At 37.4% G+C, this 257829-nt stretch overlaps 4 protein-coding genes across 10 annotated transcripts; 2 read left to right on the top strand and 2 right to left on the bottom strand.

Moving 5' to 3' along the window:
• The first annotated feature begins 21732 nt into the window (after positions 1-21732).
• On the top strand, positions 21733-136402 carry LOC145986384 (ATP-dependent translocase ABCB1-like). Of its 2 annotated transcripts, none has more exons than XM_083120329.1 (27): positions 21733-21832; positions 76307-76364; positions 77239-77376; positions 77901-78070; positions 79082-79205; positions 80797-80930; positions 82464-82635; positions 84884-85008; positions 85672-85843; positions 87249-87473; positions 87872-87997; positions 90432-90635; positions 91345-91515; positions 95291-95371; positions 98221-98354; positions 98680-98800; positions 101184-101327; positions 104812-104913; positions 106582-106743; positions 110034-110237; positions 113479-113579; positions 117459-117599; positions 120976-121132; positions 122185-122379; positions 122960-123163; positions 134603-134749; positions 136164-136402. In XM_083120329.1, the coding sequence occupies exons 1-27, from the start codon at positions 21816-21818 to the stop codon at positions 136362-136364; spliced, it is 3930 nt and encodes a 1309-aa protein (XP_082976455.1). In that variant the 5' UTR covers positions 21733-21815; the 3' UTR covers positions 136365-136402. The 2 variants fall into 2 exon arrangements, with proteins under 2 accessions (XP_082976455.1, XP_082976453.1); XM_083120327.1 differs by lacking the exon at positions 21733-21832 and adding an exon at positions 39900-40032.
• A 2241-nt stretch (positions 136403-138643) lies between these two features.
• Dnaaf3 (Dynein axonemal assembly factor 3) lies at positions 138644-152982 on the bottom strand. Of its 2 annotated transcripts, none has more exons than XM_083120330.1 (2): positions 152910-152982; positions 138644-140925 (listed from the first exon to the last, which is right to left on the bottom strand). In XM_083120330.1, the coding sequence occupies exon 2, from the start codon at positions 140758-140760 to the stop codon at positions 139360-139362; it is 1401 nt and encodes a 466-aa protein (XP_082976456.1). In that variant the 5' UTR covers positions 140761-140925; positions 152910-152982; the 3' UTR covers positions 138644-139359. The 2 variants fall into 2 exon arrangements, with proteins under 2 accessions (XP_082976456.1, XP_082976457.1); XM_083120331.1 differs by lacking the exon at positions 152910-152982 and adding an exon at positions 152758-152818.
• A 12024-nt stretch (positions 152983-165006) lies between these two features.
• Hsepi (D-glucuronyl C5-epimerase) lies at positions 165007-211671 on the bottom strand. Of its 2 annotated transcripts, none has more exons than XM_083120326.1 (7): positions 211378-211671; positions 200256-200420; positions 197921-198094; positions 194404-194575; positions 185008-185238; positions 178731-178906; positions 165007-177728 (listed from the first exon to the last, which is right to left on the bottom strand). In XM_083120326.1, the coding sequence occupies exons 2-7, from the start codon at positions 200403-200405 to the stop codon at positions 176880-176882; spliced, it is 1752 nt and encodes a 583-aa protein (XP_082976452.1). In that variant the 5' UTR covers positions 200406-200420; positions 211378-211671; the 3' UTR covers positions 165007-176879. The 2 variants fall into 2 exon arrangements, with proteins under 2 accessions (XP_082976452.1, XP_082976451.1); XM_083120325.1 differs by having other exon boundaries at positions 211432-211671.
• A 397-nt stretch (positions 211672-212068) lies between these two features.
• On the top strand, positions 212069-252597 carry LOC145986382 (glycoprotein-N-acetylgalactosamine 3-beta-galactosyltransferase 1-like). 4 transcript variants are annotated; one of them, XR_014441588.1, is made up of 5 exons: positions 212069-212150; positions 217075-217895; positions 227331-227488; positions 243468-244651; positions 244709-246958. XR_014441588.1 is itself a non-coding variant. In XM_083120324.1 (4 exons), the coding sequence occupies exons 2-4, from the start codon at positions 217148-217150 to the stop codon at positions 252559-252561; spliced, it is 915 nt and encodes a 304-aa protein (XP_082976450.1). In that variant the 5' UTR covers positions 212069-212150; positions 217075-217147; the 3' UTR covers positions 252562-252597. The 4 variants fall into 4 exon arrangements, 3 of the variants coding, with proteins under 3 accessions (XP_082976450.1, XP_082976448.1, XP_082976449.1); XM_083120324.1 differs by lacking the exons at positions 243468-244651; positions 244709-246958 and adding an exon at positions 252553-252597; XM_083120322.1 differs by having other exon boundaries at positions 243468-246958.
• The last annotated feature ends 5232 nt before the right edge of the window (positions 252598-257829 follow it).

Raw genomic sequence — 257829 nt, 5'->3', positions numbered from 1 at the left:
ATTGTGTGCGTTTTCTCGCCATTCTCCGTCTTCATTCCTTCGAGGATTACCCACTTTCTTTGGGGAGCTCTCTTGTAGTATACGTATGTACAGCCTGACGACATGTGGCCATTGTTTAACTTTTGTTTTTCGTACTGCAAAGTAGTGTGTCAACATTAAGGGATTGAAAACGTTTTTTTATGATTTTCCCGTATTTTTTTCCATTTGGGATGGTGTCCCACAAGTAGTGAGACATGCGACAAATTGGTTTCTTTTCTTCTTCGTACCGCAATGTGAACCGTGTACAACAGGAGATTTGCAGTTATTTTCCTATTTCTCGGGTGTGGGACGGTGTCCCAGCAGTAGTGGGACATGTGGACATACGTCGCCATTTTTTACCGGCTACATTCCGATCTCAACATTATGTAGAAGATAGTAGAAATTTCTTGTATTTTCCATCAGAGGATTTCCCACTTTCTTTGAGAGTCCCCTTGCGCAATTTACACTGGGCCTCAATTGAGGCACCATTGTATTCGCCAGGTACGATTTTGTTTGTATTATTTTATTCCGACATTGATATCTTTCTTCCTTCTTGAGTTATTGTGCCATAAACATGGTGTGAGGCGATTTTTGCACGCCTGTCACTCGCAAACGGTGCCGATTTCGGCATTTTTTCACATGGCATTTTTTCCTTGTTTTTACTTGTCGAATCACCTCCCAAGCGTTGTAACAGGTATTTTGCAACACCCTGTATATATATATATGTAATCTAATGAAAATGATTTAAACTTTTTAAATATTATTGCTAAACAGTCACAAGTCAACATTATTTTCCCCATATAAATTCTCTTTTGCAGGCTAATAAGGCTCTGGCGTGTGGGCCTAAGCCTCCTACAATCCTCTGTAAGGTTCGTGTTGTCCTGTGATTAATCAATATACATGGTAAGCCTAAACTTTAAGCTTCAATCAGTCGATTTTAGTCCTCATAGACATATAGTGATTGTAGTAAAAATAAGGCTCGTATAACTCCTGATATTAAGTCAATCACTCAAGAAGACTGGTAATACTTGAAAATACCTTGAAAAAAAGCTTTAAGACCAAATAACAACATAGAAAACATTCTTTTTCACAAATATTTATTATTTGCACTAAAATACATTACACATTAATATTTTTATTATTGTACCAACATATAAGTCTTTGAACATTTCTGAATGCGCAACCTTGTTCAGCTGGGGGAGAAGTATCAGAATGATACTTACACAATCCTCCTTGAAACATATACAAATTCTTAAGGGATGGACAGTTTGCAGTTTGTAAATCAACAATGTTATCAATATTAAACAAATCTTTGATAATTTGGGACTTTCCTTTGCAGAAAAATGTACCACCTTGACAGTTCAAGTTCCTAACTGCCTTCCGGACATAGTACATTTCACATCCACAAGGAATATCATACATTAATGCATGGAGATTGTCTTTAATCTAGCGAGATTCTTTGTTCTCTTTGAAATAATCGGGAACACTCACAAGCGCATAATACACAGTGTCCAAATTTGTAGAACTCACACAAATCTCACGCAATATAAATTTACTGTTATAAATAAATCATTGTACATCAATAATGTATTGCACCATTTTCGCTGTTATTGGTCAGTCTCTCTTTATTCAACTCTCACAAAAATCGTGTACTACCATAAGTAAGCTCTGCCGAGCGTACAGGATCTATAAGAGTCTTCACTAGTTCGATATTGTTTGAAATTTCACATAACACACTATAAAAAGCTTTGTATTCTGTCTGTACCTCGTGTGCCGTCAAAGCATCCGCAACATCCTCATGGTTAGTAATATAAAAATCAAAAATATTTTTTGTGTTATCCAAGTCCTGCAAATAATACTGGATTCTCTCGCACATCCACTTAACACATCGTTGGCATTTATTCAAACACCGTTCTCCTTGGCAAGTAAAATAACATTCAGAGAGTAAAGCTTCATCTTTACAGCATACGCACTCACACTCGTAGAAATGGTTAACAACACAATCGTGGGCTAGTTGGTTGCCTTGATTAGAATAACATCCCGCATATAATATAATTGCCAGGTGTATACCTCTTCAAAGTCTCCAACACACAATCCTTATAGATATAATTGGAAAAACATGGACATGATGCAATTATTGACTCATGTCCTTGTCGGTTACTTTGTTGGCGTTATTTCCTGTAACAGATCCTTCCACTCACAGGTACACAAATAAGAACACCTGAAAAATAGAAACATAGTTGTAGTACTTGTTTACATTACGCGTATTCATTTTTGTATTTACTTTTTCTTCGTTTCTTTGTTTTCTGGATGTATATATTATTTAAAAAACTAGTGGACCCTCTAGTCAAGAAAAAAAATGACAAAATAGAGAAACTTCAAAGTAAATTTTTGAGGTACCTGTTATTTAAACTCGGTGGTGAATATCCGAAGTTCACCTCGAGTAACACGTTGCGTGAAATGTTGAGTGTTCCGTCGCTCGAAAAAAGAAGACAAATGCATCAACTGACTTTCTTATCCAAACTTGTCAACGGAAAAATAGATTCTCCAGCTCTACTCTCACAATTAAACTTTTATGTTCCAAACGCTATTTTAAGACCCAGAAATAATCTATTTCAAATCTGGTTGAAATGGAACCCCTGAGGAGAATGTGCAAGTTGTTCAACTCAGTGTCTAGTAATAACCCTAGTATCGATCTTTTCAGATTTAAAAGTCATTGTATTTTCTGAACACTGTAGCCTATACAAACAGGACACAATTAAGATTGTTATGTTCATAATCTCACCCTAAATTTGACATTACGAGTATCTATATTTTTCTTTAACATTATTTAATATAAAATACTGTTTCAATTTCACTGTTGTAAGTTTATCATTGTGTCTCTTATATGTTCAACTTATTACTCAATATCTCTATTACACTACTACTATTTACATGTACTGTATATAAGCTGATTACCTCTGTATAACTTGTATACAAATATTACATAAACTCTATCAAATCAAGCAATACATGAAATCAGTCATGTTTATAAGTACAGTGAGTCACATAATTATTCGGACACACAGTAAATTTCTAACGTTTAAGAGCGGGAAGGGAGTGAAATCTGTGTACAGCGTTGAAGTTGATTTTCGTTTAAAAAATGTTATGTTTAGCACAAAATTGGACGATAAAAAGTTAAAAAACGAACATCAGCAACGATATAACGAAGGATGAATCCCTACCGTTGCAAAAATAGTGCCACAAAATTATTCGGACACATAGTAAATGTTAACGTAAGTTTGCGATACAGTGACAATTTCGATGTACGAATTGATTGATACTCTGTTCATATATATTAACTCTGGTTTCCTGTAGGTTTCTGTAGCAATTACGATCGCGTTTTGTTTAACAAAGTTGTGATATAAGAACATTTTCTATGTAGAAATGGAGCGAAGAGGAAAGGAAAGTTCATTTGAACAACGTCAGTTAGTGATATGGCACCACGCTAAGGGTAAAACTTACCTTGCAATAGCCTCAATGTTGAAAATGAAAAAAAGTACAGTTGCAGATATTATTAAGCAATTTAAAGATGAAGACAGGATCGAGTCCCACGGTCATACAGGGAGACCAAGAATTTTTTCCCCCAGAGAAGAGACAGTAATCGTGAGGAAAATTTAAAAAACAAACAAAGATGAGTGCTCCAATGGTGTGTGCTGAGGTAGCTGAGGAGTGTGGAAAGCATAGTCATCCTGAAACTATACGAAGAGTGCTCAGAAGGGCAAACTATCATGGCCGTGTAGCCAGGAGAAAGCCATTTGTAAGTAAGCCAAACAGGACAAAAAGACTGGTGTTCGCAAAGGAACACTTAGGAAAAGATCAGATATGGTGGAATCGGGTAATTTTCACTGACGAGAGTAAATTCAATATTTCTGAGTCAGATGGGAGGGTAACAGTGTGGCGTAAACCAAATGAGGAGCTCCGAGGGAAAAATTTGCAAGCAACAGTGAAGCACGGGGGTGGTCACGTAATGGTTTGGGGCTGTATGTCGGCCCAAGGCGTTGGTAAATTGGCTTTCATCGAACAGACAATGGACAGGTACCGTTACCTTGACATTCTGAAGTAAAATCTAAAGACTAGTGCTGAAATGATGAGCATTCTCTGTAACTTTATGTTTTATCAAGATAATGACCCGAAGAACACTTCCCGCGTAGTACAAGAATGGTTATTGTACAACTGCCCAAAAGTGCTCCATCCTCCACCGCAGTCTCCAGACTTGAACGTCATTGAGCACCTCTGGTGTAAGTTGGAAAAAGAAGTGAGGAAAACACCTATAACCTCGAAGGCAGACCTCAAGGAGAGACTTCAACATGAATGGGCCAACATATCGCCAGTGTACACCAGAAAATTGGTAGAAAGTATGCCAAATCGTTTATCCGAGGTGTTAAAAATGAAAGGGATGCCTACCAGATACTGACATTTCTGTTCGCTGCTTTTCAAGCGTGTTTTCCTGTTTCTCCTTCCATGTGTCCGAATAATTTTGTTTAACCCACAAAAAATGTTTGTTTTGTTTAATGAAAATATTTTACTAATATATTATATTAAACATAATTGAAGATAATTAACAGTGTGCTCATATTGAGTTTTATTTGTTAAATAAATATTAAACATTTGTCATCGTATTATATCAAGACTACGTCAGTAAATATTCAGAAACCTTATCTGTCCGAATAATTATGTGACTCACCGTATGTTGTAGATTGAAATGCCATATTTCTCACTTGATGTAATATTATTTTTGTATTTTGTATTACTTTCTTGTTTACTCTGTGAACACTGTAATTGTCATATGCCTGTGTGTTTGAAAGTGGCCGCGGTGGCTCAGTCGGTAACGCGTCTGACTACCATGCTCAAGGTCCCGGGTTCGATCCCCGGCCGGTTCAAATCCGGGAACTTTTCTAACGGTGGAAGCGGCCCCGGCGCCTACCCAGCGTCGAATAACATGGGTACCTGGGGGAAACCCTGGGGGGTAAAGGCGGTCAGGGGCGTGATGCTGATCACATCACCCCCACTCACGACCGGATCAAGAAAGTGTGGAGCGTTACCCCCACACCCCCTATACGCCTTCATGGCGTGGTGCTATGCACAGGGGAACACTTTACCTTTTACCTGTGTGTTTGAAATAAATAAATAAATAAATAAACAGCCTCGAAGTCAATGTTTACAGCTTGAGGGTTCCAGTCTGGTATTTCTTTCAAGATTAATCGCAACAATGATAAACAAGTTTCTTTCTTCTTGTCTGTAGAAACGTACATTTGTTTCTAAATTTACTTCCCAACTCAGCATGCCGGCCTCCATGGCGTAGTGGTTAGCACGTCGTGCTACGACGCCAGGGGTCCCGGGTTCGAATCCTGGCTTGGGCATGGATGTTTGTGACTGTCTATTCATCAATTTCATCATATCATCATTCATCCCCATCTTCGGAAATTAACCAAATGTGGCACACAAGAAGCGAAGTAAAATAAAGCAATTCAATCTACCAACTCAGCGTGTATGGTATATCTGTCGCTATTCAAACCTGCCGTCTCTCAAGGACACTGCCCTTATTTGTATATGAAAACAGGTTACATGTGTTCGCAATGGAATTATTTTTCATTTTTATGTGTTCGCAATTAGGACTATTTAGGCAATGTTCGCGTGTGTGAGGTTGTTTTCGAGTCCACGTTATGCACAGAAAGGCTATTCGGGATTGGAACTACAGTTGAAAATGGAATCCGAACCACTATGCGCCTCCACCGGATATCGAACCTGGGACCTGGATACAAACAGCAGTTTAACCCCTCCAGCCAACCCAAACACTCCCCGGTTCCAACTTTCCTGCAGTGACGTGCACTGAGGAGTAGCTAGTCTAGCAGAGATAGATCAATCAATCTCACATCTCGAATTATATTAAGATCTGAATTTCTTCTTACAGAATTCAACTTCAGAGTTCCCCCTCGATCGACCCGAAACACTGAATTGTTCCACACCTCCACAGCTAGGCTTTCCCTTATACAGCGCGCTCTATTCCACAGGCTGCCCCAGTTCTAAAATAAACTACCCACAAACATAGACATTTTTGCCCCTGAAAGCATTTTCCGATCTTTTCTAAAAATGAATATGTAAATCTTTGTTTATTTCCTTGTGTTTATATTTATCTTTTCTTGTTTTTACCTTAAACCATCTTCACTTGTTCTTGTTATTTGTTAGAGTTTTCAGTGTAAAATGGCCTTAAAAGTGCTGTATCTGAAACTTTGAATAAATAAATAAATAAATAAATATTCGAATCACAATATTTATTGTCTTGTTAAAGCCACCACAGCTCATATGCAACACCTTTTTTTTCCATGCTCTTCTCGTCCATCGGTGTTCTCCGCGGGCAAAGCTGGCTGGATACACCTAGCTCGCTCTTCTTCCGCCTGACCAGTTTCCAGGTAGAAACGATCGCCTGAAGGAAAAAGGAAGATTTTTACCTCTACCTCCCTTGTCCCCTCTCCCCGCTGCAATGGTTGAAAGTCCGTGCTTTCAGGTCCCCCAGTCTATCTCCTATAGGACAGATAGGGGATTGGTTTCTCATAGATTTTTTTGTAAATCCTCTAAAGAACTCAGGGTAAAATTTTCTGCAGTTCTCTGTATTTACACAACATTTTACACGTTGTACAATATGTATGTATAATATGGGATGTAGTTTTATTATTTATGAAACGGGAACGTGTTATATGCAGACAATAATGTTATGCTTTCTTTCTTTTTTTTTCAAGTATGGAATATATAATGATTAAATTACAAACATGTGCTCGGGCTCTCTCTCACTCTCCTTTTAGTAGTGTTTTATTTAAATATACTACACTTGGCCTCTAACAGTCATAAATACGGATGTATTTATTTGGGCAAAAGAACGCGCTTTCATATTGTTGTTGGATTGGTTTATTTTACTTCGCTTTTCTGTCACATTTGGTTATTGCGAAAATGAGGATGAGTGATGATGTGCTGAAATTGATGAAGGGACCTCATATGAACAATCCAGGCCAGGATTCGAACCCGTGATGAATGCGCATTCTTGTCCTATGTGCTGTACTCTGCAGTGAATAATGAAATAATTTGGAATGAAAAATGTATCTCAGAACTCAAAAAGCCAAATGAATATTATTGAAGAAACCACAAAAAAAGTCAGTTTTGTTTACTGTTTTGTTTCTGTGCATAAAGTGGACTTAAAACACCAAATCAACCAACTGTGCGGGAGTGGTTATCACAGCGCGCTACGACACCAGGAGTTCCGGGTTCGAACCCCGTCCTGGGCATGGGTGTTCTTTGTGTTTCTACCTTCATTAATTTTATCGCATCATCTTTGCAATTAACCAAATGTGACAAAAAAGCGACGCTAAGTAACAAAAATGAAATCAAATCATTGATTGATTGCTCGATTTGGTTTATTTTACTTCTCCTTTCCGCCACTTTTGGCTAATCTCGAAGATGATACGATAAAATTGATGAAGGGACACACACAAGGAATACCCATGGCCAAGTTGAGATTCTAACCCAGGATCTCTGGCTTAGTAGTCAAATCAAATCGTTTTTTATTTTCGAATGAGGGTGGGGTTTACGTGTACTTTTTTAGTACTCATTCATCATTTTGTAATCTTTTCCTGTTATTGACATTATATTTTTTTAGGAATACTGGGCCCTAAAGGGGGGAGGGGTGTGACCCACACCAACCCCACCCCCCTTGAGCACGCCACTGACTGCTATCCCAAGTGTCGACGTCACCGCACGTCACTGCTTTCCTGCAATGTGTAGGAAGCGAATAGGATACTCGCACGTTGTTCATATTCCAGTCCTTCTTCAATAATAATAGTTGCGTACCTCGGAAATTATCGTAAAATTTACAGTATCATACCGTTAAAATTTAACATCTGGCCTGTCACTTTAGAGAAACGGGACGCAACCTTTTTGTATTTACATTTTAATATTTTATTATGAATAAGGAATGATTATAAATAGCGGTTGAATGCACCAGAAATATAATTTTAAGATGAATTATTAAAATTACATTAATAAGGGCAACTATGCAATAACCGTCATGGTTATTTTACGGTAACGGAAATTGACGGTCATAGACCATAAATTTTCCAGGCAAATTTTCAGTTCTCAAACCCCACCCCCAGTTGGGGTAACTTTAAAAAAAATTGTGGGGAGATAGAATAGACACAAACGATATTTAATGAATACCTACCCTTCTCATCTATGAGGGATTTTCGGGGTGAAGGGAAAAGTCATGTATTCACACCGAAAAGTTTGTGTCCCGTCAGTTGGTAAGATTTGCTGTGACCACTTGCACTAAAGGGAGAATTTTTCGTGACAAGATCCCAAAAATGGTAGAAATTATTGTCCATTACTGAGGCAATAGACTTAAGCTACTTAAGTACAAGAGCAATATTAACATAAAATCACTTTGTTACCCACTTCTGATTCCACAAAAATAAATAAACTTGTGCAATTAATAAGATAAGCAATTGTTTAAACTTGATAAGAATTGTGTCACAACAGATTGTAGTATTTGATATGTTCTCTCACTGATTATACCATTTTCTCAAAGTTTGACACACCAGTCATTTATATTGTGTAATATAATGAGTACACCCCATATTTACTCTAAAAGAATGCAAAACAATTTCATCCTCTAAGCAAGAAATTATATTGTAGATGAAGCACAATTGCATGTCCGGGAATTTATAAGATCTAGATTCACCGCCAAAGGTATGCATGTCAAAGCCAGGGGACTAGGGTTCGATTCCCGGGCAAAATATGAAAAATGTTTCACTGCAAAGGCGTCAACTTAAGATAAATTTGGGGGGCGGGGCAAGATCAGCATAAACAATACTTTTAGATATATATACCGTGCGTCCATTTCGATCTGCAGCCAAGAGATCGGGAGAAGCGTGGCGGGCGGCGCTGGCGGAGATGCCGACATTTGCGGTCTGTAATGCTCGCTTATTTTTACGGACATATCCAGACATTTATATAAATATTGCAAAACGAGCACTAACCTGGGTTATAATTCATCATCTGTAATTCATCCAAGTTCTGCAATTATATACACAAAAAAATACGCTTTAGAAGTGACGATAAGAGTCACAGATAATAAAACATTTTAATCATAGTTTTGACCAGCAACGTCCTGCTTAAGTTTATATCCTTGAAAGAGTTTTGTGTCGATGGGGATCGTTTGGAGGTTTCGAATGTGCAACACTGTATCAAGATTACGCTGCCGACGAAACCATTAAAAGTCAATGGTTTTCGTGAGCTTCTTCGATGAACTCGATGAAATTGGGGCAGCGTTAGAAAGTTATCCAAACAAACCTCTACGCCGTGTTTCACAGGAGATGGGTGTGTCAAAATCATCAGCACATACAGCCACTAAGCTACTAAATTAAAACCATACTCTTATAACACAGGTTAGTGCTCGTTTTGCAATATTTATATAAATGTCTGCGTATGTCCATAAAAATAAGCGGGCATTTCAGGCCGCAAATGTCGGCATCTCCGCCAGCGCCGCCCGCCACGCTTCTCCCGATCTCTCGGCTGCAGATCGAAATGGACGCACATAAATATATATATATATATATATATATATACACTATGTTGCCATTCGTCACCGGACACCCTTCAAAAAGTCCTTGGGATCGTCTGTACACGTCATACAACCTATAAAAGGCGTTGCCGGTTGAGAATACACTCATACCAGCTACAGCAGTCAATATGGACAGACGACGCGAACTGAGTGAGGTGGAAAGAGGGATGATCATTGGTGCCCACAGGTTTGGGCATTCGACCCGTGAGATTTCGAACAAATTTCAGATACCCCGGTCGACAGTGAGTGAAGTTATCGTGAAGTAGAAGCGAGAGGGGGTCATGACATGCCGACCCAGACCCAGTAAACGGAAAATATTAACAGATCGTGACCGTCGATGCTTGAAAGGTGTGGCGAAGTCAAACCGGAAGGCGTCGTTTCAGATGGTGGCACAGGAGTTTCGATCGGCTTCCAGTAGTGCTGCAAGTGATCGTACTGTCCGCCGGGAGATAGTCGCACTTGGTTTTCATGGTCGCGCAGCAGTTCACAAGCCGCATATCACATCCCGCAATGCAACCCGTCGGTTACAGTGGTGCAAGGAACGCCGCCATTGGACTCTCGAACAATGTAAATCCCTCCTATGGAGTGATGAATCGCACCACCAGATGTGGCGGTCCGATGGACATGTGTGGGTGTGGCGTATGCCCGGTGAACGCTGCTTACAGGACTGTATCGTACCCACAGTGAAATTCGGTGGAGGTGGCATAATGGTGTGGTCCTGCTTTTCGTGGTATGGTCTTGGTCCTCTTGTTTTAGTTCGGGGAAACATGAATGCCGATGCGTACCAAAAAGTTCTAGACAAATTTGCACTACCGACATTGTGGGAACAATTCGGTATTGGCTCATACCTGTTTCAGCCCGACAATGCTCCATGTCATACGGCAGACATTATCAACACGTGGTTCAAGGACATGGGTGTGCAAAAACTTGATTGGCCAGCCCAAAGTCCAGATATCAACCTCATTGAACACCTTTGGGACGAGTTGGAGCGTCGCTTGAGAGCCAGGCCATGCTGCCCAAAAAAACACCACTGAGCTGTTTGCCGCTTTGCAGGAGGAATGGGGCAAGATTCCCGTCGACACGTGTCGCAAATTGGTGGAAAGTCTTCCTCGAAGGGTTGCGGACGTCATTGCGGCAAAAGATGGCCCTACACGATACTGATGTGGTGCTGCGACCGGATTAACGTACTGGTATGGGGTGTCCGGTGACGAATGGCAACATAGTGTATATATATATATATATATATATATATATAAATAATGTGTGAATTTGGGTGGGGGCAGAAAGTGCCTTGGGTCGGAGGAGGAAATTTCGCCAGATTAAAAAGGTTTAAAGCTCTTAACGATTAGTTGTCTATTAGCAACTGGATGTGCTCCGCACCAGACCCAAGGTCTTCTTCCACGTTTGTTGGGATCATTTTCTAAGTGGAAAGATTGACGATTAGATGAGAAATGAGGCAGCTAATATTGCGAGGCGAAATAAACCTTTACCTATTCACACATACTTCAAAGAATTAAATTTCTCTACACGTGTCGTGGTTAAAATTAAGCTTTCAACACAATCCCCATTACAACCTAAAATCTCCAACGCAAGCGTCCACGAAATCACCATTTCATTTAAGTCATTGGACTAACAACACTCGTGCGCCACTACTCGACTTTTCGATAATAGCCTTCCTTCTTCTTTGTTTGGCACACACCGCCTATGAGCGATTTCTTGCCAGGGGTCCTATTTGATTTGTTATGAGAAAGTTTGTTTACATTCCAAGTGTCTGTTGTTTGTTTATTTTTCGATAATAGCCAGCGTTCGAATGCGAATGACGACTGACTGCAATTGTTTCTTACTTCAACTATTGCTCACACGTCGCTGTTTGAGATAAGAAAAGAAGGAAGGTAGGACATGTTTGCGTCTCCTCGGCCAGCAACTGGATTAATCTTTCATGCTCACAAATCGATATTTTTTCCGTCAGGCCCGTAATGATATCCAATACATCGTAAATGTATTAATGTAAAATGTCCTAATCACGCTTTTCAAGAACATGGAAACCACGCTTTCGCCAACGGACTGGACCGGAATTAGTTATTTTCACAGCATGGACCACGATAATAATTTTTTCCAATATTATGGTAACACTTCCCACAGATAATGAAGTTAGAACCGATTTCAATGGAACATTTTGTGAGCACTTTAAAAGATTGATATGTTTTCAAGAGAAATCGGTTCCTTGCGGTCCCAAACCCATTTCCACTTACTGATTTTCTGTTCTGCACCAAGAAAACATTTATTTACAACTCCTGAGCCACTAAAAACACTGCCTACCAGTGAAATTTCGCCAAAAGTTTAATAGATTATTTATTGTATAACAAAAAGGTTGTTAGGTCTAACTGATGAAAAGTAAAGTCGATCATTGGTGTTTCAAAAAGAATCATCCGATTTCAAAAGGTTATATTTTTTTTATTTATCAAACCAGGAACTTGGAATTGCTTTTAAAATACACAGCTATACATAAATGCATAATTCCCATTTGGACCCTCGGCATATGTCCATACGGTAGGAGAATTCGTCCCATACAGATGCGAGCATGTCTGGAGTCACCACTGCCACTGCTGCTGTGCTCCGATTTCGCAGTTCATCCACAGTAGTCATTGGAATCAAGCTGTAACTGTGGGAAATGCCCGTTCTCACCATACTGTCACCGAAATTCACGCTGCACCGTTGTAACAGATTCGCACACTTCAAAGCGCAGTACACAGAAAACTCTTTGTTGCTACGTCGCCATCTTGCTTGAATCTGATGGAAGCGCGGGGGTGGGGGGGACGCGCTACTGCTATCTGCCGGCAATCATGTGAAACTCATGAATATCCTCTTCCTAACAGTATGTTGTTCGATGTGTTTTGGCGAACGGTTACTGAGTTAAATGACTTCGAAATCGGATGATTCTTTTTTAAACGCGGTGTACTATTATTAGTGGTACACATAAATTTTCACAGACACCGTTTAAGTAAAGTTGTAAATTCACAATCGAATTCTTATCTATATGTAAGTTCTTCGGAAATAAAAATAAATCAACTTTACAAGAGCAACAAGTATTTTGCTTATTTAATTTTAGACGTGGCTGGTCATTCTGGCTGGGGGGGAATACTCCGAACCATGTAGATCCCACTAAATACATTGATCCTAATCGTCTCTATAAGACCAAAAAGGAAGAAAACACATATAAATAACAAAAATGTGAATACACAAGAAAGACGAAGATTAGGTACAAGCAATAACCAAGACTTTGAATCTTGGCGAAAATGGTTATCGTAGTATGGGGCGTCTCCACCAGATAGGAGAAGGTGGGCTGAATCCCACTTCTGCATTTCTGCCCGCACGAATAAAACATTTAAGGGAAATCTATAATTAACACAGTGAATCGTGAGTAGTTTGGGCTAGAAAGAGAATGATAAAGAAAGAAAGAGAGAGAGAGAGAGAGAGAGAGAGTGAATGAGAGAAAGCGAGAGACCAGGAAAAGAGACAAAGAGAGAAAAGACAGAGTGAGAAAGGAAGAGATAGTGAAAAGTGCAGAGAAAGAGAGAGGGGAAGTTGAAAGGTGGTGAAGAAAGAGAGAGAGAGAGAGCAGAGAGAAAAAGAGCGAGAGAAAGATAAAGAAGAGGTAGAGAGAAAGAAATGCTGAAAATGAGAGAGCAAGGGAACGCGGCATTCAACCAATAACAGCCGAAGTGCAGCCTATGTAATGTCCACTTTTAAATACGATCGTTCGGAATTTCTCGACTATTTGAAATCCAAAAAAGTCGAGAAATCATTTGCCGAAGTCGAGATCTGACCTTGACGATTCAAACATCGTCATTTTTTATTTCATTTTTCTATCAGTGCCCTTCGGCACGTAAAACGTGGATCGGAGATGTCATAAAGGAGAGCAGATTACGTAGTCTCTGATATGATGCCTGTCCATCGTAAAAAGCACAAAAAGACAAAGAAATATCCATACACAATTTATCGATGTTTGTGGAAAAGATGAAAGGTGAATCAAATTCAAATTCAAATTCAAATTCTTTATTTGCGTGGGCGAGGTTCAGCCTGAGGCTGTTCTGCCACCTAACCCGTGTCATCGATTACATTTAAATTTACATTTCTTATACATATGTTATTACAGTATTAATACAGTGTACAATAAACTGTATGATTTAGTTGCAAAATCTATTGATAAAGTAATTGTAATAAATGTATGAACAAAATGATACAAAAATTGTGAACAGACAACAACATAAGAATAAAATAAAATAAATAAGAAATAAATTTTAAAAAAAAGATGTAAACAAAATACATAACATAAACATACAAGTTACACCATAGTATTTGAACACAATCTCTGCTCTGCCAAAACAAAATTCTTTACTTCATTTCGGAAAGATTTTATTTTAGATATGCTCGACATGGTCTTAGGTAGGGCACTCCATATTTTTGCAGCAAAATATGAAAACGACGACTGATATGCCTGTGTGTTGCAGAGTGGAAGGTTAAATTTGAAATTATTTCTTGTATGGTGGCTGTGAATAGTGGTGCGAGGGATCAACATGTCTGCCAGATACGGCTTGCCAGACGTAATAATTTTACGTATAAGGTAATATGTATGCAGTAGCCGCCTACGGTACATATTGAGGATATTATTATTATTAATGGAAGGTAAAATATGTTCACGCCTCGGGATGCAAAATATGAACCGCATGCACGCATTTCGGCATTTTTGAATTTTTGCTTGTAAAGTTTTATTTATTATGTATAACATGACTTATTAGCATTAATTTTAAGGCCAATTGCATCACACCATGTTTTTATCGCACCCAAATCATTACTTATGTATTCAATACTTATTTATTTAGGTAGTGGACTCAAGTCTGAACTTGTCAACAACGTCGAAGTATTTTCAATTCAATTTTAATTTTATGATTTGGATAATAATAATAATAATAACAACAATAATAATAAAAGGTAAAATATAAGTTTCTATGACTGAAGGACAAGATAAGAAATCTTACTCTCCCCTTCCTTCCTTGGGAAAAAATCCTGCGGACATCTTTGCCTGTTTCGAAGTTCTTGATACCTAGTTAGGGGTGTAAGGGGTGACCTTCCACGTAGTACACCCAACTGTCAACCTCACTTCCACGTAGTACACCTTGGACTGCATTTTGCAGACAAACGAGGCTCTGGCGACTGGCCCTATGGCCAGTATAATTCTGTGTGTTGTCCTGTTTTTTGTATTTATGTGTGCTGAGTGCCCGTTTACAGCTTCAGCTTTTAACGGAAGTCAGAATATTTTAAGGTTTTTAGTTAAGCAACGTTCGAGTTATTTGCAACGGTAAGGGGCTGGACCCCGTATAATGTGACGGGTGCAAAATAGGCTAAGTGCTGACGCACCCAAAATTTTAAAATCAAATTCAAAATTGAAATTGATACCTAGTTACTGAGGGAGGTTGCAATCGCCGTCTGTAACCAATAGGCGCTCGAGTTCTCCTTCGAAATTGCCAATAAGAAACACGGCAGCTGTCTCTTCCATTGTATGCAACTTAGACGACATTGAACTCCTATCTATCATTCCAGGGGAGAGAAAGTATGAAGTGAACGAGCACACAAGCCAAACGAATCAAACAATCGAGCGTGTCAGAAATCCATGTGACAGCCAGCGGTGTTCTCGGCGAGTTCTATGCGGGGATTGCGATATTCAATCTTATCTTTGCATTATGCATTTACGCGTTAAAATTAAAATAATATTATCTCAGGTGCTGCGCTTCTGCTTCTCCACATGAACTACAGTAAAGTTCCATGCTGAAGAGTCTGGTATTTAAAACTCAAGTATCCTATTCAAATTCAGGAGCAGTAAGTTCCTTCTTATCGTCTTCAGCAGCAGTGACTGTCATCGTGCTATCCAGCGCATTGTTGATTTATCTTATCACAATGACTCCCACATGTTTTTTTCTTATCTCTTATCATTATCTTAGCTCCAGAGATCACCGTTACCAGTCCTGATTGTAAGCACGCACACTACAAGGGAGCGCATGACTGTGCAGAAAAACGAACTGATAAATTGTAGCCTTCACCATCATACTCAAATTCGCTTCATTTGGTTTAATTCAAGTAATTTCATATCACATAGAATGATGAATTCTTTTGACCATTTGATTGATGTGTAATAGTACTGATTTGATACTCCTGTCTCGATGGAGACAGATAAGTACAATATATACAGGGTGAGTCTATAACTTGGTAATAGGTTAATAAACGGCTAATGAAGTGCGCAGAAAAAGGCAAAAAGCTAGATACTAGCGTGCGCAGGGGTGGGCTGATGAGGATACAACCATCCAAAAATTAACCTTACTGTGCGTAAAGTGGACTTTAAACATCAAATCAACCAACCAAATCTTCCTTTACAACTCCAGCCCCCTCCAAAAAGAAATCCTGCGCACGATAGTGAGACTAGCCAAACGGTGGTATTCTTAAAGTAAGTCTTGAAGTTTTCCTGGCGATGAATGATGAAAAGATTCTCTTGGGCTATCGACCAGGTGAGTTGTGGAAAAGATTCCAAGCTTACGAGAGCCAACGTCACTCTCATCTTCAGGCTAGAAGATGAGAGTGACGTTGGCTCTCCAAAGCTTGGAATCTTTTCCACAACTCACCGGTCGATGGCCCGAGAGAATCTTTTCATCAAGGTGGTATTCTTGTTTCTCCAGAACTTTGATTGGGACAGTGGGTCGAGTGCAGTGACGCGCCCAGGACTTTCGAAAGAAGGAATATGACCATTAGGGCGAGTTGCCATCTTGACTGATCTAACTCACTTTCTAAGGAGTGTTAGACCACAGAGTGGGAGCTATGACAACCACCAACCTCCTTGAACACTCCCCTGGTTGAGTGATAATGTGTCGGAGAAGTATTGATTGATTTGCTTTTCTACCATTTCTGGCTAACCGCGAAGATGAGAATGAATTGTGATCAGATGAGATGGATGAAGAGACAATGACAAACATTTAGAGACAACATAACACGAGCCCCACAGAGGATTATACCAGAGGCGATTCCTCCATGAAGGAAATGAGGAACTTCCTACAGTTCATTTATACTTATTTCAAGTTCTCTGCTTTTTAGGAGTTTAATGCTCGTTATAAAATTATGAGCGCAATATACGTACAACGGTTTTTCTTGTATGTACGCATTGCTTACATTATAAAATTATTTTCCTGTAGTTTACGGTTATTACAAGCATAAGAAAACAGTTTTTCTTTGTGACGTTTCAGGAGAACACACGCTCCATTCATCAGACATTTATTGTCATTTTGACTAAAGATACAGTTATAACAATGGTTAGTAATTTTTTAAACAAAAAGAATCCGTTATATAATGGATGTTGTCAAAATCTAATTTCTGTTTCACCAGCGGACATGTTTCAAACGAAAGGGAGTATCCGACCCAGCGGCATGCTTTTTTACAACCATGCCACGATCCGCCCTCTACCTTTTCTTCATCCTGCCCGATTTAGTTCGTCAGGAGGTTTTATGGTAGGAAATCGGTAGAAAGTTGGGGGTAAACAATTTTCTCAAACCTTTTAAAGTTCTACCTAGGTATGTCGAAACCATGTCGTTTGTTGCATCATTTTAAACAATTTTGGGGAGAAATTTACACTATTACATAATTGTTAATAATAAATAACGCAAGTTCAAAAATTCTAGAAACGTAGAAGCAGAATTACATTTATCCGAGAAAAAATAATTAATAGTTAATCCTAGCGCAATTTAGAAACATTTAGCATAATCTCGAAGTTTAAGCAGCACTTTTTATTATTGTCAATCCACATGACGACAGGGAGGGGGAAGATTGATCGATTTATTGATTTGGTGTTTTATGTCCACTTTACGCACAGGAAGGCTAATCGGGACTGGACCTACAGTTTAAGGTGGGATCCGAACCATTATGAGCCTCCACCGGGTATCGGACCCGGGACCCCTTGATTACAAGGCGACGACGCTGCCACTGCGCCATCGGGGAGTCCCTAGGGAGGGGGAAGAAAATAGAAATTCCTGCAAAATCCGAAATATCGTCAATGTTATTTTTGTCTGTTTTTATAGGTACATATTTAAATATTTCATAGTTCAAAGTGAGGGAGCAAGGGCCCATTGTCATACCTTGAGCATGAGCCTGCAGCTAATTCTAAATTCATTGGATAGTACAAGCAATATGTGTGAATGTAATTGAACGCATATTTCAAACCTTACTCGGTTTACCATAACTTATTCCTACACTTCGAAAAAGCCACGAGTCGCCACTGGATTATACTGGCCGTGACTCCAGACATCAGAGTCTCACTACAGTCTGCAAGATGTAGTCCTCCGGAGTGTACTATGTGGAAGGGAGATTGACATTTGTGTCTTGAGAAAGGGTCACTCCTTACACCCCCTTAAAAATACAAATGAGGAAAAACAGTTTTGAGGCAGCATTCGAATATAGTAGTCTATGCCAAAAAATATATTTCCTTTGCAATTCGCTTGGATTTAAGGGACTGTCCCAACAGGGTGTCGCTCGACCGCTTTCCCATTTAAAATTTTTGAGGAACTCGAGTATCTCCCCTAGCAGAGCACCTAGGAATTTACAATTTGTTCATGAAAATTAGAATGGGAGCGTCAGCTTATAGGCTATGCGCGCCCATTCCAAAAGAAGTTACGGACCCACCCTGTATATGTATACTTTGTTGAAATTGGTTTTAAGGTACCTTAAATACTAATAGGCTATCGGAACTGCGCATTCAGCTTAAAGCATTTAAAGAGGAAATAAAAAGCAGACTTAGTATAGGAAATGTATGTTACTTTTTTCTTCATAAACTTTGATCTTCTTGTGTAATATCTAAGAAACTAAAAGTTAAAATATACAAAACAGTTGTTTTGCCTGTAGTATTATATGGATGTGGAACTTGGTCCATTACATTAAAAGAGGAATATAAATTAAGAGCATTTGAAAATAAAACCTTTAGAAAAATATTTGGGCCTAAAAGAGATGAGGGTACAGGTGAGTGGAAAATGCCAAAAAAATTAGAACTCCATATTTTGTATTCATGTCCAGATATTAGAATAATTACAACCTTAGTGACAATGAAGTTCGACCAGTCACAAATATAGGAGAGCGTTGTGAAAGAAGGGGAACACATGCATATGCTGAACATATTATATTCAACAGGCTACATGGAACAAAGGAAAACATAAATTTCCACTGCAACGCAGCAATGTATGGTGTCCACACAAAATAAAACATTTTCGTCCATCTACACGTGACATTGAAGTTCGACCACTGTTAGAGGGGATCCTGTTTACCATGGTGTGACGCCGCCCCGTCGGCGAATAACTGTGGCAATGCGTCGGGGCATGCTGCGGACGAGTCGTTCAAGGTATTCCACATCGATGCGGTGCCATTCCTCCTGCACACAGGCGATAAGAGCAGCCACTGTCGTGGGTCCCCTCTGTTGCACACGTCGCTTAAGAACACGCCACACATTCTCAATGGGCGAGAGGTCGGGACCCGATGGTGGCCATGGCAGAGTTCGCACGTGATGGCGAGTCAACCATTCTCTTGTCAGCCGCGCTGTATGAGGCCTGGCATTGTCATGTTGAAAGATGAGACGCCGCCTGTGGAACAGGTGCCTTCGCACTGTGGGAAGATGCCGCTCCAGTATGCGTGTATAGGCGTGTGCATTCACAATGCCCTCACAGACTTGTACTGGGCCAACCCCAGATGCCGTCATGCATCCCCATACCATCACTGACGCAGGTTTCTGTACCCGACGTGCATAACATTTTGCTTCATTCTGTTCCTCCTTCCGACAAATGACTGTTTTCCGTATTTTCCCGTACACAACATTGAAAATGGATTCGTCCGTCCACAAAACCCTGTTCCACTGCCAAAATGTCCATCCCCGGTACATTCGTGCCCACAGTAGTCGATTGCCTTTGTTCAACATGGAAAGGAAGGTTTTACGTTTCGCCTTGTACACTCTGTAACCGCATCGCTGTAGGTAACGGCGATGGTTCTGGTTGGCATTTCAATGTGAAAGCGTTCTCGAGTCCACAGTCGTAATTCGGCCACAGAAACATGATTGTTGGTCTGGATATTAGCGCCTAAATATCCGTAGGTCACGCACGCTCAGCAGACGTTTTCGACCGGGGGCCTTACCTGGCTCTGTAGTACCCGTATTTTGGTGGTGTTTGATGATGCAGTGGACGCTTGACTTAGGTAAGTTCAGTTGGCGCCCTATTTCTCGTTCACTGAGTCCATCCCGTTGCAACTCCACCACTCTTCTCCTCACGGTGTCGTCAATAGGTTTGCCCCTGGCCATGGTGATGATGCACTGCGGTTCCTCGGTGCACAGCACGCGCTTATATACGGCGGACTCCCTTATCGTGTCCGTGACGTCATGCTTCCGTCGAATGCGCCACTACATGGAATTTCCCGTATGGGTCTGGTGCCTGGTCGAAGTTCAATGTCACGCGTATATTTCCCCGTTTTCGTTCTTTACGTGACCTTGGGTGCAACATGCTGGGATCATGATTCTTGCCTGCTCACACGCCTCCTCTTACACACATGCGTCACTTCTGCGGGTCACCCATTCCACCGCCTATGCCTCTGTGCATTTAATCACGTATTCCTTTCTGGTCGAACTTCATTGTCACCAAGGTTGTAAATCAAGACGACTTAGGTGGTCAGGCCATGTAGCACGAATGGGAGAGGAAAGAAGAGTTTACAGGATTCTTGTTGGGAAACCTGATGGTAAGAGACCAGTAGGAAGGCCAAGACGAAGATGGGGGGATTAAGTTGAGATGGACCTAAAGGAAATCGATAAGGATGGAAAAGATTGGATTGATCTTGCCCAGGATAGGAACAGATGGAAGACTTCTGCTGGAGCAGATTAAGCAGAGCCATAAACCTTCGCGTTTAAGAATTCTAGAGAGTAAGTAAGTAATTACATACAGCTTAAAGGAAACTCCGAGTTGGTGTTTTTTAAGTCCACTTTATACATAGTAAGGTTAATCGGGACTGGACCTACAGTTTAAAGTGGGATCCGAACCACTATGTGCCTCCACCGGGAATCGAACCCAGGACCCCTTTATTACAAAGGAAACTCCGAAAAAACTGTGTAATACACCTCTACTGAGCATGCAATACAGGACCCGTCCAAGTTACCTCGTAATCGAGACAGACAGGTATTATCGAAAATAAAAGCCAAACGAACAAAAACTTCAACGAATATATCATTGACTTGGAAACAAAACGTGCATATATGCAGTGGCGCAGGAAAGGGGGGGGGGTTACAGGGCTACATTGTACCCTCCTAAATTTTCCGCAGATATAATTGTACCCATTGTACAGTGAGTGCGAAATAATTATGCCTGATTGAGATATGTCATTCATAACCAGAGATTGGAATGGTTCAAGACAGATGGTGGGGAAAATCCTCATTTCCTTCCATCATCTTTTATATTACAAACTTCTTATTTTCCGTTCCACTAAGTTCTAAATTAGCTAAGAACGAGATCTAAAACTTTTTATGGTTCGGAATTATCTTTCTTTTTAAAAAAATAACCATAAATTTCAAAAATGAAATAAAGAAAAATAAAATGTATTGATCCAAACTTTTCAATGAAAAATAGGAAATTCAAGTGCTCCCCATGAGGGCGAGAGTGTGAGTGTTGGGGGGAAGGGGGTAGTATGCGTACTAAGTGGAGGTTGAATTTTGTACCCCACCCCCTAAATAAAAAAGGTTCCTGCGCTACTGCATATATATAGTTGACCTCTCCAATCCTTTTAACGTTCTCCTTTATGTCCATTACATCATCTTTTTACTGTAACTTCCACAAACAAGAGAATGTAAATTATCAGCTGCATGGTGTGAGTAAAGCAGAACTGTATCGCTTTGCGGGTCAAGGTTATGCGTCTTAGCTCTCTCTTCTTTTTATTGCCTACGATGAATTGGGGGGATTTAAACATAGCGAAACACAAGATAACTTGGCTTACGACATACGTGTAAGAACAGGAAACTCAACGGCAAGCTTCGCAAGTAAGTGCCAAAGTTATAAAATCAACTAGTGATCAAGGAATATACGCTACAGATTCAATGCTAGAAGCAAACGGGTGAGTTTATAGCATTTTCTTAAACACGAAACTATTGGAATTAACTTTCTACTTTTTTGTACGTGTATATTCTGAACACTTGTAATCAGACAGATTTCAGAAAAAAAACATTAAGCAAATTGTAATTTACGTATTTTGTCGAAGTTTCTTTTTGTTGTAGTTTTTTTACCCTAACATAGTAGTTACGATACCGAAAACAATTGATAGTCCTAAACGTACATAGATATTCTCACTCGGCGTCATTAGGCAGTGTTAGATTACCAACTATACACTGTAAAGGTGTCAGTGTGGGAATAAATATTTTGCTTTTAAGTGGGTATGCGCATCGTTGCTCGTTGCTCCCTGGAAGATCAATACCACCTTAAATACGTATTTCACACATATTGTTTCTTTTCAGCCACCGCAATATGCGTTTTATAAACGATTGATAAATAAAAGTACAGATTGTTGCAGAAACACGATGACTCAAGCTGACCGACTATACTTACCCCTCCAGAATTACGTCTAATTTATATTGAATCGAAAAATTTCGATGTTTTACGTAACTTAAAATTAATTTTAGCGTGCGGAAACCACAAATAACAAATATTTTGCGAAACTATAAAAAACCGGAAGAGAAAACAACTCCTATTCTGGATTATTTTCACTCTTAATTCTTCCGTCAAAATTCCGTTCGTTAGACACCAATGAAGCGAAAGAACACAGAGAAATGCCATTAAGATTAAGATTAGATTAATTTTCTGTAAGAACCATACATGTTCGTGCTTCATACCAAGTCAAATTACTAACACCGTCGAACCCAACACTCCTAACAACGTCAAATTCGTATCCCCATTTGGCTTTTCCGTGCGGAAAGCACAAATAAGCGATATATGGCCTAAAGTATGGCCGGTGTAAATTAAAAAATACCCTCTATTCCGGGCAACTTTCAATGACTTTTTCATCCAAATTCCGTTCCTAACACATCCCATGAAGTGAAAGAACACAGAAAAGTGCTATTTACATCAAACCGAATAATCATAAGAAAAACGCCAATAATAACGTCAAATTACTAGCACCACAGAAGCTAACATTCCTAACCTAATAACAACGCCAAATTAGTATATGCATGTCAAATTGCAAACAGTATTAAACCTAACACTCCTAAATTACTACCGCTACCTAACCTAACACTCATAACCTAACAACAATTTCAAATAATAAAATATGTATGAGAAACTACATAAAATATGCTCTTTCTTCTACGTCGTTGCAATGGCTAAATATGTCAAGTGGCACACGAATCACATGCTACAAACACCAAGCCCACACAGGACGTACTTTCCAACCATGTGCCTGCCATTCACCAAAACATCGTCTACAGTAAATCTCGCGCAATACCCGATACTTCTAATACAGCTCTAGAATATAAACCGCAAACATAACGTAACTACATTTCAACTTCATTTCACATATATTTTCCAATCTTCAATAAGTCATGACTCAAAACCAGATCCGTCTAGTTCGCTGCACTTTTAGACACTCTTTGCGTGTCTAGTTGGTTATAAAGTGCAACATTGAGTCGTCTATTTCCTTGCTGCGAGAATTAGTATTGTGTATGCATTATCCTGAAAGGTTCATTAATATTGTCATTGTCACAAATATTATTTTTATGGAAATTCACACAGACAATACTCGTTTATTTTTCAAAGATTGTTTTACATTCACTCGCGTGTTGTCCAACTTACCGCCCAAAAACTCGCAAGCGTGAAATATGACACTTTTCGTTTCCCGCTTACTGGAAAAATTTAAACAACGCGTTGGTTGAGTTATATTTTCACCATGTCTGGAAACTGTCGCCACTGTTTTGTGCCTGGTTGTTCTGGTGGATATCGTTCAAGTAAAGAAAAGGGTATTTGTATATTTAGTGTTCCCAAACAAAAAGATAAATTAGCCGAGTGGAATCGTGCAATTCCCAGAGCTGACAAGGAACTCTATGACACAGCTGGTGTTTGTGAATTGCATTTCGATGAACAATACATTATCAGAGATTATGCACAGTCCTTAACACCAATGTTCTACTTACCAATCGACACGAATGTAAAGCAATTTGTTGATAGAGATGACAAGGTACATCCTAATCGGCTATTTGAACTACATGGAATATGAAATTAAATTCTTTCGAATATCTGCATTTCGGGAAAATGGCTTCATAATATGTACGCCACGAAACATTTTTTCTCTTTCATGACACTATTTCAATTTTATTAGTATAATAAAATAAACTTGTGTACACAATCCAACGTTTGACGCCCAGCCTCACATGCGATATGTTGATGCTCGTGTTGCGTTGCACATAAAACGTATTTATGTTACTTTTCTGTGTAAATTAATGCCATTTCGTGACTGCAAATCACTCCACAAATATAACTGTTTCCATCAATTCACTTACCGCCTTTCTAGAGAAACAAATCTACACAATATATTCCAAAAACTAACTAAGCCGCATTACTTTCATAACAAAATTAGCACCTGGGTCGATCGCACTGCCATCTACTTGTCATCGTCTCGGGGAACCAGTTTCTTGGGTCGTTTTCCACACTACGTTATTCAAGGCGCTGTACTCTCGTTATGTCCAAGGAACTTATTTTTGGGGGAGGAAGATTTTTTGTGATGGAAATTAGATGTAAAACAGTACAGCATTTGGCACAAGTTGAATTACGTTATTAACTAACCATTGCTGTTACATAAAAAGTAAAGTCTTCCCCTGTGCTTAGCACCACGCCATGAAGGCGTATAGGGGGTGTGGGGGTAACGCCCCACACTTTCTTGATCCGGTCGTGAGTGGGGGTGATGTGATCAGCACCACGCCCCTGACCGCCTTTACCCCCCAGGTTTCTCCAGGTACCCATGTTATTCGACGTTGGGTGGGCGCCGGGGCCGCTTCCAACGTTAGAAAAGTTCCCGGATTTGAACCGGCCGGGGATCGAACCCGGGACCTTTAGCATGGTAGTCAGATCATTGCTGTTACATACATACCAAATTATAGACTGTCAAGGAAATTGTAACGGGTAATATTATTATTAAGGGAGGGGGATATCCAACTCTTACACATTGGGTCTTAAATCGACACGTGTATTCTGGTGGGGGATTGAGGATTAAAAGTTGGGGGAGGGGGGCAATATTAGACTATTGACTATCAGTGTTAAATCTTAGATTATCCTGGGAATTTTAGTTAGGGGGGTGAGCATTAAATTTGGGGGGGGGGGATATTCAGCTCTTGTATATTAATATTACATCTGATATTGTAGCGGAAAATGTGGTTTGTGGACGGAGGTTTTTTCTTTTGGAGGACGGCGGTAAGAGGTAAATTTATCCATTAAACGAATTCCAAATCTATGCGCTAGTGTTGCACTATGCAGATAGGAAAACACGCCAGAAACTGAACACACGAAATCGAGTACACAAATGAGCATTTCCTGATGTAAGATGTTTTCTTCTTTATAAGCAATAAACCAGGGCCTTCGAGATGCTACAGGCCTGATTCTGCGATGCTAAAACGGCTGGTGAGGTCAAGAGACTGATCCTACGGTATGTTTTGGTGAAATGCATCTATTTGAATGAGCAAGTAGTTCGAAAAACAGGTCGTGTAAATGTATTTATTTCAGAGTAAGAATAAAAATTATAATCGCAAATTAAAAATGATTACATCCTGATCAATTACAAGTAAATTTGTGCGTTGTATGTAATACAAATCTCAGTTACATGTTAGTTCCAAAATGTTTGAGTTCAACCTGTGCGAAGTACGACATTAACAATTTGTGAACCTAACTGATTGAACATGTTGATTACATGGATGTCGACCATATTACTACTAATATTCCTTTATTTAATACGAAAAAAAATCATTGTGATTTTTATTTATTGATTGATTGATTGATATGCTTTATTTTACTTCGCTTCTTGTGCCACTTTTGACTAATTTTCGAAGATGGGGATGAGTGATGATATGATGAAATTGATGTGCACAGTGTCGTGTATGGTCACGTGGTACAGTAGGATCCATGAGTATTACCGTGTAAATTGTCCATGATTATTTTCATTAAATTTTCTTACATCCTCTGTGTTAAGTGGTTGATTTTTATGTATGCTGGTGCAGAAGTTGTCAACAGCTTGTTTTGAGTTTTCGTTTAATTCTTGAAGCTCTTATTGGGTCAAATAAAGTGCACGAACATGTTGATGGACAATTTGCACGGTAATACACTCATGGATCCCACTGTACATGTTAACCAATCAAATGAACGTTTAAAGCAGCAGACAGACGTTTGCTGAATCTTCTAAACTCGTACTTTGCATTCTTGCGTACACCCAACGGCGAAAGAAACAGTAGGCGAATTATCCACCACCATTTTAATTCGGTCTGTATTACACATTGTGATGACTAGGGCTAGGATTTTGATGCAAATGCATCTTTTTTTGGTAAGGCAGAAACATTGCATAAGTAGATAGGAACGTGTGTTACACGTAAGTGAATATATTGGTATGTCTTTGTTAGGACATTTTTTTGCATTTTTTACCTTTTTTGGAGTAACGGTCATTTTTTTAAACTTTTTAAACCATTTACGTCATTTTTCGGCCTTTAAAAAAGTCATATTATGCATTTTTCTACATTTTGGTGAAAGAAGGGGCATTTTACATGCAAATGTAACCCTTTGAAGGAGAGAGGTTCCAGACTCTCTTCTCATTGCCTGCCTTCAGCGCAGTTCTGAACGACTGTGTTTGAAGAGACAAAGAAATTCTGCTCCTCTTGTGTCGGTGGAAGTCGAGAGAAGTTTTTCCATGTACAAGGCTCTCGTCCGACAACCAACAATCATTCACTTTTGAAAATTTGAATATGTTTTCCGTTGCGTACTGCAACTCAGTACTTAAAGTGTAAAATATGACAAAAAGTGAACTTTCTTACTTGTACTACCATACACAATAAACATGTGATAGATACTGTAACGTTAATTTGTAATTTGAATCTCTCTTGGTAGTTTATAAATTTGTTTTACAAATCTTTCAGAATTTTTAGGTCATTTTTCTAAATTTATAGGGCATTTTCTTGCATGTATTAGGTTAAAAATGCATTTTTTACAATTTTAAGATCATCAAAATCCTAGCCCTAGTGATGACAATGCATTGAAATAATGACGTCAATAAGCAGAGAACAATGCCTGCTTCGAACAAACATAGTTTCATTCCTTAAAACAACACAGGATGTAGAATAAAAAAGTAATTAAAATAGCGGTGGACAATTTGCCTACCATTATCTTTGCCGTTGACTGTACAACGTCTACTTGGTTCAACGTAATGTCCTCGCACCAGCCTGGCACTGGGATACAACTACAATACATCTAGTGTCAAATAGGGCAGCGAACTATTTTCTGGAATCTGTGGAGCAAAGTCGCTTATAACGGAAGAGAAAGAGAGTTGGTGGAGCACGCTGCTTCAAACGGTTAGTAGCTGCACTCACTTCCCGTCTCACGAGTTAATTGGTTGAGCCCTCTCCAGTCACCACTTGCGCAGAGGCTTGTTTTCGTTCACTCGCTCCAGAGATTCCCGGGACTGAGTATAGACAGGGCCAATCCCACACATCTAGTTCATATCGCAGAGAGTTGGCGACGATAAAAAAATGAAATAAATCTAGAACCACGAACAGACCTCTCATTACTCCACTACGTGAGCTAAAGACAACAGAAATCGTTCGTATGGAACATGCTGTTTTTCAGCAGTGTAAATCAATACTTAAATAAACTAAGCAAAAATTTTCACTTTCTAGCCGGAACCAAGCATTGATTTGGGGAGAAAATTCTGCGGACCAACGTGGTGGAGTGCATTCACCGCTCGATCTAGGTGTGTACGAAATGCGTATATTTGGCTTCTGTGGATGTGTAAACCACTGTGCGAATTAAACTTTTTGCTTTGGAGGATACAAGACCTCCCGCAGGATTTCTTCTCGGAGATTTCACATCTTGCACTTAAGTCTTAGAAACTTGTATGTTGTTGCTGTTTTGTTGTTGTTGTTATTATTATTATTATTTTACAAATCATAAAATTCAAATTGAATGTAAAATACTTTGGCGCTGTACGCAAGTTCAGACTCCAGTCTGCTATTGCCGGACCCTGTGGCTGAGTGGTTAGCACATCGCGCTGCGACGCCAGGGTCCCAGGTTCGAATCCCGCTCGGGCATGGTTGTTTGTGAATGTCCATTCATCAGTTTCATCATTTCATCACTCATCTCCATCTTCGCAAATTAGCCAAGAGGCACAAAACGCGAAGTAAAATAAAATAAATCAATCAAATCAAACCCAGTCTGCTATCTAGATATAGAAACTGGATTCGCCTTGCTTCCTTTACATAAACATCTATCGCTTTGTTGATGAACAGTTCTTTGTCTTTTTGAACTTTTTCACAAAGCAGAAATATCAAACAGATATCACATAATCTACTGTCCTTCATGGTATCTACTCGTACGATCCATGGTTTTACATGCTGAAGGGTAGGCCTGCTGTAAAAAAGAAAGTAATAATTGAAAATGACGGGGTGTGAATTATCAGGGTCAGATCCCGACTTTTCGTAATCCCGAAGAGCCGAGATATTCCAAGGAACTTATTTGTTAATTCTTGATATTTTCTGCACAATAAGTAAGATGAAATTTCTCTAAATTAACAGTTTTAATTCCAGAAGTGCAAAAACAATCACTTGAAAAGGAAAGAGTGTGTTCAATTCCAGATTTAAACCTGATCGGTAAATTGAGAATTTTCTTCTTTCCCGAACGTGACAATTATTAACATTTCCTTCTCAATCCCATCCCGACCATTTTTTTCCGTCCTGCACACTCCTACTTACAGCAATTAACATGATTCTAATGTCTGTTGTGTAAATGTTCGCTCGTTATTTTGTTGGACATGGCAGTTATTTGCTATAACTGACAACCTGTAAATCGCAGGAAATAATATTCTTTGTAATAAAATATCGCTACAATTTCACCATTCAAATTACATTAACTTTTTCCAGATATCTCGGGTGGGCAAGTGCGCAAGTGCTCCCTTCCCCGCTGGTCCCATTGGCCCACTCAGTGTCGTGTTTGTGATTTTATTTTGGGAAGTAGGTTTTTGGGTGTGCAAATTTGCATAGGCTATATGTTACCAGTCAGTAAACTAAACAATTGGCTTGCGGTTCTAAGTATCTTCAATATTCAATCTAACTTAGGTCATTAAATCTTACCTAATACATTTATGACGTAATTTTGAAACAGTGTATTTACATTCTAAGAAAACCCAAACTCGTTCACAAAAGAGCTATCCAACTAACATCGAAAACTTATCCAAATTTTCGTTACCAGGGTCAAACTTAATGTCCATTTAACCTACCTACACAAGTTTCTTGCGAACACTTGAATACATATTCGGTGAGGTTGATCAGTTGCAGAATGGCGCTCCTTTAAACCTTTTGATAACCGAGCCCATTTTGTAGGTAAGCCCCGGTGGCCGGGCCGATTTTTAGCAAAATGCAGAGTTTAATTTAGATGACTTTAGATCTGCCCTAGACAGACGAATCAAGTACCGATATACGCGGAATTTACCATAGATTCGGACTATATACAATTTATGCACATTGAGTGTAGAGTCCAGCACAGATATTTCTGCCGTGCGATGCGCGACACAACTCAAGAATCAGTGTTGCTAATGGAGCAGATAGAAAAATCGCTGCAGTGCGCCGATGCACAGCTGTTACGTACAACAAGAAAATTAGAGAATTCAGGTCTATCTAACGTTGAGTTTTAAACATCATGCATTATACCAGGACTAGGAATAATATGTACTAACAAGTGGCTTTGTATGTAGTTACATACATATGGACTAAAAATTCGCAAAATATGAACTAACACATAAGTAAAATTACCAAAAATGCTGCAAGGAAGACTTCTTCATACGATTCCTTATTTGAGTTACTTCAAACAAAATAAAAAAAAAATATTATTTTCCATTGCATTATTGCACTGGTGGCGTTCTAACTGTTCACTCCCAAAACCCGTATACACTGGTACGGAACTGCAACGGCAGATAATAACATGCCAACGTGTTAAACCGCGACAATTGGACCACAACACTCCGCCTCAAGCAGTATTATTATTTCCTCTCTGTGATCGGCGACAGACGGTTGCCTTTGTTGTACATTTACAAACGATGCCGGCTTCCAAAACAATAACAACATATACTGCCACTAGATGATAAGCTGCGCGGCTTTTTCTTTTGCTATGAACCAGAGATGACGCTAGTCATTTTGCCTCCCTGGGCGGTGCGGTGGCGGCAGATGCCGCTCCATTTCGAACCACCCCCCGTCATTACGCAGGAACGGGAAATTGAAAATCAATATATTCCTAAGTAAAACATCAAAATATAAAATAAATAATGAGACTTCTTATGCTATTTCAATACTATTAAGTGCAGAAGAATATCTCACTCGACCACAGTTTTCAATAGGCTTATTTTTTTCTTCTCTTCAAATTTTGCCGTCCTGAAAATTTGCCGCTCTGGAGGGGTGGCACGGTTCGCCCTCACCTACCGCCGGCCCTGCTATGAACTTGGTCACCCATCAAAGCTTGGCAATTTTAAAACGGAAAACAATATGCATCGCATTAAGCAGCAAAAATGACACCCTCCTCTACCATTTCTACAAGAACACGTTCCGGAGCCAAGAGTTGAAATGCTGTTGGAGCCAAAGTAAGTATATAATATAGTTGAGAAAGTAGCGCAGTCTTCCCTCCCGAAGCTGAAAAGAGAGGGTCGTGGGCGTTCCCAACCCTGACGTCACTCACGGGACAGAACTGACGCTGTCACAGACCTTTCCGCTTGTTATAGGATCTGCATTTGTGTGAGGGAACGTGAAAGTGCCTTGTGTTTTCTTTTTCTGTGGCTCTTGTGTGATTGTGGAGAATTTTTTCCAACAACAATGACATTTCAGGAAAATGCCATGCAATTGTGCTGTTGCTTTGTGCCCGAACAACGCAACAAATACAGTAGGACAGGCACATATCCAAGCAAAAGTTTTCGGTTTAAACTAGATAAAATGAGGATTTTGGTTTCTTGTGTGAAATAAGATAATGTGACGATAATTTAAGGAGAGAAATTATTATCAAGGCAAGACGGAGAATGTTCTGTAACCCTGTTATTGATAATAGCACGCATCCAAAGTGGGGTATAGGGGGCTTGACCTCCCTCTCTCCAGGAAATTTTTCAGTTTACATTATATAAAATTAGGCTTTCGGCTTCGTCAATAATGTGACTGAGAATGTTCTATAACCCTGTTATTGTTACTAGCGCTTATCCAAGATGGGGATCAGGTGGCTCGAGTCCCCTCAGGTAATTTTTCAGTTTACACTACATAAAATTAGGTTTTTATCTTCTTGAATAATGTGACGATAATTTAAGGAGAGAAATACTTATGAAAGCAAGACGAAGAATTACCCTGTTGTTGATAATATTGCACGTAAACTTTACTTGAGCTTTCAGTGTTGTCGCAGTGAACTTGAGCACTATGTAGAGACTTGTCAGCTGCACAACAAAGGTAGCTCCACACGTAGGGCGATTCGTTGTAATTTCTAATCTCTGGAAGACGCGAGAGGGAATGTTCTTGAATAAGAGGAGTCGAACTACTGGCAATATCTATGAATCGTTTATCTGCGGAACATTCTAGAATATAATGAGGATAAATATGCGTTAATTAGAACCATTCCTAAATAGATATTACTTTGACAGGATCTTGGATCCAATGAGAAAAATTGCGTTGTTTCTGACTTCATTGCCTTTTAAGTGGTCAATTCAAGGACTTGTTCATGATTTATTTGATCGTGTACAAGGCACTTTACTTCAGTCTTCAATACGAAATCATAAAAACATCTGGGGACTTGATTTAAAAAAATGTGTCCGAGATAACGAGTGGCGTTCCCAAGATTTTCGGAAGGGAAAGTGGTTATGTATACTATTTTTGGTGGTCAGTCCTCATTTTGCCATCTTTTCCTGTCTTTGACGTTCAAATGGGGCTATGACCCCACCAACCCTCCCTTGGGCACATCACTGGAGGTAAATAAGTAAGCATTTAACCATATTGGGAGACGAAACATTAGATGTGTTGGGATCGGAAGGGTTTTCACTGTGCATTAACTGTTTCGCGATCCAACTGTATTCTAGAAAACTTCCTTTGTTTCGTGCCGATGTGTGAGACTGCGGAAGCTGTGACAGACAATTTTGCACACTTGCTGCAAACGTGGGATGACAAGACACATTAGTAGTGTTCAGGCTCGAATCAGAGAGAAATATTCGAGAACTGTCTGTGTCCAGTTTGCAGCCCACAGCTTGAATCTCGCGTTGTCGAGTGGATTGTCCATCTCGTGTATGTGTAACAGGTTCGTAAAAGCACTTCTGGTACACAGATCGTTTGATCCTGACCAGAAGAAATTGATAAACACATATACTGAGATGGTTCCTGCACACAAAGTTATAGCATGGAAACAGGAGTCGAGTGGTAAAAATGTCCCGATTTCACGTTCTGATTAAAATGAGAGCCTTAAACAGTGACGACGATTTAGGGGATAGTTGCTCCCCATTTTCTTGCCTCCACACTATGTCCTCTTAATGCTAAGCCTTGTCTATCAAGAGAAAGTAAACTTTCCTCGCAAACCCGCCAGTTTTAGAACCAAATTGCCACCACTGGCCTTAAACATACAATACTCCTTAAAAAATGGTGTTCACCCACCACGCCGAAAGGAATTCCTGGATACGTGCCTGGGTGTAAGCTATTTTTCGTTCCTAAAGGATCCGATTACGTGCAAGATGTGGGTTTCAAAGTGAAGAGATTTGATCCTGTTAACACCAAAACAGCGACAGTGTGCTCATCGCATTTTCTGTATGCCGATTACGAACGGAACTTAAAAGCAGAACTGCTGAGTATTATTACCCGTAGACCGCAGTTTAATAGAAACGCTGTACCATGTTTAAATTTGCGTGGTTGTGTGGTGAATTGTAGTAGTGTTCAATAGCCAAAAGGCATAATTGATCGGAGTTTACGTGCCAATAAACGTCAGATTCGAAAGCGAGCAGTGGACAGACTTGAAGAGTTGTCTCCTCGCAAAAGAATTTGCATGGCACATAATTCAGAGACTTTGAGTACTGGAAATATACCCAATATATCCAATCTCCAACAAGATAGTGTGTTGGAAACTCTGAAAAAGAAATTAAAATGTGCTGAAGAACAAATAAAGAAACTGCAAACACTGCAGGATGAAAGTGCTATAAAAGTAACTTTTGGATTATAAACATGAAGTTGTAATATCTCGGCCCCAGTGATTTATCCAACAACTTCGTCCTAACACCCCACACAATGTTTTAAAAAGGACAACTTTATGGTCATTTTGGCTCTAAGTATAACTTTTCACCCCCATAAACACGAATTTACACCACTCAAATAGAAAATTCTGAACAAACCTGTTTGCTCCACCTCCGAGCCGGCTTTCCCGCTTTTCATTACATGTAATTCTATTGATAGTTAACTTTCAGCGACACAGTATACTAGATATAGTCTGTTCTATACATATACGTTTACTTATACGCACACGCTAGAACATTCATTCGATTTTTAAAACAAATTTATTTCCGAAAACACGGAAGAAGTGTGAATTCCTATGCCGTTGCTGGTGCTCGTCTTTGACATGTCCCGTGGCTGACGTATCCGTGGAGGTTTACGAATGGTTCCGAACTTTTCCGAACGCCAGACTGCACCTCCCTGGTTGGAGCCACATAATTTATTTATTTTGAACAATTCCAATATTATGAAATATGAACAATTTGTGAATTAAACCTGTTGAAATATGTAAAATTAAGTATATTTTCCTTACATATGTAAAAGTAAGTATTTATTAATGTTAGAAATATGGAAAAATATTGACAATAAAATGTACCTTAAATCACTACAAACATTACTATTCGCAAAGATATCACAAAATTTCAGCGATATTTCGTCAAACTAAAAGTATGTATTTACCTATAAATCCTAGCCCTGATTATAACCAGTAGATAACATTGAACACAGCTATGGGTTCGGTAAATTGTCCACAGTTCAGAAGCATTCCCACACAACGTCAAACCGGTCAAATACTTAGTATAAAATAAAAATATGGTGCTTCCAATCCAACAAAACTCACTGTCACTTTACCTGCCTTTCCCCTTCCGTGACAGAAATAGTGCTTCATTATTACAGTTGGCAACACTAGTTACTAGCTAACCAATGAACATGCACTGCATAAAAGAAGCAACCACTGCGCCGTGCTTTATTGCCACATTACCGTCCCTGCCGAACGGTGTGAACCGCAAGATGGAGCGCTATTCAATTGTTTTCGATGATGTTTGCGCGAGTGTGCCCAGGAATGGAATGACAATATGGCAACAATAGCGAAGGTTGGCGAGCATGGTAGAACACGTGATGCTAAGAGAGAGGGAGACGAAACGAAAATTGGTATCTACGCAACGGCAACGATATGTGTGTTGTACTTTATCTATGGATGCGCGGGGAGGGGAGGAGCCGGAAAATTCCAATATTTCTGAAGAATACGTCCTTTCATACCCCCGCCCCCTTCCTCCACCCCTTACTTCCGCCTCCACCGACACTGAAAGCACTGCTGCTACCGACCGGAAAACTTTTCCCAACTCCAAGTACGTCTGCATCATTGTCGTGGAACAAACATTCCGGCCTTTATTGTGCACAATTTTTTTTTTTTCAAAGAAAGCCGCCATTTTCCCGCTTAGTTTTTCCAGCGAATAGTAGCGACATTATGACGTAAAAACTACGAACACGACAACGTATCTACTTATAGATACGTGGTCATCTGGACTTTACTGAACGTATCTATTTATAGTTACGTGCTAAGCAAAAAGTTCCACAAGTTTGCATACTTTTCGGCACGGAAATCTTCGATGACTTGCAAATTAATGGACACTAATAATTTTTCAGTTGTGTTTGTTACAGTTAAGAAATGGTATACTTTGAATTTCATTTTCTTTGAGGGGGATGAAAACATTCCTGGCAGGGATGAAAATAATTTTCTCTTGACGGGGATGAAACGTTTTGTGGGGGTTAATCCCCGGCATTCCACCGTTAATTCGCACACTGGTGTAAATAATAACTAGAAGAAAATATTAAAACAATCTACAAACTACAAATTCATTTTCTTGCTGATATCTTTCCGAGCATTCGAAATTAATTGTCATTGCATTTTGCCAAAACACGTGCATCATTAATTAATTAAATTTATTTTTTATAAGATCAATATGAAATCAATATACATTATAACACAGATAAGTCAATATTATTATTAACTTATCTGTGATTGTGTACACACACACACACATACAATATTTCTATCTTCGATATTTTACGTCGTTTTTCTTCCACTTTTGGCTAATTGGGTCGACCGGATGAGTCGTGAAGGGTTTGTGTTTTTAAAAGAAGTTTTCAACTTGGCGTAAATTACGCGTAAAATACGTGAAAAGTTGCAAATCCACAGATTCTAAAGAGTTGCGTCAGGAAACTATAATTATACATCATTATACTATTTGTACACATTATTTATATATATCCTTTTATTATTTTTATTATAAACGTATTATACAGGGTGTCATATTAATGGCGCCCACGGACCACAGATTCGTATAGAGGACATCCAAACAAACAACTTTTCTCAGTAACATTTTTCTCGTTGGCGCGTCGATTCAATGCTACAGGCGTTCAAAAAAGACCGTTTTGCCGCCTGGATGCTGGCAACCCAACACAACATTTGATCTATCTGTGACGTCATTTCCTGCGGCAAAACAGCGCACGGCAGTGTTGCAAGGAACACAAATTTTGTGAAAAATTACAAACTGCCAACCACATTATCAGCTGTAAAACAAAGCGAGAAATACGTCCAGTAGACCGAACGTCATAGCCTACCAGCCAGAAGATCAGCAGTCATCTATCAGAGGAAGGGGGAAGTGAACCAACGATATGGAAAATTGTAAAAAACTTATTCAAAATGAAGTGTCAATATCGGATTTTGTCTCGGCCTACATGTAATATATCAACAACAATAAATTTTACTGGACTTACAGCTTACATGTGGCTGTTTACGCCCAGCTACATGTCAATTATATTTTCAAATCTCGTTGAGGTTGATATCTACAGGTTTGTGTCAAGATGCCTTGTGGTACTTTTGTGCTGATAACAGAAGTATTCAAGGTTCACGTTGTTACCTTACGGCTAAAACACGTACAACCACAGTAACAATCTAATGATGAATCAGTAGCGAATATACTGCCCTGTTCACAGTTGCAAACCATTACATGTGTATCCAATGCGTAGATAAACACAGTCGTCGGAGAGTTTGTTTTACTACTACTTATATCCCTGTATTTTCAACCATTTTTGTCACCATTTTTGTCACTTGTCTCATAATGACCTGAATATACTTTATATTATGTGTTGCTTACCTTTGGAATTTTGAGTTCTTTCATTTCTATTTTGTCATCTGTTCAGCGTGTCACAGACAACTAGTATCAGAAGGACGAAGCGGATAGACTAAATTGTAGATGCCAACTTGGTAACGAGATTTGCAAATATTTGACATGTAATCTGAGACAAAATTCGATATGACCACTTCCACTTGTATTCTATTTTCTTTCCACCATTTTTGTATCGTTTCTTTACTTCCTGTTAGGTTACAGAACGTGTTTTCTCGTTTTGTTTTACGGTACATAATGTGGATGATTGTAGGTAGCTATGTCATTTTTCACAGAATATGTGTGTTCCTAGCAACCCTGGAACGCATCGCTTCAGGACGGGATATGACGTCACAAATGCAATCAAATGTTGTGTGTGGTTGCCAGCATTCAGGCCGCAAAACGGGCTTTTTTGAACGACTGTAGCACCGAAAGTATGCACCAACGAGAAAAATGTTACTGAGAAAAGTTGTTTGTTTTGATGTCCTCTATACGTTACCGTGGTCCGTGGGCGTCATTAAAATGACACCCTGTATAACTAACTGCCATGTTTTAAAAAATGGAAGTAGGTGTAGCCTACACTTTCCAGTTAGAATGCGGATTACACTAGTCTGTAGCCAAAGGAGTTCGTAAACCAAATTAACTTAATTTTAAAAATTTGTGGTGCTGACTATACTGTTCACATCTGCCTCATATGTTACGATTCAATGTCCTCCCAGAAACATAACATATGGGTATTTGTTATGTGTGTGTGTGTGTGTGTGTGTGAATGTGCGTTTTTATTCCTGCATAAATTTTATATTTTATAAGACCTGAAACACTTGAATATAACTGATTACTAGGGTTCGGATAATTATCTAATTACATGTTTCTATCTGCTAACATTTTTAGATCACATCGGTGAAATGGCGTTTCGTGCCCAATTAAGCCTAAGAACGTGCATTTTAAGTACATAGGTCTATATCAGTGGCGTAGCGGCCGACCTCGCAACCCTCGCAATGCGGGGAGGCCCCGAAATGTAGGGGCCCCGCAATATTCTCCCTATGCTCTTGGAACTCTTTATAAATAACTCCCAGAGATTCAAGAGATAGTTCTGGGATATGAAAATATCGATTTACGAAACAGACGTGGGTCAACAAGAAAATAACTGGAATGTATTTGAGGCAAGCACTGAAAATAAAGATGTGCTCTTGTTTATTTCTGTCGGTGAACTTAGAAGTATCAACATTCAGAGTTAGCTGTATTGTACATACAGTCACGGACATTTCTAGATTGTAACGATTTCATTGAAATGTAATGGGAGTATTACAACTCAGAAGTGTCTGTGGCTTACAAGTCAATGGGCGCCACAAATAACTATGACAGTGTTCATTTTGTTAATACGTTGAATGTGGTCGAATGAGTTTCTAGTAACATTAAAGCGATGTCTGCGATAATAAGCTGGCTCAGCCAGCCGGGGTTCGGTCATCTTGATATGTGAGTCTCCGCCGAAATACCGAATTAACTTACTAAACTTACTACTAACTTGCTCGCAGATGGCAAGTGGCCATGATAGGAAAAAATAACCTTCATCTCATACTTTTCTACACCATTTGTCGTTAACTTGTGGAGTGTAAATTATCTTTAGTTATGATTCCAGCAGTAAGATTCAGTTTCTCAGCCAGTCTATCTCTTCTTGCCACACAATAAACAATTCAATTCAACTTCGAAATTCATGAACTTTAACCACTAATATTAGTTTCACGACTGGTGTTTAAAACGTAACTTCTCACCAAATATTTTCAAGGGCCAGGCCTTTTCATACTCAAATAAAATTTAAGATAAATTTCCAAAATTGTCCATACCTGTTATGTGTTACACCTTCTCGAACTTTAGTCATAGTTGGTAGTTGACTTTTCTTTTAACATTTCAAAAGAGCCACAAAACTCAGTACGAGGTGGCGTCCCTAAGGACCAGTGTCAATTAGTTGGGGGGATTTCGTGAAGTTCATTTTTTCATTACTGAAGTTTTGTGGACATTTCTGTTGGACCGGGAGTGTTTTTTTATGATGAATTAAAACAGATATTGTTATATGAAAAGGTCTAAGAAATGTCAGCTCAGTTAATAATACCGAGCTCCACTAACATTAAAAGTAAACTTCGTGTCCATGTGGCAACAACATTATGAGGGTCAAGTCCATCCAATCCATTTTTCATTGAGTGACACGTGATCAGTGAATCGAGTCTCATCGCCACTTTATTTATGAAATTGCTTGAATATATTTGTCAGTATTAGTATTAGAAGGAGAATGTGAGTGACTTTGCCGTTAAATCCTGGGTGATGCAGCCAAGTTGATGGCTTTTGGGGTTGAAGCCCCATCCAGCATCCAAAAAAGACGAGTGTTTACTACCCTTGAAACAATTCCCGAAAACAGTATTTTCATTAATGTCTGTGTACGTACATATGAAAAAAACCTAATCATTTTTAAAAAATCTATCAAGCAAAAAATATGAAAGATTTCTGACTGCATAAAACCTCCCCCCTTCCTACAATAAACAATCCTGGCTGTTTACAAAAGCTACTTGCCTGATATACAAGTCGACAACAAAAATGTAAAGGATGGGTATTTGGGATTAATGGCGGGGGGGGGGGGGAGAGACTAGCTAACTATTGTACATCATCCACCCTTCTGGCATCATCAATGGACATATGTTATGGTATTATCGATAATATTTTTCACTAAGGAAGCCCTCAATATTTTACTTGCGGGAGGGGGCACAGAAAACTACGCTACGCCACTGGCCTATATTTACATATTTTACCTATAATTAGCTTTCTTTCTTTATACATCAGCGATTTACCGTTGATTTTCTATCCTGGGTTAATCAAGACAATAAGTATGAAAGATGAGCTGATGAAATGGATGATGCGACAAACACAATGATACATCCATGCATGCACGTAGCCAGGGGGGGGGGGGAAGGGGGCTAAAGACCCCTCCGAAATCCTACAAATATCTCATTTAAATAGTGTAATTTTACTTCATTAGCAGGATTAAACATTCATTATACTGAGAAATTCGTATTCAGGATTTCTACCCCCCCCCCCCACTTTTTCGCCTTTAAATGGCGGCTGCTGATAAGGGAAGAGCCTGCATCCATGCCTTAATCAGGTTTTGAACAGGGGCCCTTTAGCTTCGTAGTGTGTTATAATGACCACTACCCCACGGAGGACGGCATTTTACTGCCAACGATGATTGTGTCAACGTTTATCTCAATCTGTCCATTTGTGTATTTTCTTAGAATAAACGATAAGAAATTGTATGCGAAAGACAATCATTGTTCCGCAATGACTTCTATGTATCTTATCTGCAAGAAGAAGAAAGATTCTCGAAGCTACGTACTGACGAACTGAGGCAAAAAAGTACGAAGAACTCAAGAAGAAATAATGACCTCTGTATCACGGAAGATACAAAATATTTGCTGCTCAAACACAAAAGAAAGAGTATGATGTTCAGTCTCGGAGTGACTGTCAGATAACAGTTGACTCGTGCCAGTTGGAAGGTTCATTGCTCGTCTGCGGAAGTTTAAGATGACCGAGGAGAAAGTTCCACTTCTTGGCGACGAGAAGTTAAGTTACGGGTCTGACGAGGCAAAATATTTTGAGAGGTAAGATTGTGTTGTATCTCACTGAAAGTACTTATGCATTTAGAAATAATTGATTGATTTGTTTTATTTTATTCCGCGTTTCTTCCTCTTTTGGCTAATTGCTAAGAATAGGCTGAATGGTGATATGAGGAAATAGATGAAGGGACAATGACATGTGGACAGCACACAACGCAGATCCTGTAGAGGATTACACAGGCCATGGGTTCAGACGCCAGAGGCTCGTTAGTCTGCAAAATGCAGCCCCTAAGGGCCAATGCTTGCCAAGCAACTTCTTCATTAGGTGACGCGTGGTCAGCGCATCGAGTCCCATCGCCGCTGTTTTCTGGCTTTCGAGACCGGAAGAGGCGTTTAAATGTCATGAAAATCAAGAAGAAAATATTTCGATGAAGGATGATTGAATGTGTTAATTTCGGTACATTATTTATTTATTTTGCCGGCCTAGGTGGTAGAGTGGTAGTCACAGCGGTGCCGGGTTCGAATCCCGGACTGGACATGGGTGTTTGTGAGTGTTCCTTCATCAACTTTATTGTATCATCACTCATCCTCATGAGTGCAGATTAGATGAAATTGATGAAGATTCATGCCCAAACCAGGACTTCGGTGCGACAACTTAACTATCTCGGGCACCACTTTGGCAATAAACTTTGCCTGTCTGTAAAGTGCCATCGGCACTAAGCTGTAGTGATATAAAATTTGACACCTAATCTCTTTGTCAGTTCTCAGATTTTGTAATGTAAAGTTTCTGACATCTGTTATGTAAGTATATAATGTATATATATACACACAACATAGCGTATAATGTATATAAAGATAAAACCCGCATATGGACTATGGAGGGGGTAGAGGTAGGTCATCGCACATTCACAATGTCTGCCATTTTGTGGAGGTAATATGATCCGCACCACGCTCCGGGTCGCCTTCACCCTCAGGAACTCATTTATTAGAGTCGCTTAATGCAGGGCTATTGTTAGAAAAATTATTACCTGAAATCACACGCCCTGGAAATCGAATCCACGTCTCCTGCATGGAAGTCAGACACTCAATATAATGTGCGTGCCAGAAGGAAAGTCAAATCAGATTTTTCCTCTCTCAAGCATTGAAGACGTGAATGACACGTGGCCGTGGAGGCACATAGTTGGCGATAGTTTATGCCTCTTCTTGCTGTCTAAATCTAAGCGAGACGTTTAAAATCAACAAAAGATCCTCGGTTAACACGATAGTAATGACCATCCTTAGCTTTCATATCTATAACAGTGATTGCCTCCCTTTGACGTTTAGAATCAAGCGAGCCAAGAAGAAACATTCAATAAACAGAGTATATAGGAACTTACCTAAGGGTTGGAAAAACTATTACAGACCAGAACGTACTGAAACAAATAAAGCGAAAGGACAAATTTCCTCTTATCTATCGGATCCAAAATGTTGTTTGAGGTTGAACCTTCCCTCCACCCGCATAGAAAATTCCTGGGCACCCTTAGTCATGCAAATTTATTTTTCATGGGAAAGTGTTGAATGTAAGTGATAGCAAGTGTTATGAAATATTGTTTCTATATACTTACTTGAGAGTTGACAGATTTGTTTTTTCTGCGTGTATTTTTCGTAAAATGTCATCATGTAATAAATTTGGCTTCCGTAAGACGAAAAAAACTTAAAGTTGCCGAATAATATGCACTTTTTTCTCTTTATCGAAAACAATTGTTGCTTCAATAACGTAAACAATACCCACTTCACTGAATTGTATCACGATAAAAAATTGAATTATAAAAAAACAATTACTTTGCATTATCTAAGTTGCGCAATAACTGAGGCGCCTTACAGTCGGACCAATCCTGACCAGTCCTTTGCGCCTCTTCACCAATTAATCTACAACTCATCACCAGTGGCGACGATTGGGTTCCAAAACCGGGGGGCAAGGTGTCAAAAGTGTGGGAAGGCAAAGACAGTACATTTCCCTTCGTAGATAAGGTTTAGCATAGTGCAGGGGCAATAGTGGAGAATAGTGGGGGCCAACTGCCCCTCGCCCCTAATCGCCGCCACTGCTCATCACCCATCGTCGCGATTAGTCAAAAGATCCGAAATGCGAAGCAAAATAAATAGACTAAACCCTGCAACAGGTTAAGTTTGCAGCAGGTTTTATGTATTAATCCACGCGAGAACGATGCTCAACCGCCCAGCTGTTCATATCGCAGGCAGTGAGAACTACATTCTACGCTTACGTTTGGGTCTAAATGTGCGAAAAGTTCCTGCAAACTTAACCAGTCGCGGGGCTTACTCATACATTGGGTGACAAATATTCAACTCTTGCTAACCTTCAATGATCTTGCTACTACATTCCAGCCACTGACTTATTTTCTCGTAAATTTTCTTAAAGTATGGAGCTAGTGAATGAGAAGTTATTGTGAAGGATAGATATTCGGGAGACAACAGGTTGAAATCCTCGGCAGACGATCCTGAAATATGTATTCCTCAGACACTTCAGGTGGAAAGGTGTCTTTAAGGTTCGGCTGGACTTTGGCCAATGCTAGAGAAGTTGTTCTCGAAATTCCCTCTCTATCGAAAAACCGCTATGATATTCCAAATCCTGAAGATAAAATAATCTTCTTAGAATCCTTCTAGAACGTTTACGGGAATCGTCTTGTGGTTTGCTTTCCCTGTTGTCTAGATATACGCAATAGTTTCTTGACCACGTAAGTCAATTTTCCATCAGAGATTTCTAGACAACATCGGAAGCAAATCACGCGAATGCTCTAGAAAGAGAGAACCTCCCTCATGGCGTAATGGTAATACCGTCACCTTGTAATCAAGGGGTCCCGGGTTCGATAATCCGGTGGAGACAAATAGTGGTTCTGATCCAACTTTAAACTGTAGGTCGAGATTAGCCTTTCTCATGGACGTCCGCAGGATTTTTTCCAGGGAGGGGCAAGGAAGGTATATTTTTCCAGGAGGGGGGCATATTTTCTCCAAAAGTGGTGTTGTTCCCTAAAAAAACATTGCTTAAATTTGAATTTATGATGTTCATGCAATAATTAACACATATTATTGTGGCTAAAATGAAATTATATGTGTGAAATACATAATTTTTGGTTGACATTCATTTTCCGGGGAGGGGCGACGGCCCCCCCTTGTCCCCCCTTCCGGACTCTAGAAGTATTCTAAGTATATGAAATTTTTCAAAATTTAGAATATCGACATCTTTTCGAAAGGGGGGGGGGGTGGCATCGGCCAAAATTCCAGCTGAGTCTTAATAAAGGTCACTTTATTGACCTTTTCCTTGCATTGTTCGCCATTTATTCTTCTCGTCCCGGTTAACCCGATGAAGCGGAAACCTACAACAACGACTGGGGATTCGTCGTGCTGACCACACGTCGCCCCTTAACAGATTGGATGATTTCCTATCTCGGCAGGCGGGAGTGAGGCATGTAGGCCCTGGCCCTCACGGGCTGTTGCGACACGGGTTATTATCATTAAATGAAGAAGCAACAACGTACGAGGCTCATCTCTGATAAGCGAACATAAGTGCTTGTATCTCCCCTTGATAAATCATTTCCGGAAAGAGCAGAAGTGATAACAACACGCTACAAACGTTAGCACGTGTCTCGTGAACATGTAATCTTGTTTATGTCGGTACGTACGCTAATTGAGGTGCAGGGTAGTTAGGAGTTGTCCTGTTAGAATGTCTGTTTTTCGAATGGTCGAACCCAGATTCATGGTAATAATATAACAGTTGATAGTATAATTCAGATAGTTTCAGTTTTTATGTCTACTTTATGCACAGGTAGGCTAATAGGGACTGGACGGACAGTTTTAAATGGGATCTCAAGCACTATGTACAGTGAGCGGCAATAAAAATGGGGCACCCAGAACCTGAAATACTCGCTTCCCCGCAAGGCGTTATGTGTGTTGCCTAGCTCTACGGCGATAAGTGGATTCTAATAGCAAATTTTCAGTGGCAACTTCTAACACCGCCGTGGAGTTAGGCAACACACATATCGCCTTGCAGGAAAGATAGTATTTCAGGATCTAGATATCCCATTTTTAATGCCGGTGAGTGTACCTCCATCGGGTATCCCTTGATTACAAGGCGACGACGTTAGCATTACGCCATCGGGGAGGTTCAATTCAGATGGTGTTTAGCTTACTTGTTCGAATTGTAAACTCGCTAATTTCTTTTATGGTGTAGTCTATTGGTATAATTAATTTGATTTGATTTGATTTGATTTATTTTACTTCGCGTTTTGTGCCTCTTGGCTAATTTGCGAAGATGGGGATGAGTGATGAAATGATGAAATTGATGAATGGACATTCACAAACAACCAAGCCCGACCGGGATTCGAACCCGGGACCCTTGGCATCGCAGCGCGATGTGCTAACCACTCGGCCACAGTGGTATAATTAATAAGATTATAAGAAGTTACTAGTGCTTCTACTCCACCCAACTCGTTGGCGATAGATCTAAGATTGCATAGGGAAATATTCAATGTGTACAGGAATGATTAAGTGGTTTGCGGGGGCGAAGTTTCAATATATCGGTTGATTGATTTGTGTATTATGGGCACTTCAGCACATAGGCTTCTTTTGGCCAAGGGCGTATCCATGGGGGTGGGTCCAGGGGGTCTGGACCCCACCCCCTAAATTCCTTTCTTCTTTTTGCAAACATTATGGTAGATTCAGCATACTTTCCGATGAGACACTTTATGTTGCAGGTAATTCTCTGTGTGTGCACGGTTTGTTGGTTTCGAAAATAACACCCAATATATATTTTAGTTTTACACTGGGTAGTGATATATCAGCTGAAAATCTGACTTCAATGAGAAACTGTTTTGGTACAGTAAGTGAAGTGTGTTTTTTTAGAAATAATACATGCAGAGTTGAAATACTAAAAACAAATGTATGAGTTCTGCATCAGACAATAAAAACAAACTATTGTCAGTGTGTGAAACTCGATTTCTAGAAAAACATGATTCACTTCATGTTTTTGTTAAATTTTTTCATCCTTGTCAGTTAAGTGGAGCTGTCCAAGTGAACCATCCCAAACATGTGATCTTCTATATAGCCACAGTTGAAACGGGGAAATTCGTAATTGTACTCTTTATCTGTGAAACGTTTTCAGTTTTACTGTACAGTTGTCAAAGTTTTTAGAGCCCTCTACAGAATTTAGCCTCTGCTCTTTCTTACCCAAGAGACGTGACAGAACTGCTTCAGAAACTTTGGGAGATTTCAGATGAAGAATTCAGCCAAATATTTCAAAATGTTTCTGAAAAGCTTCAACAGATATTCAATTCTGAAATTACGATTTTAAAAAAAAAAACGAGATAACTTTCCTCGTACTATTATAGAGGGGGGCGTGTCATTGCCCTTGGGGGATGTACACCACCAAAATTTCATTTGTGGATACGCCCCTGATTTCGGTCCGTCACGTTATACGGGGATAAACCACTTAACTAGGACAAAATTGAGGGCAGACCCCTAAAAAGAAAACAAAATGTGTCTTAAAAACTTCGTTACTCAATTTTTGAAACTAATTAATGCATTCACTACTGAACAGGATCTAAAATGTTACTGTCTGCAAGGACTAAAATATCCTTACCTAGGTTAAAAGCTGTGGCTGTAAAGGGATACTCAGCACACACAAGGACAAACACAGAACAACACCAGACACAGTCCTACAGAGGCCGTGTATCTAGGCGCCAGACCTTCGTTAGCCTGCAAGAAGCAGTTATTGGGGTGACTACGTGAAAGTGAGATTGACTTTTGGGTACCCTTACACCCCGTTTTAATATATCGTCCAAACAGTAAGTTTTGAATTCTTTCTGGGGACCTCCCCGATGGCGAAGTGTTAGCGTCGTCGCCTTGTAATCAAGGAATCCCTGGTTCGATATCCGGTTGAGGCACATTGTGGTTCGGATCCCACTTTAAACTGTAGGTCCAGTTCCGATTAGCCTCACTTTGCATAAAGTGGACTTAAAACAACAACTCAATCAATCAATCAATCAATTGAATTCTTTCGGGCCTTCTATTGCATCAATGGTAGAAGTTTCTTATTTCTCATGCACTAAGAAATCCAAATATTCCCTGTTTCGAAAGAAGAGACAATAGAAGTGTATAGATCAACAAGGTGGATGGAGGGGGGCGAGTGTGGGCTCTAGTCCAATCCACATGACCTACATTTGAAATTACTTTTGTAGAAAACGGTGAGAGACTGTGAACAGAATTTTGTTCTGGCATTTGTCAACTCAGCTTACATAAGAAAGTTGCAAAGAAAGAAACCCTCATGTTTTCATTTTTTGTTTTTGCAGAGAGGACCTGTTTGGAATTTGAACTTTGACGTCACGAATCACAACAAACAGCTTCGAGAAGCTTTCAGTATTAATTGCAGACCAAAGTCCCGCATAAAGGCCATGCTTGCTTCTTATCTGTAGAATATTCGTCATTCGACATAAACAATCAGTTCCAATTACATTATCTATTTGGCGCAGGCTACTTATAGCAGGAAGCAAATCATGATTCCCAGAAAGCCTTTTCTGATAAAAGGGGGCGCATAGATGTTGTTAGCTTTGAATAAAAGTGGCACAATGTATACCACAGTAGCCCTCACATTTCGCTAAGTCATCCCAAGCAGAAAGCATTAGACTTTTATGAGTGGATATTTCTTTACACAGTGATTCCAATATAACACTGAATTGACTCCTAACAAACACCAAATTTTCTCCGTTTCATCTAGCAAAAGGATACTTTTCCAATGTCATCTATTTAATGTATGTTGTACGCGCGCACGCACACACGCACCACTGTGTGGGGAATATATAGGCACTGAACATACTTTTATTTAGAAATCTCAATTCACTTGCCATAGTCTCTATTTCTATTTTTTGTAGCTATTTATATTTTACATCGCTTTTCTATCTATTATGGCCCTCCCCGATGGCGCAGTGGTAGCGTCGTCGCCTTGTAATCAAAGGTTCCCGAATTCGATACCCGGTGTAGGCACATAGTGGTTTGGATTCCACTTTAAACTGTATATCCAGTCCCGATTAGCCTTACTGTGCACAAATTGGACTTAAAACATCAACTCAATGAATAACAATTTTCTATCTATTGAGTAAATAGCGACAATGAGGAGGAATGATGAATTGGGTGATGGAACAAACACAATGATAGATTCATGAATAACCAAGGTTCGAACCTGGGATCTCTGGGCTCTGGATTTGCAGCGTGACCCTCCGCCACAGCCACTGCCAGGTAGATACCCGCTTGGTATGTCTGATAAGTCACCTGGTTTAGTAATTATGGTTCTCAAACATCATTCACGGTTTAACAAAGTCACAAATGAGGCCGAGTCTAGACGGATACAAGGGCCATTGCCGTCCTCTTCTGGTAAACGGTTGTCAGACTAACCTTACATATTTCATACATATAAAATTTCATTTCAGTTGCAGTAATTTGCGTTAATTATTATAAGGGGCTGATAATTACAAGTAAGACTGGTACAGATCATTGCTGGAGACGATAATTTTAAATTGAGGCAGTTTTTTTTGTTGTTTTTTTTGTGGGGGGTTTGCTTGTCCTCTAGAAAAAGTCCTGTAGATACTCCTGTCTGTAACACTATAAATCTTGTCTCGTCTCGATTGTACAGTGGGATCCATGAGTATTACCGTGCAAATTGTGCATGACTATTTTCATTAATTTTTCTCTTACGTCCTATGTGTTTTTAAGCGATGAATTTTTATGTATGCTGGTGCAGAAGTTGTCAACAGCTTGTTTCGAGTTTTCCTTTAATGCTTGAAGCTCTTATTGGGTCAAATAAAGTGCACGAACATGGTGATGGACAATTTGCACGGTAATACTCATGGATCCCACTGTACAGGGGTCAATCTCATTCTCATCTCAAGACTCCAAGCGTCTGATCTCAGTCTCCATCTCTTGATATTAACGTCCATATCAGTCTTAATACCGTGCTTTGCATATTCATGGTGACATATTTAAAAGGGATTTGAGGGACTTCACCCCCTTCGAAATGAACGCGAACCGGAAAAAACACTTCATATTTCTTGAGGATAATTCTGATAAGAATGATTGATGATTTGATTAGATTAAATTGCCGCCGGGACAAACACAATGGCTCACGCTGTGATTTGAACCGAGAGCCATTGTTAGCAAGATCACGAGTCAAGCACTCCATGTAATCGGTTACTGAGTCAGCATACTTGAGTTTTGAATTACATTTTAAAAAATATAGATTGCTGTAATTGAGTTCAATGTAATTCGACCCAGCTAAATGCAATTCAAAACAAATATGCTTAAATTAACTCGTTCGTACTATGCCAAGCTTGTGGGGATTTTAATCTGATTTATTTATTGATCGTGTTGGCACTAACTTTCATACTAGCTGCCAGCTGTCAGGGTATGTAAAAAATCAATGTCGATACTTTTCCAAAGGCATAGTTAAGTGACAAATTTGAAATGTTTAACAGGGAATTCAATATCTACCAGTGGCGTATTCTGAAAATATAACCTGGTTTACTTCAACAATTCTTATTTATTATGAATATTTATTATATCCTCATGGAAATTAATTGTTTTATATATAAAAGAAATAAAACGCCAATGAAGGCATGCAAGTAAAACAAAAACAGAAGAACGACAACTTCAAATTGATTGATTGATTTGTTGTTTTAAGTCCACTTTATGCACAGTAAGGCTAATCGGGACTGGACCTACAGTTTAAAGTGGGATCCGAACCACTTGAGCCTCCACCGGGTATCGAACCCGGTACCCCTTGATTACAAGGAAACAACGCTAGACAACTTCAAATTTTACGACAATTTATATTTTTCATAAAATCTCCTTTTTAACCTAAAATTGGACCTGGATTTCTCTGCACCAAGGAAATTTTCCCTTCACGTAGAAAACATGCCTCTACCAAGCGCGGCACGCTGCCAACGTTGTTTGTAGCGATGAACTGGCCACGTGTTCTTAAGTAGCCACCCACTCACTTTTTTTCGGCTCCCTCGCTCTCCCCACGTACAACTTGGGAGGAAATCCTGTCGTCAGTCAGTGCATAAACCAGTCCTTAAGTTCTTTAAATAGTTTACTTAAATTCTGGTTTAAAAGCTTGCATGATATATAAGCTATTTTCCATATTTAAAGCTAAATATAAAAGAAATCTATGAAAAAAGTTGGTTTACCGACCGTAAACGCGGTAACTTGATGGATACGCCACTGATATCTGCATCAAAGAGCGCACAGTGTGGAAGAGAAAATTATTCAGATTTTCAAATATTTTCTGGAGTGAAGCGTGAATGGTTCGAGTTGACCAATTTCAGTCAAATTTACCCTCTGCCCTCTCTTTGTTTACATTCTGCACTATCAGTTCGTTATTCAGCCCCCCCCTCTCTCTTTCTCTCTCTCTCTCTCTCTCTCTCTCTCTCTCTCTCTCTCTCTCTCTCTCTCTCTCTCTCTCTCTCTCTCTCTCTCTCTCTGCCTCCTTCTCTACCTACTGTCAGAGCGATCGCTGTGTTGGGTTGCATGCATATACGTATGTTAGATTATGAACTCTTTCGAGGTAATGTTTATGAGGGAAAGATACATTACTCAAAACAATTAGGGGATCATGGGAAATATCCGTAAGTTTATGTGTCATCAATGACATAAAGAACGAAAATGGGTTTGAAAGTGCTCCTTGTCATGAAACAGCAAGATTGGTGTATGAAGGCACGTGACTCGGGCATTTGTGCTGTCTGCAGGTGGGTGCCCCGCCGAAGGGTGGTAGATGGGAGAAGTGTGCAGTTGTGCAGTTGTGGGAATGCCAGTAGCCAGCCAGCAGGCAGTGTAGAAGTTCGTGAAGGAACGTGGGCAAGGGGTACAATGCCGCAACAGCACGATTTGCCAGAACCCATGGCATGGAGGGCCATAGGAAGGATGGAAGCTGGACAGACACAGCGAGTGGTAGCAGCTGCCCTTGGAGTATCACAAAGTGTCATTTCTCGCCTGTGGACTCTATTCCAAAGGACAGGAAATGTGCGACGAAGGCAGGTCAAGGCCGTCCGCGAGCAACAACACAAGAGATGATCGGTACCTCCTGTTGACAACCCGTCGAAACAGACTACAGAATGCAACGCAGCTACATAAAGTAGAGTGTCATTTCAAACCATCCGCAATTGTCTACGTCAGTGGTTCCCAAAGTGTGCGCCGCTAGATTACAGGGCCGTCGCCAGGGACGTAGCTAGGTTGATCAGTTTTGGGGGGGAGGGCAAATGTCAGAAATTTCTCTATCAAACCTTTAAGAAATTTAACATCAAACGTATACACACGAGCGTCACTCACCAGCGTACGCAGGATGGTTTTCTGGGGGGGGGGGGGTGTCAAATTGTAAAAGTGAATAATGCACTCTAGGAGGTTAAAATTGTACTCAGAAAAAATAACAATCGTGGCTAATTTTAATGGGGGTTGCTTGACTGAGTTGGCGTTTTAAGTCCACCTTATGCACAGTAAGGTTAATAGGGGCTGGACTTACAGTTTAAATTAGGATCCGAACCACTGTGTGCCTCCGCCGGTTATTGAACTCGGGAACCCTTGATTGCAAGCGGTGACGCTGCCTCTGCGCCATCTGGGAGGCCTGTAATAGGGGTTGGCTTGATTGATTGACTTGATTTCTTTTACTTCGCTCTTCTGCCACTTCTGGCTAATTGCGAAGATCAGGATGAGTGATGATATGATGAAATTCATGAATGGACAGTCACAAACACCCATGCTCAGAACAATATTCGAACCCGGAACCCCTGGAGTCGTAGCGCGATGTGCTAACCACTCCACCACGGGGGGCGGCTTATGGGAATTTGTATTTGCCACCTTTTTTTCTTTCTTAGGCTACCATTCCAAATACGCTGACAGCCCGACACCGAACAGCGGCATATTTATTTTATTAAAACAAAGCTTCGACCGATTTCCCATCATAAACTATTTTTGGAGAGAGTACATTCATGATTCTTTTGTGCTGAAGCTGACAGAGGCAAATTTGAGGGTGTACCGTCCCGCGGACTTGTTTTTAGGATGTAGCCGAAGTGAGGAAAGTTGAAAAGAAGCTTCAGGGCCTGAAGGCCCACTGGACTCTTTTCCACCCTCTTGTGTTTACAACCGCGGGAGGGTTTCTCTGACGTCAAGATGAAACGAGTATCTCATACTTCAGTACTACAAAGCACGTAGTGCTGTTGTTTCTTAGAGTAATGAGCAGGGGTGCAGATTTATAGACGCTAAAAACTTTTAAAACGGCAGGCAAATAGGCACCCAAAACGATGAAAATACACGTAGGCACTTGATGGCACAAGTATCGACTTGATTGCTTTGGTATTTTATTGTATTATTCTTATTTTTGCGTCACTTTCATTACATTTGGTTAATAGCAACGAATATGATTAATAGTAGCTAGATGAAATTGATTATAGGGAAAATGCTTTATTCAAAGATAATAATAATAATAAGAAGAAGAAGAAATGTGAATTTAAGCATATTGCAGGGGAGAACTTGGAAGTTGTGGATACATTTACTGCTTTTGCTTCATTGTTATCCTCCCATTTTATTCCTACGATAATATCTAATTCTCAAAAACTCTGACTTTAATCGCAGACGAATGGTGATAAGGTGAAAGAGCAATCACGAAGGAAATTGACAAGAAGAAAAAACAGAACCCGTCATAGGATTACACTGGCTGTGGGTCCACATACCGGAGCCTCATTAATCTGCAACAATGCAGTCCACGGTGTACAGTGGAAGAAAGGTTGATACTTGAGCGCCCTCCGTAAACACCACTCCCTATTTTAAATAATACTAGTGGTTTATTGTGATACCGTAAGCGCACGTGTGTGTGTAACAATAAGTAATCATTACGCAATATTAATAACCATGTTGGTAGAATTTTACTAGAAATAGATGTTGTCTGTTCTTTTAGTTTTCATAATGCAACAAAGACGCCGACATAAGCCTTGAGCGGTGTATACTTGCGCCAAGATAACTGAAACATCGGAGCTACAGACTTCCCTTCCTCTTTCTTTCGCCCTGGCACTTCCACGCTAGGGTTTCAAATGCGGTGATGGTCCTGTAATATGGGAATATAACTCCAATAAATCTTCTGCTGGGCATCTCATGTATAAAGTTTATACCAGAATCGAATCTAGCACCTTTTATTTCGAGGCGATCGTGTTACCCACAACCTTTCGGGGAGGTTCCTGTCTGTTTTACCAACTGGTTGTGGACTTCAAGAATGATGACGTTGAATAACAAATTTTACATACATTTATGATCTAATTTCTTAAAAAAATAATCTTGTTTGCGAGTGCAGAATTAAATATTTGATGCACTAGATGGATATAACAGATTCCTTACAGTTAATGGCTAATTTTATTTTATACGTGAGCCGAACGTGGCTTTTTATGATGCACCCTGCGATGATACTTTCCTTCAGCCCACTTTTACAGTTTTTACAAAGGATTCAGCTTCCGACGTGTAAGCGTAATACGCTATGAATCCAGAGGCGCAGGCTCTATCTGGTCAGACATTGGTGTATCATGCTTGTCCCATCATCATTTCTTCAGTTCATCATTCATCCTCATCTTCGTGATTAACCCATGAGATAGAACAGCAACGAAAAATAACCAACCTAGAAATGGAATTAGAAAACGTTCTCTCGAAATTGCACAAGTTGAGTGCACTGCCCTACGGGAAGAAGATTTCCGCTTCCGTGAGTAATGATTGATTGATTTGCTTTATTTTACTTTGCTTTTGTGTCACTTTTGGCTAATTTGCAAAGATGAGGATGAGTGATGGTATGATGAAATTGATGAATGGTCACTCACAAACATCCATGCCCAGATTGGGATTCGAACCCAGGACTCATGGCGTCGTAGCTCGATATGCTAACCACTCCGCCATCTTCCTTGAGTGAAGACAGAAAGCGCTTCATAAGTAATTTGTCTCTCTATATCTTATGTAGCTATTATTCGCTACATAACCTAGGATTAATTATATGTGGATGTCTAAGTAGTAGTTACAACTTTGCCACCTACTAAGGTCGTGTTCGAGAGGTACAAGACCGTACTTTGGTACTTCAAGTGAGCATAATACTTCGAGAATGGTCTCGCAGTGCGGTTTTGAAGTCGTGGACTGGAAGTGAAGATCTTTCGAACTGCACTTGACTGCAGCGCCAAATACGATCAGTAGATATAACCGAGGACACGTTGGTTTTCCACTTTTTAAACACTTGTTTTTCACCACAGAAATCACACAGCATTTGTAAATGTTCTAATACATACATTTCCACACATTAGAAAAACTGCAACAAACAACTTGCTGGCTTTCTACCTCCGCGACTTCAAATAAATGAACAACAAGTCCACTTGTCACTAGTGGTGTAACCACAGGGGAAGCAGGGGGCATTGCCCCCCCCCCCAACCTTGGTCGGAAATGAGTTCTAGGGAGGGCAAACATGGACGGCCAAGTTTACCTGCAGGGGGTCAGTTACCAGCGGCGTAGCATGGACATTTCGGGTGGGAACGCCAAGTCCGAAGGAAGGGTTGGCACTTTCTTGCTTAATAATTTAGTTATGGAATTAGTCGCCACAGGTATTGTTTATTTGCCTGAAGTCAGCTGGGTTTTCAATAAAACATCATCCATGCATGTTTTAGCTAGAAAATTAGATGCCTCACTATGCCACAAATGTTTTGATCTCTGGTGTTTTATACCTTTTTTATACCTTTCGGCATGACGCAAGTCATTAAAAACCTACTTGAATCAGATCCGCCTCTGCACAACAGTAGACGTCAATGTTGTGGGTGATAAAACTACTAATTGATTTGGTTTATTTTACTTCGCTTTTCTACCACTTTTGGCTAATCGTGAATACGAATATGAGTGATGATATTGAAGAAGAACACTCACAAAGAACACCCGTGCTCACGCCGGGATTCGAACCAGGCACCTCTGTAGTCTTGGCGCGTTGAGAAAAACACACTGACACGTACATTCAACTGACGTAACAGTGCCGATTAGTAATTCAGACCACTGTTTATTACATCTTGAGAATGTTGATAAGCATTTTAAAATAATTTCGCTAGGAGACCATACAATGTAAAGAATTTTCAAATTAATGCTAAACATTTCCATTGACACAATATTAAGCAGTTAGATACTAACGATATAATAATAATAAGAAGAAGAAGAAGAAGAAGAAGAAGAAAAAGAAATAATAGTTTTGCGGGTAAAGTGGTAGAGCAGCCACAAGCTGAACTTCTACCACGAGGACTTCACCAACTTATTTGACAAAAACTGTGTTGATCTTTTAGTTTTTAATGCACATCGCTGTTCGTGCGATAAATTATACAATGCAGTGGCCGTCAAAAAGTGGTATACTTGAGTTTGGTAAAGTTACGTCAGTCAATATTGCGTATTGTAACATCACATAGCACGAGTGGCATGAGTGCTGCGAAGAACCGGGTAGGAATTCTACCGCTGTCGTCTGCTTCAGAAGGCAGGAAGGGTCACATGAACCAATCACGGTAGACCTCTGCTCCATACGCTGGCGTACGAGAGAGCATTTACTCGCGTGCTGTAGAGATCCAAGCTTTCCCTCCAGAAAGGCAGCACGGAATATCGGGTTCTTTACGCCGAACCTGCTCGGCGTCCGGCCAGGAAAGGCATTGAAAAAAAAAAATGCTAGAACGAGTGTTGTTATTGGAGCGTTGCAAGGGGATCGCGAAATGCCATGAAGGTCAAACATATATGAAATTAGTCACGTTTTATTCACAGCATTTACGCATTTTTGAAATTTTAAATCTGGGAACGCCGGCGTACGGGCGTACTATAACGCTACGCCACTGGCACTTACAGTCCAGAACTTCAAATTTTATGCAAATAAAAATACTTTTCGTAAAATTTTCTTGCTCGCTTTTCTTAGTCTTATCGAGTTCAGAATCGTAGCTAGAGGACAGCGGGAGACGGCCCTGGGCGCCGAGCGATCTAAATGAAAAAAGAAGTTGTAAAATTGATTGATTGATTTGTGTTTTTATAAAGTCTACTTTATGTACAGAAAGGCTAATTGAGACTGGGCCTATAGCTTAAAGTGGGTTCCGAACCACTATGTGCCTCCACCGGGTATCGAACACGGAACATGATCACAAGGCAACGATGTTACCACTACACCATCGGGGAGGCACAAAAGTTGTAAATGATATAATGCCATGGCTTTCCGTGAAATTATTTGCCCCCTATTAAATTTATATTGATTTCAGCCTGCAAAAAATTGGATCGAAAAATGTTCTTGCTCGCTTCGCTCGTAATTTATATTTGTTCGCTGTAATGCATTGTAAATCACCAGACAGAGAAATAAGACTTGTCATAATTGATTTTCTTTTAAATGCATGAACAATTGTTTGGAGAAAAGGTAGCGTGCACATTTGAGAGACAATTTATGTAATTCTTGCTGTTGTTTTATTGTGAGATTGATGAATTGGTTGTGTAATGAAAGTAATATATGCTGTATATAATATTTATTGAAGAAACTTTTAATACGTTTACGTACACAATTTAATGTCCACGTCACTCCACGTTGCATATATGTGAAACATATATCGTGCATGAAAGTTATGTTAATGTAAAAATAATTATATTTGGAATGCATTTATCAAGCATTTTCTGTCTTTCAAAAATACATACGTACTTGTAGTTTATGTGCTTGTTTTCTGTTATTAATGTTAAATTGAACGTTTGTTCGAACACAAATGCTTTAGCAGAAACTTCTACTACTTTTTTTTGCGTAATTTACGAGGATAATAACGTATTTCATGCTTACTACTACTACTAATACAAATAATAATGTTGGTCCTGGGTTCGAATCCCAGCTTGGCCATGGATGTTTGCGAATATCCATTCATCATTTTCATCATGCCATCACTCATCCCCATCTTCGCAAATAACCCAAAAGTGGCACAAGAAGCGAAGTAAAATAAAGCAAACCAATAATAATAATAATAATAATAATAATAATAATGTTATAATAACATTATAGTAACATTATTATTATAATTAATTATTTTATTATTATTAAAATTATTATTATTATTATTATTGGTACGTTTATCCTGGTACTTGCCCCCCAGACAAAAATTCGTGGGTGCACCTCTGCTTGTCACGTGACCAAGCCTCCAACTTCGTGTGCTCTGCCCTGTGGTCTCGATACCTCGTGAACTTTACGCCTTCGAACTGTACTAAGTGACATCACTTCCGTCAAGACCATACTTCAAGTATGTACTCTTTCGGACAGAGCCAAAATTCCAACTGAAACTGCCACATTTGCCTCTGGAAACGAAGAAAGCCAAAGAAATTCATGCAGAATTTGAAAAGTTAATGTATCTGTAGAGCAGCCTACGGCTGAACCTCGCCCGCTAAATGAAGGAATTATTATTATTATTAAATCGTGTACATTATTGTTAATAATTTAATACATACGTTATTCTTCATTATAGCCATGTGTTAGCGGCAATCCCCCTCTCCCTGAAGTTTTATCTTGCAACTTCTATTAGAAAACCACACTATGAATGTTTCCGTAATCTGAGACAGGAATGAAAATGGTTTCCAAAGAGCTTCGGTAGGAGTGACGTCGATCCCGAGGAACATCTGTTACCGATTACCACCAGTCAATCGGTCCGAATTTTGACCTGGCAGGGAGGGAAAGTGCATTTTCAAAAAGACCTCGGAGTTCCCTTAACAGGACGGACTATAAAAATCATTAGCGGCAGCTTTTGCGTTGCATCTGTTTGTTTTCGACAAGTCTTGCTTTGACGTTCATGCCGCGGCAAATTTAAGAGCAGTGTTTCAAACTGTAAGCAAAATTTACAGAAGAACAATTTGCAATATTTATCATCAAAGTTAAATTTCCAGTAAAATGCAGAAACATTTGCCGGGGCCACGTGGACGTTTGCGGGGGCCAGTGCCCCCTGGGTCCCCTAACGACGTCCCTGGGCGCAGCGAAATGTTCCAATATTTCCACTGAAATTATATGATTGTTCCAAATATGTGCTTATTTAGTACTTTTTACACATAAAATGTTTCTGAATTTGAAATATGTTTATTTTTTAACTTAAGGCAAACAAACTAACTGAACGTTGCAAGTGTTAAATAGGCCTACATTCTGACTTGGGTGCTGCGGGAAAATCTTGAAACACTGTAAAGGGAGCCGTGAAATGAAAACGTTTTGGAACCCCTGGTCTACGTGAAGGTGGCCTCTATGCCTCTAGGCCCATGGTGTGTGCCATTAACCGCACAACACAGTAGGGCCCATAGAAACTGAGCTGAAGGGCATCGCAATTGGGAGTACGCAGAATGGAGGCGGGTGCTGATGAGTCACGGTTCAGTCTTCAGAGTGACAATCGACGTGTTTTAATCTGGAGGGGACGTGGAACATCCACACATTCCAGTATGGTGGTGGTGGACTGATGGTGTGAGCTGGAATCAGTAATGGTGAATGGACGGATCTCCACATCATCCAAAATGGCACTTTGACAGCCCTTAGATACAGGGACGAGATCGTCAGACCTCATGTCATTCCATACGCAGGTGCAATTGGTAATGGGTTCCTTTTCATGGACGATAATGCCCGTCCGCACCTAGCTCCGTTGGTGGACAACATGCTACAGTGTGAGGGAATCGAGCTTATGGAGTGGCCTGCATGCTCACCGGACTTAAATCCTATTGAGCATGTCTGGGACGCACTTGGTAGATGCATTGCAGCAAGGCTGCCACCTCCCTCGCATCATCAAGAGCTAGAGGTTGCCCTAAATGATGAGTGGCGACAAACATGGACGTCCGCAGGATTTTTTCCAGGGGGAGCAAACAAGGTAAATTTTCCCCAATAATAGTGTTGTTCCCTCAAATAAACATTGCTCAAATTTGAATTTATCATATTCATGCAGTAATTAAGACATATAATTGTGGCTGAAATGAAATTATATGTGACAAATATATAATTTTTGGTTAACTTTTATTTTCCAGGGGGGGCACGGCCCCCCTTCCGGACGCCCATGGCGACAAATCCCACAAACTCTCATCGAGTCCATGCCACGCAGGTGTGCTGCAGTGTTCGTCGTTTGAGGAAACCACACACCATACTAGGGGCCAGTTCCTTTCAAGTGCATGTCCATTTCTGCGCCTATCTACACATTGCTCCGTAGTGACCCACATCATGTGAACATTGTGTCAAATAACTCACATTCCTTTCTATTGCCAGTAATAATGTATCCTCTACTGTATCTTCTCTCCCAAAGTTCATTCACGTGCATAAACATTAATTGTACATGATTTTCATCTCATTTTTTTTTTTTGTTTCCCTTTGATCCCCTATTTTTTTTTTTTAACATTCTACTTACTTTTATGTTATCTACCTCTACCAGTGGAGTAGTGGCCGCCCCTGAAAGCCCCGCAAAGCAGGGGGGCGAGATGTAGGGGCCCCGCAAAGTTCTGTCTCTGTGCTCCTGAAATTTTTTACATAATCGCAGAAATTCAACAGATAGTATCGCTTATTTAAAAAATGGATTTGCGAAACCGAAATCTGTCTGGCTCTTATAGAGCGACCACAAGGAAAAAACCTTGGGCAAAAAGTCCCCGTGCAGCTTTCCCTTCTTCCGTTCAGCTCGGGCCATAAGGAAGCATGATCCATTCTCCCCCTTACCTCCATGCAGGAGTACGGTGCACAGGAGTCGCGGGTCTGCGCAGGTTTCTTTGCTTGTGGTTCCACTATAGTAGCATATCACAGAACGACGTCTACGATGACAAGTAGTAGCGTATTGTCTCAGCCAGAGGGGCCCGGGCAACTTGACATAAGGGTCTCCTCCGAAATGCAGAATAAACTTACTTGCTCGCAGATGGCCATTGATACAGTAAAGTCTCTTATCTTATACCTCTATAGCTACTCAGTTTGTCGTAAACGTAGTGTAGTGTAGTACAGTTATGAATGCAGTAGAAAGATTCAGTTGTTCAACCAGTCGATACCTTATTGCTACACAATTAACAATCAAACTTGATAATGCACGACCTTTTACCAGAAATATTAGTTTTACACATTATATTTAAAATGTTACTTTCCAGGAATTATTTTCAAGGTGCCCCAAGCCTCAATATGAAATTGAAATAAGATATAGATAAATTGCCCACATTGTCCACCCCTGTTACATTTTACCTCAAAGGGGCCCAAGAACTCAGAAGAAGGTGGAGCCCAGGGGCAATTATCCCTCTACCCTTCGAGCTAGTAACCCCTCTTCTGCTATGCAGGGTATACAGCGTTTGAGTTAAATGTCACCGTTATTTTGTGAAGTCCATTTTTCTTTCATGTTGAAATTTTGTGCCTGCTTAAAAAAGTATTTTGAATGCCATTATTCGTAGGAAAATGGGGCAAAATAATTATAATTACTTTTCCACGAAAATTAACCCCCCTTTGGTGTGTCTATGATCTTTGCGTGTGTGTTTGTGTGCCAATGTAGTAACTATGTGAAGAAAATGAAAAGCTACATGTATGCAACCAAACTAGATTTCCAGGTATTTTTAAGTCTACTTTACGCACAATAAAGCTAATCGGGGCTGAACCTAAAGTGGGACCCGAATCACTATGTTCCTCCACCAGGTATCAAACCTGGGACCCCTTGAATACATGGCGACGATGCTACCACTGTGCCATCGGGAAGGCCACCAAAAGTTTGTATTTGTTTATTTAATGTCTCTTTTCTTTATCTAATTGCAACACAGTGAGGACTTGTCTTTTATACGTTAGATGCAAAATACATTTAAATTTGAATTGAAACTTCATAGAGGATTCAAGTTTTAAAGACATGATAAAATAAAATTCAGATTTTGTGACAAATTATTACTTTTGTTGAAATAGGTAAATTCGTTTGTCTGTATTAAAACAACACTATCGTCTATGCATTTGCATGTGGGGGGGGGGGCATATATGATGCTTTATAGATTTACTCATAATCAGGTGTAACATAGCACGTCTCTAGTTAAATTTTCCTCTTAATTAAAATTTCCACAGGTGCACTCCTTGTAAACTCTGTAAACTCAACAGTTGTCATTACAAATCCCCCAAATTTGGCCCATTAAATTAATAAATTACACTGGGGAACAGTGAAATTGCGGCACAGTGTTTGAGAGCTAATTTAGGGCAATTTCATGCTGCTGAATAATGATATAATAATATATTTCCTTAATTGGCTCTAATTTATGAAATAAATGCAACTAAACCAAAATGGCGGAAACATAAGACATACATATAAATGAACTTCCAACAACAATTTAACATTTATTTTTGTGATTACGATCTTCATTATAAAAATAAATTTATATAGGCCTATGATCATAATAATTAAGAAAATATGTACACAATGAAGTAACAAACTATGTGAAACGTTTTCTATACGATTTCCTGCTGTATTGCTTTTTTGGACAATCCCTCTGTAAGCTCCAACAGTGGTCGGCCATCATGTGGCGATCCCACCGTCCCTGGTACCTTTCTTCCATTATCCTTATATCCTAATGGAACCTTTCTCCCCGTTCTTCACTAAAATCACCAAGGTTCTCAGGGAATCTGTCAATGTGACTATGTAGAAAATGTATCTTCACACTCATAATAGCTCCCAATTTCTCTAATTTTTTCAACATATTTCCAACTATATCGGGGTACTTTTCTGCTCTGTGATTCCCCAAAAAGTTTTTGACGACGGACACAAAGCTCAGCCAGGCCTCAGATTCGATGTAAGACGTGTAAGTTGTAAAATTGGCATCATTTATAAGTGTACGAATTTGTGGTGGTCCGTCAAAGATTCGTGCCTTCAATTTTTCAATACTTAGTCCTGGAAAAGTGTGGCATATATATTTGAAACAATCACCACTTGTATCTAACGCCTTGACAAACTGTTTTATCAACACAAGTTTAATATGCAGTAGCAGAAGGATGATTTTGTCCCTATCTATCAGCGGTTCATGAATGATATTAGCTTTTCCCACTAATATTTTCCCTTGGGGGCCAAACTTTTATCGTCCAATGTTTATCTCTAGCACGACTATCCCACAAACATAAGAAACAGGGATACTTTGTGTACCCACTTTGCTGTCCTAGTAAAAAATTCACCATCTTCAAATCCACACACGCGAGCCACTTATGTTCAGCATATTCAATTTTTTTTGTAAAACCATTTTTATGTTTTGGTATTCTTCCTTAAGCTTTGTTGAGTGTCCGATATATTGCCTAGCAATGCTTCATAAGTTGCCTAGCAACAATGTACAAATAAATAAATAAGTTTCTTAATGGGAATTTCAGCCCATTATCAAATTTTGATATTACAGAGAAAAGCGTAGAGTAATTTTACCTCCTACATTTTCCATGGTGTGTTTATTTTTATAACTGGAGTCAGTTCAACTGAACCAATCATACAATTTGAAATCACAACTGTTTTGTGTGCTGAAACTGTTATTAAACTTTATGCCGCAAAATAAAATATTTTTTTTGTTCCCCAGTGTTATCTTTGAGAAAGAATAATAATGCTTATTATAAACAATCACCCTCAGCAGTGGCATGCCCAGGATTTTTGTAAGGGTACATAAAGGTAATCTTTATTGTGGTCACTCCTACATTTTGCTTTTCCTAGTTTTTACCTTTTTCAAGGAATTCTGGGTCAAAGGAGCAGTTACGACTCCCCCCACCACTCCTTGGGTACACCAATCCTCATAATGAAGTGACTAGAGCAATGAATGCAGTGGCGGCTCGTGGTGATCCAAAGTGGAGGGGCGATATCTCACAAATTTGCTCTATTGATTTGCTTTATTTTACTTCGCCTTTTGTGTCACATTTGGTTAATTTGCGAAGATGGTGATGAGTGATATGATGAAATTGATGAATGGACACTCACAAAATCCATACCCAGGCCGGGATTCGAACACGGGATCCCTGGCGTCGTAGCGCGATGTGCTAACCACCCCGCCACGGGGGCCGGCACAAATTTGCTCTACTAGTAATGCGAGTTTAAATGATGAATTTCGTAAAACAGCCAACGTGATAAGAAATTGATACGTTCGTGTTTACCGAATATCATGTTTTACACGTTTTAAATTAATAATTATTTAAGAGTAATGCGAAGAAGATGGAAGAAGAAATAGAATTTTAACAGATTTAGTCGTTTAACAGAGGGGAAAATTCAGAAGAAAGGATATTAATTTTTACACAACTTGATCAGCACAATGACGAATATTTACGTGCATTAATCGTGAAAATTTCTAGTAAAAAGTTACACAGAAAATGTCTCCTGTCCAACATGACTAATTGATATGTGAAATAGGGCACCAAAATAAATATCTCACTGGAAAGGTGATATCTGCGTTACCAGAAGCTCTAAAGTAAAAACTTCAAACTTACCAGAAATCTTCAGACATGCTTGTAACTGAAATTTATCCTTCTGTCCTTCAACGCGAAATTTGCGAGTGAACTCACGACCTCCCTTCTTTGACACTTGTCTAGATTCAAATTCGGACTAGATTTTTTGTTTATTTTTTCATCCAGACTTCCAGACTTCTGGTAGAAAAACTTCGCAGCAACAATTTCTCCACACTGTTCATCGCGACAAATGCACAACTACCGAAAAAGCTTCACTTCACTTTTCCATGGAAAACGAAGAGTCATTTTATTGCATCGGGGTTCCAAGACAATTTTGCCAAATTTTAAAAAATTTGTAGTTTACAGGTTCCTGTAGCAACTCTTGGTGAGTTTAGATGACGAGTTTTTAATTTATTTAACATCCGCCTTGAAAAGAAATTGGAGAACTTTGTCACATTATCAGGATTTTTTTCAAACGTGCTAATCAAAACATGTATTTAAATCTACATGATGTACTCCACATCATTGTAATCCAAATGTACTTTTCACTAAATTCAGAAAAAATACAACGCATATAGCTACACGATAGTTTTGCGTGTAACAAGAATCTATAGCCGACTTCCGTGGCTAGCATACCGCATTACAAAGCCAGGGCTCCTGGGTTCGAATCCCGGCATGGGTATGTGTGTTCTTTGTGAGTGCCCTCCATCAATTTCATTATACCATCACTCATCCTCATCGTCGTGATTACCGAAAAGTAGCAAAAAGCGACGATAAATAACAAAAATCATGCAAGAGTCTGTACTTTTTCAGTTAGCAACATTTTCTTTCCTCGTTCGAAATTGCGTTATTTATTGCTCTACTCTTGTCATAAATGGATAAGATTATGGAATACAGAATAATTTTTTTCAAGGGTTGGTAATTTTCTTTCTTACGTTAACTTCATTGCTTCTGGCAACTCTTCAATGTTTACCGTTCTCCGGAGAGAGGGCCAGTTTCGCCTAGGGGGTGGGTTTAGGACGACAAACCCTCCGTACTCCCAGCCAGAGATCCCGCGCGTGTTATTCCCACAGTTCCCTCGCCTCTTTCCCCTCGCGACTGCGCCTGATAATGCTCTACGTGTCGTAAGGTGGGAGGACGGCGCCCCGCCACATTTCTCTCGAAGTTCCGTATTCCCCCCGCATGGTGGCGTGCAAACTTTGAAATTGTCGCGGAAAAATGAATACAGAACCGACTAACCAACGATCTGTAAGCAATGGAATATTTGCAATTCAGACAATATAAAAGCTAACATATAAATGTTAATGTAATGTTTGTTCACTTGCGGTTGCACACGGCAGTGCGGCGTCCGTATCGTCCTTATGACCGGCCGCCCCTGCCTGTAACAAAAGTTCAGGGATGATGGGGAGGGAGACAAAAGCATCAACACGAGATAACGAAGTCCAGTTCGAAAACGCACCAGTCAAGAGTTATAAATCAAAACCGTCGTTGAAAGATAGAAGGTTCTATGGATGTGTTATAGGGGATGTGTTACAATATGCTAGTATATAAATTATGTCTGAATATGAAAACACTCATGTAAACTTCGCAGACAAAACAAAGCTACTGAGATGTTGATTTTTAACACCGAAGAAAGAGAACATGACAACATGAAGTGTTGAATGTTTTCACAGAGGTCCACCCATATTTCTTTCACTAAAATTCAAGAATCCATTTTGGCATTGAATCACCGCTTTCTTTGTTATTTAAATATGTGCAGTTATATATTAATTATAATAATTACGTAAATGACCATCAATAATAAAAAAACAATAATTGGACTTGTGTCACATATACATTATATCATTGAGCAAACTTTCAGCATAGTAATTATAATAATTACAAAAATTACCATAATTACCAACTAACTGTACACTGTTACTGTTATGATACTAGTGGTTGAACACCAGTGGCGTACCGTGATTCTATGAGAGGTGTAAGGCTTCCTCAGATAAACCTGATCTGAATATTGGATAAAGAAAACCCAAAGATATTTCAACTAAATAGAATCTATTTGAATGTAAGTCATGCATGGGCTTACTCAATTCCAAACACAAAATGCACACACTCTATGTTGACAATAATAGCATATGTATGTATTACTTAATGAAAATTCTCATTTATACTGTAACTCGATCCGACGATCCTTTAGTCTGAACACTTCAATCACGTCGTCGTAGAATCGGGAGTTTCTGGTCAATTTCTTTAGCAGCTTCTTTTCAATGGATATCAGTCCCAAGTCAGATTTCTTTGTGTCTGTGTGCTGCGTTGAAATGTATGAATCCTCTACAGTGCAGAAAACTACTTTTCCACCGACGAGCTTGAGGTAGGAACAGTGAGGAACAATTCTGTTTGTTTCTACACTTGTTCAACAGCTTCATTCAAATGGGTAGTAAGCAGGTACTCATGAAGTTAAAACACACTCTTTACTCGATATTCGTCTTCAGAATAAATTACCTGTAGCTCAACTTTCAACTGGTAGCAATTGACAAATTTCGCATACAGCTTAGTTAAGGACACAGATTCTTCTTCTGGAAAAGCCATGTCATATTTTTATTCTTATTATTATTTTTCTTTCACTGAAAAGCCATTTGTGGGAAATGAGTAGGATACAATTTGCAAATTCAAATGCATTCGAGAATATTACTCATTAACATGGTTACGATATTTGCGCACATTTTGAAAAGCATGTCAAGCAACTTAGTCACAGGAAAAGGTAAAACAAATCTGTAAATCATAACGCTAAGTATTACGCGTATGCTTTTAACATTACGGGCAACTGGTATGCACGCACCTAACTTTGCGCGCGCTGCCGGCTCTAGGGTTGCCATACATTCCTCTTTTATCTATAACTTCGCTGCTTCTAATGAAGGTAATATCCAACATTATACCATCTCTTTGTGAACTGAATAGTTAGTTTACACATTTAAAATGACACCTGTTTTGTTAGCTACACAGCCGTCAAACATTGTTGAAACAACAGGGGAGTCGATTTTCTTGGTTCTCTTCCGACCGTGGTAAACAGACGCAGCGGGGACAGAAATTCTCGCCAGTTAGCACCCACTGGTAATGCGCCTTACAATGCGTGAGAATCGGGGCGCCCTGTCATTGGTTGAGAAGATACTAAGTAAGCAAACACACCCGCCATGGGCGAGTCCAAATCATTTCTTCCATTCACACACACGTAAGTCTTCTCAAGAAGCCTTACAGAGAAACAACTCGAATCAAAACAAGTCCTCAATTGTTTCGTTAAAAGTTCTACTTGCAGTCTGTTATTTCTGTGTGTGATCAAGCGATATATACGGGAATGAAATACGTTTTCTTCAATAATTTCAACTTGTAAGGTGGACTTACAAGCCTTACGTGTTGAACACACATCCCAAGAGGGAGGCCAATCACGTCATTTTTACCTCCTATGCATGTTACCTGATGATATGGTGAAATTGATGAAGGGACAGTCACAAACAACATCCATATCCAGGTGGGGCTTAGAACCCGGGACCAGTTTTCTGTTAAGTAGACCTTGTGGCCAGATAGGCTAACCGGGACTGGATCTGCAGTTCAAAATGGTACACGAAACACTGCAATGTTCCTTCGCCGGAACCCCTTGATTACGAGATGATGTCAGAAATAACTTTACACAAAATTAACTTGATTATGCAACTTCTTCAAACGTATTAAGCAGATTTATAGGTAAGCCGAACTAATATATACACGCCAATCAGAAATAACATTGTTAAGACATTTGTGTGCGTGTATATATGTGTGTATTTTGGATTTAGGGTTTGGAACTGGAAGAAACTTCCTGTAAACTAAAAAGACTAAATTCTCTTACAGCCACTGTCACTGATTGAGAAAACTTTAAACTTCCCCTTCTTTATACTTTCCCGACATTAACACTTCGAAACATTGGAAGACATCCCAATTATCTTGCACAGGGAAGGAGCAATGCCATGGATATTATTGATTGTTGATGTTTTAAAAATCGATAAAGAGTTTCCATGGAATTAGTGCAGCGAAAAAATTAATTAGCACTATACGCATATTTTGCGATTAGCAAGAAAAAGAATAGATATTCACGATCAAAAGAGAAATAGACAGTGAAGCTATGGACAAAAGGTCAAGTGATGAGCAATCTCTGCCAAGTATCGAAGAGAGCGAGATGGATAGAAGCATAAGTGATGAAGCTGGGGCAGCAATTGAGACCGAACCTTCTGAAGCAATTGAGACCGAACCTTCTGAAGCAATTGAGACCGAACCTTCTGAAGCAATTGAGACCGAATCTTCCGAAGCAATTGAGACCGAACGTTCTGGAGCAATTGAGACCGAACCTTCTGGAGCAATTGAGACCGAATCTTCCGAAGCAATTGAGACCGAACCTTCTGAATCAATTGAGACTGAACCTTCTGGATCAATTGAGACCGAACCTTCTGGAGCAATTGAGACCGAACCTTCTGGAGCAATTGAGACCGAATCTTCCGAAGCAATTGAGACCGAACCTTCTGAATCAATTGAGACCGAACCTTCTGAAGCAATTGAGACCGTACCTTCTGGAGCAATTGAGACCGAACCTTCTGGAGCAATTGAGACAGAATCTTCCGAAGCAATTGAGACCGAACCTTCTGAATCAATTGAGACCGAACCTTCTGAAGCAATTGAGACCGTACCTTCTGGAGCAATTGAGACCGAACCTTCTGGAGCAATTGAGACCGAATCTTCCGAAGCAATTGAGACCGAATCTTCCGAAGCAATTGAGACCGAACCTTCTGAAGCAATTGAGACCGTACCTTCTGGAGCAATTGAGACCGAACCTTCTGGAGCAATTGAGACCGAATCTTCCGAAGCAATTGAAACCGAACCTTCTGAATCAATTGAGACCGAACCTTCTGAAAGCCCACTGAGAAAATCCAAATCGAAATTGATTCCCCTCAAGAGATGCCGACAGAGAATCCCGAGTCTCTATGTTGAAGATGACGAAGATGACGAAGATGAAGTAGACGTTCCTCCCAGAGTGGTGACGTTTGCAGACGTCGTCGAGCAGTACTCAATCAGCGATGACTCACGGTCAATAATCTCCGAGCTTCGAGTCCGACTGGAGACCAGAAGCATCAAGTTGATGGAACCCGACGCACATCCCGGAGAGGCCAAGAAGTACTTGAAACGAATGGAGATGTTCTTCTACTACCTTATCCCAGGTATCGGCATCGGAGGCGTCTTCAGATTCCCCTACATGTGCTACATTCATCGAGGGGGAGCCTTCCTCGTCCGTATCTGCTTATGATCCTTCTTTGCGGAATACCCATGTTCCACTTGGAGACAGTTGTTGGGCAGTTCACAAACAGCGGATACATCAAAATGTTTGGTGCGGCTCCCATAATGAATGGAGCTGGATATGCAACAGTGATCCTCAATGTTTTCCTGTGTGCGTACGCAAGCGTCATCGGCAGTTATTGTCTTTTCTTCATGGTCTATCCCGTGAGCCAACTTATCGACTGGAGTGCGTGCCAGTACTCTTGGAATGATGGAAACTGTACCGAGGTGAGAAATAGTAGCTTGGCAAGCTTATCGGTGGCTCTGCAGAGTCCGTCGGAACAGTACCTCAACAAATTCGCCCTCAGAACATCGGTCAGAATTGATCAGCCTGGAGGACTCGTGTGGGAGCTGTTGACGTTCCATCTCTTGTTGTACGCTCTTATCATCGCCTGTTGCTCCTTCGGCTGGAAAAGAATTCGAATAAGTTTCTATTTTCTGATGCCGCTTGGATACGTAGCCATGGTAGTGATGATACTCCGTGCAGTCACTCTCCCTGGCGCATCGAACGGGCTTATAGCGTACTTGGTGCCTGACATGAACGAATTTCTTAGCATCAAAACATGGGTGGACGCTGCAGTGCAAGCACTGTTCACCGTCGGTGCAGGACTAGGGATGGCGGTTCATCGAGCACGGTTCAACTACGTGAACAACGACTGTTCGTGGGAAGTGTTCTGCGTTCCTGCTCTAAGCACAGTGGTCAGCATCCTCTTTGGACTCATCCTATTTTGTGGTTTGGGATATTTGCAGTCGCAGACAGGTATTCCCATGTTCTCTTTGGCAAAGGACGGACCAGCAGCTATGTTCTCAATATATCCTGCAATGATAGCCACCTTCCCCTTTCCCCAGTTATGGAACGTGATCCTTTTCCTCTCTCTTGGCTTTATTACGCTCTTTTGGATAGTAATACAGCTGGACGCCTTGCAGTGGAGTTTGTTCGACTTATACCCTGTACTGAAGAAGGAAAGAAACTTTCGCATCACAGTGACGACATTCTTACTGCTCATAGGCTCGGCACTGTGCCTTCGAGAGAATGGTATCTATTGGATGAAACTTCTCGATACCCACGCAACGCTAACGATAGTCATTATTTGCCTCATGGAACTGCTTGCTTTTGTATTCATATTCGGCATGAAAAACTACGCAAAACTTCTTAAGTTTGTTTACGGTGCAAAGACTATTAATGTATTGTGGTGGTTGTGTTGGATTTTCGTGACTCCCGTAACACTGCTCGCTGTCGTTTGTGCCTTCGTGATCTACAACGAAACGATTTCGTACGGGACAGAACCGTTCCCCCTTTGGACTGTAATAGCAGGGTGGATCATAACGTTCCTACCAGCAATTTTTATACCAGGGTACGTTATATTGAAGGTATTAACCACGGAAGGAAAGCTGGTAGAAAAGTTACGAAATCTAGTCCGTGCATCTACTCACTTCGAACCAGAGAATGAAGCGGATGCGAATCGCTGGCTCGACTTCTGCAGACTCTATTCGCCCAGAAACCGCTTTGCGGATCGCGTATTATCGTTATTCTCACGGCGTTCACGTGATGTTGACGTTGAAAGTGGAGAAGCGACTGTATAATTTCCTTTCATGTAGTTTACATATATAATTTCTTACAATGTATTCAAAATTTTAAAAATACAAATACGAAATGAACTTGTGTGAGTAAAAAGTAATTTTCCATGCAAATTTAACATGAAGATGTTCAAACTTCACATTGTAATCCATATTAAGGTTTACCTCTTTTGTAGACGCTCCTAACAATAGAAATGGTAATTCAATATGAGCCGTGGAAGCATCTTTCTCTGTTCGTAGTTTCGTCTGTTCCAGAAAAACGTTTCTAATAACTGCTTTAAAAAATACTATATCTTTCAAATAACCATAAAATTCTGAAGAAATAAAAACAGCAAATCCGTGTGTGCTATTCTAAAAATAGAACTTCTCATCTCTTCCGTATTACATGTCAGCTTATTTGAATTTTAATTTGAAATTATTACTATATATAAACAGTGCAGGATCTACAAATATTGGGCCCTCCTGCAAAATATTTCTAACGGCCCCAGGCCCGTAGCCAGAATTTTATTTCGGGGAGGGCAGCAGCCGACATCTAAAGAGAAAAAAATTGTGGCGGGGTAGAATTCCTGAGGATGAATTTCTCGGTACATTACAACTTATTATACAAGATGTTTAATCGAAGTAAAATTAATTACCACTATGCAGTGTTTAAATTATATATTTGTAGGATTTCGGGTGGGACTTCAGCCCCCGAGCCCTCCCCTGGCTAAGTGCCTGAACGGCCCGCTCTATATGAACGCGCTTGGGAAAGAAAATGTCGAAGATTTTGCTATTATTCAGTTTCTTCATTGTATGTGTGTAGAGATTTGATTTTAGTTCATCAACTTCGTTTTTCTTCCACTTCTCGCTAATCGTAACGTAACCAGAATGAGTGGTGATACAATGAAATTGATGAAGGGATACTCACAACGAACCTCTCCGCCACCAAGGTCGACATACTTCTGGAAAGTTAGGTAGAATTGAATTGAAGTTTTCCCAAATCAAATACACATGAAACTTTCGACAAAAGGCTGTTTAGATGCAACAATTGAATTGGGAATGATGGGTCGAGATCTGTTTCAGATCATTTCTGTAATTTGCTGTGCTTTTGCTTTCAGTGCGGCATGCGTTGGGTTGGTTCTGTAGTGGTAAGGAAATTAGGTTTGATGTCTTCCATAGTAAATACCAATTTTGTTCTATTTACGGAGACTCCACGATGGCGTAATTGTAGCGTCGTCGCCTTGTAATCAAGGGGTTCGATGGCCACAGAGTGGTTCAGATCCCACTTAAAACTGTAGGTCTAGTTCCGATTAGCCTTATCTAATATATAAAAATGGATGTGTGTGTGTGTGTGTGTGTGTGTGTGTGTGTTTGTTCCGGCATAACTCTCGAACGCCTGGAGCAATTTCAACCAAACTTCGTACGCATATGACTTATAATCTGGAAAGAAATACTGTGTGGGTAAGACACCCCTGGCACCCCTAGGGGTGTGGGTGGGAGGGGGTGACATGCAAAAATAATCGAAAACGACCGATATTAGTGTGGGATCCATAGTTTTCGTGGTCGCTAAGATGAATAGTGACACTCCCAATGCCGTTCAACTCCAAGACACCCCTAGGGGCGGGTGGGAAGGGGGACATGTAAAAATAATCGAAAACGACCGATATTAGTGTGGAATCCATATTTTTTCGGGGTCGCTAAGATGAATAGTGACACTGGCAATGCCGTTTAACTCCAACACACCCCAGCAGCCCTAGGGGTGGGGGTATGAAGATGGTGACATGTAAAAATAATAAAAAACGACCTATATTAGTGTGCAATCTATAGTTTTCGGAGTCGTTAAGATGAATAGTGACGCTCACAATGCCGTTCAACTCCAAGACACCGCTGGCACCACTAGGGGTGGGGGTGCGAAGGGGTGACATGTAAAACGACCAATATTAGTGTGGAATCCATAGTTTTCGGGGTCGCTAAGATGAATAGTGACACTCCCAATGCCGTTCAACTCCAGGACACCTCAGGCACCGCTAGGGGTGGGGGTGGGAAAGGGCAGTGGTCAGAAGTAGCGCGCTACTTGTAGCGTCGCTACAGTAGCTAGCTACAAAATTTGTAGCTGTAGCTGTAGCGACGCTACATTTTGAAAATTGTAGTTGTAGCTGTAGCGAAGCTACAAAATTCCTGTAGTTGTAGCGAAAATTCCTGTATTCGCTACAGCTACATTTTCTCTCAGCATTTTGAGGTGAATTTTGAATGTGGCAACAGCGTCAGAAAAAATCGACAATAACCTTTAATTTTGCAGGAGGTTCATAAAGACAAAGTCTATTACATGGAAATACAGATTATCTAGATTGTAGATTATAGATATCTGCATGTTATTTAATTAGTATCTGAATAATTCAGATATCCAGATAACTAACTGACATATATGAATATATTCCAGCTAGCAGCTATGTTTTTTTTAGCTGCATCGCTGCTCGTTTGCATCACCCCCGGAACAAATCCTGTGGATATCCATGGTGTAAGAGACACCAAAATGTCATTAATTGCTGTGTAAAAAACAACTTGCAGTGCAAAAACGAGTGATGTTTTTTCCGCTGCACTGACAAAGGAATAGTGCCAGCAATAAATGGTTCAGTACGTTAACAGCATTGATCATTGTCAGTATATAGGATCTCACCAGCAAGAAATTATTGTTACAAGAATGATAGAGTTTTTGGAATTACAATTATTTTCGCGATAATATTTGTTCACAAATTTTAAAATTACAATACGTTAAGAACACTCGGGTTTACACGACAGTTTCCTCAATATATTGTATCATATTGTGAAAAGTACGTATGAGTTATTGACTTTCTGCAGAAACGACAATTTTCTTTAGTTAATATGCATAGTTTTCAAATGTATGTATTTTTTCTACTTTTGCGTCACTTTTCTGTAACTTTTACTAATCATGACATCATCCTTCGCAGTTTCCTGCCTCTGGCTGGGTCGGCATAGAAGTCATGCCTCTCCATTATTTCCTGGTCTTCCACTACTCCTCTCTTTTCACGGTGTTACAATCTTGTCCTCTTCTCCTAACACTCTCCGCTATCTGCTCTTTCCACCGACATCTTGGTCTCCCCCCCCCCCCGGCCTTATTCCCACTGCTTGTTCATTATAATCTCTTACTGGTAGTCTTTCTGCATCCATCCTCTTCATGTGCCCGAACCATCTCATCCATGCCTGATCTATCCTGTCCTGAAGCTTCACCACACCCACTGTCTGTCGGATCTCCTCATTCCTTATTCTATCCCTTCTAGTCTTCTCCCATAGACTCCTTAAAAATTTCATCTCCACTGTCTGCATCTTTTTCTTGTCTCTCTATGTCACGTAATTATTGGCACATAGTATGTGTTATATATTACCTTCTTGCATTTCATAGGTACATCCCTGTTCCATATTAATGTTCGAACGCTTTGATATAGTCCACCACCCATTTGTCCTCGTCTGTTTATCTCCTCATCTATTCTTCAACTCTTCTCAATCATGACACTGAGGATGAATGGTTTATTTAATTATTCTCTTATCTATAGTCGCTTTCTGCCACTTTCGGCTAATTGTGAGAATGAGGAAGAATGATGAACATTGTGGGGAATGTAGGAGCAGGAGGATCCCATCCTCCCAACTTGGTGTCTTTCCTAGTTTTTGTTTTGAGTCCATTTTATGCATAGATAAGCTGATCGAGACTGGATCCGAGCCACTATGTGCCTCCGCTGGGTATCGAACCTGGAGCCCTTTTGTAAACAAAGAGCCCCAGGTACTTTTAATTCAAAATGCTGCCTTCATATCAGTCTATTAAAAAGTGAAATATTTATTCTCAAGGAAAATATGTTGATGTGAACATAAATACGTAATCCTACCAAATTTCATTTGTGTATAGTTGTAATCATTAATTTGGGTAAGACCCTAATTGCAATATTCATATATCAAATTTGAATTGAAATGCCACTTGCATAGGTATGTTATTCTCAAAAACTATAGTAAAAATAAGTAACTGAAGTAACACTGCTATCAAAATTATCAAGTGACGGGAATCATGATAATAATAACATAATCTATTTATCAGTAGTAGGGGATTTTTTAATATCCACATGGTTATTTTTAATTTTTTTATGCAGAAGTAGCGCAAAAAGTAGCGAAGTAGCGAGTAGCGAACAGGAGTAGCGTAGCGAGCTACTTTTTGGTAAATGTAGCGGTAGCTGTAGCGAAGCTACATTTTGGAAGAATAGCTGTAGCTGTAGCGAAGCTACTTTTAAAATGTAGCGTTCTGATCACTGGGAAAGGGGGACGTAAAACGAACGATATTAGTATGGAATCCATAGTATTCGGGGTCGCTAAGATGAACAGTGACACTCACAATGCCGTTCAACTCCAAGACACGGCTTGCACTCCTAGGGGTAGGGTGGGAAGGGAGTGACAAGTAAAAATAATCGAAAGCGACCGATATTAGTATGGAATCTATAGTTTACGGGGTCGCTACGATGAATAGTGGCACTCCCAATGCCGTTCAACTCCAAGTTCATTTTGGACAATAGTTAGAATTCATTATTTTCCTGTCTAATAGAAGATTGGTACAAATAAATACCTGGGTAACGCAGGGTAATCAGCTAGTTATACATAAAATGGACTTAAAACACCACTTCGTCCCAGTGGCGGCTCGTGGTGAACCAAAGTGGAGGGGCGATAGCTCACAAATTTGCTCTACTTGTAATGTGAGTTTAATTGATTAATTTCGTATGTAACAGCCAACATGATAAGAAATTGATATATTCGTCTTTACCGAATATCATGTTTTGCACGTTTGCACATATTATGATAAATTAATAATTATTTAACACTAATGCGAAGATTACGAAAGATGGAAGAAGAAGTAGAGTTCTAACAGATTTAGTTGTTTGATTTTTAACTTAACAGAGGGGAAAATTTATAAGCACAATGACGAATATTTACGTGCATTGAACGTGAAAATTACTAGTAAAAATCTTACACAAAAAACGTTTCCTGTCCAACATGACTAATTGATATATGAAATAGGGCAGCAAAGTAATCTCACTGGAAAGGTGATATCTGCGTTACCAGAAGCTCAAATTCTACAGTAAAAACTTCAAACTTACCAGAAATCTTCTTCAGACATGCTTGTTCTAGATTCAAATTCGTCTAGGCCGGCCTAGGTTTTTTATGTTTATTTTATTCATCCAGACTTCTGGTAGGAAAACTTCGCACCAACAAGTTCTCCACATAGCTCATCGCAACAAACGCACAACTACAGCACACTACCGAAAAAGCTTCACTTTTCCATGAAAAACGAAGAAACAACAAGCAAAGAGAATCAAGTATTCTCTTTGCAACAAGTGTCAATGCTATCGTCTACCCATGCAGTCATTTTATTGCCTCAGGGTTGCCAGACAATTTTGCCAAATTTTCAGAAATTCGTAGTACACAGGTTTCTGTAGCGGCTTTTGGTGAGTTTAGATGACTAGTTTCTAATTTATTTAACAGCCGGCCCGAAAAGAAATTGTGAAACTTTGTCACACTATCAGGGTTTTTTCAAAATGTGCTAATCAAAACATGTAATTAAATCTAATTTTGTGAGTAACACGAAGCTGTAGCCGACTTCCGTGGCTAACATACAGCATTGCAAAGCCATGGATCCTGGGTTCGAATCCCGGCCTGGACATGGGTGTTCTTTGTGAGTGCCCTTCCATCATTTAATTATCACTTATCCTCATCGTCGTGATTACCGAAAAGTAGCAGAAAGCGACGGTAAATAACAAATATCAAGCACCTGTCTGTACTTTTTTCAGTAACCGATATTTTCTTTCCTGATTGGAAATTGCATTATTTATTGCTCTATGGAATACAGAATGATTTCTTTCGACGGTTGGTAATTTTCCTTCTTGTGTTAACTTCATTGCTTTGGCAACTCTTCATTGTTTACCGTTCTCCGGAGAGAGGGCCAGTTTCGCCTAGGGGGTGGGTTTCGGACGACAAACCCTCCGTACTCCCAGCCACAGATCCCGCGCGTGTTATTCCCACAGTTCCCTCGCCTCTTACCCCTCGCGGCCGCGCCTGAGAATGCTCTACGTCTCGTAAACTGGGAGGACGGCGCCCCGCCACATTTCTCTCGAAGTTCCGTATTCCCCCGCACGGTGGCGTGCTTCGCAATTGTCGCGGAAGAATGAATACAGAACCGACTAACCAACGATCTAAAAGCAATGGAATATTTGCAATTAAGACAATGTAAAAGCTAACATATAAATGTCAATGTAATGGTTGTTCACTTGTGGTTACACACGGCAGTGCGGCGTCCGTATCGTCCTTATCAGCGGCCTCCCCTGAATGAATGTCCATTCTTTCTCAAGTGACTGCTAAACTCACACACCTCTCCTTTTCAGAGAAAATTTCCAAAAACTCTCTATTTCTCTATTAGATTAATCTTGTGCTCTAATTATGGTAATTTCAAGTTTGTTGTACATACCTCACAAGTGTTCAATGTGTTCCTATTTGCAGTTGCGACAGGCATCTAGGCGACACATCATTTTGTCCCGCAAGCATACCAGCATATCATGGTCCATCAGTATCATACTTGCAATTGTTTGTGAGAGAAGAATTTTAAATACATCTTCTTTCATGAATATCTACAAGAAAAAGTCACATGGGATAAATCTGGTAACCTGAGTGGCCACAGTATTAATGCCTCATCACTTTCTCATGCTGCCTCAGTGGCATCTTTACCATTACTGTCCCCTATCACCAAACACTGCAACTAGGTTTGGGCTATTTTCTACAGAAACTTGGAAACTTTATTATTCTTTTGTGTAGTATTTGAATGGGTTATTTTTAAAAATATCACAAATGTCTGAATAATTCTGTAGTATCGAAGCTATGAATATTCTGTGATTATCGTTCTTTTGTAATTTTCAGGACAAAATCGAAAGTTAAAGATGAATCTACCAAAAGGAAATCTGGGCTTGCTGGTTTGGTAAGTGTAAAACACACATTTAACATTGTATATGAATTATCAGCAGTTGTAGTAATTAATGTCATTTATTTTGAAAAATAATGTAGAAAAGTCAATTATTATCTAAGTCAGAAATAAACTTTGGGGGCATTCCATTGTCAAGGGTGGGACACGTGGACTACATTTTTGACATTGAAGTAACTATTCTACTGATAGTTAAGCAACATTTTTCTACAGTTTCTGTGAAACGAAATATGAAACTTAACACTGTCGATTAAACATAACTATCCTTAAAATACTTTTCCAGATTTGTGTCATTCGTGGGACAAAGGAAACACTGCCTCTTTAATTCATAATAAATTTATTTAAATTTCTGTGAATTGTCAAATGATGAAAAATAAATTATTTACGATAAAGAGAGAAGGTAATTGACCTTTAAATATTCTAGTGGAGTTGAAGGGAAAAAGGGTTAAAGGAGAAATTTATTGTTTCTTGGTGGGACACAATAGAAAACACAAGTACATCAAAAAGTTAAAATAAATTAACAGTATGTAAAATACTTTCTATCTTATGAGTTATGACTTAATTATGTATAATACTTCAATTTTTATGCAAATGAAAATTTTAGATTGTTCACTCACAAGATAGGATAAAGTTACAGCATTGCATTTAATTTTAAAAATTTAGGTTCAAGGGCACTTTCACATGGAATGATTGGAATGATCCTTTGGAATTTATCTACAAATCTCACTGCACTGCTAGCTACATTTGAAAATAACCCCCACAAAAAATTGTAGCTATAGATTTTGAATTCATTATAAGTAAATAAAATTTACAATATATTTAAGATTATAAATTAATCATGATTGTACACCTACATGAATTTTATTTATAGTTTCGCTTTGCCAGTGGAATTGATCTCCTTCTCTCAGGAATTGGTTTGTTCTTTGCTATTATCACCGGAGCAGGCCTACCCACTTTGGCACTTGTTTTTGGACAGATGACAAATACATTTATTCAACAAGCTACACAGGTAAATAATGACTTTTGTTTTCTCTTATGTTGTTGAATAATTTAATACACAACTGAAGAAAATTTCATTATGCAGAGTGAGTCATGATAGTCTCAAGGATTATATACCTACTGGCTCAAAAGTTATATACCTTTACATTCGGTAATACATCCTGGAATTTCTTAAAGAAGAATATAAAATGTGGAGGGGTGATGACCTCTTCGCTTTTAGTACTGAGAGCAAAATTGCATCATTTCATGATCGATGGTATTTTTTAGAAAAACTGGGCCAAAAAGAGCTTATAACATCTTCCAACCTTCCTGAACCTGTCATGTTTTACATTATTTCTGGAATATTGCAATACCAATAAGTACGTGTTACCAATACCAATAAGTTACATGAACGCATATACTTTTTTAAAAATGTGTCATTATAAAGTTTACATTAGTTAATCTCTATAATGTATAGTAAATGTAAAATGCATCCCCTCACACACTTTAAAAAAAAAATATTCTATCTAGTTTCGATGTTTCCCTTTTTCCTAGGGACTTGCTAATTTGAATGACAACAATAATGTAACTAACAAATCATCTGAAAATGATATTATCACAGAAGAATTTGGCAACTTTACAACAGATTTTCTTAGAAGTGAAACAGCATGGTCAACTGTCACAGATTCAAGCCAGATCTACCTCACAGCAAACCTAACTTTGAGGTAAGTTATTTTGAAAAAACTCTAGGCAGTATTGCAAGTTACATTTTTCTTTATTTTTTAGGTTTATCTATGTCAAAATTGAGCAGTGGTGTTCCAGTCAGTAGCACATCAGAGTGCCAAGCAGGAGACCCAGGTTTCCAGCACCTACTCTGCATGGAGCAGTTCTGGGGTTCACCCATTGTCTAACAAATGGTTTCCTGGGGGCTGGGATGTAAAGGCAGTTGCAGCATGGTGCTGATCACATCACATCCACAAATGGCTGAGATTATGAATGTGTAGGGCCCTACTGCCACATACCCCATATGCCTTCAGGGAATGTTGCAGTGTCCAAGGAGTAGCTTTGTCTTTGTTAAAACTAGTAGTGAGATTTTAGAAAAGTGAAAAGCAGAACTCTATATTTGGGCGCAACTTGGGGGGGGGGGGAGGTGTGAAGAATCGACATTGGGACTTAACTTGGGGGGGGGGGGATTGAGTTTTGGCTTAATATAATAAATATAGTGTCCAAGACTATTTTGCTAAGTAACTGTTGCATTTGCGAAATCATAAAAATTACTCCTTCAGGTCCCAGGAGGTTAACAAAAGTATCTTATAAATTTTATTAAACCTGAAAATTTTGGGGGCAAACATCCCCCTTTACCCCCACCAAGTTATGCCTATGACTGTAAATATAAGATTACTGGGAAGAATATAGACAATACTAGTGATAATGTCAGAGAGGGGAAGAAGGGAGAGGGCAAATATTGCACTAAATATTCCTCTCGCTTCATACAACATGAAAAGGAAACTATCTGAACATTTTTATACTGGGAATGAGAAAGAAATCCGCTGCAATGTTTTTATTCTGACAAACCATCATTTCCTCCTTGCTTTCATGCACAACCTTAAAATGAACAATTTATCCAAAATATTTACATGTCATTTGTACAGAAATTTGAATTTAGATTTTTAAAATTAGCAATAATGAACAAAGTATTAATATTTTTGTATTCAATAACAGTTTTCTCTTTACAGCTCAACCGAGGCAACTTGGATGACTGATCCTCTAACAGGAGAAGAATTCTTAAGTTATATGACACAATTCTCTCTCTACTATGTGTACATAGGAATTGCAGTTCTAGTTGCTGCATTCTTTCAGGTAATGCCACTATTAGTAGCATTGCCAATACAGTGTATGTGTGTGGCAGTACTGTAGGGTAACTGTGTCCTGAGAGATGTACAGGGTGGTGCATGTTGTATAAGTCGACCACAAGGAAAAAAACCTTGGGACGAAAAGTCCCCACGCAGCTTTCCCTTCTTTCCTCTATCTCGGACCATAAGGAAACATGGTCCACCTCTCCCCTTCCCCTACTTGGGGGGGTACGGTGCACAGGAGTCGCGGGTCTGCGCAGGTTGTTTTGCTCGTGGTTCCACTATATGTACCAACTTCAAATGACAACAAAAAGACAATGAGTGCTTGTAGTAACATTATGTGGTTATGAAATAACCATGGGCAATTAATACAGTGTATAATATGGACAATACAGATGTGAATGAACTTTGAAAATAATGTCCTTTAAATGTCCTCCTTCTGCTTGGATGTGGGAAGGCTTTCATCACGTGCATCTCAACTTGTCCTGTGTCCTGTGGAATACCACGTATTTCACAGCGACCGAAAGTTCACAACATTACTCATGGCTCTCCACTGTCTAACCCACCTCAGAATCAAAAACGATAGTGCTGTGTGGCTCTGAAAGAGGTGCATAGTGATCTTCATTGTTGTGCTGCAGTGCCCAGTGCCTGTTTGGATGAAGGCTACCACTGCCGCAATTCGCATCTGCATCTGCCAATGCTGCATGGTAGCTGTATCTGACAGATATAGATATGCCACATTTGTGCATGTGAATTTTGGCAAGGTTGCCAACTCAAATTGATAGATACAATATGCGCCACCCTGTATCTAGGATGTTTAATCATCTCAATTTTAACCCAGAAGCAAAATACATAATATTTTCTGAGTAAATTGAATTTATCATTGTCATCATATGGTCAATATAACAAATCGTACAACACCCCCTATACGCCTTCATGGCGTGGTGCTAAGCACAGGGGAGCACTTTTACTTCTTTTTTTTTACAAAGTGCTTTATGTATAAGATTAGGATTGTAGAACAATTCCATTGTACTTAACATTGTGCAAGAATGCAACAGTGCAATACATCTAGGTTATTACATTTTACTTTCACAATATAAATTAAAAATTGTTTGTAATATTTCTAAACTCTTCATTACATTTTTCTTTTTTTTTCATCATGTAGATTTCCATTCTTAATATTAAAGACTCTGAACTTACTGATACCTGTACACTGTTGTTTTGCAACTGCTAAATTGAAAACTTTGAATGGTAAGTGATGAAGCAAAACATAAACTAAAGTGTTCTGTTTTTTTCTTTCATTTCTTTCCTGGAGAAACTGCTAAACTACAGGCAATGCAACTGGATTCTGAACAAAAGTATGCTATTAACATGATAAACGCATTACATATCATTTGGGAGAGATCCCCAATGTAATTTTTCTACTTTGATTCAAAGAATTTTTCAGTATGCTAGAAACAATAGAGCACTTGAAACATTTTAAAACTTATTTATTGTTAGCAATATTATTGCTGCCTAGATGGTCATTAATATGTCATAAAAGAACAGTTGAAAATCTTATCTTTGTATCTTCTTAAATACAAGACACCTATTTTCAGACTCTTTGCTGGGAGGTAACATGTGAGCGCCAAGTATACAGACTACGACAAGAATTTTTTCGCCAAGTGCTGAGGCAAGACATTGGTTGGTTTGACGAGCATCAGACAGGAAATTTAACAACAAAATTATCAGAGTAAGTTTTCAATAAGTTTAGATACATTGGATACCTGCATAGTTGCGGTCGAGCCGACTTTATGGGGGGGCAAAGCACTTTCTGCCCCCCTCCCAAAATTTATTTTAAGTTGTTGCTTTTGGATACTTGACATTGCTAGTAGTTTTCATATTATAAAATTGATATATTGAATTCAGAGTACATCTAAGTTCCAAGATAATTCAGTGTTTATAAAGTTATAAAATAATAACTTATAAATGGTAAACTATAATATAATTCAAATTTAAAACCTTAAAATATTTAGTTGCATCATCCACTGACCTCCGTGGTGGAGTGGTTAGCATGGTTATTCTTTGTGATTGAGGCCCAGATTTTGATGCCTAAAAATCTTTGAAAAATGACCTTTAAAATGACAACAAAAATCCTGTAAAATGACCTAAAATCTTTGAAAATGACCCAAGAATTCGTACAAAACTCAATCTTCTTATTGAAAATAGTATATATATTCCAAGACAAACAATTTAACAATTGCTTCTTCATCTTGGTGTGCTTATTCACAGTACGACTGTGAATAAGAAACTCAACAATGTTGCATTTCGCAATTTTCAGACAGGCTTTGTTGCGGTGGTAGTTAAACACAGAGTTAGTAGTGCAATATAACATTCAGACAAAACAGAAATTGTTGAACTTCTTATGTTTCAGCATGCAATGAAACAATTTTTTTCAAAAATGACCTAAAATGATGCAAAATTTTAAAAAATGACCTAAAAATGATGCAAAATTTTAAAAAATGACCGAAAAATAAAGTGGTAAAAAATGACCCAAAAAATTATATTTCTTCAACCTGAGGAGGGTGTTCAGGATTTCTGTACTAGTTAGCAATGTCTACGTTGCACCAGTTAAAAGATGAAATGTCATGAAAATCCGAGCCCTGCTCATGATCATTTTCGTGATTAGCCAAAAGTGGCAGAAAAGCGAAGAAAAATAAACCAAACCAATCATTAGATCGTTCACAATAATAATCATCTACTATTGATCTAGAAGCACTTGTGATTGTAGTAGGTTTCTTAATTACTTGTGTCATGCTGAAATGTTTCCTTGGTTAGCTGGGTGTGCTAAAAGAAACAAAATATAGTTTTGCTATACATGTATAATATTTTGGGCAAAAGACTCTGAATGGCTTAAGGTGTTCTGACTTGAGCAACCTAATTAAAAAAGCTATAAAACACAAGTCTTCCAAACCTTTGTTGCATAGTAAGGCATCTCGTTTGCTAGCTATTTATAAAATATGCATGGATCATGTTTTATCGGAAGCAGACCATCTTTAGGCAATAAATCACAATGAGATTGTACTTTCAAATAGACAGAACTTACATCGACTAATCCCATAAGTAAACTATTAAGCAAAAAAGGGTGCAGCCTTCCTTTGGACTTGGTATTCCCACCCAAAATTAAATGCTCATGCTACACCACTGTAAATTACATATTTGTCATTTTAATTATGTATTTCCTTGCGTGAAGTGACTCACAAAATTTATTTTATCTGTTTTTCAGTGATATAGAAAGAATCAGGGAAGGAATAGGTAGCAAATTCAGCTTGGTGACCCAGTATGTAGCAACATTTGTATCAGGTTTAGTTGTAGGCCTGATAGCCAACTGGAAACTTACTTTAGTCATCTTAGCTCTTTCACCTATTCTGGCAGGAATGTCTGGATTTATGGCCAGGGTAAAATTCTTTTACTTAATTTTTGGTAGTACATATAATGAAAACAGGTTTTTGTTTATGTTGACAAGCATGGGCATCAACAGAAATTTTTGTAAGGGAGGTCAGGCCATTGATAAAACTCGGTAGAAATTATAGCAATAATGGTTGTGATAATAATTATAAAATAAGAAGTTATAAACAAAAAATAAATGAATTTTATTCCAAATTATTATTATTATTATTATTATTATTATTATTGTTATTGTTATTATTGTTATTATTAATAATAATAATAATACATCCCTTGGGGAGAATCTTCTACTCCTTCTACCAGATGAGTGAATATCCAGCATAACTTTTAAAAATTTTACACAGTTAATGTACTAAAACGCATAGTTATTTTAAGTTTTAAATACCTCATTCAAGAAAAAACTTTAATGTTTAGTCATAACATTTATAATTAGACATAAGCGAGATACTAACTTCTTCTGTGACACTTACTTGCAGAGGTACTATTAATTTCAGTGGCCTCTGCCACCATCTGCTTGGGAATTCCCCAAACACGAATAACATTTATGCTGTGTGACCTCTCACAAAAATCTCTAATTTTTGGAATTTTGAAAACGTGTTCCTGTATTTTGTGATCTAACACAGTTTCTTACTTCAATCACTCTGTTCGAATACTAACTTAAATGAACTTTATATCTGTTATTAACAATAAAAATAACCTGTCTTTTTTATAACTTGAAATGAATGATCCCAATTTCCAGAGGGTCAATGGACTGGTTCGACCCCTCTCCCTCTCCCAACATCCATGTTGAAAAGAACAGGTTATGGGAATGGGTTAGGAGTTCAACTCCCCGCCCCAAATATCTTCTGGATGGTAGTATTAAAACTAAAGTGTACCAGATGTAAATTAACTTACATTTTTCCCACTTCTTTTATATCACAATATTTAAATAAAAAGTTTTCAATTTCTTACCAACAGATGGAGTAGAAATATTATGTAAAAAGCTGAGTCTTCTGTGTCCTAATGAAAACTTATACTTATGTAAACTTTAAACCCACACAAGTAATAAGAATCTTAAAAAGTACACCAACTCTTATTCCAAAATCAATTAAAAATTATTTGAATTTGTGCTCTGTACATGATGTAGAGTAGAGTACTGCATTGGACCACTTTCGCTCAAAAATACTTGATTGAATCTCCCACGCTCGAGTGTGATACGCTCGATTGTACTGCGCATGTGAAAATAATCGTAGAAACATAAAATGTCAGTCTAGGTAGTTTCAGCCCATCTATTTCATTTTCACATATCTCGGTTAAGATATACAAAACTGCATTTTAACATGGAGATGATGACTATGTTCACTTAAGTTTCAATTGCATTTCGTCTTTTACTTCACGATCCATGTTTGAGGGCCCACTATCATAGACAAATGACAGAAATACGTGTAGTAATAGGGTTCGAGAGTTCGAGTGTATTCTGCTTGTTAGAGTGTAAGACCTATCAATTCTGCATGCCACCCAGGGTTGCCCGTGCAAACTATTTGCCTGCTCGGGCAAAAAATGCTCATTGCAGCACACTAATGTAGAGTGTGTAATTACACATTTGAAGTTTTTGCAAATCATAGGGGTATGTGGAATACTAAAATTTCAGTATAGGGATTAGGGAAAAGTTCTTGCCCTATCCCAATTTTGGGACCCGTAGAAGTCAAGTCAGTTGAATTGTTGAAGGTTTCTTCATTGTAATTGTCAGAAATTTATTAGAAATAGTAATTTTTATTCCAGAAATGCAAGAAGAATTACTTCAGGGAGAAATAAGAGTGTCGAATTCCAAATGTTCATATACCGTACATTGTTTGTGCTTAAATAGTAATAGTATTAACAATAATATGCCTCTTTGTTTATGAAAATTAAGTTCCTGTAATTATATTGTAATGGGCTTTGTATATTTCTTTAATTCTTAAATTTTTATCATTTTTATTATTTTTGCATTACATTACATTAAATTGCATGGCACAACTGTCCTTTGAGGGCCAACGGTTACCAACTTTTGTTCAGTTCATATTCCTATTGCCAATACTATCTGGCTATCTAGAAAATAGCCCACAACTTGACTTAATATCAACATTTTTGATGCTCCAAAACAAGACTGCCAACATCAAAACTGAGAGTACTAACCATTGTAATATGATCTGTAAATAAATTGACTATAGCAGTGAATTCTGCAGCACTGTGTTATCAGTCATTAAACCTTTCTTCTAGATAGTATCAAGTTCAGCAGCAAGGGAGCAACTGAAATATGGTATAGCGGGAGGGATTGCAGAAGAAGTTATTAGTTGTATACGTACTGTAGCAGCCTTTGGAGGGCAGAAACAAGAAATAAAAAGGTAAGTAAAATAAATAGCAGACAAAAAGTCACAACACCTAGGATAATCCAAATTCACAAAATTCTTTATGTTCTTTCTTGGGTATGAGAAATAATTCAGAGTCTATGTACACAAAGATGTATTAAAATATGGCTACAATATAGCTGGTTGGACAGCTTTGACTGGATATGAATCTTAATTTTTTGCCGACCTACATGGCAAAGTGGTTAGCACAGCATCCTATGATGCCAGGGTTCCCAGGTTCGAATACCAGCCTTGGCATGGGTGTTCTTTGTGAATGTTCCTTCTCTCGACAGAAAAACAATGCAAAATAATACAAATTTTAAAAATCAATCTTAATGTGTCATTTGAACTTTTGAATTATTTTACATCCCTAGAGGATGCCGTAGGTAGGTCTTATGTTATCAACAGGTGGCATGAAGCATCACCTTATTAACAACAGTTAACCAAAAATGGCAGAAAGCATCGTAAAATAACCAAATCAACACCTTAATTGTAAAGAACACACCATTTCCTAAATCTACTTGACTGAAATACAGGATAGCTTTTTTTTTAAACAAATCTCTTTCATGGTTAATGAGATGGAAAAATATTTTCTTTTTAATTGAAATTAACATTTATGTGACATTGATGTTTGACATTGCTTTATTACTTTTCCTTCAGGTATGAGGCAGCTTTAGAAGATGGAAGACAAATTGCCATGAGAAAATATTATATATTATCAGTGGGCCTGGGAGTAGTATTTTTCACTACGTATGGCTCATATGGCTTGGCATTTTGGTATGGAGCTGAGTTAATTGGAGAAGGCGAATTTTCTCCAGGAAGTGTATTTACAGTGAGTACTGCACTAAAATTAATTTTATTTTATGAAAAGGTGTGGATAAGAAGTGATTGTAAAGGCATCTTAAATCTTATTATCCTTGCATCGATTCAAATTGCATTATCAATATAATAAAAAAATAAAAATTGATTGTGTGTCAACTTTAGCAACTCCTAGTTTTGTTTGGTGTCAAGATTTTACTACATAAAACATGGAAACATTAAAAAATATGAAGATATCATTTTTACTAAGAAGAGTCATATTCATCAGCATGGAAATTAACATGGATGTTGTCATTTCAAGTAAAGGGTAACAGTTTCATACATCGGAGACACATTTCTTCAATTTTACACAAGAAACTACTTACGGAAATGATTTTCTCCAAGGTTTACAACGTTCGTCGAGGTATTTTCTTTCATCGTGGAATATATTTGACCGGGAAATCATGTATTTTTCAAGAGAAATATCTCACCGAGGCACAATTGCCATTGCTTTCATTTGCTTTCCCTACGACAACTGGATGCTGCGTACGTTTGATGACGTAAGCCCCTCCGTGTTTCAAACCCCCTTTTTTTTTCTTTTTACTATGCTTGCCTAACGTAACCAAACCTAACCTAACCTTATAGGAAATGGTTCGTGGGGCTATCCGTGAATGGTTTGTGGGGCTATCCATGAATGGTTCGTGGGGCTATCGGTCAGCTACCATGCATAATGGTTCATAGGGCTATCCATGAATGGTTTGTGGGGCTATCCGTGAATGGTTTTTGGGGCTATCCGTGTATGGTTCGTGGGGCTATCCGTCAGCTACCCCTGCATAATGTACAATTTGCACAAGTGACGAACACGGTAGTAGGTATTTTTTGGTGAAGGATGTTGGAAACACTGCATGCCCACTACGGTAGTCAAGATTTGCCTGCCATATTCTGTGTTATGGAAGCAAAAAAAGGAGTCAAAGAAATTACTCTCTATTTGAAAAATTGTGTTATTTTTTTTTCATGTAAAAAGCATAATGGCACCTTGAACTATGTTCCGCAATACACAATTGGTAAGTACGAACCATGCGAAACACAAAATATCCGATTTTAATGTGTCTCCGATCTATGAAACTGGTACCAAAAAGTAACAGAAAGAAGTAGGGCTCCTTATAATTACTTTTACAATTTGGTAATAGCTTATTAATGTTAGTAGCAAAAAAGTGATTGTTCAATTGCATTTACTTCCCAATTCCATTAACATACTACTGGTTTTAACCTACAACTATAACTTGTATGGAAGTGTGTTTGTGTGTGTAGTACATGTTAGACGTAGCCAATATATAGTTTACGCCAGAGAGAGAGGGCGAGTGAGTGTGTCTGTATGTATATGGAAACACTGCTTTTTCTGAAACATCATTAACAATTTCAATATTTCCTGTTTTCAGGTATTTTTCAGCGTAATGGCAGGAGCATTTTCTTTGGGTAATGCTCTTCCATTCATTAATGCAGTCAGTACAGCAATTGGGTCTGCTTCTACAATCTTTGATATAATTGATCGTGTTCCTAACATTGATCCATATAGTAAAGAAGGAGCAGTTCCAAAGGAGGTCAAAGGTCACTTAAAATTCAAAAATGTAACATTTGCATATCCTTCACGGCCAGAAATAGAGGTAATTTTTCTATTTACATCAGTTTCTAGACGATTTGAATTCTTAGTTTAACAATATGTTGTAGGATAAGTCCGTCATTCATGGTTATTTCATCATTTTCATTCTTCAAACAATAAGAGAAAATTCTGTGTAAGAATATAAATGTTGTATGATACAGATTTAATAAATGAACCTAGCATGAGTTAGTATTGATGTATTCAGGTGTATTAATGCATACAACAAATGCAGGATAATATGTTAAAATGCTTAATAACTTCTATAGTTATGGGAATAAAACAAGGAAATTTTGCAACAATAATTTCCTTGTATATGAAGATGGAATAAATCATGTAAACAAATTATCACTTTTAGAGGTCAAGCTATTTTAAGATATCTAACTTTCTGTATAATCTTAACAGGTACTTCAAAATTTTAGTATCAATATAGAACCAGGAAAAACAGTAGCTTTGGTTGGTTCTAGTGGAGCAGGAAAGAGCACAGTTATTGGATTACTTCTTCGATTTTATGACCCACTTAAAGGGCAGGTAAGGACATTGTTTCTTTAATAAAATAAGACCAATTGCTTTAAATTATTTCAATGATTGTGATAATAATATTGCTATAACTCTCTTTATGCTAATACATATAAATATATATATATATATCTTTATCTTCCCTTATCCTTCCTTTATTGATAATTAGTTCTCACACATTTCAAACAAAAGATTACATCTCTTCACTGCAAGAACAACAATTAAATAACTCCACATGTGCCTAAACCAGCTTACAAACTATTAGTACTTCCCTTAAATATCCATACACCTTCCTAACACCACAAATAATGCATATTATGTACAAGATTTCTTTGTTTCTCTTTAGATATGATTTTGATTATGTATGTTGGCGGTTGGCCTTATAGCACACAGGATCAGTGAACCCCCAGTAATATACGGCATTTACCTCAAGAATGGACAATAAACAATGTCTTTACCTTTTGACAATTTTTTGCTAAAATTCCTCCACAGGAAGTCATGTACTTGTGTCCGTAACACGGCAAATTCTTTTGCTGAGAAAGAGAAACCGCGAATCGGCCGCCCTCATGCACACCCTCAGCTGAACCCCCACAGGAGAGCTCTTGCCATAGGGAAGGTTCGGGCGGCAGGCAGAAGCTCGGGGTAGCTATATGGACAAAATATATGGCAAAGGATACTGAGGAACCTCGATCTCCAACCAACAGTCATGTGCAGTTCGTGCTCTCTCAGAAGCTGCAGCAGAAGCCAGAAGGCACCGTCCTCGCTGCGCGTGAGGCCCAGCTGGTTCCTCCCTTCCAGTGTTGCCCTGTGAGGTTCAAGTTTGAAGCGCATTCGTTACATATTCAATCTTCTCTGTTGAATCATTTTTGTACCGAACTTCTTGGCATAATTGCGAAATTGTGGCAGAGAAGGATGAGTAGAAATGAATGAAAGCTGGAATTAGACACGATGAATTAAAATAAAAGAAATACATTACTAAAATAACTCGTGCATGCATTCAGACTTTTTCCTTAAAGATGGAAACACTTCGGATATGTGAAAGTAAAAGAATGGCGCGATCTTAGACAAGAAAGGAAGATGTGACAAACCCTGTTGGTGTCAATGTTTCAAGGTTGTAAGTTTTCAAAGTGCTTGGATAGTTGTTGCAAAATATTGATGCTCCAAAGGATGTTACGTCATTTGATGCAGTGTAGGTGTTGCTGTCTGCGCAGGTAAGAAATGACCGCTAAAATGCATTCAATTAACGGAAACATACCCTCTCATCTGTTGAAAGAAAATTAGAGATAAAGCATGTGCTGGTCGACCAACTCCAAATTTGAAGATAAAAAAAAAAAAAGCTGTAACATTCCAATGAAAGGTTCTCAGGTTTCTAGTACGCATATGTCATTGGTTGCCATTTCCCTTTAATAATTGTAGGACCATTGTGATTAGTCGTTTTATAATTGCAGGCATGGACGTCCGGAAGGGGAAAAGGGGCCACACCTGCCTGGAATATTAATGTCAACCTAAAACTATTTATTACACACATATAATTTCATTTCAGTCACAGTAATTTATGATGATTATTATAAAGACGTTGGAGGGACTGAAGGAGTGTTTTTTGAGAGAACAGTACTATTACAAGGAAAAATGTGCCTCGTTTGTCCCCCCTAGAAAAAAAAAATGATCTTGCTTCCCATCCCTGGAACAAATCCTGAGGACGTCCATGATGCCCATAAATCCCGAAATTTCTTTCATAGATGCACAATTTATTGTACTTAGTTTTAGTCCTAAATTTATACACACACCTCTACTATGAAACCTCATTCTATGAAAAAAATATGTACCAATCTTTTAAGCCTCCCCCCACCCACATATCCCTTTGTTTCCTGAAGAAAGTCTATTTGAGAAAAATGAATATGTGTCATATGACTTCGGTGAACCCCCAGGAAAATAATGCACGAGCCGCACCTGGTGTGTGTATCAGACCTCCCCGATGGTGTAATGCTAATGTTGTTGTCTTGTAATCAAGTGGTCCTGGGTTCAACACCCAGTGGAAGCTCACAGTAGTTTAGATGCCACTTTAAACTGTAGGTCCAGTCCCGATTAGCCTATATGTGTATAAAGTGGACTTAAAAAGAAAAAACTCAAACTCATGTGTGTGTGAGAACAAGTATGTGTGTTTCTATTTTGCATATACTGGTACATATAGACTAAACCATTTGTTTTAATGTTTTCTACATGTAATCCTACTTTGTACTACTTTGTTCTAAGTTAGGTGGTAGAACAACCCTAGGCTGAACCTCATTCAGCATAAAATAAAAATATTATTCTATTCTAGATTTTAATTTTCTTTCTTGGTGTTTTTATTATTCCAATACTTGAGCTCAATACATATTGGTTTGGGTGCATTTCTATTTTTGGTTTTCTGTAGAGCACAATTATTTCTCTTAAAATTTACTTTCAGGTACTTCTTGATGATAGAAATATTCAGGAACTCAATCTATCATGGTTACGTCGACAGATTGGAGTTGTCTCACAGGAACCAGTCCTGTTCGGAACTTCAATATATGAAAATATCCGATATGGAAGAGAAGATGTATCATTCGCTGAAGTGGTGGAAGCTTGTAAAATGGCCAATGCCCATGACTTCATTGTACAACTACCTGAGGTATGGAATTGAGACATAGTAAAATTAAACGACGCACAAATGGCATCAATACATTACATATTAAAGAATAATACAAATGTGATTTGGTGTTATAGGTAATTTTGTAATAAAGTAAGCCAACCTAACCTTAACAAAAATTCATGCATAAAAGTATGAAATACCCCATTAAAATGTACATGGGAATCAAAGGTGCCCCATGAGATATATGTGAAAAAACTTTATGTTATTCGAATGTTGAAATTGTAGCAATATTTTATTTCAAACAATATTGTTTTCTGTGATATACAGGCTGTGAATTACAGCAATTAGCTGCCATGTCCAACAAAATAATGGGAGAATGTCTTCACTAAAGACATTAAAATCATGTTGACTGTCGTAACTGGAGGTGTGCAGGATGGGGAAAGTCTGAAAATGTTCATTAACAAAGTGATAGATGTATATATGGAAAAGAAGCAAGACGAATCCAGTTCCTAGTGGACTCCAATCTGAACTTGTCTACAACACCAAAGTATTTTCAAGTAAATTTCAATTATATGATTTGTAAAATAATAATAATAATAATAACAATAATAAAGTAAAATATACGGTTCTATGACTGAAAGCAAGGTATGAAATCTTACTCCGAAAAAAATCCTGCAGGTGTTATTGATAGGAATTGTTCTTCGAATGGAAGTTGTTTGAATTGATTATGTTCTCTCTTTTTTCAAAGTCCTACAACACATTGGTCGGCGATAGAGGTGCTCAGATGTCAGGTGGACAAAAACAGAGAATAGCCATTGCAAGAGCATTAGTCAGAAACCCTAAAATCCTTCTGCTAGATGAGGCAACTTCAGCTCTGGATGCCAACAGTGAAGGAATTGTGCAGGAAGCACTTGACAAGGTAAGAACACTTTTATAAAAAAGTAAAAGTAAAGTGCTCCCCTGTGTTTTGCACCATGCCATGAAGGCATATAGGCAGGGCCATTTTTTCTTATTAGCGATAAACGGAAAATGTAATGGAGAGATGCAGCAAGTAATATACGCACGATTTATCACAAATGTGACTGATTTATGGCTGTAATTTTGTCGCGAATTTTCGTGAAAATTGACCATTTCTGCAAACATTTTATGATAAACACGAAAAAATGGCATTTTTACAAATTTCTTTTTTACCCTAGAACACTACCGTACGTAAAATTTACGTATGCTTTGCGCTCAAATCCCTCCCCTACCTCCAACCTCGCACCCACTCACTCCTCAAGATGTCTGTCGGACATAAGGCAGCACTGTGATAAGGAGGGTGCAAGCACTGATTGTCTTGATTTGGTTTCTTATGTTGTGCACTGTACGTCAATTTTACGTAACTGTAGTAAAACGAGAAAATCTTTCACATAATTTTGACATTTGTAAGTTCGATTTGGATACTAAGATTTTGAAAACGAAAGTTTAGAAGCATGCACTATTTTCTTGTAAGACTTTAAAATTACATTTGTTTCTTATTTACAGCATTTTGAATATTATTATTGTTTGCTTTTTATTGTTCAAACTTTTAGCCTTCATTCTTAATGTACGAACGGGCTTGTAAAGCAAGAGCATCTCTAAAAATATTCTATGTTTAATGAAACCATGTTTATACATTTTTACAATGAAGAATAAAATTCCAATATAAGGAAAAATAAATAAAATAATGTTCTCAATGAATAGAAATTTATTTTCATGATGTAGAGGTTGTTTTAAAAATCAATTCCTTCATGTCCATAAAATTTATGTAGCAGGCCGGTTCAAATCCGGGAACTTTTCTAACGATGGAAGTGGCCCCGGCGCCCACCCAGCATCGAATAACATGGGTACCTGGGGGAAACCCTGGGGGATAAAGGTGGTCAGGGGCGTGATGCTGATCACATCACCCCCACTCACGACCGGATCAAGAAAGTGTGGGGCGTTACCCCCACACCCCCTATATGCCTTCATGGTGTGGTGCTATGCACAGGGGAGTACTTTTTATAGTTACACTGTAATATTGGAACACAGTAGTGTTCTAAGGTTAAGAAATATATTTGATTTGAAGATGTTGGCTGCAAAGGTATGAAAAATCATTTGGAAAGGCACAGTAACCTGAAAGTATTATTTTTTATGTGCAGGTGACTGGGTTTTCTTGATCCTTTGGAACATTCCATTTATTTAGAAATACATTCGTTTTTAGCTGCAAGAGTAACGGAAGGCATGAACGTCTATTTATTCTCTTGGGTTTCCCCTTCGCATTTCTACCGATGATTATCAAGGGAGTAAGAATCTTCGAAAGTAACTGGCACCAGGCAAATGCCACAGAAGTCTGAAACACGTTTTGTTCCCCACCCTTCATTTACCTCTCAGAACTCTCCTTCCCAATCCCACTGCAGTCTGCCTCTAGGTCAGGGTGCTCTAGGCACGTGCAGACATATTGTCTGTAGTGATGGAAATTCCAAGATAACACTGGTGGTATATTTATACATTTCTGAGAAGTTGAGAACTACTTCAGGTAGGCGTAAATATCAGATCAGTTTATTCCCATCTTTCTGACGGAGATGGGGAGAAATGGTGAAGTTAGTGTTATCTCTCGGACTAACCAATTCAAGGAACATGGTTTCGTGGCAAGTGGTACTAATATATTAATGTGTAAACATTGTATACAAGAGTTGAGTGGAAAAGTCACGATCTTGTATAAAATCATTCATTGATTTAGTAACATTATGTATAAGTGCATGGCATTAAAAATTATCATGAAATTTTCACGAAATTACTACCATATATTTAAATATAAACACGATATTTTATATATTTTTTATGGAATTTTTGAAAAATTAACACAAAAAAAAAGAGCCCTGCATATAGGAGATGTGGAATTTGGGCCCCACACTTTCTTGATCACGGCCAAAGGTGGAGAAGATGTGATCAGCACCATGCCCCTAGCCACCTGTATGCCCCAGAGTTTCCTCCAGGTACCCACTTTATACGATGCTGGGTGGGTGCCGGAGCTGCTTGAACAGGTGGAAAAAATCCCGGTCCTCCCCCCACCAGGGATCAAACCTTGATCTCTCCCATGGTAGTCAGATGCCCTAACGACTGAGCTACTGCAGCTCATAGGAACACTTTTATACTGAAACAATTTTCATAGTAAGCTATAATTTTAAATTGAAACATTTGCTGTTTGCATTTAGTAATTATGCACAGTGCGAGAAACATTTACAGTGGGGATGAATCAATGTGAATTTTGCCGACAAAGGATATACTAACAGCAATAATTGATATTAAATGGCAAGCATTCACCTCCTCAATTAATGTTTGATAAGATTACTGCAATAGGTTGTGTCTTAGAAAAATAACATTTATAAATATGCTTTACAGAACCAGAGTACATTAATTATAACTTTTAAAAATAAAAGTTTGTTATTGGAAAGTATAAATTATAATTTAATCACAGACACTAGTCGATACTTTTTTGGAGTTTGAGTAGTTTTCTGGGTATGCAAAATGCCATGCGACTCTTTTGCAGAACCAAACTATTATGGATATTATGCAATATTCAAAGCTTTCCTATAATTATGCAATATTCAAAGCTTTCCTAAAATTATACAAAATTTAAAACTTTCCTAAAATTATGTCAAAATTCAAAACTTTCCTCAAATTATGCATAATTCAAAACTTGCCTAAATTTTGCACTAGTATTGTGATTAAATGACAGCTCTTTAATATTCTCATCACATATATGAACTTATGAATGTTTAAAAATAAAACTGGCAATTTGTTATTGTATAGTTCCAATGGAATTGTTACAATTTAAATGTATAAATGTTATGAATTATTTATGGGTGTTACAATTTTTAAGTATCAGTAAGAGTACTGGTTCAAAGTGGTATAAGCTTAGTCCTACTAAAAAAGAATAGCCAAATAGCAGAATTCTGCACTTAATTACAGATTAATTTTAAAAATATCATAATGATAAAATTATCAATATTGCCAGTACTTTTATATACCTATATCAGCTGATACAGATTCAGCATTGAATGTTTTGCCTCGTCCACAATTTCACTCTAGTTTCCTGCATTCAAGGTTTTCATATGCAAATACATATACATATATATATATATATATATATATAAGCCATTAATATGCAAGAAATAATAAAAAGGGTGTTATTATTATGGTTACATCTTATACCTATGCTGGGATGAATTCTATAGAAATAGCAAGGCAAAAAGTTTGTGCTTTATGACACTTGGCAAACAAATTGGAACCTTGATTAATAAACACTTTTCTATCACAATGTCAATGGTGTTTCAAACTAATCTTTATCTTTTCAACTCCTTATCATTAAAAAAATGTATCTTTTAAATATTATATATTGTAGATGGCTAGGGATACTGGTGCAGACCAATGGTCAGAACAAAGATTCCTTAATAACTGTGGTACAAAACCAACCAACCCTGTTTCAGGATCTCCTTTACTGCAGGGTCTTCAGGACCCTTATCGCTGCCACTGCTGCTTGATATCCAAAGAAAATCTCATCATCATTCATCACCAGTAGGGCTGTAAGATATATCTCTGTCAGTATAATTCATATGACTGTTATTACTATAGAACTTCTCCTTGATATAATTTATATTAAATATTAAGGGATGCAATTTTCCTCTTTCCAGGCAATGAAAGGAAGGACCACAATTATAGTTGCTCACAGGCTTTCGACTGTAAAGAATGCTGATGTTATATATGCACTAAAGGTAATTATTTTCCAAATGTATTCTTGTTCAATGTTAAAAGTTTGATATGAATGCTTAAGAACTCTCTTAATGAGATATTATAAAAATTACAAATAATTATAATTATTACACATTTTATAATATAATCAAAAGATTGGCAAAGTTCATTTTATGCTCAAATAGGCTAATCAGGGCCTACAGTTTCAGGTGGGATCTGAACCATTCTGCAATATATCTTTACCAGTAACTCTTGATTACAAGGCCACATTAGTCACTACATCCAGTATTAATGAAAATGTCTCAGATAAAATCAGTACTAATAGCTTTTTCTAATTTACAACTATGCCCCATCTTACAATATGCAAAATCTCTGATTGTAAATAGTACATTTGCAATTACCAAAATAGTGGCTTTAAACTTTAGCAGACTGAGATTTGTGCATGTGTACAGCCTCTCACGACAGGAACTTTTGAAGTGTGTGCTTTTCAAACTTGCCACAATGTAAAAAATAAATCATAGCTTGAGAACAAATTGCCATAGAGAGATGATTCCCCCCTATCCCTCCTGAATGAAAGGGCTTTCAGCAGAGGTGAAATTTTATACATTGTGTTCAAGGAAGAAGAAGACATTCAAAATTTAACAAATAAATTGTTATTCAGCGTGGACCTGTTGGCAAATGAATGAAGTGAATTTAAAAAATGAAATATGTAGCAGTGGTACACTTCTACAACCACACGAAGTTGTGTTGAAAATAGGCTGATGCTTCTTGAGGAAAACATTACAACAATGTATAAGAGTGGTAGTGTTTTCAACTTATGGAAAGAATTTCCAGAAATTCGCTTCTAGCATTGCCCCTTTGGATGCTGGATGGATCAAAATTGTAGGAAAGCATGACAAAGGACCACTCTTTGAGGGCATGTAATGCTCATCCCCCAAGTTTTGAAAAAAAAAAACCCAACAAATTATGCAACATTTTCGAAAGTAGTGATTCTCTGGAAATATTGAAAATTGGGTGTTTCCTGCTGGACCTCTAATTGTCGCACCTTGTGAACATGTTAGTTTGTTTTCATTATTACATGTAAAAGTAAAACATACATGTCACATACAGACAGAGAAGAAATCTTAATTCAGTTTCTACAATTTGATTGGTTGAAGATATTTACTTTAAATTTTGTCATGTTACCACATGTACCTTAGTAACCTAACATCTATTAAAACTTTGAAATTTGAATCCATACTTTTAGTCTTCATCAGCATATGTCACTTAATTCCCTCCTTTATAAATGTATCACTGAATTCTCTTCTCTTATAAACATCCCACTAAATTTCAATCCTTATTAACATGTCTGTGAATGTAGTATATGTTATATACCATAACAGGTGAACTGACAGCTATGACCAAGTGCATTAGTCTGTGCATAGCAAGCTAGTATGTAATCTTGGTCCAGGAATCATTTTGTCTTCGAAGGGAGGAAGTAATCTTGGTATAGGAAGCAGTTCGTCTTCAAAGGGAGGAAGTAATCTTGGTCCAGGAACCAGTTTGTCTAAGCAAGGGAATAGTTTTGGTCTAGGACGTAGTTCAATGGGAAGAAGGAAATCTCAAAGAATAAAAAGGGCAAAAGTATATTATCCCTCATAAGTTAGTTTTCTCTGGAAGGGGAGAAGATTGTTATATACAACCTTTGTCTGAAAAGTTCCAGGACTGAGCTCGTAAAAAATAATTTATTCAACTTAGGAACTAATGGTCCTAAGTCTTGTCAAAATAGTTCCCTTGGCTATCTATACACAGCTGCCACCGTTTCTGGAGGTCATGGAAGCAAGCAGAGAAAGCTTCATCCGGGATGTTTCTCAGTACATCTGTCGCAAAACAGTTTGGATTGCTACAATATCTTCATGACACTTCCCTTTCAGCGGCTTTTTCACATGGGGGGAAACAAAAAAAAATCACACGGCGACAGTTCGGGTGAATATGGGGGATGTGGTAGAGCAGGGATACGATGCTTGGCCAGATTTTCCTGGACTGATGAAGCAATATGGGGCCTTGCATTGTCGTGCAATAAGAATCACTGCCAAGATGCCGATAAATCAGGATGGTACCACCAAATTGCTTGACAAAAAAGTTTCAGCTCATCAACATAAAAGTTTTGATTTATCGTGTATCCTTCATGCAGATATTCATGGTGCATCAAACCTTTAGCATAAAAAAATGTGATCAACATTGTCTTTGGATCGTCTTCCACTGAATCTCTGTCCTCCCAAAACCTTTTGTGCCAATCAGACACGGCTTCTCGATAATGCCTTGTCACATATTCTTGCTGCATCATATTCCATGTTTCACTACAGGTTTTCCTAGCTTAACAGAGAACTTAATGTTAACTATCTGCTCAGAATCCACGTCCACCACATCACTCGAGTAATTTCCAACTAAATGTGCCAAAAAGCCGAACAGTGGGTTGCAAAGCACACCCCTGCCACCTAGTGAGTTTACATGGAAACACTTCCAAGGCCTTGTTTATTCAGAACACACATCAGGTAACTGAATAACACCCATTTCTTGTGTTTCAATATCAAAGGTAAAAAAAAAAAATCAGTCCTGGAACTTTTCTGACAAAGGTTGTACCATAACATGCATTATTATGCAAGGTGAACTGGCAGCTATGACCAAGTGCATTAGTCTGTGCATAGCAACAATTATGCACCTTGTTTTTATGTAACTTATGTATGATGTGATGTGTATTAGAATGAAATCCACCTCGTTATAAGTTTGAATATATTTATTTATGAAGTTCCACTCTTGACATGTGTATTTATGTTTATGTCATGAAGATTAAGACATTACTATACAAAATATATTTCTATATATTTTGCAGGATGGTGAAGTTGTTGAATATGGAACACACGGAGGCTTAATGGATAAACATAATCTCTACTACAACTTAGTAATGGCACAAACTACTGATGAACAAGAAACAGAGGATACTTCTGATGGAAATTTAGGATATGAGTATGTCATGATTGTTTACCTTATATACATGCTAATAAATACTATTAAATCAACAAAATGTTAAAATTAGAAACAAAACATACTGTGGCTCAATAGATGTTGATTAGGAATGTTTAGTGGAATAAGCAATAGCATCTACAATGCTGTAATGTAAAAATCACATCTCCCCAATTGGGTTTATCACAATAATTTCTCAACTCAAAATAGTTTCTTGGGAAGATCTTACTTTATGGACAGAGAACAATTTCATTTTTTTGTTATGTAGTTTGAATTTTGAAATTTTTGAATTTTTTATATTGTATTCTAAAAGTTACTTTTGTTACAGGACTGAAGACAGTATTATAAGGCAAAGCTCTCGAAGAATCAGCCGTAAATCTCACCAAAGCTCACGTGCCTCATCAGTTCAGGATTTAGTTATAGAACAACTGAAAAGGGATCTTGAAGAGGTATGTTTTCCTAAGTACAAAACTTAGTTTGAACGAGTGTTCTTGGGTTATCAGCCAGGTTAAATCAGCTTTAGCTTCCTATGTTTCGAGCGCATACATTGCTTTCATCTTCATCATTGGTCATTGGAGACCAATGTAAGGTTAAATATATGTTTATGGTGGGGCAGAGCTTGAACTCTGTATTTTTAACCCTGGTGTATAATTGGTGGGCGTGCTTTTACGGAGAAGTGGGTTCCAGGCATGACTGAGCTGGAGTTCCACATCTCTGTTGAGATTTGTGCTTTACCAGGAAATGGCTACGGTTTTCTCTACTCGTCAGTCCCAATATCTAGCACATTTATTGGTTATCAACAAAATCATGGCTAAATGTGCCAGATACTGGGATGCCTGGAATCAACTTCTCCACAAAGCACGGCACCCACCAATTATACACCAGGATCCAGAGAAAACCAATCAGAAGACAGTGTCCAAGCTCCACCCCACCATAGTCATGAATTTAAACTTGCACTGGTCTCCAATTCTACATTCCCTGATGAGAGCAATGTATGCGCTCAATACATTGGAAGCTAACGCCAATTTAACCTTGTTGATAACCTGAAAACACTTGCTTCAATCACATTACCAGTGAAGCTACAATTCCAAAAATGTAGTTATTAATAACTACATATAGTTATCCATAAAAGTAAAGGTATAACTAGGAGTTACCTTCAAATTTATTTCCACATAAAAGAAATTACTTTTATTAATTTACTTACCATCTAAAACCCCATTACTGTGATAGTTATTACTCAATTTATCATTATAATTAGATCCATGGACTATGAAGTCCATACCATAGAACCCAAAGTACTAATATCTTATCGAATCTAGTTGTTATGGAAATGTCATTATAAAAAATTGTTTTGCTATTCGTATATATATAATATTAAATACAGATATCATACTGTTATGAAAGTTCTTAACCTATAATTGTCATGCAGTAACTAACATGTTAGATTCTAACAATCTCTATTTTTGTGTTTATTAGTTTATATTTACATAAACAGATATATTTAACATACAGAGCATTTCTGGCTAAATTACAGTTACGTTTGTGAAAAGATCCACACATAAAGTGAAATATTTTTACGATTTTTCTAAAATAATATTACATAAATATCATGACGTAAATAAAAAAAATCTTTGAACATTATTATGAAAAAAAAATACTATTCCTAACATAATGCAAATGCCCTTATCACTCACCTTGATGAGTGACAACTTTACGACAGCTGGAGACCTTAATCACACAGCAGAATGTGTAATGGGAGAACACATGCTGATGGAAAACATCCAACAACAAATACCACTTAGAACGATTCTGTGATCAACAGGCTTGTTTGGACTAGAAATACTAGTTTTTATAAAGAGATGACAGGGATATGGTAGAAACCTTCATATCCTCAACAATAATCAAGATACAAAAATAAATTCTGAATTCTTAGATTCTATCTAACAACATGAGCTATTAGAACATATCACTCAAATTAATGACCAATTTCAGCACAAGTGCAGTTACAGTTTTAAAAAATAAATATTGCCTAATGTCTCAAGTCTATAAATTTTCCTTGTGAATAGTAATGATACTGCATTACACTATGCTCTATTCATAAAATAGTTTACATTATTAATATTTTGGTAGCCAGTGTCTATGGTGACATAGTCAGCTTTGAAGCCAGATGTCCACGGTTCGAAACCTGATTAAAGGCATTCTCTTTGTCTCTTCAATAATTTCATCTGTTCATCATTCATATTTCTGTAGGCTGGTGAGGATTCAAACAATTCCTTCTGTGGGCAAATTTACAAATCTGAAGTTGGCAGTGGATTTCCTAAAATGCTTGTGTCTTGTATATATGGGGCATTCCAGCATTATGTGTGCGATATTTCACACACAAAATGTAAGGTTCTAGACATAAGATTGGATTAAATATTCGTAATGAACTGATTTCATAGAATTATGAAGCACTTTGTGGTCTATGCTAACAAATGAAAAACTTGAATATGATGACATAGCCTAAATGCATGAAAAGCATTAACAAAGATGTGTTACTTTAAAAATGTACTAAAATTTGACTTCATTTAGCTGTGAAGCATATAGGTTACAGATGCTAATAATTTTTGTTGGTGAAATATGCAAATTATATGCATTCACAGACATTTAAATCTTAATGCAGGTAAAAACACTTACTAATTTTTAGATTAATTAATTTTATTTACATGGAGTAGGACCACTTTTCGTAGAATGCTCTATATGTTGTTGTTCATTGCAAGGTACAACTTTAGTTTAAATAATAAATTGAAGCAACTTGCACTTACATTAACTACATGAACATTAACTTTATAGGTTAGACCAGATGATGTTAGTACATGGAGGGTGGTCAAACTGAATTCTCCAGAATGGCTGATATTAATATTTGGTATGATAGGATGTGCTATGAATGGATGTGTGATGCCAATCTATGCATTTTACTATGGAGAGATGTTCGCAGTGAGTACTTAGCTTTTTTAACTTATGCTTTAATGCTTAAACAATAAACATGGAAGTTGTTTCCAAGCCTGAGCTACTTTCCATATGAAATTGGAATTTACTTACTGCTCCAATTAAAATTTATAACACACATCTTCAAAACTATATACTATTACCTATTACAAATATTTGGACCTGAAAGAGATGAGGAGTCAGGTGAGTGGAGAAGGTTGCATAATGTAGAATTGCATAATTTGTATTCATGTCCAGATATGATTAGAATAATTAAATCATGAAGACTTGGGTGGGCAGACCATGTGGCACGAATGTGAGATGAAAGAGGAGTTTACAGGATTCTTGTTTGGAAACCTAATGGTAAGAGACCATAAGAAAGGCCAAGACAAAGATGGAGGGATAACGTTGAGATGAACCTAAATGAAATCGGTAAGGATGGAAAAGATTGTATTGTTCTTGTCCAGGATAGTGACAGATAGAAGGCTTGTGTTGCTGCAACCATAAACCTTCGGGTTTAAGAAGGCTAGAATATGAAGCTGGTAATGTTGTAGTCCAGAATAGTGTTAAAAGTGCCCAGCAACACCTAGAAGGGATCTCAATTTGGGACTATGGCCAGTCATTTTGTGTTATTTAATTTTGAGATTTACTCATTTTAAAGGAATAACAAGGAGTTACAAACTTAAGGTGGTCAAATAACCAAGCAGAGTTATCAAATACAAAATTAAAGCAGTGGAAGTCAATAGTTTTATAAATATTACACCATAAATTTGTACTTTCCAAATAATAGAACATGAGGGTTAATTTCCTGTTTGAGGTTTATTTAACAATTAGCGTGAAGGGCTTTAGAATACATAACTAGAGAAAAAAATATAAACCCCACCCTCAGTAACAGATAGTTAACTTTGGGCAGAAATATTGAGAAAGAATTAATACCACAATTATTTAACTCCAGACATAGATCATGGACTGTATGGATTCAATAATCCCCAAAACTGCCAGTTTCAGTTTTATCTAATCTAACAACATTTCCCATTACCTCAATTTTAGACCTATTTAATACAATCAAAAACTAGCAAAGGACCTAACTTCAAATAGAACAAAGAGTGCAATGACTAACAAAAAATGCTCAAATAACTATCCTACTAAAAGCTTAAAGCTTCTGCAATCACTACCATAAAACCACTATGTACTCCGTTGTCTTTGTTCCATTTTGCTGGTCCTGTTCAACATGTAATGGCAGCAACTCAACTTAATATCGGTGCCCTTGGGCTAATCAGTTGGAAGTGAAGTTCCTTCCAGATACTGTTCACATCACTTGGTGGTCTGTTGTCTGCTGGAAGACCTTTCCAGCTATCACTTGATTCATTCCACCACCAACAGGAGTACTGGAGACAGCACATGCTTTGTTCTCGACGAAACCAGACCTTATCGTTCCCTTTAGGAAGGGAATTTGAACATTTGATTGCCGCATTCACAGTGGAGGGGATTGGAAGGTAACCAACACACAGGAAGAAGGTATTTCAAATGGCGAGAGGAAAATAATTTGCCCTCTAATGGCTTGAATAGCTCATTGATATTATTTGCTTAGCCTTTCAAAGGATGGTCAGTCATAATGTTTGTATGAAGCATTCGTTTGGCAACAATGACCTGCAGATGAAAGACCATTTCTTGATGGTAGCTGTACCAGGATAAACCTGCTGTCCTATAATAAAGGGTCCATGTGTTCGAAAAACTAGAAGAAGAAATACTATTTTTTCCAGAAAAAATTAACCTTGCCTCCACCTACACAGACATCAACACTTGAGGGTAGGAAATCATATGTAAATATTGGTTGCTATATTCTTCAATCTCATACAAAGAATTGAGCACTTGTTATTTTTACAATCTGATAAAAATATCCTGTTTCCATTAATATCTAAGTTTGCTTTTCTACCTCCCCTTTTAAATATAAAACATATGCATACAAATTTTTTAGTTTCAGTATGTTGAAATGACAAACTGATTCATCTAGAATCCTTTAGAATGTTGTAGCACCATTAGGAATAGAAACTATTACAGAAATGCACTAATGCAAAGTGGGGAAGATTTAAATAAACACTTTTCAGATGCTACAAGTTTTAAATAAATTATGTTAAAAACATACCATTTGTTTAGTAATGAAAAATAACTGAAAAATATTTGTTTAGTCCACTTTAGTCCCAAACTGCTCAACGGTTTGAGTAAAATACATGCTCAAAGTGTGTACTTCCCTTTTTCACACACTTGACAATGAGCACTGTGGCATTTAGTACTGAGAGAACATTGATCGGTATGTTGTTCAAGACTTCAGTTCCGGGACCCTCTACAGCTGTCTCCTGGCAATTTCTTCCTTAATGAATCTCCATAAAGAAGAAGTCAAGTGGCGTATGGTCAGGCGACCTTGATGCCATTCAATGCCTTGTTTAAGGGAGATTAGGTTCCCTGGAAGCATTGCTCTTAGCAGTTTCATGCTTATGGGAGCTGTGTGGGCAGTGGCTCTGTCCTGCTGAAAACAGATCGTGCATATATCTGTGTTCTACTGGATTGTTGGGATGACAAAGTCTTGCAGCATGATCACGTATTGCTGCGATGCAACAGTGACAGTCTCCATCTTCAATTCTCAGAGAAGTAAGGACCAACAAGCATGTCAGTGTCAAATCCACACCAAAGTGTAGCCATTTGGTGATTGCAAAGGGATCTCAAAATGGTCGTCTGGCCTCTCCCTTGCTCCAAAATACTACATTTTTTTTTCTGCAATGAACACGGGATGCTCCCTTTCGTACTTGGTCGCCATCTTGAATTTATGTCTTGCCAACAAGTGTTTTCAAGCTTTCCTTTAAAGAAGTCTTGCCAACAAGTGTTTTCGAGCTTTCCTTTAAAGAAATCAAAACTTTTTGAGTTATTGTTAACAAACAGTATATTTTTAAGATCATTTAACAAAAACTTTTACCATTCCAAAAGTGTTTATCTAATTATGCTCCACCCTGTATAAAGGCTTTACATAACACATAGAACTCAACCAGCCATTGCATGCAGCTATATCATGGATACTCAAACAATGTATTTTTAGATTAACATTATAAGAAACACACATAAGTGAATTACTTACTTTTTCCCGTAAGACTTACTTGTAATCAGTGGCGGCGATTGGGGGGCGAGGGGAGGCATGAGGGAAAGCAAACTGTCTTAGCCTCCCCCCAGTTTTTGCATTTTGCCCCCCCCCCCCCTCTCAGTTTTGGAACCCACTCGCCGCCACTGCTCGTAATGGTTCTATTCATTTCAGTGGCCCCTGCCACCATCCACATAATTCAGGCCAGCAAAAGTAATAGAACCATTACAAGTCTTATGTGTATTTATTATACTACTACACTCTCCAAACATGAATTAACATTATAAACTGTTGAAAATCATTGTAATGTACATATGTGTCGATATTTTATGAACATCAATGATCCTTTATCTCTACTTTCAGACCTTTACTCTTACGGGTGAAGAGCTAAAGAAGGCTGCAGTATTTTGGGCTCTCATGTTTCTTGTATTGGCAGTTGTTTCTGCACTAAGCATGATCATTCAGGTAAAATACTATTCAGAATCAATTAATATGTTAGCAAGAAACTACATAAATTGTAGCTGTTTGCTTATTTATTTATGATGTGCTATTTCTTACAATTTATGTACAGAACTAAATTTAATAGCTATGAGAAAACAACAGTATATGGTAGGGATGGGTCGATATGACATTTTGGCTGATACCGATAAAGTACCGATATAAAATTTACTGATCCGATATAAAATTTGAAATGGTATTTGAAGAACCTGATCTGACCTCTTTGATAAATGTTTGTTTACAGATGACTGCAGTGCAAAAGCTGCTGCATATCTAGAGATTTACTTTTTTAAAAAGTAGCGCATGGAGATTATCCACAAACATTATAACAAAATGGCAGAATTTTGCACTAAATTATAAGATATTTATGGATATATCGGATCGGTAATTTTACCAATACAACAGCATCCCTATATCGGCAGATAATGATGAGTACCAATTCATCTGTCCCATCTCTAGTATATGGCAAGTGCATTGTATTAACCTTTTAAAGTCCTGTGGTGCTTATGCAGTTTTTACCTCTGTACCAGGCAAATGAGTTTTGTAAGATTTAGCAAACATTGTTATGGCTTCCTTCCTATGGCAGATAGTTTAGTGAAACAAGAAACATTTTACTAAGAATAAAATGTATTTTGACATAGAAAAGACGAAGTGTAGCTATCTGTATGTATTTGTTATTATTCGTGGCTTAAAATGAAAATTTGAAAAAAAAAAGAAAATACAAAATTTTGCTCCTTCCTGTTGAGACATGGGACAGGAAAAAATTCTATGTCCTATTTGCAACCACATGTCTACATTATAATTCAATATTTATTTTGTTCCTAATGCCTTTTGCCATCTGAAGAAAAAAATGAAAAAGAAACGAAGTGCATGAGTTATTTTCAACTAGGGTTGGCAACACGTCGCTGTCGATACATATCGACTCTTGGTTTCAAATTCCATGCACTTCGAATCGTGAGCATAGAAAATGAACAGGGTTGCAAGGCGACGAAAAAAGGTTCTCTTCCATCGGTCAAGGTATGACCGACCGGGACTGTAGCCAAAAATCCCATTGATCAGTACATGACCGATCGGGACTTCAAAGGTTAATGATAATTTTGATCTATTTTTCTTTACTATTGCAAAATTTGTAATTCATCTTTTTTTAGTTAACTGCAATTCTGAAGCTAACAATTTTGGAAAATAAGGACCGGAATTTGGCAACTTCATATCTGATACTTTGTATTTAATATGATGAAACACTCCAATTTGAAAAAAAAAATACAAGGTAATTGCTTGAAATTGTGGAAAACTAATTAACATAGGTTGCAGAGTGGTATGTACAAGTATTAACAAACAAACTGTCCATCACCATGTTTATTCTGTGAGTTTTTCCCAAGGAGAACTTCAATATTTGAAACAAAATGCCAAACAAGCTGTTGCAACTTGACACCAGCAAACATAAAAATTCAGTCCTTAAAAATTCCATAGGATGCAAATTAATGAAAATTGTCATGGGCAATTTGCTGAGAAATACATGTGCATCCCACTGTACTTGTTGGATGCAGTCTTTCTATTTGAGATGGCTCCTCCTTCTGGCATATTCAATCAACAATAATGGATCAACAGTGCTCTAAAATATGTTATTTATTACAGACTGTTTTCATGTGCACAGCAGCAGAGAAGATGGTCATGAGGCTACGAATGAATGGATATGTGAATATATTGAGGCAGGCTGTTGGATGGTTTGATTTTGAAACAAATTCTGCAGGACGGCTTACTACAAGACTTGCGCGAGATGCTCCTCTTGTCAAAGGAGTAAGTTTTTATTTTCCAGATGATAGTACTGATTTTTGAAAAATTAAAATACTACCTTGTTTCATTCGGGTCTGCACAAGAGTGAATTCCATAAATTATATTATTTGTCTAATATACCAGGTGCAGGCACATATTTAGAAATTTATTTCGGGGGGAGGTCCAAGCCAAGTGTCTCAGAAATAATAATAATTTAAACATTTAAATTAAAATAATATTAATTAAAATATATCAATTAATATTGTAAAGCTATTATTACATGAATAGGTTAAAAGACAGTATATCTGTTTATTATCTAACTTAAGATCGCTACAATTTGTATAAAAACAACTGTCCTGGAAAGGAAATTAATGTGAAAAACAAAATGAACCAAATATTTATTAAATAAGAAGAAAGAATGGTAGATTCAGTTGATGAAGGTTCAGATTAATATCTTTGGTACTGTCATTCAAAGTCCATAAGAAATATATAACCCTAAATTAAGCAACAAATGCTAAACATGTATGTATATATCTCTCTCTCTTTTGGGGATGAGGCCTGGACCCTTGGGCCTCGGCCCTAAATACATCCTTGGCAGTCATTGTACTTAGTTAGCTCTTGTTTAGACAGAGACAGACACATCAAATTAATGTTAAATAAAGCAATTATAAAAACTAAATATTTACTGTCTTCAAATAAAAAGGTAAAAAAAAGGTAAAGTGTTCCCCTGTGCTTAGCACCACGCCATGAAGGTGTTTAGTGGGTGTGGGGGTAACGCCCCACACTTTCTTGATCCGGTCGTGAGTGGGGATGATGTGATCAGCATCACACCCCTGACCACCTTTAACCCCCAGGGTTTCCCCCAGGTACCCATGTTATTCGACGCTGGGTGGGCACCGGGGCCGCTTCCATCGTTAGAAAAGTTCCCGGATTTGAACCGGCCGGGGATCGAACCCGGGACCTTCAATAAGTTCGGTGGAAATGAATAACCCTGGATTATATATCTATATCTATATATCTATATATATATATATATATCTATATATATATCTATATATATATATATATATATATATATATATATATTCATTATTTAATTTTTGTACTTGGTAAGTCTTTTGGGAGTCGGGTGCAGACCCCTGGACCCCCCCCCCCAATCTTTGACCAGGTGGTTATAAAGTTGCCCTATTCAGAGTCCTCTGGAGTCTGTTCGAAACATCAGTTTGCAGTGAAACTTGGTAAAGAGGCAATGGAGACCATGGGGAAGTGAATGTTCATAAAAATATGTTAAAATTTTCACCACCAGGTGGTAATGTAGGGCTGAAATCTGATGCACAGTGAACAACATCCTGCTGCTGAATCATTAATCACGCTGTTTTACACATCTAAAGGGTCATTCATGTTGACGGCATGCATATTGAACTCTGCTGTACTGACATAAACTAAAATAAACTTTTGCATGTCCCGACTTCTTATTTTTGTTGTTTCAGCACCACATTTCCACCTGATGGTGACAATTTGAACTATTATTTCATCAGCATTCGCTACCCCATGGTCTCGACAACCTCTATACCATGTTTCACCATAATTTGATGCTTCAAATGAGCTCCAGAGGCTTTGAGTAGGGGAACTATAATTCTGACCACATAATTAAATAGAAGTAACATAGATGAGAAGTCCACTTATGCACATAGAAGCTAACTGGGACTGGACCTACAGTTTAAAGTGGGATCAGAACCACTATGTGCCTCCACTAGGTATCAAACATGGGGACACCTTGATTACACTATGCCATCGGGAAGGCACTCATAACATAGATGAGGTCAGAATATATAATGCAAGGAAGAAGAAAGATAGGTTTCAAATTTGCTCACTGAGCAGACTGATCATTTGTTTCATGGCTATAGTGAGTTTTGGTCATTGTCAAATAGGGCTCCAAAGTTGTTTAAATTTCTCACAAATGGATATAAATTTGACATTATATAAAAACCTGTAAATTATTTTAGATATTAAAATATAAGCTTGAATTTTTCATAAATAACATGTATTTATGTTATTTAATATAACTTTTCTAACAATCATGGTGATAGCAAGGAGTGACAATTAGATTAAATTAATGAAGGGACATGATCAGGCTAGAGCTCAAACACAAATAATCAAATGTCTGACAACCAATTGTGTCAAATTATTCAAGTACTTCAAAAGCAGGGGTTTATCCAGAATTTTGCGCTGGGGTGTAAGTTGGTATTTAATGAAAGTAAGGGTAAAATTCAAGTATAATTCCCAGTTTCCAAGGCGAACTTTCAAAAAATCCAAGGGTGCAAGCAGATGTTTGCTCTATTTCAACCTTATGTATTACCGCCACTCACCACCCACACACAAGAAATATATTAACAATATAACATGGTCTGTGTGATTCTAATGTATCTAAAAATTCTAATTCAATTCAATTAAACAGTATATATATTTAAAATATTATTTCATTTAAGGTTATTTGGGCCAAAAAGGGATGAAGAGACAGGTGAGTGGAGAAGGTTACATAATTTGTATTCATGTCCACATATTATTAGAATGATTAAATCAAGAAGACTTAGGTGGGCAGGCCATGTGGCAGGAATGGGAGAGGAAAGAAGAGTTTACAGGATTCTTGTTGGAAAACCTGATGGTAAGAGACCAATAGGAAGATGGAGGGATAACATTGAGATGTACCTAAAGGAAATCGGTAGGGATGGATAAGAGTATATAGATCTTTCTCAGGATAGGGACAGATGGAAGGTCTGTGTTGCTGCAGCCATGTAACTTCAGGTTTAAGAAGGTTAGAGAGTTATTTAGTTCATTTAAGGTTCGGAATTTAAATTTGCTGTTCCACATGCTCAGACTCAAAATACATCTACGAACACAAGTTACAAATATTTCAGGATTCACTAATGTAGAAACTCAAATTTACCAATCAACTTCAAGATATCTTATCTTGGAATAATCTTCTATCTGTTAAATAGACAGGAATAACAAAGGAAACTCACAAAGTTAACAGATTGAGAGAATTCTGTTCCACGCAGTTTTCTTTTCTTTCCTCGATAAAAATAAAAGATAAACTGCTGTGAAAAACTTGCCTCAGGGCATTTATAAATATACATAAGTTCAATGAGATTTGGATTAACAGAAGTTGCAATTTATCACTTCTATGGAGAAAAATCCATGTAGAATTTCCGGAGTCAATAATTCATGCATAATTACTGGAATTAAAGGAATTCCCAATGAGTAGCCACTCTGATAATATAAGAAATAATAATCTGTTGCTACTGTCATTTCAGGCTGCTGGGCTTCGTGCTGGCATAGTGATTAGCTCATTGGTGACCTTGGTTGCAGCTTTGGCAATTGCGTTCATATACGGATGGAAACTGGCATTGTTGCTTCTTGTGGCTGTTCCTATCATAGCCGGTGCATCATACCAGCAAATGATGATTCTTCGCCGAAATCAAAGACGAGATGCTGAATTGATGGATGAAGCTGGCAGGGTAAGGAAATGTTTTTACTATCATGTCTAGTCTAATCTCTGGCGAGAATTCATAATCCAGCATTGCAAGGACAATTGGGAAGCTACTTGAGAAGAATAAATACAGTATGTGCCCTCTTAACTGGCCTTGGTTCAACCGGTCATCAGTTTAACCGGCAGCTCAGTTGAGAAAAAAAACATTTATTTTACAATACAGTACAGCCTTCTTTAAATGCATGTAGTACTGTATGTATTTTTAAAGATGTAGTCTACAATTGTTTAATAGTTTTTCTTGTATGTACGCATTGCTTGCATTGTAGAATTATTTTCCTGTAGTTTACGGATATTACAAGCATAAGAAAACAGTTTTTCTTTGTGACGTTTCAGGAGAACACACGCTCCTTTCATTAGACATTTATTTTCATTTTCACTAAAGATACAGTTATAACAATGGTTAGTAATTTTTTAAACAAAAAGAATCCATTATATAATGGATGTTTTCAATGTTACATTGTTGTAATATAGCAACTTAACTGTGAAAAGAAGCAGTCTGTTTTATTTTTATTTCAGATTTTTTTAAAATTATGAATCCCAAATATTATCAGGTAATTCAAATTCATCATTGTTTTCACAAAGTCTCTTGATGTTTTCTGTTACACTAAATTTTAAAGAAGGTGGCTTACTCCATTTGTGAAAAAGATAACTCCATACTGGATCTTTTACATTAAATTTTAAAGATGGTGGCTTACTCCATTTGTGAAAAAGAAAACTCAATACTGGATCACAAATGGAGTAAGCCACCATCTTTAAAATTTAATGTAACAGAAAACATCAAGAGACTTTGTGAAAACAATGATGAATTTGAATTACCTGATAATATTTGGGATTCATAATTTTTTTTTAAAAAAAAATCTAAAATAAAAATAAAACAGACTGCTTCTTTTCACAGTTAAGTTGCTATATTACAACAATGTAACATTGACAACATCCATTATATAACAGATTCTTTCTGTTTAAAAAATTACTAACCATTGTTATAACTGTATCTTTAGTCAAAATGAAAATAAATGTCTGATGAAGGGAGTGTGTGTTCTCCTGAAACTTCACAACGAAAAACTGTTTTCTTATGCTTGTAATAACCGTAAACTACAGGAAAATAATTCTACAATTGTTTAGTTTTTAAAATGTGTACATACTGTGCAGTGATACATATACAGTAGTTTTCTGTGCCCTTTTTTTTCTGTATTCCATTATATAATTCGGTTTAATCGGCCATTTTGTTATCCAGCCAAGGATTTGGTCCCGTGATGGCGGTTAAGAGGGTGCCCGCTGTAGACTCCAATCTAGAAAGCCACAAAACAGCAGTGATGGAAGTGTTGCAAATGGCTGCCACAACATACAGTACAGTTTTCTTGGGATATTGTAAATAGTGTGTTGAGTCAATAGTATTTTGTAATAATCCCATTCCTTATTGATACTTGAACATTGCAACAATTTCAAGTTGTTCAGAATATTACATATGTTAATACGTGAGGTCTATTTAAAGAGAAATCAAACTTTTTCAGTGTGACAAATGCATGTTAGTGCGCTTCTGTAATATCGTTTCATCTTCTACATCCCTCCATGTTGTTATGTTTACGATCTATAGCCATTTATGTTATTGTGTTCAGTGTTCCTGGTGATTTTTTTTTTCCAAAATACGATGAAGATGATTTTCCCACACAATGTGATAATGTGCTTTTTCAAGAACATAACAATACATCAATGGCTCATGTATTTCACGAAGTTATTTTTTTTTGACACATCCAAAATCTCTCAACTGATAACAAGAGTTCCCTTTAGCTGATTTGTCACTAGTCATGGCATAAATTTCACAGCAAATCAACATTTTCGTTTTTCCATCAAATTCATGACAAGAAATTTTGTTGATTCCTACCATTTGAGACTATCTTCCCACACCACAGGATACTTACTCTCTTGCAACATGATTGCCATCTAATGATGCCCACAGTCATCCAAATTTTGATCAATCTTCTGCCTGACTTAATGTCAATACCAGTCACGATGTTGTGGATGACATATAATCCTCCACATACACTTGCTACATTTTTGTAACACTTTTCCTTAATTTCACACACACTTTAGATTGATTTAATTTGATTTGCTTTATTTTACTTTGCTTTTGGTGCCACTTTTAGCTAAAATGCGAAGATGGGAATGAGGGATGATATGATGAAATTAATTAATTAATTAATTAATCCATGCCCAGGCCAGGATTCAAATTTAGCATCGTAGTGCGATGTGCTAACCACTCCGCCACAGGAGCTGGCCACATACACACTTTAGAAAATTGTCAGGAACAGCGAAGTCAACCTTACATAAACAGCTGTGGATCATAAATGAAATAACATGGAGTAATGCAACAAAGGGAAAAAGGGCCTTTCTGATGGCACAGTGGTAACATCATCACCTTGTAATCAAGGGGTGCAGGGTTCGATACCCGGTGGAGGGACGTGGTGGTTCGGATCCAACTTTAAACTGTAGGTCCAGTCCTGATTAGCCTTACTGTGCATAAAATGGACTTTAAACACCTACTGAATCAATCAACAAAGGGGGAAAAACAATATTAAAGAATCTTGCTCTGTTGTGACACTAGCACAGTAATGGGCATTGGTTAGTGGTATGCTGCTTCCAAAGTTGTTTCTTAGAATATGTCTCATATGGCTAAATGTTCCTTTGCATCTATATCACATCAATCTACCAAAGTTTTGATTAGGTTCACAAAAAAAACAACAGAATATTAAAAATAGCTTTTTTCACATAATGCTGGTGTAAAATTAATTAGAAATTTTGTATGATATTTATGCTTTGCAAAAGTGTTAACCACAATTTTGTTTGTCCCTGTAAGATACTCATAATCTGGAAAAGGTAGAGTATCAGTGAATAAATTCAAATTACTACTGCACAATACTGACAGATCATTATCAGTATCACCTCAGCCTGAGTAAACAGTCTAACTACAAATATGATTTTGAGGATATTATTGACATTTTTATAGAGGCTCAGTTATGTAACCATTAAGATATCCAGAGTCTAATAAGTGATATTGAATCATAATTCTCATTCAACAAATAATTGTAAAAGTATCTACATTGAATTATTCCTGAATTTCCAAAACTTTCTATCAGAGTAGCGAAACCTTTGAAACAAAACTACAACCAAACCCTGTAGATTATGTTCTTAACATATATATTTTCTTCCAGATCTCATCGGATAGTATTCAAAATGTGAGAACAGTACAGGCCCTTGGAAAAGAACAATTGTTCTTCAAAATTTATATGGAAAATCTTCTAGCTCCACATGCGTAAGTATTGTTAAGAATTATTTACGGGCCTCCTCAATAACCAAGTGGTAACATTGGCAAGGAGTCCAGAGTTCGATACCGGGAGGCACATAGTGGTCTGGATACCACTTTAAACTGTAGGTTCAGTTCAGATTAGCCTTTCTGTGCATAAAGTGGACTTTAAACAAAAACTCAATTATTTACAGAGGGGTGAAATATTTGCTGATAGAGATAATGATATTCTACCAATCTGATATACAATTGCAAATGTTCCATGAAGAACATGAATGATTCAATACACTCCTTAATAAATGTTTATAACTAGGTGAATGTAATGGGCTTTAATTTTGAAAAGAACTGTGCATTATGACTTTCACTTTACAAAACCTGGAAATAAAATTTGTATTTTTACATTCAAACTAAAGTCTTGCAATATGGAATATCACATATCATTCCAAAATTAATCGTAACAGACAGCAAAAAACTAAGAATTCATTGCAGAAGCATTTAGATTTAAAAAAAAATAATATAAGATTGTCATTTAAGTAGTTTATTTTATGGTATAAATACAGGGTGTGTAAGGTATTTGAGGATGTGATTGTGTGCCAGCATTTTTGAGCAAACTAATTGCAGTTCTTTTATATTTTCTGAGCAACAATGGCAGACTATCAGCTAATTGCAAGAGATGAACAGGCACGCTGTGATATATGCAAAGCACAGCAATGTTGAGATTATTCTGTTTTTGAAAGTCGCCAGGTAATTTGTGCACAAAGTTCGGAAGAAGTTGGAAACTTCCAGTGGAGATATGCCATCTGTAGCCAAGCGCAAAAAGCATTCACAGCATTTGGACAGTATGTGGACAGCACAGTTCATACAGCAGGTGCGGGATATCAATATTTGAATCCCGGGAACATCCATGAGGGCCATTGCCAGAGATCTCCAGTGTCCGAGGCACAATTCACACCACTGTGGTACAAGAGTTCATTCGATATAAGCCATATGTGATGGGAAAAGGTTATTTCTTGTCAGTCCACACACAACAACAACGGCTGCTCTGAGCAAAGTGATTACTGAACAAAGTGAAACAATGAAAAGAACCTGGCCTACTCGGTTTTCTTTTCCGATTAAAAAAAATTGACCAGGATCAAACAGTGAACGGAAGAAATGACATGTGGATATGTGCGGGCGGATCTTTCTGATGTCCCCCGTGTTATGCACACCAAGTTTCCTCGCAACTGTGTTGGTTTTAGTAGTGATAAGTAGCAAAAAAAAAAAAAAAAAAAAAAAAAATCCTTCCACCTCACTTTTTTCAACAGGGTCTTTGGATGAACGCTGCTGGAAAAAGTTGTGAGGTCCTGGATAAGACAGTGTACACAATGGAAGGTCGTAGGTAATTCAGTAGGACTCTGCACCTTTGGACAAAGCTGTGAAGATGTAAGAATGGTTGGCAGCCAATATCTATGACCACATCACACCAAACATGTGGCCACATAATTCGCCAGAAATAAATCCCCTAGATTATTATGAGTGTGGCATTTTTGAACAGGATACTAATCTACATTCTCACAATTGATTCCCTAAAAGCCGCCAGTATCATAGTGATGTCCAACATTAATAAGGGCTATTTGATTCACGCATATAAACCCTTTTACATCAAATAACCCTGTACTCCAACCATTACTGCATCTGTGTACAAAGTTTTGCATCAATAAATTTTGTTGTTCATCAGATATTGACGAGTTTTGTAATGCCTCCAATGTGTCCTTAAAATACCTTATGCACACTGTAGATGATAATTTTGAAATTTGCAATTTGAAAATAACGATAGAAGTTGTTTTTTTAAGGGGTGTTATTCAAAATTTACTGGGAAAAGATTATTTTTTAGGCTAACAACTCATCCTATGGGTAGAAGCAATATTACTCTTCATTGACTAGAACTATGACTTACTGTGAGGAGGCTAGAGGTTCGATTGGTAGCTTAGCGGTAGTGTGCTGGCATTGAATGCCATAGCCCAGGTTTGATCCTTGGTTGAGAAAATAGTTCCACATAACTACTTTTCAATAAGTTATAAAACTGTGTAAAAGATTTGGCACAGTTCCTGCATCAAATAAATTTATGAATATGTAGGGGATAATATGTTACTGTATGAAGACCCAGTGGTACAATTTGATAAACGTGCTTATTGTTCCCAATATGGATATGCCAAGCAAAGTTTAAAAAGTACTAAGAGCTTTTCCACCAAAAGTTGTCAAGATATTGGAAACCACAGATTTTCTTTTTCAAGGCACACTGGATGTTGTTTTACCACTACGAAGCTTCAAATGTAGATCTCAGGTGTTGATAGGGGTATTGCACTTTAAAAACAATTAAAACCATCACTGTTATAATTTTAATCACTTTAAACATTGGGTACCCCCCCCCCCATTCAATACTCTACATCCAGGTGCGTATATTCTAGGCTAGCTAGGCCATCTCTGAAGCCCAAATTAAAATTCAGGAAATAATTGACTTGCAAATGTGACCGATGCTTCACTCTCACATAATGAATAAGCGCTAGTGAATGGTCGTCTTTACTTTAAACTATCTCCAGATTTCTTCCTGAAGATCAATTCCTAACCAGATAGGCCTACCAACGCATGACGTATATGGTGGCTTCTAGCCCAAGGACTGGACAGAGAAGTCTAGTTCATCCTGGAGGTAGAACCTCAGTGTTGCAAACAATGGAAATACAAAATTCCCTAAAATGCTGAATCCACTGAAAGAATTGTGTATAGAGGTGAACAGGCATCATTGTCTTGCATTCCTTTGAAGGATAGGCTTGAAATCAATCTGGATGTTGTGTTTAGTGTGTACAAAAAAAAATCATCTGAAGAAACATTTTATGAAAAAGTGACCCACAAGGAGAGAAGAAGAGTTTAAAAAGTTTCAAATAATTGATATAAGTTAAGAAGTTAATTATTGATTATTTTGTACTCGCATGTATGTCTAAAGTAAATATTGCATACAACAGGTGCTACTTTTTATAAGTAAACCTGAAATAGTTTATGTCCATTTTGTTTTGTTGTTTTAATAATGAGATTTTGAATTCAAAATGTGAATAAATTAAAACACTACTACAGCTTGTTTCAAAATTATGTGAACGATAAAAAATGTATTGAAATACTTTCGACCACATCCTCGAGTTTTGTTTGGCATGGTCGTAGTAGTTCGAAGTTCTTCCGCTACGTGGCAGAGTGACAAGTTGCAAGATGACTGCCTGCAGTGCAGAGAAAGCATTTTGCATCCTACAATTTCATGTTAGTCAGTCTGTTGAGGGTGTTCAACGTGAGTTTCGTACCAATTTCATAAAGAACCACCATCAAAGAACTCCACTCGCAATTAGTATCAATAATTCAAAACAGGATGCATTTGCAAAGGAAAATTGTAAGATAGGCCTTCCACATCTGAGGCAGATGTCGAGAGAGTTCGAGCTTGTTTTCAACGCAGCCCTCAAAAGTCTACAGCGAGAGCTAGACAATTTTTACCACTAAAACTTGGACTGTTATAGTACTTACGAGTAAAATTTTAAGTAAATTGCACAATTAATAAAAAAAATTATAAGGAGTTGAAATCGTTCAAATCATTTTGAAACACGCGGTATATGGGGATAGCCCTAGTCTTGGACTCAGCATACACCACTGCCTAGATCTATACCCAAAACTTTGTAATTTGTCACTCAACAATACCCAGTGTGCCTTGAAAAATAAAATATGTGGTTTCTAAAACTTTGCTAACTTTTGGCTCAAACTCTAAGTATTTTTAAAACTTTCCTTGATGGGACAAAACACAATTCAGTAATTACTTACACACACACACACACACCAAAGAAATAAACACTACCATCATGTTTTTACTTACAGAGAAGCTGTAAAACAAGCCTACATATATGCTGTGGTGTTTGCCTTCTCCCAAGCGGTGATCTTCCTAATGTATGCTGCAGCATTTAGATTTGGTGCATATCTCATTGAAATTGGCGACATGACATCTACTGATGTATACAGGTGAGTGTAATTAATATATTTTGAGTTAGAATTATTCATGCAGGCAAAAATTCTATCCCTCTGGAAATGATAACTCGCAGTTTTCAAAGATATCATAAAAGAACATTACAGTGTGTAACCTTACATTTTGTGTTTCCATCAGATATAAAATGTGCATGTCCCTAGTTAACCCTAGACAAGACACGTGGGGTAAAATCTGACCCCAGCTATCATATATTGTTCGTAATTTTCTTATTATTTTACCTCACTGTGAAACCGAAACTTGTGACTGTCACAACAACCGTCTCTTAGGTCAGTATAATAGTTTTGTGCTTTTGCTGATTACAGCATGGGCTTTCATGTTACTTTTTTCACATATATGTTTGTGGGTTTTGTTTTTACAGTAACCTATAAAATGCTGTTCTTATAATTTTACATGTATTCTGAATATAAACTGCCTTCCGCAGATATCTAAATAGAAATAATATGTATAGTTACATTGAAGATGTGATGACTATAAGGATGATGATGATGCTGTTAGAGACAGTGGTTCGGAAGATGAAGAAGATATTGTAGAAGATGATGCAGCTTATGATGCTTCAGTTTTGCTGATAGTTGTTATACTTGCAATAAATGCATTGGTTATATAGCACACAAAATCCATAAGGATCACACCGAGAGAAAGATAAAAAGAAAGAAATTTTTATTGAGTATTGCACGTGAACTGGTGACACAAATTGCAGCACGATAGACAAATATGCAGATCTGCTTCAGAGAAAAACACCCGAGAAGTGTATGAGGCAACCTCAAGGGAAGTGTGGCACTGTTATGTTTGTAGCAAGAGCAGATATGAAAATGCAGTAAATGTGCAAAGAATGTGGACAGTACACCTGTTAAGACATGAGCATGTTTGTTTCTTGTGAAAGTGCAAGAATAAGAGTGAATCTAATTAACTACATTTCATTATACAACACGTTAATTGCCGATTTGTTTCAGGTTCCTTTCAATTAGCATGCATTCATACCATTCACTTGCATGCTCCATTCTGTACAAAAGTGAATATAGAACTTTAAAATTGGTAATGCTAGATAGGGTAAATGACAGTAATCTCATTGTTGGATACCATTGTTATGTATTGTTGTCATTTTTATATCAAAATGAAAATGTATTTGTCATTGTATCATTTGTTACCTACATTGCATACAAAAGTGAATACTGAACTTTTAACTAAAACTCATTCATAGTTTAAATGACAATCATCTCATTGTTGCATCTAATAGTTGTATATTGCTGTCTGTTTGGGATGTAAAATAATTAGGGCTGAGCCAATACCAATCTATCAGTATTGGTATCAGAAAGTATCGGTTGATATTTTTGCACCGATACTAGCCGATACCATTGTTTATGAGTCAATAGAAGTGTGACCAAAACCAAAATTTGTTCCTTTTCAAAGGTTTTTCCAACTTACCTTTGGCTTTGAAAAAACTGAAAAATACGTATTTATGCATGTTAGTTGAACGTGGACTCAAGTTCCGTGAACGGCAAGTACGTGACAAAGAATCCATACGCAGATAAGACTCGCGGTCAAGTATCTTGCAAATCAAGGGTAACGTGAAATTATCCCCATAGGAGTTCCTTCAAAGTCTACCAGGCTTTCTTCCCACAGATGCAGTCTCATGTAACAATAATCCCAATAAGGTCCCGGTGACAACAAGGCACCTGGTGTATTGTGGACATCTCTCTCCTTAGAGACTCCCGCAGTCATCGCCCACGTGGCAGATGTGTCTCAGAAATAGTACATAGCATATTCCTGGAAATTCAAATATGCATACCTGGGTTTTTTCCTTTTCAACTTTAACTTTTGTTTGTCCCACTCTGGATAACTGGGTTTTAGCAGGCATGTTTTGACACAGGGACGCAGCAGGGGAATAATGTCCTTTGAACAACAGATGACGGCAGGTACTTTCTGAAATGTGTAGTGATGGGTTTGGATTTTCCTCCACGCCAATAGATAGAACTATGCAATTACTTTTTTTTTTAGAAGTCATTTGCCGAAATTATATATGTCGGAATATCACTGTACTGAAGTAAATCGCCTGATATAGAAGAAAGAGACTGGTTAGTTATCTCTCAGCCTTCCCAATTGCCTAGTGGTAATGTCGATGCCTTGTAATCAAGGGGTCCCAGGTTCGATGGCCGGCGGAGGCACATAATGGTTCGGATCCCACTTTAAACTGAAGGTCCAGTCCCGATTAGCCTTACTGTGCATAAAGTGAACTTAAAACAACAATTCAATCAATCAGTTATCATTCTCTCCTTACATTTCATTTACAATTTTTTTTATTTTCTTTGTTAAAGGACAAAAAATAGACTAGATTAGTTTTACATTACAGCTTTACTGTTAGTTTTAGACGTGTCCGCCTGGGGCTGGTAAATTGCTAATTATTCTTGTGTTCACGGATGATTTATTGTTAGTTTGGGAAGATTGATCCCTTAGTTTTAGAGGAAGTTGAAGAGGCATGATCTCATTTTTCAACATTGGGGTTTGGGGTGGGGGAGGGACGACACGATTATCTCGTTCTTAGCTTCTTATAATATTTCTCTCATATTTGAAACATGATCAATTGTCACTGATCTAAAAAAGACTGTAAACTTGAGATGTATCTTTGCAACAGAGCACGCACACACACACAGATATATAAACCTAGGGTCGCCTTCCATCACTGCCCAACCTGAAGAACATCTTGGTCCAAAACACTCCCACCCCTTCCAGCTCACAGGTGCAATAAACCCAGGTGCAAGACCTGCCCATAGTATCACCTCCCCCACCATGGCAGGTGAGTTCACCCTTCACCTCAAGGGCACCTGCCACTCATCCAACCTTATCTACACCCTCATCTGCCAAATCTGGGGCAACTTCTACCTTGGTGAAACATCCACCCCCTTGAACCTTAAGATCAATAACCATCGCTCCTCCACCCAAAACTCCGATTTCACAGTTGCCATCCACACAAACAGCCATAACACCACCTTCACCAACTGTTTCTGTGTCTCGAAATATAAAACTTTTTCTTTTCGTGTGGTAAGTGTTTACTGTCTCCTTCTTCATTTGTGTGTGTGTATATATATAATAGCCTTTGCTATTTTAAATTGGAATTATACAAGTATTGGCATCAGCGAGTATCGGCGAGAGCATCAATATTGGTATCGTCTCAGCCCTAAAAATAATGTTTGTTTTCTAAGAAACAAATATGTTTTAAACTGACCACTAAATAATTCAAAATCAGCATTCATTGTAGTCATTTTCACAAGGGGTCAAATTTGTCCCCAGGTAGCCTTTCCAGTAATAATTTTGAGGTTGGCCTTTAATGAGTTTTTCTTTTTATTTTATTTATAGGGTCTTCTTTGCATTAGCATTCTGTGCAGCATCTGTGGGGCAAAGTTCTGCCTACATGCAGGATTATTCCAAGGCAAAGATGGCTGCAGCATTGATGTTTCAGCTTATAGACGTCAAATCAGATATAGATGCATATTCTTCTGGTGGTGTGAAACCTGTAAGTTCAAATATGCAACACTGCTTCAACAGATATCTGTTACATAATACATAATTATGATTCACAGGTCTGATGATTAAGGTTACTTTTGACTCTGCTTCGTATGATTTTCTCAAAACATCAACTTTACACATCCATAAGGGCGACAATACTTTCACCTAACACCCAGATAGCTAATAAACTGCATAGCAGCAGTATTGATGATGGAAGTTATTTTTAGGCACGTTATACTTCAACTTTCATTGTTAACATTCTTAATGTTGTGTTTAGTTCTAATAAGATGTGTGCTAAAGCTGACTCAGGTGATGTAAATTACTATCTACAGTGCTTCACAGCACGCTGCTTGGGTTAAAAAACTTCTACCAAATACTTACCAACACACACTTTGTGGCTGCACAAATTTGTAATTTTGAGATCTTGTCACTTTCATTTCTTCTCTTTCCAATCGCCTGCTTTGATTAGCACTTTGAGATGCCTTGCAGATAGAGCACAGTTTAGGAATCATTCATCCAATCACAGACTTCTTTTATATATTATATATTAACATTAAAATAACACGAAGAATTCAAAACATTTCTAGGGATATTTAATCATCAAGGAAGAACAATAATACTCATTAGCACATTTTCAATCATTTAATAATTCAATTATTGAAATTCAAATGCACAGATTTTCTGCTGCTCCTGTTTGCATCTATGAGGTCTTAAGAATTTATGTTGACAGGTGAGACCAAGTACCAGAAAATAACAGGAAGAAGGAAAGTTAGTTATGTGACAAATACATCAACGGCTAGCATAAATTATATTTCAATTCCACTACTGCCAACCTTGAGCAGCTCCACCTTAAGCGTGCCCATCGGCTTATTTGAGCAAGTAAGAAGGAATGTGTCGTCTCAGAAGAGGCAGGCCTCGTCAAAAGACGTGAAATTGTTTGAAACATAGTCAATTGTTAAATTAAAAAAAAACTGTGAATTTTCATAAAATGATATATTACTTTTTAAAATTTTCAGAACATATTCCCTACCTGTACCGATTCTATATTTATCTTTCTAGAATGTTCGTGGGAAAGTAACATTTAAGGATATTCACTTTAGATACCCTACAAGAGCAGATGTTCTTGTTCTCAAAGGACTGAGCTTCACTGTAGAACCTGGCCACACACTTGCATTAGTAGGAGCTTCTGGATGTGGAAAAAGCACAATTGTATCACTCATTGAAAGATTTTACGACCCACTCAAGGGCCAAATAGTAAGTACTAAAACATTTCTAAGGCACAACATATGCAATGTGCCAACATGTTTATGAATACCTATTATAAATGTAAAGAGTAATATAATTAAGCCTTGTTGCCATATTAAAAAACACTAAGTTGCTGACTGGATCCCACTTTAAACTGTAGGTCCAGTCCCGATTAGCCTTACTGTGCATAAAGTGGACTTAAAACACCAACTCAAACCAACTCAAACTAAGTTGCTGACCAAGGCAGTTTATTAAGATGTAAAAACACTTAACACATAACGTTTCAACCCTGTATCAGGGTGTTCTTCAGACGAAGAACTAAACTAAACTAACTAGTATGAGGAAGACCCTGATACAGGGTTGAAACGTTACATGTTAAGTATTTTTACATCTTAATAAACTGCCTTGGTCAGCAACTTAGTGTTTTTTTTTTGTTATTATAAGGGATTTTTTTTTATTTGCTTTACATTGATTATCCTGGCACATTCATTTCCATAATACTATTTCAACTGTTTCAAATAGTTGTCATGTTCCTGCTGTGCATTTCTTTTAACAAGTGATGTAAATAAGTAATATTTTTGTTTTTCAGCTTGTGGACGATTTTGATATTCGCACCATGAACTTATCGCATTTACGAAGTCAGATTGGTTTGGTAACTCAAGAGCCTGTTCTATTTGATAGCACAATCAAGGAAAATATAATGTATGGGACAAGCAAGGACATTCCATTTGATAAAGTTATAAATGCAACCAGAGCTGCTAACATTCATGACTTCATAACAAATCTTCCTCAGGTATGGTGATATTTTGCTTTTAGTTAGACATTCCACTTTATTATTACGTATTTCACTGAGGAGCATATAATCAGTGGCAAGGGAAAATGGAATCTGGGGTAGAATAATGAATCATTAGACCTTAATTCAATATTAGATATTACTATTTTACAAAGTTGGAAAGAAGTGGTTTTATTTATTTCCTTTCCTTCTTCCTTTGTGGCAAATCTATTTCAATTTCAGTCCCAGTTTTGGACTTCGAAGGTATTAGTGACATACTTTACAACAAACTAAATAATCTTGCATAATATAACAGTGATTATCATCATCATCCTTCGCAGTTTCCTGCCTCTGGCTGGGTCGGCAAAGAAGTCAAGCCTCTCCATTTTTTTCTGGTCTTCCACCACTCCTCTCTTTCCACGGTGTTCCAATCTTGTCCTCTTCTCCTAACACTCTCTGCTATCTGCTCTTTACACAGACATCTTGGTCTCCCCTTTGGCCTTACTCCCACTCCTCATGCATTGTAAGCTCTCACTGGCAGTCTTTCTGCACCCATCCTCTTCATGTGTCCAAACCATCTCCTCTGTGCCTGATCTATTGTCCTGAAGCTTCACCCCCCCCCCCACTCCCCATCTGTCGAATCTCCTTATTCTATCCCTTCTAGTCTTCCCCAATATACAAGGGTTGTTCAAGGTTGATCGGGATTTTCGTACGTAAAAAATCGATGAATAGCCGGATCATGATGAAACGTGCGGGTGACGTAATGTATTCCTTCGCGAGTAACTAGCGCCCGGCATGACGTATTTCGCGCATGCGCAGCAGTTGCAGCGAACATGGCGGCAAGCAGTGCGTCTGTGGCTGTGGAGCAGCGGTGTGTAATCAAATTTCTCTTGAAGGAGAAAGTGAAACCAGCTGAGATTTTCAGACAATTGCAAGCACAGTATGGTGAACAAACGATGTCGCGGACAAGAGTGTACGAATGGTGTGAGCAGTTTCGCGAAGGACGGGAGCTGGTGACAAATGAAGCGCATGGACACATTCGCCCGACTGCAGTCAGACCAGTGAATATCGCACGTGTTGAGCAAATTATTCTTGAGAACAGGCGAGTAACAGTGCGGGATATTGCTGCCGAGGTGAATATCAGTGTCGGGAGTGTTAAGACAATCATTCACGACCACTTACGCTTCCGCAAAATCTGTGCAAGGTGGGTTCCCCGCCAGCTGACATTCGATCAGAAGTGGACACGCAGGACGGTCTGTGAACAGCTTCTGAATCGGTTTCGAGCAGAAGGTGATGAATTGTTGCAATCCATCATCACGTGTGATGAAACATGGTTGCACAATTCAACCCCAGAGACCAAAAGATGCAGCATGGAGTGGCGGCATAAAGGTTCCCCGCCCCCCAAGAAAAGCAAAACGCAGCCGTCCGCTGGAAAGATCATGGCAAGTGTCTTCTGGGACATGAAGGGCGTTATTCATGTGGATTTTCTGGACAAAGGGAGCACGATTAATGCCCAGTATTACTCCACATTGTTGAGTGGTGCTGTACGAAAGTCCATTCGCAACAAAAGACCTGGGATGTTGTCTGGAAATGTCATTCCTCTCCATGACAATGCCCACCCTCACACGGCCAATGTGACAACAACTACTCTGGCCGACATGTGCTGGGAAGTTCTGCCCCATCCCCCCTACAGTCCGGATTTAGCCCCCAGTGATTATCATTTGTTTGCACCCCTTAAAGACCATCTGGGAGGGAAGAAATTCACGACAGACGAAGCACTGCGGAGCGATGTCCCCCAGTGGCTAGGACAACAACCAAGTTCTTTCTACGCCAAAGGAATTCGGGAGCTGCCAGAACGATGGCAACGGTGCCTCGGCGCGCACGGAGAATAATTTGAAAAACTGACATAGTTTGGTGTTTCTTCTGCTTCCTATTTCCTCTGCAGAAATAAAAGTCCCGGTCAACCTTGAACGACCTTTGTACTCCACAAGAATTTCATCTCCACGGCCTGCATATTTCTTTTGTCTCTCTCTCTCTCTCATTGTCCAAGTCTCTGCTCCATACGTAATTACTGGTACATAGTATGTTTTATATACGGTCTTGCCATTTTAGCAGCAATTATCTCGATGTTAAATGGTCAACTTTCAACCTCATCACCAAAGTTCCAAAATGTGATTTAGCATTTTGTAGGTTTGGTGCATATTACTCAATTCCAGAATATAAAAAAAGACGTTAAAAACTGTACTTACGTATGCGAGTATGTTGTTCCTATTTTTCTTTCTGTAGAACGACGTTTCGGAGATTAACTATCCCCTTCTTCAGGTTCGTATGAAAAAACTAGGTACTTAGCATAGTACCATGTCGAAATGTAATACAGGGTCTGTATATTAAGTAATGAGAATAAATCCAGAAAACAAAATTTATTACAGATATCGCTACAAACCTTTAGTAGTCTTCAAAGTATCCCCCTTGAGCATCAACACACTTCTGCAGGCGAGTTTTCCACGCGTCGTACGCTCCCTGAAAGTCAGCAACTGGAACAGCTTTCAGAGCACGCGTGCAAGCTGCTTTGACCGCATCCAGGGTTCCGTGGTGGTGTCCTTTGAGGGCTGTTTTCACTCTGGGAAAGAGGAAAAAATCTGCAGGGGCAAGGTCGGGGTTGTAGGGAGGCTAAGGAATCGTGATGCCAGATTTCGACAGGAACTCTAACCACGAAGCACGTGCGACATGGTGCATTGTCATGATGGAGCTTCCAATCGGCGGCAATTTCTGATCGCACTCGGTTGAACCGTCTCTTCAACCTTTTTAACACCCCCACGTAGAAGGAGCCATTGACTGTCTGTCCTGCTGTCACAAATTCCACGTGGACCACACCTTTCTTGTCGAAAAACACAATCAGCAATGCTTTGATTCTGGACTTGGACATGCACACCTTTTTTGGTCGAGGCGACTGCAGAGTGTGCCATGCGGTGCTCTGCTTTTTGTTTCAGGAACGTACTCGAAGATCCAACTTTCATCTCCGGTTATGACCTTGTGAAAAAACTGCGGGTTGTCTTCAATGCGTTCCAAAAGATCTTGCGACACGACTGCGTGGTTGTTCAATTGCTCATTCGTCAAAACTTTCGGGACGAAGTTGGCGCAAATTTTTCTCATCCCAAGATCCTCGGTGATGATTTTGTGAACAACCATTTTATCAAGTCCTAGCGTATCCACACTGACATGCCTGTCCGCGTTCAGCAAATCTTTCACACGTTGTCCGTTGTCTCTGGTTCTTGAGGTTGACGGGCACCCTGCGCGGGGTTCATCCTCCACGCTCTCCTGGCCTTCTTTGAACATATTGTGCCACCGAAACATTTGCGCTTGTGATAAACTGTCACTGCCGTACGCTTGCCAAATCATTTCCAGCGTTGCTGCACCAGGTTTTCCAAGGCACACACAAAATTTGATCGCGTACCGCTGTTCCATGCTTTGCTGCATTTTGCTTTTGCACACACTACTTTGCAGATGTCCACGCCACGCATGATCATGCCTCAACAGACTCCAACTGGTCCCAGCGCGCTCAGACCTCTAGTAGCGGCAGAAAGAAAATATTCTCATTACTTAAAATACAGACCCTGTATAAGGATTGTGGAGAAGGGTTGGTGTGGATACATTTAAAATATTATATCCTCACCCTAGAGGTATATAAAAAAGCACGTTGTTCAACTAAACGTCGTTCTACAGAAAGAAAAATAGGAACAACATACTCACATACATAAGTACAGTTTTTAACATCTTTTTTTTATATTCTAAAATGTGATTTGTCACACTTGGGAGTGTGCATGACTGTGATTTGTGACTGTTCATCATCAATTTCATCTAATTATAATAACTATTAGATAATCATCACTCATTCTCATCATTGTGATTATCCAAAAGTGGCACAAAAACAACAACATAAATGTGAAATGGTAAAGCAACCAAGAAACATCTGTATGCTCTGAGTGTGTGTGTGCCAGTGACTGTCAGAGGAAGGGAGGGAGGATGCAGGTGACTTCCGCAAACAAAACTAAGGTAAAGTTTCCCGTGCTCCATGAAGGCACATTTAGCAGATGTGGGGCTAGGGCCCTACACATTCTCAATATCGACCTCAGTAAATGGAACTAGATAAACTAATTAAATGCTTCTTGATGCACAACATTTTTGTACAGCATTTAATAGGGTTGAGATGATACCATTTTGAACCTAAGCCCATACTAAATCTTGAAAATTGTAAGAATTAAAAGATGTTTAAAATATTGAGTAACGTAAGTGTCAATATATTCCACTACAATTATATGCACCAATTTACAAAGTGTTCCAATTTAAAATATTCAAGACTTACTTTAGAATATGGGTCATTCCATATCAATTCAACGAAAAAAAAGAGGTTTGGGAACCCACCATCTCAGATTTTTATGAAACTTGGTACATTCAATCCTTCCATGGTGGTAAGAAACCACATAAAATTTTTCGCCTCTAACTCATCTGGTTTCAGAGTTATGGCCTCTCAAACTTTCAGCCAACTCTCGTTTTCCTTAATTTCCGAAGCCCTCATTGAAACCTGCAGTGCTTTACAAAAAAAATTCTATCTCGCTCACACATGATTCAATACTTTTGAAATTTCACAACAATATTAACCAAACAATAGGCATTTCACAAAAAAATTTGATATCACGTGATATCAATATTTTAGTAAAACAAAAAATTAATAAAAAAAATATTAGCGGGATTTTGTTGCCGAAAACATGCCTTGCTAAAATTTCAATTATCATTAAAAGGGAATGAATTAATACCAGCATAAGTATTTTTAAAATTAACCTGGATATGTATTCTAACTTACCCAGCAATAAAAGTTATGGTTATTTTATTCCTTCTATAAATATAATATACTTATGTCTGATATTTGGATGAAATGGCTTCCGGAGTATTGAAATATTTTGGTTAACTCAAAATCAATCAAATAATGTGTTATAAATTAATCAGTGAAGCAAACTCGAAATTCTACACTTTTGTTTATTCTTTGAGCATTGTTGTCTTATTATTTCCTTGCTTATTTATAAAATAATTTATCCATATATAAGCAAAATATATATGGTTCAAAAAAAATCTTTGTTTAATGTTGTGTTCTTTGTAAGCAGCAGTTTGATGATATGTCAACATTACCTGAGACAGAATAGCAATGAAGATGACAATAATGATAATAATAATAATAATTTATATTATTTTATTAATATGAAATGATCATTGAACAATATCAGTTATTATGGTATCCCCTCCTGCTTCAACATTTGGTGTTTGATGATTTATCCATATAGATATTTGAATGTGATTGACCAAAACACAGGTTTAAAAATTACTGAATATTCCATATATTGCCTATATATATTTTTTACCTTTCCATATATGTGCATGCAACATATACAAAAATTTACTTTGTGACACAAGTTGTATACTTTGACACGTTGGATTATCTTGTCCATTGAACTTAGAACCTTTGCCATCCAGATGTTGTTTCAGGTGGATCAACTTTACAAACTTTACAACATCATCTCCTTGATCTTCATCCACTTGAGATACCAATCCAAAATACCACAACTGATCATACAATCAATGTAACATCCAGGAAAGAGTTCATGTACGGTTACAATAAAAGATTGGCGGTTTTTCAGACAGTACGTGATAGATGGGGCTCATCTTGACTGATTCTTCTAGCCACAATGGTGCCTGCAGAATCCAGAGGTCTGAAATTGTAGAAACTACTAGTGCCTGGAACTGTTTGTACATCTGTAAACTGGTTTTGAAGTGTCAAATGGGTTGAATCAACTTCACCTTTCTCAATAAAGTGAAATGCAATATTTGTAATTTTTTCCACACAGAAATTGTAAAAATCCCCTGTTGTTGTGATCTGTCTCTCAAATGGTCTCTGTTAACTCTCTTTTCGTGCAAAGCATTTTGCTGTTCCGACAATTCCATTACATTCTGATTTCCCATGGCTTGTTGCAAAATATGACCATTGTGCCTCTAGCTGGAAGTCCTCTTCATGCAGACAGAAGTTGAGAAAGTTAGATTTGTTGTTGTATTGAGCAGCACTCCTGTCACGAAAATAGTGTATTTTCTTGACATGTGAATTTTTTTTTCAGAAATCTAATGACTATTCCTTGAATTTTGTAAACCATGTTCACATCATGCTTCAGGTCATTATACCGGGTGATTTTTTTAACCCTGAATCATTTGAATATATTGAAAAAAAAATCATTCTACAAAAAAAAATGTTCCAAATAAAATGTTGATAGTTTGGAGGGGAAATTTAGTGGTGCATCAAAAGAACACCCCCTCCCCCTCTTGTAGGTGGGGCAGGGGGCAACTTTGAAATTTCAAATAGAAACCCCTATTTTTTATTACAGATTTGGATTTTACGGAAAAAAATACATAAGTTTTGTCTGAAACATTTTTTTCGATTCGTGTTAGATGGCGCTATAATAGACAAATTTTCATTTCTTGAATGTTTAAATTCAAAAAATAAAACATTCTCATGCATGAACTTTGTACTAATTCTTGAAAAATCTTTTGAGATTTCATTAAAATGGTAATTCGCCTATTTACAACATTTAAAAGTTAGATTCGATATTTGTTTAATTTTTTTTATTGTTGTGTCAAAGATGCTTAACAAAGCTACAACAGAAAAATAAAATAAAATAAAAATAAAACAATGTCAAGAAACAGTTCCTTTTTAGACTTTTCCTGTTAAATCATTGTTTGCTTATCATTGTTTTTTAGATCACAAGAATGCTCCGAGCGATTAATTTGACTAAGCTGTTGATACTTTTTAATATCAATGCATGTATTAACTGTAGAAGAGAAAATTGAAATGGTTCTTGTGTATGTAGAATCTGGCAGGAATCTCCATCAAGCTGTCGTTGTTTATGCTCAGCGTTTTCCAGACAGGGTGCATTCTTTCGCTTCGTTTCAACGTACAGTCAATCAATTTACTACTGAAGGAAGTGTTAAACCTAAAAACAAAGGACCCGTCGAAGAACAGTTACTGGAGAATAAAATGAAATTAATGTGTTAGCTGCTGTGGCCCATGATCCTCATGTCAGCTCGCGAGAAGTAGCTCGAAAATTCCGGATTGTCCCAGAGCAGTGTTTTGAAGATTTTAGAGCGTCATAAGTATCATCCATATCATGTGTCATTGCATCAAGAACTTCATGGCAATGATTTTCAAAATCGAGTGACGTTTTGTCAGTGGGCACGTGAACAAATACAAATTTCTTTCGTCTGGTATTGTTCTCTGATGAGTCATCTTTTACAAACCACGGAACCATTTTGAACACTTAATGTAATTCAGAAGTGAATGTAGTTTACCAGCCATCGAGATATCTAGAGCTAAGAATTGTCGAGTAATTTTGTATTTTCAAAATAAATTTATTTGTTTTACAACAATTTCAAGTCCTGGAACAATTTTTTTTTTTTTTTTTAAATTTAAATGAATTGCGAAATGAAATACATTGGTTTTAAAGTGTAAACATTCAAGGAATGAAAATTTGTCGATTATAGCGCCATCTATCACGAATCGAAAAAAATGTTTCAGACAAAACTTATGTATTTTTTTCCGTAAAATCCGAATCTGTAATAAAAAATAGGGGTTTCTATTTAAAATTTCAAAGTTGCCCCCTGCCCCACCTACAAGAGGGGGAGGGGGTGTTCTTTTGTTACACCACTAAACTTCCCCCTCCAAACTATCAACATTTTATTTGGAACATTTTTTTGTAGAATGATTTTTTTTTCAAGATTTTCAAATGATTCAGGTTAAAAAAATCACCCGGTATATGATGCAGTGTGATGAAACAATCTTTTCCCCAACAGAGTTCTTACAGTAGACTACCACAGGATGTACAGTACATGACTCAGATGTCCAGTGGTAACCTTGGGCCTCATCTTGGATTGTAAAAGATTGGATTCAATCTTTTATTGTAACCGTAAATGAACTCTTTCCTGGATGTTACATTGCTTGTAAGTATGATCAGTTGTGGTATTTTGGAATGGTATCTCAAGTGGATGAAAATCAAGGAGATGTTGTTGTAAAGTTTGTAAAGTTGATCCACCTGAAACAACATCTGGATGGCAAAAGGTTCTAAGTTCAATGGACAAGATAATCCAACGTGTCAAAGTATACAACTTGTGTCACAAAGTAAATTTTTGTATATGTTGCATGCACATATATGGAAAGGTAAAAAATATATATAGGCAATATATGGAATATTCAGTAATTTTTAAACCTGTGTTTTGGTCAATCACATTTAAATATCTATATGGATAAATCATCAAACACCAAATATTGAAGCAGGAGGGGATACCATAATAACTGATATTGTTCAATGATCATTTCATATTAATAAAATAATATAAATTATTATTATTATTATCATTATTGTCATCTTCATTGCTATTCTGTCTCAGGTAATGTTGACATATCATCAAACTGCTGCTTACAAAGAACACAACATTAAACAAAGATTTTTTTTGAACCATATATATTTTGCTTATATATGGATAAATTATTTTATAAATAAGCAAGGAAATAATAAGACAACAATGCTCAAAGAATAAACAAAAGTGTAGAATTTCGAGTTTGCTTCACTGATTAATTTATAACACATTATTTGATTGATTTTGAGTTAACCAAAATATTTTAATACTCCGGAAGTATTAATTCATTCCCTTTTAATGATAATTGAAATTTTAGCAAGGCATGTTTTCGGCAACAAAATCCCGATAATATTTTTTTTTATTAATTTTTTGTTTTACTAAAATATTGATATCATGTGATATCAAATTTTTTTGTGAAATTTCAAAAGTATTGAATCATGTGTGAGCGAGATAGAATTTTTTTTGTAAAGCACTGCAGGTTTCAATGAGGGCTTCGGAAATTAAGGAAAACGAGAGTTGGCTGAAAGTTTGAGAGGCCATAACTCTGAAACCAGATGAGTTACGAGGCAAAAAAATTTATGTGGTTTCTTACCACCATGGAAGGATTGAATGTACCAAGTTTCATAAAAATCTGAGATGGTGGGTTCCCTGGCCTGGTTGAACTGACGTGGAATGACCCATATGACAATATGTGTTCTGCCATCACAAAATCCAGTTTTTCACACAATACTAGTGCAAAATTAATGGAAACTTCGAAATTTGCATAATTTCCTGGATAATTAAACTTCATGAAAGTGATGTGAAGCATTTTTGTCGAGCCTGCGAAAGACCAAAATGTTGGAAAAACATCAGCTTGCATCAGTAAACAAATTCCAATTGATAATTCCGATATCAATACATCAACATCAGTATCAACCCTATTCTAGTATTTTGGAGCCTGTTAAATCTGACTGCTCCCCCTCTAAATATCGCCCTCCCTGTCTTCTCGGCCATTTTTTCTGGCATTATTACTGCATAGAATAAAAAAAATGTTAATATCAAGCTATGTCTCATTATAATTTATCCATTTCTATTCACATTATGTATGCAAAAAAAACATAGTATTACGTGAGTGTCTATGTGTAGAGAAATTTAATAAGCCTACTATAATAAAAATATAGCACTATTGATATTACTTTAAGGATCAACTTGCTAATTCAAGAGTGATTAAGACTTGATTTAACCTGTACAGTGCAAAATAAAATGGAGTAGGGATGTTGAAGGTGAAGAATGAGATACAGAAAGCAACTTGTTCCTCCCCAAGAATGCCATTATGTACGTTCATTACTGCCTCAGTGATTTGTGTCTAGACCAGCATTCAGAAGAATTTCTCACTTTTCCAACTGGCCACAGAGCAAAAAATATCATTGTGTATTTTTAAGCATTAGCTATGCAAGAGAAATAATTACTCCCTCTGTCCCATAATTATAGTCCGGTATGCCAAAATGGTAGTACAGAAATGACAGACGAAGAGGCAGATGGAAAGCACAATTTATAGCGATCCTTGAGTATTAAAGTTGTATGACTCATTCCCTTATTTCATGTTCTTCTTCTGTATACACCAATGTCACAGTTTGAATATCGGGCAATTATTATGAGACAACAAACAAAGGTGTACCGGACAATAATTATGGGACAGAGGGTGGCGTTGGTGGCCAAGTCTGTCTGCTGAGTTCACTTAATGTTATGAGTTTAAACTCTTGCCTGGGAATGGGTATTCCAGTGTGTGTCCATTCAGTAATTTCATGTAATCATCATTCATCTTCATGTTTCTGATTTGTCAAAAGTGACAGAAAAGCAACCTAAAATATGAAACATAAAAATCATTAATTTATTTACAAATTTTAGTCCACAAACTGTATGAAAAAAAAATTCAGATCCCTTAATATATCACTAGAAATTAAACACGATTCAAGTAAAATACAGAAAATGCTATTAGATCTTGGGAAAAGAAAACTATAAAAATGTAAAGATAACATGCAAAAAAATAAGAAGGATGCAGCAAAGGAAATATTTTGCCATTGTGAGGATTAAAAAGTATTAAGGTTCAAAACCACTAGTATGTTGAACTACAAACATGTAAGGCTAACAGTATACAACACAAATTTATTACATGACAATTTCTGGATTGAAGTTGCAAATTGATGAGTAGGACATTTAAAGATATGTGTTTTAATATGAAAAACAATGCATGCTTGCAGGCTTATAGGGGTCTACCAGTCAGCTTGCAGGATTTTAAGCTCATGATAGAGAGAAAGTGTGTAGCCTAAGGCTAAATTTAGTGATCTATTCACAATAATCTACTTCAGTTGATTGTGAAAAATATGTACATTTGTTCTAGTAGCAACTTCCTGCTTTTCACATTCTCAGAATAATATCATGAAGGATGAAGTACATGATATTGCAAATACTTATTTCAAATACTGGTCCATAATTTCATTTCAACAGGAAAAGTACAATTAAGGTAACGGTTGTCCAATACTATAGCGTTTCTACAAGGGCAGTTTGACCAGGTGGAGGAGAGGAATGCAGGAAGGGTGCCACACCAATTTCACTGTTGCACTAACAGCCTTACACTCACATATCAAAATTAGAGTATTACAAATAAAGCTTCCCTGCCAACTCTTTCCTTCATTAATGCTGTGACATTCGACATTTTTCCTTCAAACTCAAAGTTTTCGAATTATTATTTTTTTGATTTGATTGATTGAATTGGTGTTCTAAGTCCACTTTATGCACACTAAGGCTAATTGGGACTGGACCTACAGTTTATGGTGGGATCCGAGCCACTATGTGCCTCCACCGGGTATTGAACCTGGGATCCCTTGATTACCACCACCACTGCGCCATCGGGAGGCATATTATTTTTTGAATAGATTAAAATATTATGTAAGGCTGCAAGTGCTTTTTGATTTATCATGTGGGTCAAAACAAAGCTATTTTCATCACTATTTCTTATATTCTCACCAGGGTTATGATACGATGGTTGGAGAACGAGGAGCACAACTCTCAGGAGGGCAGAAACAAAGAATTGCCATTGCAAGGGCTCTAATTAGAAACCCAAAAATTCTTCTTCTGGATGAAGCAACCTCAGCACTTGACACAGAAAGTGAAAAGGTACTTAACTTTGATGATTAATGACTAGGGACGTGAAGCTTTTGTTTTAATAACAACAAAAAGTTAAGGAAAGCACAATGAAGTGTTTAAAATATATTTCGGTAGGTTAAGGAGGCAAACTTTTGGTTTTGGAATCGCAAAATAATACGAATTATGCCATTTTTTCAGAATAATACCAAATTTTGCACTTTAATGCTAAAACACCACAAAACATGCAATATAAATTGGAGATAACACTTCTTCTGTTCAAAGAGAGTTATCTGAAGAACTATGTGTTCTCTTATTTCTAGCCTAGCTGGTGAAAGTTCGATTCAAAAGATATTTTGTCATGCTTCATTTATTGCAGTTTGGTGGTTTAGTGTTTATTGTATATTTAGTGGCTGATGAGATGAAATAATTTCCAAATGCAAGAAATTTGGTCATTTTTCATAACGGTAAGCCTTCAATTTATATCTTCTTGTCAATAAAACTAAACTTTCCTCACTTTTCCAGAACTAAAGCAATGTGAAAATCTTAAGCACTAAAAATATTATTTAAAAAAAAATGCATGTAAATATAACACCAAGTTTTGCCCTAAAACACGAAACGTAACACAAAATTGCAATAAAAATAACATCGAAAATTGATTAAAAATAAAACAAAAACTGCTGGCAAGGGAAGTGGGAACGGGGAATACACAGCAGACCAACCAGACAACAGCGGTGGCACCGAGAGTTACAACATCGAGGGGAGGAAGTGCTGCCCCCCTCTTGTTCTACAGGCTGCTGTATTTCTTATTGTGCTGGATTGGTCGCTTCCCCACTCCTCACTTCCCTTGCCAGCATGTAGGGTGCCCACCGTAAGACTGGAAAAGACCTATAATGACATGCAGCATCAATAATAAAGTTTAAAAATATAAAAGTTGTATTTAGTGCACTGCAGTGTCATGAAGACATAGGGATGTAGAGGTGATCATAGTGGAGATGATATGATCAGCACTATGTTCTGACCACCTTTACCACTATAGAGATCCAACTTATTACTCAGGTTATGAACTAATCTGCAGAAATTCCTATTGGAACATTCCTGGTATATTAGTAAATAAACTAATTATTAATTTGTGATGCGGGTGCAACTGAAACAACAAGAGTTCCTATTATGTAGTTTTTTCAATCAAAAGTTTAACCATATCAAGGTATACATCACATGAGCATGCAGCATTGAGTTAAAACATACTTAATTGTAATATGCATGTCAAAACTTTCTTGGATGTTAGGTTAGTCAAGTGCACATTCCTTCTCTATTCACCCCATCTTTACAACACTGCACTTCCAATTAAGTATACCTTCGTCTGTCCAATTTGAACTGGAAGAATCAAACCTTTCACTTCACTAGAATAGAGTAGCAATATATTCATATAATGTTGTCATTTCAGGTTGTTCAGGAGGCATTGGATCGTGCACGAGAGGGAAGGACATGCATAATCATTGCCCACAGATTATCTACAGTTCAAAATGCTGACAGTATTGCAGTGATACATAAAGGCCAGATTGTGGAGCAAGGGACACATGAAGAATTGAAATCCAAAAAAGGAAGATATTATGAACTTATCAAACGACAAAGAATACAACATTGATAGAGCATGTAAATAAAGTTAATACAAATCTAATCTTACATTTGTGTTTCCTTTTAAAGTTTACTCTCCACTAAAAGAGATGTAATTATATGAACATAAAACAGATTTAAAGACAAAACTTTAAAGGCATGAAAAACACACATATGTTTTCCATGCAATTTGACACTAGTGTTTCAAAAGTCGAGCAACCTTAAATTGGATTGCTCATACCGTGAAAGCCAGGAGAGATATTTACTGAAGATTTTCTACATTATGAAGCCTCATATATTGTAATATTTTTAAATACTTGTTTGGATCCCATTTTAAACTTACGTCGAGTTCCAATTAGACTATTTGGGCACAAAGTGGAATAAAGCAAACTGATGAAAGAACCTTTATAAGACTGAACTTTTTTAACAGAATGCTAGAAGAAAAAGGGATAAGACACTTTTACAGGATTGTAATTTGCAGTCTCAGGGCTGGTGGTTTGCTACAAAGAACGGCACTTAATGGATTTAGGAATAGCAATTTTACAAGAGTCGTGATAAAGTGATATTTTCAAATTTCATTCAACCTGTTACCTTCTGTGAACTAGAAATCATTTGACAGTCCCTATGCCAATTGAAAATTAGTAAAATGTCATCTGGTGGACAGCAAGAATGAATGGAAACCAGAAGCTTAAGAATGAATGGAAACCAGAAGCTTACACTGTGCCATATTTTAGTTTAATTCTCATGTTTTTATGTTCCATTGAAGTTTGTTCTACACAATTTTTGTGGGAGTGATTTGCGCATTCTTGCGAACTTCTCCCAACCTAGGGCTGACAGTAGATAGTGTCAAAGCAATGTGGTTTCTGCTAGAAAAGTCAATGTTTGGCAAGTGCAGAAACAGCTGAGGACAAACATGGTTTAGTGGCATATAATCTCAGAAACACTGGCAGTGCAGATTTTTACCAACAGATGCAGACAACATGTACACAAGTAATGAACATAGAACCATATCATAATTTTACCCTTTCTGTTGTAAAATTGGGCCCCAAGTCTCAAATGCACTCATTAACCATCTCCAGCAATAATTACGTACAATATTATTACTGAAACTGCCATCATAAAGGTACATTGATAATGTAATACTGTAACAGGGATGTTTGCATAATAATGAAAGAATAAGTATAATCACATTTTGCATGATTGGCATTGATAGGTGAGTATGTGATTGCAAAGAGTATGTAATGGATGACAACTCTCCTCCAGGTGAATCATTAAAAATTCTATGCAAGCAAGCCAATACAAACAATCTCATAAAACTATACTTCCAGTAGTATATTTGTCTAATAGGAACCAAACATTTCTGATTTGAAATTATATACACATGAAACGTGCTTAAATATCCACGTACCTGTTTGTTTTACTCGATTAATTTCAGTGACCAATGTTACCACCTACATCGGAACTTGTTGTTATCAGCTTGGCAGGCTTCCAGTCTGTGTTGGATAATAAACCTTTTCCTTCGAGCAAGGCCTCACCTCCAGGAAAATATCAAGTAGGGGCAAGCCCCAGCACCTATTAACCTGCTGGACGAGATGAGTCGAGCCAAATGGATATATTCCGGTCTACGTTGTCATTCTGATGGCCACTAAGTGCCCTCCTATCGCTGGACTGTCTACTGTGTTGTCTGCTACAGTTCGGGTTTTTCTTGTTCAAGTAGTGAGAGCCAAATATGGTGGTGATTGTCCAATATCAATATTTAGCTCACAAGGAAAATGCATAATTGTATGCATTTCCTTGATTTTTGTGTCAATTGGACATGAGCTTTGTGCTTGATTTGAGAGTTGTTAAGTCAGTGGTGAGTTGGGATCTTTTGGCATCAGATAAGTGCTGTTGAATTCTTTTGTTTATAGATCGGACAGATCTGCCAATGTCATGAGCCTTGCACTACACTACATCGAAAATGCCGAGGTCATCCAATGGATCAACAAAGAATTCTTTGTGCCTACTAAGTTGCCAGCTTTTTTGGAGTTAGGTTGGTGTGCAAGGTGGAGGGGTGGTAGAGAAGGCAAACCACTTATTTCTATTCTTGGTATCTAGCCTGTTGTGTTTATGATTCAGGATTTGACAGTGGTCACTGAAATTAACTGAGCAAAATAAACAGGTATGTCGAGACTTAAGCACGTTCCATGTGTATATTAATATCTTACTGCGTCTAAAGTCCTGTAACATGAATTGAAATAATCTTGCATTAACTTCTCTTATAAAGCCCATAATTTACTTTAAAAAAAAACTGCAGACACAATTCTATAAACAGCAAATTTATTAAAGGCTCAAAAGCACAGTTTTCTTATTTTCAAAAACAATTTCAGTGCATAGAGTTAAATTCTTGTGAATGTTCCTGTATGAATACAACCAGTTGCAAACTGTATTAGGAAAAAAACAATAACACATCTAAATACTGACAAGTAATTCATATGTAACAACAAATATGAACCTACACGTGCATGTGGTACAGTAACAGACACTTCTGGATTGTAACAATTCCATTGACTTTCAATAGGAACATTACAAACAAGAAGTGTCCGTGACTGTCATGTGTGGGGTGTCTAAAAAATTTAAAAAATCAGTTTGAAATATGTGAACATAGATAACAATGTAGTTGTAAAATATGTGTTCATAAGAAGCAAAAAGACACTTAAACATACAGCACACCACAAAATGATTGGTATATTGTAAAATAAAACATTTGTAAAATTGTAATAGTTTACACATTAATGCACAGAATTGTCTGGAATTAGAAAAAAATCATGACACTTTTAAAACGAAGATTATGTTTAAGATATTTCATTTGAACAAATAAACTCAACAAACTCAACAGTAAAGTGTGTAAAATGTGCATGAACACAAATTATTATTATGTTGACATACCTCACAGGTACGTAAAAAGTATAATGTGGCAAGAGAAATGCTCCACTTACAGTCAGAATTAGAAACCTTTCGGTGACAAGACACAATAAGTACTAACATCACACCTTTGTCACTTTCAGCTTGGCCAATGCATCCTGTGATGGATTGAAATGTGACACTTCAGTACAGTTGCTCAGTTTAGACTTTTCAGTTAACAAATTTGCAAACTCCTTTAGTCCTTCCTTCTTAAGGCTAAGAAGAAACTTCCTTGATTCAACAAAGATTCTTGATTCGTCTTTAGCAATACTGTTTAGTTCAGGAGTCAGGCAGTTTATCATGTACTGCGAAATAAAAATCCCGTCAAAAAAATTCCTGTAAGATTCTTTTCTTTGCATGCTGTTAAGTCCAGATACGGGAAGGAAGAAAACTTTAGCAAATTCAGTGGGAATAGCACTGTGAGTTTCTTCCTTGATTTTTCTTGGTCTTCCATCACCATTTTCAGGTATGTTCGCCACTTTGGAAACATTTTCCTTGATTTCATTTTCATTACCAAACTCTTTCCTAGGATCTATCTCTCTGATCACGACGGCATCAGCATCATCACGTTCTGCAGGTACGTACGGCTCTTGATTTTGAATTTCATGAAAAATTTGCATAAGGTTCCTTTCGGTAATATCTGTAGCTCTCTTTACGTAAGTACCACTGCTTGTCTTCAACATCTCTTTGTCAGGACACTCAATTCCATATGTTATAAATGGGCCAGTAACGATATCACCTAGGTAACCATGATGGCATATCTTTTCTCCAACTTTAACTATTCCCGATGCTAACGTGTAATTGGGTTCGCTGCACTCTGTTTCAAACCATTCAAATGCCACGCCAGACTCCCTCCAATTCTTGTACTCCTGACTGTTGACCATCTTCCCACCTGCTTCGCAAAGCCTCATGTGATAATCCCAATCGAACACCCCAACTTTGGCATCGTATCTAACTCCTAGAAAACTTCTCACTCTGTTATCCCAAAGTTTACCAACATTGAACACACTGTTGCTGCTGTTTCTCCAGAACTTGAATACCGTCTCCAGCACATCTCTGTCTTTATACTTCAGCAAACTTAGGTCAACCAAAGGAAGTCTCCGTTCCAAGTAATCCAAGTTAGTCACCATGAGAATCAGTTGGTTTGCTTTCTGTTGTATAAAGTTACTGGTGTTCGGCCGGACGAATGTATTTCCATAAATCTCCATGAAGAGACGAGTCTTCTCATGAACACCCAACACTTCTGGAGGCTCCAAGGCGGTGAGAAGCAGGAGGAGCTGACGTGCCACCAACTCTAGGCAAATTTCTACGACGTAAAAGTTTACGCGTTTCACTTTGTGCTTGTAGGCACTTGCCATTGTGTGCAATATGTGCCTAGCATCGCCTGCACCAATAATGAGTACATTATACTCGTCCCGTTCACTATGCTCAGAATCATTTATCTCCCTTAGGAAATCAAATGTAGGGCTAAATCCCCACCACATTGTGCACAATTAATATCACAATCAGTCTACACAATATATCTTGAATTCACTATCTTCCAGCACCACACGACGTCAGCTGCCACGAGCTGGAGGAAGTCAAAGCTCATTCTTGAAGCAATGGCACCAGATGGGAATGATAGACACCAGTGATACCAATCACAACACCTGCAACAATGAACTTTTATGTACATATCAATAAGGAACCAGAAATGAATCTAATCTATTGTGTATAAAAGTTGTTTTCGCACTTCTTGTACCATTGCCCCACTTTCTTTCCTATACTAATTCACACAACTTTCATCCTGCCATATAAAGTGGAATCTTGCTTATACAGAGTGTAGCAGTGTTCTTAGTGTAATTTAAAGTTACAATTGTCTATGGAAAGAAGTATTACAGTAAAACCCCGTAAATCCGGACTACTGGGGGGGGATAAGTTGACCATTTTAACGAAAGTCCGGATTAATTGAAATAACATAAAAAAACAGTAGAAAGTGCATTAAAACTCCGTTTATAGCAACAAAACACGTTCGTTATGGTGTATTTAAAGGGGATATGCCTAAATACACTATACAGTACAGTACAAAGTCTGCAGGAAACAGAATTTCATCAGTGGTTGACTGCCTTTTCTTTGGGTAGTTCCCTTGTTGACTTCTAGCCACATTTCAAACCTTGCATCCTTGTTGACTTCTAGATCAAGGGTCGTCACCATAATGGGAAATCACTTGTTGTGGTGACTGAAGCACAGTCAACTGCAAATGGCAATTCATGCACAGTATAATGGATGCTGTTGCCAGCTATACACTGCCAGCCAGCATCATAGTTATTTCCTACTGAAATTACGCTGTGAACTCTTCCACACCCTGTATATTCTTCATAACATTATGGCCAAAAAAAAGTTTAAAATGAACAAAAATGCAAATTCTGGAAAATAATTTCAAGCATTTGATTTGAGGTGGCCCATGAAAAGTTAGTAGAAAGCATACTAGAACTGAGACAGAATATTTAATGGGTTAAACTGTTGATATATTTATATATATATTAACAAACTAATTTCAGATTACTACGGTACACACAAGGACATACTTGTTCCAATTGTTGCATTTTACCAATCTTAATCACAAAGAGCAAAATTTAGCAATACTCTTTTTGTACTAGGATTGTCTTCCTTCATTACAAGATATGGCTCTCGGATGGATATCGTCACATATTATTTACCTTTCTACCAATGGCCCACACCCTAACATCAGATTTTTGGGGTCTCCTCCAGTAGTAATTCATGTTATCATTAGTGTAATATGACAAAGCAGTGTAAACCGTTTTAGTCTGCTAGTGGATGCCATATGTAAGAGTCTAGACTTGCTCATACCTTTCTCTCTGACAATTTTAGATGCTTTATCTAGTAGGTACTTTGTGCTCAGAGAAACCAAACTAATTACTTCTTGTTTGGAGTAACTATCAGGTAAAAGTGTAAGAAAGTAGGAATTGTAACTTTCCTGATGACGTGATTCAAATAAGTGTTTTCTGCAAGGTTAATTTGGCATTAGCATCAACTACAGGAATTTCTGTACGCAATCAATGTATGTGCTTGAAACGTTGATGCTAAAGCAAATGCTGGCAACCCAAATACACTTGTTCATAAAGTGTAAGAAGTTGTACTTTTTTTTGCCATACCAAAGCTTGCATCATTTATCCATTTACAATATGTACCACAAGGTTACGGACTCCTTCATCTCCTAAATTTGTAGATTCCACTGGAGAAGCACCATGCACTTTCTGTGAAATGGTTTCTCCAAATGTTATTTTCACATCAGCTTTCTTTCTTCCTTTTTAAATCATGTCAAGGTACTTGATTGGAGATATTGTAGGATCGAGGACAGATTCTGCATTCAAATAACATCATCATTTCTTATGGTACAAACATTCCCGTTATATCTTCCCTATCTTCTTCTTAACTTTCATATTTTTGCTGAACCATATACCTATATCGAGTATAACATTTCTTGCCAACTGCATCCATTGATAACATGGTGGCACTTGAACCAAATCACTTTTGCAAAGATTGAGCGGAACCACCAATGTTTGTGAAGTATTTTTGACTTGCCTTATAAACATTTCTCTTGTGCCCTTTTCCATGATCTACACACTTTACTCTTTTTTCCTACTATACGATGCTGCAATGGCTATTGACACAAACACTACAAATCACTCCAGAACTCCAACGCAGCAAGAAACTGACAGCAAGTTCAAGATTGAGTCATGTCTGGACAGACATACCTGTTGCAAGCGGACTTCATGATTAACATAAACCTGGCTGAGGATCCCACTGCAAAGTGTGAGAGCGTGAGGAGACCAACTATAAGGTTAAATATGGCGGAGCTTAGACTCTTCCCTGTTTTTGGTTCAGTTCGCTCTGGATCCTGGAGTTCTATTGGTGGATGTGGTGCTGTTATGGCGATGTGGGTTTCAGGCATGACTGAGCTGGAGTCCCACGTCCATGTTGAGGTTTGTTTTTTCTCAAGACAATGGTAACAGCTTCCTTTACTCTTTTGTCCCAGTAATAGGAGCATTTGGATGTGATTTTTGCATCTTCAAATAAAATTCTGTGGCCCTCAGCAAAGCTGTGTTCAACTATTCTTGATTTTCTGATTGGAACAGTCTGACATGTTCATTCTCTCCTGTGTTCCTTGTGGCTATGATTGTGTTATTATAAAGCAACAAACGTACTGCCCACTTTCATTACACAGTTTTTATGGACAATAATGGGAGATGATTTCCTATGATAAAAAAAATAGAAATAGGCTTCTTTGGAGACATTGCCATTTCAAGAAGTGTGATAAAATGCATTTTTGTACTTTGTGACATCATATATTGTAGCCAAGTTATTGTTAATGATAATAATTGCACTAAGAATGGGAATACACTAATCCATACTACAATCCTAGAGAACTTTCAATGTAAAGTATTTTTTCGTTATTTGGAGAGAAATTTTTGAAAATATGAAAAATACTTCTAAAATTGATTTTTTGTTATTTCCATGAAGCAGTATAGTGGCTCCTTCAAAGAAAAACGACTGCAAGTCACTTCTCATTTCCTCATAGCATATGTTTCAAGAGAAACATGTTTTCATATTATTTCCAAAATACACACTTCTCCTCACTTCTTTACAGGATTGTAACTTTGTTAACTTGTACTACAGAAAAAAATATTTCAGCTTTCAATAGATACCTATACAGCCCATCACATAGATATTTTCCAGTCAAATTCACGACAATCAAGAGGCACCTCTGTCTGCCTTGAGATAGAATGGGCCAGCTCAATATCTGCATTGAAAGTGTGAAATGCACCAGCAACCAATATACAATATTAAATATGTAAAGCCTGAATCACAAGGAACTGGATTTCCAGTGGGAATGCCCTAGTTGGCGCTAGACTAACTGGCTACCCATTTGCTAGTTTTCGCCTCACACGATACTTGTTACCACGTACTTGTCGATAGACTCTTGTTCCCATAAGACATTGCACAGAGCAGACAATCTGTATGTAAAGATGGACGAGCAATTTGAAGAATGTTGTAGAAGAATTACTGCTTTGTGCTTTTATTAAAAATTAAAAAAGGAAAGTCTGGACTAGATATATATAGTATAAATATAACATTATATAATATATAAATATAGTATTCAATGCGTACCGAACAAGCTTTATAATTAACCCGGGTATGCATATTCAATATTCATACATGAAGTTCGCAGGATTAATTCACACATTTTTAAAAAATTAAACATTTAATTTAATACACTTGTAATAATAAGGATTTTCATTTTCAGCTAATTTTATTTGTCACATACACATCTCATCGCTTTGCATAAATACCTAAATATTAATGAACTGAACACGAATGCACTGCACGTCATCTCGTTGCTTTTTTTTATCGAGAAACTAACAAAAACAGCCTACACTCAGAAACCACAGACAACTCCCCTTTGCAAACTCACAGATTATCTTCACATGCCCAAACTTTGCTCTGATGGGCTGTTTCACAGAATCCAGTCGAGAAAAGCCAGTAGCAATTAGAACATGTCCTATTCCTCAAAACCAGTCAAACAGCCAGCCAGGCAGCCATCACATCCGGGCAGGTTATCCAACTAACTGGATATCTAGTTCCGTGTGATTCAGCCTTAACAATAGATTTCAAAATTAAAATGAAAGAGTTACTTCTGTGAGAACAGTGACACATACTAGAATTAATTGATACATAAGCAAATAATATTTGTATATATTTCATTTTGCATATTCACACTATTCTTACTTAAAATTAGGCTGATGTTAACTTCCATATTTGCACTCTTTCCTTCAGTGTCCTTTCCATTCATGCTTTTCGCCAGATTTCCATCACACACTGTGTTCGTAAATTACACTGGTCAACATTTTGAACAAAGTTGAGCGATGTTTTCAAAGGAATAGGCGATACTTAATGTATTTTTCCTGCTGAGTTTGAAAATTATATCCGTTTTTCTCTATCATGTCAAGTTTTTTCACAAATGGCAAAAAACTACTGGTGCCAATATATATTTTGTATTATTAATTTGTGCAGGTGCACCATAGAATTACTATTATCATACAGTTACATTACGCACATGGAAGTAGATGGGTTATGTGATGAATTTAACCATATCATATCAGTAATGTGGCCTTTTATAGAGGCTCAGAGCATTTCTTGTCATATTCTAAAAGCTTGAAATAGTTAAGTGCTACTAATATAATTTAATCATGGCAATAACGTCCGTATTTCTTACTGTGCCTGAAATTTCATCCACCTCTATTTCGTACTTGTGCTACCTTTGGAAGCAGGAATGTCCCTTTTTAGCATCCAGCCGTAATCTGCTATCATATTTATATTCGACCTGCCTGGCATCTTCTTTACATTTCCACAATGTCTACGTGGAATCACTTGACTTGTTCCTCACTGAAGTCACCAAGATTACTTGGAAAGAAATTCAGGTGTGAGTACTGCATATGCATAATAATTTGAGACTCATTTAGCAACCAATCTTATGCAAGCTTACATGTTCTGCACATAATGTTCATGGGTTTTGGGTTTGTTCTCAGGCAGACTGCATCTGCATCTTTCAAATTTATCAATGCTGCTATTTCACTTTTTGTCACCGTATATTCAAAATGGATACCAGTCTGATTTGTGGGCCAACGAACATATACTCCTTAAGTTTATCCAAAGTCATTGATGGGAATTTCCTGTCAATATACTGAAAATATTTGCCTTCTCTGCTCAGTGCCTTCACGAACCAGTTCATTATGTCCAAATTGAAATGTAAAGGTGGAAGCAAGATGCTAGACTGATCAAGCAATTGTTGTTGTGACACTTTTTCACACCTGGTGGCAGACAACCTCAACTGAGTAAGTTTTGATTTCCCATTGATGAGCTCTGTCCCGCATTTCCCATTCACAAAGAAAGCAAGAATATTTAGTGCTTCCAGCCTCCAGCAGCAGCAAACCTATCACACACACAGTATCTTAATGTTGTTACAGTACACCATAGACTCATCCACAGTAAAATATGTCTGTTCATGAATATTTCGTACCAAGTGATAACAAGTTTTTTGCAGTCAGCTGGGAATCAAGAAGTTGAACACTTCCCTTTGGTAAATTTAATTCACGTAGTAGATTATCCAGGTACTCTGGTGTTAACACTTCTGGCATGCGACCACTTGCACAAAAATATGCATGGTAAGTGACTTTCACAAATTTGGCAATGTTCTATCTTTGCCTCTTCACCCCATATCTGCCACAAATATGAAGCATTGCAGATATTAAATGCCAATTCAACAATGATCAATGTTTCTTCTATTGTTGTATCATATACATTGAAGACTGTAGGAATTCATGCAAAGTCTGACAGTAGTCTGCCTCACCTCTAATACCGTAAAATTTGCCTTAGAATAGGACAGACATTTGGAAAACTGCAGATTCACACAACTTGTATTTTACGAGTTCGTCCCTAATATCCACAATGCTTCATACAACAAGAAAGGCCGAATAATCCATAAGGAGATTTCAGACCAACATTTCACTTGACAACAAGCAATCAAGAGCAATGTTTCATACTGTAGCGGCATGACAAGCCGATTAAGTCGAGTTATGTTAGTGGAAACTTCAAGCAACTCATGCCGCTTTGATGAGAAATCTCCCTTACACTTCTGACTTGACATTCTGATACTTTCACTTTCGACAACAAAATATGGAACATGCACAGATAAATTAATCAAAAGGTTGCACGCTGCCACTTAATGGATAAATTGAAAAGCTGGAAAATAAAAAATATGAATTTCTCGAAAACTGAGGGTGAATGATAGAAACCAAAAGCTGTTCCAGGGCCAATAATAAAGCACCCTCAGATCAAAAACACCGGAACCCATGTCAACCAGTGCTATTGATCAAGTTTGTAAGACTATATTTTCACCAATAATGAACAGAAATGCATGATATTAGCACCATTTGAAGTTTCACACAGACCTTAAATACATCCGATGTGCACATGTGTAGCACGACAGATGCCCAGGTAATACTCCTATTCTCGTCAAACCTTCTCACGTATGTCCTGTGGATGTTTCCGATGGCAGTATTGCAAAATTGCAATTATTCCTATGGGGTTCCACCACATTCAATGTTTACGTTCCTCCACTTCCAGAGACACTGCTGGAACTGCAAAGGCGCATCAACATCGAAAAGTTCACATAAGACATGGCTGAGATGGTTTGGCAAGAATGGGAGAATGGGGATACTGCCTGGACATGTCATGCCATACGTTGGGTGCACATCGCATGCATTTAAGGATCTGTGTGAAACTTCAAATATTCCTCTTTCAAAGTGTGCTGATATCATGCACTTCTGTTCATTATTGGTGAAAATATAGTCTTACAAAACACACTGGTGTTTTGATATTGCAATTAGTATTATATTATTGTTATTTAATTGGTATATTCCTACACATAGGTTTATGTGAAATTCTTAGTTTTTCTTTTACTTTTACCTTCCTCCAAGCTACTATACAGGGTTAAGTAATAGCGCAAACTGACACAGGTGAAAGTACACGATAATAGAAGCAAAAAAGTCTCAGTAAACATGGTTCTGCAAACGAGCCGTTTTTGAGATAATCGTAAATGTGTGATTACAAGCCACCACTTACTTCATTGTTTGTAAACGTCGTCCTAGTTGGTAGAATGCTAATAATGTGTGTGAATGTGTGGTTACAAGCCATCATTGATTGCATTTTGTAAACACCGAGTGCTTTACTCCTTGTGCGGTCCGAGGTTTGCTCTTTGTTTACAAAACAGAAAATTTCCGAGAGGTGGCGTTGCAATCAAACAGAACATTTCCGAGATGTGTCATTGTATGGAAACTATCAGTACACAGTCTAATCATACTGTGGGAGTCACGTCAGTTGAGCTGGACTGCGTAGTGAAAACGGGAGGCTGCACGCTTGTACCAAGAAAAATACCCTGCTCAAAGACATCCCGAGTGTCGCACATTTAGTAGGGTACATCTGCGCCTCAAAGAACGTGGGAGCTTCGAACATGGTAGGAGAGCAGGTAGACCTGCATGCATTACGCCTGAAGTTGAGGACATGGTGTTGGAATCAGTAGAACTCTCTCCAGGAACCTTGACGAGGAGAATTGCCACACAAGTGCCAGTAAGCGGCAGTAGTGTATGGAGAATTTTACATCACAATTCACTCTACCCTTACCACCTCCAACGAGTTCAGTGTCTCAGTGATAAGGATTGTGTTCCTAAAGTGACGTTTTGTCAGTGGATGCTCACCCTCGTTTTGCAAGTAACTTTTTATTTACAGACGAAGCGAGGTTCACACGCGATGGTATTTTTAATTTTCATAATTCTCATGTTTGGAGTGTACTAAACCCACATGCTGTTCACGAGGCACCACATCAGCAACGTATCTCATTGAATCACTAGGTGATTGTCTCATTGGACCACACATTCTTCCAAGAAGACTCAATGGACCGAGGTACCTTTGGTTTTTGAGACATGATCTTCCATGTCAGAGTATGTGGTACATGCATGATGGAGCACCGCCACGTTTTGCTGCTGCTGTGAGATGACATCTAACATGCAGATATCATCAAAGATGGATAGGTTGTACCGTGACTTCCAAGGTCACCGGATCTAAATCCTTTGGATTTTTGTGTCTGGAGTCACCTCAAAAGCATAGCGTTCAACACTCCCATTGACACGGTTGAAGAACTGGAACAGTTCCGAAATGATCCGGGGGTGTTCAGAAAGAATTCGAAACTCAATGCGGAATCGCGTACAGTATTGCATCCTCTTTTAACAGTGTTACGTGCCCGCATGAGTGAAACATACAGCGAAGAAAGTGTTTAGGAATGCTGAAACTAATTGTGTTTACCTAAACTTATGAACTTAGCTTAATAATGGAGGTAGCATTATAGTATGAGGGAAACGGATTCCTTCCAATTTACAGGAGAAAGTACTTACGGAAATCATTTTCTTTAGCATTGTGGAAGTTCCTGAATGTAGATTTGATCCATTTTAATGTGAATGCGTGTTGTTTTCTGCAAAAATCTCTGTCCGACATGCTGTTTCTGCTCCCACCATTTGCTTTCTGCATGAGAGTGCAATGTTCTGTGTGTAAGATGATGTAAACCCCGTAGCGAGTGTCGCTTCAAGATGACGTGTAGAGGAAGCGCGGTGAAGTTGTTTCCAGGTGTTGAATTTTTAATTGAACACGGAATTTTGAAGGAAGAAATGGAATGTGGAAGATGTGGAAGTGTATGCAAACTGCACATTGGACAAGATGGGAAGTGGATGTACATGTGTACGAAGAGAGTCTACGGGCGTGGAAAGTTGAAATTCAAAAGATTTCTGTGTGGATTTAAACAATATGCCCAAAACCGTACATTTGTAGGAGGACGTAAACTTTCTGTACCGAAGATTATAATCTTTTGTAATATGTGGCTATTTTTGCCGTACCCAAGATGTGATCTCATATGATATGAACTAGACATGAGCCCAAACACAGTTGTGGACTGGTCGAACCACTGTAGGCTAGTGTGTGAGGAATGGGTAATTGCTAATTTCATCCCCAATAGGAGGTCACGGAGTCATTGTAGAAATTGATGAAGCAAAATTTGGAAAATCGAAGAAATGTATCAATAGACGGGTACGTCCTCTTGATGGACAGTGGGCTTTTGGAGGAATTGAGAGGGGAAACGCTACATGTTTTTTCATGGTTCCTGTACAAAACCGAAGTGAAGAAACTCCACTGAAAGTCATCCGCAAATTCATCCTTCCTGGAACAACTATAATATCTGATTGCTGGATGGCATATGTGAACTTACAAGGAGCAGGCTACAGACACCTGAGAGTTAACCATAGTGTGGATAGCCGGATACACCGGCAAGTGGACACATTCATCAAGAGAACCTGCAGCGAATGATGAACGACGACATTCCTGTTCACTCTCAGAATATAGAGAAAGCATGGCGTAATGTTAGACATTCAATTCCAGTTTTCGGACGCAAGAAATATCACTTCACGTGCTACTTATCTGAGTACATCTGAGTAATTTTCCACTGGACAGAAGAATGCATGAATTTTTTAAACAAGCCGGTACATGAAGTGTATATAAATATAGAATGTTGAAGCATGATTTGATTGTGATGAAACTGAAGTGATATAAGTAAGTAAAAAACTGAATTTTAATGTCATGAAGTGTTTTTAATTTTTCATATTTTTTTTAAACTGAAGTGATATAAGTAAGTAAAGAAGTGAATTTTAATGTCATGAAGTTTTTTTAGTTTTTTATATATTTTTTTAAACTAAGCCTGCCTAACATGAATGGTTTGCAAGATATTACCATAATTTGCGAGGTATTAGCATAATGATATTTTTCGGTAAACAAGGTTGCAACACTGCATAAATCGACAAAACACTCTCAGAACACCCCCTGAACCAGTACGCTATCACGGCCATAATGTGTTACAGAATCGAAACAACAGGTAACAGTAAGTACTCATAAATAGAAGAAATAGACATTATCTTAGTTAGAAATGCATTATTTCACCTTAAGAAATGTTCCTCATTCCAAAATATTACGTTAGGAATCTAAAAAAGTCCGAAATAAATCATTGACAGGTGTCTGGGTAACATTACAACCAGTACGCTATCGCCTGCCATAATGTATTACAGAATCGAAATAACAAGTAACAGTAAATACTCATAAATCTAAGAAATAGACATTGATATGCATTATTTCACTTTAGGAAATGTTCCACATTCGAAAATAACACGTTAGCAATGTAAAGAAGTCCGAAATATATGATTCGTAGGTGTTTCCCTCATACGATAATAGTACCATAATGGAGAAGAATAAAGGCGAAAGAAAGAAATGATCACCATGTATAGCCTATGTGATTATATGCAGAGATTAATGAAGTCAGAAAGTGATTACGATTTTATATCTCTATTGTTCTAGCAGGAACGAGCTTTTCTGCTAAACATTTTGGTTGTTTCCCCGGTGTGGCGCCAAGTCATAGGCAGCCCCCACGCACTTCCGTGTAGGTGCATATATTGCAGACCCGGATCAAGGTGAGTGTGGGACAGCTGGTGCTCCTTGATCACCCCTCTCTCAGCTCGTATTAGGTGGTGGCACTACAAGGCAGCAACCCTATGGAAGTCATACAGCTATTTGAGGTAGTAATGCATGCAGATATCCGTTGTAATCCGAGAACATATGTATTCAGATAGATGTATGTAACCCAAGAAGAATTAATGTATGCAGATAAAGGGTTGTAATCCCAGAAGAATATATGTATACAGATAAACGGTTGTAATCCCAGAAGAATATATGTATACAGATAAAGGGTTTTAATCCCAGAAGAATATATGTATACAGATAAATGGTTGTAATCCCAGAAGAATATATGTATACAGATAAAGGGTTGTAATCCCAGAAGAATATATATGCAGATAAATGATTTTAATAAAAATAGTAACATTTGAAGAAAAGGAAAATTCGTCTTATAGATGAGTTGAAAATATAAAGTAAATACCACTGACAACCTAAATGCAGTGGCAAGGCACTAGCCTACAGTTTAGCTAGCATCTTCTTGCAATGTTCACAAGTACAAGATGCTTTCCTCGTGAGCACCTTGGACGTGCACCCAAGCATTACACGAGAGACATTGCACCCATTCTTCATTGAATATCTCACTACAAATGATGCATTCTGTTGTTTTCGCATTAAAATGGATCAAAACTACATTCCCGAACTTTAACAACGCTAAAGAAAATGATTTGCGTATTTTCTTATGTAAAAAGTAAGAAATCCGTTTCCGCTATACGAAAGTGTTACCTATGAAAATAGATTTAGAAAAAATGTTGGTGGATATGGATAAAGGAACTCCCCCCCCCCCCCAACCCACAACTCCGAAATAAGTTCCGACGTCCCCGAGCCACACGAACAATTCACGATTAGGTTATGTTAGGCAAGCATAGTTAAAATTTGGGGATGTAGTAATGTCAGGAATATATATTTCGTTCCTTAAGTATTCGAAACGCAAACTCTTGCGATAAATAATGAGCAATCGGGCATTGTCGGTTGCGATCACGGACCCCCTTATTTTGCAATTTCTACGTGACCCCCCAATTTTAACTTCAAATTCGTGATTAGGAGGCCTCAATTAGTGAGTATGCGAAATATTACAAAAATCGGGGAGGGGTCCGGTATTGTAAATTCGCTCCAAAAATGCCAACACTTAAAAATGCGCGGTAAACAATAACCATTAATTTCACACACATCAAGACCACATTTGTACATGCAATACTATTTTTGTGCCGACATGTTAAATCCCTGTAAACTGAACGTATTTTTATGTATATATGAAATGACCATTGATTCCTCTCCAATTGTATTCGTGATCGCATCTATGACAAGTTGACGATTACCTTGCAAACATTCGCATCATTTCGCTTATGCATCAATTTGAAATGCTGATCAATGAAAAATTGTGCACGTAAAGACTTTTGTCTCAAGTTGCAATTCATTGTCTTGCATATTTTTCACTTGATAACACGTGTATTATAACATTAATTCTTACCTTTAAAATAAAAAACTTCCACGTTGTTCCAACGAATAAGACATTATCACGTCAAACGCCATTTGTAAACAACCAATACCGAGGAGCCAATAAGCATCAATCTACCAAGCAGGAAGAAAATATTCAAGTGCATTCTTATCGGATTATAATATTCAGTTTATAGGGGAAGGGGAGTGAGCACTAGCAAAGCAGGGTTGGCATTGATATTACTTTTAAAATTAAAAATGATTATGTCCTTATCAGTTACATTTAAATTCGTGCGTTTGTATGAATACAGCGACGTCACCAGAGGGAGCACGGGGCGGCCGCCACTCACTTGGCTTTAATGAAAATTGAAAAGATAAAGAGTATTGCGATTTACCTCTTTTCTATGTGGTGTGTTTTATCACGTTGCCTTTTTATAACAACTTGATTCAGAAAAATTGATTTAGTTTTACACCAAAGTAAACTGTTAAAGGTTAACGGTAATGTGATCAGATTTTTAAAACAACAAAACTAGACAATTTTAATTTTCCTGAAGAAAAAAGAGATGGCAAAATTTTCATATAAAAACTGTTTCGTCACAAATATGTTTGAAAACTAAATAAATAATTGGATTTGATTGATTTGGTGTTTTAAGTCCACTTTATGCACAGTAAGGCTAATCGGGACTGGACCTACAGTTTAAAGTGGTATCTGAACCACTATGTGCCCCACCAGGTATCGAACCCAGGACAACTAAATAAATAAATACTGTGTAAATAACTTATATAATATGGTGATATGCACTGCACCCTAACCAAGCAGTCCTTTAGAATTAGAAGTCATTCATTGATATTTTGTCGAATGGATCTCCTTCAGTACATCCTTCTTTTCAAATAATATTTTGTAAAGGTTTGCACAAGTTCATAATAATAGTAGAGGTGTATTATTGCAATAATTCTATGATGATAAGACTCTGGCCCATTTTATTCATAAAAAATTGGGACACCCTCCATGCTAATAATCTGATTACCTTGGTCAAGGAGGTAAACTGATGTACATGGTGGGCACAAAGTCCCGTGACCCCCCACTAATGTATGATATGGTATGACGTATACCAATCCAGTAATTCACAGATCATATGCCTACATCTTAACTGTCACTAACTGTTCAAAGGGTCCGTATGAACCCCATCATTTTCGTAACACATACTTATTTGTCGCCATGTCCTGTGTGACATCTTCCTCAACATTGCTGGAGTAACGTGTGTGAATGCTCTCCGCACAGCGTTTTTCAATTCTTCAACCATATCATAACGGTCCTTGGCAACAATTTCCTTGATAAAACCCCATAGTGCATTGTCACACGTTGTGAGGTCAGGGCTGCGTGGTGGCCAGTCAAGTGGAGCCTGTAAGACAGGAGACCCTCAACAAATCCAACGTTGTGGAAAGACTTCTTTGAGGTACTCGCGAACGCGAATGGCAAAATGAGCGGGTGCATCATCTTGCTGCAACCAGCATGTCTGTCAACAGGGGTACAATTACGGAGCATGTTCAGATATTCATGCTGATTCACAACATTGTCCATAAAATAAGGCCATAAAGACGTTTACTGTTCATGCCCGCCCATATCATGACATGAGGAGGGTTGTTCTCCAGTTCTTCGTAAAAATAAGGGTTTTTCTTTGACCAGAATACAACGTTTCGTGCCTGGGAGCTCCGATAAATGGCACACTCATCACTAAAGATTACTCTCCCCTGCTTCGGTATCGTGTCAAATGTCTGAGGCATTGCGTCACACGCGTCTTTCCTGTGCGTCAAGTCATTGTCCGATAACTCACTAACACTCATCAGTTGATATGGTTGTACCTTTAAATCCAACTTCATGTGCTTACGCATTGTGGATTGGGGTACGCCCAGTTCCGCAGATCTCTTCCGCATCGACTTCATTGGGGATCTTACCATGAATTCGGCTACCTCTCTGCACTGTTCCTGTCTGGTGGACGGTCTGCCACTTCGTGGTTTGTCCTTCACGCTACCGGTGGTAAAAATCTCCTTTTCCCATCGCAGCAATGTGAATTTGGGAGGAGGGGCTCCTCCAAACTGCTGTTGGAAGTCTGTTCGCATATTCTCCAATGTTCGTTCCAGGCCCGTAGCCAGGAATTCTTTGTGTGGGAGGGGGGGCGAAGTCAATCCTAGAGGGGGCAATTTCTTAATATATTGTGTCGCATTGGCAGATATAGCAGAGTACACAGAGCCACTTGCCCCCTCCCCCAAAGGAGATAAGTAACAGAAAAGGGATGATATCTTGAAACTGCAACGAACAATAAAACTTCAAGCAACATCAAATAGCAATAATTTGATAATGATCTTTCTAGATTGCCAAAGAATCAGTGGCGTACCCAAGGGGGGACTGGTGGGGGTTATACCCCCCCTTTTGGTCCAATATTTTAAAACAAAGAACGTCAAAGGCAGGAAAATATGGCAAAATGAGGACTGACTACTTAAAAAATGTAGACATAACCCCTCCCTTTCGAAAATCCTGGACACGCCACTGCAAAGAATATAAAGTTTAACATAAATAAGCTAATGGGGACTGTATCTGCTTGGTATTTACGGGTCAATAATGTTAATAGATGATTAATATGTACTAACAGCTTTGGGCCTCTCTGCAAAACTGATGCTTCAGTTGCATCATAATGCTTCATAATGATTCCCTCTAGTTTCCAGTATGCAAGATTTTTACTCACAAAGGAATCTAATGTGAATCCAAAAACACCATTGTGTTGTGTTATGCAAGAAAAATCAAATTAATTAAATAATAATGGTTACATATTATCTACACTTTGATGAATTGTGTAAAAATTTGTAATACATTTTCTTGTACTTGCTAAAACATTAAAACATGGGTCCCTTAGTCCACCACGGACTCTATTTCCTTGAAAGAGGAGACTCTTGCATCACCACAGACAATGTTTGCCTACTGGTTACATTAACCATTTTGCAAAATATTGTGTGAATTGTATTATATTATAGTTGAAATACATGTTTTGACACCTGACAAACAAATAGGAATCCCTTGCTTGATCAATGACTTCTTGGATTACAGTGTCATCATTAATATTTCATATTAAGTTTCATAGAAATAAATTGTTTTAATAGGGCACAAAGAACTTGACAGGGTGCCATGGCATTCTCTTTAACATTTTTTTTTACTATAGATCATTTGGATCACAAGGTCGACTCCCGAATTGTATTTTTATTTGTATAAAATTTTAAATGGAAGGGGGCAAATGCCCCTCTGTGCCCCTTGCAAGTGTCCTTGGCCGTCTGGAAGAAGAATGCAAGAAACACGTAAAAATTAATTCCATCATGAGTATCCAATTGTCCTGCTATTCTTAGATTCTCCTAGTCTTGTTTTTTTACTTCAATGTTTGCTTCCCCTAGAATGGACTTCCGTCCAAGGTTGGGGGAGGGGGGGCAATGCCCTTCTGCCCCCTTGTGGTTGAGGCACTGTTTATGAGTGTCTCTTCATCAATTTCACGTCATCACTTATTGTTGCGATTAGCTAGAATTGGCAGAAAAGCAACGATAAGTAACAAAAATCAAATATCCACTACCTCTCTCTACCACATGAATCAATATTACCAAAAGGTAGACTTGGGAAACAAAAATTTAAGCAGTTCCCAGTTCATAGCAACACATCCAAGAAAAACATCCGACACGTTTAGGCACCTTTAATACAAGACTACTCAAAATGTCACAACTGTTCTAGATACTGAAAATTGCGAATCATTTTCCGAAGTCTGAATCTGGAAGGGAATTCCCCCTTCCCTCCAATCATGATACGACATTATAGTATGGAATCCCATACACCCTAATAAATCACAAAATCAATAAGTGTGTTTGTTATGTTGCTAGAGTAACACATGATATAGTTGTAAAGATCATTGAGAGAATTTCAGGTAGGAATGTGTTCTGTATTTTTCCCAGGGAGGGCAGTTGCCACCCCTGCCCCCCTCTAGCTACGGGCCTCATTCGTTCCCTTTCGTGAACCCAACAGCTTGCAATCAGGCATTGTTCAAGGGTGTACTCACTTGTGTCAGCCATGATTTACACCTGCAACATGCAATATATACATGCATTAGCAACAGATAATAATAATAATTTAGCAATTGCAGTCACAATATGGAGGGGTTCACGAGACTTTGTGCCCATCCTTTACTATAGTTAGCTAGTCTCACTCCTGCAGTTGCACAAATTAAATTTTACCTCAAATACCCTCCCTTTCCATCCTTTGTTATCAACTTATAGTTTAGTATTTTAATGAAATCTGAATGATATGAATCTGATAAATATCTAGAAGAGGAGTTTCTTTCACTTCAATGCAGTGGTGCAGCCTGAATTATTTCTTGGATGAAGGGGAGGCTCCATGTGGGTCACTCATGATCCTTTGTATTATTTGCTTGATCCAATTTTTTTAAAAAAATAGGTTATATAATTAATGTTAAAAACTGCACTTACGTATGCGAGTATGTTGTTCCTAATTTCCTTTCTTTAGAACTACGTTTCGGGGACTGACTATCCCCTTCTTCAGGTTCATATAAAAACTAGGTACTTAACATGGTACCACGTCGAAATGTAATAAAAGGATAGTAGAAAAGTTTTGGTGTGGATACATTTAAAATATTATATCCCTCCTCTAGACGTATTTAAAAAACTCGACGTTCTCTCAAAACCTTGCACAATTACCCTATTCCCATGTTAAGAATGTTAAAAGACTAAAAACCTGTATGTATCACTATGTACGACTTGCAGGTTCGGCTTTTCCTGCTCAACTTGCTCAACAAAATACTAAGTTAGCAACAGAAGTATGTACAGCTGGATTTCCTTTCCACATTGCCATTGACTGTTGCTGAAGAATTGGAATTCTGTCGTCTGCTCACCGTACAAATGTCAAACTGGCCCAACAAATGTGTTGTTCTTCTTTTTTCTTTCCCTTTCCACCTTATTTGCAAAGAAACAAATGAAGAATTGACGAGGGTCGACTACTATTCATTGGATTTTCATGGTAACTGTCTCATGAGTGGTAGGTTCTTGCTAGGAGTGTTTGTGGCTAAATCACTGAGCAGATTGCAAAAAAAGAACAAATTGAACAAAAATCTAGATCGAAGGCGTTTCTTTTATTTGGGGGGGGGGGAGGTGTAGATGATAATGTCTAGCAGAATAATTATTGTACTGATGGCCGGTAACACCTTTGAAAAAGTCACACCATGCCACTGGGTTATTGATATACATAGATATATTAAAAATTTACGGTTTTTGGGAATTGATTAATGAAAGACAGATAATAGACTGGCCATGAGACTCGATAGGGATAACTTAGGCCCCAAAGAGGTAGTTGACGCATGGACATTGAGTTTAATTGAAAAATTAATTAATCATAATTTTAACAATGCCATTTATTTTTGATATACCAATGAACATGCCTCATTCAGACTATTTCATGACACAAGTCGTTCTTTTTTAAAAATATATCATCAGTACTCAAAAGTAGGGGGGGGGGGGAGGATATAGGGGTATGCTATCCTCCAGTTAAGAAAACTTTCATAAAGCATCTCCCCAGCTAGGAAAATTGCATAATCATCTCCCCACCTACTGCATTGTCTCCAAGTTGATCCACGCAAGGTACATTGGGATCCTCTAGTATTGCTCAGCAAATTGTCCATGACTATTTTCATTAATTTTTCTCTTACATCCTGTGCATTTTTAAGCGATGGATTTTTATCTATGCTGGTGCAGAAGTTGTGAACAGCTTGTTTTGAGTTTCCTTTTAATTCTTGAAGCTCTTATTGGGTTAAATAAAGTGCACGAAGATGGCAATGGACAATTTGCAATGTGATACTCATGGATCCCACTGTACAAGCATCCTCCCTCATATATCCCATACTCGACGAAGCATACTCCCACCTAGAGCACTGTAGATTATAATAAAATCATACACTGGGAAAGAAGAATTGGTTTGACAGAAATATCCACAAAATTTCAGTACAGGAGAGAAATGAATTTCACAAAATCCCCCAAATAATGTAATATGTGCAATAGAAGAGGGGGAACTGGCCCTAAGGGAAAGGGGATAACTGCCCTCTGGGCACCACTTCCAAAAGAGTTTTTGGGCCCATTTGAAGTGTGTTAACAGTTAAAAGAAAAATCAACTACCTTGTCAAAAATTAGCTAAAAAACGATAATAACATGTAACACATAACAGGTGTGGACGAAGTGGGAAAATTTTCTTGGCTAATATTTGAATATGAAAAGGCTTGGGCCCCTCTTGAAAGTATGCACATATGAATTTATTCTCTAAACACTCAAATAATTTGATTTAATTTCTTATGAACATATGTTGGCTATGTATGGCAGGAGTCTATGCCACAAGCTGTGCAACACAACGCGAGAATCGGTTGCTAATGGAACAGATAGAAAAATCACTAGAGTGCGACATGGTACACCTGTTACGTAGAACAAGAAAATTAAAGAACTCAGCTCTATCTAACGTTCAGTTTTAAACATCCCAGGGCTGGGCTGGGATTAATATGTACTATCAAGTGGCTTTGCATGTACATACATATGGACTAAAAATTCGCAAAATATGGACTAGCACGCGTGTAAAATGATGCAAAAAAGACTTCTTTGTGGTGATTCCTCATTTGTGTGATTTCAAATACAATAAACAAGGTATTATTTTTCCATTGTATTAATGGACCTGGTGGCATTTTAACTGTTCACTCCCAGTACTGGAACTCCAACAACAGATAATACACGAATGACACTACCATTGTTTTCAGAACTAATAGCCTCATTTGATATATCACATCACCCCCTTTTTATTGAAAATGTTCGAGTTGAATTCAATATATGGCCAACAATATGGTGGACCTCTACTTGACACACACTACTAATGGTTCCCCCTGGGCGCAACATGTTTCTATCATGACCAAATGTACCCAGTATAACTTCCTTATATTTTATAGGTGGTGTAAAGAGACTTCTGACCCACCCTAGTACATTGTAATAAGGTATTTATCAGTCACATAGTGATGCATATTATTTTGTACCCTCGGATCCCATTGCAGTCCCAGCTTGATTTTTCATATGTTTCCGAGAATAGCACTGTGTGCGAAATATAGTTTTTCACAATTTTTGGTGGACACGTTTTGAGATTTTCAAGGTCACGTGACAAAATTTTCTTTTTATCCAAAGGTAGGCTTGTTCCATTCCCTGCACAATAAACTTTATTTCAGCTTCCTTGGCCAAATAGGAGCAAAGATACAGCACATTTACTATAGCTAAACAAAGCTCAGAAAGGGCAATTTCTGAGAACTTTGACCTTGAATAATTTTACAATTACAAGAAAAATGAGACTCAAAATTTTCACAGTTACTAAATTCCATGCATAGTTTCAACTCCCCAAATTTCATGAAAATCGAAGATGGTCAAATTAAAAATTGCACATATATCTGTGTTGATCTAGCATGGGATGATTTGACTTTTATTATGCTTTAAAAGCAGGATTTGGCAGGTATTTTTTTCCAGATCAGTTCATTAAATACTATAATTTCTGTTAGCTTACATTCTAAAGCATGAATAAACGAACACAGACACATATACACAATTGTCAACTATGTACTGTGAATATGCGATTTTACTCATTATAACTTCTTTATCCAGAACTCCCTGAAAAATATATAAATCAGGTTCTACTGTAAATAGAACATAGTTGAAACATGCCCTTACAGGGCTAAATCGGGGCCTCCGAGCACGTATACTTTGTGTATACTACGTGCACGGGCCACAACCTGATGTCAAAAGATTAGTCATGTGTTTTGGTGAAATACATGTATTTGAATGAGAGATTTGTAGGATAAAGAGTTTTTGTAAATCTATTTATTTCAAAGTAAGAACAATAATTGTTATCGCAAAGTAAACATAGTTGTCTCCTGATCAGTTACAAGTAAATTTATGCGTTTGTATGTAGTACAACATTTAATTAGATGTTAGTAAAAAAAAAGGTCTGTGTTCAATCAGTGCGATGTGTAAGACATTTTGAAATTTGTGAACATAGCTGAATGGTAATATTAATTACATGAATTCCGACTTTGTAACTATTATATTACTTTGACATGAAAAAATGTTGATTGTTATTTATATGTCCGTTTTATTGCTCATACGTTGTCTGAAATTGTGCAGTTTCAAGTGCACAAGAGTCACGTCTTTTAACAATTTTCTTTCCAGCCACAGTAAAGGATATTCACTTACTTCGTCATGCTATGTTCCAGTTTACAAGAATGATGTGCTTGATATACATGACGTGACAGAAATACAATGTACATCAATAGAATTTTATGACTTCGTTCAATTTTATTAACATATTTCACAAATACATTGTGAATAAATTTGTACCTTTGTACTCGGTAATGGATGTTATGTTTTCGCTTTGTCGATTATTTCTGTCAAAAACAGGAAGATCTTTTTGATTATTGCGATGTAGTTAACAAACTAATTATATAAAAACATGTACTTGTGTCACCAGCATTTAAGGTATTTGGAAATGTAGACAAGTTGCTAAAGTGAAAATTTACTATGTAAAGAATAATGATTGTTACATTTGCATAGTCAGTCATTGTGATTTCATGTAACACATTTGATTGATTTACATTTATGTTCTGTGGAAAAATAGGAGAGCAAGATATTATCTCAAACTGTTCTAAATATCACAAGCACAAGGGGAAAATATAATTATTAACTTATATGTCAGCGAATATTTGCATGACACGATTTCAGTAAATGTCCAGGTACAGTTAGAAGTAAATTGTCATTATTAGGGATGAATGAAACACGCTGATATACACTGCCTGACAAAAAAAAGTTAAGCACCCAGAAGGAGTGGTTGGACGTGAATGAAACTACATATGCTGAAAGTCCATGTACCTTTGTTGAACTGATTACAATATAGGATGCAAGAGTCAAGCCCGTCGGCAGTTACAGGTGGAATGGTGGCGCCAGGTCAGTAGGGTGTCGCACCCCCTCTGGCCGCAATACATGCCCTTTTGCGGTTCGGAAGAGTGTCAAACAGCCTTTGGATCCACTCCCGAGGCACGTTCGTCCACAGGTGTTGCAGCTGTCCCTCCAGATCCCGCAGGTTGGCACTAGGACGGAGTCCCCGTCCAATGTCATCCCACACATGTTCAATGATGGAGAGGTCCGGGGATCGTGCTGGCCACGGGAGGACCGCAACATGCTCTAGGCAGTCCATAGACACATGGGCTGTGTGTGGGCGTGCATTATCTTGTTGGAACACTGTCCCACGGTGCTGTGCCATAAGGGGTAGGACGTGTGGACGCAGAATGTCTGTGACATATCGCTGTGCCGTCAAAGTCTGCCGAAGCACTATTAAAGGTGACCTGAACGCATATTCAATGGCTCCCCACACCATGATGTCAGGGGTGACACCTGTGTGTCTGTCCACAATGTAGGCAGGATGTGCCCTCTGCCCTCGACGCTGCCACACCCGGACACGATGGTCATCGGAGGTCATGGAGAAGCGGGACTCGTCACTGAACATGGTGCGACGCCATTCGTCCTCTGTCCATGCCTCCCGAGCACGGCACCACACCAACCGCAGGCGTCGGTGTTGTGGTGTCAACGGCAACCGGCGCATGGGGCGGTAGGACCCGAATCCGGCGGATGCGAGTCGTCAAGACACTGTGCGGGAACTCACAGGATGTTGTAGTGTGTCCAGTACATGTTCTCGGATGACGGGTGCCGAAATTGTGGGATCCCGCACTGCTTGGAGCGCCATACGACGGTCCTCCCTCGGGGTGGTGTTTTTTGGTCGACCTGAACCTGCACGACGTGCATGGGTGCCCTCATGTACACATTGATTCCAACATCGGGCCACTGTGACATCTGAATGGCCCACATGCCTGGCAATTGCCCGATATGACCAACCCGCCTCATGCAGTCCCACAATGCGGCCTCTGTCAAATGCTGTCAATTGCTGGATCGGCTGTCTAACGCGTCTGCGAGGCATCACCGGTGCTTCGTTTTCCTCTCTGAACTTCATGCTGCACTGTCTGACTCACAGCAGGTGACTGGTCCCACCTTATCAGCAACAGGAGGTGACGTCACAAATTCCCTCTGGTAGGCGTTCTACACATTACAGATCCTTGTACATCTAATCATTTACTCACACATCAATGGTATGCAGGTATACCGAAATGGGGTAATCTTCGACCACTCCTTCTGGGTGCTTCACTTTTTTTGTCAGCCAGTGTATATTAAAACTTATGCCTTATCCTGAAAAATAACTTGGCTAACTCGTCTCTAGGTTTTTACCATTATCTAGCATTCTTACCAAAAAGGAATATAATAATTAGGACTTTAGAATACGATATTCTTTTAACAATAATCTCCTGATAGAGCATGAGGTTTATTGTATTCTCTTGCTCTTTTGCTTTGGGCTCCTTAATTAAAGTAAGTTGCTTGCATGTTGCATTACTATTCTCAATAAGTTTCATTTTCCGTGCGATCGAAAATCCCTTTTCATAGGCTTGGATTACTGTTAGGTTATTTAAGATGGGTATTCTTAGCATTTAGGTATTGCGAATAGGTTAGGCTAGACGTTTGTTGCATTACCATTTGTACACTTTCTCTCTTTGCTTGCATGTTAAGATTTTGATGTGAAAAACGATCTTTAAAAAAATGTAACCTACAGCCAAACCACTGGAACCTGTGCGTCCAAATATTTACCAGATCTCTAGAAAATAAAACATTTATCAAATTAGACAAGGGAATTGAGTTTCGAAAGTTGGAAAGGTTATTTAATAAGAAATTCTAATCTTACAAGCTCTTTCCTCAACCATCTGTACGTAGACTTTTACAAAATTATCTTGCGTACATAACTTGGACAGTAAGTTCTCATTCCACAGCAATTTAATAGCAATTGTATACTGACGACGATAATTCTTTACGAATTTACAGTAAGTTCCAAATGTAGCATGAAATTTTATCTATATCGCCTTTTTTCCATTGGTAATTTGAAAAATAAAGGTACATTATGCAAACCGGTAAAGATTGGATTTTACTGTTATCTATATTATTTACATATTTTCCAATGTCAACATTTGAAACGTTCTTCAGGTGAAAGCAATGTTCTGAACGAATAAGACAGGACTATTCACTCAGAAAACTAAATAATATACTCTTACAATGCACTTTGTTAAATGTTGTAAATGGACTATACTTGACTAATCCTGTGGCATCACGAAAGCTCGTGTGAGGCCCGTACATAAGTATAAGTATTTCTCGGGGGCACTGGCTGAATGAAGTGGGATATGAACCAATGAAAAATGTTCCCTCCAGAAATTAGGCAATATATTAAAAACCAGTCAGTTGTTGAAATAGAAGAGGCAGGGAAAAAAGAGATGCATTGTAATTTCAGTAATAAAATTTATTTGTAGACAAAAACAATATATTATACAGTACACAATATTCTAATTTCAAGTTATACTTCTGTATATGTCTATAAAACTACAGGAGTCATAGGTGCATTCTTGATTACTTAACTATGTAATTAACTGTTTGCTATAATCATTTATATATTCATATCAGTATTTATTTATATCTTGTTCAACCAAAGATTCGCTTGAAAAATAAGTGATTCAACGATTAAGAAATATGCAGATTAAACTGTTTGAGTGGATAGAAACCACTTCTCTCATCCCTCTTGCCACATTCAAACAACTGAAATATTAGGAATGAATTTTTAACTTCAAAGAAGTCACTGAATTGTATTACCAATGCTCCACAGAAATTGTATGACAATAACATACAAGGTTCAACAATAACAAGCAATAAAGAGTTTGCTTTTTGTATGTATTTTTGGAACATATTCAAACAAGAGTGTAATGAAAATTATATGAATATGTTTATATAAGCATATTTTTTAATAAGAATTTCAGCAAATGCACCAAACATTGAGTCTCAATGACAAGTAGAAAATACATTTTTCATAAACTCTCACCAGATACTGTAAAAGTGTTACCTATTCCTACTCATTTGTTATATATATATATATATATATATATGAAGTGGCCTACAGCAATATTAACTACTCAACTGAAAAATTTCAATATGAACATTTTCCTCAAAAATTTTAGTCTAGTATCCGGTACATTCTCATAGATTCATTTTCTCATCAAATATACACACTTTAAAAAATTACAATCAAGAAAAAGAATCCAATTCACATTTTTTTTTTATATTTAGCAATGAATTTATATATATATCTTTGTTTCTCGAACACTCATGTCTTCAAATCAATTTTAAAAGAATTTTAAAAACAAAAGTATATGTTGACTTACATAACGTTAACTTCAAAAAATACTTTCTGGGTGCAAAGAATACAATTCAGTAATTTGTAAATATACAATGATGATAAAGTGGTTTCATCCTGTAATCATAGTATATACTTGAACTATTGTGAACCATTACTGCATATAATAAAACTGTGTGTTGAAACATCAGGACCAAGAGAAAAATGTAAAAAAAAAAAGACTAAATGCTTCAATCTGCCACATTTATTGTGACTGTAAATTATTTAAAAACATAAGAAACCTGTGAAAAGTGAGATCGTTCGATACTGGCAGCATGATATGTATGGCACATTATTTACAATTTTTAGTGTTACTTTTAATTTCGATCAAGCACACACAAAAAATGAAATGATGGTAGTACACGACAACAGTTTAATAATAAAAAAAAACATTGGCATCAGTTGACCTTTTCAAACTTTCTGAATTGCTGGGAAAAATGGCAATTGCTACAATGAAAAATGTAGCAGTTAGAATGAAGGATTATGCACGACAGAAAATTATTGACATAAAGAACAAGAATTAATTTTCATTCATAACTAAGTTGATTCTTATGTCATTATCATTATGCTTCAATAAATGTCTCGTAAGAAATATCAAAATTGTTTGGCTAATATGTATTAAGGTATGCACAAATATACTGATATATTAACATCTTTAGTAGGCAATCTTAACTGGATACTGTCCATTGTTGACCGCTTATCTATTTTAACTCCTTTCTTGCTTTTAGATGATCTCTTTTTGCTTGTTTTTTCCAATAGTGAGGCTCAAGTCTGTGATAGATCTGTAAATTACTGTTGATTCACTGTGATAAACACTAGACTATCTTGCTTCCTAAATTCTGCAATCAATATAGATATATTGGATTAGTAAAATTTCCAGTCCAATATTTCTACAAGGCCTCCCCAATGGTGTTGAAGTATAACTTGACTCTTGTTATCAAGAGCTCCCAGGTTCAATCCCCAGTGAAGGCACATTGCACAGGGGTTGGCATCACACTTTAAACTGTAGGCCCACTCTCTGATTAGACAGTCTAAGCAGAAAGAGGACTTAAACAAACCTCATCAGTATTTCTATTAATAGCCTATTTTGGTGCAAAATTATGCTAGTTATTTTTATAATGAAACATACTTGACCATAATATAATTCACGTCCCTTGGTTTTCCAAGTTCTAACTAATAAGTAATTTGTTTCTGTAAGGCAAAACTTATGTAATTAAAAAGGAGAATGAACTACAAATTCTTGACGGAACATTTGAAATTTTTATATTGAATGAGTACTGCTTAACTGTGTAAAATTTTATACTGGTACTTCATCAGCGTTGGCCAAACATTTATATTGGTACATCCATGTATTTTGTGAAAAGTGGTAGCCATATTTGCTTTTGTCCATTCTCAAGAGTCAGAGAAAGGCACATGGATCATTAATGTTCATTTTACTGACATGTAGCATGGCAGGACAAATTTTCAGATTTCAGCATGAAGAAAGTGTATCCCCAAGTGTGTACACATAGTTTGAAACACTTGCCATAGTGAACAGTTAAACAAAGTAACCATGGAAGTTAGCATTTTTAACCACTCCCTTCTATTGTTTATACAGGCTAACTAGTCAAAGGTGACTAGCCCTGTGGCAGTATTATAACAGTGAATGATAAAACTTATATGGTAGATTCATAATTGGGAAATGAGATTCTATTAATTTCAGTGGCCACTGCCACCATTCTCATTGGAACTTGTTGTACTGTTTTGGTTTGATTTGGTGTTTTAAGTCCACTTTATGCACAGTAAGGCTAATCGGGACTGGACCTACAGTTTAAAGTGGGATCCAAACCACTTGTGCCTCCACCGGTTGTTGTACTGTTGCTTGGCGTGCTTCTATTATAGTGGACGGTGGCAGTGGCCACTGAAATTAATAGAACAAGGAAAAAACAGTTCTGCAGATAAAATGAGTACCAGTCTCTCTGCATTTATCATATGGTAGAATTAGAAAACAATAGAGAACACTGGAGTTAATGATACAATTATCAGCCTCTTGTAGGTTGTTAAAGCACATTCCATCTTTGGTCGTAATGCTTACTTCAAATAATACAAAAACTGATGAGTTAATGAAAATGATACATGAAAAATTATGCCTGACATTTAAAATGGCATCCTCCAAAACGATGACGAATGGTGAATGGTATGTGGCACATATGCATTGCACTTGTTCAAGATGGTTTGATTTCTCACTATAAAACATTAAATCACAAAGTCAAACTACATGTAGGTACAGTTGAAATATATAAACAGGACATTATTTTTTATATACAGGTGATGCTTCATGGAGTTGTCACTAGCATCTTCAGATCCAGTGAAGTTGGAAGAACACATTCGCATATTAGATGTAAGTACTATGATCTATGATGAAATAAGGTACTCTCAATTAGAGAGGGTAATGAAAATTTGAAGAAAATTCTAGTATTTATATGCTATTTATGAAGAACCAAATGAATATAAGAAAAGCATTCTTTTTGTACTGAAATGCATAATTATTAATATAAATCACATAAATGCAACAAATACAAAAAATACGAAAAAAATAAGGGGAAAATATTAGTGTGTGAAATATGTAATGGAGAATGACAATAATAATTTGGAACAGAAATGGATGATGACAAATTTGAGGAGTTGGTTAAAATATATTCACTATAATTTACGACGGCTGACAAGCTAAATGTAGATTGCAAAAAGGAAAATGTTTCCCAGTTAGAGAGAACATAAAGTTTCACCCTACAATTTCATTCAACTTTTCAGCATGTTTTGCTGCTGATTTTTATCATTAACCACTAAGTCCTTTATGAGTTTCTTCCATAATCTCTTACTTATCTATAACAGGAAGAGGCAAAGAATGCACTACACTTATCTTGCATGCATAACTTAGCTATATGGTAAGGAGAAACTAATTTGTGAGGAGTCCAGTGATTCCTCAAAACTAACTACAAATTAATATGTACAAAAATTCCTACTAAAACTAAACTCTAAGTTGTTTTTTTTTTTTTTTGACATTTGTCAGTTGGTCCTAGTGCTTCTGTTTATGTATTTATTTTACTAGTAAACAACATAAGAGAATATATTTTTACACTTTAATTCAGAACAGTTTTTAGCATTTAGAACATGCAACATATATCCGTTGGGTCTATCATCTATCCTTTTTGTACTAAGAGTAAAGGAAATGGCCTAAAGTAACTAATGCATTAACAAGTACATGTTGATATACATTAACACTGTAAGTTGTGAATATAAAATAAACTTAGTAATTCTTGGAACATAGAAGAGAATGCCTTCATAGTTTAATGGCAATATCCTCAGCAATCTCAACTTGATTTGAATCCATCAGATCTGAATTACCAAGTTTACCCTGCCTTACATCTCCATTTTTTATTGTCAGTCACATAAAAATAAAGATGATAAACATGAACACCCATACAATCATAAATTCATGTGCTTTTTCCTCTTTTTCACTTAAAACTAAGAAAAACATAAAAAAGCAACAATTTCTATAAACTCACAATGCATTTATCTATTGCACATCCCACTTTTGACATTCACACTTTTGCTTAATCTAAATATTTATAATAATAATAATGATAATAACACAAGCACACAGGAAAACTATGCCAATTTATGGACATAAAACCTTGCCACACATTTTCTTTTGCATACTATGATGATACATGGCAAAATAGCGTTCAGAACTTTATTTGGTAAATACTTTTCCAACTGCATTGGAATTATAAACTTACATTAAGTTCTAACAACCTGTCACTTACGAAGCAGTAATGTGGTAATTATGTCAACACATTTTAATTTATTTCTTCATTCATTTTCATTATGGTAAATATGATCATGTTGACAAAATATGCAATCATAATAGCACAGATGTGAATTACGCCCTCATGGCAAACTGAATAATCCTTTCAAAAAAAAAAAATTCCATAAAAAAATAATTTAAAAAACATCTAAAAATTGTTTACTTACGTATTAGAGAGTATTTTGTTATTTTGAGCATCGTTTCAGGGTTTCGTGGCATGTAGGATAATCTAGTGTCAAGAGAAGCCTGAAGAAGGGGGCTGTAGGAACCCCGAAACGTTGCTCAAAATAACAAAATACTCGCTAACACGTAAGTAAACAATTTTTAGATGTTTTTTAAAAGAAAAGCATTATTCAGTTTGCAAAATATGCAATGTCAGCAAATCTGTAATTTATCAGTATATAACAATTATGCACTATACGTAGCTGGATAGAGAAAGTTAACATGGTTGAAACTTAATTTCAATTTTTCTGTACTTCATTCAAAATGTAATTGACCTAGCTTTAATGATTAAGTGTTTTTGCTTCCAGTCAAACATTATGACTAGATTAAATCAAAGCTAATTATTTGGAATAATTAAGAGCAGTGTGTGTAATTTTCTTCACATTACCGTGTTTCTTAGCACAAGAAATGGACAAAACAAACAACCACCACAAGCATCTCTTTGAAATTATGCAATACATGTTTTCAGCCATTTTACTGCAACAATACATGTAAGACTCGTAAACCATTCAAAATTATTTTTCAAACAACTACAAAAAAGATGTTCCATTTCTCTTTTTCAATGCAAAATAGAGAAATTTTCCAAAGTACAATTTGTGTGGCATCATGAAATTTGTACACAATATCTAACCAGTTAAAATTTCACTTATGCTCTCAGTCAATACATATTAAGCCAGTCTCACACAGTACTTATGCCAGTCCTAACTGCCAGATACTTTACTATCTGAGGATCATGTGAGAGCTTTCTTGTCCTCAGTTCCCAAAGGTTTAGAAATCATCTTTTAAAGTCCATTTCAGAATTGAGAAGCATACTGGTCGACTGAAGACAGGAAAAATAATTAGAATAATTCTGCAATATGATCAGCTGTTTATTTTAGGGAGCATTTTAAAAAAAATGACTATATATATGAAAGAGGGGTATCTCTTTTTTTAATAGTTTGAAGTTGCCAATTAAGATTGTTTTATATGAACAGTCCAAATGCCTAAATCTCCTATCATAGTGATATTTAATTCTCAAAGCCACAAACAAATGCATAATTTGAATTAACTACACTTGCATGGTGTAATATACATAGACTGCGCTGTATATCACAGTGCAGGAATAAATCTGTAGTGTTGTCACAATATATGATGGTTGGTTTTAAATTTTCATTTTAAACTAATTATATTTGCTTTATTCCTTGCTGGAGAAAATATCATTTTCCCTTTCCTTCAACAACTATTAGCATCTAGACTTATGATTGTGTTCTTGCTATTGCCATTTTAAGGATCATGTGAGACCTGTTCTGCTGCAGTCTTGAAATAAGAATGAAAGAAATCTATGAAAGACTCAAACATATATTCAGTCCTCAACAATAAGGATGCAGATAAGTACAGCATGAGACTTGCTTTACACTAATAAATAACTTTCTTAAGTAAAGAGAGAAGGATAGAAGTGAAAACGAGCCAGAGATAGCAAAACCAGTCAACTTATCTATTAACTCTATCGATCTCTACCTCTTTTGGCCAATACAATGCAAGTATTCTTCGTGTCAGACAATTCACAGGCAACAGACAGTGCAATTCAATAGATATTGTCTCGTATTGGAGTCATGTCAATATATTTCTATATCACCTGAAACACTGACGACAAATTACGACAAACATGTTGAATCAAACTAACATACTAATGTAATGCTTAGCGTGTAACTATAACAACAATTAAGTGTAACTTTCATTTGAAGAAATCCAGACAAGAAAAGCTCTTTCTAAGAAGTTACATATGTACTGATAAATTTTTAACTCTCAACAATAGAATAGTGTTCCCATCAATGAGATTTGGAACTAATGTAAATCATTTTAATTGACATTTAAATTATTGTTGGGCACAAAAAAGGTTATAACATGATTAAATTGCAACAGTTTATAATTAACATTTAGCTACCACATTGTATGACAATTTTTCACTGAATATTACAACACATATATGCAATTACATTTAAAACCCTCACTTGAAACGAGGGGGAAAATATAAGCTGCAAATTGAACAACCAAAATTATAAACTGCATCTGTTTTCACTGAGAACATAAAATGCATACATAATACCAAGTTTCTTATGATTTGTTCTACAATGACACTCTTCTTATATATAATTTGCACAGATTTTAATTGATCTTTTCATTTGCCATTATCTTAAGATATCAGAAAATATAGTCACAGGTTTATGAGATGTACTGTCATCCTCAAATTTTGATATAGAAACATTTATTCTTTCACAATGCAAATTACCACAATAACATGAACAGAATTATTATTTAAACAAATCAATCTTGCACCATCAGTTCTGGAAGGAAGCAGCAGATCATAACATACAAATTTTGCATAATTGACATTCATAGTTTTGCCCCATTAGTATGGATGAACATATTCATCCAATCCCAGTAGTAACATACTTTGATCAACTATTACAGCTTGTACTAACATCTACAGGTATTTCTGAACCATGTATTTGACATACAATTGCTCATACACAAATCATTAAACAAATACACATCAATGCAAATGAAAGATGCAAGAGCTAGAGAAAAAATATAAAAAAATAACACAAATTATATTATGACAACAATATTTTAAGAAAGTTTAATTTCTTATTATTATCTGTATCTTGAGTGAAAAAATTGCATGTCATTAATTAAGTTTTTATCTTGAAAATCTAGAAGAAAACTTTGCAGTGGCGGTTTCTTTATTGGCGAAGGACAGGAATTGCTAATTATCAATAAGAAAGATCTTAATTTGCTCTTGCAACTGATTAGTGTTAGATATCAGCTAATTCGCTTACACATTCTCATTGTCTGTCACCCACAATTACTCATTCATTCTCACTTGTGCACTCCTCTATATCTTCTCTAGAACACTGGTCTCAATATGTGTACCATCAGGAGAAAGCTGCTGCTGTTAGGGACACTTTCAAAAACATGCTGAAATTCCTAGCCTGAAAAACAACCTGGAACTGTGTATTGAGTGATTGATTGATTAATTTGATTTCTTTTATTTTGCTTCTTTTCCTGCCACTTTTGGCAAATCGCAAAGATGCGGATGAGTGATGACAGGATGAAATTGATGAAGAGAAAATCACAAAGAACCAAGCTGGAATTCCAACTTGGAAACTCTAGCGTCAAATAATGCTGTAAACCACTCTGCCACAGAGGCTGGAAAACTGTGTACATATGTATAGGCAGATCGGTATATCAGTTTATTTGTAAAATTATCAAAAATCTAGTGCAAAATTCTGCTTTCTTATTACTATTTTTATGAATATAAAGACACACTTCATATATAATGGTGTCTGTAAAGTAAATATCTAAATATGCAGCTTCTTTTTCAAAGTCAAAACGCAATGCACTTACGGAGTTTAACAAGCAATAATTTTCCTTTAAAAAAAAAAAAAATTATATTGAAGCAGTAGAATATTAGTTATCCGTATCAGTAAGACACATACTGGCACTTTATCGCTATTGGTAAAAGTTTCATATCCGTCTATCCTTGATTTCTACCATCACCTGGTTTGTTAACCAAAAAAGGAATATAAATTATAAAGATCTTATGAAGGGTTTTAATGATATAATAAAAATTTGTACTGCCTGCACATCATTTTCTTAATGTTCTCCCCTTTCCACTATACATTAAACAATCAAAAACAAACACACACACACACAATCATAGAGAGAGAGAAAGAGCCAATATCTCACACTAAATGGCCTATTCAATGCTTGCACACCAAATGCTCTCTTTTATATCTTTTAAATTTTATTCTTCATAAATATGGATCAATATCAGACTGATTCTGTTGTCAGGAACTGTCATATTATGTATTCTGTAATTTCGTTATTTTACTTCATGTTTTTCTATCTCAGAACTTTTACGTTTGAAGATAAAATGGATTGAGAACACATTCTAATGCATTTTATGAAATAACTACTACATATTTCCTACCTCAAAATGATTATGGCATGCAGTAATTTCACATTGTAAACATTCTGTTAACACTTCATTATTTAGAAACAAATTTGTTTACTAAGAAACTCAAAATAAGCCATTGATAACCATAATTGGAAAATTCAAAGGTTAAGTGATCTAAATTGACTGTAGATTTCAGAGCCACTTTTCAATCTGCTTCTTCACAATAATATCTAGTGACAAAACAAACTATAACTATAACAGCTCAACACTATATTTCCTGGAATTCAAAAATGCTTTAATAAATAAACAGAATACACCAATATTTCTTAACCACAAGACCAACATATGCAATCATACTAAATGAATTTGTAAACTTATACTGAACTCAAACCTTACCATTCCATCAAAAAAAGGGCACAACAAGAACACTAACATAATATATAAATGCAAAATGCAACATATACAGGGTGTTGCACGAAAAACCAACCCAAGTCAGTAGCATATGCTGCTGACCCGGGCTGGTTTTTCATGCACCACCCTGTAGAAGCAGACATAGTTAAAGAAAGTTTTTTAACTGAAAATTATAAGAATAGTGCATGTCAATAGTACATGTTAGCCTCCTCCATTCTGAATTCTTCACAGACAACCATCCTCTACATGTGGGTGTCCTAACAAGAACTAGCAACATTGAAGTGACATGTGGTGACCACATGCCTCTTCACGTCTTGTCAACAAAGATAAGGTCCACCTTTCTTTAACTTTGTCCACTGGTTTAACATACTACATTTTTAAACTTGAACCTTTCAATAGCTCAGAAGTTCATACGAGAAGAAGCATAAACATTCAAATGCCCGTATTCAAGTCAGTTAACTTTTTTTTAGCTGAATATTATGGTCCTGTATGTACTTTCTACTTCTAAATCTATAATGCAATTTCATTCTTGCTGCCGTATTATTCATAGTCGTGCACAAGTAGCATAAATAGTAGCTCTGAAATAAGTCAGCAGGTGAAGGTAATTATATTAATGCAACACTTGTCTATCTTAGATATAAGAATTTTTATGCAATGGGCATATAATACGAAGTATAAAGAGAAAATATGTTATCTGCTCCTGAATAGCAAAAATCTTGAGCAATTCTATGTACACTATACAGCTTCTTGCATCCCAACTACTGCAAAGTCTTAATAGAAATATTTGATGAATGGCACTTAAGTATTATGAACTAAAAATAGTGAAATAAACATTCCAGTCTATACCATATTTAGTCCGAGAAAGTAACATGGGTGTGAAATAAAAAGTAAAAGCAAGAATATTTGATTATTTTGATCAACTTTTTAAAATCTCCAAACTTTTTATACCTGAAGGCAAAACTTTAAATGTGATAAAAATGACTAGTTTCAAATTAATGGTATCTAGTTATATACTTAAAAAAAAGGGAAAACTGCAAAGAGATAAAAAAAATATGCTTGTATGCGGAACGCATTTACAAATCACTGGTAACAAAGAACTTGTAACTACAAAGATGACTCACTCACACAAGTACACAGCTTTCCCTGTGCACATATTTATATAAACCACACATTTGATTAGCATTCATCCTCAAGAAGGAAAAAAGTTATTGTCATAAGCTACAATTCTTCTCCTTACGAGTAATCCATACCCTATCACAGTTACTAGGAAAGCTCCTACAATCTCCTAATAACATCCACACAGTTCTCAATTTTTAACATATCTGGAATGGCTGCAACAGTCCAACTCCTTATCTACATAATCCCGCTGGTTTTTAGATCAAAGAACTTCTCAATCTAGAAATTAATAGGTGCTGGAGAATTGTACAAGTGGTACCTTTCAATTGCACAATTCCACAAGAAAGTCCCTAACCACATGCTTTAGAATACACTATATTGTCTCATTTAGCACTTAGTTGTAAACAGGGTTCCTATTTAATAAATAAATATCAAAATAGCAAGAAAGATTGGTAAAATGATGCCTAATTTTAATTTTCTACTTTTTCTACACAACTCAGTGGAACCTCGATTTTATGTTTTCCAGGAGACCAAGCTGAAAAAAACTTAAAATACGGGAAAATGTTATACTGAGGAAAATTTTATGACATCAATATTGAATGCACAATGCAGGAAACTAAAATCCAGGAACATAAAATCGGGGTTCCACTGAACTCATCTTATTTCCTAACTGAATCCAAAATGAACCAACTTGAAAAACTTGTGAAAATGGAATTTAAGGATGTAGTTTCCTTTATGGAGCGAGGAATCGAATGAGCAGGAGATCTATGCAGTCTGCTGGCTGAAATTTTACATGTGCACTAATGGAAGTATTATTTTTTTAATTACTCTAGGAACTTGTTTCTTAATAGAACTGTACACTGCATAGTAATGCACAGTAGGAAGATTGAAGAACTTGCCTACATAGTGTTAAAACATAGCCCTGATTAGTGAAGATTTGGGAGTTGAAGAAACTTGGTATAGAAGCTGTGGAGACCATGGAGAAGCGAATGCTGATAAAAAATAAATAAAAAAATCAGATTTTCACCAGAAAGTGGAAATGTGGTGCTCCAACGATGCTGGGTCAACATCGAAAATTTTGGGGCTCTATCAGGGATAAAAACTGGAACCACTCGCACCAAAGTTGAGAATGTCAACTGTTCAATTTTGCCATCTAAATTTCATGTATTGGTCATCAAACATCAAGGTCTAGCTTCGAGCCCTGGTGCACTGTGATTTCAACTAGCAGCTTTCTTTGTAACTGCTACAGTGTTAATTGTTTGAACTTTAATTTCTATATAAATAATGTTCCTCCATCTGTTGAATCATTCCTATACTTTCTCAATATTTAGTTGCCACAATCTGCACATTTGGAGGAAATAGGGTGCGGTGAAAATGGGAATGACCAAAATGGCAGTACTCCATACTCTATTTATAGAAATATATGAGCAATAAACCCAATTATGTCCTGCACGTCAGTCATAAAGACTGATGTGAGAATCTTTGGAAAGTAATAGTGACTAGTCATCAACACTGGGACATGACCACAATATTCCCATTATTGTTTTCCTTGCATGAAGGTAATTAAAAAAAGATAAGAAACAACTCAAATATTACTCAATTTGAAGATGAAATAAAGTAAGGGAAATTTTAAATTTACATCCACCCAGCACTTAAAATTCACAACAGCTTAGGTGTCAATGTTATTTCTGACAAAAGCAATATAATTCTTTGATGGAAACAAGTCTTAATATTTGTTTTGTTTCCTAAAATGCTAAATATGCTAATTATAAGGAACCCTGTAGAAACTAGTTTACCATTTGCTATAATGCATAGCAATAATGCAAATATAATTCGTTTCAACTTCTCATAATGCTAAAACGTGAGGCAACCCTCAATTTCATAGTCAAAACTTACATGCACACACACACACAAACTTAATCAAAAGCACCACATTCATGAAACAATAGTTTTAAAATTGCAACTCAACATGCAATGCAAAAACACCGTTCTCAAAACAAGCAAAACATCACAGCAATTGTGAAATAACAACCCACATGTCTCAATTATGAGCAGCTCTTTTGCCATTCATGTAACCTATCCACCTCTCAGCCGTGGTAGAAAATAATGGATCATGATCGATTGTACTCAGGAGTAATAGCTGGTTGATGTGCGTGGCATGGTAATCCCATCGTGCTATGTTGGGAGCCAATCCAAGTGTGAAATGCCTGAGATCGTATACGGTTCCCGAACCTATGTCATACAACAATAGAAGCTTTTTGAGTGAAACCATCCCTTCATTAAACAAAACCTCAGCTTCTTTACCATGTTCGCTGGGAGCGATGGTTCTCAGATCGTACAACCCAAGGAGTGAATATATGAACCCATTAAGAACAAACGAACTTGGTTGGGTGGGATATTCTTCATACCACTTATATTTATCCATGAAGAGGGCCAAAACACCATGATCCTGACTCAAAACATGAAAGGGTTGAAGTCCCCTGATGGCAGACTTTAGGTACCTTACGTCTCCGGAATGATGGTAAGCTCGAGCAAGCACAGATATGGCGTGACCTTGCCCCATAGCGGAATACCAGCCAGGTTCTAATTCCATCATGCCGGCTGCCACACGTCTCTTCACAGGATTGGGCCATCCTCCGTTGGCATCCTGGTGCTCTACAAACCAGTGAGCCGCATCGTAAAATTGAGCCATGTGATCACTAGAGGAAAGCGTGAGATTGTCCAAGAACCCAGTACCGTGCAGGGTGATTCCGATTATTTTCAACTTTGAACGAGATATTTTCCTTTTCTTGTTTTGGTACATGAATCCCTTCTGCAGATCAACTACAAGATCTCTAGTTAGGCGCTTCCATTGATTTTGACATCCCATTCCATGATATACATTTCCCTCCTAGAAAAAAGAACACATTTACAGAGTAAGAAAAAAAACTTTACAGCTCATCTTAAAAAAGTTGAGCAAGTATTTTGGATGCACAAACATTTGAATCAATCTTGATCCTTCCCCAGGGATGGAAAGTTAATGAATAACACTTGATAAAAAAAACTGTCTTAACCTTGAGGTTGATCTGAAAATCTGGATAACCAAAATAAAGTGCAGGTTGTGACTACCATCTTAGTTAATTTTACACCTAATGTTGAAATTATACTAATAAACATTACATGTTTCCAACAAAAATATTTTTTTGCACTATAATTTTTATACATAATCTGTTTTATCATTAACAGAAAGAGAAGAACAAAAGTTAATACTACCAAAAAATTTATATGTCAGTGTCATATCCAACGTGAAACTAAGTTAAGTTTCTTAAAAAGGGTACAAATGAAAAAATAAAAATTGATAAAACCTGCAATAGGAGAAGGATCCATGTGTCTCATATTGAAGTTTCAGAAAAAATCTTGAGAGAACTTGAAATAAAAAACTATACACAAGCATACACCAAAAATTCGTATCAATTAAAAAGTGTAAAGAACAAAAAATTAAATGGTACTTTGTACAATTAAAGTTTTCCTGAAGTTCATCGCTAAAGCACTTGAAATCAACTCAAACCCTTCCTTCAATGTGCAGTCATGTTCATTATAAATATCAGCAAATACATTTCAAGTAGTAAATCAGTTTCTTGCCTTATATTTCACTCTGCTCTAATTTGAGATATTGACTGCTGTAATAGTAAACATTAATAACATCATCCTTGAGATTAATTTCAGTAGCCACTGCCACCATCCTCGTTGGAACTTGCTGTACTGTTGCTTGCCAAGCAGGTGAGTACTAGTTTCTCCGTATTTATATACTACCGCGTCTCTCTTTTCCCAATTAAGAATAATGCTTGAATTGACAACTAGTTGCTTGAATCGGAATACATAACGTGTTTACTTCTATGTTCTATTTTATTACCTCTGCTGCGATGAGAAGTTCATAACACAGGTAATGGAGATGGAAGACTTCTTTCTTTTCCCGGCTTTGGAGAGTAACAGTGAAGCTACCATTTCCTAGCATTTTTAAGTTTAAACTAAGAACAAAGTCTAGCACATGGTCCAGCTTTAATGTGATACCAGAATCCAACAATGTTTCTGCAAAGACAAAATATATAAGTTACTAAAAACATGTAAAAAGTATCTCCACTTCTGATTAACACAGTGCCATGATTGTATTCAGAAAATGGTTCACATACTATGAATTCACATATTCTTCTGTGCACAACAGCCCTTTGAAGGACACAGCTTTTTATTGTGTGATGCGAGTCAGTGCATCGAGTACCATCGCTGCTATCTTTATCATCCCTTACTCGAGTCCTGTAACAGCTATCATTGCTTTCTACAAGTTCCCCAGTTGTCCTCATGATACTGGGTGAACACTAAAATTATGATTCCCACAAGGAATCAAACTTGGGACGAACTGTAAGAACTTTTTTTTTTTATTTTTTGTTAATTAGCATTACTTTTCTGCCACTTTTGGCTAATTGTGATGATGTAGATGAGTGACGATATTATTGGGCTTACCATACATCCGGGATTAGCCCGGACAGTCCTGGTTTTTTTAGTGCTGTTCGGGATTGCAAAATGTCCGTCATTTTGAGAATCTGAACATGAAAATAGCTACCTGTATTGAATATTCAAGACCAGAATTTATGACTGGCAAGGATCAATCAAATTTATACCATCTTGTGTCAAAGAATTGCTATGCACTCTTAAAAGAAAATAATGATGTTCAGGAACAAAAAATCTTCTCAAGCGCAGACAATTTTCATAATTCTAGTATCCAATACTTAGAGTTGTGGAGAAACAGTTTTGATAAAGTTAGTACGTTTCAGTGGATAGATACATTTATAAACTGAAATTGCTTGGTCTGATTTACAAGAGAGTGCACAAGTTATTAATGCAGTTGTAAAAGATGCCATAAATATTGATAACCTAATTGATGATCGTATATTGTTGAAGAAGGTAATTTAAAACCAAAAGGTAGGTTGTGCTTCAAGTTTTGAAAAAGCCCCACATACTATTGAAGAGAAGTGGCAAGCAATTTTTAATGCATTTCAAAAGACTGATATTTCATATACCAACATTTCTAAAATGGTTGATTTTGCTATGTCTTTGCCTAGAACATCTGCTCCAATTCAATTATGGGGAATATTTATTTATTTATTCAAATTTCAGATACAGCACTTGTAAGGCCATTTTACACTGAAAATTCTAATAAATCAACAAGAACAAGTCAAGATGGTTTTAGGTAAAAACAAAAAGGGATACATATAAACAGATAAGACATAAACAAGGAAACAAAAAAAAGATTTACATATTCATTCTTAGAGAAGATCGGGGGCAAAAATGTCGATGTTTGTAGGTAGTTTATTATAGAACTGTGGCAGCCTATGAATCAGAGAGCGCTGTATAAGGGAAAACCTAGCGGTAGAGTTGGGGAACAATTCAGTGTTTCGGGTCGATCGAGAGGGAACTCTGAAGTTGAATTCTGTAAGCAGAAATTCAGATCTTAATTTTCCATTGATGATATTATAGAAAAATTTCATATCGGCCATATCACGTCGGGTCTGCAGTAACTGAATGTTCAAAGTAGTCAGGATGTCAGGTTTCTGAAGATGCCGCAGAGAAGGAATTCTATGACGAACAATGGCGGTAAATAAGCTGAGGATGGAATCCATGCTAGAGATATTTGTATTGGAAGCCATGGCCCAGACTGGAGAGCAGTATTCGAGAATCGGAGAAATGAATGACTTGAAAAACAGGCGAAGAGAAGTTGGAGTATCAATTTCAGTGACTCTGTAGAGGAGGCCTAAGAGGCACACTGCACTTTTAGTTGTAGCTGCGATGTGTTCCTTAAAGTTCAGTTTTTCATCTATGATAACACCTAGATCTTTTTGGGTCGCAATTGTAGCAATATTATTGTTTTCAAGAACATAATGAGAATGTATTTTGTTCTTTTTTAGAGAGACTGTGACGGAGGAACATTTCTGCGGGTTAAGTTGTAGATTCCACTGCTTACACCATGTGACAATTCTGGAGAATTACAGCATTTTGTGTGGTTGAGATTTCTTTGAAAAGTTTACAGTCGTCAGCAAACATGAGTATATTGACAGGAAGTGACGAAAGTCTTTGAGGGAGATCGTCCATGTATAGGATGAACAAGAGAGGGCCCAAGATGTTCCCTTGTGGCACCCCAGACAAGACAGGAAGAAAATCAGAAGAGGCGACCGAAAGGGTGACATGCTGTTGTCCGTGAGTGTAGATAATCCTGAATTAAGGAGAGAAATTTGGCATGTATGTTAAATCTAGTTCGTAATTTGTGAATAAGAAGAGCATAGTTTATTTTGTCAAAGGCTTTTGAAATATCCAAGTATATCACATCTAGCTGCAGAAAGAGGTAGACTTCTAGTATCCACTGTTAAACATCTGCTGAATATTAAAATTAATTCAGAACTTTCATGTTGTGAATTTTATGATGTTATTAAAAAAAAACAAGCCATTTCTGAAAAAAAGTATTGTTTAGTGAAAAGTACAACTGTGTCAACTAACAGATAATGCTACCTAGAACAGAGAGGTTTCCTAAACATCAGAAAATGTATTATTCAATTAAACATTTGAAAATTAATTGATTGATTTTAGAAAATAATGTTAATATTTTTTCTAGTACAATTTATAGTTTAACACTAGGACGGTTCCGTCATTTTGACGGGTGACTATTATTATTAATTTTGACAATGTTAAATTTTCTTTACGGCTTCCATGTTTTGTGACTTTTAATATTTATTCGACCTGTACACTTTCAGAAAAATTTGAACATAAATGTCATTCCTGAAGTATACTACAATAGACTACTACTTTTAAGTACGATCACCTGTCATTTTGACAGGTGCGTTTTTTATGCACAGCCGTCTTTATACAATAGCGGGATCACAGCGCACATGAACTTTGTTTCATTTTGGTTATTGTTGTTTGTCGAATAGACTTACTTTCAAGTTTAGAGTAAAGCATTGGTAATCTATATCCATTTCTTGTATTTGCCTTAGTTGCGTGTGCAGTATGTTGCAGGAGAGAGGTTTACAGGATCATGATATAGCTCATTACCTCCTTGAACTGTCAGATGTCGAATAAGAGGACAATATTTATGATGAAGATGATGAGCTGAGGGAAGATATTATCAGTGCAGGAATACGTACTGATTACCTACCACCTACGAATTTGTCAACAGATTCTTCTTCGGATGAAGATGTGCAACATGACATCAACAAAAGACAGGGTCGGCAGACTGATGATTCATCCTTTTCAGGTGAGTTTTCTTATAATTCTAATTTTTTATGATAAACACGAAAATTATTTTTTTCAAAAATTCCCGCCAAAGGAAAGGTATATAATACAAATGGTTAGAAAATGGTTTTACAAATACAATATATCCAACCAAATGCATAAATGGAATATATACAATATAGTTTTCGTGATCTGAATGTAACAAAATATTCATATATTTACTTTGTGTCATATCACACTTTCTGAATCCTTTCTTTACAAAGCCAATATGTACCCCTCCATCGGAAGTCTAAAATGTGATGTATATATATAGTATAATATAATGTAATTATAATACATGCACACTTCATTTTTCACATGTAACATTCAAAATTATATTCTTTCATTTTCTAAACCCGTCATGCTCAACTTCATGTAGGCGAGGGAGAGGACGAGGTCAAAGCCGAGGTCGTTTGCAGATTTGCTTCCCATTACCAGTCTTACCCATGGTGGGCACAATAAAAAAGTCTCCTGATGGGACTACGTGGTCTATCATTTCACCTGAAGATGGTCCTGGTAGGAGAGGTTCACAAAACATCCTGCGAAATAATTCTGGACCTACAGTGCATGCAAAGAGACACATAGTGAAAGGATGTTATGCGAGTTCGTGGAGTATTCTTATAGATCAAAACCGAACGTAGGACATGTGAAGATCTTCAGACTGTCGACTGGATTTTAGAAAATGAAGCCTTAGAAGCAGTGATTGTGCTCATGTACGTGCGAGGTGTTTATGGTGCAAAAAGTTTTCCTGTGAAAACATTGTGGTCAAAAACGTGGGGACCACCATTTTTTTCTAATACAATGCCCAGGGATATTCTTATTGAAATTTTGAAGTTTCCTCGTTTTGACGATAGAAGTACCTATCAACAGAGACTCGTAACAGATCGTTTTGCTGCAGCTTCTCCAATGTGGAATCCATTCGTCGCAAATTCAATTGAATGTTATGATCCTAGTGAAAATGTCACAACAGATGAGCAGCTTGCAAAGCTTGCTGCCCATTTATTCAATATATGAGCAACAAGCCCGACAAGTTTGGAATAAAATTTTGGCTTGCCGCAGACGCTAAATCCAAGTACATGGTAAATGGTTTCCCTTACTTGGGCAAGGACAATGATCGACCATTGAATAAATCTTTGGCAGAACATGTAGTCATGAAGATGGTACAACACTTCATGAATAAAGGGGATAAATATTACTACCGACAATTTCTTCACTTCGAAGAACTTGTATGAGGACTTGAAGAAGGGCACCAGCATCGTTGGAACTATAAAGAAAATTCGAAGGGAAGTTCCTGGATCTGCAAAACTTAGTGCGGGTCCTTTGTACAACACAGTTCTCTAGAAATCAGGGGATACCACTTTGACATCCTATCAAGGGAAAGTAAAGAAAAATGTTGTGTTACTTAGTACAATGCATCAAAATGTAACAATTGACAAGAGTTCAAAAAAACTACCAGGACTTTACTTAATTCCTTTTGCTCCATCAGGAGCATCGGGCTTCAGTGAAATGCCTCCATTTGGCTCTGTGACGTGTCAACTCCTTGACCTCTCTCCATGTTTTTCCTTTCTCTGATGCTTCTTCTTCTATTGTTCTCTTCCATGTTTTCTTTGGACATCCTATTTCTCGGGCTCCTTGGGGGTTCCAGTTTAAAGCTGCTTTCTCTATTGCGCCAGTTGGTTTTCGTAGGGTGTGTCCTAACCAACTCCATTTTCTTCTTTTTATTTGGGTTGCAATTGGCTGTTGTTTAGTTTCCATAGTTCTCCATTTCATATTATTTCTGGCCATTTTATGTTGAGGATATGCCCAAGACAGCAATTAATAAAGGTTTGTATCCTTTTTGTGTCAACTTGTGTGGTTTTTTATGTTTCGCAAGCATACAGTAAAACTCATTTTACATTTGTATTGAAAATCCTTATTTTTGTCTTTCTACAAATACTGCAGGCTTTCCAAATAGGATACAGTTGTATAAATGCCACATTGGCTTTCTCAATTCTATTTTGTATGTCTTCATTTGAACCTCCTTCTTTTATTATGTCACTTCCTAAGTATGTAAAGGACTCAACTTGTTCAACCAGCTCATGACAAACATTCAATTTTTCTTTTCCTCTTGCATTGACTCTCATTTCTTTAGTCTTGTTCACATTAATAGTGAGTCTTGCTATCTTCACTTCCTCCTATAGTCTTTTTAGTTTCTGCTTCATGTCGCTAAGTCTTTATGCTAATAAGCAGATGTCATCCGCAAAATCTAAATCATCTAGTCTATCTTTGAGTCCCCATTGTAGTACTGCTCGTAGTAGATGCAGTTATGAAGAAAACGATGGGTTGCAGGAAAAGAGGAATACAACGGGGACAATTGGGGGGGGGTAGGGGGAGAGCATATTAACTTTTCTACTGAGATTTCGACCTGCGTATGGAACTGGTGGCCACGCACCATCTATCCCAAGATCTCCTCAACAGGTGAGAGTGAGGCCAGTAATCGGTAGGTAGAGCCTGGCCGTCATGGGCTGTTGTGTCACAGGTTATCATCAGCATTACATTAAGTTACCAAGAACAAACATGAATTTAATCTATGTAAAAGTGGAGGAACAAATTACAAAATCTACACAATCATTAGCTCTTATGGCAACACATAATTAACGTAACTACCACATATTTATTTTAAAAACATAAACACATTTAGCTCTGTTTGTTTACCACATAATTTTACATCATATGCTTCTTATGCTTGGTCACGTATTAGAATGGTGGTAGATTAATAATGAGAATAGCTGGTCTTATTAAAACTTGTTACACATTACATATCCTGCTTCATAAGATATTAAGTCGGAAGCCCATCAAAAATACACAACCATTGTTTCACTGTAAAGCCTTACCTGTATTAACAAATTTGAGCACACGACTGTTGGTTTCCTTGTCCACAGGACGAGAAAGTGATGCCCCACTTGGTACATCCCAGGGGGCTGTTTCTTTCTCTCCATCTTCGAGGATCTTCTTCCTTGGTTCTGGTTCAGTTAGGTTCTTGCTGTAGTGGGACAACCCAAACTGAGCTACCTGAGTGGGGTAATAATATCCTTGGCTCTCCCATTGTGTAGATATAGGTACGCCTAAAACATGGAAAATATATATTTAGTAACTCATCAGGTCATTCCATGTCAATTGGCCCAGGCCATGTCATGCACCAACACAGATTTATATGAATTTTGTATTCTTGTAGCTTTGAACTAGGTAAGAAACCTATCAATTTTTTCTTGGCCTTATACTTTTAGTTACAGGAGGTCAAAGTTTTCAGAATTTGGTTACACATGCTGCTCCTGACTTTTCATTGCAGGGGTGTAGTACAGTAATAAAATAATTATATTTCAGCATGCAACCATGAAATTTTATTTTCTATAAGCCAATCAAAGTGTGCAGTCAAATAAAAAATGTCTGAAGACTTGTGTTTTTCACATTGTTGCAAAAATTAATATTTTAGCCATAGGCGGTCCTTCGAACTTGTCTGTAATTGTGTTTCATTAATCGTCTAAGTATGCTCTAACATATTATGAAGAAAAAAAAGGTTGTGGGGTTTTGATGGCTTATGTATAAAATTTATGCTAATATTAACATACATTTGCATACTGCGTGGGCTAATAATTTGGAACCACCTCTTTGAAAGACAGACAAGCTAATACAAACAAATAACATGTTGCAAAACATGATGTGGGTGAGGGGTAAAACCACCCAGGCCATGCTACCAAGATGGTCGCCATCTTGGAATCAAAGTCTGATCACATAACATCAAAATGGACCAGAATTTCATGGGAAACACAAGTGCATATTCCACTTCATCGTAACTTTATTGCAAATGCACTTCAAGGCGAGATCATATCATCATAGTGTTTCAATTGAGTCACCATTAAAATGTATTTTGGCATATTTTCCCTTGGAATAGTTGTTTTTCATGCAAATAAGACTATGTGAGAAATAGGATAAAATTTACATTCATACATGGTTGAGTTATGTTAATACACAATTTTTACGAGTTGTGATTTAACAATTTTGAAAAAAAAAATCATATTTCAAAATTGTCAGAATTTTTTATTGTGCTAATTTTCGAATTTTTTTTTTCAATGTATGAATCTGAAGGTAAAATTTCAGACCAGCGAAAACTCCAGAACAACTCCGTCCCTTCCATGGTCCTACCCAGTTAACAAATAAATACTCTTTTAACTCAAATATGTAATTTTTCTTTGCATTTAAAGTTACATTAAAATGACTCTCCCCTATCCCCAAGACAATACTCATGCTGACTCTACCTTCAATTCAATCATTAAAATTTTACTAGTTTTCACTTTTGAAGCTCAAGGAAATGATATTAAGAAAAAAAATAAGCAGAAAGAATGTAAATTGTAATAACTTCACAACACTTGCAGTATGTCAAAGTAGATGGTTAAGTGGAAGAAAATGTATTAATTAAAGCCTTAACTTCACCATGTATACAAATATGAAATAAATAAATATTCCCAAGAGGACAAGCAGCTAATTAAAAGCACTCACTTCTGCTACCTTTTTCAAACAAGTTGAAAAATTGCAAAATAATAAAATAATTTGAACCTGAAAGTGATTTTTTACATCTTAAGAGTGACGTTTTATCATAGTTTTCTGGAGCTCTTATGACAGATCATAAGTTCTCTAGTTGAAAATGTTGTATATAAAAATAATCACGCTGTACAAATTACAACTTTGCCAGCAATGTGTAAAAAACTACAATGGCAATCACGCTGTACAAATTATAACTTTGACAGCGCTGCAAAGAAAAGTCATATTGGCAATCGCATTGTATAAAATAGAGGAATAGGAGGGTGGAGAGATTCTGTGGCTTGGTTGAATGGAAGCCGGGGTTGTAAGTTTGTGCGATGCATGTTAATCGGATTGTTTTCTAACAAATTTCAAGCATGTTTGCATGTAAAAATTAATAAAAATCTGAATTACTAACACCAGACTTGTTTTTTGACATTTTTCATGAGTTAGCGTATGTGGTTTAAGCCTGAAAGGTAAAAATCCAAGTAAGGAAGTTGGTCCCCTGCGATTCTCCAGTTGCCAGAAGTGCTACGAGAATAGGTAGGCGGTCATAAAAGATTTTATGAGACTCAGTACGCTGTCTCAAAGATTATTCGTCTAAAGATTATAATGTGAAATATTTTACATTATCATCGCAACTAGTTTGCAAAAACGAAATATGTGATTCCACGATTGTGATAGTGTTCAACTAGTTCTTGTTTGGTGCAAAGTGAATTTAAGTGGTTTTACGTGAAAAATAAGAAATATGGAGCAAATATTGGCTGAATTACGAGCTATCTCGAAGTCACAAGAGGAACTTAAACAGGAGTTAGGACAAGTGAAAGCAGAATTTAAGAGTGATCTAAAGAATCTAGAAAAAAATATAAGAGCTGATCTGAACATCCGACTGAATGTCATGCAGAAAGATGTGTCCCTATACAGGCAAGAATGCATTTCTAGGAATGAGAAGGTTAGGAGTGAAACCCAGAAAGTTGACATGGAAGTGAGAAAATTGATAGAAGAAAAGGATGAATTGTGTCAGGAACTGGTGGTTGTGAAAAACAAACTTTTTGAACTGGAAGAAAGAATAGAAAACAATCAAGCCAAGACTGTATGGTGTCATCGTCAAGTACAAGTACCAGAGTCTGTCAAAAAGAAGTCTGCATTTTCACCTGTAGATCACCAGGAATCTACTGAAGAGCCATCAGAAGCTGAAGAATGGTTTAATTTTATTGCTGGTAAATCCCACACAAGTGAAAATATTCCCATCGAAACTAGTGAATTACAAAATGGTAATGTTTCCCATGAGGTAGAACATTTAGTGGGTATTGTGAACAATACAGTGTTGCCCGTTTTGTCAGGTGTAGCTCAACAAGTTAAAGTTCTACAGAATTCAACTACTACCATGCTACACAGGTTTCGGGAAAGTGACTCAGATAGTTCACCCAGCACAATTAGCTGTCATTCATCTGGGCTTAAGAGTAGAAAAAAGAATAGGTCTAGGAAAAAGTCTCCCTTAGTAAATGTGAATAATAATGATAGTGTAACAACACTTTTCCCTAATGGAACAAGTAAGAGTGTTTCTAGGTGCAAAGAAAATCAAGTTTCCTCACATGTTACTAAAATAAATTTCTTGAAGTCAGATCAATTAAATAGGTTTCCGAAATTCTCTGGAGTTTCTAGTGAACTAATCCCATCTGAATTCTTAGATGATGTCGAAGAGAATTTCGAGTTATTTCAAATAGCAGAAACAGATTTTATGACTTATGTACCAACGCTGCTAACAAAAGATGCTAAGCAATGGTACAAGATCTCAAAGCAAAAATTTTCAGATTACCAATCTTTCAAAATTCAGTTTCTGAATCATTATCAAAATTCTAATTGGAAAACAACGATGCTCACCAAAATCTTGAATTCCCAGTATCAAAAGTCTGTTCATGGGTCACTGCTAACATTTTTCATGGACCAATGGAAAATTTTGCAGATTGTTCAACCTAACACTGACGAAGCACAAAGGCTAGCTCAAATTGCTACTTTGATGCCTTTCAAAATTAAGGAAATTTTCATAATGAAACCTGTTACCGAGCTGAGTGAAGCCATCACGGTAATAGAAAATTCCGAAGCCCTTAGCAAAACTTCATTACGTGAAAGGCCACAGGCAGTATTTAACAGTAGAACTAAAAACTTTGATAATAATAGAAACTTAGCAGTTATTCAAACTAAATGTACCGATCAGTCTAAAGACAGAGGTGACAAACTCAAGTGCGAGGTTGCTGATCATTCCAGCACACAGCGTAACTCGAAAAGAAATGTAATCACCAATTCTAATAAGTCTACTTTTTCGGGAAACGAGTAAGTCGCTCATGTCGAGAGGGAGGTGTCATGAGTGTACCTGCTAATCCTCCTTTGCAACAACCCAACTCTAGTAATCTTAATCACACACACAAAAAATTTTACAATTCAGTCAAAACAAATACCGAAGCACAGGTCATTGAACCCTTGTACAATAATGTTCATTTGCTAGGTGATTCCATGATGATCCGCGTAGCAGAAACCTTGGCAAACTACACTGTTTCATATGATTCACTAGGTAAACGGAACATAGGGTTATGTACTAGCGGCCAAACTATTTCCAACCTATCTCAAAAAATCTGTCCAGATACCAAAGTTGGTAAAAAAGTGATGTTGCTTATTGGCACCAATGATTTTTTGAGATATACAGAGCTACACAAAATGAAAAGTGACCTCAAAGGTTTAATACACAAGTTATTACCTTTAACGAATCAGTTAATATTACTCACATTACCACCAATCCCAAAGTTATTAACTGCTGACAATCCTGATTTGTGGAATAAGTGGAGTCAGTGGAATAATTTTCTAATGGAGTTGGGGAATGATGAGAATCTCATTGTAGTGAATATTAGTCATCTGTTTTTGAATGCAGATTCCAGTATAAAATTGGATCTATTTGAAAAACACTTGGGAAATCCAAGGAATGGCCGAATTGATTTAATTCATTGGTCAAAGTCTGGGATGAATGTAGTTTTTGATTTCTTGAAACAAAAAGGTCTGTTCAATGATGTCAATCAAAATGAAATCACAGTCCAGGCAGACATACACCAGTTTAACTCGTTAAACTAGTTACGAGCTCATGTCAAAAAGCAGGTGATGTGAGTGATGCGATAAATCCTGCTATTCATTTTATAAACTTAAGTGAATGTGATGAAATAGATTGCAGTGCAGAAGTCAAAAATTGTAAGCAACCCATAAATACTAATAGCAAGCGTAAACCTTCTGCTCACATAAAAGTAAGAATAAACAATAAGGAATATACTTCTTTACTCGATAGTGGCGCTGAGGTCAGTGTTCTCTCGGAAACCCTGTGGAAGTCTATTTGTACTCAGGCTTCTAAACCACGGCTATTGCCAGTTACGGGAATTAAATTAGTTGATTATACAGGGAAAAGGAAAGACAAACTAATAGGTTCCACTCATTTGAACGTTGAAATTTGTGGACTTTCCTTTTACATTAAATTCCTGGTAGTCAGACATTTAAAAGTAGACATTATTCTCGGTTTAGATGTCCTATACAATATTGATAGTACTTTAGACTTTGTCCAGCGAGGCTTACTCTTGGAATCGAGCGAAGGAAGCAAATTCTCCAAATTTATCGCTGTTTCAAATGAAAGTTGTCCGGAAGAAGAGTTAGATTTCAGACCTTCTGTATCTAACATATCCCCACGGTCATCCTCTCATCCTTCTGATGAAGACTTGTGGAGAAGGGTTAAAGAGTGTGAACATTTAAATGAGTCACAAAGGATAGCTTTAGTTCAGTTGTTAAAACAATATAAAACATTGTTTTCTGAATTACCAGGTCTCTGTAACAAGTATACACACACAATAGAACTGGATACTTCCACACCAATAGTTAACAAAAACTATCCAATACCATTAGCATATAGGGATGAAGTTGGCAGGCAAATAGAACAAATGTTCAACTTAGGCATTATTGAATATTCTGAATCAGAGTACCTATGTCCTCTCCTAGTTGTAGTCAAGCCCGGAGGAGGTATTCGTCTCTGCTTAGATCAAAGAAATATCAACAAACATGTCAAGCTTGAGCAATTACATCCTATGAACATAAATGAACTCTTAATGAGTTTCCATGGATGTCAATGTTTGTCCTCCCTAGATTTGGTTAATGCTTTCTGGCAGGTCCCCTTACACCCCAAAGCAAGAAAGTATACTGCTTTCAGTTTTCAGGGAAAACTTTACCAGTTCACAAGGGTAGTGTTCGGATCAATCAATGGAACGTCTGCTTTCATTAATGCTCTGACACGAACCTTGGAAGGTACGGAATCTTTTACAGTATGTTATGTAGACGACGTAATTGTCAAAAGCACGTCTTTCGAACAACATCTTTTTCACTTAAGACTTATTTTTGACAAGTTACAAGATGCCAACATGACACTGAGACTGGACAAATGTAGGTTTTGTCAAGTCAAGGTGGAATTTTTAGGGCATTCTATCAGTGCACAGGGTTATGAGAAATCTCCCAAGTATGTTCAAGCCATAAAAGACTTACCTGTCCCTTGCAATATCAAGCAACTGCAGAAAGTCTTGGGAAGTTTCAATTGGCTATCAAAATATGTTAAAGATTATGCCATCATGGCACATCCCTTGTACCAGTTATTGAAAAAAGGCAAAAAGTGGGAATGGGATGAAAGTGCACAATGCTCCTTTGAGTTGTTGAAACAGTCCATTATTGCAGAAACAATGCTTTACCATCCAGATTTGAACAAACCATTCTTTGTTCAAACTGATGGATCAAATATAGGCATTGCAGGATATTGTTTTCAACTGGTAGACAACAACATGCGTCCGATTGGATTCGTGTCAAGGATTTTGAAACCTTTTGAGAAATCATATACGTCCACTGAAGTAGAAGTGTTAGCAATACTCTTTACACTGGACAAATTTAAATCACTGTTGTTAGGTAGAAAATTTACTGTTATCACAGATCATAAATCCCTCACGTGGCTAGAATCTGCACACACTTGGAACAATAGGCTGACTAGATGGTTTATTCAAATACAACAGTACTCATTCCATGTTGAGTATTGTAGAGGTAAAGAAAACCTCTTGGCAGACCTGTTGAGCCGATCTTTTAATGACCATAATAATGAACTCATATTCATGAATAACTTTGAGTATCTTGATGAGTCATTAATATGTGATAAAAACAATTTTGTTAATGAACAAAACAGTGATCCGTATTGCAGTGGTGTTAAATCTGTTCTCGCTGGTTGTGAAAGTTCACAACAGAGCAAACATCGAAACTGGAAAAATATATACCTTATTCACAATGATCTACTTACAATCAAAGATTTTCACAATCCAAACCGGATAAGAATATGCGTGCCTCAATCATTAGTAAATCTTGTACTGCACAAGTATCATGATCAAGGTGGTCATTTTGGTACAGACAAGACACTCGGTAAAATTTACCAAATATTTTACTGGCCTCATATGAAAAGAGACACAAAGTCTTACATCACTGATTGTGAAATTTGCATGAAAAATAAACCAGATAAACATCCTCCTAAGTATCTGGAAATCATGCACAAACCCTCAAAACCAGGTGAAATATTATTTATTGATTTACAAGGTCCATTCATACGTTCCTCCAAAGGTGAAAAATATTTACTAACAGTATTAGATTCTGCTAGCCGTTATCTTGTGGCATATCCTATTGGCAATAGTACAGCTTCCATCGTAACTAGAAAACTAACACATTCTTACTTCATCCATTTGGGAATACCAACAATCATTATATGTGACAATGGTCCACAATTTCGTGCAGAACATTTTACAAAAGGTATGCATGCTCTCAATGTAAAATTTTTTTACATACCCAGTTATCATCCAAGTGCTAACTTAGTGGAGAGATATCACCAGGAAATAAATAGATTGATGCGTATATTTTGCAATGGTAAACATAAGCAATGGTCTAGCCATGTTGCTGCCATTTTACATCTGTTAAATAATTCAATTTGTTCCAGTACAGGTTATGCTCCTATAGAACTCAGGCTAAATATTGAACCTCAAAATATCTGTAAAAAAGTACTAACGGATCGCATTCCTGATGTAGAGATGTGGAAAAATAAGCTGCTTATGGCAGAAACATGTAGTTTCAATAAGAGACAAAAACATATTATAAAACAGCATGAAAAACAAGCAACAAAAAATCCAGTAAAGCAAGGCGATCTGATCTTCATAAAACTGCATCCTCAAAGTGACACTATCACTTGCATTATAAAAAAATATTGTAATTTATACCAAGGTCCTTTTGTTTGTATGCAAATTCATGATGATAACACAGTGAAAGCCATATGCTGCAACACTGGAAAAGACATTACAAATATTTCCGTAAAAAATATCAAAGCTTGGCATTGTTCATTGGACAAACAAAAACTTTGGATAAACAAACTTTTAAGCATGCGTAACGATTTGCAACTTCATGAGTTAGGTTTGGAGCAGTTGCATGATGCTGTCTAACGATATTTATTAAGAGCATGATAAGAAATTGTAAATTATAGTGGTACCATATTTGTGATATGTGGAGTTTGTGCATACATGTTGTCTATTGCATGTTATGAATGTATGCATGCTAATTTATGTATGCGAGATGCATATGTTATGATTTTATCTCTGCATGCAAATTGTACATGATGTGTTTTCTTTTTTTTTACTGATGCATGTAAACTGCACGTGTGTTGTTTTGTGTTTATTCTTGAAAATTGTACAAATTTGGTTCTGCGATTATGCATACAAACTGTACATATGTGTATTCTGTTTTGTGTTTATGCATGTTAAGTTATTTAATATATGAATCTGATATTTTGTCATAATCTTACATGTTATATCTTTGTTTATGTGGTGTTTGTTTTGTAACTAACTTCTTGCATGTAGACAATGTCATAATTTTAGTAATGCATGAAGTATTTGACATTTCTTCTTGATTCTCAGTAAGAAAGTCAAATTTCCCAACCCCGGGGAATTTATGACAGATCATAAGTTCTCTAGTTGAAAATGTTGTATATAAAAATAATCACGCTGTACAAATTACAACTTTGCCAGCAATGTGTAAAAAACTACAATGGCAATCACGCTGTACAAATTATAACTTTGACAGCGCTGCAAAGAAAAGTCATATTGGCAATCGCATTGTATAAAATAGAGGAATAGGAGGGTGGAGAGATTCTGTGGCTTGGTTGAATGGAAGCCGGGGTTGTAAGTTTGTGCGATGCATGTTAATCGGATTGTTTTCTAACAAATTTCAAGCATGTTTGCATGTAAAAATTAATAAAAATCTGAATTACTAACACCAGACTTGTTTTTTGACATTTTTCATGAGTTAGCGTATGTGGTTTAAGCCTGAAAGGTAAAAATCCAAGTAAGGAAGTTGGTCCCCTGCGATTCTCCAGTTGCCAGAAGTGCTACGAGAATAGGTAGGCGGTCATACTCTCTCAAACAAAAATAATTGCTATGCATGATTACAAAGCTAGTCAACACACACATGCACACAAAAAATCCACACCCTTGACAGAAAAATTCAACCTATTAAAACTTGTTCATACAAATAGTAAATGCATTTGTTTAATAGCATATGTTAAGATATATATTTATGAGAATCTTTAAAAGTACCATTACGATAAATTCAATACTAACCTTCTGTTGCACTTACACACTTGACCCTATCACGCACTTCCACATTATAGTTCTCAAAATACATAAACACTCCTTTTGGATCATATTTGCCTTTCGGATAGTACACCTTGGAGTAACTATGTGACCACTCAAATCTTTCATACCCATCATATGTAGCCAACTTTCCAAACACCTAAAGAAGTTGTAAAAAAATAAATATTACACTGAAACTTTGATATTTTTACAGAGCAAAATAAAACACTTATCCAGTAAGAACTACTGAAGATGCTGACAAATATAAGAATTCAACAGAATACCAAAACTGTTCAGTATTGTTCAAATGTATAACCAATGTAGCTCATTACAAGATGCACACTTGAAGCACTGAAATGTAGAAAACATATTAAAGTATACCACATAAGTAATGATATGATTAAAATGAAGAAATCCAAGTTCATAAAGGGCTATTTCGTACCACTTCAGCCAATCATTGTTGCTTCACCATTTTGAAAAACGTTAATAATTTACCCATTTATTTCTACATCCTTTAAGTGTTCAAAACTGACACTGAAAATATTTTTCAGGCTGTATGGTGGCCACTGTTGATTAGCTGCGTGCAGTAATTTTAGCATTTTCTGATGTTTGTGAAAATTGCAGAATTTTCTGCTCCGTAATCTCAAATGTAATGATTCGCTCATATGCTCTTTCATTTTATTCATGGACACTTCTTCTCCCAGATTAGTAGTTTCCATGCTATACTCAAACAAATCTGATGCATATTATTTTCATAACATCTCATCTTTGGTTGATTCATTTGGTTTATTTTACTTCACACTTCTACCACTATTGGCTAATTCTGAAGATGAGGGTGAGTGGTGATATGATGAAATTAATGAAGGGTCACTCACAAAGAACACTCATGACCAGGTCGGGATTCAAACCCGAAACCCCTAGCATCTTCTCACCAATGGGACACAAAATAACCACAAAGGGGCCAAAGACCTTAACCATATTTCTTAAGTTTACTGTTGCTGTGTCAGGTAAGTCTGAAAATCATTAAACATATGAGGTGCATCGAACTTTTAATTTTATTATTTGGGGGGGGGGAGCTTACAGAAGAAAAAGAGCCAAAGCACCTCATATATTTAATGATTTTCGGGCTTACCTGGCCCCTTAAACATAACAATATATGGTGTAGGTGTTTAATCCTAATCATGGTTTGTAGGACAAAAGCAAGAAATTATGAAAAAACTATTGAATTCATTGTAGTATATCATGAAAATAGCTAATCTTGGAGGAAAAGTGTTCCTAAACAAAAAAAAAGAGGGGTTATATCTGAAGTAACCTTTTTTGAATCATTATACACTCATGCTCATAAATTAAGGATAATGCTGAATCTTGTACAAAGAAATAATTGATGTGCACGTTGCAGCTTGAAATGATGTCTGGGTACTGTACCAAAGAACCTGTGTTGACTATGACCTTGATCCAGTGTGTGGTGGCACTGTAAGCAGACAAATGACTCACAAGAGCGAAACTGCTGACCAGAGTACAGTGCCTATAGGAAGTGTGCAGTTGCGTTCGGTTGTGCGAATGGTGAGTGTGTGTGTGTGTGAGATGGCTCAACAAGCACATATTGATGATGTAATGAGGGGAAGGATACTTGGACGGCTAGAGGCGGGCCAAAGACAGCAGGTCGTGTCACAGGTGCTTCATGTGCCACAAAGTGTCATCTCACGATTATGGCAACGATTCCAACAAACTGGAAACGTGTCTCGGCGCTACAGCAGTGGACAACACCACGAGAGGAATACCTTCAAACAAAAGACATCATACCAATGGAGTGGCCTGCCTATTCCCCTGACCTCAATCCAATCGAACATGCTTGGGATGCTCTAGGCCGACGTGTCGCAGCACGTCTTCCACCTCCTGGGACTCTTCAGGAGCTCCGACAGGCACTGGTGCAAGAATGGGAGACCATACCCCAACAGCTGCTCGACAACCCCCTCCAGAGTATGCCAAGCCATTGTACTGCATGTGTCAATGTGCATGGGCATCACATTCCATACTGAAACCTGTGCACATGCTCAAAGAACTGTGGAACAACATTTTACAATCTCCCTTGCTTTGTATCATATGTGCGCTCTTTGGTTTTTCTCAAGTTTTCTGCAATAAACATGGTTAAGCAGGGTATGTGGATGTCTTTCTTGTGTGTTCAACATGTGTCTGTGCTACCACAACTAGTTTGTTTCAGTGCTGTATCGTGGGGCACCAAAACCTCTATTATCGTTAATTTATGAGCATGAGTGTATTTGGAATTACAGAACAGAAGTTTCTGCAATTTTCATAAACATCTGAAAATGCTAAAATCACAGAACAAGGCTAAATAAAAATTGTAACCAGATTCAAACACATTGGAAATAAAATTTCCAATGTTGAACTTTGTTCACTTACATTGTTAATAGTTTTTTAGAATGATGTGGAATGACCCTAAAATGAATGCCCTATCAACATGGAAAATTGCAAGAACCCAGTTTGTGTTCCCTAACAGTTTCATCTGTTATGGATCTTCACATTACATTTTATGATTTTTCAAAAAAAGAAAACTGTGTGTGTAAATCCAACAGAAAAACTGTGACTTCAAAATAACTGAAAAAAAATATCAAGTTCACATTCAGTGCTTTCTATTTCTAAAAGGCAATATGTTTCATCCTAGAAGCAACAAAGGTGGTGCCATACAAAAATGTTGGCAAGATTACACAAATAAATCTTAAACATTAAATTACACATCATCAATGTGACACGAGATGCAGACGATTCTGATAAACAAGATGTCACATAATGGTTGAAGCTGTCGTCATTTCAAGGTAGTTGCAAGAAATGGTTGATCCAGTGACCTTATCGACACATCAAGTATTTGTTCCTTTTAACTCATTTTAAAGTATTTTAACCATGTTTCAACCTTCTCTTCTACAACTGATGAAGTATCAAGGTGAATTAAAAATATCTGGAGGACAAAACAAGGGAAGTGTTGAGAGTTTGTTTCAGTTTTTAATATGATCATAACATACAGCTTGAAATGAAACTTTTTTAGCATATGAATAACAACAAACTAACACAATTTTACACTAAATTATAGGCTATTTACATATGCCTCCCCAATGACATAGTGATAATGTTGCCTCCTTGTATTCAAGAGGTCCCGGGTTCAATGCCTGGTAGCAGCACATTGATTCGGATCTCACTTCAAATTTCCAGTCCCGATTAGCCTTTCTGTGCATAAAGTGGACTTAAAAACAAATTAAAACAAGCCATTTATAGAAACATCAGATAGGTAAAACTAAACTATTGGTAAATTTAGCAACACATGAATGTTCTTATATATATGGCTCATAGCAATTAGAGTATTCATTGATCTACCCCACCATTAATAAAAAGTCACCTTCATGAAAAGTAACTATGCACTATTTCATTATTTTGTAATAATTTTGTCTATTGCTATATCTACTTTAAAAAAAACTGATGCAAGATGTATTACCTCAAAATATTTATGAAGAAATGAAAAAGGAACATATATTTCACCACCCTCTTTACGGCAGCTAATGCTGAATTCTCCATTGATGTTGCAATCTATTTCTTCATAGCCCTGTATGTCATTGTTTCCATGCTCAGCAGCCTCTCCAAGATAAGAATCATCTTGTTCTCGAAGACGCTGTAATAAAAAAAAAAGCACAAAATTAAATTCAAATTAATATGACCTGCATTTCAAAAGTACAGGTCGATTGGTTATAAAATGTGACTGGCAACAGTGGTTCATTTGCACTTCCGCAGCAGCTGCAAGTAGTGCATTGTGTGCATAGTGTTTTTTCTTAACACATATTTAATCACCTTCACTTAAGCTTTGCGACAGGTTAAGTTTGCAGCAACTTTTCACATACAGGGTCTGTATTTTAAGTAATGAGAATATTTTTTTCTGCCGCAACTAGACGTCAGAGCGTGCTGGGACCAGTCGATAGTAGGGTGTGTGACCTTGAAAGTGCTCCAAGCGGCAATTGCCTGCTGGCATCCGTTGAGGCATGATCACGCCTGGCGTGGACGTCTGCAAAGTAGTGTGTGCAAGAGCAAAATGCAGCAAAGCATGGAACAGCGGTACGCGATCAAATTTTGTGTGCGCCTTGGAAAATCTGGTGCAGGAATGCTGGAAATGATTCGGCAAGTGTACGGCAGTGACAGTTTATTACAAGCGCAAGTGTTTCGGTGGCTCAAAATGTTCAAAGAAGGCCGGGAGAACGTGGAGGACGAACCCCATGCAGGGTGCCCGTCAACCTCAAGAACCAGAGACAACGAACAACGTGTGCGAGATTTTCTGAACGCGGACAGGTGTGTCAGTGTGTGGTTTATCGTGGATACGCTAGGACTCGATAAAATGGTTGTTCACAAAGTCATCACCGAGGATCTTGGGATGAGAAAAATTTGCGCCAAGCTCATCCCGAAAGTTTTGATGAACGAGCAATTGCGCAACAGCGCAATAGTGTTGCAAGATCTTTTGGAACACATTGAAGACAACCCACGGTTTTTTGACAATGTCATTACCGGAGATGAAAGTTGGATCTTCGAGTACGATCCCAAAACAAAATGGCAGAGCACCGCATGGCACAATCCGCAGTTGCCTCGACCAAAAAAGGCGTGCATGTCCAAGTCCAGAATCAAAGCATTGCTGATTGTGTTTTTCGACAAGAAAGGTGTGGTCCACGCGGAATTTGTGACTGCAGGACAGACAGTCAATGGCTCCTTCTACGTGGGGGTGTTAAAAAGGTTGAAGAGATGGGTCAACCGAGTGCGATCAGAAATTGCCGCCGATTGGAAGCCCGATCATGACAATGCGCCATGTCACACGTGCTTCATGGTTAGAGAGTTCCTGACGAAATCTGGAATCACAATGATTCCTCAGCCTCCCTACAGCCCCGACCTTGCCCATGCAGATTTTTTCCTCTTTCCCAGAGTGAAAACAGCCCTCAAAGGACACCACCACGGAACCCTGGATGCGGTCAAAGCGGCTTACACGCGTGCTCTGAAGGCTGTTCCAGTTGCTGACTTTCAGCGAGTGTACGACACGTGGAAAACTCGCCTGCAGAAGTGTGTTGACCCTCAAGGGGCATACTTTGAAGACTACTAAAGGTTTGTAGCGATATCTGTAATAAATTTTGTTTTCTGGATTTATTCTCATTACTTAAAATACAGACCCTGTATATAGACTCAAGCGTGCATGCAGAATGTAGTTCTGCTACAATACTGCCGATTTTCTCACTGTCTGTGATATGAACAGTTCGGCGGTTGAGGTAAGACTGGCACAGAACATTCTGAACGCCGTTCTCGCTTGGATTAATACATAAAAACTGCTGCAAACTTAACCTGTCGCGGGGCTTAGGTACAGTTGGAAATTAAGAAAATACATATTTTTATTCAATGAAAAAACCCTACCACAAGGCTGGTTAAGATGAAAGCTGAAGCTGCACTTTATCAAGAGATTTAAACTTTCTTTAATTATTAATGCATGTAAAAATTAATGCTTCAGACTGGATGGGGAATTGCCACATTACTTTCTTTAATATTTTACACAACTTCACACATGCAAGAATGTAATTCTTAAGAAAGAAGTGAACGAATATTAACCACAACTCATATAATTTTACATTTCCAAATATTCAATTTTATCAAATCCCAGTACAGGTATATAACAATGTAAATTCACTACACTGTATAAAATAACAACATTTCTTGACCTTCTTTTTTTTACTTTCTGGACCTACATGTTCATTTCTTGACATTCTTGACTGGTAAGACACCCTGAATAATAAAAGCACATCACTAACCTGCATATTCTGCATTTTCTTATTATCCCATTCTTGCATATAATGTTTGGTTCCAAGTGGGTCTCCACATCTTGCCCAGAGCGAAAATGTGGCAAAAAACACACCTATGCAAACCAGTAAAAGCAATACCTTTAGATTTAATCGAGCCATGGTGCTTCAAAAAAACTGAAATGAAAAAAAGAAATAATAATTGTATTATGTAATTTCTTTTCCAACCATAGAAATATGATGACGATGCATAGATACATAGGTTCTTAATGAACAAGTTGTAATTACAATATTTAATGCTAGTATCTTTGCACCATCAGAAGTTATGCTCACACATATATCATTCTAAGTTACATAGAGCCGTAAATGTATTAGGGAATATCACAAAATCCAGATTCAAATTATCTTATATCTGTGTCAGAAAAACTCAATATGCTGACCAAGGCAGAAATTTACTTTATTTTAAAACATAAACTTTTAGTTACCAGTGAGAACAGATTTGACGAAGAATTTGTAAATAATCTGCACACTGAAATACAAAATGACAAATGAAAGAACATGTGGATAGCCAGTAAAATAGTTAAACAACAAAACTGTCCAGACAATACACACATTCGAATATCCGGACAATTTGAATACTTGAAAAAAGAAAAGTATAACGCTTTCAACTTTTTTTCACAAAGAAGTTTTTAAAATTAGGTTATATATGAGGGAAAGTTAATACATACGCCAGATGCTTGTATAAGTGCATGCCCTGATAACAGATGGCAGCAGCAGTGGGAACTAAAGAAGCACAAATATGAGATTGCAGCATGAGTTAATCAAGTGAATTCAGTTGAACATAGTTATGTTACATGAGAGTAAGCAAAAAGATGCAAAGTTGGGACTCATAGGGCATTATACCGGGAGACTTTATGCCTCATGGTAACAATGTCAACACCGCCTTTTAATGTGTTACCTAGCATGAACTGGAAGAGTACATTCGCTGCAAACATCCCAGTCTTCCACGTAAAGATGTCATACTGTTTGAGGGCACTGCCCACCTACACACAGAAAGACAACCACAGGAACTGATGAACACTTCTGGTTGGGAATGTTTGGAACATCCACCTTAGTCCAAACTTAGCACTCAGTGATTTCCATTTATTTTTAGCCCCTCAAAAATTTCCTGGCTGGTTATTTTTTTGCTGTTGGCAATGGGGTTATACAAGGGTTGATCAAATGAAAAGGTACGAAACATCGTATCAACGGAATCGTTTATATAATACCGATGCCGCGATGGGAGAACGTAGCGTGATATGTAGGGGTGCAATTGGAGTCGCCACGCGGCATCGGAGCATGGAGGGGAACGTGCATGCGCAGGAGAGAGCAGAGGCTCCGATACAGGGCGCCGTCCAAGTGCACGGCAGTGAGTGTTCGGACAGGATGGCGTTAACATTGGCAAATTCGACTGTTGAGGCGTTATCCGTTTTCTGACAGCGGAAGGTGTTAAACCGGCCGATATTCATCGCGGGATGGTGAACATTTACGGGAAGACGAACGACCGGGGCTGCTCACGAAGGGTGTGGTTCTGCTCCATGATAACGCACGTACACACGTCTCCAGGGTCACACAAACGGAACTGGCCAGGTTCAAGTGGGAGCAGCTAGACCATCCACCCTACAGTCTGGACTTATCCCCCTGTGACTTCCATGTGTTTGGTCCCCTGAAAAAGCATCTCAAAGGAAAGCGCTTCGCCTCGAACGATGAACTCAAGGACGCTGTGAAGGACTGGGTCGCGTCACGGCCAAAGGAATTCTGGGAAAAAGGAATCATTCATCTCGTTCATCAATGGGATCAATGTGCTCAGGCCTATGGAGGATACTTTGAATAAAGTATTCATTTACACCGACAGTGTCGTTTTGTACCTTTTCATTTGATCAACCCTTGTATATTGGCTGCGCAAACAGCCTCAAATCTTCTCTGCCAGCTTTCAAAGACTGTTCAAATAAAGGGATGAACATCTGAATGTGTAAGGGGGATTATGTGTAAATACAAACAACAAATCAGGCAAGTACTACTTGCAGTTGTACTTTTTACTTTTATGTAACCTTATTTTTACTACATGAATTGAAATTATTTAGTATGGTAACTTAACACTGTAATAGTTGAATTGCAAGATTCCCACTCTACTCTTACTCCTGCCTCCACTGATTCTCGATCATGGGCCATTGTTACAGCTTTGGTCCATTCCATAGCAAATAAAGCTGCACAAAAGTTTTAAAAGTATAAAAAACAACATACAATGTAGAGTAACAACACAAATTTCGTGAAATATAGAGATGTACAGATCATAGAGATCCTTCTTTTCCCAAAGTTGGAATGAAAGGAAACATGATGTAAAACAGATTTGGTAAGGAAGTTAAAAAAATGAAAATGTCCTTTTACAGTATTATAAGTATGTACACTTCTGTTTACATGTAATGTGTTGAGATGACAGCAAAATTTAGTGCAGAAAACAAGTGTTCTCTATTTATTTCACAGGTTTACATTAAATTTCAGTAATTTCTAATATAATTTTCATTCACATCATTTCAATTACTATCACTGATTCATAAGTTAATTCAGTCAGACCATGGGTCTGACAGACAAATAAAGATCTATTTAGAGCCACTAAACCCAACCGCCTAACCTCCTCACTATATAAATTTCTTGTTTATTTATCTTTTTAATTCACGGAACCTAACATCCAGTGCACCAAAGATAAACATTTCTACAAGGTAACATCAATGCGATGGAAAATCTTCAGAATTATGAGATCTATCACCACGGCTCGAAAAATCCTGGTCGCTATGATGACAGATGTTTTGCTGTAATATTGTCGTTCTTTAATTTGCATGTACGAAATTTTGTAGATTCTTTCAAATTTCAGTACAGTGTAAGTTAGCAAATTATTTTCTAATCAACAAAGTTTTGAATATGGTGATGCTCAGGTTCTTATATTATGCACAATTGCCAGTAGGTGACACCCCTTGAAGTTCAAGAGTGCAGTTCTATTAACCCCTTCCCTGTGGGGATGTTGAATGGAAGTGCAACCAAAAAGAAATCATCTATATATAGATGCAACCTCAAATTTGCTTCATCGTAAATAATGCAAAAACTAATTATAAAAAGAATTGCCACAAAATGATTGATTGATTTTGTGTTTTAAGTCCACTTTATGCACAGCAAGGTTAATCGGGACTGGGCCTACAGTTTAAAGTGGGATCCGAACCACCGTGTGCCTCCACCGGGTATCGAACACAGGACTCATTGATTACAAGGTGCCCGACCCTGTGCCCGAGTGGTTAGCACATCGCGCTGCGACGCCAAGGGTCCCGGGTTTGAATCCCGGTCGGGCTTGGTTGTTTGTGAATGTCCATTCATCAATTTCATCATTTCATCACTCATCCCCATCTTCACAAATTAGCCAAGAGGCACAAAACGCGAAGTAAAATAAACTAAATCAATCAATCAATCATGATTACAAGGCAACGACGCGACCAGTGCGCCATCGGGGAAGCCCCATAGATGTTAGAATTTGATGTTAGCTTTTAACACCTCACTGAAGAAAATACAGAAAAAAAATATATATTCGAGAACAATGGTATGGTTCAAAGTACTTTTTATCTCATCTTTGATATCAGTACCCAAAAAGTAATTTTTCTTTGCAGGAAAAATGCAGGAATAGGACTCAGATGCTACATGTCCTCTCCCTTTTGATCTTCAGACCTTCCTCCTCAGGGCAGGCCCGTAGCTAGAATTGATCTCCAGGGGGGGGGGGGGTCATGGGTTATCAGGGGGGCATTGTAAACCAAGTCCATTTTTAAAAAAAATATTAAATGAAGGTAAATTATGTGTGTGTGGGAGGGGGGTGCTCATTCATTTATAAATATCATATACTACATAAATACTACATTTTCTACACCTTTTAAAACATCTCTTGAAGTGTTAATTGACTGATACTGAAATTATCCCTTACACACCCCATACTATTTTAGATGATACAGATATGTATATCAAACACAAAAAACGCACAATATTTAATCACATTGCCTACAGTATATTCCACCCCCGGCCAAAGCAATTAAACTCCCCTTCCTTCCCAAAATGTGGGAGTTGTTGTTGACCTTTGACGCAGATGCAGAGGGAACTTGATGACATCAAAGTCACAGATTTCTGTCTAAACGGGAGGTTGCAACAGGGACACTGAAAGTACAGATAAAGAAGCTCCCCTATGAAAGAACTTTCTGAAGTCTAGACAATATTCTAAATACTTGCAGCTACTTCTGCTCATAAACAAAATGAGCGAATGTAATAGATACTGTTCATATTCTGTGGATTTATCCTTAAAGTTGTGAGTTGTCTACATTTTCACTCTTCACTGCAAACAAATTATGCAAAATAGTTTACCTAATGTAAAGGGGAGCTGATGGCAGTGCCAGGGGGGGCTGAAGGTAGTTCCAGGGGGAGCTCAGCCCTCTGCCTGGCTACGGCCCTGCATCAGGGCCTATAGTTCTCTATAACATATTTTGCAATGTAATTGTGTAAAATTATTGTTTCTAAAAAAATTGTTTTTTTTTTTCAAAATTTCAAAATTTTTCAAAATATCACACCACCAGGGACTACAGAATGGTTTTCCAGTGCAAGGAATGACTTTTGTAAGTTCTCTCTCATATATAACGCAATGTAATTGTGAAAACTATTTGTTTATAAAAAAAATATATTTTCAAATTTATCTACGCAGCCAAGGGATATTGTGTGCCAGAGAATTCCGCAGTGAAAGAGTTAATATATGAATATCCCCAGTGGTTCATAAGAGGTAAGAGGATGCCGAGAGGCCTCTATTACGGATTATTTTATTACTTATAATTCCATTAAACGGTGCTCAATACAAGAAAACTGAAATACTATGTCTTACGATACGATGATTACCGCAAATTTCCATCCCTACCTGGTACTCCATCTTCGCATGCAGTTAGGCATGATGGTATTGAGACATTTCTTTAATTATTACTAACATAACTGAAAATGCGCTACTTTTAAAAGAGGAAGAGTTCACGTGCAAACGTATTGAGAAAATCCATGTTTCTGAAACTTTCTGATCGATGTGTTGCGAAGAAAGTTGCTCGTGTTCTCATTTACCATTTCATCATTTTATAAATCGTAGAATAATTTTAACAAAAACATCGCATACTAAAGAAGAATTACATGAATGAAAGAGAAAGAAATAATAGATTTAGTTTATTTTACTTCACTTTTCTGCCATTTTTAGGTAATCGCAAAGGCAGTCGATGAGATTGGGACAATATGGTATCTATTTGGTAAGTGCTATATTTTTCATATTTCAACATATAAAACATTTCTGATTCTAAAATGGCGTAACAAAACTATTCTTTCACATTTTACTGATATTTTGAAATTCCAAACTGCTATTCAGAGATTGATATTAAAAAATGAAACTCTCAGTAATTTTAGAGCATTTGCTAGGCTAAAGTGAACGAACACTTTCAAATGTAGTGCATGGTCAGGGGTCTGAGGTATCAAATATGGGTCAAGTTGCCATGCCACACCAACAGCTTTAAAATTAGATATTTTGATCTGTAATTATCATAGCAGCTAGGTACCTGGTATAGCATTTGAATGAAATAAGTCTGAACTCTACAAGACCGAAGGCACCAGGGGAGATCTTACCCCTCTCACCCCTGAGAGGTGTAAAATATCGATCATGCGTCGACCTTGCCACCTAAAACTAAACAATTACTACTCCCAACGTAGAAATAAATCACCTGCTTACATAACAATAAATGGTGTTACCTCTCTCTGAGGTATAAAACTAAGTCACCAGTCCCGAGTATAATGTTTGAAACAAACAGTAAACTTTTAATAAAAATGTCCAAGGAATAAAAGATCCTCCCTTCATGTGAGAGGAGGTGGTTCATACACTCCAAAGTTTGCAGCTTTAAAACCCGAAAGAGCAGATGGTATATCGAGACAATACTTGTCTGTCTCTAGTCTCGTCTTTTTCTGCCTTTTCACACAGAAAATATAAATTACTAAAAAAACGTAAGGAGAGAAGTAAAACTTACCAGACATTTGATTCTGTATCAGGCGACTAAGTGCAGTGCTGTCATCTTCCGGCGCGACCTAGCAGTTGGTATACTATCTGCAAATGACTTACACGTATACGTGCACAATTGTATCGCTTCGTGTGGAAAGAAATCCAAACTCATCACTGCAATTTGCAGAGTAAATGCCAAAACATGCCTTCTGCAGTTGTTCTACTCTGAACAATAAGTGTGTCGTCTGGCCTAGTCTAAATTTGGAAAGGGAAGGGGAGATCAGCGTAGACTTGAATTTTTAAAAACTTGCAAGGTGCTTCTATGGTCAATAAACTTTTTGACAGCAATGGGTCCTTAATGAATGTTCGAGTTCGGAAAGTGCACCGGAAGATTTAAAGTTAAGCTGTCCTCTGTCCATCTACACCGATGCATTGTTATATGCGAGCTTCAAAGCAAAACTGGAAACAAAAGCAGGGAATTTCTACGGGGATACTTGATTTGCAGAGACCTGACTGCGATGTCACATGCTTCTTGCTGTTAACAGAAACTTGAGTGCACGTTCACAAATCTAGTGCAAAAATATTTTTCCAAATATTCTTCAAAATCAAGATAAGTTGAAATAGATGTAGTCTCATTTTTAAGGAGTGACTGGGGGGGTATGATGGGAAGGGGAGCAAAAATACAATCTTGCCCCTCCCCTGTGGTTTCTTCACATCAGGCAATAACGAAAGCATTTGCAGGTAGAGGGGGGAACAACCAAAGAAGGAACGTTTGTTTTTTGGCCATTTAGGTATAAAAATAGAAAAAAAAGTAAAGTGCTCCCCTGTGCTTAGGAGCACGCCATGAAAGTGTATAGGGGGTGTGGGGGTAACGCCCCACACTTTTTTGATTTGGTCGTGAGTAGGGGTGATGTGATCAGCATCATGCCCCTGACCCCCAAGGTTTCCCCCAGGTACCCTTGTCATTCGACGCTGGGTGGGCGCTGGGGCCGCTTCGAATGTTGGAAAGGTTCCTGCATTTGAACCGGCCGAGGATCGAATCCGGGACCTTTAGCATGGTAGTCAGACGTGTTACTGATAAGAGCCACCGCGGCCATTTAGATTTAACAAAAGTTTACCGTTTGTTTTAAACGTCATGTTCAGGGCTGATGGCTTAGTTTTAGACCTCAGAGAGAAGTAACACCATTTATTGTTATGTTCACGTGTGAGTTTTTTACCCATACATATAGCACCGTGCCATGAAGACACATTTACGAAATGTGGGGGTATGGCCCACACGTTCTCGATCTCGGACATTTTGGAGGTGATTTGATGGCCACCATGCTCCAGCTCCCAAGGTTGCTCCCAGGTACCCATTCATTTGAGGCTGGGTGGGCCGCGGAGCTATTTTATGCTGGGAAAAGGCCGGAAAAATTCCGACCTTAGATCGCCCACCCCAGAAATTGAACCTGGCTCTCCGCGTGTCAGTCAGACACTCTACTGACTAGACCTCTGCATCCTCTCGGATTTGTCTCAAATTGTTTTCCACCTTGAACTTTTAAGCTTTATCAGGCCCCCTGTTCGGAGACCTTGAATCCATGTAGTTGTCCATTTTTCAAAACGAAAGTTGGAAAAAATTGTGTCTCATTTTTGGCACGCGACTGGGGGGAAGAAGACCATCTTCCCCCATTCATAAGTGAGGGGGCAAGTCACCCCCTGCCCCCCAGTTCCGACGTTCCTGCTCCTCATTGACAAAAATCTTTGTCACAAAGGATATTGTGCAAAAATATGGAATTACACATGCAAAAAGAATCTCCCCTTTCTCTATTCATAAAACAAATAGCATTGGATTTGGTAACATTTTAGTATGCCCGAAATGCATTTCTTCAATTTTACAGGACAAAATACTTACCGAACTGACATTCCGTACACTTTTGAAAGGTCGTGGATCACTTTTCCCATAACTCAATTTATTTCGCCGGTAAATCATGAATTTTTAAAGATTAATGTTTCTCCAATGCACGAAAGCTGTTGCCTCTATGTCCATCCACTACGTGAATCAAATGTTGCGTGCGTTCGATGATGTAACCCCCTGCCAGTGTTTCCAACAACATCGTTGTTTTTCAAGAACACGACAATTTTGAAGATGACAATTTTAACTATCTTTGCAGTAAACTTTCCGTATCCGGAAAGTGCCTGGAACTCGCTATTTATGTTACTTACCACATTCCTACTTACGTATTCTGATTGAGAAACAATTCTGAAGGTGGCATTTCACTTTTTTCACGGAAATAATCTATATTTTCGACGTATGAAGTAAGTTTTGTTCGTTTCTTTTTTCCCTTCGGTAACATGCTAAATGGCAGTCACAGTTTCATTACCGTAGTTGGCATGCAGTGTTTGCACCCCACTGCACCCAAAAATACCTACGTAGCTCCACGAACCATTCATACATAGCCCCACGAACCATTTCCTCTAGGTTAGGTTAGGTTGGGTCACATTCAGGTAAGAATAGTTAAAAATGGCCACACACACACCATTCTCGCATAGCCCCACAAACCATTGACACATAGCCCCACGAACCATTTGCGGAAACGTACCTTCTTCAGTTACAAAAACACGTTTTTGGAAACACTGACCGGGATTTCGTCATCAGACACAGGCAACATCCAGCTGGAAGAAAATGGATGCAACAGCTTTCATGCATAGGTCACACATTTATATCGAAAAATACATGATTAAATGGCAAAATTCAATGAACGATGTGAGAAAACATTTCCCCGAACTTCCACAAGTCTAAAGAAATTTCTCCTGTAAATTTTAAGAAATCCGTTTTCCATATACGGAAAGCTTACTATGTTTGTTTAACCTAACCGAACCTTGTCCTGCATGGTTCGTGGGGCAATTTATAAATTGTTCGTTGGGCTATTTATGAATGGTTTGTGGGGCTACAGGCATGGTTTGTGGGGCTATTCGTGCATGGTTCGTGGGGTTTTCGAACCTGGGAAAAATGAAAAATACAAAATCTAACACGAAAGTAGGTATTTTTTGATGAAGAAGGTTGCAACACTGCATAACTACTGATCATGGACAATGCTAGTCAAGATTTCTTTGCCATATTGCGTGTAATGCAAGCGAAAATGAACAAACAAGAATTACTCGATACGTCGAAAATTGAGATATTTGCGTGAAAAAAATGAAATTGCACCTTCAAGAATCCTTAGGAATGCAGAATACGTAACTACCAATGTGAAAAAGAAGAAAATAAAGGAATTTCAGACGTTTCGGGGATACTAAACTTTTAATTTGGATTTATTAAATAAGGGGAATTACATGCGCAGCTATTTACCTTGTGCAAGCACACACACACACTCTCTCTCACTCGTTCGCTCTTGTGTTGCGAACATTATTAATTAAATAATAATTTATTTGCTGGCAATAAGTTTAGTCGAAATTGCCTTTGTGCAAATTTCAGTAATTATGCGATATCGCCCGAACACCTCTCACTCGTTTATTTCGTTAATTTTAGCATTGATACTTACCTATTCTTCATTGCGGAAGATTCTTTAAGGTGCAGTTATGCCTTCTTCCATAAAATAGTGTCTACTTTTCATATTACGAGTCATTATTTGTCTTCCTTGTACCGCTTGGGTAACAGACAACATGGCGTGCACTCGTCATGGATCATCGAGCGTCGTGCTTGTGTTTTGTCGATTTGGAGTGGGTATGCAGTGTTTTAACCTTCTTCACCGAAAAATACCTACTTTTGTGTTCATTATGTCACCACAAACCATTGATGTATAGCCCCAAAAAACCATTCATGATAGCCCCACAAACCATTGATGGATAGCCCCAAAAACCATTTACGATAGCCCCCAAATCCATTCACGATAGCCCCATGGACCATTTCCGGTTAGGTTAGGTTAGGTAAGCATAGTTAAAAAAATTCTCGTAAAAAAAAGGCGTTTGGAAACACTTGCGAAACTGCGTGACTTTCGACGATCGCGCCATCTGCAGGTACATAATGGAAACAACGGAATAATGTTGCTTTACAGAAAATGCAAGTTCCTTACATAAAAAGTTATTATTTCTTGTTCTGCAGCATTCTATGGTGAAGTTTTCGGTAACACTTTACTATACCGGAGACGGATTTCTTCAAATTTACAGGAGAAAGTACTTACGCAAATCATTTTCTGTAGCATTGTTGATGTTCGGGAATGTAGTTTTGATCCATTTTAATGCGAATGCATGTGGATTTCTACGAAAATCTATTTCCGACATGCTATTGCTGCTGCCGCCATTTGCTTTCTGCACGAGAGTACAATACGCTCTTGTATTGTCCGTATATGCTAAATCGACTGAAAGGAGTGCTAATGGATCCTAACCTAACAGGCCTAAACCTAACCTAGAAGGCATACCTCGTCCCCGTGATGGTTCGTGGGGCTATCATGAATTTTTGGGCTACCGGCAATGGTTTTTGGGGCTACCTGTGGATGGTTTGTGGGGAATAAGGAACAACAGTAAGTACACGTTAATGTATGAAATAGACATTATTTTCGTTAGAAATTCATTATTTCACCTAAAGAAATGTTCCGCAATGCAGAATAGTACGTTAGCAATGTAAAAAGTTGCAAAATAAATCATTGATAGGTGTCTCCGGTATAGGAAAGTAGTACCAAGTTTTCAGTTTCCGCGAAAGAATATACCTCGGAGAACTTCGTCAATGCTACAGAAAATGATTTCAGTAAGTAGTTTCTCCTGTAAATTTGAAGAAATCAGTGCGGGCGATATCGCATATTTACCCAAATTTCACGTGACAAAAAACATTATGTTTAATAAAACACATACTCTTTCTGCTCGGCTGATCCAAAGAATGTAAATGTCATTCATGTTATTTTGTGAACCACATGCTGTATACATTAGAATTGTACAAATTGTGCTGTCCATCAAACCCATTGAATTATACCATACCATTGACAATACCGGATACAAACTTTTCTTTAGAGGTGAAAACAACGAATATCTAAATACGAGAACTGAAAACATGCACAGACCCACATGCGAATATACACATACCTAATATGTAAAGTTTGTAAATAAAGTTCAACAAAAAATATAAATAATGTTTACCCTAGACGTCAAGTTCTACCACACTCAGCGGTTTTAACCGAGCGTTGTGTAATGACACCTTCTTCACACTCTCCCTTGAATTACATGCGCAGATAAAGATACATTTCCTCTAAATATTTTCATCCCTGCAGTCTTACAGTCATTACTCAACGTAAAATAGTTACATATTCACAAATGACATTACACGTCAATTCACAATTCCACAAATATGACAGATAATAACAACTTTATTAGCGCCTCTGGCGGACGTTCTTGGAATTAAACTAACACATATGAGATTGGGAGTCTCCAGACCCACTCAACGCCGAAGCAGGTTGAGAACTTCCAATATAGATGTTGAGAAGAATCAATTATCATCTCAGCAGGTTTACACCGTCTCCAAACCCCAACCCAACACACAAGGACGTATTTAGAAGGTTGAACCGTACTCCCCGAAAGACATGACCATAATTAAATAAGCAAACTACTTGCTTACTATGGTATAATATAAATTTATGCAACAGTAAATCACGACTGACAATACGTCTAAAAAATTTTAAAAAATGATCAGAGCAGGTTTAATACTTATGCTACTTTGTGCTTATGCCCCACTGGCCCCACTCTACATGGCGTTTGTCAACGACGTATTCGACGCATGTCGTTTTCACATCGTGAATGCACAATGGATCTTATGAAGATTGTAAAATAAAACTTTAACAGGCTGCAAAGTGCAGAAAAATGTAAGTAATAATTATCACAATATTTAATATTGTATAAAATTGCAGAACGTGGAAGGAATCGCTGATAAATAAATGATGCGTTATATTATATGAATTTTACCGAATTTTAAGATGTCAAAAGTCCCATACGATCTTTGCTCTTCAAATATCTAATCATAACAATTCCAAATTCTAATTTCAAGGTAGTAGGAATACCCTGTATGGATTTAGTCATTGAAGAATTGTTTTTTTATACACAGTAGAGGTACAAATTCTACACATTACATAATATATATATGTGGTCCAAGTTCTTATTGTTTAATTCCGATTTATTCATGGTAGATATACATTTTGATAATCTGAGGAGAGAGGTAATGCCAGTGCGGTATTCGAAAAATGTAATCCAAGTTCCGATTGTTTAATTCCAATTTAATCATGGTGCATGGGCATTTCTTTTCATGGTTAGATTTCTATTGTCTGTTAACACATTTTATTGCGATTTCATCATGCTACGAATGCAATATTTACATGGTTCGATTTCGATTTACGTCTGATAACACATACTGCAGAGTTTTAGCGATTACTTAAGATTTTTTCAACATTTGCTTTTGCAGTTAGGTTACGCAGGTTAAGTTTGGGGGTCGGGTACCCTATTCTACACCTTCGAATCTTGAATTTTTTTTTTCATTATGAACATTATTTGATCCTATTTGTGAATAAAAAAAAATTGGAGCGCGTAAAGAAGTATTTACGACTGTACAGCCGTTTAAAGTTGAAATTTTGTCGTTTGAAATGGTTCGCAATTATTTCCAATTTCTAGATCGTGATACTAACACGACACCAAATTTTAACTATCGATCTCAACCTAACTGAACTAACCTATCCACACAAAAGTGGTTCGTGGGGCTAGCGTGAATGGTTCGTGGGGCTAGTGCCAATGGTTCGTGGGGCTAGCGCCAATGGTTCGTGGGGCTAGCACCAATGGTTCGTGAGGCTAGCGCCAATGGTTCGTGGGCCTAGTGCCAATGGTTCGTGGGGCTAGCGCCAATGGTTCGTTGGGCAGCAGACCATCTCCCTGTAAGTCAAGTACAATGTCCCGTATGTCTCGTCGAACAAAGTCCTCTGTCCTTCATCCGTTGAACGTGTGTCAATCTCATATTTAGTCCTTTTGTCTTAATTCAATGTCACACAAATAAATTCCAATGTCTAAAGTCGCACAAAATAATTGCAATGTCTCAAATATCCAATCCGCCAATAAATTAGTTAAATAATATATTGAAATCACAAATTATCCCATTGCACAAGTCATTCATAACAAGAAAAAATTGCAAATTATCCCATTGCACAAGTCAAAGATAAGAAGAAAAAGAAAATGTTCAGACGTGCGCCTGTGACATGAATCCAAGATGTGCCATGATCAAATCCCTGCAAAACTGTTTCGACGTTACATAAGGAATCTAAATATTGAAAAACATAAGTTTCCTAGCACGTAGATCTAAAAAAATTACTTTCCGCGCTATTTAGAAACATCGTTTCTTATGAAGAACTAATTTTCGTAACGAGAATATTTGAAATGGGCGAAAATTCGAGGGTGTAGAAAAGGGTACCCGAGCCAAGTTTGGTTCTCGTAGCATTAAAATAAAATCTTTATATGCATTCTACTAAGGTTCCAATTTACTTATACATTCATTCCCACTAGTCTATGATACTTACTGTCACTTGTCAAGGGAGAATAGCTTGTCCATGGGAATCATGCATGCTTGCATAAGTAATTTTTAAGTTTATTTTTTCAACATAAATAGCTTTTTTGGTAAAAGTTGCCTATCGGCCGAATGGATTTCTTCATTTTTACACAAGAAAGTACTTACTGAATGAGTTTTTCTAGCATTTAGATACTTCGTGGAGATATTTTCCGTCATTGTAGAATCTGCTGGAGCATTAAATCATCTGCTTTTCACGATTTACTACGACCACTATGTTTGCCTAACCTAACCGAACCTAACTTTGCTGTGAATGGTTTGTGGGGCTATGTATGAATGGTTCATGGGGCTATTTATAAATGGTTTTTGCGGCTATCTGTGTATGGTTCGTGGGGCTATTATTGACATTATTTTCGTCACAAAACGTCAGAAAAGCAGTATTTCACCTTAAAGAATGTTTTGCAAGGAACGACTTGAGATGACCTGACCCCTCTCCGATTTTCTTCATATTTGGCATACTCACTAATTGAGGCCTCCTTTTCACGAATCTGAAGTTAAAATTTGTCGGAAATGTCTAGAAATTGCAAAATAAGCGAAAATAAGGTGTTAGTTTTCGGAATGGAAACTGTCAATTTTCGCGAAATTTTTTGTTTCACAACCAAATATATGTATTCCTGATACTACCACAACACCAAATTTTAACTATGTTTGCCTAACCTAACCAAACTAACCTAACCGAACTAACCTAACCACACACCAATGGTTCGTGGGGCTAGCGTCAATGGTTCGCAATTTCTAGACGTGACCGACAAATTTTAACTTCAGATTCGTGATTAGGAGGCCTCAAATATGTCAAATATGAAGAAAATCGGAGAGGGGTCCGGTCATCTCAAGTCATACCTTTTGCAATGCATAATAGGTAAGTACGAATGTAAAAAGTGAAGAAATAAATTAGTGAGAGGTGTTCGGCCGATTGACAACATTTAATGCTTTTTTCGAATCCAAACAGTGCTCATTACTTTAAGGAAAGTTTAAATTTCGTGTGACAATGATTGCTAAAATTCTATGATAATTAGTCTTCCTACTAGGAGAATTTGAAAATATCATAAATCAATCGGAACCGTTTCCAAATTTGGTTTCAGCATGTTGAAAATACGAATGACTGAGATATTTGATCCCAAAGAATGGCCTACATAAGTAAAAACCTGCCACTTCAAGAGTACTTTCGCTGTTTTTTATTACTAAAAACAGTTTGTATGCACACTAAAAGATCCATATGCTCCTACGGTTGACTCAGAACCGGACCCGGGGAATCCAACTGTTTAATGAAAACAATATTGCTCTCTTGCAACCAGCCATTCATTTACTGTTGTTTTGCATCTAGATTGCATGTGTGTGTGTGTGGTCCGAAGGAGGTTTTGTAGTTAGGTTAGGCAAGTCTGGTTTAGGGCTCTTAGTATTCAAATAACATCTCTAAATGCTTTCATAGTGAGGTTAGGAGGCCAGGTTTAGGGTTCTTAGCATTGCAATAATTTCCCTAAATGCTTTCAACATGTCATCATGTCTGTGCTGGTCTCAAGCACGAAACCCTTTCAAGCCTTCTGTTGGCAGTTGATGAGAACTAAGGAAATTTGCATAACATACCTTTTACAGTTTCTTTTCACCGATAAATTGCACTTTTCGGAAGTAGGAACCATGCTAATTACTTGCACCAAGGTTCAAATTTACTGTAACATTATTTCTACAATTCTATAATACTTTGTCTTTCTCCTATGAAAAAGTTGTTAAACATTCGGAACCATTAGCAAAAATTTTCAGTTAAAAGTTCCTAAAGTATCAGGATATTATACTAGTTCCCTCCTGAGCAAAAAAAATAGCAACCAAAAGGGGCCTGCAGAAAACAGAAGAGGGAATTCTCAATCATTCTTCCTTCAAATACCACTCTATGTGAGGGTTTTAAAAGTTGGATTTTTTACGTGAACTGCAAATATAATACTTGGATGGAAGCTGCATGGAAAATTGGAAAGTCTTACAAGCACCAAACTATGTGAGTTTTTCAAAGGAATTTTCCAGAGCATCCAGGCACTGCTGCCATCATTGTGTCAGTTCCCTGAGTTCTTTGGCATTGAAGGAAGTTTATCGGTTTGTAGACGCTGCAGGACATCTTTTGTCAGTGCTTCAATTTCTTCTCTCTCATATGCTCTTCAACCGTAGAAAGCTAACGTGTCCTGTGCCAAATGTTGAAAGCTAACCATTCATCTGCTGGACTATTGATTTCTTCAGAATTATAACAGCATAAATTTTGCAAAAAATATTTTATTTACTACAAAAGTTAGTATTTACTTCCAAAATACATGAATAGCATGGCAGGAATATAAAATTTCATTTTTATTAGTCTTGTGTGCACTCAAAACAACACTTTGACTGGTGTTCACCATGCATAGCTTTGGAGCAATGGCAGCAGAAAAATCTGCTCATTATCCTAATGCTTGAGGGTCAGAATGCACAAATTTTCCTATCTTGGTGTTGTTGAGCATCTGCATTAGTTTCTTGCATTTCCACATTCAGGATGATATCAAAATCTTATGAAGTTGTTATGGAAGTTTTAATGTACGTAAACACTTAAAGTTTAATCTGCTAGACGATGCAAAATTAAAAACCGTTAAAATCACACTGAGGGAACGCTTGTAAAAGGGCACCGATACTTCCCTGTCAGTCTCTCCGATCCAAATGAAGGTAGATGGGACGGTAAGCGGAAGATTTTAGTGGAAGGTTTGAAACAAGAAAACTGCCCTTACATGCGTAGTCTGCCAGATGACGCGTTGGCAGCTAGGGTTAAGCAGCTTAAACAAATATGATAATCATTGAGGGATAAGTCCGGAGTTGAAGGACATGGAGTAAAACCCTTTTGGAGAATTGTTGCTGCCGCCATTTTTGCTAACACTAGTGTGCATGCGCCAACTACATCGGGACTAACACACAATACTCACGAAGGATGAAGGTACATCCTCTGGCAGTTTTATTGTTCTCCAGCTATTTACCACTTTTTTCATCACAAATGTCTCGTCAACATTGAACGACCCTTTTCCTTTCTTCAAACTTACTTAAAAGCCATTCTACAGCTAGAAGGAAACTTCTTAATTGTTGAAGTCTCTACTATTTTGCATCTTATAAGAGGCTGATCATGTTCTTCATGTTTCACTGTGTATATATTTTCCTAATAATGACCATTGGTTTTATTTCAGATTTGAGGATGAAGCCTTACATAATCAAGTTCCAATTTATGTAAGAAGATTCTGTGGATGAAGATGCCAAATCATGAGTCGAAAATGTACTGTACTACTAGTGAAATTTGTGGCTTACGTATATCATTCCAATAAGTTATTTTTAGCAGTGGGTTTTTTCATAGGAGCCTTGTTCGCTCTTCTTATGGTCAACAATGAGGGAGAAGAAATTAACCTGTACTCAAATTCACCATCAGAGACACCTTATTCACAATGGCTGAGAAGTAAAGGACTGGTGCGTAAATATGTAGATGCTGATGTTGCAAGTTATGGAAAATTAAACAGGTCACTTCAGTTTGAGTCAGAATATCTGTACCAGAATATTCATGTGGTGTGCGTGATATTTGTGAGAAGAGTGAAGAATGCAGTTGCCGTTAACAATACTTGGGGTAAACACTGTAATGAATTGATGTTTTTTGGTTTGTTCGGTAGTAATGAAATTCCATTAATACAGCTGCAGTCAGTGTCTTCATGGCATTTTCTGTGTGACTCAATTCGATTCCTGTGGAAGAAACACAAAAGAAAAGTTCAGTGGGCACTTTTTGTTCCAGATGATGTGTTTGCGCTTCCTGAAAACTTGAGATATTATGTTGCTCCTTTCGATCACAATCTGGCATATTACATGGGACATGCCATGAGATTCTGGGGAGTGTCGTACAATCTTGGACAAGCAGGTTATGTACTGAGCAGAGGTACAATTGAGAAGCTTTTTGTGAAGTTTAACACCACTGAAAGCTGTGCCAAAAGTGGAAAACATTGGAGGAATGAGGATTATTATTTAGGTAAGTTAATTAGTCAAGCTGATAGCTTGCCTTATTTAATTTTTGAAGAATGGTACTTTTCTTTTTACTCACAGCTTCAAATGTTAGAAATGGTACACCAAAGTACAGTGTGTTTCAAAAGTTGTGCAACCCAAACTTTAAAAATTTATATCATGAAAACCGTAAGATATATTTACACTGGGTTTTCTGCATTATAAAGCCTCATCCATTGAGATATTTTTCAATCCTTAGTATTATCATTTTACTCCATACAGAAAATCAGATAAATTAATAACTGGCAGAAGGCAACGTTGCATTTTTTCCAGAAATGCACTTTTGAGTGAGAAAAATATATTAAAAAAATTCAAAGGGCCATAATTAGACGTCTGATGACTGATGCCATGTCAATCTGTTGTTTGCGACCAATATTGATCATTGTGCAGCATTTGATGGATTTATGACTGGCGATTTTATGGGTTGACGGAAAAAGTGCCATTTTTGGGACATATCTCCATAGCTGGCAACAATGTCTTCAGCCTGTTTTTCGACTTGGCAGTCAATTTAGGTGACCATTAGCACTATGCATCTCATTGATTAGAAAATATGACATCACATGAGATACAAATTTTCTTCATCATGTTTCATAGATTGAAAATATAAGAAAAAGGATCAAGATAGGAAAAATATGCCGAAATGTGTTGTTTTATGTAAAGTAAATTAGCAAATATGTAAAATATGTAATATCCTGGTAAATATGTAACATGAAACTTATGCAAAATGATGTCATTTACATAATTCGTTGACATTTTTGTGTTCAAGGTATGTATATAGAATGGAATAGAATATGTAATTACATACAAATCCTAGCTCTACTGATAATCATGGGTAGACAAAGTTAAAAATAATTCAGGAGCCAGCTTCTTTTTCTCAGGACTCAGCGAAAATTTAAAGTCGCCATATCACTTATATTATTGAGCTAGGAGGATGGTTGATAGCTCGTTGGACTCGGAATGAAGTCCTCTTTCAGATTCTACAATACAAAATGGGGGTTTCCATTTAAAATTTCACAGTTGCCCCCACAGGGGGTGGGGCTGGGAATCAAGTGTGATATCATTGAATAGCTTTATTTCACGTATTAAACACGTATTTTTTAGTTTTTCCGATTCGATGTGTATTTCTCACGATATGTGACCGTTCTGTGACTTTTGGACCACCCAGTATATATGTATGTCGGAGCTAGACAGCGCCGAAAACGTGTGAAAATGAACTTCACACTGCTGTACAGCCATTACCAGTGAAGATAGAAAGGCGGAACAAGAGAAGTCAAAAGGAACACCAAAGTCGCCCATCTGAAAGACACCAGGCGGCAGCTGCGCAACGCATGCGCAAGGGGTTCCACAAAGGAAATAAGAGTGTCCCGCAAGACAAGTGAAGGGAAAGGGCAGCGATCGACAACGGTAGGGACAAAAGAATCAATGAAGCATGAAGTAAATATTGCACAGCGGGAAACAAACACCATGACTGAAGCAGTGCATTCGAGAAAAGAAGTGCGTAGTTGCAGAACCACGGGAGGACGACGTACGACGAAGAAACACACCGAGAATGCAAGCAAAGTGGTCCGAGACACTCGACAGGCAACAGACGCGTACATGGTTCGGGGCAGAAATGACGGCGCATGGGGAGTCCCCAAACACAGTGGGGAGACACCGCACCAAGAACAAAGCAAGGAGCAACAAAAGAGAAAGAGGACTGGACGGGGAATGGTACCTGCCAAGGAGACAACAAATGTGGGACGAGGGATTTCCCGTAGCAGCACCGAGGGGATGTCACGCAGAGGTCGCGCGCCAGCAGGACAAACACAGCAACTATGGGCACAGGAGGTTTGCGGCTCAGGTGGTGTGAAGCCACGGTTGGTTTCGGAGTGGAAGACTGCGGCCGAGGAGGGACTCGAGTTGTTCGGGAGGGACTCGAGTTGTTCAGCTGGGGTTGGGCTCGGAAGCAAGCAGCAAAGTTCCTTTGTGGAAGCCCATGCGCATGCGTTCCGCAGCTGCCGCCTGGTGTTTTTCAGATGGGCAACTTTGTTGTTCCTTTTGACTTCTTTTGTTCCGCCTTTCTATCTTCACTGGTACTGGCTGTACAGCGGTGTGAAGTTCATTTTCACACGTTTTCAGCGCTGTCTAGCTCCTCACGGAGGCATTTCTCGGCAAAGTGGAAGGGGCACTTTCGTCTCTATTTCATGGGAGGTATCTGTGGTTTTCGTTTGTACCCTACCTTTAGAATCACCCTGTATATATATATATATATATATATATATATATATATATATATATATATATATATATATAAAAATATTTCCATGATTGATTGATTGATTTGGTTTATTTTAATTCGCTTGTCTGCCACATTTAGCTAATCGCGAAGATGAGGATGATATGATGAAATAACAAATGACACCAATGTCTAGACCAGGATTTAAACCCGAGACACCTGGCGCCGTAGAGAGCTGTGCTAACCCCGTCACCACGGAGTGTTTCGTGTATCATGCAATATCAACATTTGCAAGGGACACGTGAGATATGGGAAATCCACGAACGAACAAATGTATACATCAGGGCGCGAAATTTCCGGTCGCCAGGTCGCCAATGGCGACCAAAAGTTTGGGGCTGGCGACTAAAATTTTGTTGTTTCAAATGTGTGTCAAATATTCCCGAACATCTCAATCCAACATTCATACATGGTTTTGGAAAGCGAGCCGATTGAAAACCCCGTGTCCACTCAATGCCGACCCCATCTTACAAATTATTTAATGTAGCATACTATGTAGCTAAACATGAGAAGCCATTTAAAGACTTTGCAGATCTGCTATGTTTGGCAGGCAAATTAAGTGTGAGTGTTCTACCTAAGTATGGCAATAAAAAGCAATGCAGAGAATTTATTAATTTCATAGCTGAAACTTTGAAGTTAGATCTAGTGGAGAAAAGAAAGAAAAGTACATACATCAGCCTTCTGATTGATGGATCCACAGATAGATAGTCAGTAGTGTTGCCCACGGGACGAGACGGGACAGGCTTTTAAAAATTAGAGACGAGACGAGATTGATCATGTGTCCCGAGACAAACGAATATTTTCGAGACGAGACAGCATTTCACAACATTTCCACGAGACGAGACAGGCCAAAGTCTCGTCTCGTGGGCAACACTAATAGTCAGTCGAGCATGAAAATGTGTATGTTCGATACGTGGATGCAATTGATGGTTACATCAAAGAGGACATTTTAGGAGTAATAGAGCTCCCAAACGCTACTTCTGCTAGTCACTTCACAGCCATAACTGATTATTTAGTATTTAGATTGGGCAATAGGTTCAAATAAATACAGAAACAAGTATTACATTGTAGGCTTGGGTACTGATGGTGCAGCAAATATGGTCGGGCACAAATCAGGATTGGGTGTGCAAATGAAAAATATTTGTAATAAAATTATAAATATTCACTGCCTTGCACACCGGTTGCAGTTAGCTGTGTTGGAGTTAATATCTTAGAGCATTTGATTCCGTGATTAGGAATATTTTTCAGTTTTATCATGGCTCTGCTAAAGACTTCACCTCTTGAGAGAAACGGCAGAAGTTATAGGAGAAGAAATTCTAAAACTGAATGATATCCACGCTATTAGGTGGTTAGCCAGCAAAGAAAGTGCTGTAAGAGATCTCTTGCAATCATGGAAAGCTGTTGTGACCCATGGAAAAGACAATGAAAGTACTAAACCTAAGGGTTTGCTGAAACGTTTGAAGCAATTTAAATTTGTTAAGCTTCTGTACTTCCTTTTGGATTTTTAGATGAAACTGAACCCTTTAAGCGTGGCACTACAAAATAAGAGTCTTTTGATTTCATCTCTGAAAATAAGAATTGAACACTGTATTTCAGTTTTGGCTGACCTGGAATCTAATGTTGGACCAAGCGAACAAGATTTCTTGGACCATGCATTCATTTCAGGGCAGATCAGGGATGTGCAGCTCACAAACATTCAAAATAGAGAGCAAGAGTTTCAGACTGTTAGAGGAAACTTAATTAACAATGAGAAGGTGTACATCACAGAAAGATTGCAATCTATATCAACAGATGTGATTGCATCTCTGCATGTTTTCGACACCTTGGGTTGGCCTCCCAAAGAAAATATTCTTCAGTTTGGGATAGAAGAAATAAAGAAGCTCTACATGTACTTGAACCCGAGCCCTTATAATGAGAAAATGGATATTCTGTTACCGGAGTGGACAGAATACAAACTTTTGTTTCCTTCTCTGACTTTGAATCAGATGCTGGAGAAGATTCACAGTGAGGAGTGTTCAGCAAGATTCCCCAATTTGCTTGAGATTTTGACATTTTGAGCTGTTTACCAGTGAGCACAGCTTCATGTGTGAGAGGTTTCAGCTGTTACAACAGACTCAAGACTATTTACAGGAACTCTCTAAAGACTGAGACACTGGATGATTTGCTCAGAGTTTCCGTAAATGAACCCCCCCCCCCCCCGTCAGTGTTTGACCCAGCAGTTGCGATTGTTAAGTAGTACTTCAGTGCTGAACGACAGCACTACATAAACATTAATTCCTAAGGTATGTTCTTTTTAATAATTGCTCATATTTTTATTATTTAAAAATATAAAATAGTGGCGACCAAAGATTTTAGTCCGGCGACTGACTTCAAACTTGAAATTTCATGCCCTGGTATACATGATGTGTTTGCTGCCTCGTTTCGAACACGCAGACTGTAATGTTATTACAATTTATTTGAAAATTATTACTATCTGTGCCAGCGTTATTGCTAATCGTGTTCGTCTCATAAGGAAATAATTTCAAGGCTCTTTTAATTTAATGATGGATTGATTCATTCATTCATTGATTTGCTTTATTTTACTTCGCTTTTTGTGCCACTTTTGGCTAATTTGCGAAGATGGGGATGAGTGATGATATGATGAAATTTATGATGGATACTCTCAAACATCCATACCCAAGCCGGGATTCGAATCCAAGATCCCTGGCATCGTAGGGCGATGTTCTAACCACTCCGCCACGGGGTCCGAGTTTCACTTTTAATGAAATACGTCGTTTGAAATCCACACATTAAAACTAGTGCTTATTAAAAACCAAAGCCAAGAAATGCATACGTAGTATATCAAGCGCTGAACTGTAAAGGGCACTCGTATTGCACATTTGTGAAATATTTACATTTGTTCGTTCGTGGATTTCCCCTACCTCACGTGACCCTTGCAACTGTTGATATTGCATGATACACGAAACACTCCGTGGTGACGTGGTTAGCACAGTTCTCTACGGTGCCAGGTGTCTTGGGTTTAAATCCTGGTCTAGACATTGGTGTCATTTGTTATTTCATCATATCATCCTCATTTTCGCGATTAGCCAAAGGTGGCAGAAAAGCGAATTAAAATAAACCAAATCAATCAATCAATCAATCATGGAAATATTTTAGAATGAGTAATCTGGGTTTTCAGTCTGCCCTTTTATTTGTCTTGGTCAGTTTATAAATACTGTCAATTCTTCTTACAACATCGCAAGTATCATTAATGTTTTGGATTTTGCTCAGGCGAGACTCCCAAGTTGTTGTTTTCAAGTCATCTCTCTTAACGAGGAACGCTAGTGGCAACCCTGCCACGCGCCCCTGGTAGTTATGTCAGAGCAAGCGTTTGCTGAGTTGGGTTGCATACGTACAGGATAGATTTTATGCGCTTAAAGCGCAGAAACTAAGCGCTTTCGAGGTAAACTTTATAGAGAAAAGTTACTTGTTTTTATGATATCTACCAGCACCCAAGCGTTGTTGAAAGAGTTTTGCGACACCCTGTATATATATATATATATATATATATATGTTTTAGATATGTGCCATGAAAATCCTGAATCCATTCAACTAAGATAAAGCTATAAATTTTATCAGAAGTAATTATGTCACCAGGTAAAAGAAATCTGTTGCCATGGTGACCAGGCACCTTGTATTTGTCCACCCCTGCTTAGAATTTTTCTTGTTGTTTCTGATCAGTGTTTCACGTGAGAGAGAGTGAGGAAGGATAATATTTGACTGCAAGGTTTATCAATAAGAATAAATTTAAATATACTATGTACTTATTCAAAATAATTTACAGTCTGGGTAAGGATTTGAACCTGAAATTGTCAGTAACAAGATTGTGGATTGACCGTTCAACATTGTGCAGCTACGAGGCAAAAAGCTGTTACAGTCAGTCAGATTTCGACTTCAGGCTTGAGATAATGATTTTTTTCTAGTTGTCACCTAATGCATGTTGAAGATGAAGTCAAGGTTGCAGTCGCTCTTTATTCTCATGATTGTTGATTAAATATTGTGAAGTTGTCAAAAGAAGGAAAACCACCTGTGGAGAAACAAACAAGAAAGGTACAAAACATACTTTTTGCAGTTAAAACATTGTTTTGTTCCTGTTTTGAAATGTTTTAGGCACTTATATGCACAAATAGTGAAATACGCTATTATCAGCTTTAAACAATTTACGCCTAATTATTGAATTACCCTGAAACCTATTTCCGTTCTGATAGCATACAAATCTGATCTCTCTCTCTCATACACACGCATATACAGGGAGGTCACAAAGTGGGCATACCCCCCCCTCCAACCTGTATTTTCGACACTACAATGGTTATGGTTGAGTGCTTGATATGAATACATACCTGATGGTTTAAGTGTCCGGAACATTGGTTTGGAGACCGTCTTTTTCGTAGCACGGCCAAACTCTGTGCCATATTGTGACACACTTCGTGATGCAAGTGTGAATAAGACCTTTTTCCGGGCAGTGGCGTTCCCCTCAATAACATTCTGAAGGGCCTCCAAGAAGTCGCAGAGATGGTTAATCAATGACACAGGTCTGTGTTCATATCAAGTAATCCAACTATTACCATCGTAGTGTTGAAAATAAAGGGGAGGGGTATGCCCACTTTGTGACCACCCTGTACATATATACATACTTATTAATTTTATGTCACTTTTACTAGCACTTTTGGCTACTTGTTATAATGCGAGCAAATGACAATTAGATGAGACATTGATGAAGGCACACCCACAAACAAGCACCCATTCCAGATTGGTACTCAAAAACAGAATCTACAGTGGTGGGGTTTTCAACCGTTTTTGTTTTGTGGTTATTTACTTACTTTCTAATGTTAGTAATGCTTTGATTGTAGTAACCTGATTCGGCTTGCGAGCTCTGGGTTTATGGCACCAGACCGACCAGTCACTCGCAAGTCTTAAGTTAGCTAATTAGTTAACTGTAATTAAGAATAACACAAAAGAAAATAAACTACTATTAATATCTAATTTCTACCTTGTATTTGAAAATAAACCTTCAAATCCAATATTCACTACATTTTACACTATAAACAGTGGTATTTCCAATAATTAATTCAACTTGTCTTGTTATGCTGTTCTTCTTATGCCAGAGAATATGTTGTGGGATTATAATAGTAACAATTTGTTTCAATAACAACTCTTCACAAGTTTAACTTTACTAATGATTTAAACTACCGTCTAATGCGTTTAAAAGTATTTTCTTGACGCCCGGATAAAGTTTGGTCAATCGCGGGGAATTCACAATGCTACGTCAGATGGCACTACTGCCAACCAAGAAAAGTTGATGTTAAGCCTTTTCTGTTCCCAGCTGCACTGTTCTCGTCCTTTTTGCATCACTCGCCCCATTGCAACTCTAACACTGTGATTGATCTTAGCAGGGCTCGAAAAATCTCGGTCGCCAGGTCGCCAGGTCGCCATGCTGACTAAAAATTTCAGCCTGGCGACTGTGATCTTATGCTGTAATATGTATGAAATTTTGATGATTCTAAGTTAAAATTGCAGTACAGCTTAAGGTAACTTTTTTTTTTAAATCAACGTTGTGAACATTCCAGAGTGTCAGTAATAATTTATTACTCTTTGTCCCCCAACACCCCATTTCCTGTTTTTTCGAATGATTTAGCTATGTTTTGAATACCGTGATGCTCAGCTTCTTGTACAGAGTGTTTCAAAAGTTACACAACCCAAACTTTGAAAATGTATATCATGAAAACCCTAAGAGATATTTACAAAGGGTTTTCTGCATTATAAAGTCTCATCCATTGAGATATTTTTCAATGCTTAAAATTATCAGTTTTCTCCATACAGAAAATTTAAATAAATTAATAACTGGCGGAAGGCAGCATTAAAATTTTTCCAGAAATGCACTTTTGAATGAGAAAAATACGTAAGAAATTATCGAAGGGTCATAATTAGATGTCTGATGACTGATGCCATGTCAATCTGTCATTTGCAATCAATATTGGTCATGTGCAACATTTAAAGGATTTTTGAAACACAGTAGACTTCGACCTGGTTTCTCCCAGCGTAGAGATGTGAATGCATTTTTCGCTGAAAATTTCTACGTAGTACATTTCCTGTGTGTGCCTGATCTGTAGTAATTAACATCTCTATGCTGAGATGAACCAGGCAACGTCGAAGTATACTGTATTTCAAAGGCAACAGATCCTGTTGCGGTAGCACTGGCAGAGAAGATTCCACGCAGGTAAAACAGCGACAGCGAAAAATCAGGCGAGGCCAGGCTGGCTCAGTAGCTCAGTGGTTAGAGCAATGGCACGGTATATCAGAGACCTGTGTTCGAGTCCTGGTCGAACCTGCATTTTTCGCTGAAAATTTCTACGTTGGTATATATTGTTGAAAATCAATTCTCAGATGTTTTCAGCAAATTAACAATATTTTTTTAAAATAATGTAATTGCTTTTATTTGGATACATGCTAACATAAATTTATTAACCCAGTGATAGCATACATGATTAGTTTAGTGCAGAAAACCTGGTGGAAATACCTCTAACATTTTCAAAGTTTGGGTTGTGCGACTTTTGAAACACTCTGTAGTATGCACAATTGCTAGTAGGTAGTTTCCTGGTGCCTGATTTTTAGAGCTGGCACCTAGCTTTGAAGAAAATTTTTCGAGCACTGGGTCTTAGCATAATCACACTATACAATGTTAACCAATAGCATTCAAGCTCTTACCCACCTAGCTATAGCTATAGCTTCTTTGCGACACTATGCAAAACATGCCTATTCCTGTTCCTCGTAATCACCCTTTCGTCTTGCGTGTGCGTTATTTTACGTGACCCAAAGTAATCGGTCACAGGTTGTGAATCCAACATTCAGCACATGTATTTTTTTTTGTATTTGCTGCCTCAGTGACTAAGCATGTTAAGTGATCAGCTTAAGATCTCACCACAGAAAGCTCTAGGTCCGAGTCCAGCTTGGCCATACTTTTGGCCTTGATTAGTCAAATGTTTCAGAAAATCAACACACAAAAAAAATATACAAATCGAAATATTCTTTCTAATGTAATTACATTTGTTAGTATGATTATTGTGTTGAGTACCATTTACATTTTCTTATTAGGCAAGCATCTGGGCACACTGGGTGTTGAACCTATGGATACAAGGGATGAGACAGGGGAAGGCAAATTTCATGGCTACGGTTTCAACCAGTTGCTGTTTCCTGGTAAAGTGTCAACACTAGGAAGCTACTGGAAGAAAAGCATTTATCCAATAGAACAGGTAAGTTGTAGTAATTTCTTAAAGTTTGCATAACTACAGCTTACAAATATTAAACAAAGCACAAGTCACTCTTCATGCAGAGTTGGCAAAATTGTTTTTGTTGTTGTTTTTCTTCTCAAAAATAACAAAACAAACAGTTTTTTTAAAAAAATGTGTTTAATGTTTTAAACAGTGTTTTAATCAAGAACCGAAAAAGAACATGTTTTAAACAAATAGAATAAATCGTTTAAAACATAATGCTACAATAAGACTTATTTTCTAAGAATAATGATTAATGTGGAATTTGTTAATAATCCAAGGAAGCACTATGTTCCTAGTTATAAAGTAAATGCGTGGCTAACTTCTTAAAATACTTATTTTTGTTAATCTTAAACGATCACATGCAGGCTGTTAGAGAATCTTCAACTAATGCACAGTTGCCAGGCCCCACTCTATCCACATGGTAGCTACTCTCACAGGGCTACTCTGTTTTTCGAAATACATTTTTTTGTAAATGGAACAAAATATTGACATTAACAATTATGTGCAGTGTATTAAGTGAGGAACATAACAGTTTCATCCATATTCAATTTTGAAAATGTAATATTTAATTTTGAAAATGTTTGATACACTTGTAAAAAAAAAACATAGCCAGGTGTTTTAAAGCGGACCACAGGTATTCATCACAATATGTTTCTTTGTTAATTGAATATATTTTCAGCCACTAAACCGATTTCTGTGCACAGTAAACAAAATTACACAGAATGAGTGAAAATACTTCTTTTTCTTTTCCCTTATGCCCACTTAGGCGTCGGGTCCTTTCAGCCACTTCTTGAAAGAAGTTCTATCCTGTGCAAGTCTTTTCACTTCGTCCGGTGTCTTCCCTCTCTTCTGTGCCAGTCCATAAATGTACTGGTTCCAGTTCAACCTGGGTCGTCCCCTTCCTCTCTTTCCTTCTGGTCGGGCCTCAAATATTTGTTTCGGTTTACGCTCTTCCTCCATCCTAATAAGATGTCCCAGCCAGCCTAATTCCCTCTTCTCGATGATTTCAATCAGTGGTTCCTGATTCAGGCATTCTCTTCTTATTGTTGTGTTTCGTATCATATCTCTCCTTATCTTTCCTACAGTTTTTCTTACGAATTTCATTTCAGTAGCAGTAAGTCTGCTCTCCAATTTAGTTTGCATTATCCAGCTTTCTGATCCATATAATAGCGTGGGGAGATAGACTGTTTTATATATTTTCATTTTTGTTTCTTTACTAATCTCCTTTTTACCTATAATGGTGTTACTGATATTATAGTACAGATTATTTGCTTTCTGAATTCTGTGATTAATTTCAGAGTCCATTTTCCCGTCCGCAGTTAGTATGGTTCCTAAATATTCAAACTGTTCTACTTGTTCTAAGGTCTTATTATTCCAATGAATGTGCATCCTTGCTGGTTCTTGTTTAGTGAAGTGCATGACTTTCATCTTGCTAACATTGATTTCCATCTTTCGTTCTTTGAATGCTCGGCCCCACTCTAGGACAGCATTTTGTAGGCTGTTGCTATCTTTTGCTAGGAGAACAATATAATCAGCGTATACTAATGTTTGTACCCATACCGGTTTCATCTTATAATTTCCAATTTTGCATTTTCTTGTTCTTCTTTTGCATTGCTTTATAATTTGATCCATGAATAATATGAAAAGAAGAGGACTAAGCCCATCACCTTGTTTTACTCCTTTTCCCATATTAAATTCCTTGGAGGATTGTCCATTTATTCTAACCGTTCCTTTAACGTTCTTATATAGACTTTGAATTATTCTAGTCAGTTTTGACGTTACTTGGAACTGATGAAGGGCCTTCCATATTTGTCCTCTTGGTACTCTGTCGAAGGCAGACTTTAAGTCAATAAAAGCTGTAAATATTTCCCCTCCTCTGCTTAATATCTTCTCTATTACGTTCCTCAGGGAGAAGATTAGATCTTGAGTTTGATGATGAGGCCTGAAACCTGCTTGTTCTTCTTCCAATTTATCTTCCACTTGTTGCCTTAATCTTTTTTCTATAATGTGTGAATATAGTTTCTGCGCCACTGGCGCTAAGCATATTGCTCTATAGTTTGAGCAATCGAGGGTACTTCCTTTTTTATGTATAGGAATTATTACATTCTGTTCCCAATCTTTTGGTATTTTCTCTGTTGCCCATATTAGTCTGTATAAGTCCCATATCCATTTTACTATTTCCTTTCCTCCATATTTTATAAATTCTGGATGTATATTATCCCAACCTGGTGCTTTACCAGTTTTTAAAGATTTAATTGCCTCTTGTACTTCTTTTAGTTGGATTTCTTCCTCAGCTTCCACGTTCTCATGAGTGAAAATACAAAGTTACAAAATCTGCAAATAACCACAGACTATCAAACTTCAAGTATCAAAATGTGTTTTAGACAAGTCTAAAAAAACATGTTTAAAACAAACCTGTGTGTTTTAAACACTTTTGTTTTAAACATGCGAACCCTGCATGGCATGCAATGACACATCTTTTACACAGAACAGGTGATGACAATGATGCAATTGGAGTTCTTTTTAATTACAAGTCTCTTATCTTTTTAACAACAACCAACACCTCCTCCTCCTCTTCTTCTTTAAACAGTAAATCACAGCCAGTGTTGCATGGTAGATATTGACATATGCAAGACAGTTGATGGCAATGAGGCAAGTGCAGTTTTTTAAACTGAAGTCTTGCATCCTTTTAATCATTTTTTATTTGTTTTTATATTCATGTGATTTTTGGACAACCCTGAGGAAGGATCTGGCAATGGGTACAAAAGTTTGAAATTAGTAAAGGATTTGTAAACTACATATAAATAGTTAATTATGCTTTGTTTAATTAGAACAGGTAAGTTGTAAAATATACATTGGGGGGGGGGGGGGGGGCTGGTGGTATTAATTTTCTATTTGTGCCATACGTGAAACAAGGTTGCTAAATGGTTTGTTACAAGCTTTACTGTCCGTTATATTCACCATACCCAGACAAAACATGTTCACTCTGTCTCAGCTATCTGATGAGAACCACCACCCTCTTAATTTTCTGTTTCCCATTAGTAGTCTACGTAAGTAGTACAGAACATTTCATTTCCAGCTACTACCATTCAATTTATGTGCAAGAGACACTCTCCCAGACCCCAAGTTCACCCATTGTGACACCATCAAAGATGACTGCCACAAGATACTACCAAACTTTCTTTTTTATTGAGTGATTTTGGAATTATTGATTGGATTATAATTTTCTAAATCCATTTTAAACCTAATAAAGTTCTCTTTCATAAAGGTTAAATTAAGTTTCAGTATATTGGTTTTACTCTGCACAAAATCTTGAAAAAGGAGTGATTAGAAGAAAATAGACTATTTTGCAAACACTCCTTACAGCGAAATAAAATTATGATTTTAGATAGCAAAGTGGGACCATCTGGAATTAATTTAGGTGGGTCTCCTGTTGAACCCCAAAAAATTGCATTGTGCATTTGCCACCATTCTGAAAAAGAAATTGACCATACATATGGGATTTCTCCGCTCATTCACAATGTTGTCGTGGATTCCTCTTGAAACAGGATTTCTGGCATGATTCAAACCCAGGACCCCTGGCATCATAGCACAATAGACTAATCACTTCGCCAAGGGGCCCGGCTGAAGCGCTGGAAGTAACTTGTTACAAGCATATTACACCGGCGACCTTCAGTGGATCTTTAAACTCTGCTGACACGGGAATCGACAGGAAATCATATGAAATAAACTAAAGTCAGCTTTATGCAAAAGTACGATTAACGGCAGGATAGAACTGGCTCAACGGCTTTAACGATCGGAAATTTGAATCCCCTCTAAATAGATCGTGATAACAGATAACCCCCGAGTTGTAGTCCGAAAGTTATAGAGTAAACAATTGGGGTCTCAAAGTTATAGATTGAATATTGGTGCTACGCTAGAGTTAGAAGCTGTGAGTTGTGCTCCCTAAAGACGTCTCATCACATTTTATTTATTTGGGTTTGTACCACTTTGAAAAGTATTTATGCCAATTTTTCTGATGCAATTTCAACATGCACTCTCTTAAACTGTGCATTTTATAGAAAAAAATGTTCAAACAAAAGTTGTAGAGCATAACAAACATTATAATATCATGCATTAAGTTATGTCTATCTCTGAATTTAACTTGATGGTAGGCCACAACTTCCACAGCATCAATGTTTTGGTATGCAGTACTACAACCTTTTTAACCCTTATTACTGATACCAACGTTTATATTTTTAATTCATTAACCGTGTGGGTATTAATATGTCTGACAAATTTACAATTCATGATGGGTTAAAACAAGGAGATGCATTATCTCCATTGCTCTTTAATTTTGCCTTAGAATATGCTGTTAGGAAGGTAAAAGAAACTAAAGAAGGACTAAAATTAAAATTAAATGGTGTGACTCAGTTGTTAGCATATGCAGATGATGTAGACTTACTGGGGGATGATGTGAATACAATTAAGAATAATGCTAAAATATTTTTCAAAACTGCTAAAGAGATAGGTTTGGAAGTTAACAAAGAGAAAACTAAATATATGATTACAGGCCGAAACCAAGTGTTAGGTAATAATCAAAATCTAATTATTGATAACAACTCGTTTGAACCAGTTTCCAAATTCAAATACTTAGGAGTAATATTAACAAATGAAAATTATATTAAAGAGGAAATAAAAAGTAGGCTTAATTCAGGAAATGCATGTTACTTCTCTCTTCATAAACTTTCTTCTTCTCGTTTAATATCTAAGAAACTAAAAGTTAAAATATACAGAACAGTAATTTTGCCTGTAGTATTATATGGATGTGAAACTTGGTCCCTTACATTGAAAGAGGAACATAAATTGAGAGTATTTGAAAATAAGATCCTTAGGAAAATCTTTGGACCTAAAAGGGATGAGGAGACAGGTGAGTGGAGAAGGTTACATAATTTAGAACTACATAATTTGTATTCATGTCCAGATATTATTAGAATAATTAAATCAAGAAGACTTAGGTGGGCAGGCCATGTGGCACAAATGGGAGAGGAAAGAGGAGTTTACAGGATTCTTGTTGGGAAACCTGATGGTAAGAGACCTGTAGGAAGGCCAAGACGAAGATGGAGGGACAACGTTGAGATGGACCTAAGGGAAATCGGTAGGGATGGAAAAGAGTATATAGATCTTGCTCAAGATAGGGAAAGATGGAAGGCCTATGTTGCTGCAGCCATGAACCTTCGGGTTTAAGAAGGCTAGAGAGTTAGTTAGTTAGTTAGTTAACCGCGGCAGAGCTGTATATAGACACTCTAAAATTGGTCCTTTATTTGTGGAGCGTCTATATATAGATGGTATTTCAAAATTAAAGGTTCCTGTAGTGCGGCAAGTCATTTTTGTAGACACCACTTTTTCGTGCTATTATTAGTTTATGTGTGCTATTGGCAATCAAAAATCCATTGTTCATGCTTTGTCAGTTCCTGAAAAATATATTTTTGCAATATGGAATTAGAGCCAAGGTGTTGTATTTGATAGGGCATCTGACTGCAATGCTGGAGACTGAGGTTCAATTCCTGAAGTGGGTGCTCTGAGGTTGTAATTTTACCAGCCTAGTTCCTGCATAAAGCGTATTTGGGACTCACGCAGTCTCAAATCAATGTGTATCTGGGTGCAATCCTGGAGGGTAAAGCTGGCTGGAGCATGGTGCTGATCACATCACCTCCAAAATGGCTGAGATGGAGAATATGTAGTGGGGTGTGGGGGCCCTACCCACACTTTCCCTAAATTTGCCTTGAAGGCATGGTGTTGTAAGCAGGGGGAACCTTACCTAATATGGAATGTTTATTTGCGGCAGAGTATATATACAGGGTGATTCAAGAAGAATATACGTATTTTAAAGAGGTATATTTTAGAAACCGTAAATAGTAAATGTGTGAAACTTTGTACTTAGATAAATCTATAAGGTAAAAGTCAATTACTTATGCCAAATGAGTCTCTTTTGTCGATATATGCTACGTTTCGGGGGTTCAAACGCCCCCTTCTTCAGGCACTATCTAGGCATGAATCACCATCATGCTGCATCAAGTTTACCAATCAAGGAAAAGGTTTCGGGTATGAAGTGGTGAAAGGTAATTAGATAAAACTTGTCCCCGTTTGAAAGTAAAACCCATACCAATTATCATTGTTCACTAAAATCCACGTGTACAAATTAAAAATGGTTAAAACTGAAATCCCAATACCCCTGACTTCCGTGTAGTTTCCAGTTCTTGCTTCCTTATGAAATGCAGGAAACTGGCACAGGCTTTTTCCCTTCCACCTAACTACTTCTCCTTTCCACCTATGTTACTTCCGGGTCGAACTCTCGTATTTCCCGAGCCACGCAGATTACCTCCGGAGTAACCTGGAAACCTATTTTGTTTCTCTTTTTGCCGTTTTCCCACCTATTGAACATATCAATCCAAATTTCATCGAGGTTTCCATCCTCCCTATTTAGTTTTCTATTTCTATCTTTGCAGATGTTGGCTGCCTCATATACGTTCCTATTAATAATTTTACTTTCCCTTTTGATAACCTCTCTTTTTCTTAATTTTGTGTGAATTTTCTATGATGTGTTCGGATAGGCCCTTTCTAGGTATTGCTTCGCTAATGTCTTTGTCATGCTCCTTCCATCTCACTTTCATACTTCTTCCAGTTTGACCAATGTATTTTTTATCGCAACTACACCCAAGACTATACACTCCTTTCTCTTCTTCTTCCTTAACTCTTTATATTCCTGCCCTTTTATACTCTGTAAAGTGTTTCTCAATGTTAGGAGGAGCTTTCATCCTGCATTTAATATTATATTTTGTTAATGTTTTTCAATTTTTTCCAAGAGACACTTAAAGTATGGGATTCCCGTAAACTTGTATTTCCTTTTTTCTTCTTCACCTTTATTATTAGTTCTCATTTCACTCTCCTTTTTCCTAGGGGTTTCTCTTTTTTCCTTTTCACAAATTTTATAAGCACTTCTTCTTATCCTCCTCATTTCATTCTCTCTATATCCATTCCTACTTCCTATTGTCATAATAAATTTCTCCTCTTTTAACAGTTCCTCCGTTTCATTACACAGTCTATTCGTCCTAATATAAAAATTCAAAAAGACATTGTTTTTCGTTCTTCTTGCATGTTCCGATTCTTTCTTGGTGTATATGTCTCCTGCTGGTTCTTCTTGCTCTCCCAGAATGTTAAATACTCTATTTAGGCCTTTCTCCTCCCCGATTATCAGTATGTCATCGACATATGTTCCGAAAAATATGACCTCATCTTCCACTTGCTCTAAGGCTACTTTTTCGATGTAGTGCAAGAAAATGCTGGAGATAATCCCAGAAACCAGGTTTCCCATAGCTAAACCTTCCTTCTGTAGATACATTTTGTTATTAAAGCGGAAATCGTTATATCCTGTAACCAGTTGGAACCATCTTATATATTCCCGTGCTACTACTATGTCCACATTTCAGAGGTATTGGGATTTTATAGTTTTTACCATTTTTAATTTGTATACGTGGATTTTAGTGAACAATGATAATTGGTATGAGTTTTACTTTCAAACGGGGACAAGTTTTATCCAATTACCTTTCACCACTTCATACCCGAAACCTTTTCCTTGATTGATAAACTTGATGCAGCATGGGGGTGATTCATGCCTAGATAGTGCCTGAAGAAGAGGGCAGTTGAACCCCCGAAACGTAGCATATATCGATGAGGGATACTCACGTTGGCGTAAGTAATTGACTTTTACCTTATATTTTTATTTATTTATATAATAAAAATATATATGTTTTTATATTTGTCATAAGTGAGTAATTCGCACAAAATAAAAATATGAAAGAATTTGGACATAGACCCACAAACACTACAATTTTTATCTACAGATGTTCTATATGTCCTCCACCAGCGGCACGAACAATATCACAGCGGTAATCAAATTTGTCCCAAACTTGGGCAAGCATGTCTTTCGTGACTGAAACAACCGCAGCATTTTCGATTTTTCAGCTCATCCAGGTCATTGATAGTGCTGGTACATGAACGGTTTCCTTAATTTACCCCCAGAGGAAGAAGTCACATGGAGACAGGTCTGGTGACCTTGGAGGCCAGCTGAAAAGTGCCAAGTCTTTAACTGCCTGACGACCAATCCAACGTCTTGGAAGAGTTTCATTGAGAAAAGTGTGCACTTCATGATGCCAGTGAAAGGAGGGTGGCGGTGTCTTGTAAAATTATGCTGTCAAAACCTTCTTCATGCAGCCTTGGAAACAACCAATTTTTTAACATAGCAAGATAGTCCTCAACATTAACTGTTTCTTCATTGAAGAAGTACGGACAGTACACAGATGAACAGGATATTGCACAAAAGACATTGATTATTGGTGAATCTCTTTCATGTTCAATGTACTCGTGTAGATTTTGTAGCCCCCAAATTCTTACATTCTGTTTATTAACCTTACCACTAAGGTGGAAAGTAGCCTCGTCACAAAACACAAGTCTTCCCGTGAAACTGTTATCCTCTTCAACAGCTTCCAGTATCTTGCCAGCAAATTCCACTCTTTTCCCCTTGTCCTCATGCTTCAGCGCCTGTTAAAACTGTAACTTGTATGGCTTCATCACCAAAAGATGCCGCAAAACTCACCACACAGTTGTCTGAGGCAGTTGCAACTCCTGACTTGCACGACATGTTGATTTGGAAGGGCTACATTGAAAAGATGTTTGGATTCTCGATGAATTTTCTTCCGACACATGTGGCCTTCCAGTGCTCTTTCCTTTACATATGCAACCAGTGTTTATGAACTGTCTATACCACCTGTGAATGTTCCACTCACTTGGTAACACAAGCAAAAACGTCTTTGCACTATAATCGCAGAGTTACACTTACCGAACTCGACAACACAGAATGCCTTTTGCTGCTGCGTAATAGCTGAAATAGCGGAATTGTGAGAGCACACGTGCTGCACTCATGATCTTGCGGTAATTGAATGATACTACGTGATGTTACATTCCATTCAGAAGTGCTGGACTGTAATCCGATGAGTAGTTTCAACAGCATACTGGTTTGTAATATGTATATTCTTTTTGAATCATGGTGTAGATTGTTTTCCTTAGCTTCATTTTGCAGAAAGTCTTTTTATAGTTATTTTTTGCGTTATTTACGATGACATGAATTTGCGGTTTCATCTATATATAGACAATTTTTTTTTGGTCGCACTTCCCTTCAAACTTGCCGCAGGGAAGGGGTTAACACTGCTGTTTCCAATATGTTTCAGTAACGTATCTCTGAGGAGTCCAAGTGAACGTGGCAAAATAAAAGGGAATTATTTCTCTTGTACTTTGCATCTGTTGCAAGCATGTAAACACAATTTTTGTTGTAATGTTTCAGGAGAACACATGCTCCCTTCATCAGTCATTTATTTTGTAGTCTGATAAATGGAGCATGCACTCTCCCAAAATATTACAACAAAAATTGTGTTTATCTGAGAAAAATAATTCTACAATGCAAGCAATATGTACATGCAAGATAAATAAAAGGGACAGTCAAATAGTTCCTGGTATTGCGGTATTGGACTGTAATGGTACAACATATGGCAACTCGTACTTAATCACCTTCAAAGTGGCTGACCTCCGTGTTGGAGTGGTCAGCGTTATGATGCCAGGGTTCCCAGGTTCGAATCCCAGTCATTATTTGTGAGTGTCTTTTCATCATGCAATCACTCATCCTCATCTTCGCGATTAGTCAAAAGTGGCAAAAAAGCGAAGTATAAAAATGAGCAAAATCAAATCAACATTCAAAGTGGGACACTTACGTGCACACACACACACTTGCTCTATCAATGCTGCCATTATTGGAAGCACCAGCACCATTGTAAGGCTTCTTTTGGAATGACTTGTCTCATTTGATTTGATGTCTCCATGATTGTGAAATGTATCCCCTTGAAGCAAAAAATAAATAAAAAACCCTGTTCTATCTTTTGATAGTCTAATATCAAATCTCTTTACATTAAATTTTGTGTTCACTAAAATATATTTGTATTCTTGCTTACCAGTACATCATGTATAATTTGGTTAAATTGGGGCTAAACCTGGTCATGGAGCAACTAATGATGTATTTTGACTCTTGTTGCAGTGGTTCTCAACCTTTGTGAAACCACAGCCCAGTAAATTTATTTCTTACAATTCGATGATGCCCTGATCCCAAATATTTCACTCATAAATACTTTTCTGATCTTTAAAGTTTATATGGAAATTAACATGCACCCTTAGTTAATATTAATATATGAACTATGGTATAATCATAGTTCAATTACGTATAGACTTGCTGTCAAATATAAAATTACATTTAAATTAGTCGTCAACCCCTTGGTGCAACGGACCTTTTTACAGGCCCGGCTGTTGAGAAACAGTGGCACTAAAACTGAAGCAGAAGCAAATAACACTGGCCACAAATGAAAAAAAAAATGATAATAATAAAATTTAAAAATCTATTTAAGAAATCTGGACTGGACCTACAGTTTGAAATAACATCCGAAGTACTCTGCCCCCACTGAGGATTGAACCTCAGACCCCTTTTTATTACAAGGCAACAGCATTACTTTATTCCACTCCAGAGGCCCATTCATGATTATGAAATGATCCTTCTATCAAAAAGCCAGCCTTTTCCCAACAACAGTACTTGAAATTTGTTCTCTGTAATTTTCAGGCTAAATTAAATCTTAATCTCTGATGAAGTAGCAAACAATCTTCTTAAATATGGAGAACATTCAAACGGAGTGGTGTCACATTGAAGTTACAAGGGCCCTTTCAGTCTAAGCAAGCAACCACCATGCATGCACAAACAAGACTGAGGTGAATGATGCGTGCCATTGAAGGAGCTGTTAGACTGAAGTCGCAGATGACAAGTGACGCAGTCTACTTCAGTATAAAGCAAAACATTCACCGTCCATGCAAGAATAACAGACCGAATCGGCATGATGCACGACATTGAGAAAACAGTATAGTCCGACCAACATGCAAGTGACATGTTCAGCTCGTTGTCGCACTTCGGTTCAAAGGGTTGAATAGATTACTGAGGACCTGCTTCCAAGTGACACATGTCACTTGTTGCTTCAGTCTGAAAGTTCTCTGAGAAAACTGAACAGGCCAAGTGACAAGCTACACTTGCAGCTTGTGTTGTTTCGGTTCAAAAGGTTGCATTTACTTCTAAGGGTTTGTTTCCAAGAGCCACATGTCGCTTCCGTCTCAAAGCTCTGTTAAACAGGATATATACACACAATCACGTAATGTGTATACTTCTGCATATGTCTTGTGAACAGTAAAGATTATAAATTGTCCCTAAACATCGAATATTTAGATATTAACAATTGTTTCATATCTTATGACATCAGTATTTAAATTGAGACACAAACATGTAAGAGGTTGTTTTAAGCCCATTTCATGTTCAGATGTGCTCATCAGGACCACACGTTTAGTTTTAACCCTAGCTTACCCATGCCGTACAAGAAACTTACATACCGGGGAGCGGCTCACAGGCCCAAACTTTTTTTTTATTATTAAAATTCAAGGAGCAGTTTTATTATTGAATCACTGCTTCCTTTTCTGATTATATATCTGCAGTTATTAATTATCATAATTACAAAAGTTACTATCATTAATAAAAAATAGTAACCAATTATTGCATGACTGTGTCACATATATTTTATCATTCACTATAACTCACAAAATCCATAATATTTTTTTTATTAATCCTCTTTTGTTTGTAGACGTGCAGTTGTTTATTAAATATAATGCTTACAATGATTACCAGCAAATTGTACACTGTCACTGGCATGAGTGTCTCGAATGAGACGCATTCAAAGATGGCACCTGATATGCTGATGAAGTGCAATTTGCCTCCTAATTACATTACATTTATGTTTTTATGAACAAAAGTAATACAGAAATATTTTGAACATCCTAGGGAACAATGTAATTTATTTTCAAACAGTTGAAAAATCCAGGACTGGACCTCCAGTTTAAAGTGGGATTCGAACCACTATGTGCCTACACCGGGTATCGAACCTGGGTGTTAAACTTGTATCTGAACCACTATGCAATATGTGTTCACTGGGATTGGCGAATATCTGTCTCTTGGCTGCTACATCATGTAAATTTTTGTAACTATTTGTAAAATATGCCACTACAAACCTGTAAACTCATAACAGTAACTTCAAGTGAAGTAGATTAGCTGTAATTGAAAAAAAAGCCAAAATTTCCTGTTTTTTTTAAAAAAAAAAGCTGGCTTTTTATCTGAAAAAAAAAAACTTCCATTCAAAAAAGCTGGCTTTTTTGCAACTCTACTTTGAAGTCATTTCCAATTGGCACAGGAGCTGTAAAACAGTCGCAAGTGAAGGAAGGAGAACATGTTGGACCAGATGTGGTTTAAACTTTAGTGGCCGGCTGGTACAAATGTGTACCACCGACTGTATTCATCTTAGGCTGGTTCACCACATGTGAACCAGCACTGCGAGATATTCATTAGTTTATATCTAATCTAAAGGTATTATATACTCAAATTACAAAACAATACAGCCATTGTTACTATTATTAACAAGTGCTGTTTGAAAAAATGCTGTTTTCCTCTTGTTACTATGGGATAAATTAAAGATAAAAGGTGCAACTCCTCAACTATTGCTTCTTTGAGAACAATTTAAATTCTAAATGCAAGAATGAGTAAAAAGCAACATATTAAGTAACATCCAACAATTATGGGTTCAGGGGGGGAAGCAGGGACAAAGGCCTAAAGTGCAAAATTTTCCATAATTACTCAAAATTTCCGTGTTTTTTTTTTTTTTCAAAGTTGCAGCACGGACATTACATATTATCACAGTGTGGTCTTTTGTCATGCTTCCCTCCAAATTTGGTCCAGCCAGCGTCCATAGGACTTGTGGTATTTTTTAAATATATAAATTACCTTTTTCTTCTTCCTTTAACGTTAAATGTTTGGAGGCATAATGTATAAATTTTACCTCCGCTAAAAGCTCTGTCTTTAGGAAAGAAAACAAAACCAATTTAATCTATCTACAACAATTAGCTCTTGAGCTACGATTTTTTTTGTACTTTGCGGAAAGTTTGAAAAGCACGCGTTTGAAAATGTCCAGGCGGCTGAGACTTTCCAGGCACGCAAGGCTCCGTCTGCTAAAGGTTAAAGCCATATAAGATGTGCCAGTAAACTGCAATGCGATTGAAAAGTCATTCAACCCAATTTCCAAATGTATGGTTTACTGTATATCATAATATATCCCACTTATATTTTCTCAGCAGCAGACACCACTCATAGGTTTTAATTCATCATAGAGGATGTGTTCAACAAGCACAGTTCAAATGAACTATAGTGGGCGTTTGTTGCCATTATGAGCACTATGTCATTTTCCCTAACCCAGCATGCAATCTTTGTTGAACATTACTATGCTACTTGATTTTATGCTACAGCAATCAGAATGTTCCAATTCAAACTTTACAATGAGTGGTTGCTAATCTTTTGACTATGACAGGGTTCTCACGCACCTGATAAACCTGGAAATCTCAGGGAATTTGAAAAAATACAAATGTCGTGAAAGGTTGTGCGTTTATACAAGAAGATGGTATTTTGAACACACGTGAACACATCATATTTAATCTGTACAGCATATGACTAAGTTTCTCGTCATTTCTCTGGAACAACTCTTGATATTTTCTTTTTCTTTTTTTCATTTATATAGATATGGAAGTATGACACTTGAATTTCGGTGCAATGCAAAGATTGTAGGTTTGTCAACTTTTTAAGAAGTCCAATTGAATTTAGAAACATGCTTCCCAAACATAAAAATGTGCATCATATAGGGTTGATGTTTGATTTATTGCGGGCAGAATGGAAGTATGTGCTTCCACAGGAAGTAAAATATTTAGACATCTCAGCTTTCTACATATTTCATACATAGATTTGGTTGGACTGGACTGACTTGCCAAATGAATATACAATGGAACCCTGATTTTATGTTTCCCGGATTTTATAATTTCTTGCATTATGGATAAAACGTAGTAGCAACACTGCTGTTACGTGGGAGTCATGAGGAGGGAACGGATGTATGTGTAGTAAAAATGCGCTAAATATATAAATGCATATTTGGTTATTTTCACTAAAATATGGAGTTAAATATGGACTTAAAATTGTAAAAAAATACTTTTTTAATAATATAAGACTACGCAAGCTACATAAAATACAGTATGCTTACATTGACATTAATTGTTTACAAAACAATTAATAACAAAATTTTCTTGTAAGTTCTTTGAACGTGAATTTCCTTCTGCTGTCACTTATGATGTTTATACTGACTAAAACTTCATTCAATATCGCAAGAAGTAATGTGATTGTATTTCAAATTTGTCAATTATTAGCAAGAAATTCACCTATCTCTTTCGGTCACACGGGGCCATGTGGTTATTGCACAAATGTGGAGTATATGTTGAGTAATATTCTGAAATATGGAAATAATATGCAAAAATAATTAAAATACATAAAATATGAGCCAAAACCTAATATATGTAAAAAATATGGAAAATAAAAACTGAATTTTTCGAGGCTACATGGATGCCCAAAGATAATACAAGATATAACTGATTTCAGCTTCATACATAAATATGTGTTTACATAAAAATTCGTTCCCTGCTCATGAATCTGTGAGAGAGAGGGTTGCAGTATCTGATAATGGGAACGGCAGTGCCGTGAAGCAGAGGAGGAGAGTGCAAGCACCCTAACAATATGTTCATGAAACAGGAACAACGTACATGGATCAAAATTCAAGAGACAGGTGGGTGGAGTGCACAAGACTATTGTCAGGTACTGCGTGAGGCATGTGGGGATGCATCTTGGAATACCACCTTTGTCCCGCACTTAGGAGAAAGTGACAGCACTTGCTGCCAAGGACTCCCATCATCCTGCATGACAATACAAGATTTCCTGCGTAACTGGCGATGGGAGGTACTAGAGCACCCACTGTATTCATCCGATATGAGTATGTGCAATTATGATCTCTGCAGAAATGAGAGAACCACTTTGAGGGAAGCGTTACAACACAAGAGAATCCATCATCCACCATACGGCGGTCACTGCAGGACATCAACAGAAATGGAAGACGATTACATTGAAGCAATGTAACAGGTGTTTCGTCTGCCAATAAACCCTGGTTCAAATTACAGCAATGTTGCCACTACTTTTTATCCAGCCCTTGTACATTCAATCTTGGTGGACCCAACATAGCAAACTGTTATAAAATTTTCCCAAAATTTTCCCTGATTTTTACATTTCACTGCATTTTAAGTTTTTCATTTTGGTCCCCTCAAAAACATAAAATTTAGATGTCAATGTATTAGGGTAAAATTTTTCATTTTTTTCATCTTCTGAGTGAGCTTCTTGAGTCGGAAGATGAAAGTATACTTTCTACAATAGAGTGGTCTTTCCCTGAAATAACAGAACCAACTTTCTCTTTACAACAACTCTCCATTATTATTTTTTTGTACATCACTACACATTTGAAAAATGTGTGTGAAAACCTATCCAGAAAGGGTTTACAGTGTAAATAGGTCTGTTAAAGGTTAGCACTGTACAGTGACTTAGGAACATTGCGATTTGACATTGTGTTCCTTTTGGAACTTTAGCACCGGATTTTAGCTCAATCAGACCTGGCCAGTGATACTTGAAAACCAACATGGAGCAGTGAGAGAACATGCCCAATTATCTAGTTTGAATTTAACTTTTCTTGAATCATGAAGTGTTTCCAGAAATTACCGAGAGAAACCTAAACATCATTGCTTTATGAAACTTGCCTTGATTTGCATGAAACAATTGGTGTTGGTGTTTTTTAAAAACATTTTTGACTTGCAATCCAGCAGTGTACACAGGATCAACAACAAATGGCAATCACAAGCAGGAATTGATTTTTTCCAGGGAATGCTATGTTGCAGCAACAACTCGATTACATTCCATGGAATTGAAGCAGATAAAATATATTTATTTTACTACTTACTTTACCATATAAAAGTTTTTCGTACTGGTGGTCAGCGAGGAAACCTGCCAGCATCCACTCCTGTTCCTGAAGAAGATATATGGAAGAAATTCCTTGTTGATGAAGGATTCTATAAGAATTCAAAGGAGGCTGGACTCATCAGTGCAGATGAATTTTATGAAATATGGAAAAATAAGATTTCTCCTACTGTTTTTAATCAGAATTTAAAAAATGCATTTAGCAACAGATTTAATAATTCAAATGTCTATGCAAATATGCCTGATGTTTTAGAGAGTCTATTAAATTCAGTTCATGTTAATAGCTCCATAAATGAAGTTTGATCATAATGTGAAAAGATTTTTGTTAAAAGCAATAACACACAGACAGCATGATAAAAAACAATTTAGGAGTTCTTCCAAGCTTTCGATTCCATCTCGGAATCATCATCAGGGCTGGTCAAGAGATGACAAAACTTAGTGTTCTTTATCGCGTGCTGTTTGTGTTTTTTTATTGTTTTTAACAAATATGTTGCTGGCATATGATGTAAGAAGTTTCTTTACTGTCATAGTGAAAAGATTTGATGTGAACTATTGATGTGATGAAGCCAATTTCCAATGTTTGAAGATCAGCCTAAAATGTCATATGAGAATCAGTAAAATTCCGGTATTTACACTGGTTCCAGTATTCTGTTTAATTACTTTTAAGTATTGTATCTAAAGATATCTGTTTGGCGGTTACGTGGAGATAGGTAATTAACTCTGATACTCTTACTTTTCATTGTTCCACATAAATTTCTTTCACGATCGATTTCGCCACCCATCTTGTGGCTTCGTCAGGCATGTACTCGCCTTGCAAAGCCACCAAATGGGTGGCGAAATCGATCGCGAAAGAAATTTACGCGAAAAAATGAAAAGTAAGTTTATCAGAGTTAATTACTTAAAAGTGTTTATCACAGAAGACAAATTAATAGAGCATTGCACTATAGTATTATACTGTGGAAAAAAAGTAGCATTCATGTTTTTAACGCTCTGTTTTCTTGTATTAAGTCCAAATTTCGTCAATTTATTCTTTTTCGTAAATATGTGAAAACTCTTTATGTGCTGGTGTAAGATATCTAAGGAATCAGGTAAATATCAGCACTCTAGTCGGTTCAGAAGATTATCAGTGAGTACATTGGAATCAGTAATATTCAGCTTCATCACATCACTAGTTTTTACTAACTCCAGTTGCATAAAAAGTGAGGTTCGAATGAATACAGTCTTTTAAGTGGAATTTTATTCTTCTGGCAACATTTTATTCTGGTTTTACAAAACCTTTTCCAGCTAACACTACAAAGAACAAACAAGCTAGCAATGCACAAGAAAGCTCTCTATTAATGGGATCATGTGCTGCCATACCAGGCGATATTCATTATACAGGCAAGGGGTTCTTCTCAGACAAATAATGCTGACAGAAATGATACATAGTATTATTTGTAAGTCAATGCTGATTCATTATTTTCACATCAAGGGAGATAGGGTTTTGCAATTAAATAGGTATCTTGTGTAAAATTATGAATATTTTAAAGCAAAACTCTGTTAGATTAATACGATCTAGTTCCAGATTAATGAAAAAATGTGTATATATAGTGGAACCACAATTTTATGTTCCCACACTATATATATATATTTAACCAAATGCTATTAAATGTTCTTTGATTTTAAATTTTCTTGCATTTTAGGTTTTTGCAGCTTGGTCCCTTGAAAAACGTAAAATATTCCACTGTATATTAAAATTTATATAGATCAAATTCTGATGCTTTAACATTCTAACAAAAGTTTTATTCAGAATATGTATGTACATTAATATGGAAGTCTGCATTGTGCACAGTTACACCATGTGAATCTACTAGTTAGGCCTCCCCGGTGGAGGCACATAGTGGTTCGGATCCCACTTTAAACTGTAGGTCCTGTCCCGATTAGCCATCCTGTGCACAAAGTGGACTATAAAACAACAACAATTCAAAACAATTCTACTAGTTTTGCTTTAAAATATTCAATGAATTACATAAGAGGTGATTGAAATGTTAAAAGAGCTATCCATTAATTATGGATATTCACTTTCTACACATTGTTGATGCAAAAATATATAAAATTATGCACTAGTAGAACCATAGGTAAACAGGCTAATAGTGCTTGATAAAAAAACACATCAGAACATAAAAAGTTACAAGCTTCCTTTTCATGCTTTCAAATATTTTGGTCAACTTCATATGTGGATGTGACTTCATATCTGCTTCAGAATCAAGACCTAGGACTTACTAGAACCCCTTCTTTCCTCCATGGTATCCACCTTCTCCTTTACTGGTTTCTCAAAATAAAGTTCTCCATCACTGGTGATAATCAAAGATAAGATGTGCAAGAATCTTGAGGGCTGTCCAAGATGAAACCATACTTTTTCAAAATTATTTTATTTACTTGTTATTCAACTTAATCAACATTTCTTCCACTGTTGGAATGCATTCTGGAATATGTTTTGTGAAATAGCCTGCAGGTCCTGTAGCAAATTTTCTTTAATGAGGAGAATTGCTGGGATTCAATACTTTTGTCATGTAATTATCCTGGTGCAGCATCCACATTTTGTTTACCCAAGCTTCAGAACTCAGAAAATCCCTACAATCATGGAACACTACCTCACTTGAACGCTTGCAGACTGGGAAGGAAGCAACAGTGATGTAACAAACAGAATATTACTTCTAAGGAATCCCACTGCATAGCACTAATAGTGGAGTAGTAAAATACATTGGTGTTCTATTTTGAAAGTTACTTATCTTACGGACAGGCCTTGTGTTTGCTGGTGTTACCCTGACAAAGTTCTAGAAAACTATACCAGAACACCTCCAAAAGAATAAAAGCCACTTCTAGAATAAAATTTATTGTACTTTTATGTGATATGGAACAATAGTTTTCTCTCTAATAGTGCACATTCTTAGTGCACTTTTACTTCACAACAATAAAATCACAATACTATGTCTAATTTACATTACACCTATTGTTATTAGTGTAGCTTGTTGCACCAATGCCAAAACCATGAATATGCAGATTTTTACTTTTTCATGTAGTGCACTTTCCGACTATCTTTTGTTGATAAATTCCTATGCTAACTTATATGACCTAATAAGCAACCATAAATAGGTACATATTTTACCGAAGACAACATTTATCCAAATGTGAAATCTATTTATTTTTATGGGATATTGAATATTAAAATACTTTTATCTCAAAGTAAAATTTAGCACATTCATGGTCTTGACATTGGTGCAACGATGTGTAAAAGATAAGCACTGTTACTTGTAGCAAATTGCAATTAGCATGGCCTGAAAAATTACTGTTGGGCTATTGAACCATTGCTAATTTAAGAAATTGACTACTTGGATACGATATATAAATGATATTTTCTGCAACAATGGTTCTGCAAACTTTGAAGAACATTGATAAAAATGAGAGTGTAGATCTGATTGGTGGTAATAATTGACAAGATAATATTTAAAATTTTTCCTTGTGTGACCTGCTAATTTCATGATGCAACAGTGCAACATGTTTGTTAGAAGATATTTATTTGTTTCTTTTCTTCTTGAACCAATTTTGAGCCTTTTCGTGGTGCAAGTGTATGGTCAGTGCATGCTTAGATTGTTTGTTGGATTGAGCTGTATGGCCTCTTTTATGTGGGTAAGTTGGGGGAAGCTGTACAGAGAATATACAGTCTCCCTCCCATTCTCATTATTTTCCTACTATGCTAAGACTGATGTTTTGATAAGAAATTTCTTTGAATGGCTGTGTACACTACTTTTATAAAAATAATTCTTAAATATAAGAGGACTTCCTGTTTATCGGTATTTGAGTATGTTTTAAGAGAATTTAATTGTATTAATGTAGCACATAAGTGGCTGTGTGTGGTTGTGAGTATAGCACAGTGATAGCAGGTTCTATTATATAGCAAAGAACTGCAGTGAATCTTAACAGTAACCTGGCAGCGGAGCGGGGGTCAGCACTTCTGCCAGCATTTAGATCCACAGCTTTACTTTGACTTTGGCACTGGATGCATCAGTGCTTCAGTATCCAGATAGTTGTTGTCCAGTTTGCACGTGTTTGTGAAGTGTTAAGGTGTTATCAAGATTCTTTTGTTTTAGTTTACATATTACTGGTGCTTTTCTGCATTTTTTAATTTTTGTTTAACGTCATTACGAATTCTTATAGGGAGGAAGTTGGAAAGCGTTTTGCAGCAAAATTCCAAGATGTTCCTGTTCCACACAGTGTGTTCGAAAACTTGTGAAGTATTGAAAGAAAATATCAGAAGAGAAATTGAAGCAATTTTGAAAGAGGCCATTGTTGAACTCGCTTTGACTAGGATTTAGAGCCTTGTTGAAATTTAATTTTCATAAAAAATCTCGCCCTTTCTGGAATGCTTTTCTCACATTTTGATCATAGTGTGTCTTTATCTTTCCTTTTTTACCAACAATGGGACCTTTTCTGTCATTATTGAACTCATTTTGACTAGGATTTAGAGCCTTTTTTATATTTTAATGTTAATTAAAAGTAAGCTCTTTATGAAATGTTTTTTCTCACATTTTGATCACATGTCATTCTTTTTTTCCGTATTTCCTGTCAAAACGCAATGGAATGAAATAGCTTCGGCTTGAAATAAATTAGCTTCTTTGAGACCCTGCACTTCTGGCCAAAGTTCGCATGTGCTATATACGCTCGGTCACGGAGCACCCATTTCGTGACGCGAGCCTTGATCTAACAATCTCCCACCTGCTCTAAATCCTAGTCAAAGGGAGTTCAACAATAGCAGAAAAAAGTCCCATTGTTGGTGAAAAAGGCAGTATGATAAACATGAGAGAGCTAAGGTTTTTAGGGAAGAATGAAAAAGGCTCGAAATTCTCAGCCCCTGAGTCCACCGTCCACGACTGGACATGCAAAAATTTCAAATAACTTGCTGGAAAATGAACATAGAGAGGCGGGACCTTAACACTTCACAAACACGTGCTATCTGGATACTGAAGCACTGACGCATCCAGTGCCAAAGTCAACAATATGCTGTGGGTCTAAATGCCAGCAGACGTGCCTCCACAGCAGCCAGCTTTACCGTGGGACTCGCTGTAGAATAAACCAATGTACATAATCAATAAAGCTGTTTTCATTTTATATTACAAGAACTGAAATAATGAATGATACAATTATGCAAAATGATGAAGTTTAATCGTTAGTGCACTATAGTAGTTCTGTAGTTAACATCGCAAAACTGGATTTGATTCCTGGTAGGGCATGAATGAGTGTTGATACTGGAGGAGAGGAGTTAGTCAAAACAGTCAGAGCAGTGGGGTAGCATGTAAAGGTATCCTGCCTTTTAACCATCGTATTTTAATTCTAACCAGCTTGCAGTTCATTTTTTCTGCATAGCTTTTGTTCGCAATTGAAATTGCCACCTGTCTGGCAGCTTCATCATGCCTGACAGGTGGAAAAATGAACTATAAGTTGATTAGAATGAATCTTCATAAGATGGCAAGGCTGTTTTTAGCATATAATGTTATATTTTTCAATATTTTCAGTCTTGCAAGTTATTTTGTAGTGAAGAGAAATAACTCCAACAAGTCTTCTTCTGGGAACTGGTGTATTAACTATAGCCCCTTCTCTATAATGTGCAAAAAAAACAACAAAAAAAAAAAACACTTCAATTGAAAAAGTCAACACTGCAATTTAAACAGTGAGCAGGTGGATCTATTCATTCACATTACTGTGATTAAACTTTTGTTACAAATATAACATGAAAGTGGCAAAATAATAGCCCTTCCTAGGAGAAGCAAATGATACTGGAAAAGGCGGGGGGGGGGGGGGGTTGCAGAGTGTAAAGGACCAATATCAAATGAGCAAAAATAATGATGTCACATGTAATTTAAGTTGCAGGCCAATCTTATTTATTTTAAGTATTTTCTAAATGTTTAGTTTGTTACATCCGTATATTTCATGAGTGTTTATTTACAACTTTATTGGAAGTTTTTTTTTATGTGGTGGTGGTAATTTTAAAGTACCTTTGAATATATATTTTATTTCACACTATTGGTGATGTGTCAGTATTGAACATTGATATTTATATTTTGGAATGAGAATAAGCTAAGTTATACATCTATTACCGTTTAACAATAAGACAAATATTTTATCTCAAGAGGGATTCGTTGGAGCTTCTGTCAAGTATGCCACAGACATATTTCATCATTTTTGACCAAACAAACACAGAGCTGGGATTACTACTAGGACGGTCTTCTGGTCATCAAACTAGGTACCAAATTATTACTTGGATACTATTTTTGGTTTCACATAGTAATTGTCACAGCATGGGTTCATGCATATTGTGTTTCATTTCATTACACAGGTGTATTTGCAAAAGATTCAGTTCATCTGATGTTTTTGAATATGATTTATATTAAATTATGAATTTTGAAGTAAATCATGAAACAAGTTTTTTTATGCTGTTTATTCAGCTGGTTCGTATTGCAGAATAATATTAGATGGAAAGGACATGTTACCATTACACCTTCATTACAATGAAAAATATTTTTTATCACAATCATTCTTTTCCATGATAATTTCAATGGCAATACAAGTACAAGTATGTCCATCGACTGGCAATTAATCTATTTGTTCTGTATATACATTACACTGCTATAATTTTTCACGAGTGTAGAGGATATTATTTTTACCTTCCTCTCTCTTGCTTTACTTGTTTCTCATCTGTGCTTGCCATCTGGGATTGTCTGATAACCAGCTGATCCACATGGGACTGTTCATTTTTGCTATTTATACAGGGTGCAGCAATGAATCTGGCAATTTTAAAATACACCTCACTTTAAAGAATAATACAGAAAGAAACATGCATAATTAAGACAAGATGAACTATGTTATTCATTCATTCACTTTAAACTGTACGTCCAGTCCCGATTAGCCTTACTGTGCATAAAGTGGACTTACAACAACAAATCAATCCAATCCAATTCTTTCAAAACTTGAGAAATCATCCATTTAGATACTCCCGTGGCGGCGCTTGTGGACTGGACAACATTATACTTAAGTTTATGTAACTCCTTCTGATTTCGCAAATATGTTGCAACATTGTAAACAATTTATCTGGCCTGTCCTCTAAGGGGATTTCCAGAGCAGATTGTGGATTTCGTTGGACCCGGCATGATTTGATTTTTGCATTTCAAAGATATGCAGCCAAGAGTAAAGAGCAAGAACATTTCAGTGCTTTAAAAAAGAACATACAAGTGTGTTATCAGATTGCCTTCTCGTAGTGATTGTTGTACGATAAACAAAATAACGCCCACCCCACTCGGCTTTAAAAGAAAACAGGCCACGGCTCGATGTCGCATTCAGAAAATTAAGTCATTCGCCCAGTAGTTTCTCTTTGTTATAAACGTTAATGTGTGTGTGTAATACTACAGTTTACGATCTGCACACCGCACGCATTTTCAAAGACCGGATTAAATCAAATGAACCACTGATAAACTGATATGAGCCGGCACCGACAATCTACACAGTAAAAATAGTTTGTCATATTTGTTTTAGCTTAATTTTGCTGAGTTGGCACCACTCATAGTCTCCAGGCCAGACCAGTACGTAGAAGAGTGGTGGGGAGGATGACGTAATGGGAAGTGCTCTGCAGTGATCTGCGCATATCGGGACTTAACTTGTCAGGTTATAGCTATATCTTTTCTTGTAAAATTGCCCGATTCATTGCCACATTCTGTATATTTGAAATCTGCCTGGCCCCCACCCTCATAGAACAAGGTCCCTTTGTTAAGGTGAAAAACAGCCATTTTGATAAAGCCAACATTATAAATCACAGTTGAGGTGCAGGAGGCAAGAAATACAGTACATTTTATGTGACAAATATGTATAAGAATAGACACTGTACAGACCCATATACATATATATTACTGACACATCTTGGCTATCACTCAAGAACAACAGTTGTGTGTTAAAAACCAGCTATTCCCAGATACATTTGTCAAGTTATACATTATATTTATTCAGTGGACAATTGTACTGTGTAGTAGAATATCTGCATATTAAATCATGATTGAGGCAGGTTTAGGTTGAAGGTGTCTGTTCATCATCCCAGAAGCAAGTAGTGAAATAGAACATGTGATACTTCCCAAAACCAATTTCCCAGGAAGTGGAAGGCAAAAATTTCTAACTTGGTACCTAGTCTGGTGGTGAGAAGAGCTTTCTAGTAGGAAATATATCTCCATCCGATGCAAGCTTATAATGGTCCTTTTATTTTTATATAAAACATTTCAACACGTATAGGTTCAAACATCATCATCTTGTCAATAAATAGACATTTGTGTATTTGTTTTCAATAATATGGCATTTATAAACCTTCCTCCACTGTGAGAAATAATAGTGTACAAAAAAGGCATGATTGCAATGGAAAAGTTGACATGAGTAATTTACAGAGTTCTTATGTTGTTAATAAAACAATACTATTTCTAAGCACAACTTATACATTAACAATGAAGTAATGAAATTAATAGTTCAGTCTGTTAGAAGTGCCTCTTCTTATGAATTATGGCTATAACTTATACTGCTGTGATATATGTATTCTGTTTTTTATTAAATATTTAATTATAAATAAGCATTTACCGTCCATTTTTCACACTGATGATATATATATATATATATATATATATATATACACAGAAAAGAAACCTTATTCCTTACTATGTTATTAGAATTTTCATAACTTTGTATGTAATCCATATTTTATATATCCTATTTATAAATGTTTATAATTTTATACATTGGTGGTATGACTGGTCTGTTTGTTTTAATAAAAATTAGTGAAAACTACATACTTCTTTTTTATTTATAAGACAAATATTGACATACATTGTTTTGATTAATCTTTAGTGGACAGATCCTTGTGCACGTTGAATAGAGAAGTAGAGATACCTGTATGAAATCGATTTTTTTTTTTTTTTGACAGGGCTTTTAGTGTAAGTGGAACTTACGCGTTGTACAGCCAAGCTCAGATTAAATAGGAGGAAAAAAATTTTCTCGACGGAAAATAAGTTGGCAATGCTGCGAACATCGAGGCATTCTTGATAAGATGCTTGAGGAGCGTCGAGCAAACTTTCCTGAAAAGCACAACTCCAGTATCGAAGGTCATGCTACACGTGGATTGGCAACTTTCGGGAGCATGCTGTCTGTCTACACAATTCTCCACAAATGCCTGTTTGAAGATGAATCTTCTGCTCGCATTTTATTTTTCGAATGTAGTTATGACATTGTAGTCATTTTACAATTATTTTTATTTGTTCTTATTTGCTTTGCTGTTATGTCACTATTACAATTAATAGAAACTATTAAGATGGATGATAATTAGATTAAATTGATGAAGAGATGCTTAAAGAAGAGATTGCCAGACCAGGACTCGAATCCGGAACCTAAAGCAGATAGGTTGGGGAAGACCGTCAATAACTCCCAGCCATGAACTGGCATATAACATTTGTAATTGCGCAGGAGTATTTTTTGTGCTGTTCATGCCTAATACCTGCTTTCGGACACTTAATTTATAAGTGACGTTAATCCACACTTCGTTTGGTGGTAACAAGCCACATATTGTTTGAGAGGAGGAACACATCTCGTTCATGTACTCTATACAATCATGGACTATACTGGAAATGTGACGTGCTAAACACTACTTTCGGATATCAGTTGGACATGGCAATTTTGATATAGAAGTTGCATTTTCTCTACTTAGATTCATTATGTCCAAATTTTATCCTAATAGATAATCTTGCAACAACGCAAAATGTTTTAGTTGACTCGAATTCACAATGACTAATATATACTGGACCTTCCTTTTTTTAAATGCAAAATATAGTGACGAAAATATGCTTCAACACGAAATTGAAAGACAATATTCATTCAATACACTAAAAATGCTAACCAAAGCAGACTTTATTATATATTATTAATAACACTACACACATAACGTTTCCATCCTCTAACAGGGTTTTCTTCGGAGTAAGATTCACAAGGCTTAATAGGATTATCATTCATTACAAAGCAATAGCTATAAATATTAGATAAATCTGAAATGGGGGGTTATTGTTCACCATAGGAGAGTTGCAGGAGGTAAAACAGAATACATACATACGTAAGGAAGAGGTGTGTAAGTTTCTATGTAAAAATTGACATGAGTGGTAGCACTACTCATTACGTCAGGGGTCCTAGGTTCGAAAACATGTCTGGGCATTGGTGTTCTTTTTGAATGTTCTATTTATCATATCTTCATTCATCATTGTGATTGCCCAAAAGTGGCAGAAAAGCAATGCTAAATAAAAATAATAAAAATATATGTGAAAATTAAAAGGTGAATTAAGAGCTGATAGGTAAAATATATTTCATGAGCGATGTTCGATAGAAGTTCTGTTAAGATGTGAAACCTGTAGCAAGTAAATAGCGAAGTTGTGTGAAGGATTGAAGATAAGCTTCTATCACATTTAATCTAAGCTCACATGAAGAGCTAGAGCTCTGTGTGAGCTAGAGCAATACAAAGCACAGAAAGCATCCCAAGTTAAAGTGTTCTTTTGTTCTCATTATTACAAGTAAAAGTAAAATATATCAGAAAGAACCTCTGGTTTAGTAGTTTTAGCCCATTTTATACTCAGAGGGGAAAAAAGGACTTTTTTAAAATATGCATGTTGATAATAGTAACAATGGGTATTGTTTTGTAATCCAAATATGTCATACCTTCATAGGTATACAAATGAACAAAAAGGATAACAGAAATGTCATTGGTAGTTTTCAAGAAATGGCAAGTTAATTGCAGCCACAGGTTGCTGAGAGAACCTTTTCCCATCCGTCCACGAATTGATAATATGGATGGACTGATATGATATTTTCACTAATACCGATAAAATTTGTATAAAATTTATTGAAAATGATAAATGCCATCCTACATTAAATGACGATGTTCTTTGAAAACCCTGATTAGTTCTTTAAACTCCTTAATTTATGAAACCTGGTGAATGCAATGGGTTTGCTTATTTAGACATCACATTTTACAAAACCAGGGTGAATGAAATATCTTTATGTATGGAATAACTGAAATAAAATGGAAAGATTGTACACTCACTCACTGGCTATTTATACATACAAGTATATGAGCAGGGTCTCAGACACATGGGAAACCTGTGTAATGACCCTGCATGGTCGCCACATTTAATGACACTGTGTTGTCGCCATATTATATTTTGTTAACAAGGTTTGATTAAAGAATGCAGGCTAAATGTCCCTGCGAGGCATACGCTTTGTTTAAATCCAACTTGTTCTTTAAAACGTTAATAATTGTCTTTTACATAGTTAAACACATTGTTAGTAATGCAGAGTTCTGTGCGACTCGTTATTAATTGTATTGTCTAAATGCACACAGTTTTAGTTTATGTTAACACGTGCATCTAATGATTTTTCCACTAGTGTTTTCTCAATGTCAAACCATGATAATGTTCAGTACGGAGTTTGCAATATGTAATCAAAAAGTGAGTTGGCAACGCGTACTTTTAGTTAGGATTTTCTCCGCCCATGCGCCACTGCGAGTATAAAGCCAGAAAAGCGAGGCCCGGAGCTCAGTTAGCTCCCTGATATCAACTGGGAAGCATCCAGGGTAAACTGGCCTCCCAGCCAGAAGCCTAGCAGCCATTCCAGAAGGAATGAGGGAGAAGAGAGAAGAAGAACAATATAGCAGCAACCTACCTACCTAGTCCAATTGCTTTGGCTGATAGGTACTCAGGTTCTACCTGCCCGGCTTGACTGGTAGTACCAGGACCGTTCCTTCCTAACCTGCCGTCCCTGCATAGGAGACACCAGTTGACTTGCCAATTCCCAGCTAACGCCAGGGGTGTCACGGCATCCTTTGATCCTACCACCCAAGTGTCCCGTTCGTTGGGGGTACCGATCGGCTAAGGCCAGTTCCCGGCTGTGGTTGGGGGTACCGCGTGCTTCTTACTTTCTCTTACAGGGGAGCCCATGACGTCTGCAGCGATCAACGCCCTAAATAAAATTATGTCCCTATACTCCCCCTGGCGTTTCACCGAGGAATTAAGTGGATGTTCCCTCCCCCCCTTATCTCTTATCTCTTCAAGACCAAAGGCGATACAGGTAAATGCACGTGCGTGGTACAAGTAAATGCATGAAGGGGTTACAGGTAAAGACACGTGTGCTAACAGACATTATTTTATTGAGATTGTAATAAATCAATATATATATATATATATATAAAGCTGGTGTAAGCTTTCATTATCCCAGTAAGCCCTGAGATATTTGAGTCCATGTTCGATGACTGGTAAGATGTTAGCACTTATGTGTAGACTTTTGCCGTCTTCTAATTGAAGTGTTTATTGTATGGTAATTGCGAGTAAGGGGTACGGACGTTGCAAACGTTTTTGGAGCTCATAACGTGGGGCTCGATTGTAAAAACTAAGCAGTAAGCCAGTGGGGATGCTAATTGCTACAAGGACTAGAAGGGGCTCATAAGTGTCAGTGTTAGTGTTCGACCAAAGAATTCACGAAGGTGAAGATATAGTGTTGTGTAGTGGGAGAAACCATACACGGTGTGCCAAAATGGAAACATATACAGAAAACATATAACCTTTTCCTTACGTGAAATTTTGAAATTTCGTATTTATGCGTTGCACAATTTAATGGTTAAATCCTATTAATTTCGAAGATCCTCTATCTTCATTCACTGTCTTCATATATGCACCGATATGCCATTTTATTCTTGAATTAGTTTTGTTATGTTTGTTTCAAATGATGATAATAATAATTAGGGATGAACCAATATGAAATTTTTGCCAATACTGATAAATTATGTATATAAAATTTACTTCAAGGGTCCTGGTTCGGTACCTGGTGGAGGCACATAGTGGTTCCAGATCACACTTTAAGCTATACGTCCAGTCCCGATTAGCCTGGTAGACTGAAGGGGCCTGTGTCGCTTGTCCCTTCGGTGTGGTCGCAATTCACTTGTTGCTTCGGTCCGAAATCTCCCTAAATATGTCACTACTTTTCTATTCCAAAACCAATTACAGCTAACTGATCACGTGCATCAGTTAAACTGGTAAATGAACCATTCAGGCAAGGTTTATCCAGGATTTGTCATCTGGGAAGCGTAAGATAGTTTTTAATGGGCTATTAGGGCAAGATTTAGCACCAAAATGGCCATAAATCGGTCTTTTGTGAAAAAGTTTTGGTGTGAGAATGTTGGTGAAAATGTGCAGGTCGAGTTAGGGGTATATAGATAACTAACCCCATTAAGCTGCTTATGTAACATGTAACTGTCAGATGGGTTGAATATCAGATCTGCCAAGAATTCTCTATACCGGGTGTTTCATAAATACTTGATGGGCTACACATATTTATTGCAAGTAAAGTATTGAGCTTACATTAATGAAACCAGGCCAGAGTGAACAAGGAACTCAAACAGTTTTTTTAACACCTACAAATGTTCAATGTATGCACCGTGGGTGACACGGCATTCATCAACACGATAATCTACTTCTTTCAACACTTGCATCAACATGAGCCTGTCGATAGTGTATATCGCTGTGATGATACGCTTCCTAAGGGCTGTGATATCACATGGCATCGGTGAGACCAATACCCTGTCTTTCATGAAACCCCACAAAAGATGTCACACTGTGTAAGCGGAGGCGAGGTGTCCGGTCATCGGGAGATGCAGCGATGACCAAGCAAAATAATAAAAAATATTGCATTTTATATATTTTAGAGAAGCAGTAAAAATAATAAGTCAGACTACTCGCATATTTGTGAGAAATAAGCCAAGCGACAACATGAAACAGCTCGAAATATGCAAGAGATTCGCTAATCTTAGTGCATCGAAATGAGGCCCCAGTACTACCCCTCATGCCGTACCCTCCCGCCAAGTTTCCTATTGAAGGTAATGGTGTTCGTTGGCCCAGCTCATCGCAGAATGGTGCGAAACTCTCTGGTCTCTGCCGGTGCCGAGAACAGCCAAAGGCTTCCGAACAGGCAGACAGGTCCAACGACCTGTACTTTCCCCTACTTTTGAAGGTCTGGGTCATAACAGGGACTTTTTTCAGCCCCCATCCCCATGTTTGCAGCCACGGCAAGGTTTGACTGGAGTCATCAAGATTCTTCCGAGTGTCCAGTTGCTTGCTCAAGTAGGGGTGGTGAGAATCATAATTCTGTTTATGCTCAATATTCTTTGAAAAGA

Source organism: Lepisma saccharinum, chromosome 4 (genome assembly GCF_977018435.1).
Source record: "Lepisma saccharinum chromosome 4, izLepSacc3.1, whole genome shotgun sequence".
Taxonomy (NCBI): Eukaryota; Metazoa; Arthropoda; class Insecta; order Zygentoma; family Lepismatidae; genus Lepisma; species Lepisma saccharinum.
The sequence above is the reverse complement of the archived record's forward strand: the minus strand, read 5'-3'. Positions and strand labels throughout refer to the sequence as shown.

Bases quoted from the DNA above. Each gene is read 5' to 3' on its own strand.
- LOC145986384 (XM_083120327.1), top strand. From the start codon at position 39,956: ATGACCGAGGAGAAAGTTCCACTTCTTGGCGACGAGAAGTTAAGTTAC. The intron at 40,033-76,306 runs GTAAGATTGTGT...TGTAATTTTCAG, and splicing joins GAGGCAAAATATTTTGAGAG to GACAAAATCGAAAGTTAAAG. The intron at 85,844-87,248 runs GTGAGTACTGCA...TCCTGTTTTCAG, and splicing joins CTCCAGGAAGTGTATTTACA to GTATTTTTCAGCGTAATGGC.
- Dnaaf3 (XM_083120330.1), bottom strand. From the start codon at position 140,760: ATGTGGTGGGGATTTAGCCCTACATTTGATTTCCTAAGGGAGATAAAT.
- Hsepi (XM_083120326.1), bottom strand. From the start codon at position 200,405: ATGGCTCGATTAAATCTAAAGGTATTGCTTTTACTGGTTTGCATAGGT. The intron at 194,576-197,920 runs GTAATACATCTT...CAACTTCTTTAG, and splicing joins TTCTTCATAAATATTTTGAG to GTGTTTGGAAAGTTGGCTAC. The intron at 178,907-185,007 runs GTAAGGCTTTAC...TTGTCTTTGCAG, and splicing joins GCTCAAATTTGTTAATACAG to AAACATTGTTGGATTCTGGT.
- LOC145986382 (XM_083120322.1), top strand. From the start codon at position 217,148: ATGAGTCGAAAATGTACTGTACTACTAGTGAAATTTGTGGCTTACGTA. The intron at 217,896-227,330 runs GTAAGTTAATTA...TTTTCTTATTAG, and splicing joins GAATGAGGATTATTATTTAG to GCAAGCATCTGGGCACACTG. The intron at 227,489-243,467 runs GTAAGTTGTAGT...GATTTTTTCCAG, and splicing joins GCATTTATCCAATAGAACAG to GGAATGCTATGTTGCAGCAA.